Source organism: Leopardus geoffroyi, chromosome X, assembly GCF_018350155.1.
Source record: "Leopardus geoffroyi isolate Oge1 chromosome X, O.geoffroyi_Oge1_pat1.0, whole genome shotgun sequence".
Classification (NCBI taxonomy): domain Eukaryota; kingdom Metazoa; phylum Chordata; class Mammalia; order Carnivora; family Felidae; genus Leopardus; species Leopardus geoffroyi.
The window spans coordinates 41883962-42172319 of NC_059343.1; the positions used below are offsets into that span (position 1 = coordinate 41883962).

The following is a 288358-nucleotide window of genomic DNA, read 5'->3' on the forward strand; positions in this document are numbered from 1 at the left end:
AATTCTACCAGACATTTAAAGCAGAGATAATACCTACCCTTCTCAAGCTGTTCCAAAAAATAGAAAGGGAAGGAAAACTTCCAGACTCATTCTATGAAGCCAGCATTACTTTGATTCCTAAACCAGATAGAGACCCAGCAAAAAAAGAGAACTACAGGCCAATATCCCTGATGAATATGGATGCAAAAATTCTCAATAAGATACCAGCAAATCGAATTCAACAGCATATAAAAAGAATTATTCACCATGATCAAGTGGGATTCATTCCTGGGCTATAGGGCTGCTTCAACATTCACAAATCAATCAACGTGATACATCACATTAATAAAAGAAAAGATAAGAACCATATGATCCTGTCAATCGATGCAGAACAAGCATTTGACAAAATTCAGCATCCTTTCTTAATAAAAACCCTCGAGAAAGTTGGGATAGAAGGACCATACTTAAACGTCATAAAAGCCATTTATGAAAAGCCCACAGCTAATATCATCCTCAATGGGGAAAAACTGAGAGCTTTCCCCCTGAGATCAGGAACACGACAGGGGTGTCCACTCTCACCGCTGTTGTTTAACATAGTGTTGGAAGTGCTAGCATCAGCAGTCAGACAACAAAAGGAAATCAAAGGCATCAAAATTGACAAAGATGAAGTCAAACTTTCACTCTTTGCAGATGACATGATATTCTACATGGAAAACCCGACAGACTCCACCAAAAGTCTGCTAGAACTGATACATGAATTCAGCAAAGTCACAGAATACAAAATTAATATACAGAAATCAGTTGCATTTTTATATACCAATAATGAAGCAACAGAAAGAGAAATAAAGAAACTGATCCCATTTACAATTGCACCAAGAATCATAAAGTACCTAGGAATAAACCTAACCAAAGATGTAAAAGATCTGTATGCTGAAAACTATAGAAAGCTTATGAAGGAAATTGAAGAAGATAGAAAGAAATGGAAAAACATTCCATGCTCATGGATTGGAAGAATAAATATTGTTAAAATGTCAATACTACCCAAATCAATCTACACATTCAATGCAATCTCAATCAAAATTGCACCAGCATTCTTTTTGAAACTAGAACAAGCAATCCTAAAATTTGTATGCAGCCACAAAAGGCCCTGAATAGCCAAAGTAATATTGAAGAAGAAAACCAAAGTGGGAGGTATCACAATTCCATACTTTAGCCTCTACTACAAAGCTGTAATCGTCAAGACAGTATGGTATTGGCACAAAAACAGACACACAGACCACTGGAATAGAATAGAGACTCCAGAATTGGACCCACAAAAGTATGGCCAACTAATCTTTGACAAAGCAGGAAAGAATATCCAATGGAAAAAAGACAGTCTCTTTAACAAATGGTTCTGGGAGAACTGGACAGCAACATGTGGAAGAATGAAACTAGACCACTTTCTTACACCATAGACAAAAATAAACTCACAATGGATGAAGGACCTGAATGTGAGACAGGAAACCATCAAAACCCTAGAGGAGAAAGCAGGAAAAAACCTCTCTGATGTCAGCCGCAGCAATTTCTTATTCAACACATCTCCAAAGGCAAGGGAATTAAAAGGAAAACTGAACTATTGGGACTTCATCAAGACAAAAAGCTTCTGCACTGCAAAAGAAACAATCAAAAAAACTAAAAGGCAACCGATGGAAGGGGAAAGATATTTGTAATGACATATCGGATAAAGGGCTAGTATCCAAAATCTATAAAGAATTCACCAAACTCCACACCGGAAAAACAAATAATCCAGTGAAGAAATGTGCAGAAGACATGAATAGACACTTTTCTAAAGAAGACATCGAGATGGCCAACAGACACATGAAAATATGCTCAACATCGCTCCTCATCAGGGAAATACAAATCAAAACCACACTGAGATATCATCTCACACAAGTCAGAGTGGCTAAAATGAACAAATCAGGAGACTATAGATGCTGGAAAGGATGTGGAGAAACGGGAATCCTCTTGCACTGTTGGTGGGAATGCAAACTGGTGCAGCTGCTCTGGAAAACAGTGTGGATATTCCTCAAAAAATTAAAAATAGATAACCCTATGATCCAGCAATAGCACTGCTAGGAATTTACCCAAGGGATACAAGAGTGCTGATGCATAGCAGCACTTGTACCCCAATGTTTATAGCAGTACTTTCAAGAATAGCCAAATTAGGGAAAGAGCCTAAATGTCCATCAACTGATGAATGGATAAAGAAGATGTGGTTTATACATACAATGGAATACCACTTGGTAAAGAGAAAGAATGAAATCTGGCCATTTGTAGCAATGTGGATGGAACTGGAGAGAATTATGCTAAGTGAAATAAGTCAGGCAGAGAAAGACAGATACCATATGTTTTCACTCATATGTAGGTCCTGAGAAACTTAACAGAAGACCATGTGGGAGGGGAAGGGGGGAAAGAAAAAGTTACAGAGAGGGAAGGAGGCAAACCATAAGAGACTTTTAAATACTGAAAATGAACTGAGGGTTGATGGGGGGTGGGGGAGAGGGGAAAGTGGGTGATGGGTATTGAGGAGGGCATCTGCTGGGATGAGCACTGGGTATTGTATGGAAACCAATTTGACAATAAATGATGTTTAATAAAAAAATCTCTGTTCGTGAGGAATATAGGTCTCAAGTTCTCTTTTCTTTTAGGTCACCTCTCTTATTCATGATGTTGATAATTTGTTGTTTTTACTCCATTTTTCTGATAAGGCTGGCTATAAGCTTATAAATTTTATTGATCTTAAAGAATAAGGTTTTGGGTTTCATTGATTTTCTGTATTGCTTTTCTATTTTCTATTTAATTAACTTCTCTTGATCTTTCTTATTTCCTTCTTAGTTTTGGTTTCATTTGCTTTTAGCTTTCTAGTTGTATAAGGTAGAATTCAATATGCAACTTTCTTTTTTTAATTTTTTTTAATGTTTATTTATTTTTGAGACAGAAAAAGACAGAGCATGAGCGGGGGAGGGGTAGAGAGAGACAGGGAGACACAGAATCTGAAGCAGGCTCCAGGCTAGGAGCTGTTAGCACAGAGCCTGACGTGGGGCTCAAACCCACGAGCCATGAGATCATGACCTGAGCTGAATTCAGATGCTTAACTGACTGAACCACCCAGGTGTCCCACTTTCTTTTCTACTATAGTTATTTAGTACTTAAAATTCCCCTTTTATGTACTCTATCCCACAAAATTAGCTGCATTGCACAAAATTTAATATGCTGTGGTTTCATTGTCACCTAGTCTAAAATACTTCTAATTTCCCTTCTGAATTATTCTCTACTGCATGGGTCGCTTAGATGTGTATTATTTAGTTTTCAAATACTTATGGATTTTGTAAATAACTTTCTTTTTTAAAAGTTGTTTTTTTAATTACAGCTAATTAACATACTCTGTAATATTAATTTTAGGTATAGAATATAGTGATTCAATACTTCCATACAACACCCAGGGCTCATCCAAAACAGTGCACTCCCTAATCCCCATCACCTATTTAACCCATCCCCACACCTGCCTCCCCTCTGGCAACCATCAGTTTGTTATCTATACTTAAGACTCTGTTTCTTGGTTTGCCTCTCTTTTTTCCCCCTTTGCTCATTTGTTTCATAAATTCCACATATGAGTGAAATCATATGATATTTGTCTTTCTCTGATTGCCATATTTCACTTAGTGTAGTAGTCTCTAGCTCCATCCACATCATTGCAAATGGAAAATTTTTATTCTTTGTTATGGCTGAGTAATATTCCAGTATATATATATACTCCTTTATCCATTCATCAGTTGATGGACACTTTGGCTGTGCCCATTTTTTAATAGGATTATTCACTTTTTGGGTGTTGAGTATGATAAGTTCTTTATAGATTTTCGATACTAACCCTTTATCAGATATGTCATTTGAAAATATCTTCTCCCATTCCACAGGCTGCCTTTTAGTTTCGTTCATTGTTTCCTTTGCTGTGCAGAAGATTTTTATTTTGATTTACTTCCAATAGTTTATTTTTGCTTTTGTTTCCCTTGCCTCATGAGACATATCTAGAAACAAGTTGCTATGGCCAATGTCAAGGAGGTAACTTCCTGTGTTCTCTTTTAGGACTTTTATGGTTTTCAGGTCTCAGATTTAGGTCTTTAACCTATTTTGAATTTATTTTTGTGTATGGTGTAAGAAAGTGGTCTAATTTCATTCTTTTGCAGGTTGCTGTCCAGTTTTCCCAGCACCATTTGTTAAAGAGACTGTCTTTTTCCTATTGGATATTCTTTCCTGTTTTGTGAAAGATTAATTAACCATATAATTGTGGGTTCATTTCTGGGTTTTCTATTCTGTTCAATTGATCTATGTATCTGTTTTTGTGCCAGTACCATACTGTGTTGATCACTACAGCTTTGTAATATAACTTGAAGCCTGTAATTGTGATACCTCCAACTTTGCTTTTCCTTTTCAAGATTGCTGTGGCTATTTAGGGTCTTTTGTGGTTCCATACAAATTTTAAGATTGTTCTAGCTCTGAGAAAAATTCTGTTGGTATTTTGATAGGGATTGCATTAAATGTGTGGATTGCTTTGGGAAGTAGAGGCATTGTTAACAACATTTGTTCTTCCAGTACATGAGTATGGAAGGTTTTTTCATTTGTGTTGTCTTCAATTTCTTTCAGTGTTTTATAGTTTTCAGAGTATAAGTCTTTCACCTCTTTGGTTATGTTTATTCCCAGGTATCTTATTGTTTTTGGTGCAATTGTAAATGAGATTCATTCCTTAATTTATCTTTCTGATACTTCATTAGTATTAGCAACAGTATATAGAAATTAGTAGTATATATAAGTATATAATATATATATATAGTATTAGTATATAGTTATTAGCATATACAAATGCAACAAACTTCTGTCTATTGATTTCATATCCTGCAACTTTACTGAAGTCATTTATCAATTCTAGTAGGTTTATGATGGATTTTAGGATTTTCTCTATATAGTAACATATCATCTGCAAATGTTAACAGTTTTATTTCTTCCTTACCAATTTGGATGTCTTTTATTTCTGTTTGGTGTCTGATTGCTATGGCTAGGACTTCCAGTATTTTGTTGAATAAAAGGAGTAAGAGTAGGCATCCTCGTCTTGTTCCTGATCATAGAGAAAAAGCTGTCAGTTTTTCTCCATTGAGTATGATGTTAGCTGTGGGATTTTCCATATATGGCCTTTATTATGTTGACATATGTCCCCTCTAACCCGACTTTGTTGACAGTTTTCATCCTGAATGGATGTTTTACTTTGTCAAATGCCTTTTCTGCATCTATTTAAATCATCATATGGTTCTTGTCCTTTATTTTATTAATGTGGTATATCACATTGATTGATTTGTGAATATTGAAACACTCTTGCATCACAGGAATAAATCCCACTTGATTGTGGTGAATGATTTTTTAAAAATGTATTGTTGGATTTGGTTTGCTAGTATTTTACTGAGAATTTTTGCATTCATGTTCATCAGGGATATTGGCCTGTATTTCTCTTTTTAGTGGAGCTTTTATCTGGTTTTGGTATTAGGGTAATGCTGGCCCATGGAATGAATTTGGAAGTTTTCCTTCCTCTTCTATTTTTTGGAATAGTTTGAGAATAGGTATTAATTCTTCTTTAAATGTTTGGTAGAGGGGCACCTGAGTGGCTCAGTCAGTTAAGTATCCAACTTTGGCTCAGGTCATGATCTCATGGTTCATGATTTCAAGCCCCACATCAGGCTCTCTGCTGCCATTACAGAGCCTGCTTGGGATCCTCTGTCTCCCTGTCTCTCTGCCCCTCCCCTGCTCTCTCATGAGCTCTCTCTCTCTCTATCTCAAAAATAAACTTTTAAAAAATTAAAAAAAGCATTTAGTGGAATTCATCTATGAAGCCATCTGGCCCTGTACTGTTGTTTGTTGGGAGTTTTCTGATTACTCATTCAATTTCCTTGTTGGTTATCAGTCTGTTCAAGTTTTTTATTTCTTCTTGTTTCAGTTTTGGTATTTTATATGTTTCTAGAAATTTATCCATTTCTTCCAGACTGTCCAATTTGTTGGATTATATATTTTTCATAATATTCTCTTATGATTGTTTATATTTCTGTGGTGTTGATTGCTCTTCCTCCTCTCTTGTTGGTGATTTTATTTATTTGTTCCTTTCTCTTTCCTTTTTGGTAAGACTGGCTAGAGGTTTGTCAATTTTGTGAATTTTTTCAAAGAATCCGCTTCTGGTTTCATCGATCTGTTCTACATTATTGTTTTAATTTCTATAACATTTATTTCTGCTCTAATCTGTATTATTTTCTTCCTTCTGCTGGCTGTAGGCTTTTTTTTTGGTTCTTTTTCTAGTTCCTTTAGGTGTAAGGGTACAGTGTTTATTTGAGATATTTCTTTCTTCTTAAGATATTACTATATTACTATATATTTCCCTCTTAAGACCACGTTTGCTGCATCCAAAAGGTTTTGGACCATTGTGTTTTCATTTGTTTCCATGTATTTTTTAGTATCTTCTTTGATTTCCTGGTTGATCCATTCATTGTTTAGTAGCATGTTGTTTAATCTCCATGTATTTGTAGCCTTTCTATATTTTTCTCCTGTGGTTGATTTCTAGTTTTATAGCATTGTGGCCAGAGAAGGTGCATGGTATGATTTCAATCTTTCTGTATTTGTTGAGGCCTGATTTGTGAGCTAATATATTATCTATTCTGGAGAATGTCTCATGTGCACTTGAAAAGAACGTGTATTCTGCTGTTTTAGGATGGAATGTTCTGAATATAAATATTCTGCAGGGCCTCAGTTCTACTGGAAGTGGTGTCACAAGCAGACCTGAGCACACCAAGTTAAATGTCACCACATTCAGGCCAGGTACCAAACACAGACCATAGCAGGCAAAGAGAGCTTCTGCAGAAGATTGGCTGAAGAATAGAGCATCCAAAACACAACAGCAAAGCACATGCAGCACATACCAGAGAAACTCCCTGAAGCACCAGGTTCTGGGAACTACATAACCTCTTCTTCATAAAGCCATTACTTTCAGGAGCTGGAGACATAACGGGCTTTTCTAATACACAGAAGAAGGCAGAGATCTAGATACAATGCCAAGACAGTGAAATTTATCCCAAATGAAAGAACAAGATAAGGCCATGGCCACACATCTAAGTGAAACAGATATAAGTAACATGCCTTATGGAGAATTTAAAGCAACAATCATAAGGATACTCACTGGCTTCAGAAAGGAATAGAAAACATCAGTGAGACCCTTACCATAGAGATAAAAGAGTTAAAAAGGAATCAGTCAGAGAGGAAGAATGCAATGAACAAGATTGGAAACACGCTTGATGAACTGGACAGCAGGTTGGAAGAAGCAGGGGAATCAATTAATGACTTTGAAGACAAAGTAATGGAAAATAATGAAGCTGAACAAAAGTGAGAAAGAAGAATATTGCAACACGAGGATGGACTTAGGGAAGTCAGTGACTCCATCAAATGTAATAACATTTGTATTACAGGAGTCCCAGAAGACGAAGAGAGAAAAGGGGGTAGGAAAAATTTTTGAGGATATAATAGCTAAAAACTTCCATAATCTGGGAAAGGAAACAAACATCCAGATTCAGGGGGTACAGAGAACTCCATAAATATCAACAAAAGCAGGCTAACACCAAGACTTATTGTAAATAAATTTGCAAATATAGAGATAAAGAGAAACTATTAAAGGCAGCAAGACAAAAGAGGTCCTTAATTTACAAGGCAAGGCCCACATAAGTCTAGCTGGAGACTTCTCAACAGAAACTTGTCAAACCAGAAGGGAGTGGCATGATATATTCAAAGTGCTGAATGGGAAAAATCTGCAGCCAAGAATATTCTATCCAGCAAGACTATCATTCAGAATAGAGGGAGAGATAAGGAGTTTCCCAGACAAACAAAAACTAAAGAAGTTTGTGACCACTAAACAAGCCCTGGAAAAAATATTTATTTTTATAACATTTATTCATTTTTGAGAGTGAGAGAAACAGAGCATGAGTGGGGGAGGGGCAGAGAGAGTGGGAGACACAGAATCAGAAGCAGGCTCCAGGCACAGAGCCCGACGTGGGGCTTGAACTCACAAACCATGAGATCATGGCCTGAGCCAAGGTCGGACGCTTAACCGACTGAGCCACCCAGGTGCCCTGTGGATGCCTTTGGATTCTTTGGATTAGTGTTAACATGGTAATGATTTTCCATCCTTTTACAGTTGGCTCTTAAACAATGTAGGGGTTAGGGGTGCTGACCTGCCATATAGTCAAAAATGCATATAAGTTTTGACTCCCCCCCAACTTAACTACTAATAGCCAAATGTTGATCAGAAGCTTACTGATAAGGGGGGACTACTGTATCTTCATTGTGGTGTGGATATGCAAACTTATATATGCGATAAGATATATAGAACTAAATACACACACAAATAAATAAAAGTAAAGCTGGGAAAATTGGAATTAAACTCAGTGTATTGTATCAACATCAATACCCTGGTTGTGATGTCATATCATAGTTTAGCAAGATGTTACCATTGGAGGAAACTGGGTGCTATGGATGGGATGTCTGTGTTCCCCACCCCCAAATTTCATACGTTGAAATCCTATCCCCCAAGGTAACTTCCCCAAGAACTTTGGGAGGTAATTAGGTCATGAGGTTGGAGCCCTCATGAATGGGTTTAGTGCCCTTACAGGAAGAGATATGAGAGCTTGATGTCACTCTCTTTGCCATGTGAGGATTCATTGATGAGATGACCATCTGCAAACCAAGAAGGGGCTGCCACCAGACACTGGAACTGCTGGCACCTTAATCCTGAAGTTCTTAGCCACCAGACACTGGAACTGCTGGCACCTTAATCCTGAAGTTCTTAGCCTCCAAAACTAGGAGAAATAAATTTTTGTTGTTTAAATTATCCAGTCTATGGTATTGTTATAGCAGCCTGAACAGACTAAGACACTGGGTAAAGAGTACACAGGATCTCTCTGTATTATTTCTTACAACTGTATGTGAGTCCACAATTATTTTAAACTCCAATAAAAAAGATAATTGTGGGACAACTAAGGAAATTCATATACCAAGTAGATAACAAATGATATTAAGAAAGCATTGTCAATATTTAAACTATGATAATGGTGGGGCGCCTAGGTGGCTCAGTCAGTTGAGCATCCGACTTCAGCTCAGGTCATGATCTCACCATTTGTGAGTTTGAGCCCTGCGTTGGGCTCTGAGCTGACAGCTCAGAGCCTGGAGCCTGCTTTGGATTCTGTGCCTCCCTCTTTCTCCACCCCTACATGCTCTCTCTCTCTCTCTCAAAAATAAATAAACATAAAAAAATAAAGCATGATAATTGTATTGTAAAACAGAGATACATACTAAAGGAAGTAGGAATGAAATATCATTTCAGTAATTTGCTTTCAAACAATCTAGCAGTAGTTGATAAAACAAGATTGGTTATATGCTCATAACTGTTGATAATTATTGTACATGGGTGATGGGTATAAAGGGGTTCATTATACTTTTTTGCATTTCTGAAATCTTGAATATTATACACTACATATGGGTAAGTTCTGTAATGTCAAAAATTAAAAGACAATGTTTTTAGAAAAAAAGGAAGAAATGACCACAATAAAAAGCAGGACTGAAAATGATATATGACTAATGCTCCTTATAACTTTGATCTATCTGTGGTTTAAGCAGTGTCACAAGGCTGACCAAGAAAAATAATTACGGAGGATTACTAAAGTACATTCAGCCCATCCATTGATACATATACTTTAGTTTTTTCTCTTTGTATGAAGTCAGACCGTCAGAAAGGTGTGTCCTCAGACACGGTTTGGGTTGCTTGTTATAATACATTTGCTGAGATCTGCTTTGACCCTAGGCCTTTGGCTTCTTCTGAAGAATGCTCTAGAGCAGAGGTAGGGAAGTACACTCATTGTTTTTTTATACATTGTCTATGGCTACTCTCATGCTTCGAAAGCAGAGTTGAGTACAGTTGAGTAGTTGTAACAGAGACTGTATGACCCACAAAGCCAAACATGTTTACTATCTAGCCCTGCAGAAAGTTTTCCAAGCCCTGCTTTAGAAGACAGTCAAAGCAAACATTGTGCTATCTGCAAGATGGGTTGTTATGCATGACACTGTCTCTCTATTATTTGGCTGACTCTATGTCCAAGTTTATACTGGCTGTCACAGCATAAATATGAACAGAGTCCTTATCTATCAATTTACTATGAAGATTAAAAATCTTTTTGAAAATCGAGGAAGTCTTTACCACAGAGGAATTGTCACATGATGCAGACAATTTACTTACATAACTGTGTATTTCTTTCATTCTGTATCTGTCACAAAGAACACAAATTTGCAGCATAATTTGAGTAGCCATGTTACCACAATTCATCCAGCATTGTGTACAGTTTAAAAAAAAATTTTAACGTTTATTCAGTTAATTCACAACGTTTATTCACAAATGGTGAGATCATGACCTGAGCTGAAGTTGGCCGCTTAACCGACTGAGCCACCCAGGTGCCCCTGTGTATAATTTTATTTTGATCAATTAGACCTACAGTCTAATTAACGATCTGTTGTGGACTTTGTCCATTCTGTCTGTATTTTCCCTGATCCTAACTTAATGAATTGTATGTTGTTCATTTTCCTATATTGATTATTATAAACCTCCTAAATCCAATATTAAATGGAAGCAGCAACTAAACATATAAAGGAGCAAATGGCAATTTGCCAGAGACAGTATTTCCTGACTCTTTGGGGGAAAGATAAGAGATCTGTAGAGTCAGAGTTGGGGAGGTGAGGGGGTACAGGTGAGAAGGTACCTTGCAGAGTCTAGAAGCAGCAGGGAGATCCCTCCCCTCACCCCTAGGCTGTGGCACTGACTCCCCCCACCCCCCATCCCACCTTTCCTCCATCAACTGCATCACATTTTCAATCAAAATCAAAACATGCAGGGCTCTGGATGTGGGACATCAACCACGTGGTGCTCATGCAACAGGAGGATGGTGAGATGTCTCAAGGAGAGTCTAGAATCTGTCATACCCTGGTGACTGGTGCTAGGAGATGAGGCTATCTCACCCTACCATGCTATCTCATGCGAGGGGCCACATCCCTCTGTAGCCAGGGTTGGGGACCACTGGGGACAGCTCAGGTTACCTGGCATGTTACTGCTGGGCCTCGGCCCTTGGGCTCTCTTACTGACAACTTGGCTCTTCCCACAAGCTTGAAGCCAGGCAGGCATCTGTGGACTCAAACCAGCTGCTGGGGCTGGGAGGTAGGTCCTGCAGCCTTCACTATGGGGTGTGGCCCAGGGACTCTTCAGAGACTCCAAGAAACCCTGGAAAGACAGTGCCCACGTTGTCAGTTACTCCACATTCACCCCACAAATGCTTCCCGGGGCATCCGGGGGTGACTCACTGTGCAGGACACTATAGAATAGAAAAGTTCAGAAAAAAACTAACTCTTAATTAATAACCATGGTTGAATATAGGAAAGATGATAAAATTTGGACTAAATTCAGTAAAGGTTTGAATCCCAGCTCACTCACATTTTAGCTGGGAGAGTATTAAGTAGTTACCTGTGGATACAGATTCCAATACAAGGATGGATATGTCTGTTTACTGGGTGATTAAGATGAGATGATACTTTTAAAGGTAAGCGCTGAATAAATATTAGTAATTACTGTTATTAAAAAGTACGTATCAGGTACCTCATTTAATTTTCACAACTCTGACAATTAGTTGTTACTATTATTATTCTACCCATTTTACAGATGAGAAAATAGAGACCTAGAAATTTTAAAGTCCTATGCATTAAGGTCACAAAGCTAGCAAATGGAATGACAGGATTCAACCCACATCTATTGGTTCCAAAAATCACACTCTCAGGTACTACGTAATATTGCATTAAGTGCCCAATTCCTGGCCTACTCTAACCTACTGATAATTGGTCACCACAGGCCCCAGACTCCTGAGACCACATAATTGGCACCTCTGGCTGGTAGCAGAAGCTGCCAGTGATTGACTGAACCACATCAAATGCAGGGTGCTACAGAAAAACTAACCAGATATTGACATGGCATAGGCTCTTAACATAAACTCAGAGACTACAAACTACTTTTCCAAAAGGTAATTAGCCTAGCTTTCAGAGGCCCCTCAAATAATGCCAAACACAAGATCCCAATAACATAACCCCACCAGGAATCGAATCATTGATCTCCCCAGACAGCCAATCAAGGATCCTTACAGTATCTAAAACTGACCAATGGAGAGGTCAGATGCTGACCTTCCAGGCCCCTATTAACTGATTCCACGTGGCCACAAGTCTTAATACCCATAGGACTCCAAATCACTGATCCCAAGTATTTTCAAAATATGACCCCCAAGGCTCTCATTTAGTCACTCACTGTCCACATCAGCCCTTCAATCATCATCTTGCAGAAGCCTTAATCACTGATTCCTACAATCAGTGATTCCTACAAAAATGCAATCACTTTCCAAAAATATGCCCAAGTATTATTTGCTAAGGGCTCCCTCAAATCCAGATTGACTATTGTCAAATAAGCAACTCTGGCAGGACTTTCCATCATTGATACCATTAGGCCTGAAATCGGTGGTTCTGAATGCTACCTGTATATCAGAATGAAGCTAGGATCTTCTAAACATGCTTATGGAAGGTTCTGTGTAACAGGATACCTGTAGGCCCATGCATCGCATCTGTATTTGTAAAAACCCTACAAGAGATTCTGATGCACTGGGAACAACAGTCCTGAATCACTGATCCTCCCCCCAACATGGCTTCCTAGCACCAGACTTCTTACTTACAACAATGAAATCCAGAGTCATTTAACATCTATAGACCATGGAGGGAAAAGAACTGCAAGGTAAGGAGACTATATCCCTCCCAAAGATGTCATTTCTCAGCTTGGGCCAAATAAGGGCAGTTTTATTTTTTTATTTTTTTTAAATATAATTAATTGTCAAATTGGTTTCCATATAACACCCAGTGCTCAGCCAGGAAGGGCAGTTTTAGACATGAAATAATTTGTTCCATCAATTTACCATATTTGAGGAAGTATTCTAACTAGAGGAATATTGAATCAGATGTGTGATCTCCAAATAAAAGAGCAAAACAATGAATACACGCGCACACACACAGAGAATCATCCAACATCACAAGATCTTTGAAGACAACAGGATGCATATGTATGCAAGTATGTTCATAATCATAACAGAGGAAGAAAATGTGGCTGGGAGTGTGAAATAAAAATGCTAAGTATCTTTAGACAGACACTTAGAAAATATGAATGGGCTGTGATAAAATTTTTAAATTATCTTTGAAAATGTCACAAGTAGAACTGTTCATCTTGCTGAAGAAAATTAAAAGGAGAGGGCATGTCTCAACAGGTATAATTTTATTTTGATCAACTAACAGAGAAAACATAAACTTAATTAAACTTGATAGAAGTGGGAAGATACAGCCTCGAAGGTTATATAAAAATTAAAATTCCCTGACTTAAAAGGTAGGTGGGTTGGAGAGAGGGTGAATGATCATACCTACATTAGGTCATCAAAAGTAAGAAGAGGAAGGGCACCTGGGAAGCTCAGTCAGTTAAGCGTCTGACTTTGGCTCAGGTCATGATCTTGTAGTCTGTGGGTTTGAACCCCATATCCGGTTCCGTGCTGACAGCTCGGAGTCTGAAGCCTGCTTCAGATTCTGTGTCTCTCTCGCTCTCTGCCCCTCCCGCACTCATACTCTGTTTATCTCTCTCTCTCTCTCTCAAAAATAAATAAACATTAAAAAAACCCAAAATTAAAAAAAAGTAAGAAAAGGAATAAGAAATCAGAAACTAACATAATTAATAAACATAAAATAAGAAACAAGGCATAAAATTAGGTATATTATGGTTATGTGAAGTTGAATTGGCTGATTCATTCTGTCAAAAATGAGATAGTACTGGAATAAAAAAGCAAGCACAATGAATCATAGTTATAAGAAACATGACTACAATATAGTGACAAATTGCAAAATAAAGAGCTGGGCAAAAATACATCAAGGAAAGTCCAGAAACAGGAAAAGCCTCTCTGGTGATATAATTATCAAACAGAAAGCCAAAGTCAAAAGCATCCAATCAGCATAAAGGGATTATATATGAAGGCAGAACTAGTGTGCTAAGAAGCCTAGGAAGAGTTGGTGTGAGTGGGTGGCTCAGTCGGTTAAGCTCAGGTCATGTCTCGCAGTCTGTGGGTTCAAGCCCCGCGTCAGTCTCTGTGCTGATAGCTCAGAGACTGGAGCCTGCATCAGATTCTGTGTCTCCCTCTCTCTCTGCCCTTCCCCCCCTCAAATAACAAATAAACGTTAAAAAAAAAAAGAAGCCTAGGAAGAATGAACTTAGGAACCCAATCCCAAATAGCCAAAGCAATTTTGAAAAAGAACACAGCTGGAGGTTTTACACTTCCCGATTTCAAAACTTACTACAAAGCTACAGTAATCAAAACAGTGCAGTATGGCATCAGGACAGACACAGATTAATTGAATAGAATTGAGTCCAGAAATAAATCCTTGCATACATAGCCAAATGATTTTTGACAAAGGTGCCAAAAACATTCAATGGCAAAAGAATAGGGTCTTCACTAAATGGTATTGGGGAAACTGTACATCCACACATAAAGGATTACACACACCATATGCAAAAATTGACTCAAAATAAGTCAAAGGCCTAAATATAAGACCTGAAATTATAAAACTATTAGAAGAAGCCATAAGGAAAAAGTTTCATGGCATTGGATTTGACAGGGAATTCCTGGATATGACACCAAAAGCACAGGGGGGAAAAAAAGAAAGCAAAATTAGACTAATTGGACTACATCAAAATTTTAAAAACTTCTGTGCACCAAGGGACACAATCAACAGAGTGAAAAAGGTATCCTACAGAATGGGAAAAATATGTGCAAATCATCTATCTGATTAGGGGCTAATGTTCAGGATATATAAAACACTACAACTCAAAAACCACAAAAAAAAACCCAAATGGCCTGGTTAAAACACAGGTAAAGGTCTTGAAGAGACATTTCTCCACAGATGACATACAAATGGACAACTAGCATATGAAAAAATGCTCAACGTCACAAATCATTAGAGAAATGCAGATCAAAACCATCATGAGATATCACCTCACACCCATTAGGATGGCTACTATCCAAAAACCAGAAAATGATGTATCAGCAAGGATGTGGAAAAATTGGAAACTTTGTGCACTGGTGGGAATATAAAATTGTACAGTCACCATGGAAAACAGTATGACGGGTCCTTAAAAATGTAAAAATAGAATTACCAAACGCTCTAATAACCTCACCTCTGAGTATATATCTAAAAGAACTGAAAGCCAGATCTCAAAGAGATATTTGCACACCCATGCTCATAGCAATATTCACAGCAGCCCAAGCGTCCATCAAGAGATGAGGGAATGAACAAAATGTAGTACATACACACAATGGAATATTATTCGGCCTCAAAAAGGAAGAAAATTCTGAGACATGCTATGTAACATGGATGAACTTTGAAGACATTAAGCTAAGTGAGGCAAGCCAGTCACAGAAGACTACTGTATGATACCATTTACATAAGCTACCTAGAGTAGTCAAACCGAAGGTCAAAGGGTGGTTGCCAGGGACTAAGGGGGAGGGGAAATAGGGAGTTGCTGTTTAATGGGTATAGAGTTCCAGTTTTGCAAGATGAAAAAGTTCTAGAAACTGGTTGTACAATAATGTGAATATACTTAACAATATTGGACTGTACACTTAGAAATGGTAAAGATGGCAAAGTTGATGGTATGTGTTTTTACCAAAACAAAAATAATTAAAAATAGATAAATAGGTAAAAACTAAAAACTGGACTCCAGGTGCACCCACAGTCCTGCTATACGCTTCATATCAAAAGTTATTGGACAGGGGCGCCTGGGTGGCTCAGTCGACTAAGTGTCCAACTTCGGCTCAGGTCATGATCGTGTGTGGTTCATGACTTCAAGCCCTCCTTCGGATCCTCTGTCCCCCTCTCTCTCTGCTCCTCCCCCATTCATGCTCTCTCTCTCGCTCAAAAACAAACAAACAAACAAACAAAGGTATTGGACATAGCAAAAGCTATATTTATAAGAAAATTTCCAGTCCTACATGATTTTGCTATTAAGAGAAAACCTCAAAATAAATAAGCTGAGTACTCAACCTAAGCAATTAGAAAACACACAGGGGCGCCTGGGTGGCTCAGTCAGTTAAGCATCCAATTCTTCACTTTGGCTCAGATCATGATTGCACGGTTCATGGGTTTGAGCCCGGCATCAGGCTCTGCGCTGGTGGTGTGAAGCCTGCTTGGGATTCTGTCTCCCTCTCTCTCTGCACCTCCCCTGTTTGCGCTCTCTCTCTCTCTCTCTCTCTCTCTCAAAATAAACAAAATAAACTTAAAGAAAAGAAAAAACACAAAAGTATGTTAATAAGACCCTCAAGTAGTAATAATCAATGAAAATAAAACAAATGCATTATATGTGTGTGTATGTTATACGTACACATAACGTATAAATAAAGTGAAGGGCTGATCCTTTGAAATGATCAGTTGCATAAATAAATTCCTAGCATACCTGATAAAAGAAATTGAAAGAGAAAAATACATATTAGGAGTGAGTGGATATTACTAGTAGAGGAGATATTCCACTAAATATTATTTCCAGTAGAATACCATGGGCAACTCCATAGCAACACTTAAATATGGAGGTGAAACAGGTGCTTCCACGGCAAAATACAAATTTACAAAATTAATGTGAAATAAGAAACAACACGGGTGCCTGGGTGGCTCAGTCAGTTAAGTGTCTGACTTCGGCTCACGTCATGATCTCACGGTTGATGAGTTGGAGTTCCGCATCAAGTTCTGCACTGACAACAAGGAGCCTGCTTGGGATTCTCTCTCTCCCTCTATCCCTCTTTCTCTGCCCCTCCCTGACTCATGCTTTCTCTTTCACAAAATAAACAAATAAACTTACCAAAAAAAAACAACAACAAAAGAAACCCTAAGTGATCCATGAAAAGAAATCAGAAAGTTTGTATGTGTATCGTTTTATTTTTTAAAATTAATTTATTTATTTTGAGAGAGACAGAGACAGGACGAATAGGGGAGGGGCAAAGAGACAGGGAAAGAGAGAGAATTCCAGGCAATGTGGGGCTCAAACCCACAAAGTCATGAGATCATGACCTGAGCCGAAACCAAGAGTCAAACACTTAACTGACTCAGCCACCCAGGCACCCCTTGTATGTGTATCATTTTAAAAAACTCTAGTTCTCTGTATTATTTTTTGTAATGTCCGGTGAATTCATAATTATTTCAAAGTAAAAAACTAAGTACAAAAAAGACACCAGGATGAAACTGACTTAATATGGAGTGCAAATTTACTTTTTTTAAAAAGAGTATTTCTACACTTAAAAATTTTTTAATGTTTATTTATTTTTGAGAGAGAGAGACAGAGCATGAAGGGAGGGGCAAAGAGTGAGGGAGTCACAGAATCCAAAGCAGGCTCCAGGCTCTGAGCTGTCAGCACAGAGCCCAACATGGGGCTTGAACTCACAAACCGTGAGATCATGACCTAAGCCAAATTCGGACACTCAACTGACTGAGCCACCCAGGCACCCCTGATTTTTTTAAATGTTTATTTATTTTTGAGAGAGAGAGAGAGAGAGAGAGAGAGAGAGTTTCTACACTTTATAAACAGTTCCACACCAGGAGTTGGCAAATTATAAGCTACAGGGCACACCTGGTCCATATCCTATTTCTGTGAACTAAATTTTATTGGGAAACAACCATATCCATTCATTTACATAGTGCCTATGGCTGCTTTTGCTACAATAGCACAGTCTAGTAGGTGCAATAGACACTGCAGTAATGGCAAAACCCAAAATATTTACTATCTGGCCCTTTACAGAAAAAGTTTGCCAACCCCTATTTTAAACAACAGAAAGACCTGGAAATCTTCCAAAATCATTTTACGAAACATTATAACCTAACCTTAAAGAGTATAGTCCTGGGCGGGGCGCCTGGGTGGCTCAGTCGGTTGAGCGGCCGACTTCGGCTCAGGGCATGATCTCGCGGTCCGTGAGTTCGAGCCCCGCGTCAGGCTCTGTGCTGACAGCACAGAGCCTGGAGCCTGCTTCAGATTCTGTGTCTCCCTCTCTCTCTGACCCTCCCCTGTTCATGCTCTGTCTCTCTCTGTCTCAAAAATAAATAAACGTTAAAAAAAAAAAAAAGAATATAGTCCTGGGTGGCTCAGATGGTTAAGCGTCCAACTTTGGCTCAGGTCATGATCTCACGGTTCATGAGTTCGAGCCTCGAGTCCGGCTCTGTGCTGACAGCTCAGAGCCTGGAGCCTGCTTCGGATTCCGTGTCTTGGTCTCTCTCTGCCTCTCCCCGGCTCATGCTCTGTCTGTCTCTGTCTCTGTCTCTGTCTCTGTCTCTCTTTCTCAAAAAAATAAATAAACATTAGAAAAAAATATAGTCCTAAAACAAACAAGCAATTATCTGGAGATTATTTCCTCTTACAGATGCTAAGATCTTAAATAAAATATTAGTAATCTGAATCCAGCAAGTATCAAAAGAAAAATTTACCACATGACCAAATTGGGTTTTCAAGTAAGGCAAAGATGATTAATGTTGGTACATTTATCAGTTTATTTACTATATCAATAATTTCAAAGGAAAAACATCCCAATTGTATCAGCAGATATAAAAAAGACATTTGACACAATTCAGCAGTAATTCTCAAATTAAAACAAGACTATAAGGAAACTATGAAAATTCAGCAAAAATCATAGTCTTGAAATCACCAGGAAGCATAATACTAAATGGTAAAATGTTGAAGACATTTCCATTAAAACTAGTGACAACATGGGGCTGTTTCTATTGCAACAGTGTTTTGAAGGCTCTAGCTAATTCAATTAAATATGAAACTGAAATAAACTGGTTAAATATGGAGAAGGGAGAGAAAATCATTGTGTGTGTGTGTGTGTGTGTGTGTGTGTGTGTGTGTGTGTTATTTTTTAATGTATTTAAATCCAAGTTAGTTAACATATAGTGTTATAATGATTTCAGGAACAGAATTTAGTGATTCATCTCTTAAATATAACACCCAGTGCTCATCCCAACAAGTGCCCTCCTTTTTAAAAACTTTTTTAATGTTTATTTTTATTTTTGAGAGAGGCAGAGACAGAGCATGAGCAGGGGAGGAGCAGAGAGAAGGAGACACAGAATCGGAAGCAGGCTCCAGGCTCTGAGCTGTCAGCACAGCTTGAACTCATGAGCCCTGAGATCATGACCTGAGCTGAAGTCAGCTTAACCAACTGAGCCACCCAGGCGCCTCCCAACAAGTGACCTCCTTAATGCCCACCGCCCATTTAGCCCATTTGCAGATCGTATCATTGTATACTCAGAAGATTAGCATAAGAAATTTCATTAAGGTGGTGGGATACAAGAAAATAAGTACAGCAGACTGAAACATATGGAGAGAAAAAAAATTCTATCTTCAATAATGACAACAAACAAAACACCTAAAAATCCCACAAAATATGGGGCGCCTGCATGGCTTAGTTGGTTGAGCATCCAACTTCGGCTCAGGTCATGATCTCACAGCTTGTGACTTCGAGTCCCACATTGGGCTCTGTGCTGACAGCTCAGAGCCTGGAGCCTGCTTTGGATTCATTCTCTCTCTCTCTCTCTCTCTCATTGTCTCTCTCTCTCTCCCTCTCAAAAATAAATAAACATTAAAAAATCCTACAAAATACAAGAATAGTACTGGACACAAAATAAGAAAACTAATAGTTATTATTTTAGAATTTGATACAAAATTTAAGCACATGGAGAGACAAACCATATCCCTGGACAGAAATATAATAAAATAAAGACCTCACTGCTTCAAGGTTAACCCTATTGAAGTAATGAAGTGCCAAACAGCATTCCAATTCTTTTCCAATTTGGTAAAACAATTTCAAACTCTATATGGAATTTAAAAAGCCAAGAAAATTATGTAAAGAAATACTGAGAGGGTCTTTGAACTAGCAGATATTAAAAATTACATTAGGGGTGCCTGGGTGGCTCAGTTGGCTAAGTGTCTGGCTTATGACTTCAGCTCAGGTCATGATCTTGCAGTTTGTGAGTTCAATCCCTGCATCAGGCTCTGCACTGACAACATGGAGCCTGCTTGGGATTCTCTCTCTCCCTTTCTCTGTCCCTCTCCCACTTGTGTTCTCTCTCTCTCAAAAAATAAATAAATTAATTAATTTTTAAAAAGTTAAAAAAATTAAAAACTTACAATAACGATGAATGCAATCAAAACAAGGATAAATCAGCCAGTAAAATATAGGGAAATGTCCAGGCATTGATCTTAATGCATATAGGAATAGATATAACACTGGTGATGTTCAAATGAGGGAGTACAGGAAAGTTCAATATGTAAAAGCCAGGGGAGGGAGAGAAGAGGAATGAACAAAGGATACAGGAATGCACAGAAGGAATCTAAGGCCCAATTAACCAGAAAAGATGTTCAACCTCACTGAGAGGTGGAAAAAGTAACACAGAACTAGGTATAAGTATTCACCCCTCAGAATGATAAAAATGAAAAGTACAACATCATTCCGTGCTGGAGAGGATTTGGGAAAATGGGGTATTTATACATTGCTGGTATGAATATTTCATAAATCTGTATGTATGTATACATATATATTACATGTATTGGGTATGTAATATACATTATATATATACATATTATATACATATATACTTATATATGTATATATACATATATGTACATACATACATATATACATACATATATATGTATACATATATATGTATGTAATATACTGTATATGTATACGTATATATATGTAATATAATGTATATAAAATTTTTGAGAGTCAACTAGCAATATCTAATGTAAAAATATACACACCTGTACCTCATAAGTTTCAAACAATACACAAAAATTGACACAAGCAAAACGAAATGCACAAAATCACTGTCACACTGCCCTCTACAGAGCAAGTAGGTGACAAAAGACCAGAGAGAGTATACAAGTTTTGAAAACCAGAATTAACAACTGGAGAACACATATTCTTTTAAAGCAATAAATGGAATATTTATGGGAAGATGCAAAGGACTTCATCATAAAGGCAAGACTCCACAGGTTTCAAGAAACATTCATGCCACAATTCACATTCTCTTACAAACTGAGAAACTAGGTTAGAAATCAGTAACAGATTAACTGTTTATTGCAAATAGAAATGCACTTCAAATGACATGTGTGAAATGAAAAAAAATCGTAACTGAAATTTTGAAATATTTGGAAATGAACAATAATACCATATAATATATCTTTTGGGCCTTATATGGAAATGTAAGGCCTTAAGGCTTACATTAGAAAAAGTTAAAGCTGAATAACAATTAGCTGGGCATCCAATGTAAAAGACCCCAACACTGAATCCACACAAGCCCCATCACCAACACTGATGATCTGCATAACTCAGCACAGTAGACGAGGAGAGGTAACTACTGAAAACTCACCTCAGCCCGGCTCAAGTACTAACCCGCATGCCCCTGAAAACCCCTTGTCTTCTGAGTTCTGACTTTTAATAGCACGGCGTCCAAGGGAGGAATGGGTTGGGCGGGTGTCTGGTGCGCATGCTCAAAAGCACCTGCGAAGCTACGGTCTGCAGTCAACAGGGCGCAGTTACCGAGCAGTCTGTGAAAGTTTCCTTACCATCCCCAGTTCTGTTGGGCTCAGAATATGACTGTTCGCAAGTGGCGCTGCTCCGTGGGGACTGCCATCTTGGAAGGGTGTCCATGCCGTATGGTGGAAGAAACTTGCCTTCCATCTCTCTAAGTAGAACAGTGGGGCTGCCCTGGGAAGAGGTGGCCAGCCCTTCTTTGAGTAGACTTCTTGGAGACAGGAGTCTTTGGAGTTATGCTCTGGAGCTCTTCTGGAGACACTATGGGGCTCCTAAGGGACAGAGCACAGGGGAGAGGGGAATCATTACTAATGAAAACAGAGTGAGAACCTAAGTGACTCTGAGAGGTAACACTGGGGGGAAGGGGAGAAATGTCACAATAGTAGCCTCCCCTGGGTGATATTATAGAGTGTTCTAGAAGGGATGCAGTAGGAGCATATAGTCCCCCACCCCCCAGATAACCACAGGAGAGGGGAGAAATGTCTGAGTCGTAGCATCTAGTCCCACCACCTTAGGCAGGGGAGTGAGGGCCTAAAGGTGACTGTAATCTCAAACAGCCCCTACACCAGCCAAACCACCTCAACTAAAATAATAATAGGCATCAGAAAAAATAAATTTTACATTGATATGTCAATGGTTGTTTTCTCTATCTAAATGTAATGTGTCAATAAAAGCATCTTCTAGGTCACTCTATTATTCATACCTCCTTATGAAATAAAACCTAAGTAATAATTATGCAGGAGAAGCAATTACCACAAATTTTCAACACTGCTCCACAGTGAGTTTGCTGCCCCTTAACACCTCAAATATGGAAATTACGGAGATGCCATTGACCCTCCGGTGCAGAGGTAACTATGTCTTCAAAGGATGAATTGCTACACATTCTTCAAAACCCAGCTCACATATCTCTTATGGGAAGCCCTCCCTGACTGGGGTAGGAGAGGCCACACAGCTGAAGGCCCTTCTGACTCAGAAGGTGGAGAAAGCTTTTTGAAAAGACCTAGGCCTGAGCTCTGGTATTCTCCATCTTTGTGCCCTCAGACCAGTCACATCCTTTTCGGACCCCAGTTCAACATTCTGGACAGTAGTGGACTGGACTCTCTAATGACCAAGTACTCCTCTGTCCCTCCCACAGCCCTGGATTGGATAATAGTTTGTTGAGTGAGAAAATAAAAGAAGAAATTGAATCTTTAGAAGCTTGCTAGCATACAGACATGTATAAAAAACAGCAATAATGTCAATTTTGTTAGCTTGATAATGGTAACGTCAATTTTATTATGTGTGACGGTTATGCTAAAAGAAGGGGGATGCCTGGCTGGCTTAGTTGGGAGAGCGTGTGACTCCTGATCTTGGGGTCATGAGTTTGAGCCCCAAATTTTGGGTATAAGGATTGCTTAAATAAAAACTTCTAAAAAGGAGGAGGAGATGAATAAAAAATGAAAGCAAAGTATCCTTAGATGCTAGAGATTCATCCTGAAGTATATGGGTGAAATGATATGAAGTCTGGTATCAGTTTTCAAATACTCAAACAAGGGAGGACACGAGTGAGGAGTAGAAGAGTGAGGGGTAGAAGAACAAGAAAGACAGAATGTTGATAACTGTTAAAAATCAGTGACAGGTACATGGGGATTTGGTATGCTATTTCATCATGAAAAGTCTTTCTTTTAAAGATTTTATTTTTAGGGGTGCCTGGGTGGCTCAGTCGGTTAAGCATCTGTCTTTAGTTCAGGTCATGATCTCGGGGTTCGTGAGTTCGAGCCCCACCTCAGGTTCTGTGTTGACAGCTCCGAGCCTGGAGCCTGCTTCAGATTCTGTGTCTCCTTCTCTCCGCCCCTCCCCTGCTCACGCTTTGTTTCTCTCTCTCAAAAATAAATAAACATTAAAAACAAAAATTTAAAGACTTTAAGTAATCTCTACACCCAACATGGGGCTTGAACTCACAACCCCAAGATCAAGAGTCACATGCTGTATCAACTGAGTCAGCCAGGTGCTCCTGAAAAGTTTTTTTTTCTTTTAATTTTTAAATGTTTATTTAGTTTTGAGAGAGAGAGAGAGGGAGAGAGAGACAGAGTGCGAGTGGGGGAGGGGCAGAGAGAGGGAGACAGAGAATCCAAAGCAGGCTCCAGGCTCCGAGCTGTCAGCACAGAGCCTGACGGGGGGGCTTGAACTCATGAACTGTGAGATCATGACCTGAGCCGAATTTGGTCACTTAACCAACTGAGCCATCCAGGCACCCCAATTTTTTTTTAATGAGGACAACAAATGGATGGAATATTCACAACTAATAATGTTAATATCAGAAAAAATAGATTTCAAAGTGATGAATTTTAAGAGAAATAAACAGATTTCTCCATTTAAAAGCATACAGCCATTGAGAGAATGCACCAATCATGAGCATTTATGTGTGTGTGTGTGTGTGTGTGTGTGCGTGCACATGCGTGCCTGTATGCTTTTAAAATATATAAAATAAAAACTGATACAAAAGGGAAGTTTTTGCAAATATTCAATTACAGCATAAGAATTATATTTCTCACAGAAATGGACAGGTCAAGGGATGAAATGTGTAAGGTATACAGATTGGAATAATACAACTTAAAAACTTGATATTGTGTATGTCAACATTCAATCTTTATTTTGTACTCAACAGAGAATGCACATTTTTATACATAAATGAAACATTCTGAAAAAATTCTCCTTGCACTATGCCATAAAGGAAATAACACATCTTAACAAGTTATACCACACAGGCCATATTCACAGACTACAATGCAATAAAAGTGGAGATAAAGACAAAGAGACCACGAAAAACTCAAATGCCTGGACAGGAAAAGCACTTGCATATAATTAATACTTAGGTTAAGGAGGAAATTAAAACAGATTACCAACATCATCCATGTGATGTGTAAAGTGATATACTTACAACGATTCATATCACAAAGTAAATTTATTAGTAAATGAGAAAGACTGAAACCGATTATTTAAGCTTTCAGTCCAAATTGTAGAAAAGGGAAAAAAATATCCACAGAGGAATTAAGTATAAGCTAAAACAGAAAAAATAAAATTAGCAAATCATTAATGGTCAAAGAGATGCACATTGAGACCACAGTGAGATCCCATATACACCCTCTCATTTGGCAAAAATAAAGCAATTGGGCAAGACTTAATGTTGGTGAGGGTGTGGACCCACAAGATCTCTTACACTATTCATGGAAGGGTAAATTAGTGAAGCCACTTTGGAAAACTTTGGCATCCCCTTCTATAAATACCTCACCACACTGCGAGTCCACTCCTAGGAGTAACCCCAAGAGAAACCCTTGCCCACATGCCCAGAAAACATGTAAAAGGACATTCATGAAAGCCTGTTCACAACATAAAAACCTGGAAACAAATCAGATGCTCACCAAAGGAGTCAAAATGAACAATGTACAGTGAGACCCAACAATATGAGGAGTATTATGTAGAAAAAATTAATCAGAAACAATTGTATGCAGTATGACACATTCATTCCAACTTTTTATTGTGAACATTTTTTTCAGACACAAAGAAAAGTTGAAAGAATTTTAAAGTGAGTGTGCATAAAAACACATTTTATTATATTTATCTCTCATACTCATTTATACACCCTCTTTCCACTCATCAACTCATCTTTTTCTGATGCATTTCTATACGTTTTACAATAACCAGCACACATCACCCCTAAAGACTTCAACATGCATATCATAAACTGAAGGTCCATACTTGTTTACATTTTTTTTATTGATAGTGAAGAGTTTTTTTTTTTGAATTTTATTTTTTTATTTTTTTCAATATATGAAGTTTATTGTCAAATTGGTTTCCATACAACACCCAGTGTTCATCCCAAAAGGTGTCCTCCTCAATACCCATCACCCACCCTCCCCTCCCTCCCATCCCCCATCAACCCTCAGTTTGTTCTCAGTTTTTAAGAGTCCCTTATGCTTTGGCTCTCTTCCACTCTAACCTCTTTTTTTTTTTAATTCTTTCTCATTGCCACGTAGTACTCCATTGTGTATATAAACCACAATTTCTTTATCCATTCACCAGTTGATAGACATTTAGGCTCTTTTCATAATTTGGCTATTGTTGAGAGTGCTGCTCTAAACATTGGGGTACAAGTGCCCCTATGCATCAGTACTCCTGTATCCCTTGGGTAAATTCCTAGCAGTGCTATTGCTTGAAAAATAACAGCTTTGTGTTGATACTGAAGGTTAAGAGATAACAGCCTTGCTTTACTCTTGTAAACTACGCCTCATACTCTTGTAAATTAGGCTTCACCAATTAAGGAAACAAAAGTCCAAAGAAAAGAGCATCAGAGGCAGGGTCAAGGAGATCCACTGGTTGCAACTTAGAGGCAGAAAGTCTAAAATAAACACCTCATTAGGCAACTGTTTCTAACTCATCTGGCAACTGTTTCTGACTCATCTGGAAACTTTCTTTGTTCTGTTCCCAGGTGATGATAAAACGATGTGATCGGCTTTAAAAACTCTGTGCCCCGGCTGTTCAGGGCCGCACTCTTATCAAGAGTGTTGGTCCCGATCCGTTGGCCTTGCCTCTCACTGTAATAAACTTTGTTGTGACTGTCACTGGTGCCCACAGCATTCTGTTTCAGGAGTCGTGTGGATGCAACAAGATTCACATGAAACTTCACACTAAAGGCCCATACACCTCCGATAGCCAACACATCATGTCTAGATTTCAACAAAAACTTATAAAAGCAGGCTAAAAGCAAGTGAGAAGGAAAGCTGGTAAAAGCAGATTAAAAAGGACCAGCCAGATGTCTGAGGCCAGATATTCCCCTTGTATGCTTTTGGCTTCTGCAATATTGCTTGCCTCTCAAATCAGCCAGCGGTCAGGAAACAGAAGCTTGACTATACTAGTCCAGCCCAACACGGAAGCAGATATGTGTAAAAGATCAGTAAAACCTGAGCAGTATGCTCAGCCTTTGGAGGTGACTCCACTGGGCTGGCACCTGTGTGAAATAAACAGTCTTTCCTGATTCCCTGAGTGCATGTTGTTTGTCTCTTCCTGGGTGCTGAGTATTCACTGTAACACAAGAAAAGCAGTTTAAAGAAACAAAGCATGCGTCAGAACCAGACACAGATATGACCTAGAGTTTGAAATTATCATCTAGGAAATTTAAAATAACTATGCAAAGTTAAAATAAGTATGTTAAGGATTCTAATGGGAAATACAGACAACATGTAACAACAGATAGGTATTGCAAGAAGAGAGGTGGAAACCCTAAGAAAGAACTGAAAGGAAATGCCAAAAATCAAAAACATTGTAACAGAAATTAAGAATGCCTTTCATGGGCTCATAAGTAGACTGGACATAGCAAAGGAAGGGATCAGTGAGGTTGAAGATAATATCAATAGAAACTTCCCAGACTGAAATGCAAATAGAAAAAAATATCAAATAAAAGACCCCACACAGAATATCCTAGAACTGTGAGACAATTATAAAGGGTGTAACATATGCACAATTGGAAAATCAGAAGAAGAAAGAGAGAAAGAAGCGGAGAAAATTTGAAGAAACAATAACGGAGAATTTTACAAAATTTATGGCAGACACCAAACCACGGATTCATCAAGTTCAGAGACCACCATATGGCATAAGTACCAAAACAATCTACACCTAGGCGTATGATATTCAAACTGAAGTACCAATGGCAGAAAGAAAATCTTGAAAGAATCCAGAGCGGGGAAAGCCATCTTATCTATAGGGGAACGAAGATAAGAATTATATCAGACTTTTTTCTTGGAAAGCATTCAAGCAATAAGAGAACAGAATGAATTTTTTCAAGTGTTAAAAGAAAAAAACACCCAACAACTTAGAATTCTATAACCAGTGAAAATACCCTTCAAAAGTGAGGGAGAAATAAAGACTTTCCCAGCAAACACACATTGAGAAAATTCATCACCAGATCTACCCTGCAAGAAACATTAAAAGAAGTTCTTCAGAAAGAAGGAAAATAATATAGGTCTGAAAGTAATATCTACATTAAAAAAGCAGAGTGCTGGAGAGGAATAAATGAAGTTGAAAGGAACTGGGATATGCCAACCCCAAATATACCAATTTGGCTTAAGGAGTGTTTTGAGCTGAAAGCAATTAGCTCTCTGCCTTCCAGCTTTCCATTTGAAAGCAGGGCATAGATTTCTTTTCTGTAAAGGAAATTTCCATTTGTAAAGGTGTCCTCCTCTCCTATACTAGGAAAAGGAAAAAAGATGCTGGAGACAACTCCTTTCTCACCTGATAACTTGAGTCTGCATAACAAACCTTACTAAGCAATCCTTATTTGCCCATCACCTTCCCACAATTTATTCCCCCATCCCAAGACCAAATTTTCTTTTCCTTTATTTAATTTCTTCTCTATACTCAATTACCCTTTGTTAAAATGGAATATAACTCCCCAGGTCTAATTATCTCTTTGGGGTCTTCACTTCTTTCTGCTTTGAAAGGCAGGCTCCATAACTGTTTCTCCTGTTAATCTGGTTTTCTTTTGGTCAGTTTAATTAGCAGGGCCCCAGGTACACAATTTAAGAAGGGAGAGGAGGGGTGCCTGGGTGGCTCAGTCGGTTAAGTGTTCGACTTCGGCTCAGGTCTTGATCTTACGGTTCATGAGTTCGGGAGCCCCGCATCAGGCTCTGTGCTGACAGCTCGGAGCCTGGATCCTGCTTCAGATTCTTTGTCTCCCTCTCTCTATGCCCCTCCCCCACTCACACTCGGTCTCTCGAAAATAAATAAACATTAAAAATGTTTTAAAAAAAGAGGGTAGAGGAAAAAGGATTTTGTCCCCTACAAAAAGTTAAACTATTTTATTTTTCTTGTTCTAAATCAATCTAATAGTCAGCTACTTATTCAAAATAATAATAGTTATCATGTGTTACATGATTATAACATATAGATAAATGAAATAAATGACAGCAACATTATAAAGGACAAGAGGGAGGAATTGCGAATACTTAGTTATAAGACCTGCACTGCCCATGAAGTAGTATAGTGTTAATTGAAAGTAGCCTTGGATTAGTGGTAAATGTATATTGCAAACTCAGGGGAAACCACTAAAAATTTTAAAAAGAAGTATAATTGGTTTGCTAAGAGACGAGAGAAAATGGAATAATATATAATGATCAATTGAAAGCAGAGAAGGCAAAAATTATGGAAAGATTTTTAAAAAGGAAAATAACAAGTGCAATGAATAGAAAACAGTTCAAAATATGGTAAATACTTCTTAAATTTTTTTTTAAAGTTTATTTACTTTGAAAGAGAGAGAGAGTGTGTGTGTGCAGGGAAAAGGCAGAGAGGGAGAGAGAATTGTATCAGCACAGAGCCCAATGTGAGGCTCAGTCCCATGAACCATGAGGTCATGACCTGAGCCAAAAGCAAGAGTCGGACACTCAACGGACTGAGCCACCCAAGTGCCCCAAACGTTAATTAATTAATTAGTTAATCATGGTAAATATTAATCCAAGTATATCAGTTATCACTTTAAATGTGAATGATCTAAAGACACCTATTAGAATACAGGGACTTTTGGAGTGGATAAAAAAAAAAACAAAAAACAAAACAAGACCCAGCTATGTTGTTGTCTATAAGAAACCCATTTTAACATGTGTAAATGTGTAACATGTATACATGTATAACATGTATAACTATGTTTAAATATATAAATAGAAGTGCTAACACTAATGAAAAGGAAGACGAAGTAGCTATATTAATTTCAGACAAAACAGACTTCAATACAATGACATTTATCAGGGATAAAGAGGGATATTACATAGTGCTAAAAGGGTCAATTCTCCCAGAAGGCCTAACAATCAATGTGCATGCACCTAACAACAGAGCATCAAAATACCTAAGGAAAAAATGGACAGACAGCAGGGAGAAATGGACAAATCCACTACTATAGGTGGAGACTTCAACACTGCTCTTTTAGTAATTGATAGATTTGACAGGGAGAAAATCAGTAAAGATATAGTTGAACTGAACAGAACCATCAATAAACTGGATCTAATTGACAGTTTTAGAATACTTCATCCAATAACAGCAGAACACATTCTTCTCATGCTCACATGAAACATCCCCATGATAGACCACTTTTTGGGTCACAAAACACACCTTAACAGGTTTAAAATAATAGAAATAATAAGTATGATCTTATATCACAATGGAATAAAACCAGAAACAGAAAGATAGCTAATAGAAAGATAGCTTTAAAATATCCTAAAGTGGGGCACCTGGGTGGCTCAGTTGGTTAAGCGGCCGACTTCAGCTCAGGTCATGATCTCGCGGTCCGTGAGTTTGAGCCCCGCGTCGGGCTTTGTGCTGACAGCTCAGAGCCTGGAGCCTGTTTCAGATTCTGTGTCTCCCTCTCTCTGGCCCTCCCCCGTTCATGCTCTGTCTCTCTCTGTCTCAAAAATAAATAAACGTTAAAAAAAATTTTTTTTAATAAAATAAAATATCCTAAAGTATTTATGGGAGTCTGGGTGGTTCAGTAGATGGAGCGTCCGACTTTTGATTTCAGCTCAGGTCATGATCTCACAGTTCACGGGATCGAGCCCTGTGTTGGACTCTGTGCTGGCAGTGCAGAACCTGCTTAGAATTCCCTCTCTCTCCCTCTTTCTCTCTGCCCTTCCCCTGCTTGCATGCTCTGTCTTGCTCTCAAAATAAATAAACTTAAAAATATATTTGAAGGAAACAAAAACGAAAAATACAACTTATGAAAATTTGTGGGATACAGTGAAAGCAATGTTTAAAAGGAAATTTGTGGGGTGTTTGTTTATTTGTTTGTTCTACATGTTTCAAGTTTTTATTTAAATTCTAGTTAGTTAGCGGATAGTGTAATCTTGGTTTCAGGAGTAGAATTTAGTGATTCATCACTTACATATAACACCCAGTACTCATCCCAACAAGTGCCTTCTTTAATACCATCACCCATTTAGGCCACCCCCCCCCACCTCTCCTCCAGCAACCCTTAGTGTGTTCTCTATAGTTTGGAGTCTGTTTCTTGGCTTGCCTCCCTCTCTTTTTTTTCCTTTCCTCTATGTTCATCTGTTTTGTTTCTTAAATTCCACATATGAGTGAGATCATATGGTATTTGTATTTCTCTGACTGACTTATTTAATTTAGCATAATATACTCTAGCTCCATCCACATCGTTGCAATGGCAAGATTTCATTCTTTTTGATGGCTAAGTAATATTCCAGTGTGTGTGTGTGTGTATTTATCCTTTCATCAGTTGATGGACATTTGGGCTCTTTCCATAATGTGGCTATTGTAGATAATGCTGCTATAAACATCAGGGTGCATGTGCCCCTTTGATTCTGTATTTTTGTGTTCTTTGGGTAAATACCTAGTAGTGCAATTGCTGGGTCATAGGGTAGTTCTATTTTTAACTTTTTGAGGAACCTCCATACTGTTTTCCAGATTGGCCGCACTAGTTTGCATTCCCACCAACAATGTAAGAGAGTTCCTTTTCTCCACATCCTCACGCAACATCTCTTGTTTCTTATGTTCTTAATTTTAGCCATTCTGACAGGTGCAGTGGTATCTCATTGTGGTTTTGATTTGTATTTCCCTGATGATGAGTGATGTTGAACATCTTTTCATGCATCTCTTAACCATCTGGATATCTTCTTTGGAAAAATGTGTGTCCATGTCTTCTGCCTATTTCTTAACTGGATTATTTCTTTTTTTTGGGTGTTGAGTTTGAGAAGTTCTTTATAGATTTTGGATACTAATCCTTTATCAGATATGTCTTTTGAAAATATCTTCTTCCATCCCATAGGTCACCTTTTAGTTTTATTGATTGTTTCCTTTGCTGTGCAGAAGCTTTTTATCTTTTCTTTTTCTTTTTCTTTTTTGACAGAGTGAGAGAGTGTGAGTAGGGGAGGGGCAGAGAGAGGAGTGAGAGAGAATCCCAAGCAGGGTCTTCACTGTCTGTGCAGAACCTGATGCAGGGCTCAATCTCAGGAACTGTGACATGATGACTAGAGCCAAAATCAAGAGTTGGGCACTTAACCAATTGAACCCCATCCAGGCATCCCCAGAAGCTTTTTATTTTGAAGTCCCAATAGTTCATTTTTGCTTTTGTTTCCCTTGCCTCTGGAGAAATGTCTAGTAAGGAGTTACTATAGCCAATGTCAAAGAGGTTGCTGTCTCTGGCCTCCTCTAGTATTAAAGGGAAATTTGTAACCTTGAATATTGAATATTGAATATTGGAAAAGGAGAAAGACTAACATCAATAATCTAAGCTTTCTCCTTAGGAAACATACAAATGGCCATTAAGCAAACAGATAGATTCATTAGACAGCAGGAAAATGCTAATTAGAACCACAATGAGATATCGCTTGACATCCATTAAAATGGCTAAAACTAAAACGACAATTTCGCCCAGCATTGGCAAGGATGAGGAACATCTGGGACTATCATAAACTGCTGGTGGGAATGTAAAATTGTAAAAGTACATTGGAAAACAGCTTGGGAGTTTCTTAAACATGTAGACATATACCTACCATTGACCCAGCCTTTCCACTCTTACATATATACCCAAAAGATATAACAGCTATGTCCACACATAGACTTATACATGAATATTTATAACAGCCCAAACCTGGGAAGAATACAGAGATCCATTAAGAGTTGAATGGATAGACTAATTGTGATGGATCCATACAATGTAATACTATGCAGCAATAAAAAGTAAGTGATACACAGAACAACCTGAATGATTTCAAAATAATTATGCTGGATGAAAGAAGTCAGAGACAGAAGAGAAACACTGTATTATTCCATTTCTATAATATCCTAGAAAATGCACATGAATCTCTAATGACAGAAAACACATCAGTGGTTATTTGGAAGTGAGGATGGAGGCACTTATGAAGAAATTTGGTGGGGGGCAGTGATAGAAATATTTGTTATCTTGATTGTGGTGATGTTAACATGTGTTTATATTGACTTGTAAAGTTCTGCAGAAAAATAAAAAATTTAGAGCATTCTAATTTAGAAACATCAAAGAAAAAAGTTCCTAAGTAAAACATTAGAAAACAGAATCCAACAGTACATTAAAAGAATATTATGTCATAACCAAATAAGGCTAAAGGAGGACTACAAGGGAGTTTAAAATTTTTGAAGACTATTAGTATGAATCATCATATTAATTGAACTAAACATGGACAAAAATCATTAAGAGAAAAACTAATACAGATGATTTTAAACATATGAAAAGATACTCAATCACTTTCATACTAAGAGAAATTAAAATTAAAACTATACTTGGGATATCATTTCTCACTTATCAGATTGGAAAAAATCTAAAAATTTAACAACTCTCTCTGTTGGTGAAGTTGTGGGAAAATGGACACTCTCATCTATAGTTGGGGGGTAGTCAAAGTGATACAATCCTATGGAGGTGAATATGAAAATATTCAGCAAATTCTAAATGCATTTAATTATGGCTCAGAAACTACATTTCTGGGACTCTATTCTAGGAATACACCTATACATATTTGGAAGGTATAGTACAAGGTGGTTCATTGTGGCATTGTTTGAAATAGAAAATACTGGAAAATCCAAGTGTTCATCAGTAGGACTCAAAGAAATCAATGAAATCAAATGATCAGCATGATTCCAGTCAACAGAATCAAGAAGCATCTAGATGTAACATTAGAAGTAAGAATAAACATGGTTTCAGAGCAAGACAAAGAAAAATCAGGGGACTAGTATATATGACAAATCACAATTTGGGAGGGAAACTGGAATCTATGAGTACAGACTGTGTCCAGGAGTTCTAGTAGAATGTTATGATAGTACTTATTATTCATTAATTGCACTGATATTTCTTAAGCACTAATTGTGTATTATGTACACATTATGATGCAAATACATTATGATGCTGGCACATGAATATAATAATTCTCAACAAACAAACATGCAAGAGGAAGGAAAACTCTTTTTTTTTTAAGTAGACTCCACACCCAGTGTGGAGTCCAAAACAGAGCTTGAACTCACGACCCTGAGATCAAGACCTGAGCTTAGTCAAGAGACAGACGCTTAACCAACTGAGCCACCGAAGCACCCCAGGAAACTGTTTACAGAACAATGCCAACTAATAAATATAGAAAAATAAAGAATTAGAAAACCGCCATTTTGCAAACCCCAAGTTAATCATTGTTTAGGCAAAGATCATCAATGGATGATAAAACTATTTTGTGAATGCTTACTGAGTGTTGTGGGCTGAATTTTGTTCCCCCCAAATTCGTATGTTGAAGCCCTAACCCTCAGTATCCAAGAATATGACATATTTGGAAATAGGGTCTTTAAAGAGGTGATCCAATCTGACTGGTGTCTTTATATTTTAATGTTTATTTATTTTTGAGAGAGAGACAGAGACAGAGACACAGACACAGACACAGACAGAGACAGAGTGAGAGTGAGGGAGGGGCAGAGAGAGAGGGAGACACAGAATCTGAAGCAGGTTCCAGGCTTTGAGTTGACAGCACAGAGCCTGATTTGGGGGCTTGAACTCACGGACCGTGAGATCATGACCTGAGCTGAAGTGGAACGTTTAACCAACTGAGCCACCCAAGTGCCCCAAGACTGGTGTCTTTATAAAAAGAGATTAGAATTTACAGAGAGATACCGGGTATACAGAGGAGCAACCTTGTGAGAATGTGGCAAGAGGGGGACCATATGCAAGCCAAGGAGAGAGGCCTCAGGAGAAACCAAACCTGCCAACATCTTGATCTTGGATTTCCAGCCCCTGGAACTGTGAGAAAATGGATTTCTGTTATTTAAGCTACCCACTTTGTGGTGTTATGTTATGACAGCCCTAGCAAACTAATACATTGAGGGAAAAGATTATTCACAGTGTCCCCAAAGAATCACCCCACGGGTAAGTAATTAAATACAAAAGAAAAAAGATTTCTTTGCAACGAAGAAGTTAAACTTAGCATTACCAAATACAGGATGCATGGACACACGTTTCCAGACATGACTCACTAAGAAGGACATATCACCCAAGCAGATTTCTTACCCAAGCTCTTTGACCTGAATCTATTCATGAGGAAACAATCAGAAATGCAGAACCATCTACAACACAATTGGCAAATGCTGGTCAAAAATATCAAGGTCATGACAGACAAAAGAGGCTGGGAAAATCCTCTTAGATTATAGAGAGATTAGAGACTAAAGAGGCATGATGCTATGCACAATGCCAAATGTCATGCATGAACCCTGTTTGGATTTGGGATTTTAAAAAGTTGGAAAGAAATTTGAGGATAATTAGAAAAATTTGAATTTGGGATACATAATATTATTGTATCCTTGTTAAATTTCTTAGGCGTGATGAGGTGTTTGTAAGGAGTTGGGGGGAAGTGATGGAATTCTTCTGTATCCTGATGGCAGTGGTGGTTACACAAATCTATACATGTATTCAAATTAATGAATTAGACACCAAAAAGTTAATTTTACTATATGATAATTTTTAAATTAAATTGAAAATCATACTTTAAATTTCTTAGATGTGAAAATGGGCTCGTGGCTATGTAAAAAAAAAAGTCTTTGTTCTTAGGAGCGTGGAAATATACAAAGATCACCGAAATGAGAACAGAAACTACACAGGTCTCTATAGCAAGGGAGTCAGCCACTATCACGTGGGAAAGTTTTATAGTGAAAGAAGGAAAGACTTCATGTATGCCTTGTGGAAATAAATGAAGACAGACCAAAAGAGAAAAGCAAAGACCATTTATTCCAAGCTTGCTATAGCAAGGAAGTTCAACATTGTCACTTGCCTTTTGGCAGAGATTCAAAGGCAAGCAGAAGAATGGGAAAACCTTACAGTAAGAAAAGGGAAGGCTTCAGGTGTGCCCTACTTGCAAAGCCATTGGCACGGGGAAGCTGTAGGCAAGCTAACTAGAAGCGGGGCAGCCTGGGTGATTGGTTTGGGGAGCAGATTTGGTTTTCTCTGGTTGGACCTGAGCCGGAAGTGGAGAGTGGAGGCAAAAAATAAGGAGGCTGGTGGTCATTGACCAGATCCTAACTATCTAGACCCATTGCTGCAGGGGTAGCAGTTTGGCTTCCCAGGCTTGTTGCTACAGAGCTCGTAGGTCAGAGTTCTATTGTCATATACAGTTGACCCTTTAACAACACAGGAGTTAGAGGCACCAACCTCCCTTCCCCCAACACAGTGGAATAACTTTTGATTTGCCCCAAATGTAACTACTAGTAGCCTACTGTTGACTAGATGCCTTACCAATAACACAGTCGATTAATACATATTTTGTACGTGCTTTGTATTATATACTGTATTCTTACAATAAAGTCAGCTAGAGAAGAGAATGATATTAAGAAAATCATAAGAGAAAATACATTTACAATACCGTATTTATTGAAAAAATTCTGCCTGTAAGTGGACCTCCGCAGTTAAAACTCCCATTGTTCAAGGATCAACTGTATATGGTCTAGCCATTATCTGTTTGTATATTCAGTCCCTCAGGAGATACATGCTGAGTATTTAGCCTTTAGGGAGCATGATGTCCACAGTTTACTGTAGAAAGGTATTATAAAACAAACATGCCAGAGTCCTTCCCTTCCCTTTCCTTCCTCTTTCTTTCTTCCTCCCTTTCTTTCTTTTTCTTTCTTTCTTTTTCTTTCTTTCTTTCTTTCTTTCTTTCTTATTTCTTTCTTCTTTCTTCTTTCTTTCTTTCTTTCTTTGTTTCTTTCTTTCTTTCTCTTTCTTTCTTCCTTTCATTACCTATCCCTTCCCCTCCAGCATGAACTTTGACTAGCAGATAAGCCACAAGGCTTACAAAAATAATTCTCAGAAAGTGCTGTTTTTCTGGTATGTGGCTCTCATCGAGAGAGGGGAACAAAAACAAGAGCAACCCTCTAACGGTGAGTTTCCCTTAAAGTACACAAAACTATTACCTAAGCCCAAACTGCAAAGATACATATTCAACTTTCCCCTATAAAAACCCTAATCCTGCTTCGATCAGGGTGTTACCTAATGCCCATCAGCTGAATACAACCTTCAATGACTTAAATAATTTTCTTTGGACATTATTTTTATTTATTTATTTATAAAAGTTTATTTATTTGAGAGGGGGGAGGGGCAGAGAGAGAGAGAGAGAGAGAGAGAGAGAGAACCCCAGCTCTGAGCTGTCAGCTACCACCCTGACATGGGGCTTGAACTTATGAACCGTGAGATCATGACTTGAGCCCAAACTAAGAGTCGGATGCTGACCCACCCAGGCTCCCCTGGACATCATTTTTAAATGATGGGGCCTGTGTGTATGTACGTATGTATAAAAAGATAAAGCAAATGTGGCAAAAGGTAACAGTTATTATATCCAGGTGGAGGGCATTTGAATGTTCATAGCACAATTCTTTCAACTTTTGTGTAATGTAAAAATTTTCCATTAAAAAGCTGAGTGTAGGGGAGTGCCTGGGTGGCTCAGTTGGTTAAGCATCCGACTTTAGCTCAGGTCATGATCTCATGGTTTGTGAGTTCAAGCCCTGCATCAGGCTCTGAGCTGTCAGCTAGCTCAGAACCTGGAGCCTGTCTTCAGATTCTGTGTCTCCCTCTCCCTCTGTCCCTCCCCTGCTTCCTCTCTCTCTCTCTCTCTCTCTCTCTCTCTCTCTCTCAAAAATAAATAAAACAAAACATTTTTTTTAAAGTTGGGTGTAGGGGCACCTGGCTGGCTCAGTTGGTAGAGTGTGTAACTCTTGATCTCAGGGTTGTGAGTTTGAACTCCACATTGGTTGGAGAGATTACTTAAAAATTAAAAAAAAAAACTTGAAGGGGCGCCTGGGTGGCTCAGTCAGTTGAGCGTCCGACTTCGGCTCAGGTCATGATCTCACGGTTCATGAGTTTGAGCCCTGCATCAGCCTCTGTGCTGACAGCTCTGAGCCTGGAGCCTGCTTCAGATCTTGTGTCTCCCTCTCTCTCTGCCCCTCCCCTACTTGCACTCTCTTCCTCTCTCTCTCTCTCTCTCTCTCTCAAAAATAAACATTAAAAAAATTAAAAAACCTAAAAAATAAAATAAAAATTAAAAGCTGGGTGTAGAATAAGTAAGCTGAGGTTCCTGCTTAGCCATTGAACCTGGTGCTTTCATGAAGTGTTCTATCTCTGTCAGTGGGAGACAGATAATATGTTACAATGTTGTGAAATATTTTTCATCTACTAAAAGAAAGTGTGCAAGACAAGACTGAGCAGAAGACTGATCTTTGTATTTACTGTAGGACAAAGAGGTGCTTATCATTATGTCCTTAGCTGCAGATGTGAAAATATTCTGATCTTGCATTCTTACTTGTTTTCAACTGGACGTTGGCATAAATGGGAAGATTCACAACTGGCCTGCTCCAGGATTCAAGACAGTCATTTGTAGAGTTTAAAAGGAAACTCCGATCTCTAGGGGCTCCTCGGTGACTCAGTCAGTTGAGTGTCCAACTCCTCATTTTGGCTCAGGTCATGATCCCAGGGTCATGGGATCCAGCCCCATATAGGGCTCCGTGCTAAGCGTGGATCCTGCTTAATATTTTCTCTCTCTCCCTCTGCCCCTCTTCCCTTCCTCACGCTCTCTCTGAAATTTAAAAAAAAAAAAAAAAAAAAGGAGACTGATCTATTTGACGTGGCAACTCCCCTCCCTCCCACATTTCTAACTCATATCACTGTCCCATCCACCCCCTTTAGCAGTTATCAACTTTTGATAAACAATGTTTATTGCCCTCTTTCCCACTAGGATGCTGGGCTCATGAAGCTAGGAATTTAGGGCCTGTTTTGTTTTGCCAAACATCAAGCATCAAGAGCAGTGACTGGCGATCAACAAATATTTTATGGAGGAACAAATAGGGTCTTATATATACATATAAGTTCTGCATCTTTTTACTGTTTCCTGCATTACTCCTACCAAGTCAATTTTGTAACTAATTGTGTCATTCAGAGATGCTTGCAGAGTCTTTTGAAGGGAATAAGTAGTCTTTTAAGATGATGAACCTGGTTGTGTTTTACTGCTCTCTGCATGTGTGGTGGAGATACCAAAAATAAAGTAGTTGATTACTCCACATATGTGAGAAGCAGAAATCACTTCATTATCAGCGTGAACAAGTAAAGGAGCAAACAGCACATGAATACAATCATTTCCGGTAAAAAGGAAGGGTAGGGGCATCTGGGTGGCTGGGTCAGTTAAGCGTCCAACTCATGATCTCTGTTTGTGAGATGGAGCCCCGCATCAGGCTCTGCGCTGACAGTGGGGAAACTACTTGGGATCTTCTCTCTCTCCCTCTCTCTCTGCCCCTCCCCTCCTTGCTCTCTCAATCTCTCTCTGTCTCAAAATAATAATAAAAAAAAAACATTAAAAATGTTTTAAAGGAAGGCTATGAAGAAAACAAAAGCATGGTGAGGAGCTAGAGAGTAGTGGGGTAAGTCAGGAAAGAAAGACATCTAAAGAAAAGACACTTGCGCAGGTGTAATGGAACCAGAGCATCTCTGTCAGGGGCTACAGTAAGTGTCAAGGTCTGGAGTTCCTGCCTCTCTGCTCATCCTACCACTGGATGGCATCTCTAGGCTGGGGCCAAAGATTTTCTTGCCCCATTCAAGAAAAGGACAGCACTTTTCTCCATGCCGACTTTCTCTTTTTATATTTAGATTTTTATCTAACAGTTTAATTTTCCCAATTAATTTAAATAGTTTTAATAATAAGGTTAGTACTTAATGTGCCTACCACCCATTGTATGGCCTTGACAATAACCCCCATCTGTCCATGTGGTCCCCCAATTCATTGCCCTGCCTCCCCTTAACTGAGGTAAATATCATCCTGAATCCCAAGTTCATCAATCTTTTATTTTTTAATATGATTTTATCACAACTACACACAATCCTAAATAATTTATGTTCTTTATACTAGTAGCTTTTAATTTTGTGAAAGTGTGTTATTCTTTATATAATCTTTTGGGAATTACAGGGCTCTTTTCCTTTAATATTCATCCATATTGTTGAGCATTGTTCTAGTTTATTCATTTTGACTCCTGTTGATGAGCATCCATTTTTGTTTCCTGGTTTTGCTGTTGTGAACAGATTGTCATGCATGTCCTAGGTTTGTGCAGAGTGTTTCTTTTGGGTGTATTCCTAAGAGTGGACTGGTTGGATTGTGAGATATGTAAATATTCACTGTAGGAGGGAATGCCTACTTTCTAAAGCTGTTACACTGATTCACGTTCCTTCAACAGGGCAAAAAGATCCTGTGGGTGCACATCCTCTTGGTATTTACAGAATGAAATTTTTGTAAATTGAATGGGTGTAAAACATAACCTCATTATGTCTTGATTTGTATTTCTCTGATCGCTAATGACTTTTGAACATCTCTTCATATGTTTATTGGCTCTATCTTTCCTTCTCTGAAATGGTCTAACAGATGACCTATTATTTTTTTAAACATAACCGTAGTACTATTAGGATATTCAACAACATTAACAATGATTCTTTTTTAATGTTTATTTATTTTTGAGAGAGAGAGAGAGAGAGAGAGAGAGAAGGCAGGGGGAGGGGCGGGGGGGCAGAAGATCTGAAGGAGGCTATGCGCTGACAGCAGGAAGCCCAATGTGGGGTTCAAACTCAAGAACCACGAGACCATGACCTGAGCCAAAAGTTGGAGGCCTAACCGACTGAGCCAGCCAGGCCCCCATGTAAACACAACTTTTATATGCACAGGGAATCCAAAAAATTCATTTGATTCACTTTATTGCAATATTTATTTTATTGCAATGGTCTGGATCCAAACCTGAGATATCTTCAAGGTATGCCTGTAGATCACCACTGAAATGTTTTATATATCAGGAAATCATTTTAATATGATTATCTTTCTTACAAGCCATGAGATCATGACCTGAGCTGAAGTCGGAGGCTTAACCAAATGAGCCATTCAGGCACTGCCTCCCCCTTTTTTCATTAACAGTGATTCTTGGAGCTCTGTATAGAAGTGTCTGCATGCCAGACATGCCACCCTTGATTCAATTTCTTCTTCGTTTATTCATTCAATAAACTCTCAGACCAGGCTTATAGATGTAGAAAGAGAATTTGGAATAATTAGAGAGTCCAACACTGTAAAAAGCAAAAATTATCTCAGACTATAAAAACCTGCCCTGCCATTCATCAGGCTGGGAGAACAATCACAGATGCAAAATTAACAGGAAACATTATTTCTCCCAAGGACTGCAGCTGTAATGTCACACAGAGCTCTATTTTGAGTGACTACTACTTTCTTTTTTGCCGGGAAACTTCCTTCTCTACAATCATAGACTATCAAAAAACTGCCATTCAAAACGGTATCAGTACGAATGAAACATCCTACTCTTGCTGGAGACTCTAAGTCACTTAGACCCAAAAATGCAGCCAAGATTTTCAAACCTGAACAGAGATAAGGGTACTTAGACACAACACTCTACATCTATCTTAATTTTATCGTTTCCAAAAAAACAGGACTCGGTTCACTTTGCAGTTCACATACGGCCTTGTTTTGCTTTCATGTTACCGAAACACTTTCATTTATATTTCATCTGAACGTCACCAGTTTTCAGAATCCTATAACTCTATCTTTTCCTTTGATTAGTGAAATAATCCGTGGTTCCTCTGGTGTGTGGTCTCCCTCATTGATTGATGGATCTTTCAGACCACAAATTAGTCCCAGATGGTCTTAGGCTGAGTAGGACACCCTTACATTCCAGATTGTTAAACTGAGACCCAGAGGGGATGTGACTGGGCTGAGAGCATCCAGCAAGTTCATACCTGAGACTGTGTCAGTTCCTCTCAAAACATCTTCCTCATCTGACGATTCAGAAAGGCCTTCAGCGGGGCACAGGGCCTTCTACTTCGATCAGGAGGATTCCCTGGAGGAGGAGATATCTGAACTTGGTTTTGAAGGAAAAGTATGCATTCCCAGGTAATGGCAATGGGACTTCTTCTCTTTCTGCCCAGTGACATCTCCTAGAAGGGTATAGGCATCCCCAGAATTTCTATATGAGAAGTACTATTAGGGACAACAAACTGGCTGAAGTCAGGCAGAATCGGTCTTGTCTTAAAACTACATTTTCAAAGGGACTATCACTATGCAGATTTTATTTTATGTGGAAATAAAAATAATGGTTCCCTAAAGATGCTTTTATTGCCATATTGCTTTAGATTAAGAAAAAATCAAAAGATATATTATTTTATACCTTTTATTTTATCTGGGGTTGCTGGAGTGGGAGATAATGTAGACTAATGGGAGCATTCAGACCCCCACAGCCAACCCGCACAAGCACAGCTGAGGGGAATCTAACACTGACTTCTCCCCTTTTCCCCCCAGTGCTACATCCTAGTAGGGTTTGCACACCCCCAATTTCTTCCCCTTCTTCCTTCGTGGTATGTTCCAGGAGGGGACTGTAAACCAGTCTGACTTCTCCCCCTTCTCATCCTGTGGTATCTGCCAGGAGAGAACAGCCACTGGCACGTCTGCGTGCCCTTCAACTTCTCTGAACATTATTGCACAGATCCAGAGTTCAGATGCAAAGACCCCCTCCCCCAGGAAGACCGCCCAGAATAACGTTGGCACCCATGCTCCGCGCCACCTGTGAGACGGCTCCACTGCTCTGCCTTGTGAGTTTAGAGGCTTCCCCACCCTCCGTACGGAATGATCACTCCCCCAACATGGCGCACCCCATAGGGAAGCGCGACCTGGGCGCGGCCATTTTCCCCGCTTGATAACACGGGCGAGGGGCACTGAATGCGCCAAAGCACCGACTCCGTAACGTCCCCACGTTGACTTTGGGCTGACAGTGGCTTCGAATGTGGTTTTGCGCGTGTGCAGAACCACGCCCCCTTCGTTCCTCGCCCCAAACCCTGAGAAGGGGCGGTGCTAGGGTTGGTGACCGGAAGCAGCTACGGTTCTCAGCAGTGGTTCAATAGTTGTCGGGAGGATCTCTTTGCACTGTGTCGGAGGGATGTGGAGGTGATGGGTCCCCAGGGAGGGTGAGTGTTGGGGAGTTCTGTGTGGTCAGTGGTAGAATCGGTTGTCTAACCGTAGTTGGATGATTCGATCATTATTTTCCTCTTCTGTCAACGTTAAGATCCTGAACTTCACTCCAAGACCCACAAGGTTTGGTGCATTATGTTCTGAGTGTTCCCTAAGAGTTGATTTTTCTTCTGCCCTAGTTACTTAGAAGTGCGTTTTTAGTTTCCAAAAGTTTATCTTTTTAATAGATTTCTAACCTTAGTCTTCTGTGGTAAGAAAAGTGGCTACGTGAAGCTCCCTCCTTGAAATAGGAAGACACTCATGGTCTAGGCCATAGTTAATTTTTATAAATGTTCCGTATTTTAATCAGAAATAATATTTAGTTGTTTAGTTGTCAACTGTGTCATACAAAATTTGCACTTTGTTGTCTTTTTCTCCTGTTACTGACAGAGGAGAGGGAACTCTCCAGTGTGATGGTGATTGGTGCATTTCTCTTTCCTGCTGTCCATGATGCCTTTTGAGTTAATAATGTATAAAGTGTGAGACTTAGATTGAAGCTCATCTGTTTGGATGTCCAATTACTCAAGCACCATTTGTTGAAAACTAGCCTTCCTTCCTTGACTTGTTTTGCGCCTTTGTCAAAAATAAATTGGCCATACTTGTGTGGGGCTATTTTTAGGTTCTTTATTCTTTATTTTGGAATGTTGAACCAGCCTTACATTCCAGGAATAATTCTCACTTGGTTTTGGTGTATAGTTCTTTTTATATGTTGCAGCAATTGATTAGCTAATGCTTTTTTTCTGAGGAATTTTTGAGACTCAGTTTATGACAGATACTGGTCTATAGTTTTGTGTGTTTTTTTGTTCTGTCTTTGTCTGGTTTTAGAATTAGGGTAATATACAACTCATAGAATGAGTTGGGAAGTATTCTTTTGTTTTGTATTTTCTGGAAGAGATTGTGTAGAGTTATGCTAATTTTCCTTTAAGTGTTTGGTAGCATTCTCCAGCGAAACCATCTGGGCTTGAACATTTCCTTTTGGAAGCTGTTTGATTATGGCTCCAACTTGTATAGTAGTTATAGGACTATTGAGATTATTTTTTTCAGAGTATCTATTTAATAGTGGGTGAGTTGTGGGAGTTTGTGTTTTGTGGAGAATTGGACTATTTCATCCAAATTGTTGGATATATGTGGATTTAAGTTGTTTATGGTATTCCCTCACTTTCCGTTTAATGGAAAGTTTAGCGTCTGTAGTTATGTCTTCTGTTTCAGTTCTGATATTGGTAATTTGTATCTTCTTTTTATTTTTTTTTATTTTTTTTTTTTCAACGTTTTTTTATTTATTTTTGGGACAGAGAGAGACAGAGCATGAACGGGGGAGGGGCAGAGAGAGAGGGAGACACAGAATGGGAAACAGGCTCCAGGCTCTGAGCCATCAGCCCAGAGCCTGACGCGGGGCTCGAACTCACGGACCGCGAGATCGTGACCTGGCTGAAGTCGGACGCTCAACCGACTGCGCCACCCAGGCGCCCCTGTATCTTCTTTTTATATTTTTCAGTCTTACTAGAGGATTACCAATTTTATCAATCTTTTCAAAGAACCAGCTTTTGGTTTCATTGATTGTTCTCTATTGTTTTTCTGTTTTCAATTTCTTTCTTTCTTTCTTTCTTTCTTTCTTTCTTTCTTTCTTTCTTTCTTCCTGTGTTTACATATATATTTTTTTTCTCAACTATTTTTGTTTATTTCAGGTGTACTATAGAGTGATTCAACAATTTGGTAAGTGTTTTAAATTTATTGATTTATGCTCTTTTATTTATTACTTCCTTCCTTTGGCTTGCTTTGAGTTTTCTTTGTTCGTTTTCTAGTTTCTTGAGATGGGAGCTTAAATTATTGATTTAAGACCTTAATTATTTTCTTTAAAAAAAATTTTAAAACATTTATTCATTTTTGAGAGAAAGAGAGACAGAACACGAGCATGGGAGGGACAGAGAGAGAGGGAGACACAGAATCTGAAACAGACTCCAGGCTCTGAGCTGTCAGCACAGAGCCCGATGCGGGGCTTGAACCCAGGAACCATGAGATCATGACCTGAGCCGAAGTTGGACACCCAACCAACTGAGCCACCCACATGCCCTATCTTAATTCTTTTCTAATATAAACATTTAGTACTATAAATTTCCCTCTCAACACTGCTTTATCTGCATCCAAAAAATTATGATATGTTGTGTTTTTAGTTTCAATTCATTACTTTTTAATTTCCATTGATCCATGGATTATATAGAAATTATTGGGGTGCCTGGGTGGCTCAGTCGGTTAAGCGTCCAACTTCGGCTCAGGTCACGATCTCACTGTCCGTGGGTTTGAGCCCCGCGTCGGGCTCTGTGCTGACTGCTCAGAGCCTGGAGCCTGTTTCAGATTCTGTGTCTCCCTCTCTCTCTGACCCTCCCCCGTTCATGCTCTGTCTCTGTCTCAAAAATAAATAAATGCTAAAAAAAATTAAAAAAAAAAAGAAATTATTGTTTGATTTCCAAGTGTTTAGACACTTTCCTGTTATCTTTCTGTATTGATTTCCAGTTTGATGATATTAGAGAACATACACTATATGATTTCAATTTACTGAGGTTTGTTTAATGACCCTGGGTGTGGTAGGTATTGGAGAATATTGCATGGGTGCTTGAAGAGAAAGTGTATTCTGTTAGTATTTGGCTGGAATGGGATGGATATGTTTAGTTAGTCCACCCTTTTCTTGGTCCTTTGATTAAGGGAAGTAGGCTTTTCTCAGAGTTTTTGTCTCTGTACCTGTTGACAGTTCTGAGTTATAGGCTTCTCCAGTGCCCTGTTTGTGATATATGGGAGGAAAAGGAAAGGAAACCTAGGGAACTCACCACTGTGTTGTTCCTCAGACCCTGAGATCCATGGGCTATCTGCCTTTCCTTTCTACATCTCAGAGTCTTACTATTTGTATTTGTTGTGTGATGTCATTTTTTTCCTGGTCTCTTATACATTTATTGTTCTCTTTTGTTTTTTCCCTGTATTAACTTTGTTAATTTACACCTCGCTAGGGAAGCACCTGTTTCACATCAATATGAAAATATGTTGCTATACAGTTATGCATAATATCCCACAATAAGTAGTTTGAAACACTGCCTTATCTGGGAAAGATATCTATATCTATATCTACATCTATATCTACATCTATATCTATATATCTATACCTATTATATGTTTTAAGCTATCCTCCTTTATCTGGTTTGCCATGGGATTATCTCTGACATTGGTCATTTCAAAGGACTAGCTCTTTGTTTTCTTTAAACCCCTTATTATATTTATTTGAATTATTTAAGATTTTATTTTTATTAGCAACTACTTTATTTTTTTGGTGGAGGGGGCTTTGCCTAGTTTTGTTTTTTCTAATTCTAATGTTTTAGGCTGAACACATAGTTCTTTTGTTGTTATATTTATTTTTAATTAAAACCAACCATTTAAAGGTGTAAATTTCATTCTATATGACTTTAGTGTGTCCCATGACTTCTGGTAAAAATTGTGTGGCTTCTGTATTGACTTCCCATTTACCCTGGATTATTTAGGAATGCCTTCCTTTTCTTTTAAAACAGATTTATTTAAAAAAGTACAAATTAAAAAATAAATCAGATTTATTTAGATATACAAAATAGATTTAGATATATTCCAGTAACATAAAAGTCATCCATTTAAAGTATACAGTTCAGTGGTTTTTAGTACATTCACAGAGTTGTGAAATCATTATTATCACAGTCTAATTTTAGAGCATTTTCAATACCCCAGGAAAGAAACCTGGTACACATTAGCAGATATTCACCATTCACGCCACCCCACACTCCCAGCCTAGGCAACTACTAATCAAGTTTCTGGGTCTATGTATTTGCTTATTCTGAATATTTTACATAAGTGGAATCATAAAATCTGTGGTCTTGTGTGACTGGCTTCTTTCAAGTAAGATAGTGATTTCATGGTTTATTCATGTTGTAGCATGTATTAATACTTCTTTTTTATTGCCACATGATATTCCATTGTATGGCTATACTAAACTTTGGTTATCCATTTTCAGATGATGGACATTTATGTGGTTTCCAGACTTTGGCTACTGTGAATAATACTGCTGTGAATAGTTGTGTATATAAGTTTTGGAGCAGACGTGTGTTTCCATTTCTCTTGGCTAGGTACCTAGGAGTGGCATTGCTGGATCATATGGTGACTCTATGAGTAACATTTTGAGGAACTGCCAAACTGTTCTTCAGGGTGGCTATCCCATTTTACAATTCCACTGACAATATATGATCCAATTGATTTGCATCTCACCAATGCCTGTTACTACTGTCTTCCCCCCCCCCCTTATTTTAGCCATCCTGATGGATGTGAAGCAGTCTCCTAATGAATAGAATATTTTGGTTTTGCTTTGCATTTCCGTAATGACTAATGATATTGAACATCTTAAAAAAATTTTTTTAATGTTTATTTAGTTTTGAGAGAGAGAGCGGGTGAACATGGGAGGGGCAGAGAGAGAGGGAGACACAGAATCCGAAGCAGGCTCCAGGCTCTGAGCTGTCAGCACAGAGCCCAGTGTGGGGCTTGAACTCACGAACAGCGAGATCGTGACCTGAGCTGAAGTTGGACACTTCATCAACTGAGCCACCCAGGCGCCCCTATATTGAACATCTTATACTATGATCAGACAATGTAGCCTGTCAATTCCCAGTATAAAAACATCTACCAGATTTCCTTCCTGGCCAAACTATTTGGTGGAATTTTATAAAAGTTAATGCGCATAAGAAAAGAAAGCATAGTCCCTCTTTCTTTGGTATAACATGTTTATGTATTTAAAATTCAACTTGATCATGCCTTTTATTTTACTCCTTATTTACTTTCTTGTTGCCTCTTTATCCCATTTCTTATTTTTGTTGTCTTTCTTACTTCCGTTCCTCTTCATTTTATAAAGGATACTTTCCCTTTCCTACCAAGAATGACTAAATCTATAGTGCTTCCATTAGTTGATCAGAATAAAATTGTTCCTCAACATAGACACAGAGACATCCTCTCCTCCCTAGACCCCGTAAAAGGAGAAACAGTTTTACCTCTGAATATTTTGAAGTAATTAAAACATTACAGTCCCAGGCTATTAATATTTTCCTTATGGCATATCTCTTCTGTTTTAAGAAACTTTCCTCTTTTTTTTATTCCAAACCGCAGTCATGTTTTCAACATCTGTTAAACAGAACCATGTTTATTTTAAGCCGACCACACAAAAGGTACTGTGTTGTAGTGTTGAGAATGTGAGCTTTGAAGCCAGGTAGACTGGGTTTGACTTAACATCACTAAATCCCTGTTTCTGTATGCATAAAATGAAATAATAATGATTATGGCAACATGTAGGGGACAGGATTGTTGTGCAAATTCAGGGAGGTACCTGCTTTTGCATATTCCGTGATTCCGTGTAATCACAATGCTTGCTAATATGAATTAAGTGTTTTACTTGGGCCAGCCTGGTGCTAAGTGTCTTATGAACAGCACTGCATTTAATTTTCACAGCCTCATGAGGTAGTTTTGACTCATTTTGAAAAGAAAATGAAGGAACATTTTTTGACATGTTTATTTTTGAGAGAGTGCAAGTGGAGGAGGGGCAGAGAGTGGGGGACAGAGGATCTGAAGGGGGCTCCCCGCTGACAGCAGTAGGCTAGCCCGATGTGGGGCTCAAACCCACAAACTGCATGATCATGACCGGAGCCGAAGTCGGACACTCAACCGACTGAGCTACCCAGGTGCCCCTTTTAATTTTTAAAAAATATTTTTGAGAGAGAGAAAATGAAGAAACATTTTTATACTCTCGTAGCTAAAAGTTGGCAGAGCTAGAATGTAAGCCTTTATTAATTTTAATCTAAATCTCATGGTCTTGCTCATATTCCATTTTGACGAATAACCAGAATCGATATTGACCAGACTTTGTCTACCCCGCAGTATCCAGTGCCAGGAACTGTACTTGGGTGCCTCCAGGAAGTGTTCATGGGGTGACTGCTGAATGACTGACTATGTGGACTCTGTCTTTCCAGGTTTCTTGGAGTCTCTGTTGAGCCCGTGGGCCAGACCCCATAGTGGAGGCTGCAGAAACTTCCTTCCGGCCCCAGCAGCTCTGTTTGAGTCCACGGACCCCACCTGGCTTCTGGCTCTTGGGAGGAGCATCAGGAAGAGAGCTGGAGGGCTGAGGCCCAGCGGGAACATGCCAGCCAACCAGAGCTCTCCCGGGCCATCTCTGGCTCTGGCTGTGGGGAGATGTGACAACCCGTGTGAGGTGAGGAGGAAAGGGTGCCCAGGGGCAGGAATTCATCCAGAATGAAAGATAGTATCTGATTATTTTAATTTGTACAACTTGTATTTTAATCAAGCAGCATAATGAGGGAATTTTTATTGGTCATTCCTTTCCCTTGTGTGAATTTCCTTCTCTTGTCTATTGCTGTTTTATTTATCTTAGCTTATGGACTTTTTTAAATTGAGCTATAATTAACGTAGGATATTCTATTAGTTTCAGATGTACAACATATTGATTGGAAAGTTTTATACATTACTAGATACCACAATAAGTGTACTCACCATCTGTCACCATACAATGTTATTACAGTATTACTGATCTATTCCCTATGCTGTACTTTTCATCCCTGTGACTTATTTATTTTATATCTAGAGGTTTGTACCTCTTACTCCCCCTTATCTATTTTGCTCATTCCCCCATTGACCTCTCCTCTGGCAACCACCAGTTTGTTCTCTGTCTTTAAGAATCTGTTTGTTTTGGTTTTGGGGTTGTTTGTTTTGTTTTGTTCTTAAGATTCCACAGATCAGTGAAATCCTATGGTATTTGACTTTCTCTGTCTGACTTATTTCACTTAGCATAATAGCCTCTAGGTCCATTCATGTTGTCATAAATGGTGAGATTTCATTCTTTTTTAAAAGATTTTATTTTTAAGTAATCTCTACACCCAGTGTGGGGCTCAAACCCACAGCCCCGAGATCGAGAGTCACACACGCCACTGACTGAGCCAGCTAGGTGCATCGAGATTTCATTCGTTTTTATGGCTGAGTAATATTCCATTCTTTATGGTGTGTGTGTGTGTGTGTGTGTGTGTGTGTGTGTGTGTGTACCACATCTTCTTTATCCATTCATCTATTGACAGACACTTGGGTTGCTTCCTTATCTTGACTATTGTAAATAATGCTGCAATAAACATAGGGGTGCATATATCTTTTTGAATAAGTATTTTCATTGTCTTTGGGTAAATACACAGTAGTGGAATCAGTGGATCATATGGTAATTCTATTTTTAATTTTTTGAGTAATTAAATTACTGTCTTCCAAAGTGGTAGTACCCATTTACATTCCCACTAACAGCGCACGAAGGTTCCCTTTTCTCCACATCATCACCGACACTTATTATTTGATTCTAGCCATTCTGACTGGTGTCAGGTTACATCTCATTGTGGTTTTGATTTGCACTTTCCTGATGATTAGTGATGTTGAGCATCTTTTCATGTGCCTGTTGGCCATCTGGACGTCTTTTTTGGGAAGATGTCTATGTAGGTCCTCTGCCTAGATTTGAATCAGATTATTTGGACCTTTTTGGTGTTGAATTGTATAAGTCCTTTATATATTTTGGATATTAACCCCTTATTGGATATATATTTTTAAGTATCCTCTCCTATTCGCTAGGTTGCCTTCTTGTTTTGTTGATGGTTTCCTTTGCTGTGCAAAACCTTTTTATTTTGGTATAGTCCCAGTAGTTTATTTTTGCTTTTGTTTCTTTTGCCTCAGGAGAAATATCCATAAATATGGATTAGTGCCTGCGTTTTCTTTTAGAAGTTTTATGGTTTCAGGTCTTACATTTAGGTTTTCAATCCATTTTGAGTTTATTTTGCATATATTGTAAGAAAGTGGCCCATTTTCGTTCTTTTGCATGTAGCTGTCCAGTTTTCCCAGTACCATTTACTGAAAAAGACAGTCTTTTCCCTATTCTATATTCTTACCTCCCTTTGTTATAGACCAATTGACCGTATACATGTGGGTTTGTTTTTGGGCTCTCTTTCCTGTTCCATTGATCTGTGTGTCAGGTTTTCTGTCAGTACTATGATATTTTGATTATTACAGCTTTGTAGTAGATCTTGAAATCCAGGATTGTGAAACCTGCAGCTTAGTTCTTCTTTCCCAAGGCTGCTTTGGCTATTTGGTGTCTTGTGGTTCCGTACAAATTTTAGGAATATTTATTCTAGTTCTGTGGAAATTGTTGCTATTTTGAAGGGATTGCATTGAATCTATAGCTCACTTTGGGTAATATGGACATTTTAAAAATATTAATTCTTCCAAACCATGATCTGAGTGTATCTTTCCTTTTGTTTGTGTCATTTTCTTTTTTCAATTTTTTTAAGTTTACTTATTTATTTGAGAGAGACAGAGACAACACGAATGGGGAAGGGGCAGAGAGAGAGGATGAGAGAGAATCCCAAGCAGGCTCCGTGCTGCCAGCACAGAACTCGATGTGGGGCTTGAACTCATGAAACTGTGAGGTCATGACCTGAGCCAAAATAAGAGTCAGATGCTTAATCTTCTGGGCTACCTGGCGCCCCTGGTGGTGTTATTTTCTTTTCTTTTCTTTTCTTTTTTTTTTTTTTTTTTTTATCACCAATGTTTTATAGTTTGCAGAGTACAGATCATTTACCTCCTTGGTAAAATTTTTTCCTAGGTATTTTATTCTTTTTTGGTACAATTGTAAATGGGATTGTTTTCTCAATTTCTTTTTTGGCTACTTCGTTATTAGTATATAGAGATGCAACAGATTTCTATATATGGATTTTGTATTCTGTAGCTTTACTGAATTTATTTTTCAGTTCTACTGGTTTTTTGGTGAAGTCTTTATAGAGTTTTCTATATAGAGTATCATGTCATCTGCAAATAGTGATATTTTACTTCTTCTTTACTCATTTGGCTGCCTTTTATGTCTTTTTTCTTGTCTGATTGCTGTGGTTAGGACTTTCAGTACTATGTTGAATAAAAGTGGTGAGAGTGGACATCCTTGTCTTGTTCCTGATCTTAGAGGAAAAGCTTTCAGTTTCTTACCATTAACTATGATGTTAGCTGTGGGTTTTTCATGTATGGCCTTTATTATGTTGAAGCATGTTTCCTCTAAACCCACTTTATTGAGAGTTTTTATTATGAATGAATACTGTATTTTGTCAAATGCTTTTTCTGCATTTATTGAAATGATCATATAGTTTTTATCTTTTCTCTTGTTAATGTGATATATGGAATAAATTTCACTTGATTATGGGTTAGGATTTTAATATATTGTTGGATTCCATTTGCTAATATTTTGTTGAGGATTTTTGCATCTATGTTCATCAGAAATATTGGCCTGTATTTTTCTTTTTTTGTAGTGTCCTTGTCTGGTTTTGGTATCAGGGAAATGCTGTAGGATGAACTTGGAAGTTTTCTTCCCCCTTCTATTTTTTGGAATAGTTTGAGAATAGGTAGTAACTCTTTTTTATTTTTTATTTTTATTTTTTTTTTAAATTTTTTTTCAACGTTTTTATTTATTTTTGGGACAGAGAGAGTCAGAGCATGAACGGGGGAGGGGCAGAGAGAGAGGGAGACACAGAATCAGAAACAGGCTCCAGGCTCTGAGCCATCAGCCCAGAGCCCGACGCGGGGCTCGAACTCACGGACCGCGAGATCGTGACCTGGCTGAAGTCGGACGCTTAATCGACTGCGCCACCCAGGCGCCCCTAGTAACTCTTTTTTAAACATTTCACCTGTGAAGCCATCTGGTCCTGGACTTTTGTTTGTTGGGTGTTTTTTGATTACTGATTCAGTTTAATTGCTGATAATTAGTCTGTTCAAATTTTCTGTTTCTTTTGGATCCAGTTTTGGGAGATCATATGTTTCTAGGAATGTATCTAGTTCTTCTTGCTTGTCCAATTTGTTGGAATGTAATTTTTGATAATATTCTCTTACGATCCTTTGTATTTCTGTGATGTCACTTCTTATTTCTTCTTTTTCTTTTCTGGTTTTATTTATTTGAATATTCTTTTTTCTTGATGAGTCTGATTCAAGGTTTATAAATTTTGTTGATCTTTTCAAAGAACCAGCTCTTGGTTTCATTGATCTTTTCTATTGGGTTTTATTTTTGGTCTTTATCCCATTTATTTCAGGTCTAATACTTATTATTTCCTTCCTTCCCTAGCTTTGGGCTTTGTTTGTTCTTCTTTCTCTAGCTCCTTTAGATGTAAGGTTAGGTTGTTTACTTGAAATTTTTCTTGCTTCTTGAGATAGGCTTGTATCTCTATAAACTTCCCTCTTAGAGGTGCTTTTGCTGAGTCCCAAAGATTTTGGACCATTGTGTTTTCATTTTCATCTGTCTGTATGTATTTTTTGATTTCCTCTTTGATTTCTTGGTTGAACTATTTGTGGCTTAATAGCATGTTGTTTAGCCTCCATGTGTTTGTGTTCTTTCCAGAGTGTTTCTACTTGATTTCTAGTTTCATAGCTTATGGGTTTTTTTAAGTTTTTTTTTTAATATTAAGTTTCATGACCCTTTATGGTTCTTGTATATTTTTGTGAATATTTTTTGCCACTTTCTAATTTGAAATTAGTTTTTTGTTTTATTTACAAGTGGTAAAGGGTGTCAAACAGTTCTGTAAGTCGTATTTTATTTTATTTCATTTTTAATGTTTATTTTTTTCCTCTTAGTTTTTTAATATTTATTTTTGAGAGAGAGAGGGAGAGGGAGAGAGAGAGAAAGAGAGTGTGAGTGGGGGACAGGCAGAGAGAGAGGGGGACACAGAATGTGAAGCAGGCTCCAGGCTCTGAGCTGTCAGCACAGGGCCCTACGTGGGGCTCTAACTCATGAACCATGAGATCATGACCTGAGCTGAAGTCGAATGCTTAACTGACTGAGCCACCCAGGCACCCCTACTTACACGTTTTTAACTTTTTTTTTTCCATTATAACCCAGTACAGTTACTATAATGACCTGGATTTTGTAGTTTAAGTTCCTCTGGAGTTTGATGGGTTTTTTTGTATACTGTGATTCCCTCTTTACTGCCAGCCAGTTGGCTCCAGAATACTGTTCCTTTCAGGAACAAGCTTTTTTTTATTTTTTTAAATGTTTGTTTATTTTTGAGAGAGAGAGAGAGCGAGAGCATGAGCATGAGTAGGGGAGGAGCAGAGAGAGAGGGAGACAGAATCTGAAGCAGGCTCTGCGCTGGCAGCAGAGAGCCCGAGGTGGAGCTCAAACTCATGAACCCCGTGAGATCATGACCTGAGCCAAAGTCAGAAGCTTAACCCACTGAGCCAACCAGGCGCCCCAAATGTTTGTTTATTTTAGAGAAAGAGAGACAGACAGAGCATGAGCGGGGGAGGGACAGACACAAAATCCGAAGCAGGCTCCAGGCTCTGAGCTGTCAGCACAGAGCCCAATGCGGGCTCAAATTCACGAACTACAAGAACATAACCTGAGCCAGTCGGTTCCTTAACCGACTGAGCCACTCAGGTCTAAATTGACTTTTAGAATGGTTCTTCCCTGCTTTGTTTCTGCCAGATTCCAGCTTGCTGGAGGAAGACATTCTTAATCTTTTCAATGGATTCAATTTTTTTTTTTTAAATTTTGGCTTAAATTATCTGTTGACTTTCCATTATGGAAGGTGGAGATTTAGCTTTTCCATACACCCCCACCAACATAAACGTTTGCCTATAAATATTGTTTTGATCAGATTCATCATAAGTGTTTATTACTGTGACTATTTAGAGTTGGATCACATAGTGTCTATGCTGTGATTACTGTTTCCGCACAACTCTTTCTTTTCCCTGGAATTAATAATTTTCTGGTTTAGTCATTTCTTTGCTTTACTAGATACATATCAATGATTCAAGTCCAGATTCTTCACAGTTGTTTAAATCTCCTCTCTGCATATTCAGACATATTAAGTAATAATCATAATGACAATTATTATAAACACTCATATCATGTTTACCATGTGCCAGCAGTGTTATATGCACACAACATATACTAACGCATCTTCATAACAACCTCCTGGAGCTGGTTGACTTGCTGAAGACTGGTCAGGTAGCTCTCAGCTTCACCCGCAGCTATTACCTTGGTAATACATTTGCCATCCCCTAAACAATCTTTCTTACCTCTTGTCTTGTGTCCTATCCCCTTTCCCGGGGATCCTCTGCCTTCTTTCCTGTTTCCTGGGTCCTGTGTCTTCCTCTTTCTTGATTTACCCCCTCATTTTGTGGGAGTACATTCTTCAGTCTATCCCTGAGAATGGATGCATGACAGGTAGATTTTATGAAACTTTGTATGTTTGACAATTTCATGCAAGAATATATTATTTACTATCTATAATTGTATAAGTACATTTATAGAAATAAAAAAGTAATACATGCCACGGAAATATACTTACTTGACCTTGACACTAAATATATCTTTTTGGCTGATTATAGAATTCTAGGTTGGAAATCATTTTTGTGCAGAATTTTATTGTTAAATTTTTTTAAATGTTTATTCATTTTTGAGAGACAGGGAGCATGAGTGGGGGTGGGGAGGTACAGAGAGAGGGAGACACAGAATCTGAAGCAGGCTCCAGGCTCCGAGGTGTTAGCACAGAGCTCAAAGCAGGGCTCTGACCCACAAACCACAAGATCATGACCTGAGCCGAAGTCGGATGCTTAACTGACTGAGCTACCCAGGTGCCACAATTGTGGAGAGTTTTAAAAGCCTAGTTTCCAGCCTAGTCCTTTTCTATTCACGCACACATTTTTCTCAGCTTTGCAGAAAAACAGTTATTTGGTTGTTGGTTCTCCATTGTAAAAAATTCTTTGTTCTGATTTTCATTTCTTTTTCTTTTGTTCTCTTTTCTAGTTGTTTTTTTTTTTTAAAAAATTATCTCCCAGGTCTTCTTTTGTGTTGCTCATTAATACTTATATTTTTATTTCAAATAGCTCTTTTTATTTTCAGAATATTTTTAATTTAAGAGAGAGAGAAAGAGAGCAGGGGAGAGGGGCAGAGGGCGAGAGAGAGAGAGAGAGAGAGAGCACGCATCTTAAGCAGATTCCACGCTCAGCATGGAGCCCAACACAGGGCTCAATCCCATGACCCTGGGATCATGACCTGAGCTGAAATTAAGAGTCGATGCTCAACCAACTGAGCCACCCAGGTGCCCCCTGTTTTCAGAATTTTATAAAGGCTTTATGGGTGTAGTGTCTTATCAGTGTAAGGATATTAGTAATAGTTTTTTAGTTTAATTTTTTGAATAATGATATGGACACATGGCTCAAAAGTTAAAAAAATATAAAACTGTATAAAATTTAAAAATGTAAAAGTGTACAGTCTAAATTCTCTTACCATCTTTCTCCTCTCAGCTTGGTTCTCTCTAATATATTCTAACCAATTTAGTTACTTTTCTCTGAATGATTAGGGTTTTTTTATGTAAATAAAAGCAGCTGTGAACACATTCTTTATCCTTTTTATTTCATGAATGGTGGCCTCCTAAACTTATCAGTTTTATTAATTTTAAGTCTTTTGGTGAAATACAGTATGAATTACAAACAATGCTGCCATGAACACTTTTTATCATGTCTCCTCATGTACATGTGTACCCCTGTCTCTTAACTATATATATAGGGCTGGAGTTAATGGGTCATAGCTTAAGCCTATATGTAAAATTTTTTATTGTAAAATACATCTTACATACATACAGAAAAGTGTACAAAACACACATGTATAGCTCAGTGATTTTTCACGATAGGTCTAGAAAGTATCCTTACTCAGCATTCCAGGATCTCCCTACTCCCAAAGATAACTACTACCCTGACTTTTACAATAATCACTTCCATTAAGAGGATCACAAGCCTCAGGGTAGGAGAAGAAATAGACAAGACAGGACTTATATAAGAATATATAAAGACTTGTATAAGAATATATAAAGAACAACAAAACAGTAAGAAAAAGCAGACTACCCAGTAGTTCGGAGACTTTATTTGAACAGACACGTAACCAAAGAAGATGCACAAATAGCTAATAAACACCTGAGAAGGGGCTCAATCTCATTAGTCATTAGGGAAATGCACAATTTCAACCACAATGTAATACCACTACACCGTCACCAGAATGGCTAAGATTAAGAAGACTGACAATGACAAGTGTTGAGTGGATAAAGAGCCATATCAGTGGCTCATATGCTCGTGTCAGCGCATACAGCTGTTGATACATTAGCTTATATCTGCAGTTCTGTGCTGCTGGTGGGGCTATAAATTGGCACAGTCTCTTTGGAAGACATTTTAGCCTTCTTCCTCCAAGCATGTGTAGACCATATGAGGAAACAATTCTCCCAGGAAAATGTGCAACAGAAACCCTTGGCTGATGTACCAGGACTCGTGTATAAATGCTTCCTGTAACATTACTTGCAACAGCCAGAACCTAGAAATAGCTTAAATGTCCATTAACAGTAGACTGGTTAAATAAAGTGAACATAATATTGAGTAAAAGAAGCCAGACACAAACAAATTTGTGTTATTTCAATTTGCATAAAGTTTAAGTCAGGCCAAAAAAATCTGTATTGTACAGGGGTGTATGGTGAGGTTGTCAAACTAGAAAGTAAATCAAGGAAGTGGTTACCATCAGAGGTAGGACAGTGGTTTTCTTGATTGGCGGGAGTTAGGGGTCGGGGAGAGGAAAGAGGCATGAGGAACGCTTCTGGGCAAGGAACTAGCACTGTTCTCTTTCCACACTAGGGTGAGAATTAGTTGGTATTTGCCTTGAATAATCAGTAAGCCAAATATTTATGTTTCATATATTTTTACATGAATATTATATTTCATAATAAAATCTTTTGAAAAGAAAAATTTTTTTAAGTTTTTAACTTTTAATTCCAGTATCGTTAATATACATATTAGTTTCAGCTGTACAATATGCGATTCAGCAATTCTGTACATTACTCAGGATCAGGATCATCAGGATAAGTGTACTCTTTAAACCTCTTCACCTATTTAACCCAACCCCTCACCCACCTCCCCTCTGGTAACCATTGGTTTGTTCTCTATAGTTGAGAGTCTCTTTCTTGATTTGTCTCTCTCTCTCTTCTTTTTTCCTGTGCGCATTTGTTTTGTTTCTTAAATTCCACATATAAGTGAAATCATATGGTATTTGCCTTTCTCTGACTGGGTTTTTTCACTTAGCATTATACTTTCTAGATCCATCCATGTTGTTGCAAATGGCAAGATTTCATTCTTTTTTATGGCTGTGTAATATTCCAGTGTGTGTGTGTGTGTGTGTGTGTGTGTGTGTGTGTGTGTGTGTATACCACATCTTTTTTATCCATTCATCTATGGGTGGACACTTGGGCTGCTTCCATAATTTGGCTATTGTAGATAATGCTGCTATAAACAGAGGGGTGCCTGTATCCCTTTGAATTAGTGTTTTTGTATTTTGGGGGGAAATATCCAGTAGTGCAATTACTGAATCATAGGGTAGTTCTGTGAGGAACATTTACACTGTTTTCCACAGTGGCTGTACCAGTTTGCATTCCCACCAACAGTGTATGACTATACCCTCTAATTTTGACCTCAATCTCCCATATACCCTTTACAAAGGCAGATGCACACACACACACACACACACACACACACACACTCACACTTCTATATCCATTTTTGAGTTTTCAATATTTGCTTTTCCTACTTAATAAATCTTGGTGATCATTCAGTGTTAGTAGATGTAATGAGTTACATATTCTTTTTAAAGACTGAATTGAAATCTTACTCTAATATGTGGATATATCAAAATATAACCAGTCTCCTCTTTATGGACATTTAAGATATGTCCAATCTTTTGCTATTACAAACAGTGCTGCAATGAAAATCCTTATACATATTTCACTTGACACAAAAGGGAGTGTGTTTAAAGAGAAATATCTGCAAATGGAATTCTCAGAAGAAATTAATAATGCATTTTCATTTTTTTATTTTTGGAGAGAGAGAGCATGCATGAGTGAGTGAGAGGGGCAGAGGGAGAGAGAGAGAAAGAGAGAGAGAGAGAGAGAGAGAGAGAGAGAGAGAGAGAATCTTAAGCAGGTTCCACACTCAGCACAGAGCTCAGCTTGGGGCTTGATCCCATGACACTCGGATCATGACCTGAGCTGAAGTCAAGAGTCGGACACTCAGCTGACCAAGCCACCCAGGCACCCTGGCATTTTGGCCTTCCTTGTGGTTTCTGTCAGTTACAGAAGAGTGCCTGTTTTTACCATACCCGGTGGAGTACAGTGTCTTGTCATATTTGTTTTTTCTTTTGGGCACATTAGATAGATGAAAACATGGTGTCTCCGTATGGATCTAATTTGCATTATGGATCTAATTTGCATTACTCTCAGTATGGCCAAAGTTAAATATATTTGACTGTGTTAAAAGAGCCATTTATATTATTTTTCCTGTGCTGTTTTTAAATTTTCTTTGCCCATTTTTCTATTAGGTTGTTGCCATTTTTTAAATGTTTATTTTGAGAGAGAGAGAGAGACAGACAGACAGAGAGAGAGAGAAAGAATGCGAGCAGGGAATGGGCAGGGAGAGAGGGAGAGAGAATCCCAAGCAGGCTCCTTTCTGTCAGCATAGAGCCTGATGCAGGCTCGATCTCACAACCATGAGATCATGACCTGTGCCAAAATAAAAAGTTGGACACTTAACCAACTGAGCTACCCAGGCACCGCTAGGTTGTTGCTATTTGTATCTTAAGGAGAGTATCTCTTTGTCTTTTATAGGAGACCCAAATATTTGTCCTCATTTGTCTCTTAAATGAAAATTTTGGTGTTTTCTCTAGGTATTTTACGTAATTGTGTTTATGAATCTTTTATGTCCTCCAAGTTTTGTATCATAACTAGGAAGGCTTTCCCCAATGCTCAGCTATGCTTGAGCAGTTTTTTTTTTTTTCAGTACTTTAATGTTTTTACCTTTAACCTCTACTTCTCTGACTATCTAGATTTCCGGTGGTTGTTTTAAAGCCTTAGGTAGGAATCCATTTTTTTTTAAACATTTATTTATTATTGAGAGACAGAGAGAGATAGACCGTGAGCAGGGGAGGGGCAGAGAGAGAGGGAGACACAGAATCTGAAGCAGGCTCCAGGCACAGAGCCCGGTGTGGGGCTCAGACCCAGGAACCATGAGATCATGACCTGAACTAAAGTCAGACGCTTAACTGAGCCACCCAGGCACCCCAAGGTAGAGATCCATTTTCATTTTCTTCAAGATGCCTATTGATCTGTCCCAACACCATTTATTGAATGACCTATATTTTCCCCACTAACATACAATACTACATTAGTGTATGTATATATTCTAATATGTAACTCTGGGTGTATTTATGGACCTTATTCTGTTCCATTGATCTAATAATAGTCATAATCTTTGTGATTCTAATTCCCCTATATTTATAATTTATTCTAATAGATTGTAGGACTAAGTCTCTGATTACCCTTCTTTATCAGAAATATACTGTACTTTTGATTGTTTTAATTTCTGTACACAATTTATAATCAGCTTGCCAAATTTAAAAACAAATCTCCTTGCTGTTGTCAATGAGCTTGCATTACATTTATATTTTAAGGTAGAATCATTTGTCCCTTTATGACGATTCAGATTTCCTGCTAAAGAATAAGGTATGTCATGTATATTTTTTCAAGTAATCTTTGCATTTCCCATTAGTGTGTTAATATTTTCTTCAAATATATTCTTGACATCAGTTTTTGTTTCTATTATCTAAAGGAAAAATAACAATGCAAATATATGAGTGTATATCATCACAAATTGGACCTGAAATTATAATTCTATACACAAGAGGTAGTTGGAGAGTGGGTAAAAGGAAAAACAAAGAATACTGTGGTTCTCTTATTCTTTTGTTTTTTTGTTTTAATGTTTGTTTATTTTTGAGAGAGAGAAAGTGTAAGTCAGGGAGGTGCAGAGAGAGAGGAGGACAGTGGATCTGAATTGGGCCCTGATGTGGGGATCGAACTCATGAACTGTGAGATCCTGACCTGAGCCAAAGTCAGATGCTAAACTGACTGAGCCACCTAGGTACCCCTCTGTTATTCTTATTATGAGAAAGATATAGATATTGCCAGAGCTTGTTAGAGAAACATACATATATCTATGGTCTTATGCTGGAATAAGTGAGCAGAAAAATGAAAATAGAATGGGTAATTTTCAAATGAGCATTAAATAGGGAAACACCCAAAAGTTGATTTGTCAAGGAGATTAAAAGAAACGAAAAGAACTATATAAATAGCAGAAATCAGTCCTAGTGTTATAGTAATCACATATTATGAATGCATTAAAATCATTCCTTAAAAGAAAGAGATTCTCAGACTGGATGGGAAAGAAAAGCAAAAACCGTCCAAGGTCAAGCATTATTTTATAAACTCTAGTTACACTTAAAATGAAAAGATGGAGGAAATGTGAAAATAAAGGAATAGAAAATGATAGACTTGGCAAATAAGAACCAGTAGAAACCTGGAGCTGCATTTTTAATATCAGACCAGAGGGAATGGAAGGTGAAATATATCACAAGGGATGAAGGTAAATGGTTCAAACTATTAAATGCTAAGAAATATAAAAATGATCAACACCCTTAAAGCTGATGATATATATCCTTAAAGTATGTAAAATTGAAACTAGCAGAAGTAGTTGGGGCGCCTGGGTGGCTCAGTCGGTTGGGCGTCCGACTTCAGCTCAGGTCATGATCTCGCGGTCTGTGAGTTCAAGCCCCACATTGGGCTCTGTGCTGACAGCTCAGAGCCTGGAGCCTGTTTCTGATTCTGTGTCTCCCTCTTTCTCTCTCCTCTCCCGCTCATGCTCTGTCTCTCTCTTCTCAAAAATAAATAAACGTTAAAAAAGAAACTAGCAGAAGTAGTTAATTCTACCCTTAGCCATTTTAACCTACCCTTGATCACACAAAGCAAAATAATCTAAAGCTTTGCTATAATGTAGGTGGTAATATTCTACAACCACAGAGAATTAAAAATAAAAAGCAAAAAGCTAGCAAAAATAAATAATATCTGCAAACATTAAAATATTTTACATGAATATGTTTTTAATTTTTTTTAACATTTATTTATTTTTTGAGAGACTGAGGAAGACAGAGTGCGAGCAGGGGAGAGGCAGAGAGAGAGGGAGACACAGAATCCGAAGCAGCCTCCAGGCTCTGAGCTGTCAGCACAGAGGCTGACGTGGGGCTTAAACCCGTGAACCATGGGATCGTGATCTGAGCCGAAGTCAGATATTTAACTGACTGAGCCACCCAGGAGCTTCTACATGAATATGTTTTAAATAGAAAACAATTTTACAAAAGACATAGAGGGTGTCTTAGCTCGAGCTGTCATAATAAAATACCTTAGACCGGGTGGCTTAAGCAACAATATTTTTTCCCTTACAATTCTGAGGACTGGAAGTCGGAGATTCTGATGCCAGCAGGGTTGGGTTCTAGTGAGGACCTGGCATGTAGGTAACCATCATCTCACTTTCTTCACGTGATCTCTTCTTTGTGTGCACGCGGACGGGAATTGCAGAGAGCCAACGGGTTCTCTGGTGTTTCTTTCTATAAGGGCAGTCATATTAAAGGCCCCAGTCTAATCCCATCATTAGGGCCCCATCCTCATAAGGTCATGTGTTCATTACCTTCCAAAGGCCATATCTCTGCATACCAAGTCATTGGGATCAGGGCTTCAACATAGGAATTTTAGGAGGACACAAGCATCCAGTCCATAACAGGTGAGCTTCAAGTGGCACATTTTTAAGTTTACGCAGTAAAGCAAAACTTGCAGGTAGAGGGAAAATGATAGGGTTGAATGCCTTTACATCTGCCCTCCCTGTGCCCATGAACTTTCCTTTCTGTTAAAAAGAAATGAGCTCTCCACTGAACCCCTTCCCACCCCCCATATAGGTATCTCCTCTCTTTCCTGTATCATCACCTTTCCTCTTCTGTGCTGGTACCTTCCCAAAGCATATAATGTGCAGTCACATTTGTCATGTCAAAAATTCTCCCCTCGACTCCTGATCCACTTCCGGCCAAGGTGTTTCACCAGATAAGTAATTCCTGTAAGCTCACAGACAAGACCTTCTGCTCTATATATGTTTAATGTCCTCTCCTGTTGGTTGGGTTTTTGGCCAGGGACTTGGTTCCTCAAACTGGGGTTGGGGGTGTCACTCCCCCTATAGCCCTCCCCCATTGTACCGTTCCTCTCTGCCCATCCTAGGAGTCTGTTAACCCAACCTCCCAGCCCTCAACTCTTTGTTTCTTGGGCTCCAAGCCTCCATTCTCCCTACATACTCTATATCCCTGCGAGAATCCTGCTTTCCCTAGGGTCTATTATACTTTCTGTTTAATGTTTTGGTACAGAAGCCTGACCAAGGGAACACCCGCTACAGATCAGTCTCGCTTGTGCATAGTGACGGGGCAATTATAAATGAAATATTATCAAACGGAATCTAGCAGTTCCTTAAAAATGCTTTCTTTCTGAGCACATGGTTCAATATTATGAAATCTCTAGGTAATTCACCATATTAACATACCATTGGAGAAAAGTGATTTGATAAAATTCAACATCCATTCTTGATTTTAAAAAGTATCAAAGTTGAGCATTTCACACTTCGGTTCCTTCCCCAGACTCACAGTAGGGATTGTCACTGACACAATGGGGTTTGATCAATGACATCCAGAATTCTTCATTTTGAATTGAGTCCTTTATCTTTATATATTGCCTTCCTGTGTCTTGTTTCATACTTTTCCAGAATTGACCTCTGACTGATACTGAAATGGAGACCTTGCTTCCTTCTTGTGGGTGCGTCTTTATACATTGATGATGTCCAGAATTCTTTATTTTGGATTGAGTCTTTTATTTAGAAAGTGTCTTCCTCTGTCTTATTTAATTTTGTTGTCCCAGAATTCTCTTCTGATTGATATTAAAATGGAGACCTTGCTTCCTTTCTGCTGGCATTTGCTCATCCTTTTTATCATTATCACTCTGAGTCGTTTTTGTAGAGCATTTTTGCTATACAACATATGAACAGTGTGTTTTATATGTCTTCTAATTTAAAAAAAATGTTTATTTTTGAGAGAGAGAGAGAGAGAGGGAGAGAGAGAATCCCAAGCAGGCTCCACATTGTGAGCGTAGAGCCCAATGCAGGGCTTGCACCTGCAAACTGTAAGAGCATGACCTGAGCCGAAATCAAGAGTCAGATGCTTTACTGACTGAGCGCACCCAGGTGCCCCTGACGTCTTCTAATTTTAATGCTGCTTTTTTTTTTTTTTCAACGTTTATTTATTTTTGGGACAGAGAGAGACAGAGCATGAACGGGGGAGGGGCAGAGAGAGAGGGAGACACAGAATCGGAAACAGGCTCCAGGCTCTGAGCCATCAGCCCAGAGCCCGACGCGGGGCTCGAACTCACGGAGCGTGAGATCGTGACCTGGCTGAAGTCGGACGCTTAACCGACTGCGCCACCCAGGCGCCCCTAATGCTGCTTTTTAAAATATCTTTCACTACGTGGTCTGTTTTGCTTTATTTTGAGTTCCTTCTAGTAATTTGGGAGGGTTGAATTCTTTTTTGGTTCTTTCAGTGGTTACTATTATAAAAATATAATTAATATTCCAATTATTGAAACAGTATCTACTAACTGCCCAGTATGAGTAATGACAAGATTTGTATACTGCTATTTCAAGAGTTCTTTTATTTGTTGTAAGCTTTCCTTGAATTTTATTTGAGAGCTTGTCTGTTCAATTTGTTTGGGTCAGTCTAGGGACACAAATTATATGTATATTGAATTTCCTGTCTTCCCTGTTTTTGTTGTTTTTTTTCTCTAGCAGATTTGAAAGTCTTCATTTCCACCTCACTTTGTTTACTAGTCATAATTCTTTCTCTGTCCCCTGTTCTCCGGGCAGGAATTGTTCTAGACATCATTTCTATATTATTTCTTGTTTGTTTGTTTTTTCACTTTTTTTTATTGAGGTCTGCCAATATATTACACCAATTTAAAAAAAAAATGTTAATTTTTTTTTTTTTTTTTGAGAGAGAGAGACAAAGACCAAGCATGAGCAGGGGAGGGGCAGAGAGAGAGGGGGACACGGAATCCAAAGCAGGCTCCAGGCTCTGAGCTGTCAGCACAGAGCCCAACGTGGGGCTGGAACTCACGAACTGTGAGATCATGACCTGAGCCGAAGTCAGATGCTTGACTGACCGAGCCACCCAGATGCCCCAATATTACACCAGTTTTTAACGCAGCTGAAGCAAGTGTCTTTTCAAAGTTGGTTACTTCAAATCAGAATCCACATGAAGTGCACACATTGCATTTTTTTTCAGTTTTTATTTTCATTCCAGTTAGTTAACATACAGTGTTATATTAGGTTCAGCTGTGCAACATAGTGATTCGAACACTTCCATTCATCACTCGGTGCTCCTCAGGACGAGGGCACTCCTGAATCCCCATCCCTTATTTCACCCATTCCCCGCCCCCCCAGCTCCCTTCTGGTAACCAGAAGTTTGTTTTCTATAGTTAAGAGTCTGTTTCTTGATTTCTCTCTGTCTCTCTCTGTCTCTCTCTCCCCCTTTGCTCATTTGTCTTGTTTCTTAAATTCCACATAGGAGAGAAATAACATGGTATTTGTCTTTCTCTGACTTATTTCGCTTAGCGTGCTACTCCCTCGCTCCATCCGTGCCATTGCATTTTGTTCCTGTGTCTCTGTCAAGAATGGGAAGGGTCTGAGATTTTATCTACTTGCAAGCTAACAAACAAGCCTGCCACAGTGGCCTGGATGCTGGCAGAAAACGTGAGACTTCTGGGTCAGAGAAAGAGGACTTAATACCCTTGGCATTCGTGCCAGTTCCCTAAGTCCCAGTTCCTACAGGGTGACATGAAGAGGACCACGTGACACTTGCACACACAGTGGGTTACTTAGATTACCCGAATCTTTTTTTTTTAATGTTTATTTTTGAGAGAGCAAGGGAGCGTGCATGCGTGCACAAGCAGAGGAGAAGCTGAGAGAGGGGGACAGAGGATCCAAAGCGGGTTCTGCGCTAAAAGCAGCGAGCCTGATGAGGGGCTCGAATCCTCAAACTGCGGGATCATGACCTGAGCCAAAGTTGGGCGCTTAACCCACTGAGCCACTTACGCGTCCCCACCTGAGTCTTTTATAATGAGTAGTAAGCAAACCTATCCTTTGCCCTGGAGCGGGGCACACATATGTTCCAAGGCTGTTTGCAATGAGAACATCCTTGAAGTGATAGTCCAGAGCAAAAGGGCAGTCTGTGCTTGTGCCCACAAGACATGTAGAAGTGTGAGAGTCCCATGGAGAATTGTCTCCCAACAGTGTCCACCCCTCATTTCTATATTGTCTTGCCTTCTGCAAATTTTCTCATGGGTACACTATTCCATTGGCCACTCTGATTAATCTGACTGAGGGAGGCTAGGGCCAAATCTGTTGTCTCATGCAGCACTTAGTTGAAGTTATTATCAACAGGACCCGAAGTGGCAGAATGAGGCCGTTGTGCAGTATTTTGCTCAACCATGACCTCCAGGGTTCCAGACTCCATCAGCTGAACGTACCCCGTGAGTCCTTAAGGTTTACCTTTCAAAGCCAGGTGCTTTTCTCCTTAAGTTTCTGTATTAACCTTTCTGCTTGGCCTGAGACACTAATCCAGGTGCCACAGCATGTATTAGCAATTGCACAGATTCTGCCTTGGCAATTTCATCATCTGTGACAACCCTGGACAGTAAGCTGAGGCTGACCAGAACACCCTCCAAGGCCAAGGTAGTATGATTGATCACCTCAGCTAAAATCAAGCACAAACGTCTTAACCACCTTTTCTTTTTCTTTTAATTTTTTTTTGATGTTTTATTTATTTTTCAGAGAGAGAGAAAGAGAGAGAACACAAGCAGGGAGGAGCAGAGAGAGAGAGGGAGACACAGAATCCAAAGCAGGCTCCAGGCTCTGAGCTGCCAGCACAGAGCCCAACACGGGACTCGAACCCAGGAACTGGGAGATCATGACCTGAGCTGAAGTCAGATGCTTAACCGACTGAGCCACTCAGGTGCCCTTCTTAACCACCTTTTCTATGGATGATTCCTGTGATAGGAACAACTTCCCTAAGTGTGCACATAAATACCAAGGCATTGGGGCACCTGGGTGGCTCAGTCAGTTGAGCATCCGACTTCAGCTCAGGTCATGATCTCATACCTCGTAGGTTCAAGCCCTGCGTCGGGCTCTGTGCTGACAGCTCAGAGCCTGGAGCTTGCTTCGGATTCTGTGTCTCCCTCTCTCTCTGCCCCTAACCTACTTACATTCTGTCTCTGTCTCTCTCAGAAATAAATAAACATTAAAAAATTAAAAAAAACCCACCAAGCCATTTATCCCTCTAGGAAGCTCCTCCTAGCAAACCAAGAGTAGCCTCCTTTTGGAGAGATCTCCAGAATCATTTAAGGGCTACCTGAACCACCAGTCCCTACCATAAACACTTGCAGGTCACTTATGACCACCCCTAAGATGCAAAGCACTATGATTTTTTTTGAGGGGGAGGGGAGGCAAGTTAATGTCTGGCTTCCACACATAAAGTACAGTTCCAGGGTGTCCCTCCTGAATGAAAGTGGCATTTACAACAGATGGAGCCCTCTAAGTAGGACCCCTAGCAGTCAGGGGACACAGGTTGAGATTGCTTCCAATGTGACCTGTCAGCCAGCCGATAGCCTTTACCTGTTAAAGACAAAACCGAACAAGAAAGGAGATTGATTTCTGTTCAGGCTGTTGTAGTAAGGAGAGCCCCCCAGATCTGAAGATCAGACTGTCTCAGTAGGGTGGTTTTACCTTTTACTCTCATAGGGAGGAGTAGACAAGTTATAGGAGGGCGATGTACAGGTGGGATTGTTTCTGCATTGGGGGAAGTCTCAGCTGAAAAGAAAATGTTTATCTCTGTGTCTAGCTAGTTTAAGTGGGACAGACTGCCAATCTCAGTTAATCATTCATGAGACAAAGAATGGGGAATTGGAAGGTCTGTGTTTGGCCTTTCAGCAGATTCAACAAAAGGAGAAAGGTCTGTGTTTGGCTTTGTCACAGGTAAACTCAGGAGTCTTATGGAGGTTATAAGAACAGGTGGACAGCAAGTCTTATCTAAAGTATATGGGGCAAGGTATTCTTTGCCATAAGTTATTTCCAAGAATACAAAAGGGTGAGATGATTTCTTAACTGTTGCTATTTTCAGGGCTCAGGTGGAATTCAGCATTCAACATTGTCAGACCCCCTCTTGTTCAAGATAACCATAAGGTTGTCCTTAAGCAACTTTGTCTGGAAACAAGGCGACGTGAGCAATGCCCAGGTCTATATGATTTTCAGTCCAGATTTGGTCTCCACAGGTAAAATTGTCAGTTCAAATTTGGCCTCTGTATGCAGTCAGTTGGAGGAGTAGTTGTTCTTAGGTCTGTTGTTGTTGAATCATTTGTCAAGACTGGCTGAATAGTAGCATTTAAGACTTTGGGAAGGATGCATTCCCAACCGCAAGGGGTAAGATTATAAACAGTAGCCTTCTTGAATTTAGTGATTATTTGGCCCGTGGTGCGTATCCAAGTGCAATGAGATGTGTTGTTGGCTGTGGCACAGAGGCCTCCCTCACTAGGAAGGAGGTCAAGAGCTACACCATTCTCCATAATGACTTGGGCCAGTGAGTTTAAATGTACTCACTGTGCTCCTCAGGTAGAAGTGGTATCATTTATTACTTCAGCAAGGGTTGAGTAGGGATTTTTTTTTTCTAGTGGTATAATTCCTTTGGTGGGTGAAATGGCCCTCATAAAGAGACGGTTCCCAGGGGCGCCTGGGTGGCTCAGTCGGTTAAGCGTCTGAATTTGGCTCAGGTCATGATCTCACCATTCGTGAGTTCGAGCCCCGCGTTGGGCTTTCTGCTCTCAGCACAGCCTGCTTCAGATCCCCTGTCTCCCTTTCTCTCTGTCCCTCCCATGCTTGCGTGCTCTCTCTTTCTCAAAAATAAACATTTAAATAAAGAGATGGTGCATAGAGAATTGCTGATTTCCCAGGGAGGTTCAAGGACACCCCATAGTCACCTCATTTTGGAGTGATTGTTTAAGTCTCCAAAGGGACATGTGGTCAGCAGGGGGAGTGGTAATTTTCAACATTTGAAGGTCCCAGACAAGGATTATAAAGACACAGGAAAGATCCATGTGAGGAAGGCAGGGGTAGGCTGGCAGCTATAAAAAAAAGTAGTTTCATAGGGGTCACAGACAGTGTTTGTGTTGTGGGAACTGTTACTTTTTTTTTTAATGTTTCTTTATTTTTGAGAGAGAGAGAGACAGAGAGACAGAGTGCGAGTGAGGGGGGAGGGGCAGAGAGAGAGGGAGATAAAGAATCCAAAGTAGGCTCCAAGCTCCGAGCTGTCAGCACAAAGCCTGACGCCAGGCTTGAACTCATGAATTGTGAGATCATGACCTGAGCCGAAGTCAGACGCTTAACCTACTGAGCCACCCGGGCACCCCTGGGAACCATTATTAATAAATGGCTGTGGTTAACCTTGGCATGGCCCCTCAGGACAGAAGAGTCTTTAGGGAGAACTAAGCCAAGTCTGTAAGGCTGATCGGAAAGTGGTAGAGGAGAAAATGGTGGTTATCAGGGATGAAGAGGGCTCCTATATATTTTTTTATACCCGATCCTGAGGAAGTGAGTTGTGGAGTTGGGAGATTTCAAGAGAAGCATTAATTATGTTGGGGAATAAGGTATAGTTAGTATATACCGAAAGGTTGGGGTTGATGGTGTGGGGTGGTTTAAATACCAGTATGGACCACTAAGGGCAGACAGGATGTGCTGAGGGGAATGGTTGATTAGATTGTTGGTCCTGAGGGTCTGATGAAGGATGACACATGCTTGAGTGCAGTATAACAGTTGAAAATCGAACAAGGGATTTCATCTTCTTTGTTCATACGGTGGGGATGTAAAGGGGAGAGGACCACCATGAGGGGCCAATTCACCTTACAGGGTTGGATCGAGAGATGGTTGGGTTAGAGGTCAATGGAAGAGAAGGAGAGATATAGAAAGATGCATAATGCCAGAGGTTAATTTTGACTGAAACAAACCCAAATTCTAATTTTGCTTAAGTGTAATATTTGATGCTAAAACTTCTTAAACAACCTATACATAAACTTTTTAAACCTCAGCCAACTTTGATTACAGCAAATAAAATTCCCTTTCTGTGAACTTTCTACAACTTTTGGTGTCCATTCAGGTTTTATCCTGCGTTTTCCTCTTTCTCATTCTGGAACAACCAGTCATTTTACTTTAGGAAAAAACTGCTTGCTTTTTCCTTAACAGAAACATACCCTGCATACCTTGCATACAGAATTATCCCTCTCTGCCACTCTTGCTCCTGGCAGAATCTCATTCACATGTTATTGATTATGACTTTTTTCTTTTTGAGAGAAAGGGCACAAGTGAGCAAGGGGCAGAGAGAGAGAGAGAGAGAGAGAGAGGGAGAAAGAGAAGTGGGGAAAAAAAGAGAGGCAAACCAGAAAACAGACTCTCAACTATACAGAACAAACTGAGGGTTGCTGGAGGGGAGGTGGGTGGGGGGATGGGCTAAATGGATGATGGGGATTAAGGAGGGCACTTGTTATGATGAGCACTGGGTGTTATATGTAAGTGATGAATCACTAAATTCTACACCTGAAACTACTATTACACTGTATGTTAATGAACTGGAATTTAAATAAAAACTTGGAAAAAGAAAGAGTGGACATGGCTATAGCATTAAAAAGCTGAAATCCATCAGTAATCTAAGAGCTTCCTTTCAAATGATACTCTACATCAAAAAATTGAGATTGAACAGGAACAAACATACATTTTTATTCTGCTGGGGTAATTCTTTCTAAATTTTCCCAGGTTTACTGGGTAACCTTTGAGCTCACCTGATGTGGGGCTCATGCTTACCTAATGCAGGGCAGGAGATGACCTGATGTGGGACTCGAACTCATGAACTGTGAGATCATGACCTGAGTCGAAGTCAGATGCTTAACGACTGAGCCACCCAGACGCCCTGTTTACAACTTTTAACTGCAATAGCTTCTATTTCACAGAGAAAACCAGGGGCTGTGAATAACTGTGAATTGTCTGCCTGCATCAACATTTTGTAGCCAACCAGCAGGTCTTATGAATATACATCTCACAGTTTTTCATAGCATTCGCATCCTTGGTAGTACAACTTCTCACAGTGGCAAAACCAAACATGTTCATTGACAGAATCAATATATGTAACCTCCCTGCACCATATAAAAATAAGTTGCAAAAGGTATATAAACTTAAAATTAATCTTAATGTTTCAGTTTTATGTCTTATCTAGAAATGATACAGGTGTCTAACAAATATCCATTAACATAAGTTATCTAAAGATATTGGAAACTATCTTTTTTTTTTTTTTAATTTTTTTTAACGTTTATTTATTTTTGAGGCAGAGAGAGACAGAGCATGAGCAGGGGAGGGGCAGAGAGAGAGGGAGACACAGAATCCGAAACAGGCTCCAGGCTCCGAGCCGTCAGCACAGAGCCCGATGCGGGGCTTGAACTCACAGACCGCGAGATCATGACCTGAGCCGAAGTCGGACGCTTAACCGACTGAGCCACCCAGGCGCCCCTGGAAACTATCTTTAAGCTAACACGCTACAAAACATAATTACTGTGGAAATACAGTTTGTCAGAAAGGTGGTTCAATTTGGTTAAATACAGATTTATATATTTCATAACCTTAAACCTCTGATAGATGTGATGCTAGCTTATGCACTCAGTAAACGTGGGTAAATTTAGAAAGAATTACCCAAGCAGAATAAAAATGTATGTTTATTCCTTTTCAATCTCAATTTTTGATGTAGGGAATCGTTTGAAAGGAAGCTCTTAGATCACTCATGGATTTCAGCTTTTTAATGTTATAGCCATGTCCACTGTTTTTTTTTTTTTTCCTTTTTCAAGTTTTTGTTTAAATTCCAGTTTGTTAACATACAGTGTAATTTCATACAGTGTAGTTTCAGGTGTAGAATTTAGTGATTCATCACTTACATATAACACCCGGTGCTCATCATAACAAGTGCCCTCCTTAATCCCCATCACCCATTTAGCCCATCCCCCCACCCACCTCCCCTCCAGCAACCCTCATTTTGTTCTCTATAGTTGAGAGTCTGTTTTCTGGTTTGCCTCCCTTCCCCGCCCCCCACCATGTTCATCTGTTTTGTTTCTTAAATTCCACATATGAGTGAAATCATATAGTGTTTGTCTTTGACTTAATTATTTCATTCAACATTATACTCTCTAATTCCATTCACATTGTTGCAAATGACAATATTTCATTCTTTTTTTATGGCTAAGTAATATTCCATTATATATATACCACATCTTCTTTATCCATTCATCAGTCAATGGACACTTGGGCTCTTTCCATAATTTGGCTATTGTTGACAGTGCTGCTATAAACATCGGGGTGCATGTACCCCTTCAAAGCAGTATTTTTGTATCCTTTGGGTAAATACAAGTGCGATTTCTGGATCATAGAGTAGTTCTAGTTTTAACTTTTTGAGGAAACTCTATACTGTTCTCCAGAGTGGCTGCAGCAGTTTGCATTCCTACCAGCAGTGCGAGAGGGTTCCCCTTTTTCCGCATTCTCGCCAGTGGACCTGTTGTTTCCTGTTAATTTTAGCTATTCTGACAGGTGTGAGGTGGTATCTCATTGTACTTTTGATTTGTCTTTCCCTGATGATGAGTGATGTTGAGCATATTTTCATGAGTCTGTTAGCCATCTGGATGTCTTCTTTGGAAAAATGTCTATTCATGTCTTCTGCCTAGCCATGTCCATTCTTTTTTTTTTTTTTTAATTTACTTATTTATCTTTGAGAGAGAGTGAGCACATAAGCAGGGGAGGGGCAGAGAGAGAGAGGGAGACACAGAATCTGAAGCAGGCTCCAGGCTCTGCGCTGTCAGCACAGAGCCTGATGCGGGGCTCGAACTCATCAACGGTAAGGTCGTGACCCGAGCTGAAGTTGGATGCTCAACTGACTGAGCCACCCAGGCACTCCACTATGTCCATTCTTAACAGAAGTAATAGTCACTTAGCCTGCAGGGGACTACAGAGAAGTCGGTGATCCAGTGATTGACAGTCATTTGGAATGAAAAGCAAGATGGCAATTTTCCAGGAAGCACTGATGTGCTGAGAACCTCCCCAGTAATGCTGCCTGATGGACAGAACTTTCTCTGTCCACTGAGTTCATGCTTATTTTGTAGACTTCAATCAGACATTCTGGATTCTTCAGGCAAATATCTTATCTAATGGAAAATGACATTGCAATCTGTTGCTTTGCTTGTCCTTCAAGGCAATCTGGCGCACAGAGCAAAGGCTTTCAAACATGTTTTTAAAAGGTCATTGAGAGGGGCGCCTGGGTGGCGCAGTCGGTTAAGCGTCTGACTTCAGCCAGGTCACGATCTCACGGTCCCTGAGTTCGAGCCCCGCGTCGGGCTCTGGGCTGATGGCTCAGAGCCTGGAGCCTGTTTCCGATTCTGTGTCTCCCTCTCTCTCTGCCCCTCCCCCGTTCATGCTCTGTCTCTCTCTGTCCCAAAAATAAATAAACGTTGAAAAAAAAAATTTTTAAAAGGTCATTGAGCCTTTTTGCACACATTTTGAACTGTGAGGCAAGGGGAGAAGTACATTTTATATGGTGACTGGTATATACATCCTGACTGTATATATACACATGCTCACACTGTACACACACACAAATATAATAAACCAAAGTTTTAGAAGCAGTACCCTTTAGAAATAATGTGCTGGGATATTTTCTCTCCTTTTCTCCTGTACTCTATTTCATTAAAAATAAAAGCTGCTTGCAATTTTAGACAAGTATGCTTGTATTATACTTGATGCTGGTAATGCAGAAGACATGGCTGTTTTTTATTAACCAACGATATTAAACTAGTTCCATTTGCCCAAGATTTACCTCAGTTATTTGAACTTGAATTCTTAAAATATTTGAGTTAGTTTCTGTAAGAATACCTTGTTGTAAGCACATTGAAAGTATTAGAAGTTCAAAGGTATTTAATTTGGTGGAATTTTAGGACTCTTCATTTTTCCCTCGAGGTAGGAATACATTACTTCCTCATAGACATGTAAACACACATACAGACACAAATAGAGGGCTGATAGCTCACTGGTTCATGTGAAAGAGCTATTTTTTCCCCAGGGGGCTTACTGGGGCAGTGGAGCTAAACAGAACCCTGTGCTGGGTACTGAGAGAACCCGGTAAGACAGAAGGAGGTTTAGATGGAAGAAAGTCATGTGGTGGGTTATCCAGATCCACCACAGGTATGGTGTGTATATCCTGAGGGAGGGTGATAGGAAAATAAGAGGTGTTAGTAGTGGAATTTGTTGCCTTGCGTCCACTAGCAAGGTGATGGGATGTCCATGGCTTGGGGATGATTATTTCCACTCGCACATTGAGTCAGGTGTGGGCACAAGTGGGAGGGTCCCTTTGAAGAAAAAGCCATTGAGGAGATGGAATTTTAGACTTGTTCCCTTTTTTTTTTTTAAAAAAATGTTTATCTATTTATTTTTAGAGAGAGAGGGAGAAAGAGAGCAAGCAAAGGAAGGGCAGAGAGAGAGGGAGAGAGAGAGAATCCCAAGCAGGCTCCACACTGTCAGCGCACAGCCCAATGCGGGATTGGACTCCCAAACCACGAGATCATGACCTGAGCCAAAATAAGAGTCAGGTGCTTAACGGTCTGAGCCACGCAGGTGCCCCTAGACTCTTGTTCCCTTTTGTATTTTTAGGCCAAGAAATCCCAAGTCTGGTGCCCCTTTCCTTTTTAAAAATAATGTGGAGGGGGCGCCTGGGTGGCGCAGTCGGTTAAGCGTCCGACTTCAGCCAGGTCACGATCTCGCGGTCCGTGAGTTCGAGCCCCGCGTCGGGCTCTGGGCTGATGGCTCAGAGCCTGGAGCCTGTTTCCGATTCTGTGTCTCCCTCTCTCTCTGCCCCTCCCCCGTTCATGCTGTGTCTCTCTCTGTCCCAAAAATAAATAAACGTTGAAAAAAAAATTTAAAAAAAAAATAATAAAAATAATGTGGAGGTTTTGGGTGGAGCAGATTGACCTGGCTTGTTTTCTTCTAATTATTTAAGTTGAAAAGTCTTGGGTTCGCATTGTGTTGACTAGGGGAATCCTTATGGTGTTGAGCTAGTTAGTGTATATATTTAGGAGAGAAGAGTAGTTCGCCAGTTTACATTATGTTTTTGGATAATGTCTTTAATTTCTGGTTGTAAGCCATCAACAGTTAGCGACCGAGGCGGATGCAATTTGATGGTTGAGAGTGAGAGCGGAGTAATTTTTTCAAATGTTTTCTTTTTTTTTTTCCAACGTTTATTTATTTTTGGGACAGAGAGAGACAGAGCATGAATGGGGGAGGGGCAGAGAGAGAGGGAGACACAGAATCGGAAACAGGCTCCAGGCTCCGAGCCATCAGCCCAGAGCCCGACGCGGGGCTCGAACTCACGGACCGCGAGATCGTGACCTGGCTGAAGTCGGACGCTTAACCAACTGCGCCACCCAGGCGCCCCAATTTTTTCAAATGTTTTCTAATCTGTCTGTAGTTAGAGATCAACTCACCTCTGTGTTGTCTGCAGTGTTGTATCTTTGACCAATAAATTTTTGAGGGGACTTCGGTGGGAATGGATTGCAAAAGGCTCTCCCCAACATTGATTCAACTTCTCTATACAGTATGCTGAGCTCACCACAAGTGTAGCGACCATCTGTCACCATGCAATGTTATTACAATACTATGGACTATATCCCCTATGCTGTGCCTTTTATTCCTGTGACTTATTCATTCCATAACTGGAAGCCTGCATCTCCTACTCCCCTTCTCCCATTTTGCCCATCCCCTCACTCCCCTCCCCTCTGGCAACCATCTGTTCTCTGTATTTATGGATCTGATTCTGCCTCTTGTTTATTCATTTTTTTTAAGATTCCACATGAGTGAAAGCATGTGGTATTTGTCTTTCTCTGACTTATTTCACTTAGCATAACAATACCCTCTGTGTCCACCCATGTTGTTGCAAATGGCATAATCTCATCTTTTTTTATAGCTGTATAATATTCCTGTGTGTGTGTGTGTGTGTGTGTGTGTGTGTGTGTGTGTGTGTTTGTATTTATTTATACACCACATCTTCCTTATCCATTTGTTTATCAGTGGACGTTTAGGTTGCTTCCATATCTTGGCTATTGTAAATAATGCTACAGTAAACATAGGGGTGCATACATCTTTTCGAGTTAGTGTTTTTGTTTTTTGGGGGTAAACGCCCAGTAGTGGAATTAATGGATCATATGGTATTTCTTTTTTGTTTAATGTTTATTTTTTTTTTTTTTTTAATTTTTTTTTTTTTGAACGTTTATTTATTTTTGGGACAGAGAGAGACAGAGCATGAATGGGGGAGGGGCAGAGAGAGAGGGAGACACAGAATCGGAAACAGGCTCCAGGCTCTGAGCCATCAGCCCAGAGCCCGACGCGGGGCTCGAACCCACGGACCGCGAGATCGTGACCTGGCTGAAGTCGGACGCTTAACCGACTGCGCCACCCAGGCGCCCCTGTTTAATGTTTATTTTTGAGAGAGAGCACAAGCGGGGAATGGGGGTGCAGAGAGAGGAGAAACAGAGAGAGGGAGACACAGAATCCAAAGCAGGCTCCAGACTCAGAGCCCAATGTGGGGCTCAAACCCATGGACTGCAAGATCATGACTCAAGCTGAAGTCGGACTCTTAACTGACTGAGCCACCCAGGTGCCCCTGTGGTATTTCTATTTTTAATTTTTTGAGGAACCTCCATGAAGTTTTCGACAGTGGCTGCACCAGCTTGCATTTCCACCGGTAGTGCGTGAGGGTTCTTTTTTCTTCATATCCTTGCCAACACCTGTTATTTCTTGTCTTTCGATTCTCAACATTTTGGCAAGTATAAGGTGATAACTCATTGTGATTTTGGTTTGCATTTCTAGGATGATTAGTGATGCTGAGTATGTTTTCATGTGTCTGTTGGCCATCTGTATGTCTTCTATTCAGGTTCTCTGCCAGTTTTAATTGGACTCTGTTTTGTTTTGTTTTGTTTTGTTTTTGATGTTGACTTGTATATGTTCTGTATGTATTCTGATATTAACCCCTCATTGGATAAATCATTTGTGAATACCTTCTCCCATTCAGTAGGTTACCTTTATGTTTTGTTGATGGTTTCCTTTGCTGTGCAAAAGCTTTTTATTTTGGTGTAGTCCCAAAAGTTTTTGTTTTTGTCTCCCTTATCTAAGGAGACATACCTAGAAAAATATTGCTACAGCTGATGTTAGAGAAATTATTGCCTGTGTTCTCTTCTAGAGTTTTTATGGTTTCAGGTCTTACATTTATAAAGGGCTTTAATCCATCTTGAGTTTTTTTTTCTGAATGATGTCAGAAAATGGTCCAGTTTCATTCTTTTGCATGTACCTGTTTAGTTTTCCCAACACCGTTTATTGAAGAGACTGTCTTTTGACCCTTGTATATTCTTGCCTCCTTCACTGTAAACTAATTGGCCATATAATCATGGGTTTGTTGCTGGGCTCTCTAGTTTGTTCCACTATTCTATGTGCCTATTTATGTGCCAGTGCCATACTGTTTTGATTACTGAGGCTTTGTAGTAAATCTTGAAATCTGGGATTGTGATCCCTCCAGCTTTGTTCTTCTTTTTTTTTTTTTTTTTTCAACGTTTATTTATTTTTGGGACAGAGAGAGACAGAGCATGAACGGGGGAGGGGCAGAGAGAGAGGGAGACACAGAATCGGAAACAGGCTCCGGGCTCTGAGCCATCAGCCCAGAGCCTGACGCGGGGCTCGAACTCACGGACCGCGAGATCGTGACCTGGCTGAAGTCGGACGCTTAACCGACTGCGCCACCCAGGCGCCCCATCAGCTTTGTTCTTCTTTCTCAAGATTGCTTTGGCCATTCAGGGTCTTTTGTGATTCTATATGAATTTTGGGATTGTTTATTCTAGTTTTGTGAGAAGTGCGGTTGGTACTTTGCTCTCCCTTATGGTTTTAACTTGCATGCTAGCCTCGGAGGAGGTGTTGTGATTTTTTGAAGGTCCATCGTTGGGGCCCATTAGCAGTTGTATTAGTTGACATAAACCAGGGAGCCCAGGAGACCATGCCCCAAAGGCCAGTCTGAATAGATGGCTAAATTCCTCTTTGTTGTTACAGAGGTCTGGAAAATCTTTAACAATTGTATGTAAAGCTGAACGAGACCAGGCCTTGTTCAGCTAGGCACTCAGGTTGTTGACCTTCCATCATAGTTGGAGAATGGCAGTAATCCAGGTGAGGGTAGGTGTTTGGGAGCAGTGAAGTATAATGAGCCACAGAAGGTGGAAGAGGGGGAGTAGGGGCTAAAGGCGGGATAAAAGGAATCTACAGAATAAGGAGTAATCGTAAGTAGGGGAAAGGACTAGGGTGGCACACAAGGAGGGTTCTGGTGAGGAAAGGGTTGTGAGGAGGTGAAGGAAGAGCAGGAGGGGTAGGCTGGTGGTGAGAGAGATAGTCCTTAAGGGACTATACAGTTTGGGATAGATTGAAGGCATTTTCTCATTTTTCAGCCTCTTTGTGCCAAACAAAGAAGCTGACCATTGGTGAAAAGAGATCTTAGCGCCCTAAGATTTGAGGGTACTTCATAAATGAACAGGTTTAGGGAGATCTCAAATGCCCCAAAGGGGACAATGGAGTTCTAAGTTGTCCTTAATTATCAAAATATGCTGTCTTTGGAGGCATTGAATTGTCGCCATAGTGGCGAGGCATGTAATCAGCAGGAGTTTTTTGAAGGAGTTGAGAACTGGATGGAGAGTTTCCAGTGGATACCAACATTGAACAAAATCCAGCAACAAGATAAAACCAGAAGAGCATTCAAAGAATGAAAATCACATCCTTACTGTACTACCATGGACAGTGTCCAAGCACAGAGATCAGAAGTTGAACTCGTCATGGGATCCCCGAATCACCAGTCAGGGAAGGAGCACAGTGTGCTGCAGGGACCTCAGTACCTGGGTGGGGAAGATGGGGTTCCCGGGGTGGGCTTTCCAGTCCTAATTCAAGTCATGGCACCATACTGTCCAAGACAAAAACCGAATAAGCAAGAAGATTGATTTTATTCAGGCTATTGCAATCAAGAGAGCACTTGAAATCTGAAGACTGGAGTGCTTGGGCAGGGCAGTTTTGTCTTTTACTTTCACAGGGGGGAGTAAGCAAGTTGTAGTGGGGAGATTTATGGGTGGTATTGTTTTAGCAATCAGGAAAAGTCTCAAATCAGCTGAAAAAGAAATGTTTTTTTTTTTTTTGAAAAAGAAATGTTTGTCTCTGTGTCTGCCTAGTTTAAGAGGGACAAATTTCTTTTTTTTTTTTTTTTTACTTTCTTTTTTTAATTAATTTATTTTTAAATTTATATCCAAGTTAGTTAAGATAATGCTGTAATAATTTCAGGAGTAGATTGCAGTGATTCATTCCCTATGTATAACACCCAGTGCTCATCCCAACAAGTGTCTTCCCTAATGCCCCTTACCCATTTAGCCCATCCCTCTACCCACAACCCCTCCAGCAACCCTCAGTTTGTTCTCTTGTATTTAAGAGTGAGAGGGACAAATTTCTCATCTCACTTAATCATTCATGAGACAAAGAACAGGGAGTTGGAGGGTCAGTGTCTGGCCTTGTCTGCAGGTTCAGGCCAAAGGGGAAAGGTTTGCATTTGGCCTTGTCACAGGTAAATAAGGGAGGTGTTTGAAACTCTTATGGGAGTCATGAGGAAGAGTGGATAGCCAGACTTATCTAAGTTCTATGGGAAGAATGATTCTTTGTGGCGAGCCATTTCTTGAGGAAGAACACAAACAGGTGGGGATATTTCTTAACTGTCACTATTTCCAGGGCTCAGGTGACGTTCAGCATTATCAAGCATTCTCAGTTCTGTTTGGAGGCTGGAGTCTAGTCCTATATGTCTGTGCCACCAGCCACCTGGCATTCTTCTGCCTCTCAGAATGGCTGACTGGTGGCTAAGGGAAGTGGTTCAAGGAGACATTTAGAGGTGTTGACAGCTGTTCTGCCTGTGAGATGCAGGAGCCGGGGCCCCTTCCTGCCGTTTCTGATAGACTTCTCGGCAACACGAAGGGGAAGGGTGATAACATCCTGGTTGCATGTATTGGCAGACCCGATCATCGTTAAATTTAAGGCCCTTGCAACAGTTTGGGGGAGGTGCACCAAGACACTTTCCTTTGTGAGGAAGTCTCCAGGGGCAGTTATGAAAGACCAAGATCATTAACGTCCCTCCTTTTTCTGACCTCTTGGGATCAAAGGTGTTTCTTCTTCAGGTTCTGTGTTGATGCTCACCCTCTACTGACAAAAAAAAAAAAATCGTTATGGCCTATGCTAGTAACGGTAAAAATGCCCACCCCAAGTTGTCTCCTACTAGTTCCCAGACCTTTCCTCTGACTGGGTCAGATGCAAGAGGGGCAAGGGCGTTTTTATAAATTTACAGAGATCATTACATTCTGCACTTTAGCCCATGTGGGTCACTGTAAGGGGGCACAGTGAATAATGTTCTAAACCAAGTAGTAATTGTCCTTATGATCTAGGACTATGTCAATCCAACCAGAGAGTTCAAGTGGCTGAACCAGAATTAAATTTATTGTATCTTTTTAATGTATATTTATTTATTTTGAGAGAGAGAGAGAGAATGCATAAGCAGGGAGGGGCAGAGAGAGAGAGAGAGAGAGGGAGAGGTAGAATCCCAAGCAGGCTTCCTACTGTCAGTGCTGAGCCTGATGTGGGACTCAAATCTCACCATGAGATCATGACCTGAGTCAAAATCAAGAGTTGGGCGCTTAACTCACTAAGCCACCCAGGCACCCCCAGAATTAAATTTAAATCTCAGGCTCCCTCCCTTCTGGCTAGGCTGCCACCCAGTGGGTTAGCGAAGTCTGGGGTTGCTCTTAGGTGAAAGAAAGAGGATTATACCCAGGAACTTTTAAGACAGCATCCCAAACTGTCAAAATATGTCCATATAACCCCTAACACCTTTTGTTCTGATCATTACCCAGGGAATGGCTGAAAGATTATTCTGGGGACAGCCATATTCATTGATCAAACTTCCTTACTAGGGTATATGGACCGGGAAGAGGTGGGGGAGGTAGAGTCTGAAGTTCTTTTGGGCCCATTTTTGAGGAGGCCATTCCAGTGTTCAACAATACCAGATGCCAGCGTAGATGTCCATTGAATACCTTGACTATCAGCCCACAGTTACATGGCTTTTTTGCAATAAAAGAAGAACCATCTTCAGGCTGCAAATAGTCCAGAAAGCTGACAACCTGATGCACATTAATTCTAAGTGCCACAATTGTGTGGCTGGAGCTAGATGAGCAGACCGAAACAGTCACACTTTCACCTGAAAAAAAATGTCAACAGGGGTGCAACACCAGTGAAAGCCCTAAGAGGGGGCTTGAGGTGTGATACAGTCAGTTTGTCATGAGTAGGTGGGGCCATATTTCATGCAACATGTCCTTCCTCCTTACAATGAATGGGTCATCTTTGGGAAGGAGTGACAAGTCTGGCATGCAATGGTTAACTTCTGCGTCAGAAAGGTAGAGTCTTGACATTTGTGCCCAGTCTGTGTTGATGGATGTGTTGCCATGTCCAATATGATGATGGATGCAGAAAGCAGTGGCAGTAAGCTGGGCAGAGAAGGCCCAGCCAGCAGCTTTATTCTAGTCAGTGTCATCAGAGAATGGCCCTTTACCATAGGCATCTATCTGGGTGACCCAGACTGTTGCAGTTACAAGCTGCGATTTGTTTCCACAGTCCATGATACCAAAGAGGGCTGTCCAGTCTCTCAGTCTGTAGTCTTCCAAGTGGGAGACTGAATAGCTGGACATTGGCAATAGCTCAAGGATCAAAAAATACCAAAGGGGGGTGCACCTGGTTGGCTCAGTTGGTTAAGCGTCCGACTTTGGCTCAGGTCATGATCTCGTGGTTCATGAGTTCGAGCCTCGCATCAGGCACTGTGCTGACAGCTCAGAGTCTGGAACCTGCTTCGGATTCTGGATCTCCTTTTCTCTCTGCCCCTCCCCCCTCAAAACCAAATAAACATTAATTTTAAAGTAAGCAAATTCTTAAGAAAAAAATACATCAAAGGAAATATTGGCTATGTCATGAGAATGGCCTTGACTTCTGCCTTCTGAGTGGAGTGTCCACATCTCGTCTCAGTTCTGCTGAGATAGAATAGCTACAGAGCCTAGTGGAAAACATTAGATTCCAGCTTGGCCAAACCATCAGTGGATCAGGTCCAGGCATTTGGGGAAACCTCTGTGAATCAAGGCCCTCATTAAGCCCAGCAGCCTTGCTCTCCTTGGCAGAGTGGGAAATACATTTCCTCCAAAGGAATAGCTGTCCTGTTTTCATATAAAGCTAATATGCTGGGGTGCCTAGGTGGCTCAGTTGGTTGAGCATCCAACTTTGGCTCAAGTCATGATCTCACAGCTCTTGAGTTTGAGCCTCACGTCCAGCTCTGTGCTGGCAGCTCGGAGCCTGGAGCCCGCTTTGGATTCTGTGTCTCCATCTCCCTCTGCTCCTCCCCCGCTCATGATCTCTCTCTCTCTCTCTCTCTCTCCCTCTCTCTCTCTCCCTCTCTCTCTCTCTCTCTTTCTCTGTTGCTCTGTCTCAAAACAAATAAACTTTAAAAAAAGAAATAATTTGCATAATTCCTGAACAACAGTGGAAATAAAGTGACTTCCTCTGTCTGATTCCGTGTGCTCTAGTATCCCCAAAGTGGGAATTATGTATTTTTTTAAGCTTATTTATTTTATTTTGAGAGATAGCGTGAGTGGGTGAGGGGCAGAGAGAGAGAGAGAAAGAGAGACAGAGAGAGAGAATCCCAAACAGGCTCCACAGTGTCAGCACGAAGCCCGGACACAGGGCTTGAACCCAAGAACTGCGAGATCATGACCTGAGCCAAAATCTAGAGTTGGACATTTAACCCACTGGGCCACCCAGGCGCCCCAGGAGTTATATTTATTAAAGAATGTTTACCATTGCCTGAGCATTGGTTTTGGAGAAAGGAAAACTTCAGACCCTCCTCACATCATATATAACATATCTAGACAAAACCTCTTACCTTCTGCAAGCATCAGTGTATGAAATCCCACTGCCACTAGGTCCTGGTAAAGTTGGTTGGGGAAAACCTCTGGCACTTACCTTGAGAATGGCCTGGAAAGAACTCGGCTGACAAATAGCACATCTCTTTAATATGTTTTGAGTACATTCATCTTTTTGTGAGCAGAGTAAGAGTCTCATGCCTTTAAAATCCCTCTCTGGCTTAGCTGATTCTGTTGATGACCCAACAATACCCTCCAAGTATGGTAGAGACCGTGGACGAGGAATTATATTGTCAGGTAATTCCCATGGTACAGTTGAATTTCTTTTTTGCCCCTTTCTTAATCTGTTTGTCCATTTCCTTTTGGCAGGCATCTTTTTAAAAAAGAAGGAAGGTTTCCTGTTGTATTAGAAGTGGGGCTTCTAAGCCGAGTCTGCCACGTTTTAACAGTGACTTTCGCAGCTCGGGCAGCAAAATCCTTGCCTTTAGAAATGTAGTCATTCTGTCCTGTATGTGCTCTGCAATGGAGTACTGATATCTGGGCAGGCAGTTGTGAAGCCACTGACAACTCAGATATTAATTTTTCACGAGACATTTTAGTTCTCATTGAAGTCAAGGACCCCCTAGTTTTTCACATTTTTCCCTGTTACATAACAGACACCAAACACATATTTACTATCAGTATATAGACTCGCTTTAAGTCCTAAGCCAAGCATTGTAGCCCTAACATTGCTATTTGCTTGGCTGCTGCTCATTTAATTTCAGGCAAAGCATAAGCTGCCAAGATTTCCTGAGCAGCCGCCACAATGTTTGAAGCCTCAAGGTGGCCCTTTTCCTCCCGGGTAAATGACCCAGTGGTAAATATTTATCAAATATGCATTTTGAACAGGAATATCGGAAGAATCAGGTTGCTGCCCAGTGTCTTCTGTTACCATTATGCACTCATGATCATCTGTTTGGTCAGGATCCAGTAAAAGAGCAGCAGGGTTTAGGAGATTACATCTTCCGGGCACAAGATTAGGACTGGATAATAATGCTTATTCATGGTCAGATGGGGTACCAATAAATGCTGGCTCTTATGTACTTGGAAGATAGCTGGCATAGCATGTGGGACATGCAGATAAGTCACGTGACCCAAGGTAAGGGCTTGAGTCTTCTCACTAAGTGTGGTGGCTGCTTCCACCACTCCAGGGCATCCAGAACTGAGAAATATGCCATTGGTCTATAGTTTTAGCCCATCTTTTTTTTCTTATTTGTTTTAAATGACACTTTTTATTCGTATAATAATAAAACAAAAATAACATTTTATTGCATAGGTAACGTACTGAAAACTACAGTGGGAAGCGAGTGTGCCAATATCTTATACAAATGATATATTTCATAAAGTAATGCACATCTAAAATTGGATTATTACAAATTTCGTAAAATAGATGTTGCAAAATTTTGTTACTTCAAAAAGCATATTCATCTGATTTTTTTTTGCAAATGGCAAGATTTTATTCTTTTTCATTGTGGTTTTTCTTATTTTTAATGTTTTATTTATTTTTGAGAGAGAGAGAGAGACAGAGCGTGAGTGGGGGAAGGGGCAGAGAGAGAGAGAAACACACAGAATCCGAGGCAGGCTCCAGGCTCTGAGCTATTAGCACAGAGCCCAACGCAGGGCTTGAACCCACGAACTGTGGGGTCATGACCTGAGCCAAAGTCGGATGCTTAACCAAGTGAGCACCCCCCCCAGCACCCTGAACCCCATCTTTTGAGTGAAAATTCCACGAAACAAGTGGGAAGGTTTTTTAAGATTTGGAATCCCCAAAGATGGGGGGAGCCTATAGCCAATTTCAGTTGTTCACAAGCCTCTTCAGGTTCTAGGGACCAAATCAGAATCTCTGAAGACTCACTATGTAAGTGCTCCACTAAAGGTTATGTCCTCTCTGCGGAAGCTGGGATCCACTGTGTATGGTACCCTACCAGTCCCTCAAGTTGTCTGAATGTCTTAGTGTAATAGAACCTTCCATCTGTTAAATTACAGCCTTCCCCTGTCAACAGATTCCCTAAATGTCTTACTTCAGCATGGCAATATTAGAATTTGTCCAAGGAGGCCTTGTGCCTCAGAGAAGCAAGGAATTGTAACAAAGCCAAAGTCCCAGCCTTGTATTGTTCTTCAGGTTTCAGAGGCTGCTAGCATATAACCTACATATTGAATAATTGTAGATTCCTCCAGTGGGACAGATTTCACTAAGCTTTCCTGTGAATGGCTAGAGAAAGTAGTAGGAGAGTCCCTTGCCATAAATACTGGAGTCCTTAACGAGTAAAATCAGACAAGAATTTAGACTCATAAGCTAGAGGAACAGAAAAAAAAGCAGGACACAGATACACTACAGAAACACACTTTGTAGACTCTGGTACCAAAGTCAGAATAGTTGCAGGGTTAGGAACTATAGGGGTTAATGGAACAACAAATTTATTTACTTCTCTAAACTCTTGTACAAATCTATATAGCGATTGTCCATTGGCATCAAATTTTATCTTCTTTCTTTACTGGAAGTGTGGGGGTATTAGCGGGTGAATTCCCTTTTTAAATTATCCCTGGTTTTTCCAATTCTCTTATAACCGATTTTATTCTCTCTAATTGGGCTCTCTGCAAAGAATATTGATTTATACATGGCCACAGCTCATCCTTTTGGAAAGCTACTTCTATCGATTCTCTGTCTTCAATTGAACCCATATTATTATTTTCTAGGGCCCGAAGCAATGCATTGATTTGTCTCAGTTTGGGGTATTTTTCCAGCACGGTGTGAGACTGCCGCTCTCTCCCACACCCCTTTTCTTTCTGAAGCACATAGCCACCAAATCAGGTGTCTTTTCTGTAGGCAGCGCCAGAGCAGTCTGTCCAGGGTACAGAATATGGTGGCTTTTATTTTGCACAGCAAATTTGCAAGTGGGTCTCTTGCCAGTAGGTTTACAGGAGAAAGTGAGAAAGCATATTCTTCATCAGGTGGCCTATCTTTATGGAAACTATGGAAGAAAAGGAACAAATAGAAAACATCAACAACCCGTGTGGACCTACCACTAGATGAAAATGACAGATTTCTGAGGAAATTTCAGAATAAGTAGCATCAGTATTTACCAGAAAAGGCAAGCATAGTTTAGCCTGCGGGAAAGTTATTGAACTTGTGGTTCACCAGGACCCACCTCCAAGACTTCCTCGATCTGTCAGGGTTTTTTTTTTTTTTTTAAGTTTATTTATTTATTTTTGAGAGAGAGCAAGCGGGGGAGGGGCAGAGAGAGAGAGAGGGAAAGTGAGAATCCCAAGCAGGCTTTGTGCTGTCAGTGCAGAGCAAGATGCGGGGCTCAGTCTCACAAACCCCTCCCCCGCTCGTGCTCTGTTGCTCTCAAAAATAAACATTAAAAAAAAAAAAAAAAAAAAAAGAAGGGACTCTTGGAGGTGAAAGCTAGCATAAGCATGAGATGGAATCAGACACAAATCTCACACAGGGCAAATAACTCATTACTGGCTCCAAAAGCTGTGCCCCTGCTCCTCTTTGCAGGGAAATCTGCTAATTAACAGAACTGCCTGTCTCAAAGATCATAGCTTCCTTCTTACCAGGAGTCAGTGGAGACAGGAAGGAATAAAGAGATCCAGCAGAAGAAGGGGAGCAAGGGAGTGGGACAGCAGAGAAAGGAGGAGAGTTTAGTAAAGAAAAAGTGACTTTAATGCTCTCGTTTCTTCTTCCATTTTGTCATTCTTTCTAAATAACTTTTAACTTTTTCCCTGGAATGATATTTATCCCATGAGCACAAGTAATTCATTTGCTCAGGGTGAGGTCCTTCTAAAAACCAACACAGATAAGTTAATTCACTCAAACCAAAGGCATTGTCTTCAGGCCACTGTGATACTGGCTTTTCATTTCAAATAGATTCCATTCCAAATGTTCTCTAGAGATACAAGAGCTCTTTTAGAAAAACACGTGCAGGCAACATTCGTGGCTTACCATATTTTTCCACCATCCAAGCTGGTGGTGGTCCTGATGGATTTTAGGTCCTGTATTTTGCATGTTTACTCAAGAATAAAATCTAGAACTCGAAAAGCATGATTCATCCAGCTAGTATTTGAAAAGAGCACAGAGTTAGAAGGGAGACGTGTTATAGTTCGCCTTCAGCTGGTCTGCTTAGTTCAGGAACTTTAAGGCTATGCCATCCTCAGCAGATTGTTGGGGAAAATTAAAAACAAAATCTCCTGGCAACCCCATGGGTAATCTGCTAAAAAGATTGCAGAGAGAGGGGCGCCTGGGTGGCTCATTCAGTTAAGCGTCTGACTCTTGATTTCGGCTCAGGTCATGATCTCATGGTTCGTGAGTTTGGGCCTCCCATCGAGCTCTGCACTGACAGTGCAAAGTCTGCTTGGGATTCTCTCTCTCTCTCCCTCTCTCTCTCTGCCCCTCCCAAGCTTGTTCTCTCTCCCTCTCTAAATAAACAAACAAACAAACAAACAAACTTTTTAAAAAGAGAGACAGAGGCAGATTGCAGAAACGGAAAGAAACCTCACCCTCTTTTGTAGCTGAGCAGATACAGTCCATTATATGCACGTTTTCAAGATAAATGGTAACCAGTCCTCATGGAGATTACTTGGTAGCACCATTTGCTCCACATTCTTTCATAGTTCATCCTAAATTCACCTGGTCATTGGAGTGGCCATCTGTGCTAGTTCATTGCATAGAAAGGCAAAATCAAATTTCCCCTGCCTCTGTGACAAGCAGGTAGTACAGTTTAGAGCCAGGCACCTAGGCTAAGCTCCCAACCTGACAGGGAAATAGGGACGCCATCGTCCTTTACATTCAAAGAGATGGCTTCCAGGCCCTTAAGAAAAACCTCCCTGGGTTGTAATGCTGACAAAAGGCTTATTTAGCCTTTTTAAAGATTTGCATACATATCCAAGGGGCAGAGGAAAGATTTACAAATACCAGTTTTTTTTTTTTAAGTTTTTTTTAATGTTTATTTATTTTTGAGAGAGAGAGAGGTACAGAACGTGAGCAGGGGAGGAGCAGAGAGACAGGGAGACACAGAATCTGAAGCAGGCTCCAGGCTCTAAGCTGTCAGCACAGAGCCCGATGCGGGGCTCAAACCCACGAGCTGTGAGATCATGACCTGAGCCGAAGTCGGACACCCAACTGACCGCCCAACTGACCGAGCTACCCAGACTCCCCACAAATGCCAGTTTTCTTAAGGAAATGCTCTAAGGGAAGGGGGTGGGGGGGAAAGGTCTCTATTTGGGCTACAGGGAAAGTTCCCTGTTTTTAACCTTCCAGGCTGCTGGTACCCTAAGCTGCAGTCCCCCCAGGGGCGACTCAGGTTGTCCTTGACAGCTGCCTGCACAGGCAGTGAGTTGCATGACAGAAAATGAACACGGAGCCTGGGTAATCGGCTGCTTACTAGCAGCCTGCAAGGCGGCCTCAAGGCTGCTTGCTGCAAACGCAAACCTGAAAAATGCCAAGGAACGAGTGTTCAGGGCCTTGCTTCCTTGTCCTACCCAGCAGGCTGTATGGGAGCACAAGAGACCCATGGAGGAGTGTCTTCCAACCCCACTGGAACAGAAAAGAAAACTTAAGGCAGTGTCTAACCCAGCATCCCAAATGCCATCGGTCTGTGCAGTATATTTAGTTACAGTCACCATGTCTGGAAGAGCCAGGGCCATGGGACTGACAGCTGAATTCCATTGGCAGAAATCCATAGTGAGCTGCAGCTTCTGCTAGTATTATTTTTAAAAGTTTATTTGTTTTGAGAGAGAGAGAGAGAGAGCAGGGGAGGGGCAGAGAGAGAGGGAGAAGGAGGATTCCAAGCAGGCTCCCCCCACTGTCAGCACAGAGTCGGATGTGGGGCTCAAACTCATGAACCGCAAGATCATGACCTGAGCCGAAACCGAGAGTTGGACACTTAATTAACTGACTGAGCCACCCGGGTACCCCTCTGCTAGTCTTTTTCACTGGCCATATAGGGCTGTTTTATTGATGTGTTCCTTATCTTATTGTACCTGCTACATATTAGTCTTAATCAAGGCTATGACTTGCCTTTGTCCTCCAGGGATTCTCTGTTATTTCTGTTGGGCCACGTGGGAGAGGCTAGGGAGATAGGTTGGGGAGCAGTGTGCATGCCTCACTACCATGTCTCTTCATATGGCAGTCCCTGAACAGGTGAACCCCCTTCAGACTTTATGAACATTCACAGAACAAGCATGTAAAACACCATACCAGTGATGCATTTAGTCATGGAAGCCGCAATGACAGTACATTGAATTGGCCTAAAGCCACCCCCCCCACCCCAGTCCCTTTAGCTTCCTTTCCTTGCTAATCCATGCCAAAACCCAATCAGTTGAATTTGGGTGCCCCCTTGTTCCCTTGAGATAAGATAGTTTGGTTTCGGGCAACTCTCTCCAACAGAGCCTTAAAAAATCTGAGCTCTGGGGCGCCTGGGTGGCTCATTCATTTAAGCATCCAACTTCAGCTCAGGTCATGATCTCGTGGTTTATGAGTTTAAACCCCGCATCAGGCTCTGTGCCAACAGCTCAGAGCCTGCTTGGGGTTCTCTCTCTCCCTTTCTCTCTGCCCCTCCCCCGCTCATGCTTTTTCTCTCCCTCTCTCTGTCTCTCTCAAAATAAATAAATAAACTTAAAAAAACATCTGAGCTCTCCCATCCCTGAAGGGGTGTCTATGGCCTTTGGTCTCTCTTGGGAACAGAGAGCCTCTGTCCCATTCCTAGTCATTTCTTCACAGCAGCTGTTTTCAGGGTAGACAGAAAGGGATGAGACATGGAGTGAGAGGGCAGATGCACGCCATCCGGCAAGTCCTTATGTTTACTTTTGGGTTTGAACAATAAAGCGGCTACTCAGAGCTCACCCACATGAACATCTTCTGTTTTCAGGATGTGCAGAGCTCTCTATAAGGTGGCTAAGTCTTCATGACTGGCACCATCTATTTCAACTTTGGGGATGCCCCAATTCTACAACCACAGCCACATTGCTTACCAGCTGTGCCCACTGACTAACTCAGGCTTTATGAGGACAGTAGCAACTTTTATTCAAGGATATCCACTTAAAATTTTTTTAATGTTTATTTATTTTAGAGAGAGAGAGAGAGAGAGAGAGAGAGACAGAGCACAAGCGAGGGCGGGGAGAGCAGAGAGAGAGGGAGACACAGAATCCGAAGCAGGCTCTAGGCTTCGAGCTCTCAGCACAGAACCCAATGCGGGGCTCAAACCCATGAACCGTGAGATCATGACCTGAGCCGAAGTTAGGATATCCACTTTTTTTTTAATTTTTTTTTCTTTTTTCAACGTTTATTTTATTTTTGGGACAGAGAGAGCATGAACGGGGGAGGGGCAGAGAGAGAGGGAGACACAGAATCGGAAACAGGCTCCAGGCTCTGAGCCATCAGCCCAGAGCCTGACGCGGGGCTCAAACTCACGGACCGCGAGATCGTGACCTGGCTGAAGTCGGACGCTTAACCGACTGCGCCACCCAGGCGCCCCAGGATATCCACTTTAATCTGGGGCACTCACTGGTCATTTTAATGACAGTGTAGGGGAGGAAAAATTTTGACCTTGACCTTCTTCGGGTCCCTGGCTGGGTCTGAAAATTAAACTGACAAAAGACAGATTCATGAGAGAAGAGCATACAGATTTAGTTAATATAAGTTTTATGTGTCAGAGGAGCCTTCATAAGGTGAACATCGACATATTCATTTCTGGTTCCCATGGGCTTCCCTCAGATCCCCTTAATTGGCCCATGTATTACTTCTATCACTTCTGTAACAAATGGCCACAACTTTAGTGGCTTGAGACAAGCAAAATATGTTATTTTCTAGTACTGTAGTTCAGAAGTCAGAAATAACTGTCACTGAGCTAAAATCAGGGTGCCAGGCAAGCTGCACTCTTTTCTGAAGGCTCAAGAGGAGAATCCATTTGCCCTTCCCAGCTTCTGGAGGCCACTCACATTCCTTGGCTTGTGGCCCTCTTCTTTCATCTTTAAAGCCAACAACAACAGCATATGGATTCTTCTCATACTGTATCACTCTGACCTTATGTTTCTAAGGACCCTTGTGATTACATTGGCCTCACCCAGATAATCCCAAATACTCTCCCTGTTTTAGGGGCGGCTAATTAGCAATCTTAATTCCATCTCTAACCTTAACGCCCTTTTGCCATGTAGTATCATGTAGTCACATGTCCCAGGGATTAGGATGTGAACATCTTTGTGGCAGTGGCGAGCGGCAGGGGGTGGGGGGTGGTCATCATTCTGCCTACCAGAGGCCCACGAAGCCCTCATTCTTCTTTTTCCAGAAAGCCACATCTCTGTGCGCAACCATTCCTAATCACCAAAAACTTCCAAGAACTGTGAAGGGTCTGAAATTTTATCCTATTTGCAAGCTATAACAACTTACCTGCCACCATTTTATGGAGTCTGGCAGAAGAGACAAGACTCCTGAGTCAGAGACAAAGGACTTTAATACTCACAACAGTAGCGGGAGCCAGAGTGTGAACATTTGTGCCAATTCTCTAAGCCTCGATTGCCACAGGGTGGCACGAAGAGGGCCAGATGGTACTTGCCCATGCAGTGGGTTCCATTAGATGAAAGGAACCCGAAAGCTTTTGGACCCCAAATCTTTCATAATGAGCAGTAAGCCTGCCTGATCTTTGCCTGGAGGGAGAAATTATCTTGAGTGTAATTTCTTACATTACCTATCCCATAGTTCTGGAGTTGGGGGACTCTATCTTATAAGGCTGTTTGCTGTATAAACATGTTTGAAAAGATGGCTTGGAAAAAAGGCAGTCAGTGAGGGTGCTTGCAAGGCGTGCAGAAATGTGAGAGACCCCTGGAGAGTTGTCTCTCAAGTCTCTTTTAATCTGTAACAGATCTGCCACGTTCTCCTCCTTTGCATTTCCCCCTTGCTATTTGTTTCTTGAAGAAACCGGGCTATTTTTCCTCAACCGTGTCCCACATTTTGGGAATTGGCTAGTTGTATTCTTGTGGTTGTTTATTTAACAGTTCCTGTATCTCCATTTTAATTTGAACTGATAAATCTCAAGGCTTGATCCATTCAGATTTAATTCTTTAGTCAGAATACTTCGTAGGTGGTGGTGAATGCTTGCTAATTCATCCCTCCGGCAGCCACATAATGCCTGGTTTTCTCTCTCAGTGTGTTCAGGGGTGTCAACCCGAGCCATAGATGGGGAAGTTCCTTCAGCCTTTGACCCTCATGGTTTTCCACCCACTGAGGATCTCTGCTTTTATTAGCACCAATTAGCTCGAAAACTTCTGCAAAGAAAAGATTTCCATAATCAACTATTTATCTTAAAATGCAGTACTTAGAGGAAAAATAATCATTGTAGAGGATATCTTTTTTCTTTAAGTTTATTTATTTATTTTGACAGAGGGAGAGAGAGAGAGGGAGAGAGGGAGAGGGAGAGAAAGGGAGCGCACAAACAAGGGAGGGACAGAAAGAGAAAGAGAGAGAGAGAGAATCCCAAGCAGGCTCTGTGCTGCCAGTGCAGAGCCCTGTGCAGGGCCCAAACCGTGAGATCATGACCTGAGCTGAAACCAAGAGTTGGACACTTAACCAACTGAGCCACCCAGATGCCCCACGAAAGATAATCGTATTAAAATGATTGCCTGATATATAAAATGCTTCAGTGGTGATCTATAGGCATACCTTGAAGATATCTCAGGTTTGGATCCATACCATTGCAATAAAGTGAATATTGCAATAAAGCGAATTGAATGAATTTTTTGGATTCCCTGTGCATATAAAAGTTATGTTTACATGGGGGCCTGGGTGGCTCAGTTGGTTAAGCCTCCGACTTTTGGCTCAGGTCATGATCCCCTGGTTCATTAGTTCAAGCCCCACATCAGGCTGTCTGCTGTCAGCACAGAGCCTGCTTCAGATCCTCTGTCTCCTCTCTCTGCCCCTCCCCCACTCTCTGACATGCGCTTTGTCTCTCTCTCTCTCTCTCTCTCTCTCAAAAATAAACATTTTTTAAAAGGTTATGTTTACACTATACCATAGTCTATAAAGTATGCAATACCATTCTGTCTAAAAAAATGTCCATGCCTTAATTAAAAAACACTTTATTGCTAAAAAATGCTAACCATCACCTAAGCTTTCAGCAAGTCAGAATCTTTTTGCTGGCAGAGGATCTTGCCTCAGTTTCGATGGCCGTTGACTGATCAGGGTGATGTATGCTGAAGGTCGGGGTGACTGTGGCAATTTCTTAAAGTAAGACAACAGTGAAGTTTACTGCATTGATTAACTCTTCTTTTCACAAATGATTTCTCTGTGGCATGTGATGCTGCTTGATAGCATTTTACCCACAGTAACATTTCTTTCAAAATTGGAGCCAATCCTCTCAAACCCTGCCACTGATGTATCAATTAAGTTTATGTAATATTCTAAATCCTTTGCTGTCATTTCAACAATCTTCACAGCATCTTCACCTTCTGGGACACCTGGATGGCTCAGTAGGTAGCGGATGTGACTCTTGATCTTGAAGTCATGAGTACAAGCCCCATGTTTGAGATAGAACTTACTTAAAAAAAAAAAAAAAGAAAGAAACCATTTTCGGGGCTCCTGGGTGGCTCAGTCTGTTAAATGTCCAACTTCGGCTCAGGTCATGATCTCACAGGTTGTGGGTTTAAGCCCCGCGTCGGGCTCTGTACTGACAGCTTGGAGCCTGGAGCCTGGAGCCTGCTTCGGATTCTGTATCTCCCTCTCTCTCTGCCCCTCCTTCACTTGCACTCTGTCTCTCTCTCTCTCTCTCTGTCTCTCAAAAAATAAGTAAACAGTGGGGCGCCTGGGTGGCTCAGTCGGTTGAGCGTCTGACTTTGGCTCAGGTCATGATCTCACACTCCATGAGTTCGAGCCCCACATCAGGCTCTGTGCTGACAGCTCGGAGCCTGGAGCCTGCTTCAGATTCTGTGTCTCCCTCTCTTTCTCTGCCTCTCCCCTGCTCATGCTCTGTCTCTCTCTGTCTCAAAAATGAATAAAAACATTAAAAAAATTTTTAAAAAGTAAGCATTAAAAAAATTAAAGAGGCGTCTGGGTGGCTCGATCGCTTGGGCGTCTGACTTCAGCTCAGGTCATGATCTCGCAGTCTGTGAGTTTGAGCCCCACGTCGAGCTCTGCGCTGACAGCTCAGAGCCTGGAGCCTGCTTCAGATTCTGTCTCCATCTCTCTCTGCCTCTCCCCCTCTCTCAGTCTGTCTCTCTCTCAAATATAAAATAAAAACATAAAAAAATTTTTTTTTTTAAAAAGCCACTTTCTTTGCTCATCCATAAAAAGCAACTCCTCATTCAGTAAAGTTCATCGTGAGACTGCAGCAGTTCAGTTCCATCTTCAGGCTCCACTTCTAATTCTAGTTCTCTTGCTATTTCCCCCACATCTGCACTTACTTCTCCACTGAAGTCTTGAACCGCCCCCCCAAAATCGTCCGTGATGGTTGGTTGGAATCAACTTCTTCTAAACTCCTGTTAATGTTGATATTTTGACCTCTTCCCGTGAATCCTGAATGTTCTTAATGGCATCTAGAATGGTGAATCTTTTCAGAAGGTTTTTGATTTACTTTGCCCACATCCATCAGAGGAATCTGTGGCAGCTATAGTCTTACAAAATGGGCTTCTTAAATAGACTTGAGAGTTGAAGTTACTCCTTGATCCATGGGCTGCAGAACGAATGTGATGTTAGCAGGCATGAGAACAACATTAATCTCATTGTACATCTCCATCAGAGCTCTTGGGTGACCAGGTGCATTGTCAATGAGCAGTAATATTTTGAAAGGAATCTTTTTTTTTTTTTTTTCTGAACAGTGGGTCTCAACAGTAGGCTTAATATATTCAGTAAACCATGTTGTAAACAGGTGTGCTGCCATCCAGACTATGTTGTTCCATTTATAGAGCACAGGCAGAGTAGATTCAGCATAATTCTTAAGGGCCCTAGGATTTTCAGAATGGCAAATAAGCGTTGGCTTCAGCTTAAAGTTACCAGTTGAATTAACCCCTAACAAGAGAGTCCTTTGAGGCTTTGAAACCACGCATTGACTTCTTTCTAGCTCTGAAAGCCCTAGATGGCATCTTCTCCCAATAAAAACCTGCTTCATCTGCATTAAAAATATGTAGTTTAATGTGGCCCCCTTCATTAATTATCTTAGCTAGATCTTCTGAACACCTTGCTCCAGCTTCTACATCAGCGGTTGCTTTTTTCACCTTGCACTTTTTAAAATAATTTTTTAAATGTTTTTATTTTTAAGAGAGAGACAGAGCACCGGCAAGGGTGGGACAGAGAGAGAGGGAGACATAGAATCGGAAGCAGGCTCCAGGCTCTGAGCTCTCATCACAGAGCCCGACGTGGGGCTGGAACCCATGAACTGTGAGATCATGACCTGAGCCAAAGTCAGATGCTTAACCGACTGAGCCACCCAGGCGCCCCAACCTTGCACTTTTATGTTAGGGACACAGCTTTTTCCTTAAGCCTCATGAACCAACCTCTGCTAGCTTCAGCCTTTGTTCTGCGGCTTCCTCACCTCTCTCAACCTTCGCAGAGTTGAGAAGAGTTAGGGCCTCGCTTTGGATTGGGCTTTGGCTTCAGGGAATGTTTTTGCTGATTTGGTATCTTCTGTCCAGACCACTCAGACTTTCTCCATATCAGCAAGAAGGTTGTTCCACTTCCTTATCATTAGTGTGTTCACTGGAGAACCACTTTTAATTTCCTTCAAGAACTTGGCTAACTGGTTCAAGAGGCCTGGCTTTTGGTTTATCTCAGCTTTTGACATGCCTTCCTCACTCACTAAGCTTAATCATTTCTAGCTTTTGGTCTAAAGTGAGCGACCGGCCGTGTGACTTTTCCTTTCACTTAAACACTTAAGAGGCCATTGTAGGGTTATTAATCGGTCCAATTTCAATATTGCTGTGTCTCAGGGAATAGGGAGTCCTGCCCAAAGAGAGGGAGGGGGATGGGGGGATCGGCTGGTCAAGCGAACAGTCAGAACACACACAGCATTTATCAATTAAGTTCACGGTCTTATGTGGGTGCAGTTCGTGGCACTACTAAACCAATTGCAATAGTACCATCAAAGATCACTGATCTGAGATCACCATAACAAATAAAATAATAATGAAAGAGATTGAAATATTGCGAGAATTACCAAAATGTGACACAAAGACACAAAAGGAGCAAATGCCGTTGGAAACGTGGCACTGATAGACGTGCTTCAAGGCAAGATCTCAACAGACCTTCCATTTGTAAAAAATGCAGTGTCTGCAAAATGCAATAAAGTGAAGCACAGTAAAACAAGGTATGCCTGTGTTGTGAAAAGAATGCATGTTACTTTCATGATCAGACCCTAGCGTACTTCCTTAGATTTTTTTTTTCTTAAAATCACCTGCCTGACATAGTGTATAGTCTTCTCTCCTTTTTTTACAGAGCCATTCGTTCTTTCATTAATCACCATGCGTTTTCCTTTTTCCATACCTTTCCCTTTGTCTTTTCTAGAAAATACTTTCCCCCATTTGTCTCCATTACACTTACTTTTTTCCCCAAGATCCTATATAAACTGTACCAACTCTAAGCACTCGAGTAGACTTACTTTTTCTGTGGAGCCCACAGTGTACCTCAAATATATTTCTAACATACACTTTTGTGTGTGTGTGTTTTGAAACTGAGTTATATTTGAAAGACATTGAATTTTATATATAGTTTGGTGAGTTTTGACAAATATATATATATATATATATATATATATATATAATTGACCAATATATTTATATATGTAACCATCACTCAAACTGAAATACAGAATGTGTCCATCACCCTTGCAAGTTCCCTTTTGACTAGTCAATTTCTTACCCCCGAGGCAACCAGTTTTAAGATTTTTAATCCCTATAGATTAGCCCTGCTTGTTCTTGATTGTCACATAAATAGAATCATTTGTTCTGTGTTTGGCTTCTATTTATAAAATAAAATACATTTGGGGCACCTCAGTAGCTCAGTTGATTAAGTGTCCAACTTCGGTTCAAGTCATGATCTCACGGTTCTTGAGTTCAAGCCCCGCGTCAGGCTCTGTGCTGACAGCTCAGAGCCTGGAGCCTGCTTCAGATTCTGTGTCTCCCTCTCTCTCTCTGCCCTTCCTTTGCTTGTACTCTGTCTCTCTCTGTCTCAAAAATAAATAAACATTAAAAATTTTTAAAAATAAAATATTTTTTAACGTTTATTTAAATTCAAGTTAGTTAACATACAGTGCAGTCTTAGTTTCAGGAGTAGAGCCCAGTGATTCATCTCTTGCCTATGACATCCAGTGCTTATCCCGAAAAGTGCCCTCCTTAATGCCTGTCACCCATAAAATAAAATATTTTTGAGAGTCATTCAGGTCGTATCTGTCACCAGCTCTTTCCTTTTTATCACTGAGTATTCCATTGTATGAATATACCATATTTTGTTTATGCAGTCACCTGCTGATGAACATTTTGAATGTCTTCTAGTATTTGGTTATCATGAGTAAAGCCTGCTATAAACACTCTTGTAGAATTTTTCTGAGGATATATGTTTGCATTTTATTTTAGTAACTACAGAGGAATGGAAACACTAGATTATAGGGTGGGTGTATGTTTAACTTTATTAGAAACTGCCACACAGGGTTCCAAAGTGATGATTCAGTTTACATTCCTTCCAGCAATTTTTTAGTTTATTATAAATTTTAGCTTTTCTAGTGAGTGTACAGTGCTATTTCAGTGTAATTTAAATTGCATTTTCCTCATATTCTTTGAGTAAATATACAGTAGTGCAATTACTAAATCAAATAGTAATTCTATTTTTAATTTTTTGAACAGTCCCCATACTGTTTTCCACAGTTATGCACCTTTATGTTTATTGCAGCATTAGTGACAATAGCCAAATTATGGAAGCAACCAAAGTGTCTATTGATAGATGAATGAATAAGGAAGATGTGGTATATATACATACACAATAGAATATTACTCAGCCATAAAAAAGAATCTTACCATTTGCAACAACATGGATGGATCTAGAGAGTATAATGATAAGTGAAATAAGCAAGTTAGAGAAAGACAAATACCGTATAATTTCACTCATATGTGGAATTTAAGAAACAAAACAAACAAAAGAAAAAGAGACAAACCAAAAACCAAACTCTTAGCTATAGAGAACAAACAGATGGTTAGCAGAGGAAAGGTGGGTTGGGAGATGTGTGAAACAGGTGATGGGGATTAAGAGTATACTTACCTTGGGGCACCTGGGTGGCTCAGTCAGTTAAGCATCCAACTTCAGCTCAGGTCATGATCTCCCGGTGAGTTCGAGCCCCGCATCCGGCTCTGTGCTGACCGCTCAGAGCCTGGAGCCTGCTTCAGATTCTGTGTCTCCCTCTCTCTCTGCCTCTCCCCTGCTCATGCTCTGTCTCTCTCTGTCTCAAAAATAAATAAAAAAATTAAAAAAGGAGAGAGTACACTTATCTTAACAAGCACTGGGTGATGTATAGAATTGTTGAATCACTATAGTGTATACCTGAAACTAACTGTATGTTAATTGCACTGGAATTAAAATAAATTTTTTACAAAATAAATAACTTGCATTTTCCTCATAACAAATGATATTGAACAACTTTTCATATGCTTCATTGGCCATTTGTATCTTTTTTGGTGTCTGTTTAAGTTTTTTCCCATTTAAAAAAGTTGGGTTATGTGTCTTTTTGTTATTACTTTGTAGTTCTTTCTACATTCTTACTGTGGGTGTTTTGTATATGTGTGTGTGTGTGTGTGTGTGTGTGTGTGTGTATATCTTGCAAATTTTTTCTCCCAGTCCATGTCTTGACTTTTCATTTTCTTAATGAAATCTTTTCTGAACAGAAATTTTAATTTTTGTAAGCTCCTATTTATCAAAATTTTCTTTTATATTTGTTGCTTTTTGCACTATGTCAAGAAATCCTTGCTTGACCCAGTGTTGCAAAGATACCCTTATGTTTTCTTCTAGAGCATTTTTAGTTTTGTTTTTTTTTTTTCCTTTTTAAAATTACAATTTAACTAACATGAAATGTCATATTGGTTTTAGGTGTACAACATCTTGATTCAACAATTTTATGTTAGTGCTTGGAACAATAAATGTCATCAACATACGTTATTACAGTGTCATTGACTGTATTTCCTCTGCTGTACTTTCCGTCTCATGACTTATCTATTTTATAACTATAAGTTTGTACCTTTTAATCCCCTTTACCTGTTTCACCCATCCTCCCTCCCACCTCCCCTCTGGCAATCACCAGTTTGTTCTCTGTATTTAAGATTCTGCTTTTTCTTCTCTCCCTCGTTTTTTTTAAATGTTTATTTATTTTTGAGAGAGACAGAGACAGAGTATGAGCAGGGGAGGGGCAGGGAGAGGGACACAGAATCTGAAGCAGGCTCCAGGCTCCGAGCTGTCAGCACAGAGCCCAATGTGAGGCTCAAACTCACAGACCTAACAGACTGAGCCACCCAGGCACCCCAAGAGTCTGATTTTTCATTTGTTTCTTCATTTGTTTTGTTTTTTAGATTCCACATATAAGTGAAATCATACGGTATTTATCTTCTCTGACTTATTTTACTTAGCATAATACCCTCTAGGTCCATCCATGTTGTCACAAATGGCAAGATCTCATTCTTTCTTATGGCTGAGTAATATTTCATCACACACACACGTATATAATTCATATATATATACACGTGTATATATATTTTTTTAATCCATTTTCTTTATCCGTTCATCTATGGATGGACACTTGGGTTGCTTCCACAATTTGGCTATTGTAAATGTCATGCTGCAATAAACATAGGGGCGCATATATCTTTTCGAATTAGTGTTTTCATTTTCTTTGGGTAGGTACCCAATAGTGGAATGCTGGATCATATGGTATTTTATTTTTAATGTTTTGAGGAACCTCCATACTGTTTTCCACAGTGGCTGTACCAACTAATTTACATTCCCACCGACAGTGCACAAATGTTCCTGTTTCTCCACATCCTCACCAACACTTACTATTTCTTTTTGATTGTAGCCATTCTGACAAGTGTAAGGTGATCTCTCACTGTGGTTTTGAGTTGCATTTCCCTGCTGATGAGTGATGTTGAGCATCTTTTCATGTATCTGTTGGCCATCTGTATGTCTTTTTTGGAAAAATGTCTATTCAGGTCTTCTGCCCATTGTTAAATCAGATTATTTGGGATTTTTTTTTTTTTTTTTTGGTGTTGAGTTGTATAAGTTCTGTATGTATTTTGGATACTAATCCCTTATCGGATATATCATTTGCCAATATCTTCTTTCATTTACTAGGTTGCTTTTTTGGTTTGTTGATCATTTCTTTGCTGTGCAGAAGCTTTTTATTTTGGTGTAGTCCTAATAGTTTGTTTGCTTTTGTTTCCTTTGCCTGAGGAGACATATCTACAAAAATGGTGCTAAGACTGATGTCAAGGAAATTACTGACTATGTTTTCCTCTAAGAGCTTTATGGCTTCAGGTCTCACATTTAAATGTTTAATCCATTTGAGTTTATGTTTATGTATGATGTAAGAAGGTGGTCCAGTTTCATTCTTTTGCATGTAGCTGTCCAGTTTTCCCAACACCATTTATTAAAGAGGTTGTCCTTTCCCCATTGTATATATTTTTTCTCTTTTGTTGTAAATTAATTGACCATGTATGGCTGGGTTTGTTTCTTGCCTCTCTCTTCTTTCTATTGATCTAAGTATCAGTTTTTATGCTAATACCATAATGTTTTGATTACTAGAGCTTTGGAAAATAGTTTGAAATCAGGGTTATGATATCCCCAACTTTGTTCTTTCTCAAGATTGCTTTGGCTATTCAGAGTCTTTTGTGGTTCCATACATACTTTAGGTTTGTTCTATTTCTGTGAAAAATGCCATTGGAATTTTGACAGGGATTGCAGTGAATCTGTAGATTGCTTTTGGTAATATGGACATTTTAACAATATTAATTCTTCCAACCCATGAACACAGAATATCTTTCTATTTACATATCTTATTTAGTTTCTTTCATCAGTGTGTTATAATTTTCAATGTATAGGTCTTTCACCACCTTGGTTAAATTTATTGGTAGATATTTTTCTTGATGCAGTTATAAATTGGGGGGATTGTTTTCTTAATTTCTTCTTCTGGTAATTTATTATTAGTGTACACAAACACAACAGGTTTTCACATATTGATTTTGTGTCCTTGCCACTTTATTAAATTCATTTTTTAGTTCTAACAGGTTTATTTTTGGTGGAGTCTTTAGGGTTTTCTATATATAATGTGATGTCCTCTGCGAATAGTGATAGTTTTCCTTCTTCCTTTTCGATTTGGATGCCTTTTATTTCTTTTTCTTGTCTATTTGCTCTAGTTAGGAGTTGCAATACTCTGTTGAATAAAAGTGGCAAGAATGGACATCTTTGTCTTGTTTCCGATCCTAGAAAAGCTTTCAGCTTCCCACTGTTGATTATGTTAGCTGTGGGCTCGTCATATATGGTTTTTATTGTGTTGTGATACCTTCTGTCTATACCTGCTTTGTTGAGAGTTTTTATCATAAATGGATGTTGAACTGGGGCTCCTGGGTGGCCCAGTCGGTTAAGTGTCATACTTTGGCTCAGGTCATGATCTCACGGTGCGTGGGTTCGAGCCCCATGCGGGCTCTGTGCTGTCAGCCTGGAGCCTGTTTCGGATTCTGTGTCTCCCTTGCTTTCTGCCCCTCCCCTACTCGTGCTCTATCTCTCTCTCAAAAATAAATAAATGTTTTAAAAAATTAAAATAAATAAATGGATGTTGAACTTTGTTAAATTCTTTTTTTGCATCTATTGAGATGATCATATGATTTTTATCCATTTTGTTAGTGTGGTGTGTCATATTTATTGATTTGCAGATGTTGAACCATCTTTATGTCACTGGAATAAATCCCACTTGATCATTTTGTACGATTCTCTTAATGTATTGTTGAATTCAGTTTGGTAATATTTTGTCTCTTATGGTTAGAGAGTCTCTTATGGTTAGGCTCCCTCTCTCTCTAAGTTTTTTTTTTTCCCTTCCCCTCCCCCATGGTCTTCTGTTAAGTTTCTCAGGATCCACATAAGAGTGAAAACATATGGTGTCTGTCTTTCTCTGTATGACTTATTTCACTTAGCATAACACTCCAGTTCCATCCACGTTGCTACAAGTGGCCAGATTTCATTCTTTCTCATTGCCAAGTAGTATTCCATTATATATATAAACCACATCTTTATCCATTCATCAGTTGATGGACATTTAGGCTCTTTCCATAATTTGGCTATTGTTGAAAGTGCTGGTATAAACATTGGGGTACAAGTGCCCCTATGCATCAGCACTCCTGTAGCCCTTGGGTAAATTCCTAGCAGTGCTATTGCTGGGTCATGGGGTAGATCTATTTTTAATTTTTTGAGGAACCTCCACACTGTTTTCCAGAGTGGCTGCAAATTATTGTTAACTTTTGTATGTGGTATAAGGTATGGGCCAAGGTTTGTTTTTTTCATCCAAAACTTACATCCATTGTTCCAGCACAATTTTTGAAAAGACCTTCCTTTTCCCCAATGAATTACTGTGGTGCCTTTGTCAGAAAGAGTTTGGCTATATGGGTATGGTTCTGTTTCTTGACTCTGTTCTGTTCTATTGATATATCTATCTGTACTTACATCAATACCACACTGTCTGAAGTATTGTAGCTTTATAGTAAGTCTTAACACTACATATAAATCCCTGCTTTGGCTATTCTAGGTTCTTTGCCTAGCCACATAAACATTAACATCTCCTTGCCAGTTTTTACCAAAAAGTTGACAAATAATTGATTGAACAAGTAGAAGACAAATGAGTATGGTGATAGAAAATTTCAAGAACACTCAACCAATTTGATGTATATATTAATAGAATACTACAGCCGTCAATAGCTGTATATATATTCTTTTCCAGGGACACATGAAACATTCTCCTAGATAGACCGTATGTAGAAATCATACAGAGTATATTTTCTGACACTGTGGAATTAAGTTAGAAACGAATAACGAAAAAGCATCAAGAGAAAATGGCTGTATTTTTGACGAATAAATTAAAGCAATAGTAGAGGGAGCTATGTATAATTTAATTAAAAAAAGGTGTACATGCTTCCTTCTAAAAGTTATAGAACACAAACTTCCCATTAAAATTAACAACAAAATAGGATCAAGGTCAAATCCTGTACAAAACTATTATTCTTAAAAATGTATGACTGACTGGGGTACCTGGGTGGCTCAGTCGGTTAAGTGCCTGACTTTGGTTCAGATCACGATCTCATGGTTTGTGAGTTCAAGCCCCGCATGGGGCTCTGTGCTGAGAGCTCAGAGCCTGGAGCCTGCTTCGGATACTGTGTCTCCCTCTCTCTCTGCCCCTCCCCAGCTTGTGCTCTGTTTCTCTCTCTCAAAAACAAGTGGACATTAAAATTTTTTTAAATGTATGACTGACTTGTACCAATGAATAGCAAAAATTTACAATTCAATATTTGTATTCTACACAACATTATATATAACTAGGTATTTAATAGACACACCATATAGCATATTCTAGTGAAAGTCATTTAAAAAATTCTTTGGGGTGCCTAGGTGGCTCAGTCGGTTAAGCATCTGACTCTTGATTTCGGATCAGGTCATGATCTCACAACTTGTGAGTTCGAACCCCACATAGGGCTGTCCGCCGACAGCACGGAGTCTGCTTGGAATTCTCTGTCTCCTTCTCTATCTGCCCCTCCCCCATGAATGCTCTCTCTCTGCCTCAAAAATAAATAAACATTTAAAATAAAATAAAAGAAAATAATTTCTTACTGATCTTCTCCCTATCACCCACTGCTGGCCATGTCACCCTGAGCAGGATTGTGTTGTTACAGGGCTCCGTGTCGTTCGAGGATGTGACTGTGGACTTCAGCAGGGAGGAGTGGCAGCAGTTGGACTCTACACAGAGACGCCTGTACCAGGATGTGATGCTGGAAAACTACAGCCACCTGCTCTCATTGGGTAAGCACAGCCATTCTAAGAATCTACAAAGGAGCACGTAACGGATAAAATTGTATCCTCCCTGTAAAATATGTTGAAGTCCTGACCTCCAGTACCTCAGAATATGACCTCTTTTGGAATTAGGGCCTTTATAGAAGTAATCAAGCTTAAATGAGGTCATTAGGGTGGGTCCTAATCTGGTACGACTGGTGTACTTAAAATAAGGGAAATCTAGCCAGAGAGACACATACACACGGAGGAAAGACCGTGTGAAGACACATACAGAAAAGAAGATGGCTGCGTCACTAGAGTGATGCATCTGTAAGCCAAGAAATGCCCAAGATCACCAAGATGTTGGAGAGCAACATGAAACGGTTCCTTCCTGTTTTGAAGGTTCTACTTCAAAAAGAGCATGGCCTTACTGATACCTTGATTTTGGACTTCTGGCTTCCAGAACTGTGAGACAGGAAATTTCTGTTATTTCAAGCTGTCCAGCTTGTGGTATTTTATCATAGCAGCCCTAGGAAAGTAACATGAATTTTTATACTTGGGAAGTGGGTTGCTGCTGTAACAAATACTGAAAAAAACATGGAAGTGGCTTTGGAATTGGGCAATGGGTAGAGGCTGGAAAGGTTTTAGGTACTTCACAGAAAAGGCCTAGATTGCTTTGAAGAGATTGCTGATAGGAATGTTAAAGGAGCTTTTGGTGAGGTCTCAGAGTGAGGAGCATGGAAACTGGAGGAAAGGAGATCCTTGTTATAAGGTGGCAGAGAGCTTGACTGAATTCTGTTCTGTTGAGTGGAAAGTAGAAATTGTAAGTGACAAACTTGGAATTTTAGCTAAGGGCATTTTTTTTCCTTTAATGTTTATTTATTTTGAGAGCAAGAGAACACGTGCTAGCAGAGGAGAGAGAGAGAGAGAGAGGAAGAGAGAGAATCGGAAGCAGGCTCCACACTGTCAGCGCAGAGCCTGATGCAGGGCTGAATCTCATGAAGTGTGAGATCATGACCTGAGTCAAAATCAAGAGTCGGACACTTAACTGACAACCACCCAGGCGCCCCTAGCTGAGGAAATTTCTAAGTAGTGTTAAAAGGCATGGCCTATGCTTTCCTTGCTGCTTATAGTAAAATGTAGGAGGAAAGAAAGACATTGAAGAGGAATTGTTAGTAAAAATGAAGCAGAACTTGAAGATATGGAAAATGTTTGGCCTATCCATATCACAAAAAAATGAGATGGACTCTGGAAAGAACACCAAAGGGGTGGACAACCAGTAACTAAGGAGATGAGATGTATGCCTTGTGGATCCAGTCAACCCTGTCAGTAGAAATACTGCCAGCTTAGACTGAAGAGGACGGAGACAGGAAAAAATGAGCTGTCCAGGAAAATGAGGGAAGGCTGTAGGCTATCTGGGATTGTGCAGATAGGAGGTAGGCTGGTAAAACCGTTTGGCGGTGTACATGCGTTTTCCTTCAAGAAGAGGGATGAATGACTTCAGGGATGGGTCAGAGGCCAACAGGGCTGCTGCCACCACCACAGGCCCAGAAGTCACTGTCTGGGAAAATGGCATGTGACAGACCATCACCTCCTCAGTTCCAGAGGGCAAGCCACCTGCTTGGTTCCAGGCCTGAAGGGGCAGAGCTCTCACCCAGGGTCAAGGGTGTGGAGTTGCCACATCTGATCTGAGGTCACACCTCATGACAACTTTCGGCTCTCTTGAATTGCTGCTTCAAAGTTCTTTTCAACTCTCCCTTATAGTACTTGTCGACTGTCACGTTTGTGCCATTATTTAGCCTTAGATGGAGTTTGCCACCCACGTTGGGAAGCATGCTCAAGCAGCACGCTCCGGGAAGACCCAGGCTCAGTGCTCTAGGGGTTACTACTGACCTCTCACCATCTATAGGCTGGGGCTTGATCAGAAGGACTTGGGCCCCCTGTGAGTGGGGAGTGGGTCTCTCCTGCTGGCCACATTTCTTGTGTCCCACCACTGGGTGAGGATTCAGCACTGGACTCTTCCATGTTCACTGCCCATTACTGAAGGAGTCATTGGTTCTTTTTTAAAACATTTTTTAAATGTTCGTTTATTTTTGAGAGGGAGGGCAGGGAGAGGGGCAGAGAGAGAGGGAGGCACAGAATCTAAAGGAGGCTCCAGGCTCTGAGCTGTCAGCACAGAGCCCGACGTGGGTCTCGAACCCATGGACCTGGAGATCATGACTTGAGCCAAAGTCAGACGCTTAACTGACTGAGCCACCCAGGCACCCCGAAGGAGTCCTTGTTAAGTGTCCTTTCTTCCATGCGCTAATAACGCTTAAATTCAACGAGTAAGTTGAGACCAAGTAGGAATCTAAAAGCTGTTTCTCTATAGGAGAGCAGTTATCCTCAGAGGATGGCAGGGCTTTGCTCCAAAATCCTAAGGTTTGCTCTGTGATTCTCCTGTGAGGGCCTGCCAAAAGCTTCATCCCTATCTGCCACGAACACTTCAAACACCACTGGATCTGCCAGATCATATGGCCCAGTGGCAGAGCAGCTTAAATGGCAGTCTGGATCTGTAAAGAGCCTTCTTTCATTCTGGGCTTTGTTCAAAACTAGCAGTTTTTTGGATCACATGGTAAATGGGCCAGAATAGCACACCCAGATGAGGAATATATTGCCTCTGAAGTCTGTAGCGGCCCAGTAGGCATTATCCCTCTTTTACTTATAGGAAGAACCAGAAGCAAAAACTTATTCTTCACTTGGAGATTTCTAGGGGTCCAGTGGCATGGAACTTTCCCTCAGGTAGATGGCCCCTAAATTTTTGTCAGATTTATGTCCTACCCTGTGACATACAAATATCTCACCAGTAAGTCAAGAGTCATTACTACCTCTCGTTCATAAGGTCCAGTCAGCATAATGTCATAAATGCCATGGGCCAACGTGATATCTTGTGGAAGGGAAAGGCAGTCAAGATCCCTGCAGACTGGGGCACTTGGGTGGCTCAGTCAGTTGAGCATCAGACTCTTGGTTTCAGCTCAGGTCATGATCTTGCAGTTTGTGAGTTCGAGCCCCTCATCAGGCTCCATGCTGGCGGTGCAGAGCCTGCTTGGGATTCTGTCTCTCTCCCCAACTCTCTGCTCTCCCCCTCCCATTCCCCCCACTCACTTGTTCTCTCTCTCAAAATAAATAAATAAACTTAAAAAAAAAGACCCCTGCAGACTAAATTATGACATAGGACTGAAAGGCTGATATATTTCTGAGGTAGGACAGTAAAGGTATATATATATATATATATAGTTGGTTGTAACAACTGAAAGCAAACTGTTTCTAGTAGTCTCTACTAACAGGTATTGCCAAAAAAAAAAAAAACCCAACCCACACCCATTTGTCAGATCAATAGCTACCATACCAGGTACGAAGGGATGCGTTAATTTGCTTAAGCAGTGAGCCCGTGTCTCGTACAGCAGCTGCTATTGGAATTACCACCTGGTTCAGCTTATGATGAGCCACTGTCATTCTCCAAGATCTGTTTGTCCTCTGCACAGGCCAAATAGGTGAGTTGAATAGAGATGTGGTGGAACTCACCGCCCTGGCATCCTTCAGGTTCTTGATGGTGGCCCTAATCTCTGCAATTCTTACAGGAATGCATATTTCCTTGGTTTACTATTTTCCTAGTAGAGGCAGTTCTAGTGGCTTCCACTGGTCCTTTCTCACTGTAATAGTCCTCACTGCACAGGTCAGGGAACGAGTATGGGGATTCTGTCAGTTGCTGCGTATCTGTATTCTAATTTTGCATTCCTGAACCAGGGAGATAACCACAGGATGGGTTTGGGGGACTGCTGGGCCCCCTGTGAGATGGAGCTGCGCTGAATCGCAATTGATCACTTTACTCCCATAAGCCCCTATGCTGTCTAGTGGGCCACAGTGACATCCTGCGTCTCCTGGAATTAGTATCCATTTAGAACTGGTGTCCAATGATCTCTGAAAAACCTCACTATGTCCTTTGCCTCAACGCACAGTCACCCTGACAAGGGGACTGTAAATCCCTTTAGAGAAGGCTGGGAGAAAGATGAGTAGTATAAATTTTGGCAGTGTAGTGGGGGTCCTTCCTCAGGGGAGCTGTCTCCCCTTCATTCAGAGATTTCTGGGTCTATAAACTGGCTCAAGTCTGAAAATTGATGGAGGAGCTGAGACTCTCTGTTTTTATGTTTCAAGTTAGACTTCTGTTCACTTGAGCTAGAACTCTTCTCTTTATACAGATCAAGTAAGAATTTAATAGATTGCTGGGGTGTCTGGGTGGCTCAGTCGATTAAACATCTAACTTCAGCTCAGGTCATGATCTCACGGTTCGTGAATTCGAGCCCCACGTCGGGCTCTGTGCTGACAGCTCAGAGCCTAGAGCCTGGTTCAGATTTTCTCTCTCTCTCTCTCAAAGATAAATAAACATTAAAATTTTTTTAAAAGAATTTAGTAGATTGCTCATCTATTTTCTTTTTTTTTTTTTTTTTTAATTTTTTTTTTTCAACGTTTATTTATTTTTGGGACAGAGAGAGACAGAGCATGAACGGGGGAGGGGCAGAGAGAGAGGGAGACACAGAATCGGAAACAGGCTCCAGGCTCTGAGCCATCAGCCCAGAGCCTGACGCGGGGCTCGAACTCAGGGACCGCGAGATCGTGACCTGGCTGAAGTCGGACGCTTAACCGACTGCGCCACCCAGGCTCCCCGCTCATCTATTTTCTAGAGACATCATGATCAACTAGCCAACACCATGGGTCTCTCTGCAAGTCAGACTATTCTGATCACTGCTTTGACCCTGCTGTCCACTATAGTAGCTGTGCCCACCTTGCATTTAGCAATTCAGTGCCTCCATGTGGCCCCTGCCACCCCAGGATCCAATTATGCCCATTGCATTTGGGTTTCCCAATTGAGCGGCAGCACTTCCACTATAATTGTGTGTCCTACAGAGATGAAGCAAACACAGAAATCTTCAAGGATTCTGCCCCCTCCCCACACCCACCCAAATTTGTTTGTCACAGCCATGGTCACAGATATGTCCTCTGGATCCTCCCAGTGCGGGACAGAATGTCTTACATGATAAACCCACTCTAACATCCCAGTATCCCCAAGCCTTTGGATGCCTTTCTGTATAGTATAGAGAGTTCTTCCAAAGCAGTTCTCCATTTCAGCTGCATTTAGTACAGGCCATGTTTTGATCCACGTTTCTGCCAACCAAGCAAAATGTTCAAGCCCTCTCTAACCCAAGTGGCAACATTAATTTCAGAATCTGTTTAGTGTGCACATACCACTAAATCTGGCCGGATCCAACTTTATGTTCTTTCCATTATCCCGCACTCTTTTAAAGTTTATTTATTTTGACAGAGAGAGAAAGAGAGAGTGGGGAAAGGGAAGAGAGAGAAAGGGAGAGAGAATCCCAAGCACACTCCACACTGTCAGCACAGAACCCAATGCAGGGCTTGATCCCACAAACTGTGAGATTGTGACCTGAGCTGAAATCAAGGGTCGGATGCTCAAGTGACTGAGTCACCCACGTGCCCCCATTATCCCACACTCTTCATACCCATTTTTACCCAGATTTCCCAGATTTCTGTCTATATAAATTGGACAAATAATGCAGTTCTTTTGCACCTTCTCATGAATTTACACTATATCTCACTCTTTGGGCCCTGATGAGACTTGAGTCTAGTTAGAGGTCTAGAAGCAAATAAGGGTATGTCCTGGGAGAACTCAGCAGTACCTTGCAAGGCAAGTACCTCAGAGGAGGCCATTGCAAGGTCCTCGGGCAACGTAGGGTTAGTCTTCTCAGAGAGGGGTAGAAGGGCTACTTCTACTGGCAAAGAAGACTCCTCAGAATGTAGAAGTTCAGCGTCCTCGTATGTTTGCATTCCAATTTTTAGGTTTCCTTCCTTCTCAGTCAGTTCCCTCACCTGAATAGCAGACACCCTGTGAGGTTGGGAATTCAGTTTGTGTTGTAATGTAGCCATTCACAGGATGAGACTCTGGGTTTGGTTTTCAGCAATATCAACTGTGCAGCTACAGGAGGTAGGGGTTTCTTTCAGGAAAGACATAGAAATGTTCGGGTCATGTATGCAGTGCTTGAGCTGGGAAATCAAATCCCTGAGTGCATCCTTTAGTTTCTGGCCCCCCACTTTGACCAGCATAATTAAGAGCAACCAGGCGATCTTATACTTGTAAGTTTGACAAAAATGTCTAGGGTATCAAATATAAGGTCCTGCAGAAAGACGCCTCTCATCAGCATTTGATTAGGAGTATCCAGGGGTGATATGTTGCATATCTCTTTTGCCACATCATGCCATGGACTATTAGTGCCCTCTTTACTACTGGAAATAGAGTCGTTAGCGCATTCAAATCTAATCAGAATAGGGAACCAATTCTAGAAACCCCATAGCCAGTTCAGAAAACTCATTCTTACTATTCTTTTCCTCTAGAGTCACCCTCAAAATCTGTATTATGGCTCTCCAGAGAAATGGAACCAATAAGATACGGTTATATACGTATACAGAGTACACCCACACACTATACATACATACACATACATAGAGACAGAGAGAATGAATACATGTACATATACACAGAATCTGGGAAAGAGGTTTATTTTAAGGAACTGGCTCACCTGACTGCAGGGACTGGCAATTCTGAAATTTATAGGGCAGGCCTGCAGGCTGGAAATTCGGGTGAGCTGATATTGTAATCCTGAGTCTGGAATCTTCAGGGCAGGCCAGAACACTGAAAACCGAGGCAAGGTGTCTGTGTTGCAGTCTTGAGGTAGAATTCCTTCTTTCACTAGCCGTTCCTTGTTCCCTCTGCCCTCAGCAAACACCTCAGTGGGTTGTGGTTCTTCACCTAGTGGGGTGACCTGAAAATTCATTCCTTGAAGGATCTGCCTGAATTGGATTGTTGTAGTCAATGTAGTTTCCATTGACTTTAATCACAGGACACAGTAGTACTAAGAGACCCCCCCCCCCAAGGGATTTCCTGTATTCCAGACATGCTTCTTCCTCTTTTCCATTGTGGGGCAGGAGTCCAATTCCCCTGAGTAATCAGGATCGGTCACCCAGGCCAGCACAGTAATTCCCTTCTTTGCCTTTTGATTCAGAGATGTGAGGGGCCCAAAATGTCAGGTGGCAATAAGTCTCCCAGTTCAGTGGAATCACTATTGTGTCTCCCAGTGGAAGCATTCCTCCCTTTGGAACAGCAGAGCTTAAGGTCATAAGAACAGGAAGCAAATATTTTGCTAACGGACCAGGAGAGGTAATAGTGAATGGTGCCACTCCTGGGCTGGGGCCAACGGAGTGGGGCCACCGCCATTGTAGGCTTGGAGGATAGAATATTGAGCCAATAAGAATTACTCTCAAAACTTAAAATCTAGTGGAATTTGCCTTGTTAGGCTTTGGACTTTGTTGGGACCTGTGATCCCTTTTTTCATTCCAGTTTCTCCCTTTTGAAATGGGAATGTCTGTCCTATGCCTGTCCTACCACGGTATTTTGGCAGATAAGTTGTCTGCTTTCACAGGTTTGCGTGGAGAGAAACTGCCCCAAGATGATTCACACTCCCAACTCATTCATAACCAATTTGGGTGATTTAGATAAGATTTGAGACTTTGAGTTGATATTTTGATAGATTTTGAACTTAAGACTTGATGCTGGAATGATTAAGACTTTGGGGGATATTGGGATGGGGTTAGTATATTTTGCACGTGGGAAGGACATGAATTTGGGGGGGTCAGAGGGCAGATTTTTATAGGTTGAATTGTGTGTCCCCTGAAAAAAAGATATGCAGAAGTCTGAACCCCCAGTACCCAAGAATGTGACCTGATTTGGAAATAGCGTCTTTATAGAGGTAATCAAGTTAAATTTTGTTAATGTTTATTTATTTTGAGAGACAGAAAGCATGATAGGGGAGGAACAGAGAGAATCCCAAGCAGGCTCTGCGCTGACAGAGCTCACGACTGTGAGATCATGACCTGAGCCAAAATCAAGAGTTGGTTGCTTAACCAACTGAGCCACCCAAGCACCCCTGAAGAAATCAAGTTAAAATGAGTTCATTGGGGTGGGCCCTAATCTAATATGACCCTGGGGCACCTGGGTGGCTCAGTTGGCTAAGCGTCCGACTTCAGCTCAGGTCATGATCTCAAGGTTCCTGGGTTCGAGCCCTGTGTCGGCCTTTGTGCTGACAGCTCAGAGCCTGGAACCTGTTTCAAATTCTGTTTCTCCCTCTCTCTCTGCCCCTCCCCTGCTTTCTCTCTCTCTCTCTCTCAAAAATAAACATTAAAAAAGATTTTTAATATGACTGGTGTCCATATAAAAAAAGGGGAATTTGGGCATAGAAATAGACACACATAGAGGGAAGACGGCCATGTAACTGAAGTGATGCACTTACAAGCTTAAGAACATCAAAGAATGGAACGTCGTTGCTGGCAAAGAACAAGCTAGAAGAGTCAAGGAAGGATTCTCCCTTACATCTGTGAGAGAGGGCATGGCCCTGCTAAACACTTTGATTTCAGACTTGAGCCTCCAGAAGTGTGAGACAATGATGTTCTGCTGTTTTAAGTCACCCAGGTTTTGGTACTTTGTGAGAGCAGCCCTAGGAAACGAACACAGAGCCTCCATGAGAGTATTTCCATTCTCAGCTGCTGAGAACTCTGCGACATCTGATGTGTGTGCTGGTGGCATCCTTGATTGGTCTGAGATGCTTCAGTCCATTAACCTCTGTGATTATTGCTCTTTTCCCAGTGAAATGTGGTTACTTTTTTAAAGAACAAGTGGAAAGCAATTAGCTGGACCCAATTCTATCATGTCCTGTTAACAGGGTATGAAGTTCCCAAACCAGAAGTCATCTTCAAGTTGGAGCAAGGAGAGGAGCCATGGATTTTGGAGAGAAAAACCCCACATCAGAGCTGTTCGGGTGAGTGAGTGCAACCCAGGCAGATCTGGGGGCACAGAAACACTTTTCTTTTCCTAAGAGGTTGGTGCCTTTAAAATTCTATTATTTCTACCATCTTGAAGGTTCTGAACTTTGGAAGCTGCTTAAGGAAAAATAACATTGGCCTCTTAGGTACCAGACTGCTCTCTCCCTTTATTTCCCTTACTGTTGTCAACTGTCTTTTTGGCCTGACTTGCGTCCAGGAGGATTGCTACAGTTCCTACGCTCTGGATCATATGCCAGGCTTCCTCCCTATAGATCTTGCTTTTTTGGATGTTCTGTCCTTCCATCACATTTTTATGCTTCATTATTTAAAACCCCACCCCCAGGGTCTTAGATTCTTATCATATACTTTCAGGTTCTTTTTGTTGTTAATTTTTTTTAATCTTTCTTTATTTTTGAGAGAGAGAGAGAGAGAGAAAGCAGGGGAGGCGCAGAGAGAGGGGAAGACACGGAATCTGAAGCAGGCTCCAGGCTCTGGGCTGTCAGCATAAAGCCCGACACGGGGCTTGAACTCACGAACTGCGAGATCACGACCTGAGCCGAAGTCAGATGCTTGACTGAGCCACCCAGGCGCCCCTATACTTTTAGGTTCTAATGAGTTTGCCTTCTTTGTAAACCAGCTTGTTGCCTCACTCTGCCTTCTTTCTCCTAAGTTTTATCTTCTGACATCTAAGATACCAATAAACTGTCATCTACAACCAGCCTCACCTCCTCCTCTCTCTGTAGGAATTGCTTTCATATTCCTTACTCCTCTCCACCTCCCCATCACAATGCATCTCTCCCATCTTCTGACCTTAGGATCATTGTCATTTAGCATTTTTTCTTTTAAATAAGTCAGCGGTATTCAGGTATAATTTACATACAATCAAATGTATCCATTTCAAGTACACAAAGAAGATACACACACAAAAATGAGCCTTTATGCCCCTAGTAGTTAGTATGTACCACCCCTTTAGCCCCAGGCAACCATTGACCTGCTTTCTGTCACTATAGATTAGATTTGTCTTTATTAGGGTTTCATATGAATAAAATCATACTATATATACCCTTTTGGGTCTGGCTTCATTTGTTTGGCATAATGATTTTGTGATTCATCCGTGTTACTGAGTATATAACTAGTTTACTCCTTTTATTTTATTTTTTAATGTTTACTTTTGAGAGAGAGAGACATACAGACAGAGTACAAGTGGGGGAGGGGCACAGAGAGAGGGAGACACAGAATCCAAAACAGGATCCAGGCTCTGAGCTGTCAGCAGAGCCCGACACGGGGCTCGAACTCACAGACTACGAGATCACGACCTGAGCCGAAGTCAACACTTAACTCACTGAGCCACCCAGGTGCCCTTAGCTTATTCCATTTAAATGCTGAATACTATTCCCTGATATGAGTAGATTGCCATGTTTATCTATACACCTGTTGATGACAGGTGGTTATTATTTGGTTATTGTGAATAAAGCTGTAGTGAACATTCTGGTATGTCTTTGTGTGACCATATGTTCACATTTCTCTTGGGTAAATACCTAGGAGTGGAGTTGGTGGGTGATATAATTGTGTAAGTATATGCTTGCCTTTATAAGACGTGGCCAGGGGCGCCTGGGTGGCTCATTTAGTTAAGCATCTGACTCTTGGTTTCGGCCCAGGTCGTGATCTCACGGTTTGGGTGTTCAAGCCCACGTCGGGCTCTTCACCGATGGTGCGGAGCCTACATGGGATTCTCTCTCTCTCCGTCTCTCTCTGCCTACACTTGCTCGCTCTCTCGCTCTTGCTCTCTCTCTCTTTCTCTCTCAAAGTAAATAAACTTAAACTTTTTTTAATAAAATAAAATAAAAATAAAAATAAGACATGGCCAAACTATCTTCCAAAGTGGCTGTGATTTTACACTTCCAGCAGCAACACACAAGAATTTCGGTTGCTCCACATTCTTGCCAACCCTTGCCACCATCAATCTCTTTCATTTTTGCTATTATCCTGGATGTGTAATGGCATCTCATTATGATTTTAAGTTGCATTCCTCTGATGAGTAATGAAAAGTATTTTTTCATGTGCTTAGTGACCTTTGTACATTTTTGTTTGAAGTGTCTGTTCAACTATCTTTCCCATTTTTTTTGTATTGGGTTGTTTCCTTAATGAGTTTTCAGAGTTCTTTATATTTGCTGGCTATAACTCCTGTGCCAGATATATCCATTGTCAACATTTTGTTTTAATTTGTGGCTTTCACTTCTATCTTCCTACTGGTGTCTGTCAAAAAGCAAACATTTTTGGGGTGCCTGGGTGGCTCAGTTGGTTAAGCGTCCAACTCTTGGTTTCTGCTCAGGTCATGATCTCATGGTTTCGTGAGTTCAAGCCCCACACTGGGCTGTGCACTGGCAGCACGGAGCCTGCTTGGGATTCTCTCTCTCTCCCCTTCTCTCTGCGCCTACCCCACTCACTCTTTGTCTCTCTCAAAATAAATAAGTAAACTTCAAAAAGAAAAGATAGTTTGTAACTCACAGTTCCCAAGAAGAGGAGACATGCCACACTGGGAAGCCCCAGGGTCAGTCAGAAGGCCAAAGTCATGAGGGGAAAGCACAGCAAGAGCCTTTATTGTTATTTTCCTGGGAAAGAACGGGTAAGGCAGAGTGAGCAGGCTGGGAAGGTTTACCATTGGCTAGTTTGAGTAATTTCAGCAGGGCTTCTGGGGTGAAGGGACTGTCTGTAGTTACCTGGTACCTGGTACTGAGGTGATTAGGGCAGTGGGATAGTGGCTCAACCTGTGAGAACTTAATAAAGGAGACAGTGGTGGACATGGGCTCTGGATTGGTTGGTTTGCATATGAAAGTTATGCTTACAGGGAAGTCATTTGCTATCTCTGGGCATGAACTAGCACTGGGAGAGGCATTCTCTCCAGGATGAGCAAGGCACCAGATGGCAGAGCATCAAGAATACAGAAAATAAGGGGTGCCTGGGTGGCTCAGTCAGTTAAGCATTCTGACTTTGGCTCAGGTCATGATCTCACGGTTCGTGAGTTTGAGCCCCACATTGGGCTCTGTGCTGACAGCTCAGAGCCTGGAGCCTGCTTCGGACTCTGTGTCTCCCTCTGTCTTTGCTCCTCCCTCGCTTGTGCTCTCTCTCTCTCTCTCTCTCTCTCTCTCTCTCTGTGTCTGTCTCTCTCAAAAATAAATAAACATTAAAAATAAATTTTAAAAAAGAATACAGAAAATAAGATAAAGAAGATATGATACACACACGCACACATGCTGGAATACTATTCGGGCATAAAAAAGAATGAAATCTTGCCATTTGCAACAACATGGATGGATCTAGAGAATATAATACTAAGCGAAATAAGTTAGAGAAAGACAAATACCATATGATTTCACTCATATGTGGTATTTAAGAGATAAAATAAATGAACAAAGGAAAAAAAGAGAACGAGAAACAAACCAAGAAACAGACTCTCAACTACAGAGGACAGACTGATGGTTACCGGGGGGGGGGGGGGGTGGAAGGAGGGATGGGTGAAAATAGGTGAAGAAGATTAAGAGTACACTTCTCATGATAAGCACTAAGCAATGTATAGGGTCGTTGAATCAGTATACTGTGCACCTGAAACTAATACAGCATGTATGTTAACTATAGTGGACTTAAAGTTAAAAACTTAAAAAAAAAAACAAAATAAGAAAATACAGTTAATATACTGTCCTTTTGGCAAACCCACACTTGCTTTATTACTGTAGCTTTTATAATGAGTCTTGAACTCAGGTAGTCTGCCGGGATTTTATTTGGAGTTGAGTTGACTCTGTGGACCAATTTTACGAGAAATGATATCTTCACAATATTGAGCCTTCTAATCCATGAGCATGGCATACTTTCTGCATTTATTTGGGTGTTTGATTGCTTTCAGCAATGTTTTATGGTTGTCAGTGTAGAAGTCTTATGCATCCTTCATTAAATTTATCCCTAAATATTTGATGCTTTTTGACACTATTGTAAAATGGCATTGTTTTTTAAAATTTTTTTTCAACGTTTATTTATTTTTGGGACAGAGAGAGACAGAGCATGAACGGGGGAGGGGCAGAGAGAGAGGGAGACACAGAATCGAAAACAGGCTCCAGGCTCTGAGCCATCAGCCCAGAGCCTGACGCGGGGCTCGAACTCACGGACCGCGAGATCGTGACCTGGCTGAAGTCGGACGCTTAACCGACTGCGCCACCCAGGCGCCCCAATGGCATTGTTTTTTAAATTTTCTTTTCAGATTGTTCATTGCTAGTATGTATAAATTGCTCATGATTGATTTTTGTACGTTGCTCATGATTGATTTTTGTACATTGACTTTGTATCCTGAGGCATTCCTACATCCACCTATTAGTTTTCTTGTAGGTTCCTTGGGGTTTTTCATGTAAGCAATCATTATCACTTTAGAAACACTTTTACGGGATGCCTGGGCAGCTCAGTCGGTTGAGCATCCGACTCCGGTTCAGGTCATGGTCTCAGGGTCTGTGAGTTCAAGCCCCACGTCGGGTTCTCTGCTGTCAGCACAGAGCCCACTTCAGATCCTCTGTCTCCCTCTCTCTCTGCCCCTTCCCCTACTTACTGTCTTTCTCAAAAATAATAAACATTTTTTTTAAAAAAAGAAAAATTTTTACTTTTTCCTTTCCAATTTCATGCTTTTTCTTACTTTTCCTTATTTCACTAAGACCTTCAATTTGATGTTGAGTAGAAGTGGTGAGTGTGGGCATGCTTGCCTTGTTCCTGATATTAGGGATAAAAAATTCATACCATTGTGTATGATGTTTGTTGAAGCTGCCCTTTATAGAGTTATAGGAGTTCTTTTTTTTAATTTTTTTATTAACATTTATTTATTTTCAAGAGGGGGGGAGGGGCGGAAAGAGAGGGAGACACAGAATCTGAAGCAGGCTCCAGGCGTTGAGCTGTTAGCACAGAGCCTAATGTGGGGCTTGAACCCACAAACTGTGAGATCATGACCTGAACTGAAGTTGGATGCTCAGGGGACTGAGCCACCTAGGTACCCTTATAGAAGTTCTTTTTAAATCCTAGCTTGTTTAAGAGTTTTTTAAAATCATGGTTACATGTTGAATTTTGTCAAATGTTTTTTTCCTCATCTTATTAATCATATGAGTTGTTTTTATTTTGTTAATATGTGAGTTATTTATTTTCAAATGTTAAATTAACCTTATATTTCTGAGATAGATACTAGTTGTTTATGATATATAACCCTTAATATATATTGTTGAGTTATATTAACTGATATTTTGTTTTAAATATTTTCATTTTCATAAGTGATTCTGGTTGTAGTTTTCCTTTTTTTCAATGTTGTCAGGTTTTGGTATTAGGATTATGCTGGCCACATAAATGAGTTGTGAAGTGTTCCCTTTTCTACTTTCTGAACTAGTCTGTGGAAGATTGTTATTCTTGGGGCGCCTGGGTGGCTCAATTGGCTGAGCATCCAACTTTGGCTCAGGTCATGATCTCACTGTTTGTGAGTTCAAGCCCCACATCGGGCTCTGTGCTGACAGTTCAGAGCCTGGGGCCTGCTTCAGATATCTCCCTCTCTCTCTGCCCCTCTCCCCCCCCCCCCCGCACTCTGTTTTTTTCTCTCTCTCTCAAAAGTAAATAAACATTTAAAAAGGCTTTAAAAAGGTTTACTGCTTATGCATTATGTTCTATCATAATAGAAATCTATTAAAATAATTAGCAAAATGAATCGCACAGAAGGCGTCTGCTTTTGGAATTTAGAAAAAGTCTTGCTAGCAATATGATCAGATTAATGTTCAAAGTAAAAGGTTCAAACTGCTTAATGAAGCATAAACATGTTTCTTTTATCCTTTGTTGTCTAATTTATTTTTCTTTTCAAATTTTTATTTAAATCCTAGTTAAGGGGCGCCTGGGTGGCTCAGTCGGTTAAGCATCTGACTTCGGCTCAGGTCATGATCTCACAGTTTGTGAGTTCAAGTCCTGCGTCAGGCTCTGTGTTGACAGCTTGGAGCCTGGAGCCTGCTTCAGAATCTGTGTCTCCCTCTCTCTCTCTGCCCCTCCCCTACTCACACTCTGTCTCTCTGTCTCTCTCTCAAAAATAAATAAACATTAAAAATTAAAAAAAAAATAAATCCTAGTTAACATACAGTACAATATTGGTTTCAGGAATAGAATTCAGTGATTCATCACTTACACACAACACCCAGTGCTCATCATAACAAGTGCCCTATTTAGTACCCATCACCCATGTAGCCCATCCCTGCACCCACATCCCCTCCAAGAACCCTCAGTTTGTTCTCTATTGTTAAGAATCTCTTATTGTTCGTTTCCCTCTTTTTTTACACTCCCATATGTTCATCCGTTTTGTTTCTTAAATTCCACACGTGAGTGAAAACATATGGCATTTGTCTTTCTCTGCCGAACTTATTTCGCTTAGCATATATACTCCAGCTCCATCCACATCATTGCAAATGGCAAGATTTCATTCTTTTTGATGGATGGGTAATATTTGTGTGTGTATGTGTGTGTGTGTGTGTGTGTGGTGTGTGTATACATGCCATATCTTCTTTATCCATTCATCATTCAATGGACATTTGGGCTCTCTCCATAGTTTGGCTGTTGTTGATAATGCTGTTATAAACACGGTGCATGTACCCCTTTGAATCTGTATTTTTGTATCCTTTTGGTAAATACCTAGAAGTGCAACTGCTGGATTGTAGGGTAGTTCTACTTTTAGTTTTTTGAGGAGCCTCCGTACTGTTTTCAGAGCAGCTACACCAGTTTGTATTCCCACCAGCAGTGCAAGAGGGTTCTGCTTCCTCCACATCTTCGCCAACACCTTGTTGTTTCCTGTGTTGTTAATTTTAGCCATTCTGACAGGTATCTCATCAAGTGGTATCTCATCATGGTTTTGATTTGTATTTTCCTGGTGATGACTGATGTTGAGCATCTTTTCATGTGTCTGTTAGCCATTTGGATGTCTTCTTTGGAAAAATGTCTATTCATGTCTTTTGCCTGTTTCTTTTTTTTTAATGTTTTTATTTATTTTTGAGACAGAGGAGGGGCAGAGAGAGAAAGGGAGACACAAAATCAGGCTCCAGGTTCCGAGCTGTCGGCACAGAGCCCGACATAGGGCTCAAACTCATAGACTGTGAGATCATGACCTGAGCTGAAGTCAGACGCTTAACCGACTGAGCCACCCAGGCGCCCCGTCTTTTTCCTATTTCTTAACTGGAGTATTTGTTTTTTGGATGTTGAGTTTGAGAAGTTCTTTATACATTTTGGTTTCTAACCCTTCGTCAGATATGTCATTTGCAAATATCTTCTCCTATTCCATAGGCTACCTTTTAGTTTTGTTGATTGTTTCCTTCACTGTGCAGGAGATTTTATCTTCATGAAGTCCCAGTAGTTCATTTTTGCTTTTGTTTCCCTTGCCTCCAGTGATGTGTCTAGTAAGAAGTTGCTATGGCTGAGGTCAAAGAGGTTGCTGCCTACGTTCTCTTCTAGGGTTTTGATGGTTTGCTTTCTCTCACATTTAGGTCCTTCATCCATTTGGAATTTACTTTTGTATATGGTATAAGAAAGTGATCCAGTTTCATTCTTCTGCATGTTGCTGTCCAGTTTTCCCAACACCATTTGCTGAAGAGACTGTATTTCTTTATATTGGATATTCTTTCCTGCTTTGTCGAAGATTAGTTGACCATATAGTTGTGGGTCTATTTCTGGATTTTCTATTTTGTTCTATTGATCTATGTGTTTGTTTTTGTACCAGTACCATACTGTCTTGATGATTAGAGCTTTGTTATTTAGCTTGAAGTCTGGAATCATGATGTCTCCAGCTTTGCTTTTCTTTTTCAAGATTGCTTTGGCTATTCAGGGTCTTTTGTAGTTCCATGCAAACTTTAGGATTGTTTGTTCTAGCTCTTGAAAAATGCTGGTGGTATTTTGATAGGGATTGCAGTAAATATGTAGATTGCTTTAGGGAGTATAGACATTTTAACAATGTTTGTTCTTCCAATCCAGGAGCGTGGAATAATTTTCCTTTTTTTTGTGTCCTCTTCAATTTCTTTCATAAGCTTTCTATAGTTTTCAGAGATCTTGTATCTCTTTGGTTAGGTTTATTCCTAGGTATCTTGTAGTTCTTTGGTGCAGTTGCAAATGGGATCAATTCCTTGATTTCTTTTTCTGCTGTTCCATAAGTGGTATATAGAAATGCAACAGATTTCTGAGCATTGCTTTAATATCCTGCAACTTTGCTGAATTCATGTATTAGTTCTAACAACATTTTGGTGGAGTCTTTCGGGTTTTCTACAGAGTATCATGTCATCTGCAAATAGTGAAGTTTGACTTCTTCCTTGCCAATTTGGGTACCTTTTATTTTTTTTTAATTTTATTTTTTATTTTTTAAAATTTACATCCAAATTAGTTAGCATATGGTGCAACAATGATTTCAGGAGTAGATTCCTTAATGCCCCTTACCCATTTAGCCCATCCCCCCTCCCACAACCCCTCCCGTAACCCTCAGTTTGTTCTCCATATTTATGAGTCTCTTCTGTTTTGTCCCCTCCCTGTTTTTATATTATTTTTGTTTCCCTTCCCTTATGTTCATCTGTTTTATCTCTTAAACCTTTTATTTCTTTTTGTTATCTGATTGCTGAAGCTAAGACTTCAGCACTATGTTAAATAGTAATGGTGAGAGTGGACGTCCCTGTCTTATTCCTGACCAGAGAGGAAGAGCTCTCGGCATAAATATGTTTTCCAGTGGCACAAAAGAAATTAAGTGCTAAGCAGGCTAAATGGAGGAAGAAGGTATAAATGTGTCTTTTGATTTAAGAATAAACTGGATTTTTTGAGGCATTTTTGTGAGTGGCAAATAGAATGCAAGCTTGCACCACAGGTTTTATCTAGACCGTCGACTCTTCATTTATGTACTGTTCATTGAATCTGTGGGCTCAGGAAAAGTGTAGGGAAGCTTTTTATTGCAGATTTTTTGCATTAAAAATTGGTACTGGTGATGTAAATATTGTCCAATACAGCAGGGGTTTAGAAGCTAACTTAATTATTTATAAGTTTTATATTTATACTCATTATATATATTATATTAATATATAATATAATAATATATTATATAATTATATATATAATTTAAAGTGAAAAGCAGAACCTCTTCTGTATATTAATATGTATAATATTATAATTATATATATACACACATATATATAATATATATACACACACACACACACATATATATATATATATATATATATATATATATATATATATAATATATATAATTTAAAGTGAAAAACAGAACCACTTCTAAAACCATGACTCGGAATCCAGTGCTTAATATCTCCAGAATACATTAAAGCCAAGCGTGTGAGAATAAAAACACGACGTAAGAATAAAAGGATGAGATTTTTGGCTGGGATATGTATCCAGAATACAGCATCAAAGTGACCAACGGGGTAAAACTGAACTTGATGACTCAGAGCATTCTCACAATCTAAAATCTCTTGCTGAGGAAATAATGTATAATTTTTCCATTTTAACATTATCAAGAATCTCATATGTCTCATGCACTATACTGGTCATGGAAACATCTGTGATTCCCACTCTGGGTGAAAATAGTGTATTAATTATGTTAATGCTGGGGCACCTGGGTGGCTCAGTCGGTTGAGCGTCTGACTTCAGCTCAGGTCATGATCTCATAGTCCGTGAGTTCGAGCCCCGCATCAGGCTCTGTGCTGACCGCTTGCTCAGAGCCTGGAGCCTGCTTCAGATTCTGTGTCTCCTTCTCTCTCTGCCCCTCCCCCACTCACGCTTTGTCTCACTCTGTTTCTCAAAAATAAATAAATAAATGTAAACATTTTTTTGAAATTATATTAAAGCTTATTTGCAGTAACAAAGAGATTATAAGGTAAAGTGACTTAAATACTGAAGAATTTTATTCCTCTCTCAGATAAAGTTGCTAATATCACAGCCCTTTGGAAAACCTTGTTGCTCATGTTTATTTGGGAATCCAGGTTCCTTCCATTACATAATCCGGCCATCTCTTGGGTTTGTGCGTGCGTGCGTGTGTGTGTGTGTGTGTGTGTGTGTGTGTCACCTGCACGTTTGTATCTGTGTTGCTGCCAAGGCCAGGTTTTAGTAAAGCAAGAAGGCCGAAGAGGGTATAGAGAAAACATGCCTACTGTCGCAGTGCGCTGACTTGAAAGTGGCAGCTATCGTATTCTCTCACGTTCTGTTGATGAGAACGTTGTCACATGGCCAAACCGATTTTCTCAAAGGAGGCTGAGAAATGCTATCATGACTGGGCAGCCATATGCCTGGCTACTTTCCTGTTATTGCAAAAGAATGCTGAAATAGGTTCTAGTGGACAGCTTTCAGTCTACCACAGATAGCTGATCTTCTCTCTGATTTTATGCTTCTTGTTAGATGTGTATGATTTTAGGTCCAACAAAACAGTTATACGTAGATGGAGAGTTGGAGTGTGGATATCTACTTATTCTTTTATATAGGCCAGAATAGCTACCACCCCCAGTATTTTTCCTATAGGCGTAAATTTTTCTCGATTTTATGGAGATTGACATACATCACTGTATAGATTTAAGGTGTACTGCATCATGATCTAACTTAAATACATCGTGGAAGATCAGCACAATAAGTTTAGTTAAAACCCATTGCATAAGATACCAAAAAAAAAAAAGGTTTTTTTTTTCCTTATGATGAGAACTTTAATGATCTACTCTGCTGGCAAATTAAATTGGCTTTTTGATCACATTAATTTGGTCTAGTTGCTAATAAACAAAAAGGAACAAGACTAGTGAGGATTTAGAATCAAAAGCTAATGAGGACTTAGACTCTGAATCACCTCCTCCAAACCTAGTCTATCCACAGATTATTTTCCCTTAAAACCTTTGTCTTTTAAAACTTCAGTCCACCCTACTTTATATCCGAGCCTCCTACCAAAATAGAGCTAGATTGGTTATGTTGAACTCCGATCTCCAATGCTTAATAACTTATGTTTTACTGCAAATTATACGTATAACCATTCTGAGCTTTACTTTCCTTATCTACGATAGGTAGATAATAATAGAAATACCTAATAATAGAAAATACCTCAAAGGGCTTTTGAAAGGATTAAGTGAGTGAGTGTGTGTGTGTTTCTTTTTTTTTTATTTTTTACTTTTTTTAATGTTTACTTTTGAGAGAGAGAAAGAGAGACAAAGTGTGAGTGGGGGAGGGGCAGAGAGAGAGGGAGACACAGAATCCGAAGCAGGCTCCAGGCTCTGAGCTGTCAGCAAAGAGCCTGAGGCAAGACTGGAACCCACAAACTGTGAGATTATGACCTGAGCTGAAGCCTGACGCTTAACTGACTGAGCCACCCAGGTGCCCCACTGTCTTGAAATTCTCAATAATGTGAAATTTTGACATTTTTAATGTTTATTTACTTTTGAGAGTTGGGGCGGAGGGGGAGAGCAGGCTCCAGGATCCAAGGTGTCAGCACAGAGCCTGACGCGGGGCTTGAACTTAGGAGCCACAAGATCATGACCTGAGCTGAAGTCATACGCTTAACCGACTGAGCCACCCAGGCACCCCAGTGTGTGTATGTATTTCTCAGAACAATGCTTGGAACATCATACGTGTCATGCAGGAACTTGGCACATAGTAAGTGCTATATGTGTATTTCTTGTTATCACTGTCATTATCATCATCATATATACTGGTTTCCCTGTGTTCAATTTGGATTAGCTTATGTGTACCTTTTAATACCCTGCTATCTATTCTTTGTGTCAATTTTACTTTTTCTTTCTCTTTTTAGATGGGAGGCTTGGGATTAAGACCCCACAAAGAAGAATTTCTGGAAAAGCTTCATTTCATAGTGAAATGGAGGGTGAAGATACAACAGATGATTCATTGTATTCCATTTTAGAAGAACTGTGGCAAGATTCTGAACAGATTAAAAGATATCAGGAAAAACAGAGCAAACCTCTGAGTCATGCTGTTTTCATCAATAAGAAAATATTGAATACAGAGTGGGACTTTGAATATAAAGACAGTGGAAAGTTTGTGCCTTCAAGCCCAAATCGTATTCCTTCGCAGAAAAGACCCCATAAACGTGACTCATTTGGAAAGAGTTTTAAGCAGAATTTAGACTTACATACCCCTAGTAAAAACATTGCAACAAAGAATTTTGATAAAAATATTGGACGTGGTCAAGTTTTCACTCAGAGTTCTTCTTATACTAGCCATGCAAATACTCCTACAGGAGGGCAATTCTGTGAAAGTAATCAGTGTGGAAAAGTCCTCAGCCTTAAACAAGCATTCAGTCACAATCTGAAATTTCCTGCTGGGGAGAAAACAAATGTGTGTACTGAGTTTGGGAAGATCTTCACCCAGAAGTCACACCTCTTTGCACCCCAGAGAATCCATACTATGGAAAAACCTCGCGAACTTGGCAAATGTGTAAATGTTTTTACACAGAAGCCACTACTCAGTATATATCTGAGAGTTCATAGAGACGAAAAATTGTACATATGTCCTGACTGTGGGAAGGCATTCATCCATAATTCAGAATTAATTATGCATAAGAAAACTCATACTAGAGAAAAACCCTATAAATGCAGTGAATGTGGAAAATCATTTTTCCAGGTGTCATCTCTACTTAGGCATCAGACCACTCATACTGGAGAAAAACTCTATGAATGCAGTGAATGTGGGAAAGGCTTCTCCCTGAACTCAGCCCTCAATGTGCATCAGAAAATTCATACTGGGGAGAGACACCACAAATGTAGTGAGTGTGGGAAAGCCTTTACCCAAAAATCAACACTCAGGATGCATCAGAGAATTCACACAGGAGAGAGATCTTATATATGTACTGAATGTGGGCAGGCCTTCATTCAGAAAGCACACTTGATTGCCCATCAAAGAATTCATACTGGAGAGAAGCCTTATGAATGCAGTGACTGTGGGAAGTCTTTCCCTTCTAAGTCACAACTCCAGATGCATAAGCGAATTCACACAGGAGAGAAACCCTATATATGCACTGAATGTGGGAAGGCCTTTACCAACAGATCAAATCTCAATACTCACCAGAAATCTCATACTGGAGAGAAGTCTTACATATGTGCTGAATGTGGAAAGGCCTTCACTGACCGGTCAAATTTCAATAAACACCAGACCATTCATACTGGAGAGAAACCCTATGTTTGTGCTGACTGTGGCAGGGCCTTCATCCAGAAGTCAGAGTTAATTACACATCAGAGAATTCATACTACAGAGAAGCCTTATAAATGTCCTGAATGTGAAAAATCCTTCTCCAAGAAACCACATCTCAAAGTACATCAGCGAATTCACACAGGAGAGAAACCTTACATGTGTGCCGAATGTGGGAAGGCCTTCACTGACCGGTCAAATTTCAACAAGCACCAGACAATTCATACTGGAGAGAAACCCTATAAATGCAGTGACTGTGGAAAGGGCTTCACTCAGAAATCAGTTCTGAGTATGCATCGCAATATTCATACATGAAAGTAACCCTGTTTCTTAAAAATGAGAAAGCCTTATCACAGAAGTCAGGTCTACATGTGTATTATGAAATCTATCCAAGACAGACCCTACATGAATACACTGCATAATAAAAAGCATTTTTCAGGCTCTTGCACCTGAGATGAGAAAAACTATTCAAGAGACCCTCTAAGAATGCATTGATTCAAAGGGACTTTTCATATTTGCATGGCTTCACAAAATAGAATCGAATCCTGTCAGTTTGGGGAAAATGCTGTCAGTTTGATGCATTAGGTAAAGCCTTCCTGTAGAAAGTGTGATAAGGCAAATTGTTACCCAATTCTTTATAGATGGAGTGAGCAAAATTATGTAAATGACAGTCATGTTTACTGTGTTATATTAGGCAATTTAAAGTGGCAACAAAGTGAAAGGAAGAACAACAAAATAATGTATTTGATGTGTAAACCTACACTCAGTTCTGTAGGGTGTTTGTGGCAGAACACATTGCACAACAGAAGGAATAATTGAATTGAAATTCTTTTTTGAATTTAATATAATTGTGTCTGTCAAATATGTTTCCTATTGAATCCTCCCACGAATCCACAGTTTTAATGTCATTATGGTTTTATATATACCCACATCTGCAGATATACTCTTACGTGAACACATAAATATAATCCTATCATTCATACTGGTTTCCACAACATTCTATTTTTATCTTCTTTAATTGTGGTACAATGCAAAATAGCCACAGACCTCTCCCATCCTTTTATGCACACCCCTTTGCAATGTTACTCTTTTTTTCTTTTATTAAGAGGCAGAACTCTGTCTACTCCTTGACTCTCGGCTTGGCCATGTGATTTGCTTTGGCCAATATACATTAGCAAAGAGATTCAAGAAGAGGCCTGGAGAAAGTCTGCCTTGAGGCTTATCTTCTCTTGCTGCTCTTTGGAATTCTGAGACCTTCCTGTGAAGAAACTCAAGAGTACTCAGCTGGAGGGTGAGAAGCCACATGGAACAGAAATGAGCCAGCACAGATGAGGCCTCTTAGACCAACTGCCAGACATGAGAGTGAGGCCTTCCTCAACCTCCAGCCCCAGCCAAACTGGCCCACACCAAAAGAGCCATACCAGTTAACCAGGCCAACCAGAATTGGGGGATAAATAAAATGATTCTTGTTTTAAGCTGCTAAGTTTTTGGTAGTTTGTTGCACAGAAAATGCTAAGCAATACCTAAAAGTGTATGCTTGCAGAGGTATTGTACCAAAACCTAAGACATGTGGCATTAGCTTTGGGCCTGGGCGGCAGGTGGAGACTGGAAAAACAATGAGGAAAACTGTTAAGAAAGGCTGAAAAAGATGGCAGCTTATGTTATTTACTAAGGAAAAGAATAACAAAACAGTTACCATGCTGTGTGAGAAGATAGAGAATATACCAGATGAACTTGTGGATCTGGCTAAGGAGATTTCCAACAGAATGTTGGAAATATCAATTGGCTTCTTTTTAGCTGCATATGGTAAGATACAAAAAGAGATGAACTAAGGAAATAACTGTTCCATTTGCAAGCAGAATTCAGAAGAAATATTAAAAAAAGCCAGGACTTGCTGGGTTGGAAAATAACTATTTCTCACATCTCCAGTCTCTCCGGACATCAAAATATTCTCAAGGTGAAAAGTGGCCTCAGGGTAGAGATCAAATCATGGGTGTGGCTATAAGACCCTTTGTTAAAATGTGTGGAATATTTAAGTTGGTGTTTGGGAAACTCTCTCAGCTAAACCAGATGGCTTCTAAAAACTTCATGACATCGTCCAGTAACCTGACATATTGATAAAGTAGAGAAGGGGCCTGTCTTAAAAAGAATGGTCAGTGTGGCATTTGGGGCATGGAGTAAATACAAACCAGATTCATAGAACACCTATAAAGTTTCTAATAGAGTTTTACTACCTCCAGGTTGGACTTAAAGGAATTGAAACAGTCCAAAATGAAAAGTGGTCTCTGGACTACCTTTTCTAACTTCTATGAACATGAAGCAAGCAGAGAAAGTTATTCAGCTGCCATTTCTTATGGAAAAAGAAGGATGTCTCAGAAAGGAGACCCAAGAACAATATATTAAAATGGACTGGGAAGCTGTTCCCAGGTAGAACTGTGACCCAATCAAGAAACATCCTGCCCCTGGAGCAGGGAGATCTGACAACATTTGCTCTGTGGGATTTCAGAATTATTATGGAACAGTGACTAATATGTGCCTCTTGTTCCTCCCTTCTTTTAAATGAAAGTGTCTATTGCAGTTCTCCAGTCCCTACCCTATCTTTCCATTTGTGTGTGTGTGTTTTGAGTGTGTGTGTGTGGGGGGGGGGGGTGATGGTCATATAACCTACCATTTAGCTCACAGGTCTCTAGATCAAGAAACAAATTGCACCCAAGGAGCTTCAGCCACATCTGAACCTGATACAGAAGACTTGAGGTCCTGGATTTGATGCCATAATTTGGGATAAGACATTTGGAGGTCTTGGAATGAGGATGAACATATTTTGCATGGTGTGATATATAAATAGTGACCAGAAGATAGATTGTGTTAGATAGAAAAACGTTACAAATTTCTACCATCCCTATATGTGTGTCCCTTTACAATCTTTATTTTGCCTTGTGTTTCAGTTGGGATAACTTCTATTAACCTATCTTCAAGTTCACTAATTTTAACCCCTTCCCTGTTAGGTCTGTTTAACCCCTACTTCTGTTAGGTCTACTGATGAACCCATGAAAGGCATTCTTCATCTCAGTTATGTTTTCTTTTTTATTTCTAGCATTTCCATTTGACTCTTCTAGTTTTCATTTTTCTGCTGAAATTCCCCATCTGTTCATACCTGTTGTTCACACTTCCCACCATCCTCTCTAACATATGAATCATTGTTATTTTAAATTCCCTATTTGATAGTACTAACAACTGGGTCAGCTGAGTCTAGATTTATTTTTATTGCTCTGTCTCTTAACAGAAGATTGTTTATTCTGTTTTGCATCTAATAATTTTTGGCTGAATGTAAGATATTGTATGTAGGAGAGTAGAAACTGAGATGAATAATATTTATTCCTGGAAATAATCATGGCTGCTCTTTTGATAAATCATTAGAGAGGAAGGGAGGAAGGTCCATCTAGTCAGAATTTGGGCTGGATTTAGGTTTTGTTGTTGCTGTGGTTATCTTCATTGTACCATAGACTTCAAATTTCTCTAGTATTACCTTGGGCTTAATGTAGGCATTGGTTTTACAGATCATTTTTCTCAATATTCTTGCACCACCCTTGCCTTTAGACCTTTCCTGTGTGCCTGCATCTCAGGGAGGATTTCTCTCCATGCCCATGTCTCTCCCTTAGTAGTAGACTACTGTTATTACTTGGGTCGTAGTGACCCGATGAGTAGGGGGCAGGAGTTGTCCTAAACCAACCTTAGTTTTAGGCAGGCCCTGTATCCCTAGGTCTTGAGGGTGGTGCTTTTTCAGTGATCCTGCACCTCCCCGTTGGTAACATGCCTTTAATGGTCTGAGCTCAGGATGATTACCTGCCCTTCCCCCAAGAATGGAAGTTTTTTTTTTTCCCTTTTCCCTTTTCCCTTTTCTCTAGCCACAGTGGATCTGCACCTGTATCTGGGAACAACAGGGTTTGCATCACTTCTCTTTAAGTGGCTTAAGGCTTTTGTTCATTAAGGAAATAGGGTCCCACTGGGGCTTCGTGCTATTTCTGTATCAGCAGCTTTCCCCTTGCAGGCCTATACAACTGAGAGAGGCTTTCTCCAGTCTCCTTCCCTACCCCCATTATTTCTTGTGAGGATCCAGTGGAGGTTTGTAGGGAAGAGCTTGCAAGTGAAGGCCAACTACCTTTAGGTCTCCAGCCCTCAGTGCTTCTATATTCTCATATTATCCCACACTCAGCCTTTAGAACTTCATTAAAACTTCTTGCTGAAATTTTAACTGCTGGCATGGTGGGCCCATATTCCTTCTTGCTTTGCCACAGGTGATCCAGGGACAACTTCGTGTCTCCCTTGAGGCACTTGTCTTATATATAAGCTAGTTGGTTGCTCTATGATCTTAGTTCTCTGGTGAGTTCAAGAAAAGTTATGATTTTATAGATTACCCATATTTTCTTCTTATTATAAGAATGGGAGCTATGCTCTTTCCAGATGTCTATATCCTAGGCAGAAGCCAGAAATCTGGACGGTCTCCTTTGGCCACTAGCAGCAGAAAATATGCCCCCCCCCTTTCAATGTGACTCTTCCACTTCACCCATCAAGAGAGAGAGTCTATTTCTCCATCCCTTGAAACTGGGATCGCCATTTCTTTGGCCAATGGGACATTAGCAAATATGACATAAGCAGAGGTTTGATAAGTGCTTGCATATTGAGGTTTGCCCATTCTTGCTCCTCTTTGGAATCCTAAGGACAAGGGTTGTGCTACTAGATGATGAGAGACTTCATGGAGCAGTGATGGAACAGAGATGACCCATCCTAGTTAAAGTTCCCTACACCAACCAGATTTTCATCTGCCAGACATGCAAATGAAGCTATACTAGCCACCCACAAGCCCACTGTGGTCAGTGTCATCTGAGCTGACCCTGCATGATCCACACTTCCTGGTATCCACGCCTTTTTATAATCTCCTCCTCAAGCTTGGGCTGGATTTAGTGACTTGATTCTAATAAATAGAATGAGGCTGAGGTAATGGGATGTTACTTCCAAGGTGAGGTTACAGAGGGATGTGGCTTCTGTTTTGGATACTCAGATGGCTCACCCTAGGGGAAGCTAGTTGCCATCTCATGAGGCAGATCTATGGAGAGACCCATGTGAGTGAGTTTGGGAACATATCCTCCCAGCGTAGCCTTCAGATGAGAGCCCCAAATGACAGTCTTTTGAAGATCTTCAGCCAGAGGCACCCTTCTGAGCCTCACTTGAATTCCTGACCCACAGAAACTGTGAGATAAATATTTGTTGTTTTAAGCTGCTAAATTTTAGGGTAACTTGTAACATATTAATAGATTAATAATACACTGACCCAGACTAGAACAACTCTGCCATCCATCTCACCCATCCCAGACAACTCACAGAATCATGGATTAAGTATTGATTGTTTTAAGCCACTAAGTTTTGGGTGGCTTGTTACCCAGAAAAAGGTAACTGATACATTTACTATTTACTGAATTTCCTTCTCCACTCTTCATCTCCAACAGATAAACAGTACTAATCAACTACTATGAACACTTTTCATGTTTTAATCTGTGCTCTTAATTATATATAGACATATGTATGTTACCATGCTTATAATCAGAGAGAAGCTATGTAAGAATTGTTTTTTTCCTTGATTTTCAAATATGGGATCTTCTCATACAACTGTCTCTGCATCTTGCTTTATTCCCCAATAATAACTATTTTGAATGGTTGCATGATAGTTCACAGGGATGAATATAAAATAGTTTATTCAATCTTTTTCTTATTAAGGTTTATACACCTGTCACTTCTCAGCCTTTTGGCTAAGATCAAGTGAAGATTTAGACACACACACACACACACACACACACACATCCTTTTTTCAACCTTTTGTTACTAGGAACAATGCGGTTAAAAATATTAAGAGTTAGTTTGTATAGTGGTTAGGTAGATGGGCTCAAGAACCTGTCTGCTAGGGTTTTAATCCTGGCTCTACTAGTTACTGGCTGTGTTACCGTAGGCAGGTTAGTTAACCTTTTTGTCCTATTTTCTTCAGCTTTAAAGGATGTTCACACTAGTACCTATCTTAAAGATTTGACATGAGAAGTGTATTAGCTTCTTAGGGCTGCTGTAACAAATTGAGTGGCTTAAAACAACAGAAATTGTTTGGTCTTACAGTTATGGAGGCCAGAAGTCTGAAATCAAAGTGTCAGCAGGGCCATGTTCCCTCTGAAATCCCTAGGAAAGGAACTGTTCCATACCTGTCTCCTGGTTTCTGGTAGCCTCGGGCATTCCTTGGCATTAGATAACATTAATCACATGGCCATTTTCTCCCCATGTATCTTCACATTATATTCCCTTTGCATGTCTGTCTCTGTGTCTAATCTTCTTGTAAGGACACAAGTCACATTGAATTAAGCCCACTCTAATGTTAACTTGGTTGCTTTCTGTAAAGACTTTTTCCAAACAAGTTTACATTGTGAGGTGCTGGGGGTTAGAACTTGGACATATCTTTTCGGGGAGACATGATTACCCATAACAAGAAGTTAATGCACTTACCTGTATAAAGCACTTAGAACTATGCATGGAGAGTTCTTGATGAATATTAGATATACCCCACTTCCTGTACCTGCTCAAGTCCCCCTATAATTCTCTGTGCCTGGGCAGGATATGAGAGCTTCTCTGTGGTGTCTTAGTCTCATCCAGTTACCTAAAGAAAATGTATTGGGTAACTGGAAAAGTAGGCCTCAGACCAAGGTTTTTGCTTCCAACGTTTGAGGACCAGGCCAAGAGGGATTCATCTATAGAGGATAACAGGAAGGAGCAGCCAGAGGTAAAAACATACCAGGTGAGGAAGGGGCTGACAGAAGACAGTGTTGGAAACACTGTGGAAGCAGTGCTTCAGCGGGGAAATTGTCCAGACTGGAGGTCAACTCATATGAGGATGGAAAACTGCTTCTTGAAATTTGTGACAAGGAGGTCATTGTTAACTTAGATGAGTGTTATTTAAATTTTTTTTAATGTTTACTTTTATTTTTGAGAGAGAGACGGAGCACAAGCAGGGGAGGGGCAGAAAGAGAGAGGGAGACACAGAATCCGAAGCAGGCTCCAGGCTCTGAGCCGTCAGCACAGAGCCCCACGCGGGGCTTGAACTCATGAACCATGAGATCATGACCTGAGCCGAAGTCAGACGCTTAACCTACTGAGCCACCCAGGCGCCCCGATGAGTGTTATTTTAAAAGTGAATTTAACTAAAGGGAAAAAACTTAGCAAACCTGAAGGAATTTCTGAACTCAGGTAATGTTACTTCACCACAAAACTTTTTCAGTAGAAAAATAATTAGGTCATTGGGCTGTACTGCTCTGTTGTCTGGGTTATACTAAGAAATGCGTTTTTCAAGAGTCCTATTTGGCTCCAGATTAGAATTGTCCAGAAGTAAAAATTGCATGAGGTTTGGGAGGTCAAAGTGAAGGAATAACCATTACTCTACAAGTCTGAGATTAGATACAGTAGAGGACAGATGCAGAGGTACCCAGAAAGTTTTAATTTTTCCTCTCTCTCTTCCATTCTATATTCCATCCTTCTTTGTATCTCCCAGCCCTGCTGACCACCAGTGATCCCAGGTCTACCACCAGATGCTTGGTTGAGGCCCATAAAGGCAACAGCTTTTCATAGACTTCTCTTTAAGTTCTCCCTTGACAATCTCACTGTGGCAGCTGGATGTGCCTGGCTTCTCAGATTTTCCTGCAAGCTCTGCCTTATCCTCCCATGCCAGCATTTCAAAAGGGCTGTTTTAGTGACTTCTCTAATCTTCCATCTCCCCTTTCCATACCTTTACTTTCCCAGCTACTCTCACAATTGTGCATGGTCGAATTCATATTTAAAAACTCCTTATTGGGGCGCCTGGGTGGCGCAGTCGGTTAAGCGTCCGACTTCAGCCAGGTCACGATCTCGCGGTCCGTGAGTTCGAGCCCCGCGTCGGGCTCTGGGCTGATGGCTCAGAGCCTGGAGCCTGTTTCCGATTCTGTGTCTCCCTCTCTCTCTGCCCCTCCCCCGTTCATGCTCTGTCTCTCTCTGTCCCAAAAATAAATAAACGTTGAAAAAAAAAATTAAAAAAAAAAAAAAAAAACTCCTTATTCCATAATAATTATAGTGAATCCACTCCCTAATTGAACCCTGACTGCTAAGTTACTTCCTTTTCCTGAAAACTTAGTGAGTGTTGCTTTTCTAAAATTGGGTGATGCCATTGAGAAGTCTTAGGCTAATCTCTCTTTTTGTCTTGTACCTTTCTGCCTTATGATTCTTTTATATACTCAAAGTTAATGATCTTTAGAAGCATATGCCTTGATCTTGATTTTTGTGAATTAATTTTAGTTACAAAGAGCAGTTTCAATCATGATTCAAGCCTTTCATTTCAGTGAAGTTTTAATTTACCTAAATTTTTTTCTGATCCATTTCGTTTCTTCTTCAAGGATATCAATTATGCATATATAATATGTCTTTGTCATCTTCTCCATCCATTTCATACCAGTCTACATTCATTTAATATCATTATTTATTTTAGTTGTGAGTGATTATCTCTAGCCTCCTGTTCAAAGATAGATCTCCATGAATCTCTCATATTTCTTATTGTCTGGATATTAACAGCCAGTGTGTTCAGATTTATTTATATTCCAGGACAGTAAAGATAGAAAATGTCTTTCTCCCTGGAGAAATTCCCAGAAAAGATCTGCCTACATTCCAGTACGATAGTGTCAGTGTCTCTCTCTCTCTCTCTCTCTCTGAAGAGGAGGATGGGCAATAAAACAATATAGCAATATTGGTTTTCCCCCACATTTTAATTATTCAAATTTCCAATCATATAGAAATACTGAAAGAACAGTACAGTGAACACACATAACTTTCACCTAGATTCAACAATGTATATGTAAATTTTTTTCTGAAAAGTTGATGGTAAGTTATAGACATAGCATTACACTCATAAATACTTGAGCATCCATTTCCTAAAAATAAGGACATTCTCCCACATAACTGGATTATCATTATCAACCTAATTCAATGATACTTCATATCTAGCCTATTTTCAGATTTCTTCCATTGACCCCCCAAATATATTTTACAGCTTTATTGAGGTATAATTAGCACATGGTAAATAGAATTTGATGAGTTTTGACATATTCATGCACCTTTAAAACCATCATTACAATGACAAGCATGTCCCTTGTCATCCAACTGTCCCTCCCCACACCCTTCCCCATCCACAGGCACCACTGATCTGTTTTCAGTCATTATAGATTAGTTGCATTTTCTACAATTTTGTATAAATGGAATCATACAATAGGCACTCTTGTTTGGCTTCTTGCATTTACCGTAATTATTTTGTGATTTATTTGTGTTGTTACATGTATCTATATATGTTCCTTTTTATTGCTAAGTGGTATTTCATTGTATAGATATACCAAATTTGTTTATCCATTCATGTGTTGATTAACATGTGTTATTTCTAATTACAAATAAATTACAATAAAGCTGATATGAACATTTATGTACAAGTCTTTGTGTGGACATAGCTTTCATTTATCTTGTATAAATATCTGGGAATGAATGGTTTGGTCATATGGTGAGTGTATATTTAACTTTTTAAGAAACTGCTAAACTGTTTTCCAAAGTGGCGTACCAATCTTGTATTCCAGCTGTATATAAGTGTTTCATTTGCTTCACATCTTTGTCCTCACTGGGCATGATGATTCCTATTAATTTAAGCCATTTTAGTGGGAGTGAAGTGGTGTCTCACTGTGGTTTTAACGTACACTCTCCTAATAACTAATGCTGTTGAGAATCTTGTGCTTGTTTGTCATTTATATATCATCTTGGTTGATGTTTCCCTGAAAATATTTCGCCCATTTTTAAATTGGGCTGTTTGTCTTATTATTGAATTGTAAGAGTCCTTTATGTATCCTAGATAATAAATCCTTTGTTAGGTATATATTTCGCAAACATTTTTCTCCCAGGTTTGCCTTTTCATCTCAATAACAGAAGAGAAAAAACTTTTAATTTTAATGATTCCAATTCATTTATACTTTCTTTTATAGCTCATGCTTTTTGAGTAATGGTTAAGAAATTTTTGCAGAACTCAAAGTCACTAAGATCTTATCTTATGCTTTCATCTAGGTGTGTTATAATATTGGCTCCTCTATTTATTTTTAAAGATTTTATTTTTAAGTTATCTCCACATGGACCCAACTTGGAGCTCAAACTCACAACCCCAAGACCAAGAGTCACTCACTCTACCAACTGAGCCAGCCAGGCACCCCAATATTGGCTCTTTTAGTTCTGTGATCCATTTTTATTTACTTTTCTATATGGTCTTACTTAGGAAAATATTTAAGTTCGTTTTGTTTTGCATATGGCTGTTCAATTGTTCTAGAACCATTTGTTGAAAAAAATTATTCTTGCTCCACTGAATTGCCTTGTCATCTTTGTAAAAAATCAGTTGGCAGTATTATTTCTTGAAGTACTTCAGTTCTGTTTTTCTCTTTGTCCATTTTTTTTACATTTATTTATTTTTTGAGAGACATAGAGAGACAGAGCACAAGTTGGGGAGGGGCAGAGAGAGAAGGAGACACAGAATCTGAAGCAGGCTCCAGGCTCCGTGCTGTCAGCACAGAGCCTGACGCAGGGCTCGAACTCACAAACCGCGAGATGCTGACCTGAGCCGAAGTCGGACGCTTAATCGACTGAGCCACCCAGGCACTCCTCTTTGTCCATCTTAATGCCAGTACCACTACTGGTATTGCTGTAGATTCTGTATTACTATAGCATTAGTGCTTACTGTAGCTTCCTGAAGTCAGTTGGTATAAGTCCTCCAACTTTTCTACAGTCGTTTTGACTACTGTAGGTCTTTTGAAATTCCATATGAATTTTAGAATCAGTTTGTTGGTTACTATAAAACTATAAAATAGCCTGTTTGAGTTTTGATTGAGATTGAATTGAATCTATTGATCTATTTGTAAATAATTGACATTTTAACAATATTGAGTTTTCAGGTCCATGAACAGGATATATCTTTCCATTTATTTTATTATGAAATTAGTCTATCCTGGTTTAAAAAATTATACAATAATAGCCACTCCATTTTTTCTTTTGATTAATTTTAGCAAGTATATATTTTTATGTATATATAAATATATATAATCTCTAGCCCTCCAGAGACTGTGCTGATACCACATGGCCCAAAGCCCCTACCATAAATTATACTCTTAGTGTAGACTGTCCAGCATGGCTCAAGCCTTCAGGTAAACAGACTCTCTTATCAAACAAGACACTCCAAAGGCTTAGAAGTTACCTCCTAGAAGCCAGGGCAAAGGACCAAACCTTTCTTTGGACAAGGTTAATCCTTTACTGTACACTAAGCTTTTTCTGTTTCAGAATCCAATCCAGGATATCACATTCCTTTTAGATGTCACGTTTCTTTAGTCTCCTCCAGTCTGTGACAGCCTCTTGGTATTTCTTGGTCTTCCATGAGCTTGACACTTTTGAAGAGTAGTCATGTATCTTGTAGATTGTCTCTCAGTTTTTGTCTGCTTTATCATGAACAGATGAGGTTATATATTTGAGGAATGGATATCACAGAGATCATGTGCCCTTCTCATTGCATTGTTTCAGGTAACAGATGATATCAACATGACTTATTACTGGTGATATTAACCTTGGTTACTTTGTTATAGTGGTATCTCCCAAGTTTCTCTGTTATAAAGTTATTATTTTTCATCTTTTCATAATCTTCATTAGAAATGAGTCAAAGTCCTCAATATTAAAGGAGAAGGGGGATTAAGCTCCACTTTATGGTTAGAGAGGTAGCAAAGAGTTTATGGTCATATTTTAAAACCACCACAAGGGAATTACTTTGAGGTTATGCAAATATCCTGTTTCTCCTTAAAGTTTTACCCAGTAATTTTAGCATTCATCAGTGGATCTTACCTTAGGCAATACTGCTGTCTTGTTCTAATAGTAATTTTCTGTTTCCCTCATTGCTTCTGCATTTATTAATTGAGATTCTTCTGTAAGAAAGATTTGCCCTTTCCATCTTCTATTTATTTACTTATTCATTCAGTTATTTGTTTATAGCAATATGAATTAATGGACATTTATTTTATTCTTTGTGTTATAATCGAATACTGCATTTTTTAAATATGTGGCACAAATTGTTACAGATTTGGCCATTGTTAGGTCTTTGAAGTTTGTTCCTGCATCCCTCTGACATGCCCCCATCCTTTTATTGTAGAAGAGGGCACTTCCTTATCTACTAGAACTATAGGATGGTCCAGGGTCATCTTGAATTTTCCATATTCCGGATCTAGAGTCAGCTATTAATTTCTCCAATGATATCTGGTTCCTTTGCTGGAAATTGGCATTAGAAACCAAACCCTTGGTATTAGTTGTGTTCATTGCTACTGGTGTATTACTGCTAATAGTGTTGAAGAGCAAGGAAATACATACAGATATCCTAACCCATGTACACATACATATTTATTTTTATTTCTTTAGCTGTGTATATCTTTAAATAAACAAGAGTTTATACTGATATTTTTGACTCAAACCCAGTACCAAAGGGTTCCTTTAGCCTTCTCCCTGTTCTTGTTTATTTATACTTTTTTCTCTGACAGGAAAGAAAAACAGTTGATTCCATTTGTGTGAGCCAATTATAGGATTCTCTGTATTGTTCTCCATTCTCTATTCTGTTCCATCAATCTGTGCTTCTTATGCTTTGTCAATACTACACTGTTTTGATAACTGAGTCTCTACAGTGAGTCGTAAAATTTAGTAATGCAAATATTCCAACTTTGTTTTATTTTTCAGAATTGTTTGGCTATTCTTGCCCCTTTATTTTTTTTTCTTTTTCAAATTTCTATTTAAATTCTAGTTAGTTGACATATAGTGTAATACTGTTTTCAGGAGTAGAAGTTAGTGACTCATCACTTACATACAACACCCCGTGCTCAACAAGTGCCTTCCTTAATACCCATCACCTATTTAGCCCATCCCCCACCCACATCTCTCCATCAACCCTCAGTTTATTCTCTATCATAAAGAGTCTCTTATGGTTTGTTTCCCTCTCATTTTTTCCCTTTCACACATGTTCATCTGTTTTGTTTCTTAACTTCCACGTATGAGTGAAATCATATGACATTTGTCTTTCTCTGCCTGACTTATTTCACTTAGCATAATATACTCAAGCTCCATCCACATCATTACAAATGGCAATATTTCATTCCTTTACAAGGCTGAGTAATGGATTATAGGGTAGTTCTATTTTTAGTTTTTTGAGGAGCCATCATACTGTTTTCCACAGTGGCTACACCAGTTTGCATTCCCACCAGCAGTGCACAAGGGTTCCTTTTTCTCTGCATCCTCGCAACACCTGTTGTTTCTTGTGTTCTTAATTTTAGCTATTCTGACAGGTGTGAGGTGGTATCTCATTATGACTTTGATTTATATTTCTCTGATGATGAGTGATGTTGAACATCTTTTCATGTGTCTGTTAGCCATCTGGATGTCTTCGGTGGAAAAGTGTCTATTCATGTCTTCTGCCCATTACTTCACTGGATTATTTGGTTTTTGGGTGTTGATTTTGATAAGTTTTTTATAGATTTTGGATACTAACCCTTTATCAGATATGTCATGTGTAAATATCTTCTCCCATTCTGTAGTCTTGCTCCTTTATTTTACCACATTAATTTTTGAATGAGTTTGTTTGTATCTAAAAAACAAAGGCACGGGGCGCCTGGGTGGCGCAGTCGGTTGAGCGTCCGACTTCAGCCAGGTCACGATCTCGCGGTCCCTGAGTTCGAGCCCCGCGTCAGGCTCTGGGCTGATGGCTCGGAGCCTGGAGCCTGTTTCCGATTCTGTGTCTCCCTCTCTCTGCCCCTCCCCCGTTCATGCTCTGTCTCTCTCTGTCCCAAAAATAAATAAACGTTGAAAAAAAAAATTAAAAAAATAAAAATAAAAAACAAAGGCTTGCTGGGAATATGACTGGGATTACCTTGTATCTATAGATCAAATTGAAGAGAATTGTCATCTTAATTTTTTGAGTATGGTCCTTCTTCCCATTTATTTAGATGATGTTTGATTTCTCTCATCGATTTTTTTTTTTTACTTTCAGTATACAGATCCCATACAAATTTTGTTAGGTATCTACCTAAGTAGTTCATTTTTGTGTTTTGTGGTGATATTGTATGTGTTATATTTTTAAATTTCAAATTCCTATTGTTCATAACTGGTATATAGGAAATAAATGACTTTTGTATATTGGCAGTATATCCTGAGACTTTACTAAACTCCCTAGTTCTAGTTGTAGATTTTTAAATTATCCCTGGTGGACAACAATGTCTGGAAATAGAGTTTTCTTTCTTTCTTTCTAATATGAATGCCTCTTATTTCTTTTTCTTATCTGACAGCACTATCTAGGACTTGCAGCAGAATGTTGAATAGTCAGAGAGGGCATCCTTGCCTTTTTTCTGATCTTAGGAAGAAAGCATGCAATATTTCACCATTCAGTATGATGTAGGGTTTGTATAGATGCTATTTAAGTTAAGGAATTTCCATTATATTCCTAGCTTGCTTTGAACTTTTATAATAAATAAATATTTAATTTCATAAACTGCTTTCTTTGCATCTACTGAGATAATTATATGGCATGACTTATATAGTCTGTTAATATGGTGAATTAAAATGATTGATTTTCATATGTTGAAACACCCTTGCATTCCTGGCATGAACGCTCATTGTTGTGATGTGTAAGATATATAAATATGTGTGTGTGTGGGGGGGTGATTTCCTTTATAAAATCTCCTGTATGTTTTCTATATCTTTTAATAAATGTAAGTATATAAAATATATTTACATATTTATATATGGCTAATATTTTAATGAAGACTTTCGTGTCATGTTCATGAGAGATATTGGTCTTCAGATTTCTTTTTCTGTCATATCTTTTTCTAACTGTAGTATTTGGATAAAGCTTGCCTAATAAAATGAGTTGGGAAGTGTCCCCTCCTCTTTTTCTGAAAGAAGTTATGTACTCCGAAATGTTGGCAAGGATATGGAGAAATTGGAACTTACACACATTTCTTATGGGAATGTAAAATTGAACCACCTCCATGGAGAATAGTTTGGCAGTTCCTCAATAAGTTAAACATAGAATTACCATATGATTCATTGATTCTACTTATAGGTATATATCCTAAATAGTTGAAAACATGTGTTCAAATAAAAACTTGTACACGGATATTCATAGAGCCACTATTCACAATAGCTGAAAGGTGGAAATAACCCAAGTGTCCGTCAGCTGATGAGTGGATAAAGAAAATGTGGTATATTCACACAGCCATAAAAACAAATGAAGCATGGTTGCATGCTGCAACATAAACTTTGAAAACATTATGCTACGTGAAAGTAGCCAGATGCAAAAGGTCACATATTGTATGATTCCATTTATTTTAATTTATTTATTTTGAGAAAGAGAGAGAGAGCACAAACAGGGGAGAGGCAGAGAGAGAGGGAGAGAGAGAATCCCAGGCCAGCTCCACGCTGCCAGCACAGAGCCCAATGCAGGGCTCAGTTTCACAAACTGTGAGATCATGACCTGAGCTGAGATTAAGAGTCAGTCACTTAACTGATGCCTAGGGGCACTTGTACCCCAATGTTTATAGCAGCAGTCTCAACAATAGCCAAATTATGGAAAGAGCCTAAATGTCCATCAACTGATCAATGGATAAACAAATTGTGGTTTATATACACAATGGAGTACTACGTGGCAATGAGAAAGAATGAAATATGGCCCTTTGTAGCCACGTGGATGGAACTGGAGAGTGTGATGCTAAGTGAAATAAGCCATACAGAGAAAGACAGATACCATATAATTTCCCTCTTATGTGGATCCTGAGAAACTTAACAGAAACCCATGGGGGAGGGGAAGGAAAAAAAAAAAAAAAAAAGAGGTTACAGTGGGAGAGAGCCAAAGCATAAGAGACTCTTAAAAACTGAGAACAAACTGAGGGTTGATGGGGGGTGGGAGGGAGGGGAGGGTGGGTGATGGGTATTGAGGAGGGCACCTTTTGGGATGAGCACTGGGGGTTGTATGGAAACCAATTTGACAATAAACTTCATATATTGAAAAAAAAAAGAGTCAGTCACTTAACCAACTGAGCCACCCAAGTGCCCCTGTATGTTTCCATTTAAAGGAAATACCCAGAATAGGCAAATCTGTAGAGACAGACAGTAGTAGTTGTTGCCAGAGGCTGGTGGGAGAGTGGGATGACAGGTGACTGCTTAATGGATTGGTTTCCTTTTGGGGTGATGGAAATATTCTGGAACTAGATAGTGGTGATGGTTACTGAACATTGTGAATATACTAAATGCTACCAAATTGTACATTTTAAAGTGGATAAAGCATGAATTTTGGAGGGGCTGCCCCTAGAGTGAGGGTGTCTGCGACGGGACGGCTGCTTGGCCTGCCCCTCCTTTCGGTGATGACCATTGTCCTCCAGAACAAGGATGAAGGAAATAGCCCAGGAATCAGCAGGATCACCAATTGTCCAGTTTCAGTCTTTGGAGAGCCAGTCTGAGGGTCGGTCCCCAGAGCCTCAGTTCGCACAGGGCACTGACATAGAACAGGAGCTCGACGGGGCTCCACCTGTTCCCCAGGTGCCTGCTCTTCCCCATGAGGGAAGCCCAGGAGACCAGGCAGCCACGCTCCTGCCAGCCAGGTACCAGGAGTTTGTGACATTTGAGGATGTGGCTGTGCACCTTACTCGAGAGGAATGGGGATGCCTGGACCCTGTTCAGAGGAATCTCTACAGAGAAGTGATGTTAGAGAATAATGGGAACGTGGTCTCAGTGGGCTACTTCTCTGCCTTCCTCCACCCGGTTTCATAGTGTGAATTCCTGCCTGGCCCTGAGTCGTACCCAGGCAAGTGCTTTCTCTGGAGAAACACTTGGCAGTTCTTTCAGCTGGAATCTCCAAGAGATGGCCCAGGTATCGACTTCCCATCGATATTGCTCAGCCCCGCTTGGAAACTCCTTTTCCACGATTGTAAGATATTAACGATTGATGCTCTCAGGATGCCACCACTATGTAAAATTGCAGCTCCTCAGATGACCTTTGTTAAATTTCTGAAGGGCCAAGGAGGCCCTAAGTTGCAGCCAGATGCATTTTGAACCTGAGTTCTGAGTTCATTCATAAGCCACGGTTGGTGGTCATCTATTTGTGTTCTGTGAAACTACAAAGTTCAACTCCAGCTCTTCAGTTATGATCTTTTCATGTTTTAGAATGTGGGACATATGCTGTGCACTGTTCTTTTCTGAGTGAACGTGACCCTGCCATTTCTGTTGCCTAATTTTCCTACAACCCCTGGCCTTTCTTCATATTTAACACTCTGGTCTTCTCCTTTACGTCCCTGTGGCCCCTTCCAAAGCCCTGCCTTTGTCTCCTTTACTCTTTGTGGTGCTATGCAGATTGATGCATTTATATGACCTTTCCTGATCAAGTTTTCCTTAGCTCTGTCCTTCATGGATGGGAGATGGGAGGGCAAAAGAATTGAATTTCCTTATTTCAGGGTATTAAACTGAATGTATTTTTAACAACTTTGTAAACTGTACAGTGACATGTAATTGTAAACTACTGTTAATTTTATCTAATAATTACATAATTTCCAACAGTTAAAAAAAGATGAATTTTGTGTTATGTATATTTTACCACAAAAAAGTGTATCAGAGACCTAAATGTAAAACATAAAAATATAAAACTTCTAGAAGAAAACATGGAAGATGGAAGAAGAGCTTGTGATCTTGGGTTAGCAAAGACTTCTTAGATATGACATGAAAAAGTACAATCCATTTAAAAAAATCAATAAATTGGGAGTGCCTGGGTGCCTCAGTCAGTTAAGCAGCTGACTCTTGATTTTGGCTCAGGTCATGGTCTCACAATTCATAAGTTTGAGCCCCGGGTCAGGCTGTGCACTGACAGTGTGGAGCCTACTTGGGATTCTCTCCCTCTCTTTCTCTCTCTCTCTCTCTGCCCCTCCCCTCCTTGCACTTGCTCTCTCTCTCTCTCAAAAATAAACATCTTTTAAAAATCTATAAATTAAAAATTAAATTCAATTAATTAAAAATTAAAAATCTATAAATTAGACTTCATTCATGTCTGTGGTGGTGGATACATGACTCTGCATTTGTCGGAACCCATAGAAATGTATATGACAAAATGTGAATTTTATAATATATAATTTTTTTTTAATTTATTTTTTGACAGAGAGAAACAGAGCATGAACAGGGGAGGGGCAGAGAGAGAGAGAGAGAGGGAGAGACAGAATTGAAGCAGGCTCCAGGCTCTGAGCTGTCAGCACAGAGCCTGAAGCGGGGCTCAAACTCACAAACCTTGAAATCATGACCTGAGCAGAAGTTGGACACTTAACCGACTGAGCCACCCAGGTGCCCCAATATATAATTTTTTAAAAAGGGATATGGAGGTGATGGGCATTGAGGAGAGAACTTGTTGGGATGAGCACTGGCTGGGTGTTGTATAGAAGTCAATTTGACAATAAATTATATTTTTAAAAATAAATAAAATAAAATAAAAGGGATATGGGGGGGACCTAAAATAGAACAAAAACTTTAAAAAATGAACCTAATTGGTTTACAAATCACTAAGACTACACTGAAGGGGTGGGGAAGAAAAGACATAACCTACATAATTTGGAAAATAGCATTTCTGCTGGATATTAGTGAAAAGAACTGAACATAAATAGTGTACTATAGTTAATAAATTTTTTTCTCCCAGGGGTATGGGTTGGCAATTTTGAATTTTTTTTTATGTGAATACAATAGTTGAACAAATAAGTAAATTCACTGTAGTTAATGAGAGCCAGATTTCTCACTGTGAGTGAAAGATGTTAAAATTAAGGAAAAGGGTAAGGTTGGAATGAGCCCTGTGGTGTTGGGTTGGAATCAGAGGCGGGTAGGTAGGTAGAAAGGTAAGTAGGTAGGCAGGTAGGTAGATGGAAGACAGAGATGGAGAGAGACAAAGAGAGTAGAAAGGTAGGGATGGAGGGAGAAAAAAAAAAGAAAAGAAGGAAAGAAAGAAAGAAAGAAGAAATAAAGAGAGAGAGAAAGGGAGAAAGGGGTAAAGAGACAGTGAGAAAGGAAGAAAGAAAAAAGACAAAATGTGTGCGACATGGGATAATAATACATTCATATATTTCCAAGTCTCCAAGTTACCTAAGATAGTGTAGAAGCAATAATAGCCCAATGAGTACCAGTGAACATAGGTGGTAGTCAGAAGGAACCAGAGTTCCTTGAAGAAGTATTTGAACTCGGACAGGGAAAATACAAGATGAGTTGGAGCATCTTGTAGTCCCAGAAATTAAGGAAGTACTCAAAAAAATAATTTAAAAAATGTGGGCATATCAAACAAGCACTATAGCCAACCTGAAAGAGCTTGCAATGGCCATAGGTGGAACAATTTGAACCAGAAAATAATGATACTATTAGATTATAACCCATAGAATAAAATAAATGAGTCCAAATTGATGTAAATAACTAATTGAATAAATAAATGAGGGGAAAGAGGCAACTTTTACTTACAGAATAATTCTAATTAATAAATGTGAAAAGAATGAGATCAGAAAAGCGCTATTAGATTGTTGCAGACAAGATCCATACATAGGTACTAAAATTAGTAGGTGAAAGTTTGATGAGAAACAATGTATTTGCATAGTCTCAACATATCTTCCCCAAGCTATTTATTAATTACAAAGGGAAAATAGTAACTTTATGGTTTAGAAACCTGGCAGATACGCCTGGGTTAACCAACTGATCAAAGTCAACATCACCGGTAAAATGACCTTGATGTTACATGTGTCCTAATATGCAGCACTGAGAAGGGCACATAACTTCTGTAGTATTCTTGTCAAAAATGTGTAGCCTCAGGGCACCTGAGTGCCTTAGTCCATTGAGTGTCGACTTCAGCTCAGGTCATGATCTCACAGTCTGTGGGTTCAAGCCCCCCGTCAGGCTCTGTGCTGACAGCTCAGAGCCTGGAGCCTGCGTGGGATTCTGTATCTCCCTCTCTCTCTGCCCCTCCCCTGTTCACGTTCTCTCTCTCTCTGTCTTTCAAAATAAGTAAAACATAAAAAAATGTAAAAATGTGTAGCCTCAGTAAAGGCCATACATGAAAAACTCACAGCCAACATCATCCTTAATGGAGAAAAACTGAGGGCTTTTCTTCTAAGGTCAAACACAAGACAAAGATGTCCATTCTCACTACTTTTATTTAACATAGTCCTGAAAGTCCTAGCAACACCAATCAGAAAACAAAAAGAAATGAAAGGATGTAAGGCAGAAGTAAAACTGTCACTATTTGCAGATGACATGATACTATGTATAGAAAACCCTAAAGACTCCACCAAAAAACTGCAAAAACTGATAAAAGAAATCAGCAAAGTTGCAGGATATAAAATCAATGTGCAGAAATCTGTTGCATTTCTATACACCAATAATGAATCAGCAGAAAGAGAAATTAAGAAAACAATCCCATTTGCAATTGCACATAAAATAATAGGGTACCTAGGAATAAATCTAACCAAAGAGGTGAAAAACCTATACTCGTAAAAGCATAAAACATTGATGAAAGAAATTGAAGATGACACAAAGACATAGAAAGAATTTTTATGCTTGTGGATTGGAAAAACAAATATTATTAAAATGTCTATACTACCCAAAGCAATCTACAGATTTAATGCAATCCTTATCAAAATACCAACAGCAGTTTTCAGAGAACTAGAACAAAAAATCCTAAAATTTGTATGAAACCACAAAAGACCCCAAATAGCCAAAGCAATCTTGAAAAAGAAAAGTGAAGCTGGTGGCATCACAATTCCAGACTTCAAGTTATATTACAAAGCTGTAGTAATATAAACAGTATGGTACTCCACAAAAGTAGAACAGAATAGAAAATCCAGAAATAAGTCCACAATTACATGGTCAATTAATCTTCAACAGAGCAAGAAAAAATATCCAATTGTGCTGGGAAAACTGGGCAGCACCATGCAAAAGAATGAATCTGGACCATTTCTTTGGCAGTAACTTCTTTGACGTTGGCTATAGTAACTTCTTTCTATATATGTCTCCAGAGGCAAGGGAAACAAACGCAGAAATAAGCTATTGGGACTTCAAAATAAAAGGCTTCTGCACAGTGAAGGAAACAATCAACAAAACTAAAAGGCACGTTTAGAATGGGAGAAGATATTTGCAAATGACATATCTGATAAAGGGTTAGTATCCAAACTCTATAAAGAACTTCTCAAACTCCGACACCAAATAAACAGATAATTCAGTTTAAAAAATGGGCAGAAGACACGAATGGACATTTTTTCAAAGAAGACATCCAGATGGCCAACAGACACATGAAAAGACGCTCAACATCACTCATCATCAGGGAAATACAAATCATAAGTACAATAAGATATCACCTCACACCTGCCAGAATGGCTAAAAATCAACAACACAAGAAACAACAGGCATTGGTGAAGATGTGGAGGAAAAAGAACACTCATGCACTGTTGGTGAGAATGCAAACTAGTGAAGCCACTGTTGAAAACAGGATGGAGGTTCCTCAAAAAGTTAAAAATACAACTACCTAATGATCCAGCAATTGTACTACTGGGTATTTACCCAAAGAATACAACAACACTAATTCAAAGAGATACATGCATCCCTATGTTTATAGCAGCATTATTTACAACAGCCACGATATGGAAGCAGACCAAATGCCTAGATGAATGGATAAAAAAGATATGGTATGTATGGGTGTGTGTGTGTGTGTGTGTGTGTGTGTGTGTGTGTGTGTGTAATATTATTCAGCCATAAAAAGAATGAAATCTTGCCATTTGCAATGACATGGATGGAGCTAGTGAGTAGAATGCTAAGTTAAATAAACCAGTCAGACAAAGACAAATACCAAATGACTTCACTCATACATGGAATTTAAGAAACAAAACAAAAAGAAAAGAGGAAAAGAGAGACAAATCAAGAAACAGACTCATTTTTTTTGTTTTGTTTTAGAGAGAGAGAGAGGGAGAGAGAGAGAATCTTAAGCAGGCTCCATGCTCAGCATGGAGCCCGATGTGGGGCTTGATCTCATGACCATGAAATCATGACCTGAGCTGAAATCAACAGTCAGATGCTTGACTGAACCACCCAGGTGCCCCAAGAAGTGGACTCTTAACTATAGAGAACAAACTGATGATTACCAGAGGTGAGGTGGGGGGGGGGGGGAATGTGTTAAATAGGTGATGGGGATTAAGGAATGTACTTGTGATGAGCGCCCAATGAGGTATGTAAGTGTTGAATTAGTATACTGTACACCTGAAACTAATATAACACTGTATGTTAACTAACTGGAATTAAAATATAAGCAAAAAAATTGTAGCTTCAACCTAATAACAAGAAAACATAAAACCAACCATACTGAGGGACATCCTGCAAAATAGCTGACCAGTACTCTTCAAAAGTGTCAAGGCCATGAAAGACAATTAAAGATTAAGGGGCTGAACAGAGTGGATGACACAATAAAGCTGTGAAAACTAAATTACCATGGGGTGTCTTGGATTGTTTCCTGGAACTGAAAAGGAACATTAGTGGAAGAACTGGTGAAATCTGAATAAAGTCTTTAGGTCAAGTAATGATATTGTTCTAACGTTGATTTCTAGTTTTGATAATTATATCAATGATTATATAAAATGATTATGCAATGTGTTAACATGAGCAATATGCAATATGTTAATATGAAAGGAAACTAGGTGAAGGGAATAGAAGAACTCTCTGTACTATTTTTTCAACTTTTTTCTGTCTAAAATTATTTCAGGGGTGCCTAAATGGCTCAGTTGGTTAAGTGTCCAGCTCTTGATTTCAGCTCAGGTCATGACCCTGCAGCTTGTGAGATCCAGCCCCACGTTGGGCTCTCAGAGTATAATGCTAAGTGAAATAAGCCATTCAGAGAAAAACAAATACCATATGATTTCACTCATAAGAAACAAAATAAACAGAAGGGAAAAGAAAAGACAAACCAAAACCCAGACTCTTAACTACAGAGAACAAATAAATGGTTACCAGAGGTGAGGTTAGTGGGGGGATGGGTGAAATAGGTGAAGGAGATTAAGAGTACACTTATCTTGATAAGTAATGAATACTATATGGAATTGTCAAATCAGTATATTGTATACCTGAAACTAATATACCACTGTATATTAACTACACATAAATAAATAAGTTAATAAGTAAGTAAATAAATAAATAAATAACAGTTTCAGTAGAAACAGAAAAAAAAAACTTTTTTAAAGTGTGAGGGGTGCCTGGGTAGCTCAGTCGGTTAAGTGTCTGATTCTTGATTTCAGCTCAGATCATGATCTCACGATTTGTGACATTGAGCCCCGCATCAGGCTCTGTGCTGAAAGTGAGGAAGCTGTTTGGGATTCTCTCTCCACCTCTCACTGCCCCTCCCTCACTTGTGCATGAACTCTCTCTCTCTCTCAAAATAAATAAACGTTTATAAAAACAATAAAATATTTCAAAACAAATGGTTAAAGTTTATGAATGATCATGATCAAAAAAGTAAAAGATGTAGAATTGTTGGTCTCATAGTAAGTATATGGTTAACTTTATAAGAAACTGTGGAACTAGTTTCCAAGGTGGTTATACCATCTCACACTCCCACCAGGAACTTATGGGAGTTCCAGCTGCTCCACATCTTCACCAACAGTGGGTATATCAATGTATATTGTGGTAGTCAGCTTCTAAGATGGCCCCAATGATACCACCTTCTAGTATTTACTCCCTTGTATAATCCTCTCCCCGCGAGTGAGGCTAGACTTATCAATTCACTTGTAATGAAGAGAATTCAGCAAAAGTGATGGAATGTCACTCCCAAGATTAAGTTATAAAAGATTGTGGCATCCATGTTGGGCACTCTATCTTGTATCACTTATACTGACAAAAGAAAAATTCCGTGTTTTGAGCAGTCCTATGTTTTAAGCTGCTGAATTATGGGTAATTTGTTACTCAGCTATAAATAACTAACACACATATCCAAACCACATTAAGGTATTATCCTTCAACTGTGATATGGTGGGGGGAGGGGGAAGGTTGATGATGGAATGGGGACACAGGCACTCTCATACAGTGATGTTATAAGTATAGGGGCGCCTGGGTGGCGCAGTCGGTTAAGCGTCCGACTTCAGCCAGGTCACGATCTCGCGGTCCGTGAGTTCGAGCCCCGCGTCAGGCTCTGGGCTGATGGCTCAGAGCCTGGAGCCTGTTTCCGATTCTGTGTCTCCCTCTCTCTCTGCCCCTCCCCTGTTCATGCTCTGTCTCTCTCTCTGTCCCAAAAATAAATAAACGTTGAAAAAAAAAATTTTATAAGTATAAAATAAAAATAGTAGAGCTCTTATGGGGCTCATTTAGTACTTTAAAAATGGAGAAGTATTTACCTTTGAGAAATTCCACTTCTAAGAATTTATTAGAGACATATGATGTAAAACATATGTTTATATACATATGATCATGTAAATGTGTGTGTGTGTGTGTGTGTGTGTGTGTGTGTGTGTCAAAAGAATGAGAAGATAAGCTACAGGCTGGACTGGGAGAAAATATTTCCGAAGGATACCTGATAAAGGATTATTATCCAAAATATACAAAGAACTCTTAAACTCAGCAATAAGAAAACAAAGAACTCAATTTAAAAAAAAAGGGTTAGAGAGGGAGGGAGCCAAAACATAAGAGATTCTTAAAAACTGAGAACAAACTGAGGGTTGATGGGGGGTGGGAGGGAGGGGAGGGTGGGTGATGGGTATTGAGGAGGGCACCTGTGGGGATGAGCACTGGGTGTTGTATAGAAACCAATTTGACAATAAATTTCATATTTAAAAAAATAAATAAAAATGGGCAGAAGAGCTCTCTCTCTCCCTTTCCCCCTACATGCATAGCATCCCCTACTATCAACATCCCCCATCAGAGTAGTACCTTTGTTAAAATTGATGAACCTACATTAACATCATCACCCCATAGTTTATGTTTGAGTTCACTCTTGGTGTTGTACATTCTATGGGTTTTGAAAAATGTATAATGGCATGTATCTGCTATTACAGTATCATACAAAATAGTTTTGGTGTCTTAAAAGTCTTCTGTGCTCCACATATTTATGATTCCCTACCTCCTATCCCCTGGCAACGACTGTTTTTTGTTTGCTTTTTTTGTCTTGTTTTTTTGTTGTTGTTGCTGTTTGTTTGTTTTTGCTGCTTTCATAGTTTCCCTTTTTCCAGAATGTCATATAGTTGGAATAATACAGTATGTAGCCTTTTCAGATTGATTTCTGTCACTTAGTAATATGCAGTTAAGGTCTTCCCATGTCTTTTCATGCTTTTTAGCTTATTTCTTTTTCATAGTAAATAATATCCCAATGGGGTGCCTGGGTGGCTCAGTCGGTTAAGCGTCCGACTTTGGCTCAGGTCACGATCTCATAGTTTGTGGGTTTCAGCCCCATGTTGGACACTGTGCTAACAGCTCAGAGCCTGGAGCCTGCTTCGGATTCTGTGTCTCCCTCTCTCTCTCTGCCCCTTCCCTGCTCACGCTCTCTCTCTCAAAAATACATAAACATTTTTTTTTAATGTAAATAAATAAATAAATAAATAAAATCCCATTGTCTAGATATACCACAGTTTACCTATCCATTCACCTACTGAAAGACATCTTGGTTGCTTCCAAGTTTTGACACTTGTAAATAAGGCTACTACAAACAACTATGTGTAGGTTTTCATATGGATACAAGTTTTCAAGTTATTTGGATAAATACCAAGGAGTGCAATTTTTGGATCATGTGGTAAGAGTATGTTCAGTTTTATAAGAAACCACCAAACTCGGGGCGCCTGGGTGGCGCAGTCGGTTAAGCGTCCGACTTCAGCCAGGTCACGATCTCGCGGTCCGTGAGTTCGAGCCCCGCGTCAGGCTCTGGGCTGATGGCTCAGAGCCTGGAGCCTGTTTCCGATTCTGTGTCTCCCTCTCTCTCTGCCCCTCCCCCGTTCATGCTCTGTCTCTCTCTGTCCCAAAAATAAAATAAACGTTGAAAAAAAAAAAAAAAAAGAAACCACCAAACTGTCTTCCAAAGTGGCTGTACCATTTGCATTCCTACCACTAATAAATGAGAGTTCATGTTGCTCACCAACATTTTGTGTTGTCAGTGATTTGGATTTTTACCATTTTAATAGGTGTGTAATTGTATCCCATTGTTGTTTTAATTTGTAATCCCCTAATGACATATGACATGGAGTATTTTGTCATGCTTATTTATCATCTGTATATATTCTTTGGCGAGGTGTCTATTCAGGTCTTTTGCCCATTTTTCTTTTTTTTTATTATTCCTTTGCCCATTTTTAAGTTTATTTATTTATTTTGAGAGAGCTAGAGATAGAACGGGGGAGGGGCATGAAGAGAGGGAGAGAGAGAATCCCAAGCAGGCTCCTCACTTTCAGCACAGAGTCTGATGCAGGGCTCAATGTCACAAACCATGAGATCATGACCTGAGCTGAAATCAAGAATCACTTAACCGACAGAGCCACCCAGGCACCCCTCACACTTTTAAGAAAAGGTTTTTTCTGTTTCTAATGAAACTGCTTTATTTATTTATTTATTTATTTATTTATTTATGTGTGGTTAATATACAGTGTTATATTAGTTTCAAGTATACAATATGCTTATTCAACAATTTTATATATTATTCATTACTCATCAAGATAAGTGTACTCTTAATCCCCTTCACCTATTTCACCCATCCCCCCACTAACCTCACCTCTGGTAACCATTTATTTGTTCTCTGTAGTTAAGAGTCTGGTTTTTGGTTTGTCTCTTCTTTTCCCTTTTGTTTATTTTCTTTCTTAAATTCTACATATGAGTAAAATCATATGGTATTTGTCTTTCTCTACCTGGCTTATTTCACTTAGCATATACTCTCTAGTTCCATCTATGTTGTTGCAAATGGCAAGATTTCATTCTTTTTTAAGCCTGAATAATATTCCATTGAATATATATACCACTTCTTCTTTATCCATTCATCTATCAATGGACACTTGGGCTGTTTCCATAATTTGGCTATTGTAAATAATGCTGCAATAAATTCAGGGGTGTATGTATCCTTTCAGGGGTGTATGTATCCTTTCAAATTAGTGTTTCATTTTCTTTAGGTAAATACCCAGTAGTGTGATTACTGAATCATAGGGTAGTTCTATTTTTAATTTTTTGAGGAACCCCGTCAACAGTTGCACAAAGGTTCCCTTTTCTTCACATCCTTGCCAACACTTGTTGTTTCTTGTGTTTTTGATTTTAACATTTCTGACAGGTGTGAGGTATATAAAAACAGTAAGGGAGGCAAACCATAAGAGACTCTTAAATGCAGAGAACAAACAGAGGGTTGCTGGAGGGAGGTGGGTGAGGGGATGGGTTAAATGGGTGATGGACATTAAGGAGGGCACTTTTGGGGATGAACACTGGGTATCCTATGTAAGAGATGAGACACTGGATTCTACTCCTGGAGCCAAGACTACATTGTATGTTAACTCACTTTGAATTTAAATTCAAAAAAGAAACAACCTTATAAAAATAGACCTTTTAAAATGCAGTTTTATGTTCACAACAAAACTTAGAGGAAGCTACAGATTTCTCTGTAGCCCATTCTCTGTCTCCTCTCTCTCTGCCCCTCCTCCCTCTCTCTCTCTCCCTCTCTCTCTCTCAAAAATAAACTATAAAAAAGTGTGCATGTGGACTGCAAAAATAAAAAATAAAAATCTATTAAATAATAACATATGGAAAGAGTTATGTTGTAGTATTGTCTGTACTACTAGAAGACTAGTAATAACTCAATTGTTCATCAATAGAAATAAAATATGGTGATATGCACACTGGAATACATTGAAATAACAAAACCATGTATATATTCATAGGCAGATCTTCAGAATATATTGAGAATAGAAGACCAAACTAGGTATAGAACAGTATATATAGCATGCTAAATTATGTGTGAGAAAAGGGGTTAAGTAAAAATATATATTGGTATTGCTTATATTTGCAAAAAGAAAACCAAGTAAACCAACAAGCGAATTAAATAAATTTTTGCTAAAACCTAGACATGTGTGTGAAAGTGTGCACACACACTCACACACATGGGTGGGAGTGGGACTTCTTAATTTATATATTGTTATATCACTTTGATTTCTGAACCATGTAAATTTATTACCAAATCTTAAATAGGTATATTTATGAAAAATAAAATAAAAACATAACCCTGGAGGAGAGAAGAAGCTGTTTGAGTTCTGAATACACTCCCTACTGTCAGTTTCCCACTCAGGTAGGTTATACACATACGTTCTAGAGATAATTAAGCCGCAAGAATGGTTCACATGAGCAGCCCCACCCAGGCCACAATTCCGTGTTGTTGGATTGCCTGATGTTTGTGGAGAAACAAAGCTCTAACAGAGAGGGGGCCATTGTATTTAGGGCACCAGACTCAGTGTTCCTTCTTCCACTGGAGCAGTTTCAATCCCCTCCCCATCCTATATGCCTCAGAGAATTAACAGATGTAAATGTTCCCTGAAATGCAGCCTTGTCTCCTACTGGAGGTAGATGCAAGCTGGGCTGGAGGAAGTCATTCCTCGACTTCCTCACTTTGTTCCTCCAAAGCCCTCAATATGGACCACACATTCTTTCTGACCTCTGCTTTGCTCCTGGTTCTGTCCATTAGCACTCATGCACCCCAAGTCCCTTTAATATGACTTGGACTTGTGTAATTCTGGATAAACTCCTGAAAATTCCCTACCATGGGTATCACAACAAGGGGTTCTAGAAGGGCCATAAATACCATCTCTTGATGTGGCTGCATGGGAGGAGCTTGGGAAGTGGTTCTATAACTATCTTCCGGAGATTTTGAAATGAAGAAATCTTGAATCTGTGAATGCTTGATCCATTTCTGCCTCTACAGTGTTGTGGCTTGTTTGTTGGTCAAAACCTCCATCACTCAGGCAATATGGTATTACCCTATAAACTTCAACAGAGCTATTTACATACTTTTTTCATACATATCTCCCACCAGAACACAGTCACCTCAACTCTGTTCTTGTGGAGGGAGTAAGGTGGATCCCTGGGGCTTAATAGGTCCTGGTGAACTGCAAGCATTCAGTCCCTCACCCCATAAACTCTCCTCAGTTCCAATGTTCCTCATTCCCTTGAAAACAATCAAGGCCCCTCAAGGGACTAGACCTCTGGTTTGCGGAAACACCTGAAAATAAAGAGAAATGTGATCATGTCTATAAAAGGACATACCCCAGCATGATACTTCTCATTGCAGATGAGTCCACAAATTCCATTCACTTGCCCTCCATTGTCTCTGTAAACAACTCTCCCACTTGCCCCACTATACCAGTATAAGTACCTGGGATGCCCTTTTAGGCATGTCCAGATCCCAGGACAGAGTTTGAAGGACCAGCCAACCATGGCTATATTTACACCCATCCACACCCCACGATGTTCTGATCAGCATAGCCAGGCTCCGAAGTTGAACCCTCAGAAACAGACACTTTGTGCTGACCATTGGGATATAGCCTTTGTTCCCTTCAGATTCTTTTAGGAATAAGGTTTCGAATCCTTTCTATTATCCTTTTTGTAATCCTAAATTTTATTTGGGAATATCTATATGAAGTAATGATATACAGTCTCTTAAAATGTATATTTCTTCACTCTGTTCCACCTAAAAAGAACTGGAAATGATGAACAATCCAGAGCCATGAGAACACCTAGCAACCCAGATTGTGGGCTCAAATACCATCTCCCACCTAAAGGAACAGCTCCTGGAGAAATGTCTGATTTTCAGGTCTGGGGTAGCAAAGATATATATGATAAACCTGGAACCTGAAACATCAGAAAGCAGAGAAGCTATCAAAGAGTGCTAATTCATGCCAAACAGACCCAGGAGCCAACCCAAACAGGCTCCTATTGGCCAAAGGTGGGACACCTATGTAGCAGTAAATAACTGCAATGGATTGAAATATATCAAATATGGTTTTTTATTATTTAAAAAAATTTTAATGTTTTTATTTATTTTTTAGATTTTAATTTTTATTTATTTTTTAAACACAACTTATTAACAAATTGTCTTTCATACAACACCCAGTGCTCATCCCAACAAGTGCCCTCCTCAATGCCCATCACCCATTTTGCCCTCTCCCCCACCCCAGCTCCAAAGTTGAACACTCAGAGACACCCTCAGTTTGTTGTCTGTATTTAAGAGTCTCTTGTGGTTTGCTTCCCTCCCTCTCTGTTTGTAACTATTTTTCCCCTTCTCTTCCCCCATGGTCTTCTGTTAAGTTAGTATTACATCTTTAGAGGATGCAAGATAATCATCTCATTATTTAATAATTGACCAAAAAAAGAATCAAACATTTATCCTGACCTTTTTATGTGAACTGTACTTCAGCACAGCCAGATAAAGAAAAAAAGATAGAATTGAAATTCACCATTGTCAACTTCTAACGAATTAATGGATCTAGGAAATAATCATCAACAGGTGATACTATTACAACAAGAGAAAAACTGGTCAACATGTTCCTTCTGTAATGGTCTTCTGTGTTGTGGTCTTGCCAAAAAAAGAAAAATATAATTTGCATGTGACCAACCCCTAAATATAACTATCAATTTATAGGAAATTAAAAATATAAAAGAATATGTTTGACAACATCATGGGGATATAATCAGCAAAATCCAGACTATGGGAAATAGTACAGGATAAATGACCTGGGTTTTTCAATAACAATTAAAATGTAAGAAAAGCTATTTTAGAGGAGACTCTATAGATTAAATGCACATAAAAATTATTAGACATTTACAATATATACCCCTTGTAGGGTGTAGACCCTATGATGACCTTATGATTCCTGACACCTGGTATTCATGCCCTTTATAATTTGTGAGTGTGGACAGGACCTGTGACTTGCTTCTAGTCAATAGAATATGGCAAAGGTGGGGCGCCTGGGTGGCTCAATTGGTTAAGTATCTGACTCTTGATTTTCAGCTCAGGTCATGATTGACACAGGGTTGAGCCCTGTGTCATGCTCTGCACTGACAGCATGGAGACTTCTTGGAATTCTCTCTCCCTTTCTCTCTGCCTCTCCCTCACTCTCCCTCAAAATAAATGAATAAACACTTTAAAAAGAATATGGCTTTACAACGTTGTATTAGAGGCTAAAGTCTGGGATTGTGATGCCTCCCGCTTTGGTTTTTTTCTTCAATATTACTTTGGCTATTGGGGTCTTTTGTAGTTCCATAAAAATTTTAGGATTGTTTGTTCCAGCTTTGAGAAGAATGCTGGTACAGTTTTGATTGGGATTGCATTGAATGGGTAGATTGCTTTGGGTAGTATTGACATTTTAACAATATTTATTCTTCCAATCCATGAGCATGGAATGTTTTTCCATTTCTTTGTGTCTTCTTCAGTTTCCTTCATAAGCTTTCTATAGTTTTCAGCATACAGAACTCATCAAGACAGTATGGTATTGGCACAAAAACAGACACATAGACCAATGGAATAGAATAGAGAACCCAGAATTGGGCTCACAAATGTATGGCCAACTAATCTTTGACAAAGCAGGAAAGGACACCCAATGGAAAAAAGACAGTCTCTTTAGCAAATGGTGCCGGGAGAACTGGACAGCAAAATGCAGAAGAATGAAACTAGACCACTTTATTACACCATATACAAAAATAAACTCAAAATGGATGAAAGACCTAAATGTGAGACAGGAAACCATCAAAACCCTAGAGAAGAAAACAGGCAACAACCTGTTTTACCTCAGCCACAGCAATTTCCTTCTCTACACATCTCTTTGCAAAGGCAGGGAATTAAAAGCAAAAATGAACTATTGGGACCTCATCAAGATAAAAATCTTCTGCACTGCAAAGGAAACAATCAACAAAACTAAACGGCAACTGACGGAATGGGAAAAGATATTTGCAAATGACATATCAGATAAAAGGTTAGTATCCAAAATCTATAAAGAACTTACCAAACTCAACACCTGAAAAACAAATAATCCAGTGAAGAAATGGGCAGAAGACATGAATAGACACTTTTCCAAAGACATCCAGATGGCCAACAAGCACCTGAAAAGATGCTCAACATCACTCCTCATCAGGGAAATACAAATCAAAGCCACACTGAGATACCACCTCACACTGGTCAGAGTGGCTAAAATGAACAAATCAGGAAACTACAGATGCTGGTGAGGATGTGGAGAAACGGGAACCCCCTTGCACTGTTGGTGCGAATGCAAACTGCTGCAGCTGCTTTGGAAAACAGTGTGGAGGTTATTCAAAAAATTAAAAATGGAACTATCTTATGACCCAGCAATAGCACTACTAGGAATTTACCCAAGGAATACAGGAGTGCTGATGCATAGGGGCACATGTACCCCAATGTTTATAGCAGCGCTTTCAACAATAGCCAAATTATGGAAAGAACTTAAATGTCTCTCAACTGATGAATGGATAAAGAAGATGTGGTTTGTATATACAATGGAATACTACTTGGCAACGAGAAAGAATGAAGTCATGCCATTTGTAGCAACATGGATAGAACTGGAAGGTACTATGCTCAGTGCAATAAGTCAGTCAGAGAAGGATAGATATCATGTTTTCACTCATATGTGGATATTGAGAAACTTAACAGAAGACCATGGGGGAAGTGAAGGGGAAAAATAGTTACAAACAGAGAGGGAGGGAGGCAAACCACAAGACTGCTAAATACAGAAAACAAACTGAGGGTGGATGGGGGCGTGGGGGAGAGGGAAAATGGGTGATGGGCATTGAGGAGGGCACTTGTTAGGATGAGCACTGGGTGTTGTATGTAAGCCAATTTGACAATAAATTATATTTAAAAAAGAATATGGCAAAGGAGAGGGGATTTTGCACATGTAGATCAATTGATTTTTAGTTAATAAGGGCATATTACCCCATCTGTGCCTGCTTAATCATGTTAAAAATTCTAAAAGGGGGACTGGGCCCTCCCTGAGGTCAGAGACTCTCTAACTATGGGTAGCTTTGAAGAAATAAATGTCATAAGGTGACTATAATAGAGAAGCCCACATGGCAAGGAAATATGGGCAGCCCCTAGGAGCTGAGGTAAAGGGAGAAATACATAATTCAACAATAATAAGTGGAGATTTCAATACCTCACTTTCTTTTTTTTTCAATATATGAAGTTTATTGTCAAATTGGTTTCCATACAACACCCAGTGCTCATCCCAAAAGGTGCCCTCCTCAATACCCATCACCCACCCTCTCCTCCCTCCCACCCCCCATCAACCCTCAGTTTGTTCTCAGTTTTTAACAGTCTCTTATGCTTTGGCTCTCTCCCACTCTAACCTCTTTTTTTTTTTTTCCTTACCCTCCCCCATGGGTTTCTGTTAAGTTTCTCAGGATCCACATAAGAGTGAAAACATATGGTATCTGTCTTTCTCTGTATGGCTTATTTCACTTAGCATCACACTCTCCAGTTCCATCCACGTTGCTACAAAGGGCCATATTTCGTTCTTTCGCATTGCCATGTAGTACTCCATTGTGTATATAAACCACAATTTCTTTATCCATTCATCAGTTGATGGACATTTAGGCTCTTTCCATAATTTGGCTATTGTTGAGAGTGCTGCTATAAACATTGGGGTACAAGTGCCCCTATGCATCAGTACTCCTGTATCCCTTGGATAAATTCCTAGCAGTGCTATTGCTGGGTCATAGGGTAGGTCTATTTTTAATTTTCTGAGGAACCTCCACACTGTTTTCCAGAGTGGCTGCACCAGTTTGCATTCCTACCAACAGTGCAAGAGGGTTCCCGTTTCTCCACATCCTCGCCAGCATCTATAGTCTCCTGATTTGTTCATTTTGGCCACTCTGACTGGCGTGAGGTGATATCTGAGTGTGGTTTTGATTTGTATTTCCCTGATGAGGAGCGACGTTGAGCATCTTTTCATGTGCCTGTTGGCCATCCGGATGTCTTCTTTAGAGAAGTGTCTATTCATGTTTTCTGCCCATTTCTTCACTGGGTTATTTGTTTTTCGGGTGTGGAGTTTGGTGAGTTCTTTATAGATTTTGGATACTAGCCCTTTGTCCGATATGTCATTTGCAAATATCGTTTCCCATTCCGTTGGTCGCCTTTTAGTTTTGTTGGTTGTTTCCTTTGCTGTGCAGAAGCTTTTTATCTTCATAAGGTCCCAGTAATTCATTTTTGCTTTTAATTCCCTTGCCTTTGGGGATGTGTCGAGTAAGAGATTGCTACGGCTGAGGTCAGAGAGGTCTGTTCCTGCTTTCTCCTCTAGGGTTTTGATGGTTTCCTGTCTCACATTCAGGTCCTTTATCCATTTTGAGTTTATTTTTGTGAATGGTGTCAGAAAGTGGTCTAGTTTCAACTTTCTGCATGTTGCTGTCCAGTTCTCCCAGCACCATTTGTTAAAGAGACTGTCTTTTTTCCATTGGATGTTCTTTCCTGCTTTGTCAAAGATGAGTTGGCCATATGTTTGTGGGTCTAGTTCTGGGGTTTCTATTCTATTCCATTAATACCTCACTTTCAATAATGGACAAAACAAGTAAGAAGAAGATCAACAAGGAAACAGAAGACATGAAGAACAATAAAAATCAATTAGATCAAAAGATATCTATAGAGCACTCCACTCAACAGTCTTAAACTACATGTTACACATGAAACATTCTCCAGAAGAGAGCATATGCTAGGCCATAAAGTAATCATCAGTGAAGTTAAAACAATTGAAATCATACAAAGTATTTACTGTGACCACAATGGAAAAAAATGGAAATCAATAGAAGAAACACTGGAAAATTCATAAATATGTGGAAATTACACAACACACTCTTAAACAATCAATGGGTCAAAGGAAAAAAATAAAAGTGAACTTAGAAAGTACTTTTAGGCAAATGAAAACAAAAACAAAATTTATGGGATGCAGTTAAGCAGTGCTTAGAGGGAAATGTACAAGCTGTAAATTCCTCTATTAAAAAATAAGAAAGATCTCAAATCAATAATCTAACCTTCCATCCTAACAAACTATAAAAAGAAGAACAAACACCAGAGCAACCAGAAGGAAGGAAATAAAAACCAGGAGGGGAAATTAATGAAATGGAGAATGAAAAACAATAAAAAAAAATACCTCAACGAAACCAAAAATTGTTCTTTAAAAAGGTCAAAAAACTTGAAAAGTTTCTAGCTAGATTGATCAAGAAAAAAAGAGAAAATATTCAAATTACTAAAATCAGGAATGAAATAAGGGGTATCATTACTGACCCCACAATAATAAAAAGGATCATAAGACACCACCGCTATGGACTGAATGTCCATATTGAAAGTCCAACAAAATTCATATGTTGAAATCCATTGCCCAATGTGATGGTATTTGGAGGTGGGGCATTTCGGAGGTGATGAGAGCATGTAGGCAGAGCCCTCGTAAATGGAATTAGTGCCTTTATAAAAGAGACCCCACAGAGATCTCTAGTCCCTTCCACCATGTGAGGTTACAATGAGAAAGCAAGGGCTCACCAGACACCAAATCTTTTGGTATCATGATCTTGGACTTCTCAGCCTCCAGAGCTTTGAGAAATAAATGTTTGTTGTTTATAAGCCACCCAGTTTATGGTATTTTGGTTATAGTAGCCTGAAGGGATTAGGACACCTATTAATAACTGTATGTCAACAAATGAGATAATTTAGATGAAATAGCCCAATTTCAAGAAAGACAGAAACTACCAAGATTGGTTCAATAAATAAACCAGGGGCACCTGGGTGGCTCAGTCAGTTAAGAATCCGACTTCAGCCCAGGTCATGATCTCACATTTTGCGAGTTCAAGCCCCGCTTTGGGCTCTGTGCTGACAGTGCAGAGCCTGAAGCTGGCTTCAAATTCTGAATGTCCCCATCTCTCTTCTTCCCCTCCCCCCCACTCTCTCTCTTTCTCTCTCTCTCTCTCAAAAATAAACATTAATAAATAAATAAATGAATAAATAAAATAGACCATAGCAGTATTAACTATAATAGCCAAATTATGGAAATAGCCCAAGTGTCCATCAACTGATGAATGGATAAAGATGTGGCATATATATATATATATATATATATATATATATATTACTCAGCCATACAAAAGAATGAAATCTTGCCATTTGCAACAACGTGGATGGAGCTAGAGTGTATTATGCTAAGTGAAAGAAATCAGTCAGAGAAAGACAAATACCATGATTTCATTCATACATGGAATTTACAAACGAGCAAGGGTAAAAAAAGAGAAAGAGAGGCCAACCAAGAAACAGACTTTAAACTACTGAGAAGAAACTGATGGTTACCAGAGGGGGGGTGGGTGTGGGGATGGACTAAATAGGTGATGGGGATTAAGGATGCACTTGTGATGAGTGCCAGGTGTTGTATGGAAGTGTTGAATCACTATATTGTACACTGAAAACTAATAATATACTGTACGTTAACGAACTGGAATTTAAATGGAAACTTTAAAAAAAGAAATAGACCATCTAGATTGGCCTATAACAAGCAAAATGATAGAATTTATAATTTTAAAACTTCCAACAAATGGTCTCATTGGTGAATTCTTGCAAACATTTAAAGAATTGTTACCAAAGTTCACAAGCTCATCCAAAAAATAGAAGAAGGGAAACACTTCCCAACTCACTCTATAAGGCTAGTATTACACTAATATCAAAACTAGATAAAGATACCACAAGAAAATAAAACTACAGACCAATAAACTTTATGAACATGCAAAAAATTGTCAACAAAATACTAGCAAAACAAATCCAGCAACATAAAAAAAGGATTATATACCATTGGGCAGGTGGGATTTTATGCAAGAAATGCAAGGTTGATTTAGCATGTGAAAATCAATGTAACAAATACACAAAATTAATAAAATAAAAGATTAAAAACCATATGGTCATCTCAGTAGACAGAGAAAAAGCATTTGACAAAATCCAATACCCTTTCAGGATAAAAACACCGAAAAACTAGGATCAGAAGTAATTTTCTCAGTGTAATAAGATCATCTACAAAAAATCCACAGTTAACATCACATTTAATGGTGAAAGACTGCTTTCTTCTCACTAAGATCAGGAACAAGACAAGGGTGTCTGTTCTCACCACTTAAATTGAACATTGTACTGGAAGTTATAGCCAGGGAAATTAGACAAGAAAAAGAAATAAAATGCAGCCAGGTTGGAAAGGAATAAGTAAAAATCTTTACTTTCCTATGACATGATTTTTTATATAAAATCCAAAGGGATCCACAAAAAAAAAAAAAACTTGTTGGAACTAATAATTTTTCTTTCAGCGGCAAGATACAACTTTATCTTATTATTGACAGCTCCCTGTGGTCTCCCTCTACTGCCTAAGTAAAAACAAATGTATACTTTTACTTGAACATAGCTATTGCTCTGAATTTAATCAATTGCTGGATCCATCATCTTCCACTCAACTCTTTCAATAGAATTCAATAGCTGTTCCTTTGAAAACTTCAGAAGGTCATATTCCTCTAACAAGTCCGTTCTGGTACTTAAGGTTCCCGTTATTAATCTAAACCTTCAGGCTTATAAGGATTGTACCCTAACCCCAAGTCAACAAAATGTTGCTTCTTAGGTCACTACAAATATTGGCAAATTCTAGTCCACCCAGAGCATTGAGAGTAGGCCAGATATGATAGCCAAGTTACTATCATCAAAGGCACTCCAGCCTGCTTTGCAGAAACTGTTTAATTCAACTGAGTTTTTCTACCATAAGGGACACAAAATTGGCTTATTCCTGTTCTAATAAATGATACTTACACTACACTTATGCCCCAATAGGGTACTACTTCTAACACAGACATTAGGCCTATATTTGCCTGCCACACACAAACCAGTATAAACTCTGGTATGACTGGGGATGGAAAATATCATTGCCCTTGATTCCTTAACGGCCACCCTAAGGCAGGCTGTATGAGGTTGCCAACACCTCTTGCTGAACCTGAATTAATGACATAGCTGGCTTGGATCCAGACTAGGAGTCTGGCTGCTGTCCCTCGTTCAGTGGGTCTGATTATTCTATTTGGAGTCATAACCATGGTCACTCCTATCTAATGTCACCTAAGACAAATAGAAAAGACTTCATCCAAGCCCTTATCAGTACAAATAACTGGGGCAACTGATGGTATGGCTTATGATTCTAAAAAAAAAAAAAATCCCTAGCTTGATACATGAAAGGTCAGGCAGTACAGTTGGGGGGGAACAGCTCTGCCATGGCAGCATGGCCAACTTGCACAGCTCCACATAGGCCACGCAGGAAAATGCTAGGCTGAAGTTTGACATGAGTCTTGGCAGAATGTCCTGCAGTTTTACCTGGAACATAGCAAGACAAGCAGTTTCATGAAAAGCTGCTGTGAAGCAGTTTCCCATCTGCCTCTCTACATTATGGGAGACCATCACAAGGCCATTTCTCATCCATCTCCCTGGTTTACTTGAGCACAGGACTTTGCTGTAACCTTCTGCATAAGTCCAGAAAACTTCTTGGCTGTAGTTTAGAGTTGGGACTTCAATGGAAGAATGTTTTTAATGTACCCAGGATTTGTTTTAATCATGCAAACATGGAGATTACTATCATGAAGAAAGATTTTTATATTCACAGATCCCTAGAAACAAGAGGCAGGGTATACCATGCAGGACCACATGGGGAAGCATCAGGGTCAGCCAGGAGGCAGAAGGAGTGAGAAGAAAATGTGGGTAAAAGCTTTTATTGTCGTTTCTGAGCGAAGTAACAGGCAAGGCAGGTGAAGCAGTCTTGCAATTGGCTAGCTTGAACAATTTCAGTGAGCACTGGGGCTTAAAAGCTGTCCCTAGCTGTCTGGTACCTGGCCATGGGGTGATCAGGGCAGGTGGAGAGAGCCAGGAGTGTGAGAACCCAATAAAGAATGTGGTTGGGGGTATGGACTATGGATTGGTTGGTTTGGATATGACAGGTACACTTGCAGGTCAGTTTTTTGCTATCTCCAGGAATTAGTTAACCGTTGGAGGGACAGGCCCTTCAGGGTCAGCAAGGCCCCAGGTGTCCAAACAACTACAGAAACAAAAAAATTGGTTGTTACACAGAGCTACCCATGCTGCCTGTCATCTGGCTCCTCCCATTTGGTATCATTCTGTGGGACAAGAGATATGGAGAGCTGACACCAAGCTGATCTTGCTTTTGCTGTGTCTATAAGTAATAAACTATGAGAATGAATTTGGGTTTGTTGTCTACTTACTGGCTTAATATGAAAGTATGATGAGCCAACCTAACAGCTGCAGTAGTGATCCTTGTGGCCCTGTTAGTCACTGCACTACTGTTAATGGACTTATTAATTCACAGAAGTTTTCCAACAAATGAAGCAGCTCATCACCTGATGGTACCTACTGATTGACAAGCCTCATCCATGCCATGGAGTTTCCAATCAGCTTTATATTGAGTCATAATGAAAGGACCTCTAGACATTTGAGAAACATCTCCAACATGAAATACAGAGAGCAAATAGACATTTTTAAAAGGAACTCAGAGGAAATAGAGACAATATAAAGAGCAGAAACAGGAATAAGGAACTATGAACAAAAATAAGAGAATTTGGGGAATTAAATACATGTAAAATCAAATATAAAATTAGTCAATAGAATGAATGAAAGATTCTATGATTGAATGATTGAAAGATTGAGAATACAGAGCAAAAAATCAAAGAAAGAGACAATAAAAAGAAAAGAAATTAGGGGCGCCTGGGTGGCGCAGTCGGTTGAGCGGCCGACTTCAGCCAGGTCACGATCTCGCGGTCCCGGAGTTCGAGCCCCGCGTCAGGCTCTGGGCTGATGGCTCAGAGCCTGGAGCCTGTTTCCAATTCTGTGTCTCCCTCTCTCTCTGCCCCTCCCCCGTTCATGCTCTGTCTCTCTCTGTCCCAAAAATAAATAAACGTTGAAAAAAAATTTTTTTAAATAATAAAAAAAAAAAGAAAAGAAATTAGAGGACCCATCCATAAGTTCAATATCTGAGTTTCCAGAAAGAGGAAACAAAAAAATGCATTGGGGGGTTCACAATAAAACAAAACAAGATTTAAAATTTTTTTTTTAAAGTTTATTTCTTTATTTTGAGAGAGAGAAAAAGTGTGAGTGGGGGAGGGGCAGACAGAGAGGAAGTGAGAGAGAATCACAAGCAGGCTCTGCACTGTCAGCGTGGAGCTCAAAGTGGGTCCCAAACCCATGAACCGTGAGATCACGACCTGAGCCAAAGCCAGATGCTTAACTGACTGAGCCACCCAGGTTCCCCAAAACAAAACAAGTTTTTAAAAATTTTTCCAGAACTGAGGAAAATAGTATCTAGGGAATGCATGAAAAATAAAACTATACAGAGTGAAATTTCAGAATGAGGCCAAATCTCAAGACTAGCTGCTGCTTTGGCTGATACTTGAGGTCTTGAAAGTTATTTCCTAGGGCTTATACTCTGATCTTTCCTGTAGACAGGCCTCCTCAATAGTAAGAGAGTAATGCCAGTGTTAAATGCAACATAATGTTTTGAAGAGTTATGAGATACCAGCTGTGTACTGGCAGATAATTACAGATCCTAAAGATAGTTTAAAAGAGTCTGGGAACATGTTAAAATATAAAACATACTTAGTTCATGAGTTTCTTTGTCTACTCACTGGCAAAGCCACCATGAACAGCTGTGCATGTTGCATACTGCAGAACTCCAGGGAGTGCCATTCATCTAGACTATAACGTGAATAGTTCCCCTGGAGTTGTATAATGAGGTGGCCCTTCTCACTCAAGTCCAAATCCTTGACTACCTTAACTTCTTTTTTTTTAATTTTTTATTCATTTTTGAGAGAGAGACAGACAGACACAGAGCACAAGTGGGGACAGGACAGAGAGAGGGAGACACACAATCCACAATCAACAAGCACAATGATTTAGGCCAATTAATATTTTCTCCAATTATTTCTTCACTTCTGATTTCAAATAAATCCGTAGGGAAGAATTAGACATAAGCCTTCATTGATCACTTCTAACATTGACCACGTGCTCATTTTTGCTCATCCATCTATAAAAATCATTTCTAAGGTTCTCTTTGAGAGGTGGCTAAAGAGCAAAGGCTTTTGTTATCCACTTGTCATCAATATAAAGGACAGGTCATATAGCAGCTAAAAGAAGGTCTAGGCTCTGAAAGATGAGTACCTTCTTAGATTGCCTCTAGGTCTACGTATTTCCACTGAGCTTCTGGGATCCCACTTATCTAAAAGCAGTGTCCTAACTAGCAAGGAGGGTCAATGATTCTTACCTTTCTGGACTATGGTAACCAGGCCTCCTATACCTGTTTGCTACATCCAGATGATCTACAGACCAGGAACACTGTTATCACCTGAGATGTTCTTAGAAATGCAGAATCTCAGGCCCACCCCAAACCAACTGAATCATTTGTTTTGAATGTGTTATAGCTCTATTGAAGCATTGTTATGATGGCTGCTTTAAAGTTCTTGTCCGCTAATTCCAACATCTGTGTCATTTCAGTGTTGGCTTCTATTGATTATCTCTTCTCTTTCAAGTTGAAATTTTTCTGGTTTGTTCTAGGGCAAGTGATTTTTATTATATCCTGGACATCTGAGTTTTGTTATGAGACTTTGTATCTTATTTAAATCTTCTGTGTTAGTAGGACTCCCCAGAGAGTGCTCTGTTTAGTGAAGAGGATTACATTATTGCCAGGTAGGATTGGAAGTCTAGGTTCTCCACCTTGCCTCTGTTGACAGCAGGGAGTAGAGGTGGGAAATGTTGTGAGAGAACTGTTGTTGGATATTAAAATTGATGCAAGGGCAAGTAGGCAGTTTCGTTTGCACATCTGAAGAATCTACAGGAGACAGTATCCAGGAATGTCCCAAGCCCCATTCCAGCCACATTATATCCATGGTCCCCATTACTTCAAGGGACAATATCTTGTGTACCCTGGAGGTGGAATGGGGCTCCAAAAGCTGTGTACATGGCCACGTGCTTCACTATAGCTCACAGCTGTGGTGAGGGATCAGGAAGTGTTTAATTTTCCAGGGAAGAATTGATCACTTCTTTTAAAATAGAAAAATAGTTGATATACAATATTATATTAGTTTCATGTGTGCAGTAGAGTAATTCAAAAATTCTACACATTGGGGGGGCGCCTGGGTGGCCCAGTTGGTTAGGCGTCCTACTCTTGATTTCAGCTCAGATCATGATCACACAGTTCGTGAGATCAAGGCCTGCATCTGGCTCTGTGCTGACAGCATGGACCCTGCTTGGGATTCTCCTCTCCATCTCTCTCTCTCTGCCCCTCCCTCACTCTTGCGTGCTCTCTCTCTCCCAAAATAAAAAACATTTAAAAAATCTACACATTAAGCTTATCCTCACTACAATAAATGTAGTTAACACCTATCACCATAAACATTATTACAATATTATTAACTATATTCCCTATGCTGTACTTTTCATCCTCATGAATTATTTACTTTATAACTGGAAGTTTGTGCCTCTTAATCCCTTTCACCTATTTTGCCCATTTCCCCACCTTCCTTCCCTCTGGCAAACACCAGTTTGTTCTCTTTATTTATGAGTCTATTTCTGTTTTTTGTTTGTATATTTTACTGTTGATTTGTTTTGTTTTTTAGATTCTACATATAAATGAAGTCATATGGTATTTGTCTTTCCTTGTTTGACTTTTCATTTAGCGTAATACCCTCTAAGTTTACCCATGTTGTCCAAAATGGCAAGATTTCATTCTTTTTTATGGCTGAGTAACATATCACATATTCTTTATCCATTTTTTTTTTTTGATGGACGCTTGGGTTGCTTCCATATCTTAGCTATTATAAACAATGCTGCAATAAGCACAGGTGTATGTATACCTTTTTGAGTCAGTGTTTTTATTTTCTTTGGGTAAATACCAAGTAGCGAAATTACTGGATATGGTATTTCTTTAGGATTCTCCATACTGTTTTCCACAGTGGTTGCATCAATTTACATTCCCACCAACAGTGCACTAGGGTTCCCTTATCTCCACATCCTTGCCAATACCTATTACCTCTTCTCTATGATATTAGCCATTCTGACAGGTGTAAGGGGATATCTCATGATGCTTTTGGTTTGCATTTCCCTGATGATTAATGATGTTGAGCAGCTTTTCATGTGTCTGTTAGCCACCTGTATGTCTTTGGGAATATGTCTATTCAGGTCCTCTGCCCATTTTTAATTGGATTATTTGTGGGATCATTTTGCTGTTGAGTTGTAGAAGTTCTTTACATATTTTGGGTATTAACGCCTCATTGTATATATCATTTGCAAATATCTTTTCCCATTTAGTAGGTTGCCTTTTGTTTTGTTGATGATTTCCTTCATTGTGCAAAAGCTTTTTATCTTGGTGTAGTCTCAATAGTTTAACTTTGCTTTTGTTTCCCTTGCCTAAGGAGACATATCTAGAAAAATTATTCTAAGACTGATGTCCAAGAGATTACTGCCTATGTTTTTAAAGGCATTTTATGGTTTCTTGTCTCACATTTAGGTCTTTAATTCATTTTGAGTTTATTTTCGTGTATGATGTAAAAAAAAAAAGTGGTCTAGTTTTATTCTTTTGCATGTAGCTGTCCAGTTTTCCCAACACCATTTATTGAAAAGATTGTCTTTTCCTCATTTTATATTTTTGCCTCCTTGGTTGTAGATAAATTGACCTTATGAGTGTGGGCTTATTTCTGGACTCTATCCTGTTCTATTGATATGTGTGTCTATTTTTGTGCCAGTACCATACTGTTTTGATTACTACAGCTTTGTAGTATATCTTGAAACCTGGTATTGTGATACCTCCAGCTTTGTTCCTCTTTCTCAAGGATGCTTTGGCTGTTTGGAATCTTTTGTGGTTCCACACAAATTTTAGGATTCTTTGTTCTAATTCCACGAAAAATACTTTTACTTTTTGATAGAGATTGCATTGGATCTGTAGATTGCTTTGGGTAGTATCAACATTTTGACAATATTAATTCTTCCAATCCATGGGCATGGTATATCTCTCCATTTGTTTAAGTCATTTTCAATTTCTTTCATCAATAATGAGAATTTATAAGAATCCCATCTTTTTAAATGATTTTAAACAATTTATAATGAGAATAATCTATTCCTTGAAAATTTTATCATTTTCAGAGTATAAGTTTTAAACCTCCTCGGTCAAATTTATTCCTGGTTATTTTATTCTTTTTGATGCAATTATAAATGGAATTGTTTTCTTAATTTCTCTTTCTGCTACTTTGTTATTAGTATATATAAATGCAACAGATTTATGTATATGAATTTTGTATCCTGAAATTTTACTGAATTCATTTATAAGTTCCAATAATTTTCTGATGGAGTCTTTATGACTTTCTATATATAGTATCATGTCATCTGCAAATAGTGACAGTTTTACTTCTTGAGGTTGTCACTTTTTTTTTTTTTTTTTTTTTTTTTTTTTTTCAACGTTTATTTATTTTTGGGACAGAGTGAGACAGAGCATGAACGGGGGAGGGGCAGAGAGAGAGGGAGACACAGAATCGGAAACAGGCTCCAGGCTCTGAGCCATCAGCCCAGAGCCCGACGTGGGGCTCGAACTCACGGACCGCGAGATCGTGACCTGGCTGAAGTCGGACGCTTAACCGACTGCGCCACCCAGGCGCCCCTAGGTTGTCACTTTTTTATTACAAGAAAATATGTGTATAGCTTTAAACTATTAAATTTTAAAATGTTGCAAAAATTCTCTGAAATGAACAGTTTTCTAGAAAATACCAGTGGACTAAAATTTACCCAAGAAGAAAGAATATTTAAATCACTAAATCATGAAAGACAAAAATAATTATTTAAGAATTACTTCCTCAAATGATACCTAAATAGGGGCATCTGGGTGGCTCACTTGGTTAAGCATCTGACTTCGGCTCAAGTCATGATCTCACAGTTTGTGAGTTTGAGCTCCACATCAGGCTCTGTGCTGACAGCTCAGAGCCTAGAGCCTGCTTCAGATCTGTGCCTCCTTTTCTCTCTGCCCCTCCCCTGCTCATGCTCTCTCTTTCTGTCTGTCTCTCAAAAATAAATAAACAAAAAAAAATTTTTTAAGGATACCTCAAGATTTCAAGGAATAGATTATTCCCATTCTAAATTGTTTTAAACCATTGAAAAGATGGGATTATTACAAATTCACTTTACAAAGGTAACATAATCATGATAGCAAAAGCTGACAGGGAACCTCCAATTGGAAAACTAGTATCAATCTCATTTTCTTCTTTTGTTTAGAGACAGAGAGAGTGCATGAGCAGGGGAGAGGGGCAAAGAGAGAGAGAGAGAGAGAGAGAGAGAGAGAGAGAGAGAGAGAGAAAATCTAAAGCAGGCTCCATGCTTAGCATGGAGCCTGATGCAGGGCCCAATCCCACAACCCTGGGATCATGAAATTAAGAGTCAGATGCTCAACCAACTGAGCCACCCACGTGCCTCAATCTCATTTTCAATATAAATACAAAAATGATGGATGCCTGAGTGGCTCAGTTGGTTAAGCATCTGACTTTGGCTCACATCATGATTTCACTGTTCGTGAGCTCCAGCCCCACATCAGGTGAACACGAGCCTTGCTTGACTTGAGCACCACTTCTCTCTCTCCCTCTCTCTCTCTGACCTTTGCTTACTTGCGCCCTCTCTCTTTCTCTCTTCCTCAAAAAAAAAAGAATAAAATTGTATGTTTACAATTAAAAAATATTTTTATTAAAAAATACAAAAATGACAAATAATATACTAAATATAATGAAGTAATATACTAAAAGAATAATAAAGTAAGATCAAATTGTGTTTTTATCAGAAGTGTAAGAATGGCTTAATCCTGAAGAGAGGTAAATTTTATATATGTATAAAATATATATATATATGTTTATATTTATATTTATATTTATATTTATATTTATATTTATATTCACACACATACTGACCGAGCCACCTAGGCTCCCTTATTCCTATGTATTTTATTCTTTTTGGTGCAATTGTAAATGGGATTGTTTTCTTAGTTTCTCTTTCTGCTACTTCATTATTAGTATATAGAAATGCAACAGATTTCTGTATATTGATTTTGTATCCTAAAACTTCCCTGAATTCATTTATCAATCCTAGTAGTTTGTTGGTGGATTTTAGGGTTTTCTATATATAGTAACATATCATCTGCAAATGGTGACAGTTTTACTTCTTCCTTACCAATTTGGTTGCCTTTTATTTCTTTTTGTTGTCTGATTGCTGTGGCTGGGATTTCCAGTACTATGTTGAATAAAAAGGGTGAGAATAGGCATCCCTGTTTTGTTCCTGATCTTAGAGGAAAAACTCTCGGGTTTTCACCATTCAGTATGTTAGCTGTGCGTTTTTCCATATATGACCTTTATTATGTTGAAGTATGTTCCCTGTAACCCTACTTTGTTGACAGTTTTTTTTTTTAATTTTTTTTTCAACGTTTATTTATTTTTGGGACAGAGAGAGACAGAACATGAACGGGGGAGGGGCAGAGAGAGAGGGAGACGCAGAATCCGAAACAGGCTCCAGGCTCTGAGCCATCAGCCCCAGAGCCTGACGCGGGGCTTGAACTCACGGACCGCGAGATCGTGACCTGGCTGAAGTCGGACGCTCAACCGACTGCGCCACCCAGGCGCCCCAGTTGACAGTTTTTATCATGAATGGATGTTGTACTTTGTAAAATGTACATGATGTACTGAGATGTACATCATGTACTGTAGAATGTACAAATGTACTGAGATGATCATATGGTTTTTATTCCTTCTCTTGTTAATGTGATGTTAATGTGACATTGATTGATTTGCAAATATTGAACGTCCTTTGCATCCCTAGGATAAATCCCACTTGATCATGGTAAACGATTTTTTAAATGTATTGTTGAATTCATTATGCTAATATTTTATTAAGGACTTTCACATCTATATTCATCAGAGATATTGTCCTAGGTTTTGGGTTTTTTTTTTTTTTTTTTTTTTGTAGTATCTTTATCTGGTTTTGGTATTAGGGTAATGCTAGCCTCATAGAATGAATTTGGAAGCTTTTCTCCCTCTTCTATTGTTTTGAATTTTTTAACGTTTATTTATTATTGAGAGACAGAGAGAGAGCATGAGCGGGGGAGCGGAAGAGAGAGGGGGAGACACAGAATCTGAAGCAGGCTTCAGGCTCCGAGCTGTCAGCACAGAGCCTGATGCAGGGCTCGAACTCACAAACTGTGAGAACATGACCTGAGCTGAAGTCAGACACTTAACCAACTGAGCCACCCAGGTGCCTCTCTTCTATTGTTTTGGAATAGTTTGAGAAGAATAGGCATTAACTCCTCTTTTATTTGGGGGGTGGGGATTTTTTTTTGTTTTGTTTCGGTTTTTTTTGTTTTTATTTAAGTTTTTTTGTGGCCATGCACTGAAGAAGAAGTTCTCAGACGCTAGACTGAGTGGACGTGCAGGGCTTGCCTCTGCAAGAGAGCAGCAACAGCCAGGGTCTGCACATAGCTTTTATTTTATGTTTCATCAGATATAAACATCAAAGAATTTCAAAGAATGGAAAGAAAACACAAAGAGTCTCCAGACATCAACCAGACACACATCTGTTGTTTACATGAAAGCATGCAGGGAATATGTGCAGTTTCAAGGACTGCCAGGCAATTACAATGGGTCTGTTTCTTAACTGTCCTCTGGGGGATCATGGGGCTCTGGATCTCATAATGCTATCACGTTCGACAGCCTTGAGACCAGAACATCGCTGACATTTCAGAGATTGCCCCATTCACTTTCCCAGGGCTTACAGTACATTCTCTAGAAATAACTCCACAGTTTTTATTTTAATTCTAATGTTAGTTAACATGCGCTGTTACATTAGTTTCAGGTGTACAATATAGTACAATATAGTAATTCAACAGTTCACCCTGTGCTCACCATGACAAGTGCATTCCTTATTCCCCATCACCAATTTAACCCATTCCTCATGTTGCTCCCCTCTGGTAACCATCAGATTGTTCTCTATAACTAAGAGTCTGTGTCTCCTCTTTAACTATTTGGTAGAATTCACCTGTGAAGGCATCTGGTTCTGTACTTGTTTGTTAGGAATTTTTTGATTACCAATTTAATTTTATTACTGGTAATCAGTCTGTTCAAATTTTCTATTTCTCCCGATTCAATTTTGGGAGTTACATGTTTCTAGGAATTTATCCATTTATTTTAGGTTGCCCAATTTTTTGGCATATAGTTTTTCATAATATTCTCTTATAGTCCTTGGTATTTATGTGGTGTTGGTTGTTGTTTCTCCTCCTTTGTTTCTAATTCTTTTTCATTAAGTCCTCTCTCTTTTTCTCTTGATGAGTTTGGCTAACAGTTTATCAGTTTTATTGATCTTTTTAATGAACAAGTTCCTAGTTTCATTGATTGGTCCTATTGGGGTTTTAGTCTCTATTTCATTTATTTCTGCTCTAATTTTTATTATTTCCTTTATTCTACTGGCTTTCAGTTTTGCTTGTTCTTTTTTATTCCCACCCTTTGGGTGTAAGTTGAAGTTGTTTGAGATTTTACTTCTTCCTTGAGGTAGGCCTGTAGAACATCTTTTGCTGCATCCCAAAGATTTTGGACTGTTGTGTTTTCATCTTCATTTGTCTCCATATATTCATTTATTTCCTCTTTGATTTCTTCTGGTTGACCCATTCATTGTTTAGTAGCATGTTATTTAGCCTCCATGTATTTGTGTTCTCTCCAGATTTTTTGCTTGTGATTGATTTTAGTTTCATACCATTGTGACTGGAAAAATTGCATGATATTTCAATCTTAATTTATTGAGACTTGTTTTGTGGCCTAACATGTGATCTATTCTGGAGAATGTTCCATGTGCTCTTGAAAAGAATGTGAATTCCACTGTTTTTGGATAGAATATTCTAAATATATGTATTAGGTCTACCTGGTCCAGTGTGCCCTTCAAAGCCACTGTTTCCTTGTTGGTTTTCTTCCATCAATTTTCCACTGATGTAAGTAGTGCGTTAAGTCCCCTACTATTATTGTATCACTGCCAATTTCTTCCTTATAGCTGTTAATATTTGCTTTGTATATTTAAGTACTCCCATGTTGTGTGCATAAATATTTATAACTGTTATATCCTATTGTATGGAACCACAAAAGCCAAGAAATCCTGAAAAAGAAATCTTGAGAAAAAAGAACAAAGCTGGAAGCATCACAATCCCAGATTTCAAGATATATTACAAAGCTGTAGTAATCAAAACAATATGGTACTGACATAAAAATAACACATAGATCAATAGAACAGAATAGAGAGTCCAGAAATAATCCACACTTATATGGTCAATTTACCTACAACAAAGGAGGCAAAAATACGCAATGGGGAAAAGACAATCTCTTCAACAAATGGCACTGGAAGAACTGGACAGTTATCTGCAAAAGAATGATACTGTACCACCTTCTTACACTATACACAAAAATAAACTTGAAATGGATTAAAGACCTAAATGTGATACCTGAAACCATAAAACTCATAGAAGAAAACATAGGCAGTAATTTCCTTGACATAAGCTTTGGAAACATTTTTATAGGTATGTCTCCTCAGGCAAGGGAAACAAGAGCAAAATCAAACTCTTGGGAGTACAGAAAAATGAAAAGATTTTGCACAGCGAAGGAAACCATCAACAAAAGAAAAAGGCTTTTTCAGGACCTACTGAATGTCAGAAGATATTTCCAAGTGATATATCCAATAAGAGGCTAATATTCAAAATATATAAAGAACCTCTACAACTCAACACCAAAAAACCCACAAATGATCCAATTAAAAAATGGGCAGAGGAACTGAGTAGACATTTTTCAAAGAATATGTACAGATGGCCAATAAACACATGAAAGGTGCTCAACATCATTAACCATGAGGGAAATGCAAATCAAAACCACAATGAGATATCACCTTACACATGTCAGAATGTCTAAAAGCAAAACTGCAAGAAATAACATGTGCTGACAAGGATGTGAAGGAAAAAGAACCCTAATGCACTGTTGATGGGAATGTAAATTAGTGAAGCCACTGTGGAAAACTGTATGGAGGTTCCTCAAAAAATTAAAAATAGAATTACCATATGATCTACTGATTCCACTACTGGTTATTTACCCAAAGAAAATGAAAACACTAATTCAAAAAGATATATACAGCCCTATGTTTATTGCAGCATTATTTACAATAGCCAAGACATGGAAGCAGCTCAATGTCCATCCCTAGATGAATGGATAAAGAAGATGTGATATATATAGACAATGGAATATTACTTAGCCACAAAGAAGAATGAGTGAGATCTTGCCATTTGTGACAACATGGCTGGACCTAGAGGGTATGATGCTTAGTGAAATAAGTCAGTCAGAGAAAGACAAATACCATATGATTTCACTCATATGTGGAATTTAAAAAACAAAACAAATAAACAAAGAATAAAAGAGACAAACAAAAAAACAGGCTCTTAAATACTGAGAAGAAAATGGTGGTTTCCAAAGCAGAGATCGGTGGGAGGAGGGGTGAAAATGTAAATATCTTAAACACACTAATTAAAGACAGAGATGTCAAAATATAAAGAACAAACAAACTTAACCCAACTATATGCTATCTACAAAAACTCACTTCAAACATGATACACATATGTTAAATATTAAAGGATGGGAAAAATGTACCATGCAAACACTAACAAAAAGAAAGTTGAAATGACAGTTTTAATATCAGACAAAATGAACCAAAGAGCAAAGAAAATTACTAGGAATCAATTAAAGCATTACATAATAATAGAGATCAATTCACCAAGAAGACACAATAATCCTAAAAGTATATGCACTTAACAACAGAGCTTCCAAGTACATGAAGCAAAACTAATAGAACTGAAAGGAGAAACAGACAAATTGTTAATATAGTTGGAGACTTCAATACTCCTCTCTCAGTAATGGGTAGAACTATCGGATAGAAAATAGGCATAGAAATAAAATAACTGAACAGCACCATTAAGCAACTTGTTCTAATTTATATTTATAGAATACTCTACCCAACAACAGAATATGCATTTTTTTCATGTACACATGAAGCATTCACAAGGATAGACCATATCCTGAGTCATAAGACAAGTCTTAATGAATTTAAAAGAATTTAAGTAATATGAATCGGTTTTGAACTATAATGGAGTTAAAATAGAAATCAATAACAGAAAGGTAACAGAAAAATCTTTACCTGGTCATCCCCTACTCACTTCTCATTCTCTAAAACACTTCTACTTGGGAAGGTCTTTCCTGACCTCTCTTAACATCAAAGCCCTTGTTACATGTTCTCATCGCACCCTATACTTCCCATGCCCTAATAGTTATCATACATAGCTATCATACATAGCTATCAGATCATAGTATCATAGCTATAATACTTAAAACTAATTGCTTAATGTCTGTCTTATCTGTAAGATAATAAAATCCGAGAGGACAGGCATCTAGTACTGGGCCAGGGCAAATTAGGCACTGAATGCATCATTGGTTGAGTTGAGCCCTCTGGTCTACCCTCTTCATTTTACAGATGAAACTGGAGGCAAGTCCAAAGAAGTGAAATAATTCACTGAAGGCCACCAAAAATTGTTGCTTGCAAACAAGAATTAGAGTCCAGTTTTTCAAACTACCAGTCCAGGGTCCTTTCCACATCACTGTCTCCTTCCTAACACTGCTGCTACTTTAATTTCCCACACAACAGGCACTTACCCAGGATTACTTCTAGACAAGAAGTATAATTTAGTTTAGATTGTGTACTAATAATTCCTTGGCCCCTACCTTCCCCATCCTGTGTGCAATTAAACAGGAATATTGCTCTCACTTTCTCTGTAGTCAGGCTGATATTTCTATTTTGACCTCATGTGGCCAAGCACATGGGTCATGTAGGAGTACAAATTATCTTCACAGTCTTGTTCTGTGTTCTGAAAAAGGAAAGACCACATAACAACATTTATTTGGTGCGCTTGTCCAATGATTCCTTCTCAGTCAGGGAACATCTCTCTGGGATCTGGGTGTGTTCTTGTCTATGAAGCATGCCTATGCATACAATGGAAATCATTAGAGAAACTCAAAGCCACCAACTAGCCAAGAGTCGAATCCACCATGTTAATTCTAATTTAATGATGAGAGGTAGCTGCTAAAAAAAAAAAAAGATTAGAGAGAATAAGAGAGAGTGTCAACCTCATAAAAATACGCACAATAACCCCGGTGCTGTATATGTGTCACAACTGTAATAATAATTACCTCTTTCAGATGACTATAAATACTTTGGAAATCCTTCACATAGTGAAAGAATCTGAAAATGGCATTTAAGAACCCATATTCTTGCATTGTAAGTTGCACACAGTAAAATCCACCATTGCTTTTGTTTTATTTGGCTGCAGATAAGGGGCTCATTATACTTGAGATATCTTTCAAGATAACTTTCAAGATTATTTCTTAGTAAAACAACTTAATACATGAGGCACAGAGAATGAATGTGGCTAGAGGTTTATAAATTTTATTGACTTAATTAAAGAACAAGCTTCTGGTTTCGTTGATTTTTCTTTTTTTCCTCTCTGTTTTATTTGTTATTAGTTTCTTCTCCAATCTGTATTATTTCCTATCTTTTGCTTATTCTGGGTGAGATTTGTTTTTTTTTAATTTTTAAATTGTTTTCATTTTTGAGAGAGAGAGAGAGAAAGAATGAGCAAGCACAAGCTGGGGAGAGGCAGAGAGAGAGGAAGTCCCAAGTAGACTCCATATTCAGCTCAACACAGGTCTCAGTCCCACAATCATGAGATCATGACCTGAGCCAAAATCAAGAGATGCCTCACCAACTGAACCACCCAGGCACCCTAGATTTGTTCTTCTTTTACGAATTTCTTAATGTGGAAACTGAGGCAAATTATTTGAGGCCTTTCTTATTTTTCAATATTGGTGTTAACTGCTGGGAATTTCCTTTAAGTAGTTCTTATAGCGGCATTTCACAAATCTTGATATGTTGTGTTTTCATTTTTATTCTATTCAAAATGCCACCACAGGGATTTTTTTTTTCTTTGTCCTGCACCCTCTCCCAAGTTCCTATTCTCCAACTCAGCTGGAGGCCCCCTTTGTGTGCCCAGACTCATACGTAGGTACAGAAGGACCCTTCATGTATGGAAATAGACCCTCCACATTAATGAACAGTGATTTTACATTGTGACTATTTCCCCCCTTCAGTGCATATACATGTGCTCTTAGTCCCAAGATATTTTTCCATTATTATTTCTTTACAGTTTGATAGGACTCCTTTTGTTTTGTTCAAGTTTTTTTTATTTTAATTACACTTATTTAACATAATGTGTTATATTAGTTTTGGGGGTACAATATAGTAATTCAGTAGTTCCATACATCACCCTGTGCTCATCACAGGTGCACTCCTTAGTCTCCATCACCTATTTAACTCACCCCCTCAGCCCCCTCTCCTCTGGCAACCATCAGTTTGGTGATAGGATCCCTTTAATACATCATATAGAACGTGGATTTTTGGAATGAAAGTGAATTGCTTCCACCCCGGACCAACAGACACACAGCTTCTGTCCAAGACCTGTGGAGCAAGACGCTTGGAGTCACATATTGTCACACTTATGTTTACAGGATTTTGTTTATTTTTCTAGTTGTTTTCTTTCCCTTTTTATGATTTATGGTTCTGGATTATTCGCAGACACTTTTTACCTCCTAACTATGGTATATACAGACCCCTATCCTTATTATTTCTCTTTACATCCTTAGCCACTCTTTGACGTGACCTCCACTCATAAATACATTTTTTTTCGTTATTTGACTAAAGCACATGTTCAAAATGAGGGTCAGGCTTTCTCAACGTTCTTTTGGTAACACCCAACTTCCATTTAAAGCAATTTATTATAATAGATCAGTTGGCTTTCGAGTAATTGGACTCAACCACTGAGAGATTTTTTAGATGTCAAATACCCCAATAGGACAAACCAAAATCTAAAACTCCTTATCCTACCTAGAAAAGGACATTCCTACCTTCACTGAAACAGTACTTGGGAATATTCTGTGGACTTTAACTTTTGTAACTGAACTTTCAACAAAATAGAATTGGGGAAGAATTGAGGAAAAGATGATGTATACGCAGAAGCTGTCTCACATTTACACACCTTACCCAAAAAAGGCATATTACGTAAGTGCAGCCCTAAGTTCTTTTAGTTTAAATCTACTTGATGGCCTCTGTTACTAAAATTGTCAATTCTTGGCATCAGACCACACTTGCTAAATGGTATAAAACGTTACAGTAATATTTGACAACCCTCATTAGTTATTTTGACCAAAGCTAGATCACTCAGTGGCCCCTAATGGATTTGTATTGGATTTGTGACATAAACGCCTATTGACTTTTAATTGCAAATTACACTAGGATCTTTTATCCTGGTAAACTAATGCCTGCCTTCAGAATAGTCCTTGATATCACTCAGGGTCTCTTTTAGACCATTAAGTTTCCTTTTTAGAGGAAGAAATCTTTAGATAATCTGATTCAAGGAGAGAAACTAGACCTTGATTTGAGTTCAAAGATTTTAGCTACCTAAGAGGAATTTTGGACTGCCTTCTGCCACAATGCCTCTTCATTCTACACTTTATAAGAAGAAAGAAAAGTGGGAAAAATCCTACATGCTACTGTTCAGAGAATAGCAGAAGAACTAAACAATGTCACTAAGACCATAGAATCTCTTGCCCGAGGTTATGAAATCAGAGAAACAGTGGTTAAGCATACAGCCACTCTAAATATATTGACCTCTCAGGATAGAAGAATGTTGTACCTACATTCCAACAGACTCTTTGGAATCTTTAACATTACTAAAAACACCAGAGAAACAAACAAGCAAATCAATATATTTTGTATTTTTGCTAGTGCCCCAACATCTGATTCTGCATGGTCTTCAGATTAGAAGTGGGATCTGCAATTTTCATTTAACTTGAGTAAACTTGGTTCCTGACTTACAAGTGGACTACACATTCTTACTATACTCATTCTTCTAGTATTTATCTGTATCATAGTGTTCAAATATGGGGCTTCCAGAGTCTTGAATGCTGCTATGCAGCCACTATTCTGTTTGATGATCCAACACTAAGCTGCCGTTGAAGAAATGTGAAGAATGTACATTTTATCCAACTACCGACTATGTTCTCCAAACCGTCTTTAGATCAGGGGAAGCCGGACAACGGTTAAGATCTGAATTTCATAGAATAATGTTCTATGGTTGACCTCACCTGTCCTTGGCCAAAAGACTGAGTGAAAGAGTAAAACCCTGTCTGGGATAGAAAGAGTGAAAATCACCTCAGAGTGATAAAGAAAAACACAGCCTTGCTATTAATTGGGCTGAAGTGACAGGCACAGATAAAGACAATTGCAAAGTTAACGAGAAATACTTTCTCCCAAAGTCATACAGCAGCTGTAAAGTACCAAAAGGACACCCTCTTTCTGTTACTACTGCTTTCTTACCAATGACTCCAGACCCACTTTCCTATTTTAATCTGTTACTGGGTATTTCCAACTGCCAAGATGCCCCTGCCGTTACATACGTAGGAGTGCATCCACATCCCCATCCTGCACACACTCTAGCTTCACTCCAGCTTTGGATTCCACCTGTGCGTCCCGCCTCTCCACCTTCCTTTGAAATCCACTGATTCTCGCCCCCCTTGCGGGGCACGCTCCCCATAGGATCCGCACAGAGCTCTCAGTCCTCATTGGTCTGTTTCTTCTCCTCCAGTCCCAACTCGCACACTAATCTAGAGTCCTCTGCCATCCTGTCCAATTCTATAAACCACGGCCCTTCTCCTCTCTCCGTTGGTCAGTTTGGTTCTACTCAGGTTCGCCCCATCCTTGGAGACGGTAAAGGCAGTGCTCAGCGGTACTGGAGCAGCGGGAGTCTCAGGCACGAGTCTATTCTGGGGACTAGGAAGGCTACACTTCGGCCCCCTACTCAGGTTGGACTAACCGAAACACGGTATATTTGCTCACCCAAAAGTGAAGACTGAGTTACTTTTGACTATTCCAAGGCACTGACGCAGAGCGTGTAGAAGCGGGGCATGGAGTACATTCTACATGGAGGGCATGGCGTGGAGGGCGACCTACAAAGTGGGCGAGACTTATGGGACATTCTACGTGAAGGGCGGGGTGAGCGGGACATTTACATAAAAGGCGGTGTGTGGGGGACGGTCTATGTTGTGAGCAGGGCAAGTGGAGAGGTCTACGTGGTGGGCGGGACAGGTAGGGTACGTAAAAGGGTGCGGGTCATTCTACGTGGAGGGCGGGGTATGTGGAGCCGGCAGAGCGAATGGGATGGGGCGGGGACAGGGTGAGATGAACGTTCTACGTGAAGGAAGGGGCTGACAAGTTGGGAGGGGCTGTGAAGGCATTCTACGTGTGGGCGGGGCGTGTGGGTCATTCTACGTGCAGGGCGGGGTGCGGGGGGGGGGTGGTTATTCTACGTGTGGGCGGAGCGAGCGGGACGTATACGTGGAGGCGGGGCTAGAGAGACGCTCTACGTGGAGGGCAGGGCAGAGGGCAGTCAACATAGTGGGTGGGGCACGCGAAGTCGTTCTATGTGTGAGTGGCCCGCTCTACGTGGTGGGCGGGAAATGTAGGTTACGTAAAGGCGCATGTAGGGGGTGTTCTACGTGAGGGCGGGGCAGGCCGGGCGTATGTTGCACTCCTCACGGTGGGCGGGACATGTGGGTCACTCTACGTGAAGGGCGGGATGTGGGGGACGTACTACGTGGGGGCGGGACAAAAGGGTCATTCTACGTGGAAGGAGGGGCTAGGGCGCTCTAACGTAGTGGGCGGGGTATGTGAAGTCGATCTACGTGTGGGCGGGGCGAGTGGCGCGCTCTACGTGGTGGGCGGGACATGTGGGTTTACGTAGAAGGCGGGTGTTGGTGTTCTACGTGAGGGCGGGCCAGGCGTGTGTCGCGCCCTACGTGGTGGGCGGGACATGTGGGTCGTTCTACGTGGAGGGCGGGGCTGGGGCGTTTTAAGGTGGTGGGCAGCGTACGCGAAATCGTTCTACGTGAGGGCGGGGCGGGCAGGGCATGTGTCGCACTCTACGTGGTGGGCGGGGCATGTGGGTCATCTACGTAGAGAGCGGGTTGTGGGGGACGTACTATTGGGGCGGGGCATGAGGGACGTTCTACGTGAAAGGCGGGGCTGGGGCGGTCTAACGTAGTGGGCGGGGTACACAAAGTGTATCTACGTGTGGGCGGGGCGTGTGTTGCGCTTTACGTGTTGGACGAGACACGTGGGTCGTTCTCCGTAAAGGGCGGGATATGGGGGACGTACTACGTAAGGGCAGGACAAGAGGGACGTTCTACGTGGAAGGAGGGGCTAGGGAGCTCAAACGTAGTGGGCGGGGAGTGAAGTCGATCTACGTGTGGGCGGGGCGAGTGGCGCGGTCTACGTGGTGGGAGGGACATGTGGCTTTACGTAAAGGCGCGTATTGGTGTTCTACGTGAGGGCAGGCCGGGCGTGTGTCGCGTTCTACGTGGTGGGCGGGATATGTGGGTCGTATTACGTGGAGGGCGGGGCTGGGGCGTTTTAACGTGGTGGGCAGCGTACGCGAAATCGTTCTACGTGAGGGCGGGGCGCTGTAGGGCATGTATCGCACTCGACGTGGTGGGCGGGACATGTGGGTCATTCTACGTGGAGGGCGGGATGTGGGGGGTGTACTCTGTGGGGGCGTGGCAAGAGGGACGTTCTCCGTGAAAGGTGGGGCTGGGGCCGTCTAACGTAGTGGGCGGGGCACGCAAAGTAATTTACGTGTGGGCGGGCGAGTGGCGCGCTCTACGTGGTGGGCGGGACATGTAGGTTTACGTATGGGCGCATGTAGGGGGCGTTCCACGTGAGGGCGCGGCGGGCTGGGCATGTGTCATACTCTACGTGGTGGGTGGGATGTGGGAGACGTACTACGTGGGGGAGGGGCTAGGAGGACGCTCTACGTGGAAGGCGGAGCTGTGATTCAGTCTAACGTAGTGGGCGGGGTATGCGAGGTCGTTCTACGTATGGGCGGGGCGAGTGGCACGCTCTACGTGGTGGGCGGGACGTGGGTTTACGTGGAGGATGCGTGTGGTGGGCGTTTACGTGTGGGCCGGGTGTGTGACGCACTCTACGTGGTGGGCGGTGCATGTGGGTCGTTCTAAGTGGAGGGCGGGATGTAAGGGTGTATTACGTGGGGCGCGGCAAGAGGGACGTTCTACGTGGAAGGCTGGGTTGTAGGGTGTTTTAACGTAGTGGGCGGGGCATGCGAAGTCGTTCAACGTGTTGGTGGGGCGAGTGGCGCGCTCTACGTGGTGGGCAGGGCATTTGAGGCGCTCTGTGGGGCGGGGCGTGCCGGACGTTCTACGTGGAGGGCGGGGAATTCAGGAGCATTCTAACGGATGGGGCGTTTGTAGAGCGCCCTATACGCCCCGCCCGCCACGTTTCCGTCTGCCCGCTAGATGGGTTCGGTGTTTCAAGAGCACCGCCGGTGGGGCGCCTGGGTGGCTCAGTGGGTTAAGCGTCCGACTTCAGCCAGGTCACGATCTCGCGGTCCGTGAGTTCGAGCCCCGCGTCAGGCTCTGGGCTGATGGCTCAGAGCCTGGAGCCTGTTTCCGATTCTGTGTCTCCCTCTCTCTCTGCCCCTCCCCCCGTTCATGCTCTGTCTCTCTCTCTCTCTGTCCCAAAAAAATAAATAAAAGTTGAAAAAAAATTTAAAAAAAAATAAATAAACATTAAAAAAATAAATAAATAAAAAGAGTACCACCTGAGCTTGTGGGCTTTCTTGTGGGCGTGTCTTTCGGGGCTGGAGCTGCGCGCGGTTGGGAGCTGGCAGCGGCGACCCCTAGCCTTTAGGAGCTCGAGCTGTGGACATACTGAGTCTCCGAAGTTTGTGGCCCGTGTAAACTTGTGCATTTTGTCCTTTTCTTATCCCTGCCTCAGTTTCTTCACTTACAACACTAAGATGAAGATGGTAGCTGTAGCTCCCTCATGACTGGTGCAGAGCTAGGCTGTGAGCATACTAAAATGGAGTGATGGACTTTCTAGGGTGAGAAAGGGGCATCCTGATTAGGGGGAGATAGACAGGTGCTAACAGAAGTAGTAACATCAGTTAACATTCAGGCCTTAGGTGCTAGCACTGTGCTAAGTGCTTTACTTTCTTCAATTTCTTAAAAATCTTTTAACAAGGTACGAAGTACTGTCATCCCCATTGTATCAGTCCAAGGAGGGCAGTTCTTCCAGGTGCTGGGCCTCTCTCCTGAGCTCTGCCCCCTCATATGTCGCAGCCTCTTGTGAGTCCTCTGCCCTCCAGGTGCTCTTAGGAGGGCGGGTGCTCTCCCAAGGGATGGACTTATCTTGACACTACAGCAGTTCCTCCTGCGGCTGTGAAGGAGGTGGCCTGGCTGTGGGGACTGCATGAGAACAAGACCCACATGAATTACAAGGTCAACCAGACCTGGTGGTACTACCATCATACAGTAAGGCCAAAACACAGACCCAATTCAGACCCACCACAGAGCACTGTGTGAACCTCCAACATTTAGATCTGTTAATTCATTTTCTGACTTCTCCTGGACCCAGAAAATGGATGCACTGAGCACTCCCCCTAACATTGTGTCAATGATTCCATTTTCTTATTGATGCGGGGTCTTGCAACCCAACAGAAAAGAAAGAATTCTTGAGATGTTTTTTGGTGCAAAAAGGTGTTTTATTGTATAGCCCTGGGACAGGACCAGAGAGCAGAAAGAGGTACACTGTGATTGTGAGGAATGACTGCTGCACATACTTTTTAAGTTTGGGTACGGGGAGGGCAGAGATAACGTAAGCAGAGGGATTTGTGCATATTAAAGAAGAGTTACAGGATTCTAGAGGTCTGGCTATAGTCAAGATAAGGTTGCTTTTAGTCTCTAGCAAAGCATTAACATTAAGGCATCTATGAGTTCCTTGAGAAATGTCACGTTCTGCACATCTCAGGTATTTATCAATGGGCTGCAACTTGTATGAAAATTGAATTTTGGCTATATTTCTCTTGCCTTTGTTCTGCTCATCATTATCATATTTCCTATACCTAAACCTTCTATAATATCAATAGTGATTTCTACTCAATTATCTGGGATACACAAGGCAGCACTAGACTTCCCTAAAATTTATATCAGTTATGTCCTTTTCTTGACTCATTCCTTTCAGCTAAAAGCTTCAAAACACTATAAACGTCCTCTGGGTTCCTAAACCAATCCTTTGACTCCAGATTTGTATTGACGCCTAAGGCATCCCAGATCCACACAGGCCCAATAATCCAAAACTAGGAGCCTTCAATATTTATACCAATTATTATCTTCTGAAACCCATAGGCTCACCCTATGACATTCATAACCAACCTTGAGATCCCCTTCAGACCTGGGCTTTGAACTCTCAGCCCACACTGTATGCCCTGGTTGAAGAAAGTCATCCAAAGGCATGACTGCCAGTTGACCTGTGAGCTGGACCTGGGCAATAGAGTCTCCTCACTCCCTCCCCTGTTCTTGAAATATGGCTTCCACCTGCCTTTCCTACTTCCAGAAGCTGGTCCAAGGACATTGCTTGAGATAGGGATATGGTGTTGAAAACACCTGCATGGTATATATGACTGAACCTAGTTAAGGCCGCTGTATAAATGTTTAAGTTTTGGCAGGGAGGAGCAGAGATTCACTAGTCTTGCTGCTACCGAAGACGTGGCCTCATATGTAAGCTCCCTTTGCTCATTAAAACTGCCACCTACCAACCTGGAGTGGGCTGCCTCTTTCTTTAGTCTCTCCCTGCCTTCTGCATTCAGGGACCAATTTCAGATTATATCCAGGAAGTTCCTGAGGAGGTTACAAACCAATACCCCACAAAAAAGACCCTAAGATCCTTACACCTGTGCTCTATATCCTTTAGGGATGATACTAATGATGTTGCTTCCTTATTTAATTTTTAGCTCAAGCCTCCAAAGTAATATTAATGAAACTGCTGCACATATCCTCTGGAACTGCCTGAGCATCCCCGAGATCCTCCAGTTTTGTCGAGGATCACCAAATCAACTTCACAACTCCCATATATATATTTTTTAATTTAAATTTTAGTTAACATACAGTGCAATATTGGTTTCAGGAGTAGAATTCAGTGATTTGTCACTTACATACAACACCCAGTACTCATCCCAACAAGTGCCCTGCCATCACCCATCTAGCTCATCTCCCACCCACCTCCCTCCATCAACCCTCAGTTTGTTCTCTTGTTAAGAGTCTCTTGTGGTTTGTTTCCTTCTCTTCCCCTCCCTTCCCATATGTTCATCTGTTTTGTTTCTTAAATTCCACATATGAGTGAAATCATATGGTATTTGTCTTTGACTGACTTATTTTGCTTAGCATAATAGATTCTAGCTCCATCCATATTGGTGCAAATGTCAAGGTTTCATTCTTTTTGATCACTGAGTAATATTCCATTGTATGTATGTATGTATGTATTACAATGGAATATTACTCAGTGATACACATACACATACACCACATCTTTTTTATCCATTTGTCAGTCGATGGACATTTGGGCTCTTTCCATAATTTAGCTATTGTTGGTAGTGCTACTATAAACATTGGGGTTCATGTGTCCCTTTAAATCAGCACTTTTATGTTCTTTGGATAAATACTTAGTAGTGCAATTGCTGGATCATAGGGTAGTTCTACTTTTAGTTTTTTGAGGAGCCTCCATACTGTTTTCCAGAGTGGCTGCCCCAGTTTGCATTCCCACCAACAGTGCAAGAAGTTTCCCCTTCCCCTCCATTCTTCACCAACACCTGTTGTTTCTTGTGTTGTTTACTTTAGCCATTCTGACAGGTACGTGATGATATCTCATTGTGGTTTTGATTTGCATTTCCCTAATGATGAGTGATGTTGCGCATCTTTTCGTGTGTTTGTTAGCCATCTGGATGTCTTATTTGGAATAGTGTCTATTCATGTCTTCTACCCATTTCTTAACTGGGGTGTTTATTTTTTGGATGTTTGATAAGTTCTTCATTTTTTAAAATATTGTTTTACAGTTTATTTAGAGAGAGAGAGAGAGACCGTGCACAAGAGTGGGGGAGGGGCAAACCATGAAATCATGACCTTAGCTGAATTCACGAGTCAGATGCTTAATCGATTGAGCCACCCAGGCACCCAGATAAGTTTTTTATAGAGTTTGGATACTAACCCTTTATCAGATATGTAATTTGCAAATATCTTTTCCCATGCTGTAGACTGCCTTTTAGTTTTGCTGATTGTTTCCTTCACTGTGCAGAAGCTTTTTGTCTTGATAAAGCCCCAGTAGTTCAGGTTTGCTTTTGTTTCCCTTGCCTTTGGCTACATGTCTATTAAGTTGCTCCAGCTGAGGTCAAAGAGGTTGCCACCTGTGTTCTCCTCTAGGATTTTGATGGTTTCCTGTCTCACATTTAGGTCTTTCATCCATTTGGAATTTATTTATGTGTATGGTGGAAGAAATTGGTCCAGTTTCTGCTGCATGTTGCTGTCCAATTTTCCCAGCACCATTTGTTGAAGAGACATTTTTCCATTGGGTATTCTTTCCTGCTTTGTCAAAGATGAGTTGTGGGTCCATTTCTGGGTTTTCTATTCTAGTCCATGAATCTATGTGTCTGTTTTTGTGTCAGTACCATTCTGTCTTGATAACTACAGCTTTGCAATATAGCTTGAAATCTGGAATCATGATGCCTCTAGTTTTCTTTTTTCTTTTTCATGACTGCTTTAGCTATTTGGGGTCCTTTGTGGTTCCATAGAAATTTTAGGATGGTTTGTTCTAGCTCTGCAAAAAAAAAAAAAAAATTGATGGTATTTTGATAGGGATTGCATTAAATGTGTACATTGCTTTGGGTAGTATAGACATTTTAACAATGTTTGTTCTTCTAATGCATGAGCATGGAATCCTTTTCCATTGCTTTGTGTCCTCTTCAATTTCTTTCATAGGTGTCCTATAGTTTTCAGAGTATAGATCTTTTTTAATGTTAGTTTATTTTGAGAGAGAGAGAGAGAGCATGCATGCAAGAGGTGGGGATGGGTATAGAGAGAGGGAGAGAGAGGGAGAGAGAGAGAGAGAGAGAGAGAGAATCTTAAGCAGGCTCCACATTCATCATGGAGCCCAACACAGGGCTCAATCTCATGATCGTGATAGCATGACTTGAGTCAAAATCAAGAGTCGGGCACCCCTCAGAGTAGATATCTTTTACCTCTTTAGTTAAGTTTATTCCTAGGTATCTTACCGTTTTGGGTGCAATTGCAAATGGGATCAATTCCTTGATTTCTCTTTCTCCTGCTTCATTATTGGTGTATAAAAATGCAGCAGTTTTCTGCACGTTGATTTTATATCCTGAAACTGAATTCATGTATTAGTTCTATAACCCCCATATTAATACTAATTGTTTAGGGGCGCCTGGGTGGCTCAGTCGGTTAAGCGTCCGACTTCGGCTCAGGTCATGATCTCACGGTCCGTGAGTTCGAGCCCCACGTTGGGCTCTGTGCTGACAGCTCAGAGCCTGGAGGCTGTTTCAGATTCTGTGTCTCCCTCTCTCTCTGCCCCTCCCCTGTTCATGCTCTGTCTCTCTCTGTCTCAAAAATTTAAAAAAAAAAACGTTAAAAATTTAAAAAAAATATACTAATTGTTTAATTTCTTGCCTTAATACCCTAGCTAAAACCACCAAAACTATATTATGATCCCTCTTCACCCTGTCCCCTAGGCCCTAAGACAACCCTGGGTGCCTAGATTGGCCCTAAAATTTTCTAGAATTTAACATTCTTACTGTATTTCTTTAGATAAAGATCTTTAAAACAGTAGTTTTAATTTTGACCTCTTATGGTCCCTTCCAGCTACCCCTCCCCCCACCATAAATCCTAAAGCATCCCTGAATAAGGCCTGAGACCGCCAAATAGCTCTGTAACAGTAAAAAGGTGAGGGTGAGTGAAATGCTATGAGTGAGGGGGCGTGGAGGGAGAGACACGGAGGGTGGGGGAGGGAGAAGACCGCATCAGAAAGAAGAAAAAAATTGGTAGTGGGGAGACCTGGCGGAGGCTCCCCTGCAGGAGTGTGAGCCCCAGCCTGGGCACTCTAGTGGTAAGAGGAAGGTGGAAGGAGTAATCATAGAAGTCCTGTGTGAAGAAGGGGGAGGAAGAGGAGGGAGGGGTTGTGGACATAGAGGAGGGTCTGACCTGCCTCCCTCCTATGAAAGGAAGAGGACAGAAGGATAGAAGTTTTGTGAGAAGAGTGAATGGGAGGTGGGGCATGGGAGGGAGGGATGACAGGGTCGTGGAGAGGAGGCAGTGGAAGGAATATTGTGAAGGAGGCACACAGAAGTCCTGGGTGAAGAACAGGTGGAAGGATGCTGTAGGGGAAGCACACAGAAGTCCTATAAGAGAAGGCAGTGGAGGAGGAGGGGAAGGACTAATAAGTAAGTAAGTAAATAAATAAATAAATGAAAATCTCATTTACTCTCATCTCTTTCATATTATTTGAAATCACTTTGTTCTTTATATAACTTCTTGAGGATGCTTAGCTAATAAGTTTTAATCACATATTTGCAATATATTCATTTAAGATGAAAAACTTTGTATGTTCCTTTAAGCTGCATCCCACAATTTTTTTCCCATAAATCTTATAACTGAAATGAAGCATCTATTTAGGGAAGCGTACATGTTTTAAGGGTACAGCTCAATGAATTTTTAGAAAGTGAGCACAACCTCGTAACCACCACTGAGATCAAGAAATTGAACATTCCCAGTGACCCAGGAGTGGCTGTTTCGCGCCTCCCCTACCCCGTGGTGTGTACTTACACTGCTTTGGAAATGTGAAGAGGCATTTTCAGTTGTCACAATACTGGGTAGGACTGAAATCATTTGTCAGGTGGCATCAGAGAGAGAAAACATCCTGCAGGGTGTGGTAGAGCTCTGCCCAACACAGAACTGTCCCACCCAAAATGCAAGCAGCTTTCCCACTGACAAACATGGGAGCAGGAAAGCTCATCCTTGGGGCACCTGGGTGGCTTAGTTGGTTAAGCATCTGACTTCGGCTCTGGCCATGATCTCGCAGTTCATGAGTTCAAGCCCCACATCTGGCTCTCTGCTGTCAGCACAGAGCCTGCTTCAGATCCTGTGTCTCCCCCTCTCTGCCCCTCCTCTGCTTGCTTTCTCTCTCTCTCTCTGTCTCAAAAATAAATAAACATAAAAAAAACTCCTCCTTGGTCCCAGTCCGTGGTCCGTTACACCCTCCATTCCAGACTCCTCATTCCCTGGTGTTTGCAGTTACCTACCAGTACCTGTGCGTTGTCCCTCCTGATGTGTCTACCTGGAAATGCCCTTTCCCAATCAGCCTTAGGGACAACTTTCAAAACAGCTCTTCCATAGCTTTACAGCTTGTTATGTGTCCACGCTTCCTGGCTATAAGCCCCTCGAGGACAGGAAACGTGAATTCTGGATTTCTGTGCCCCCAAACACTCAGGAAAATCCCAGGTACAATAACAGGAGTTCAAAAAAGTTTTTTTTAATATGGATACTCAGTGGTGTAGTGTTTGTTATGTTACTTTGTGGGGTGGGAGGAGGCTTTAATACAGTGGGTAATTTGCCATGAGCATCTGTTGTGCTGTTGGTCTTGCAAGTATAGCACTCATATATACAAGGGAATAAATAATAAGTGCATAGCATGATGAATTTAACAAATGAGAACATCCCTGTAACCATTATTCGTTTCAAGGAACAAAACGTTACCTGTGTCAAAGCCCGCCAGCCAAAGACCACCAGGGACACGCCTGTGGTTGAGCAAGTTGAATTTATTACTCAGTGCAGTGAAGGAGAATGCACACAAGTGTGGTGTCTCAGTAAGGGGTGTTATAAAAGACTTACAGGATATGGGGGAGGATTGAAGAAGCCAGAAGCGGATCTAGAGCAGGTGCTGTCAGGAAGCAGGGGTATCTGAAATCTATATGGTGGAAGGAATGAAGAGAGACTAAAAGTAATTGGTAAAAAGTAGGAGTCGCTCATCTTGGCTGAGAAAGGGGGGGTGCTTGATCATTTTTGTGGTTTGGACAATGTTCATGTTTTTGTTTGTAGTCAGACATGATTACAGATGTTGTCTTGATCCATCACGGTCATAGAGTGACTTTGCTTTTCTTCTGTGAAATTGTTCCTGTTCAACAGGTGAACGCCAAGGCCAAACTCTGTCAGGCCAGCTCCCTGGCATCAGGGGCTGCCCCTTTCGCACCAGCATCCCAGAATTCCCCTCCTAGCTACTTCCAGGAACAGTCCCTGCAAAGGTAACCATCATCCTGACTTCCCTCAAGCTAGATTAGCTGTGTCTGTGTTTGAACTTTATCTAAATGGCATCACATGGTATGACCTCTTTTAGGTCAGCCTTCCAGCCATCATTATCTTAGGAGATTCACCCACATTATTGCATCTACCTGTAGTTCATTTTCATTACTTTCTAGTATTCTGTTCTACAGATGTGCCACAGATCTTTTGTCCATTCTACTGCAGATTGACCTTTCTTCTTACTTGCGGTATAATTGACATAACATTATATTAGTTGCAGGTGTACAGCATAATGATGTGGTCTTTGCATACATTGCAAAATGATCACAGCAAGTCTAGTTAACATCTGTTACCATACATAGTTACAAAAAATTCTTTTTCTTGTGATGACAACTTTTAAGATCTACTCTTTTAGCAACTTCCAAATATGAATTCTTTATGCACTTTGGACATTGGTCCCTTATCAAATATGTGATATGCAAATATTTTCTCCCATTCAGTAGGTTGCCTTTTCATTTTGTTAATAGTTTCCTTTTCTGTGCAAAAGATTTTAGTGTGATGTAGTTCCACTTGTTTATTTTTGCTTTTATTTTGGTAGCAGGCATGGGGGTGGCCACACTGAGTTCTGTTTGCTTGTGGGATGTTGCATACCTGTGAGATATGCTGACCTCCAGTCAATTTGGTGGTATGAAAATGGGGGCAGTTTCAAAGTTAACCGGATTCTTCCACCCTCATTTATTCCAAAAAAAAAGTTTTTTTGGTTGTGGCAGAGATCATTAAAGCAGAAGGTCCCCAATGGGGAAAGGCACATTTCAGGAGACAGAGTTCAGCTGCCTCTCCACATCAGGGAATTGTCCTTCCTAAGTTAAACCCCAAAGGTCCTAGGGTGTGAGAAGCCAAATTCCATCACAGATGGACTCCAAACAAAAATCAACTACTCTTTACAAACGGAAACCTCAAATTTTATTCTGTTTGTTGTAGAGAGCAATGGTTACTTGAGTCAAATGTATGGAGAAGTTATTTTATTTACATTTTTTAATATTTATTTATTTTTGAAGGAGAGAGAGACAGAGCATGAGTGGGGGAGGGGCAGAGAGAGAAGGAGACACAGAATCCAAAGCAGGCCCCAGGCTCCCAGCTGTCAGCACAGAGCCCGATGCGGGGCGCGAACTCACAGACTGTGAGATCATGACCTGAGTTGAAGTCAGACACCCAACCGATTGAGCCACCCAGGCACCCCTTATTTAAAGTTTTGATACCCAAAATCATGTTTCTAGTGTAATATAGGCTTGACAGAGACAGAAACCAAGGGCATACCATCAGTACCAGATACACCCTTCACAGCTAACATTAGCCATAGGTGGAGACTGGTGCAGTAGCCCTTAAAGGGGCCCAACAATGTCTATCCCACTCACATTAAAAAGCGAAAAGAAAAAGAGTAAGATTTTTTTTAGCTACACGACAGAGCTATTCAAAGTACACAAGTAGTAACTTTTCATCTGTTCAGTGCCAACTTTGTCTCACCCTATGTACACACAGTGAGCTCCACATTTCCTTTCACTGAGTCAGAGTCTTACATTGCCTGCTCTCCCTCACCTACCCCTGGCATCTTGATGTGGGACAGGCCAGAGCGACAGCATTCCTGCTCTGTTCCGCTCTTCTTCACCTAGGCCAGTCTGGTTCTCAGCTAGAACATGGAAATTTGTGTACAAGGCTACTACACCAAGGAAGAGTCACTGAAGCTTTCACTTACAAGAGACCGCCATTCTCTGTGCCAGTGTGGTTAACACAGCCAGAGGCCAGAGGGGCCCAGAAGAGCCTCTGCCCACAGTTAAGTCTTTGCTGTGCTGGACAGAGTGGCTGCAGCAAAAGTTATTGGTCCATTGGGTATAGGAGAGTAAAGTCGAGGAGGCAGGTCACCTGGGGGCAGATCCCAATTCCTTCATCATCCAGCTGGGTGGCTCTTACCCAGACCCTGAGGCCCTCCCCAATTTCCCCTGTAAGTCAGGCCTGCTGCCAACCCCACAGAGGAGCTGTGAGGATTAAATGACAGCAAGTATGTAACTTCCATGGCACTGTGTCTTCCCCTAGTGATTGATCATTAGACATTGGCTGTTCTTGTTCCAAGTCTTTTCAGAAGAACACACAAGCCATTGACCAGTGTTCCAAGAAAAATGGATCTTCAGGTTTCACAGAGGAGACCAGGTAAAAAAAAAAAATCAATGATTTAAAGCAGAATATGATCAATGCGTGACCTAGATAAAGATGAACCTAATGTCATGGAGTTCAGGTCATGTTATTTTGAGCTAATTCTTTAAAAATGGGAAGATTTAGTAGACTGACTTCAGAGAGGTGAAATTCCAGGAGGGAGGCTTCACATGGACAAGAGCAAGGAGATGTGAAAGTGTGGGATGTACTTACAGCGTGAAGCCCCATCTAAGATGATTCATGACACTTAAGACAGGAAACCCAGGGTGGGGCCCCTTCACAGGGGTGGGAATCTTATTTGGAATACACAGGAGAGTCATTGAAGGGAGAATGTGCATATAACGATCCTAACTTGCTAGTAATCACAGAAATCGTAAGATGAGGTATGGAAAGTGGCCACAGAAATTAGGTGAAGTAACGAGAAAATTTTCAGGCCCAGGTAGGAAATTTCTTTCCTCTTCCACACATTCAGGAACCCAAATCTTTGCACACTTATGGTATGCTGGGATTATGCTAAGTGAAGAGATACGGAGTACTATAAAACGGAGTCTGCTCTGGAGGAGCTTTAAAATCTATCTGGAGGGGGCACCTGGGTGGCTCAGCTGGTTAAGCATCCAACTTCAGCTCAGGTCATGATCTCGCAGTTTGTGAGTTCGAGCTCCACATCGGGTTCTCTGCTGTCAGCGTGGAGCCCGCTTTCTGATCCTCTGTCTCCCTGTCTCTCTGCCCCTACCCTACTCTCACATGCATGCTCTCTCTCTCTCAAAAATAAAAAATAAATGTTAAAAAATCTACCTGGAGGACACCCCCATAAATAGTGATTTTCACACAATGAGGAACCAAGAAGACAAATGTTGGGCTCTGGCTGGGAGGGTAGTGTGGCCCAAGGCTGCTAGCACTGAGATGGGGGAAGAATTAGGGTGGAAATGGAACTACTATAATGAAGATCCCTCAAAGTGCTTTGACTCAAATAGACAGAGGCTCATTTTCCCTCCTGCAAGAGTCCAGGGTGACTGGTGGCCCTCTGTGGGTAGAGGGTAACAGGGCACACTGCTGTCCCCCAAACACTGTCCCTATCTGCTGCATGGTGAGACTTCTTGGGTCCCAGGCCACCAGGGGGAAGAATATAGGTCCCATTGGCAGGGTGGTGACTGGAACTGGCTCCTGATACACTGGGAAACCATGTCACACAAGGTCTCTTGCAGTGCAGCTTCTCAGTCCCCTAGGGGCAGAGGCTGAACCCTAGTCCCTAACAGAGGATCCAGCACTTTGCCGACTGAGAAATGACTCCAAGAGTCAATGCACAACAGCATTTCAAAAGTACTATGCATCTGTCACCTGGGTGCTGCTCCAGGTGGGTTCCTGAGGAAGTGGGGGACTCGCTACAGTTGAGAAGGTGCAGAAAGGGCCCGGGGAGTGGGGATCTCAGCCACAATCTAAAGAAGTGTATTCCATTGCACGTGGACAGAAATGGTGGTGGGGCACACAGGAAGGGCTGAAGCAGAGCAGCTCCAGTGCTGGTTGGGGGTCACTCTTCCAAGAGGGTGTGAGCAGAGGTTTCCCAGACGGGGGGGACAGGGCTGGATGATCCCTCACGGGGTAGGCCCCAAGAAGCCCACCGAGTGATGGGAACAAAAGAGGGTGCTTCTCCACCCTTTGCAACAGAGAGAGGCTTGACAGGGACATGCAGGCCAGGTGGAAGCCTCCTGTTGGGGGCCAGCTGGACTCTTCCAGAGGAATCCTGAGCACGTCCCATCTTCCCAGCTATCTCTGCCAGGCTGCCAGTTTGTTGAAGACTTTGGGCTCTGCCTCCCTTTGGAAAGGAGACAACGTGTGATGGGTGGGGTCTAGGGTCAGGATGATGGCCTTTTTGTTTGGGTGAGATGGAGGGAGGAGTTGATAAAAGGAAGTATTGAGTCATTGTCCTGTTCTGGGTGAGGATTGTTAGGGACTTGTGCTCTGTCTCACACAAAGCAAAGAGAGAGGTCTCAATATGTCATTAGGGAACAGGGAAATGCTTTATAGTGCCCTGGATGAATTTCAGTGCAGTAGAATACATAAATATAGTTCTAAAATACTCCTCAGGGCATGTGGGTGGCTCAGTCGGTTAAGCATCCAACTTTGGTTAGGTCATGATCTCCTGTTTCATGAGTTCAGGCCCCACATCAGTCTGTCTGCTGTCAGCACAGAACCTGCTTCAGATCCTCTGTCTTCCTCTCTCTGTCCCTCCCTTGATCTCTCTCTCGCTCACTCACTCTCTCTCACTCTCTCTCTCTTTCTCTCAAAAATAAATAAACACTTGGGGTGCCTGGGTGGCTCAGTCGGTCGAGCATCCGACTTCGGCTCAGGTCATGATCTCACAGTTCATGACTTCGAGCCCCGCGTCGAGCTCTGTACTGACAGCTCAGAGCCTGGAGCCTGCTTTGGATTCTGTGTCTCCCTTTGTCTCTGCCTCTCTCCTGCTCATACTCTGTTTCTCTGCCTCTCAAAAATAAGTAAACATTAAAACTTTTTCAAAATAGACATTAATTATATTATACATTTGGCAGTTTCTGTCCTTTTTTATCATGACTTTGCTGTGTTGCAGTAGAAGACCATATGCTCCATCACTTCTCTTCTAGGGGAAATTTTTCTAGGGCAGACTCAGAAGTTCCCCCTTGGAAGAAGGTGATGTGACTACACCAAATTCCCTCCCAGGTTAGGCTTGCCTCTAACCTTTTCATTACAGCTTCTATCTCCTCTGTTGTGGGGTCTGTACATTTTTAAAGGATTCCCCCAGTAGAGTTACATTGGGTGACAGTTTCACCCAAATATTTCTGCAGCCTTATTAATGGCCTTGGTGGGCCCAGCAAATGTTATAATACCTGTGAGCAAGTAGTTGTGGGTTTGGGTGGAAAGTAGTTGTGGATTTGGGTAGAGACACTCCCATGCAGAGAGTGGTTAGGTTTCTCCACGGGATGGGGCACCTGGGTGGCTTAGTGGTTAAGCATCTGACTTTGGTTCAGGTCATGATGTCACAGTCCGTGAGTTCAAGTCCTGCATCAGGTGAGCCCAAGCCTCACTTCAGGTGAGCTCAAGCGCCACATGGGCGAACATGAGCCCCTGTTTGGGTGAATATGAGGCCCTCTTTGAGTGAGCCCTGCTTCTCTCTCTGCCCCTCATGAGATTATGTCTCTTTCTTTCTCTCCCTGCCCCCGCCCCTTGCTCACTTGCTCTCTCTCTCTCTCTCTCTCTCAAAAAAAAAAAAAAAAAAAAAAAAAGATTTCTCCATGGGATCATATATGAGTTTTGTGAGAATTTTCCTTGCTGTAACACCTAAGAGCTCTGCTAGTTCACTGTGGCAGCCAATGTTACAATTGTTGCAGAGCCTCCCTCCACTCTGAGTGTAAGGTCAACTTGCCCTTGGTGTTGTGAGAGAACGTTAAAGAGGAATTCCCAAGCTGACTGAGAGAGAGAGAGAGAGAGAAAGTGGGAGAGGGGCAGAGAGAGAGACGGAGGCACAAAATCTGAAGCAGGCTCCAGGCTCTGTGCTGACAGCTCAGAGGCTTGAACTCACGTGAGGCTTGAACCCACGAACTGCAAGATCATGAACTGAGCCTAAGTCAGACAGTTAACCAATTGAGCCACCCAGACGCCCCCAAAGCTATGCTATTTTTTAATTGAGGTATAATTGACATATAACATTATATTAGTTTCAGGTGTATAACATAATGATTCAATATTGTTATATACCATGAAATGATCACCACAAAAGTCTAGCTAACATCCGTCACCATATATTGTCAAAAAATTTTTTTCCTTGTTCTAAGGACTTAAAAAAATTTTTTTAATGTTTATTTAGTTTTGAGAGAGAGAGAGAGAGAGCACAAGCAGGGGACAGGCAGAGAGAGGGAGACATAGAATCCGAAGCAGGCTCCAGGCTCCGAGCTGTCAGCCCTGAGCCTGACATGGGGCTCGAACCCATAAACCGCGAGACCATAACCTGAGCCGAAATCAGATGCCCAACCGACTGGGCCACCCAGGCACCCTACCTTGTGCTAAGGACTTTTAAGATTTGCTCTCTTAGAAACTTTCAAATATGCAATACGGTATTATTAGCTATAATTACCATGCTGGACATTACATCCCCAGGACTTATTTATTTTATAATAAAAAGGTAAGTTTGTACCTTTTGACTCCTTTTACCCATTCACCCACCTCACAACCCCTGACACTGACAGCCATCAATCTGTTCTCTATATCTATGTGCTTGGTTTTAGTTTTTGGCTTTTTTAAGATTCCACATATAAGTGAGATCATATGGTATTTGTGTTTCCCTGTTTGGCTTATTTCACTTAGAATAGTGCTTTGGGGGCACCCGGCCAGATCAGTCAGTAGAGCATGTGACTTTTGATCTCAGGGTCATGAGTTCAAGCCCCACATTGGGCATAGAGCTTATTAAAATAAAATAAAATAATAGGATAATGCTCTGAAGGTCCATCCATGTTGTTGCAAATGGCAAGGTTTCATTCTTTTTAATGGCTGAATAATATTTCATTATATATGCCATATTTTTTAATCCATTCATTTATCAGTAGACACTTAGATTGTTTCCATATGCTGTCTGTTATAAATAGTGTTGTAATGCACATGGGGATGCATATATCTTTTTACATTTTTTAATGATTAAATTGCTTTTATTATATTGTTATTTTTGTTTTAATCTTTTTTCTTTTTTGATTTCAGTGTAGTTGACCTACAATGTTACAATTACTTTCAGGTGTACAACATAGTGATCCAACAAGTATATACATTATGCTAAGCTCATCTCAAGTGTAGCTACAATCTGTCACCACACAATGCTATTACAATACCACTGGCTATATTCCCTATGCTGTGCCCTTTATTCTTGGGATTTATTCATTCCACAACTGGAAGCCTGTATATTCCCCTCCCCTTTACCCATTTTGCCCAGCCCCTCCACCCTACCCAGTTGGTAACCATCACTTTTTCCTCTGTAGTTATAGATCTGATTCTGCCTTTTGTTTGTTTATTCATTTGCATATATCTTTTTGAATTCATATTTTTGGTTTCTTTGGATAAATATCCAGAAGTGAAATTCCTGGATTATATGTAGTTCTACTTTTCCTTTTTTTTGAGGAACCTCCACACTGTTTTCCACAGTAGCTGCACAAATTTACATTCCCACCAAGAGTGCACAAGTGTTATCTTTCCTCCACATCCTCACCAAAACTTGTTATTTCTTATAATTGCCATTCTAACAGATGTGAGGTGATATCTCATTGTGATTTTGATTTGAATTTCCCTGATGATTAATGATGTTGAGCATCTTTTCTGTGTCTGTTGGCCATCTGTATGTCTCCTTTGGGAAAATGTCTATTCATGTTCTCTGTCCATTTTTTAACAGGATTGTTTTTTTGATGTTGAGCTATACATGTTCTTTATATATTTTGGATACTAACCCTTTATCAGATATATCATTTGCAAACATCTTCTCCCATTCACTAGGTTGCCTTTTTTGTTTTGTCAATGGTTTGGGGTTTTGTTTTGTTTTGCTGTGCAAAAGCTTATTACTTTAGTGTAGTTCTAATTGTTTAATTTTGCTTTTGTTCCCTTTGCCTTAAGGGATATAGCTAGAAAAATGTTGCTACAGCCAATGTCAGAGAAATTACTGTCTATGTTACCTTCTAGGATTTTTTTATGGTTTCAAGTCTCATGTTTAGATCTTTAATCCATTTTGAATTTATTTTTGTATATGGTGTAAGAAAGTGGTCCAGTTTCATTCTTTTGCATGTTGCTGTCTAGTTTTCCCAGTGCAGCTAACATCCTACTCAGTGGTGAAAAATGGAGATATTTTCCTCTAAGATCAGAAACAGGACAAAGATGTCCACTCTCACCACTTTTATTCAACGTAGTACTGGAAGTCCTAGTCACAGCAGTCAGACAAGAAAATGATATGAGTCATTCATATTGATAAGGCAGAAATTAAACTGTCATTATTTTCAGATGACACAATACATATGCATAGAAAAACCTGAAGATTCCATCAAAACCCTACTAGAAGTAATAAATTCAGTAAAGTTTAAGGATACAAAATTAACACCCAGAAAATAATATTGTTTCTATACTCTAGCAACAAAGTAGCAGAAAGAGAAATTAAGAAAACAGTTGCATTTATTATTGTACCAAAAAGAATAAAATACCTAGGAATAAACTTAACCAAAGAAGCAAAAGTCCTGTACTTAGAAAACTATAAAACATTGATGAAAGAAATTGAAACTGACAAAAATGGAAAGATATACTTTGCTCATGTATTGGAAGAATTAATATTGTTAAAATGTCCATGCTACCCAAAGCAATCTATAGATTTGATGCAATTCGTATCAAAATACCAACAGAGGGATGCCTGGGTGGCTCAGTCAGTTAAGCATCCGACTTCGGCTCAGGTCATGATCTCGCAGTTCATGAGTTCGAGCCCCGCGTCGGGCTCTGTGCTGACAGCTCGGAACCTGGAGCCTGCTTCGGATCCTGTGTCTCCCTCTCTCTCTGCCCCTCCCCACTTGTGCTCTGTCTCTATCAAAAATAAATAAAATATAAAAAAACAATAAAAAAAACTTAAAAAACAAAAAACAAAAAACAAAATACCAACAGAATCTTTCACAGAGGTAGAAAAATGATACTAAAATTTCTGTGGAACTACAAAATACCCAAAAGCCAAAGCAATCTTAAAAAAAAAAAAAATGAACAAGGCTGGAGGTATCACAATCCCAGATTTCAAGATATACTACAAACCTATAGTAATCAAAACAGTATGGTGGCGGCACAAATATAGACACATAGGTCAGTATAACAGAATAGAGACCCCAGAAATATACTCACACTTACTTAACAAAGGAGGCGGGAATATACAGTATGGAAAAGAGTCTCTTCATTAGATAGTGTTTTCATTTTGTTGATGATTTCCTTTTTTTTTTTTTTTTGCATTAGCTTTTAACATTATATAGTCCCACTTATTTATTTTTGCTTTTGTTGCCTTTGCTTTTGGAGTCAGATCAGATCCAAAAAATCATCACCAAGACAGATGTCACATAGCTTCCTGTCTATGTTTTCTTCTAGGAGTTTTATGGTTTCAGGTCTTAAATTCAGCTGTTTATTCCATTTTGAGTTGTTTTTTATGCATGGTGTAATATAGTCTAATGCTTTTGCACGTTGCTGTACAGTTTCAAGAGCCTTTATTGAAGAGACTGTCCTACTAGCATGTGATGCAGTCCCTAATGGCTTTGTTCTCTGCCATGACAGTTCCTCTATTAATGATCCATTTTCGGGGTGCCTGGATGACTCAGTCAGTTAAGTGACTGACTCTTGATTTCAGCTCAGGTCATGATCTCATGCTTCATGGGATTTAACCCCACATTGGGCTCTGTGCTAAGTGTAGAGTCTGCTTGAGATTCTCTCTCCCTCTCCCTCTGCCCTTCCCCCACTCATTCTTTCCATTCTCTCTCTCCCTTTCTTTCTCTCTCACTCAAAATAAATAAATAAAACATCTAAAAAGTTTTCTTCAGAGGAGAGGAAGATGGTGGTAGCATAGGAGGACCTTAGGCTTGTCTCATCCCACGAACACAAGATAACCATCAAATCATCCTAAATATGCCAGATATCAGCCTGAACACTGACAGAACACACTCCACAACTAAAGGGAGAGAAGAAGCCACACTGAAGAGGGTAGGAAGTACAGAGATGTGGTTTAGGGGAGAAACAGATCGTGGCTGCTGCAGAAAGGAGGGAACCATGGTCCTGGAGAAGGGTGAGAGAGAGAGGAACACACAATGAGAATGTTTCCCCAAAACTGTTGGCTTGGAAAAGAAGAGGGGCTGATTTTTGTGAGTTCTTACAACCAGTGGGGCCCGGAGTTTTAAGTTCAGCAGCCTTGGCTGAGATAGAGCCTGAAAGGCACTGCGCTGCTCCTGGAGAGAAGGCAGGGAAACCATTCAGAGGCAGACAGTGTTGGAACAGTGATCTGAAGAGCTCCTGGGGCACACAGTGAGGGAGATTATTCACTCTTCTTGCAGTGGATCCCTGAGAGGCATATAATTTTTCCTAATGTTCTCTTATAATTATTTTTTATTTCTGTGGTGTTGGTTTTTATTTCTCCTCTTTAATTTGTGATTTTTTAAATTTATTTCGGTACTTTCTCTTTTCTTTTTGCTGAGTCTGGCTAGAGACTTTCTAGAGTATGGCTACTGCAGCTTTATTTTGACATTCATTATGTGATAAATGTTTCTCCATCCCCTCACTTTCAATCTGCAGGTGTCTTTAGGTCTAAAAGGAGTCTCTTGAAGGCAACATATAGATGGGTCTTTTTTTCAACCATTCTGACACCCTATGTCTTTTGATTGGAGCATTTAGTCCATTTACATTCAGAGTAATTATTGATAGATATGTATATTGTGCCATATTTTTACTTGTTTATGGACATTTCTCTGATCCTTTCTTGTCTTTATCACTTTTGTTCTCTCCTTTGTGCTCAAATTGTTCTCTTTTATATTTCTTACAGGCCTGGCTTAGTGGTCATGAACTCCTTTAGTTTTTGTTTATCTGGGAAACTTTTTATCTCTCCTTCTATTCTGAATGCAGCCTTGCCAAAAACAGTATCCTTGGCTGCAGATTTTTCCCACTCAGCACTTTGAATATATCATGCCACTCCCTTCTGGCTTGCCAAGGTTTTGTTTTGTTTTGTTTTTTGATAAATCTGCAGCTAGCCTTATGGGTCTTCCCTTGTAAGTTAAGAACTTATTTATTATTATTATTATTATTTTTTACCATGAATGCTTTTATTTAATCATTTTTTGTTTACAACTGAAACTCTGGGAACTCAAAGTTAACATCCTTGCCCATGAGCTTCTTATAGATGCCAGAGAAAGTTTCAATCTTGTATTCCACATTGTTCTGCTGTGCTTTATCCCAATGTACCTTTATGAGCTGGCTGCCATCCAGTTTCACATGGATTCTCTTGCCTACAGACTCGCTTGGGAAAAGTAAGTCCTCCAGGATCACATCGTGCACGGCTATCAATGTGCGGCTCCTGGGATGCTTTTGCTTATTTTTTGTACAGCTTTTTCGAGTTGACTTAGAATTCTCCTCTGAGCAATAAAGACAACATGCTTCCCACTGAACTTACATGACAATCAGCACAGAGTCTCTATCTGCCCATCAATAAATTCATCATCTGTGTAAAATTTTATTTTTAAGTAATCTATACACCCAACCTGGGGCTTGAACCCACAACCCCAAGATCAAGACTTGCATATTCTACTACTGAGCCAGTCAGGCACCCCTAGCTAGGACTTGTTTTGTCCTGCTGCTTTTTAATTTAATTATAATATGTCTTGGTGTTGGCCTACTTTTGTTGATTTAGATGAGAGATCTCTGTGCCTCTTGGATCTGGATATCTTTTTCCTTCCCCAGAATAGGATGTTTTCAGCTATTATTTCCTCAAATAAATTTTCTGCTCCCTTTTCCCTCTCTTCTTCTGGGACTACTATAATACAAATGTTATTATGTTTGATAGAGTCACAGAGTTCCCTAAGTCTATTCTTGTGTTGTGTAATTCTTGTTTCTCTTTTTTTTGTCAGCTTCGTTGTTTTCCATTAATTTGTCTTCTAATTCCTCTGCTTCTTCCAGCTTACTGTTCACTGTATGAAGCCTATTTCCAATCTCATTTATTGAATTCTTCCTCTCTAACTGATTCTTTTAAAACTCTTCTATCTCTGTGGTAAGGGTCTCATGAGTATCTTCTATGAGTATCCTTATGATTGTTGCTTTAAATTCTCCATCAGACTGGGTGGCTCAGTCAGTTAGGCTTCTGACTTCAGCTCAGGTCATGATCTCTCAGTCCATGAGTTCAAGCCCCACATCCAGCTCTGTGCTGACAGCTCAGAGCCTAGAGCCTGCTTTGGATTCTGTGTCTCCCCCTCTCTCTGCCCCTCCCCATCTCACACTTGGTGTCTGTCTCTCTCTCTCTCTCAAAAATAAATAAACATTAAAAAAATAATAAATTCTCCATCAGGCATGTTACTTATATCTGTTTTGCTTAGATCTCTGGCCATGGCCTTTTCTTGTCCTTCATTTCAGATAAATTCCTCCATCTTTGCATTTTATCTAAGTCTCTTCCTTCTTCTCTGTGTTAGAATAGCCAGTTATGTTTCCTATTTCTGAGAATAATGGCTTTATAAAGAAGAGGTCATGTCGCACTCAGGGAATGTTCCTGGTATGTGCTTCATGCACTGTGCTCTTGTATTCTAGCTACTCTGTCCTTCAGGCCAGGCATCTGCAGAAGCTCTCCTTGTTTCCTGTGGACACTGTTTGGTCCCTGGTCTAAATGTAGTCGGTATTGAGTAGATGTGCTCTGGTCTGCTTGTGAAATGAGACCTGACATCACCGCCACCAGAACTGAGGCCTCCATCTCCTCAGCAGCTTTCTGATGCCTCCAAATATTGTCTTTTATCCACTTTTTTATTTGACCTCAGCAGGAAAGTTGGTCTGCTAAAAGCTTCTCTGTCATCACCAAAAGCAGAAGTTTCTCTAATTAGATTTTTGTTTCTCGTCCAACATGTAACGTAAACCAGGTTGAATGCAGGCATTCTTTTTGTGAACAGAGAAGATGTTCCCACAAAACGTTTTCTCATCATCCAGGGATGGCTACTTAGATGGAGTCATGTGTCATTACAAAATCAGTGATGTTTGAGGATGAGGAAGAAACTTAGCTTTCAAAACTTAAAAATAAAAGATACCGTGTAGGACACAATAATCATAAGTACCAAATTGTCTGGGGGAGCCTTCCTTGCCCCCAGAGACCAGGTGGCTGTAATTCTCCAATATCACATCTCCACACAGAGTTTTATGAGCAGGGCCCAGGTGCTGCCACTCTTGCCAGGTGAAGTCCTCAACCTTATCTTCAAATGTCACTTATCTTGTGATTGCTCCATCTGAAATGATCATCTGTTAGAGAAGGTCATCAAGAGGATGTGACCACCAGGTGGCCTGTGAGCTAGAACCGGGCTGTTGGAGGCTCCTCACCTCCTCTCCTGTCATGTCCTTGGAATGTATACTCTGCCCACCATTCCCAAGTGAGAGCTGTTTGCAAGGATGCAGCCTTAAGAGAGTGATGTGTTGTGGAGACTACTTGGATTGTATACATGACTAAACCCCCTTAAGGCCTCTCTATAAACTGTTAAAATTCTGGCAGGCAGACACGGAGATCTGATCATCTTATGACCACCTAAGACAAGCCTCATAAGTTCCCTTGCTTATTAAAGCTGTCACTTACCAATATGGAGTGGGTTGTCTCTTTCTTTGGTCTCTCATTGCACTCCATGAATGGGGGCCAGTTTGTGAAACAATAATTGGTGAGCCAAACAAAAGTCCAAACAAATGCATTGGTTTGCAACCCTCTTGGGAGCTCCCAGAGTACAATCTGAAACTGGCCACTGGTACTCAGAGGACAGGGAGAGAACAAAGGAAGAGGCAGGCCACTCCAGGTTAGTATGTAGCAGGTTTAATAAGCAAAGGAAACTTACATACAAGATTTGTCTTAAGCAGAAGCAAGATGAGTATATCCCTGCACCTACCCAGCAAATCTTAAAAATTTATATAGAGAGAAGCTTTAACTGTGTTTAGTCAAGTATACTATGCAGATGTTCTCAACACCACGTCATTATCTCTGGACAGATTTGGATCTCTTTGGGGCCTATCTTTGGAGAAGCCTCTGGGAGTAGGAAAGGCAAATGGAACCTGAACTTCAAAGAAAGGGTGGGAAGTAAGGGGCCTTCAATTGCCCTGTGTCCAGCTTACAGGTTAACTGTCAAATACTTCCTCTTGATGACTTTCTCCAACAAAATGGGCCTTGGGAAAAAGACATCCATAGGGGAAATCCCGAGGTGGCCATCAACCTCTCTGTGGGTAAGGGTGGCCCAGATATTAGATGCTTGTGGACTACTATGTGAGTAGGGGGATGCCCCATAACACTCGCTGGTTTGATGTGCTTGTTTGAGGAACAATGCAGAGTGTACTGCAGCAGAGAATGGAAAAAAATGGCTGCCGCAGTGGGCTGACCACCTCTGTAAACAGTTCATCTGCCCAACTAGAGGCTGAAACTCAAGTTAGAAAGTTGGGAGAAGAGCTGAAATTATAAAAGGACATGCAGTTGCCCACTACTTTGCTACCTTTGGGGCTGACAGACAAGGTGGGGGAACAGGATAATAAGTTGGAGACCTTAGCATGCCATTTTGCAAAGCTAGGAGGGTACAAGCTGCTACAGATTAAGGTCTGAACACTTGTGGAAAAATCCGATTAGGATGCTGAGAGGTGGAATCCCTGGGAAAGTGAGGAGAGTGGAGAGGAGGGTATTGTGGTGATTGACAGTGGAAGAGACAAAGTGCCCCATGCTATATGACCCCTGATACAAAGGAAAATTTTAAATAGTAATTATCCTGACTTCTTTTTTTAATGTTTTATTTATTTTTGAGAGAGAGAGACAGAGAGAGAGAGAGAAAGAGAGAGAGAGAGACAGAGTGCGAGTGGAGGAGGGGCAGAGAGAGGGAGACACAGAATCTGAAGCAGGCTCCAGGCTCCGAGCTGTCAGCACAGAGCCTGATGCAGGGCTCGAACCCATGAACTGTGAGATCATGACCTGAGCTGAAGTTGGATGCTTAACCAACTAAACCACCCAGGTACCCCGCTCCCCCTCCCCCCCCCCCCCCCGCCCCCAACTTCTGATAATAGAGAAATATATCCCAAACCCCCTAGGAAAAAAATTTGCATTCTTTCTCTGTCCCTTAAGATTGTAAATCTCATCCTGTCTTTGAAAAGTAAACACCCCAGGAGATAATTAAAACACTGCCCACGATTGCCTGAGACTGAAGAGAAAAAAGGGGAAATAGGCTTTGAAAAATACTACTACAGAAGCTACCTTGCCCCAAATCCATCCCACAGTTTCCAGAAGGTTACTTGTTAAGGGCAAATACAAATCATAAGTCCCCACAAATGTTAATGAAAAGTTTTAGCCAGGTAAGTGGGTAACCTTAACTTGTTCCATCTGATAAGTTTTAATATCAATAGTGTGCTCATGTAAAACTAAAACTTAATTTTCTTTCATCTGCTAAAAGAACAAAGTTTTCTTGTACTATTGATCTGTTCTTAATGAAGTCGTGAAAGGTTTTTCTTACCTTTTAAGTAATCTGCCTCGAAAACAAAGATTCTATGTTTTATCAAAATAATTTCCTGTGTTCAATGTTGTCTTTATGTCTTTGATTACTTAAGAAAACAGTATTCTCTATTGAAACAGCTAAGGTTTTGTAACGATGTAACTTTCTGTATTTGCTTTTGAAGTCTTTGTTACTGATTAAATGGACAACTAAGTATTGTTTCACAGTGATCTATGATTCTGTTTAATCAAGTGTTTTAAATTATTTTGATATTTTTAGGGGCGCCTGGGTGGCTCAGTTGGTTAAGTGTCTGACTTAGGCTCAGGTCATGATCTCATGGTTTGTGAGTTCAAGCCCACATTGGGCTCTGTGCTGACAGCTCAGAGCCTGGACCCTGCTTCAGATTCTGTGTCTCCCTCTCTCTCTGCCCCTCCCCCACTCGTGCTCTCTCTCTCTCTCTCTCTCTCTCTCAGAAATAAATAAACATTGAAAAAATTAAAAATTCTTTCGATATTTTTGACAAATGTCACAAAAATCAAATTCTGAAGTTTTTTTTACTTCAAACTAACTTTGGGATTTTCTAGACGATCCCTGGAACATCTCAAAAGATGTGTTCTCTCCTTATAAAAGGAAGATATTAAACTAATTAGGCTTATTTGATATGTTAAATTACAAGGGAAGCATTGTCAAATAAGAAGTTATGTTGAACTTTCATTAGGTTATATTTATGTATGTTATATAAGTGCTCCAGAAATTGTATGAAATTTCTAAAACTCTGATATGCCCTGGTATAATGTTATCAATCATAATTCTAGTTATTTTTTTGTTTTATTTTATTTTTTATTTTTTAAAATTTACATCCAAATTAGCATATAGTGAAACAACGATTTCAGGAGTAGATTCCTTAATGCCCCTTACCCATTTAGTCCATCCCCCCTCCCACAACCCCTCCAGCAACCCTCAGTTTGTTGTCCATATTTATGATTCTCTTCTGTTTTGTCCCCCTCCCTGTTTTTATATTATTTTTGTTTCCCTTCCCTATGTTCATTCTAGTAATTTTTTAAAGGATGTCACAGAAATAGCAAACTTTCCCCCAGATCTTTCTTACCACTTTTCTCAGACTCCTTCTCTCCCAGCAGAGCCTCAGAAAGCCTGTCACTCCCTGCCTTTTCTCCTGGGCCATAGCAACACTTTTCTTGGTGTGTCTTTTGCTACGTATGCCCTTTTTGTATAAATAAAATATAATTTAGAGTTGTTCTCTCAAAAAAAAAGAAAGAAAGAAAAAAAGGAAAAACTTTCCTTGTCAATTGGATTTTAATGAACTCTCATCAGATCTTTAATCATGACCATTTTTAAGTCTTTTGTCATCTACAGACAGTTATTCTTTTTCTGTACAGCTTTTTCAAAAGTGTTACTGCAAAAGTGTTCCTACAAAAGTGTTTCACCTTCAAGGAAATTCGCGGAAAAGACTCTAACAGGTACTGGTTTCTGGTAACTAAGAACTTGCCTTCACGTGGGAGGAACAACAATGGACCTTTCAAGTGCTTCCCTAAGGCTACTTGCACAGCCCCACAGTGTGTCATGGGAGGGTAGCCGGAGACCTGTCCCTGTTCTCTTTCCCCACATTGGGTAAAATGAGCCCATTACATTGATATAATGTTAACATGTGAAGATTTTCTTCTGCTGTAGGACACTCTACTGACTTTTCTGGAACATCTATAAGAGGATGAGTCATTGAACCCACAGATAATTCAAGTCCCAGGCACAACGGTAGTTTTTGGAAGTTGTTTGGGTAAGATGCTCATTGTCTCAGACAATGAACTTGTGACAATGTCTTATGATTGATAAAATATAAGCCTATCCAACCCCTAAGAACATGAAAGAAATGCAAGCCTTTGTAGGAATTTTGGGTTTGGGGAGGACTTTTGTTCTCCACTTGGCACAGTGCCTTCCTTCATCCCTTATACTGCCTGGTAAAGAAAGGGCAGGTGTGGGACTGAGGATCAAAACAGCAAGACCCCTTTGAGAAGACAAAAATACTAATGAAGCAGATTAAAGCTATGGGAATCTCCCAAGCCTGTAGGGCTACCCATTGAGTTAGATGTGACTCCAGGAGATATAGATTGGGTACTGTGGCAGAAGCAACAGGAGAGAGAACCCATAGGATTTTGGTCCCAGCTCTGGAAGGGGGCAGAAGCCCAACATACCCCCATAGAGTGACAGCTTCTAAAGGTATACACAGCACTCCTTCAGGTAGAGCCTCTCATGAAGAAAAACATATCATGGTAAGAACTTGCCTCCCTATCGAAGGGTAGGTTGAGAGTATGCTCCATCTACCCACCTCCGCCATGGTTCAAACCCCCACTTTGACTAAGTCACATGCCTATTTGTGACAGAAGAGTATCCCGTCTCTCAGCCCACTGGTTCTAGAAATGCAGGTGCTACTAGGCCCTTTAGAGTATGTAGATCCTCCAAATGCCCATGCCCCTAGTCCTGTGGCAACTCTGCAGCCTGTAGAGTGGGAGTGTGGGTAATTCCTGTCGATGCCTGGTATACAGATGCCTAAAAACAGGACCAAGCCACAGAAGCCATAAGACTGAACTCAGAGTAGTTTGGTGATTGCTCATGAGCCCCAGCTGTTAACCCTTGGCACTGACGGGCTGTTCTAAAGGTGTTAACCCTATGACTTGGACAATGGGAAGCCAAGTAGTGGATGATCATGAATAACCCTCTTGGGGTCAGGATAGGTGGAAAGGCATTTAGATTCACCTTTGAGAACCTGAGGCAGTCTTTTCAGTCTTCTACATCCTAGGTCATAAGGCACTGACACCCCCTGGCATTCAGGAGCTGATGCCCCAGCTTGAGTACAAGCTCTAACAACAGACTCTTCAATAGATATAACAGATTAGGTGCATAGCAAGAGTGGCCACCATAGCACCCATGTGGGGTGGCATATTGCCCTTGAAATGCAGTGACTTGGTCAATGCAATAGCAGCATGTCCCTGTATGTTCTAAACAGTGCCCAAGGCAGCTGCTGATAAAAGTCTGAGAACATCCATGGGAGTTTTCAACTGGTGAGAGATTAGCAAATTGATTATATTGGTCTCCCTTCCTCTGAGTGAAGGTTCTAAATATGCCTTTGTTTGTATGGACACTGCATCTGGCCTAAGATTTCCCCCATCACTGTGCAAACCAGGCTGCCACCATTAGGGGATTAGAAAAGCTGCATAAGTACAGATACCCTCATTGACTAGACAGTTATGGGGGTCACAGTCCAAAGGTCATAATGTGCAAGATTGGGCAAAAGAATGTGGCATTCAACAGAGGTTCCATCTCCCCTGTAACCCACAAGCAGCAGGACTGATAGAAAGGAAGAATGGAATATTAAAGCAGCAGATTAAATTACTAACAAGTAGGGGTGTGCCTGGCTGTCTCAGTTGGTGGAACATGCAACTCTTGATCTTGGGGTCATGAGTTCAAGCCCCACATTGGGCATGAAACCTACTTGAAATTAAAAAATTTTCAGTGAAATAAATTACTAACAGGTAAAACCACATTGGCCAGGTGAACTAAAGTACTGTTGTAGCCTTTAAAACATTAATGATCAACCAGTAGGGCCTGTTGCCCCCTATGCCAGTCAGGGGACAATTTCTGAGGCATCCAACACTAATAAGGTATGGAAGTCATAGGAGACAGCCATTGCCCTAACTTTCACCATGGATTAGCATGCTATGCTGCTCAGAACACACCTAGGAAAGGCATTACCTACTGGAATTTGCAATGGGACATTTCACCAGGATGGTCAAGTTCCTAAAATTTCCAATCTACCTTTCCTCAAGGCCAGGTGGGCACATTCTGTTTTCCACTAGTATGATCATCTGGCCACCATCCTTGTCCCCTCCATTGGCCTGGAGGGTGTTATAGCATGTATAGAAACCTTACTAAATTCACCCAACAAAATGATAGCAAAGTCTTCATTTTATTTAATACTGCAATGTCTCTAATGAAAAAACTGTCCTCCAGAAAAAGATTGCCTTGGACGTTATTACTGCTTTGCAAAGAGGCACCTGTGCCATTATCCAGTGTTGTGTGTTCATACCTGATGAGTCTGCTAATGTATCACCCTTATTAAATCACATGAGTGTACAAGTGAATGTCTTGAGTGACCCATCCCCAAGCCTATAGGAATTAATAACTCAGTGGCTTGGGTCATGGGGTTCTTGGTGGAAAAAACTTGAGGAATTATCTTAATCTGGGTTTCCTTTTGCATGTGCCCATACTGTTGCTGTGGGTGTCTGCCTACAATGCAGCCAGATAGCCTCCAAAGGAGCCTCTTCCATGCTAGTGATACCTCTTGCTGACTGATCAGGGCCCATTTCAGAAGAGGGGCATGTGTAAGATTATAAGAGCCAGTCACAAGGGCTGGAATGTTGGAGGAGGTCATCAAGAGGACATGACTTCCAGTTGATTCGTGAGCTGGACCCAGGCAATGAGAGGCTCCTCACCTCTCCTGTCCTTGGAATGTACACTCTGTCCACCATTCTCACAGTGGGAGCCATTTTCAAGGATGCAGAATTCAGAGTAGTGTGTCAATATATGGCTGGTATATGTGACTGAACCTAGTTAAGGCCTCTGTAAACTTAAGATCCTGGCTGGCAGGTGTGGAGATCTACTCATCTTGCAGTCACCCAAGACAAGCCTCATAGGTAATTTCCCTTGCTTATTAAACTTACCACCTACCAATCAGAAATAGTCTGCCTCTTTCTTTGGTCTCTCCTTGCCCTCTGTGTACAGGGGCCAGTTAGCAAACCAAAATCATCCCTAGGTGATGAAAAGATATATGGGACCTTCTTGCCTGTAAAGTGCTGAAAATGTTCAGGGTGAAAAGGTCCTGATCCCTTTTGGACGCTGGAGGTGCTTGTTCTCTCACCTCCCAAGAGAAATGGCTAGACTTCACCAGGATATATATAATTGGGCAGCTTTGTTATGTAGTCCACGAAGCTACCCCTTTCTCAGTATTCAGAGGCCCCCAAGTCCAAGCAGGTGCCGTAAATTCTGAATCATGTCCTCTTACAATTGATCAAGTTACCAAACCAGACCTGATCTTCACATTTGAGAAAGAAGAGCCTTGGATGGCAGAAAAACCTAAAGTTGCATAGGTGAGAACTAGGAAGACTAGGGATGGTGCATGGAAGGTTCCAGCTGGTGAGGGAGGTTTCTTCGACATGCCATCAACATACCTTTGGTCTTCCTTAAAGGAGAGGAGGTAGGCTTCCAATGATTGTAGGACGTGGGTGTGAACCCCTCACAGATTAAATGACCTTTCCACATCCATCCCTCCCCCCCCCATATTCTTTACTTAGCTTTGAGAAAGAACCATGCCTGCCTTCTTTGTCCTCAGAATCTTGTAGCTGCCTCTTTCAGCTGGAACAAGCCCTTCTAGGTCATACTCCCTTTCCCTGGCCTTTTCATTTTCTAACCCTCCAGTTATCACCTGTCCCTTTTCTTATGCATTCCAGCACCTATATATCTGTCCTTCACTTTGTGACCTTTGTTTCTTCTTCCTTCTCTCACCCTTGTGAGAAGCCCCAAGCTGTTTTCTCCCTGTTTTACAATCAGATTCCACCCCACCTACATGTAAACTCCTTTCAAGGATCTCCATTACAAGGATCCCCATCTGTTAGTCTTCTGTTCCCCAAAATTGAAGCCATGGTGTTTTCTAGTTGATGGCAGTACAAAGAAAAACAGTTTCTGTGTTTGAGCTTATATTTAGCAGCCTTGCAAAATTCACTTAAGTCTATTTCTAGATGCTTTTGGGTTTTTCTGTGTGTGTGTGTGTGTGTGTGTCATCTGTAAAAATTGAGAGCTTTATTCCTTTCATGACTCCTCTCCTGTCTTGCTGTATTTCATGAAGGCCTCCAGTACAGTATAGTGTTGAATAGAAGTGGGCACAAGAAGCCCCCTAGTCTCATTCCTAATCTCAGGGGAAAATTTTTTACTGTCACCATTAAGTTTTTGTTTTCTTAATACACCCTTTATCAGACTAAGCAAATCCGTCCTATGCTAGTTTGCTAAGAATTTATATATGGATGGGTATTGAATCGTATGAGATCCCCTTTTCTGCATCTATAGAGATTACATGATTTTCTCCATGAATTACATTGACTAAATGATCTTCATTGGCATAAAGTTTTTTCATAATTTCCTAATTTTTTTAATGTTTATAAAATCTGTAGTGAAGTCCACTATATCATTCCTAATTTGAAAATTTGTGTTTTCCCATTTTTTTTCTTGATCAGTCTAGGGTTTCTCACTTTTACTAATCTTTTCAAAGAATTCCCTTTGATTTTCGCTTATTGCTTGTCCTCTAGAGGACATGAAAACAAGTATGATGGAGGAAACTCCTCAGTGTTAAGCATAGATAGGAAGCTAGAAGCTTGAGATATACCAAAACTCATAAGGTGTGAAGTATAAGGAATGAGTAAGCAAGCTGCTTTTGAAGCACAGGCAGAATTCATAAGATGTGTTAAATACAGTTGGCAAGTAAGTTAGTAGGTGATAGGATACACTAAAGATAAATAGAATGGAATATATGATGGAACAAACAAGTGTTAAAGATAGTAAGGAATGCAAAGACTAGGTCATAAGGTATCCTAACACCTGAGCCAACAGCTAAATTTTACTTAAATTCACCACTAGTTGGTGACGCTCAGTATTGTTCCATGGATCACAGATAAAACCCAGGACTGTGCAGGAAGCTATTGGTGAGTTACAGTGGAGGCAAACAGGGTATGTCAATGCCCCTGAGCATTTTCAGTCTGACCAGGCCCCTTGTTTCAACTTCAAACTCTGGTCCTCATAATCCAGGAGGCTGATGCAAGAGATAGGGAAACACAAAGGGAGAGCAAAGATAAGGTGTATGAACATTACATAACAAAGGATTCAGGAAATGTGGTCCTTCACCCTGTTTGTATCCTATTCTAAACTTACCCATCTCTTCCCCTTTGCTTCTTCGTGGGTTTTTAAATACATATATCTTAGTGTTTTTAAACTGACAATAAGCCACATGCCTTGAGCATTTTATTTTGGTCTGTGAGCCCTTCTATTCTAAGACCCCTGGGATAGCTTGCCTGGTAGTATATATTGGAGTCCATCACTGTATCAAGGGAATGTCTCATATTAACAATTCCCAAAGGATGAGGTGAGAAAAGATCATAATTCACAGCTGTGGACAGTTTGTCTTATTTACTAAAGAAATAAGACAATATGAAGTAACTGGTTAAAATATTGGGGCCCAATACTGATCTGGGTGGTTATAGGGCCAATCAAGGGTCACAGGACCGATCTTAGGGATTCCAGGGTAGTCTTGAGGGTCCTAGGAAACAAGTTGAAGAAACATCATTATGTATATCATTTTAGAGATTTTAGCTAAAGCAAGAAGACAAATAACTGGCATAAATAATGGGAGACAGGATTCAGGGCTGGCCTATGGGCACAGCAGAGCTGATTTGGGGGTGCTATCGGGGGTACATTTGTGATAGGGCCTCTCCCTCTCCCAATGTATACAAATAAGAACAAGAACATAGAACATGGAAGGGACATTTGTTGAGCACTGTGTCCCAAGCATGGGCTGTTCCCATCCTGTATACCTGTAATCACCGTGGGGTCCTCAGGGCAGCGCCTCTTTGTGCAGAAACCTGTGACCACCTCCTGCCTCCTCCACTCAGTCCTCACCAAACCCCTATCACCAATACCATCAGATCCCGCGTCACTGAGACCCCAAAACCCTACGGCCCAACACAAGTCCCTGTTACGACAGATCCAGTGGTTTGTCCCTCGCTGATACCCATGTTCTTCCTCTTCACACTTGCTAATGGTCTGCCATATTTTGCCGCTTGTCTGACTGCTCTTTACTCTGCCCCGTTCACCATCATTCCCACTAGGTTTTCTATCCCAACTTACTCCACTCTATCCACATTTTCAACCCACTTTCTGCCCATTCACTCAAACTACTCACTCCCACTCTTCCCAGCATTACTCATATTGACTTATATTCTACTCTTCTCCAGTAACTCACCCCACTGGCTATTTATACAATTTTCTCCTACTCTTCCCTGTTTGCCCCCACTCTGCCCCCTCATTACTCCATTCCTTCACACCTGGCCCTTCCTTACCCTCTTCTATTTTCCCCTAATTCCAACCCACTTATCCACATCCTGCTGTTCACCCCCACCCTTTCCCCCTAGGTCCATGCCCCATTCACTTCCACTCACACACATGGCCCATTTGTTTGCCATCTGTGCCCCAGGAAGCAGGAGTTCATAATCAACCCGGAATGGTAAGATCTGACCCCTATCCACGCCCCACTTCAGGATGACCTGAAACCCCAGGAATATGCTTTATTTAGCGGGAAGATGAAATGCTTCATTTTTAGTGCCTTTGGGCATCATTCTCTCAGCAGACTGTACCAGAAGCAAGTAAGTCAGTTCCACATTTCTTCCAAGCTCTTTCTCCCTGGAAAGGCACTAAATGTGACATATCTGACTCACATAGCTCATAGAAAGTGAGTCCATGCTTCATTTTCTTGCAGGATAATTTAGGGGAAAAAACAAGGCTTGGAAGGGCACAGGCATGGTCCCAGAGGTCTGATTCATTCACCTGTTTTGTTAAATCCAAACACTGACCATGCCCAGTTTTACATAGCTTGGGTTACCCAGTTCCACCAGAGATAGCCCCAGTGAAAAGCCACAGAATCATGAGGGCCACAAATATGGTCACACAGTTGGACCTCTTCTTCTGGAGCAGACATACTGTTACCTGGTCTTTGGCTGTGTCCATTCAGACCATGGTTCTCAATATGTCACCAGCAGCAGTCTGACCTAGGGGGCAAGCTACCCAATTTCCTTGTGTACTCATGATTTTATCACTTATAATACAAATACGCAAACACAAATGAAATCTACATCATTGTGGTAAGATATGGAAAGACAATGGTGGGCTTTGTTAGAGAATATTTTCAGATGTCTCTGTGCACACTAAATAAGAACATATTCCAGTCTTGGGGTGCCAGAGTGGCTCAGTCAGTTGCATGTCCGACACCTGACTTCGGCTCAGGTCATGATCTCATGGTTTATGAGTTCAAGCCCCACACTGGGCTCTGTGCTGACAGCACAGAGCCTGCTTAGGATTTCAGTCTCAATTATTTCAGGTTTACATGATGTGGTCCCAGCTGACCTAAGAATCACCTTATTTGACCCCCTCAGGAAAGTAATGCCTGTGTACCTTTGGAACTGGCTAGATATCTGTTTTCCTGGCAGATTATTCACTCAAAAAATTTAACTCCACATTGAACATATATGTATTAAATGCTATGAAATTCTGGGGTGCTTGGGTGGCTCAGCTAGTTGAATGTCCAACTTCGGCTCAGGTCATGATCTCATGGTTTGTGAGCTCGAGCCCAGCATAGGGCTTGCTGCTGTCAGCACAGAACCCGCTTCAGATCTTCTGCCCACCCCCGGCCCCTTCCTCGTTGGTTCTCTCTCAAAATAAATAAGCTTCTTTAAAAAATGTTATGAAATCCTATCTTTAGAATATAACTTCATTATCACAGCTGTGGAACAAAATATGCATTTTAAAAAGTTTTATTTATTGAAAAGGTAGTACATCCACATAGCAACGATTTTCAAAAATTATGAAAGGACATACACAGTTGTCTCCCTCCCAACTCCATTCCCCCAGCCACCCATTTCCCCTTCCCTTTCCCAGAGGTAATAGGGTTCCCAGCTTCTCATGTATCTTCCCAGAGATAGTTTATGCATATATGCTCAATTATGTACTTGCCATTTGTTCTTTTTATGTACGAATGGTAGCATATTATATTCACTGTCCTGCACCCTGCTTTTTGCACCTAATGATGTATGTTGGAGATCTTCCACATCACTGCCCAAATGATGCCCAGGTTCTCTTTCTACATTTATTCATTTTGTCTACCTGGGAGTTTGTTATATAAGCATGCTGAGATTCCAGGATCCAGACCCGTCATCTGGACAGCTTCCAACCTCTTGTTTTCACAAACAGTGTACCAGCGAGTATCTATTGTGTTCATCGTTTTGTACATGCATGAGTATATACATTCCTAGAAGTGGAACTGCTGGCTCAAAGCCATTGCATTTGTGGTTTTCATTACTTTGGAATCATTTTTGTTTGAATAAGAGTTTTTCCTGGACGTGCTGTTTGATAAGAAGCCAGGGCCACGTTCTAGGCAGGTAAGAGTTTTTCTTACAATTGGGATGGTTTTTTTTTCTCCATTTGCTATTTCTTTTAGAGTTGATTTCTCCAGTCAGTAAACAGGTGCAGCTGAAGGGTTCTTCACAAGGAACACTCCCTTCTCTTGCCCCAGCCCCTGCCAAGTGCTCCTCTCAGGAGTACAGACTACTTTCTACAAATATGGCTTGTCTGAGCGATTCCTTGTCGAGGCCTCTGTCTCTCCTCAGACCCCAAGTGGGTCTAGGAAACATCCTATCTCCCACCTGCCCATGCCCTCTGCTACTCTTGTGGATGTATGTGGTCTTACACTCAGAGTATATCCTAAACCTCAACTAAGAGTCCTTTCCAGTGCTGTCTCACATCTGCAGCCTTGAGTGTTCTCTCTAAAATCTGCTGCATCACTGCTTGCTTCCCTCTGCCTCTGGCAGCACTCCATCAAGGTTTTAGCTATCTCCTCATTTTGTTAGATACAGAGATTATACTTCTGCTTTTTATCCTGGTAGTTTCTGGGTGAAGAATGAGATGAAAAAAAGAGAGGCTGGCTTTATTCCCCATATTTAAACCAGAAGTCCGAACATACTTTTAAAATGTTAACTAAATTGACAAAAACTTCCTTCAGTGAACATTAACATTTAACAGGCACCACTGATATACTCTCTAATGTGCAATGAGCTTTGACTTCCGGCCGTGGCCTTTTCCGTGGGCTTTCTTTCCCGTATGTGTTCTCTGATGTACGATAAGGTTTGATTTTTGGGTAAAGGCTTTCCCACATTCTGTACACTTGTAGGGTTTCTCTCCAGTATGAGTTCGCTGGTGTACAGTGAATGTGGATTTTTCTCTGAAGGCTTTGCCACACTCAGAACATGCATAGGGTTTCTCTCCTGTGTGTGTTCGCTGATGTATTATGAGCTGTGACTTTTGACTAAAAGCTTTCCAACATACGGGACATTCGTAAGGTTTCTCTCCTGTATGAATTCTCTGATGTATAATGAGCTTGGACTTTTCTCGGAAGGCTTTGCCACATTCATTACATTTATATGGTTTTTCTTCTGTATGAGTTCTTTGATGTATAATGAGGTATGATTTCTGGGAAAATGCTTTTTCACATTCACTGCATTCATAGGGCTTCTCTCCTGTGTGACCCCTCTGGTGTAGCATAAGATAGGATTTCTGAGAGAATGCTTTCTCACATTCATTACATTCAAAAGGTTTCTCTCCTGAATGGGTTCTCTGATGTACACCAAGGTTTGATTTTTGGGTGAAGGTTTTCCCACACACATCACACTCATAGGGTTTCTCTCCTGTATGAGTTCTCTGATGCACGATGAGGGTTGACTTCTCATTGAAAGACTTCCCACATTCGGTACATTTATGAGGTTTCTCTCCTGTATGAGTTCTTTGATGTATAATGAGAGTTGACTTATCACTGAAAGTTTTCTTACACTCATTACATTCATGTGGTTTCTTTCCTGTATGAGTACTATGATGTATAATTAGATCAAGCTTCTGTATGAAAGATTCCCCACATTTAGTGCATTCATAAGTTTTCTCTCCTGTATGGGTTTTCTGATGGACAATGAGGTTTGACTTCTGTGTGAAGGCTTTTCCACATTCGTTACATTCATAAGGCTTCTCTCCTGTATGAGTCCTGTAATGTATGATGACAGTTGACTTTTCTCTGAAGGCTTTTCCACATTCTGGACACTCAAAGGGTCGCTCTCCTGTATGACTTCTCAAATGTATAATGAGCTGAGATTTTTGGCTAAAGGCTTTTCCACATTCAGTACATCCAAAGGGTTTCTCTCCTGTGTGAGTTCTCCAATGTACAATGAGGTGTGACTTCTTGCTGAATGTTTTCCTACATGCAGTGCATTCAAAGGGTTTCTCTCCATTTTTAATTCTCTCTTGTAGACTAAGACCTTTCTTTCGCCTCAGGGCCTTCCCACATTCTTTATATCCATGGGGTTTTACTCCAGGAGTTGTTTTCTCATACTCAGTGTGGAAGAATAATTTTGCACATCCATTATCATGTTTCTTTCCTACAGAACTTCTGGTAAATAGGTCTAAATTATCTACCATATTATTTCCAAATGACTCATGTTTATGGGATCTTTGTATTGAAGCCACAAAGTTTGTACTAAGATGAAGTACATTTCCAAATTCATTATAGTCAGGGCCAGTCCTGGTGATAATTGTTGTCTTGTCAGGGAATCCAATTTGCATCAACAAATACCTATCTTGGTCATCCTGGTGCTGTCTCTCAATTTGTTCATCAACTTGATAGGCTTCTAGAAGGAAGTACAATAAACCATTTTTGTAACTTAACATTATGTAATGGAACTTCTTTAAAAATCCCCTACCATATAAAAGCCAATACTATTTTTGTTTGGGTGCAAAAACGTGATTTTATTAAAGCATGGGGAGAGCTGATATAATTATCTCATTTTATGAGTTCCTAGAGAGAATTTTGATGGTCAAATCCTGTTCTTTTACTAAACTCCCACCTCCTAGTCTTTTTGTTACCAAAAACAATCTTACCTTGATATCTCAGTCTTTCTTACCTCTACTTTTACATCATCTCTGATTCCCATCAATTCTGGGGACTTTATCACCCTTCATTTATCATATGAACTCTTAACTGTACCAACTTACACTATTTCTAACTAGGTAGAAATACAACAGTGTGATTAGTGGACTCAAATTTTACAATCCTGAATCCACATTCTTAGTGAATAGGATAAAGATCTAGAAAGATTAGCCTTACAAAAACAAAGATCACCTTAAAGATCTCTGCCCAATCTGGAGTCATCCAAGCTTGTAGTTTGTCAACACCACCTTCTGCTCCTATCTACATTATTTTCACTAAAAACCCTTCCTCATGTTCTATCACTCACATAGCCCAGTCTTCCATATTTTGCTATGCTCAGAATATCGATAACTTTCAAGGAGCAATTCAGTCTTTTCACAAAAGCTTACTCTGATCTTCCTATATAATTTTTGTTAATTTCTAGTCATCTGTACCACTCATTTAGATAGTTAAAGTTGCAAAGCCTTGCCTTAAATATACCATATTTCACCAATTGCAAGATGCGTATTATTTCACATTTTAACATCTCTGAATCCAGATGTACCTTATAATCAATGACATGTCATAAACTAATTGGTGGCAATTTTTCTTAGTGGTATGTATTAAATTTAATTGGATCTTGGGGCACCTGGGTGGCTCAGTCAGTTGAGTGGCTGGCCAACTCTTGATGTGCGCTCAGGTCATGATCCCAGGGTTGTGGGATCAAGCCTCGTGTTGGGCTCGGCACTGAGCATGGAGCCCACTCAAGATTCTCTCCCTCCCTCTGCCCCTCTCCCTCACTCACACACTCTCTAAAATTAAATTAAAAAAAATCAACTGGATCTTGAAGTCAATAAAATATGGTAAATACTTTTTGCATATATACTGAATTTTAATCATTTTTGTAGTTTAATTTTTTCCTACCTTCTCCTAAAATTCCGTATGAAAATTATCAAATGTACAAAAAAGATGAAAGAGTAAAAAAAGACTCATTACCATTTAGATTTAACAACGATAACACTTACAATAGTAATACTGAAGTTTAAAATGGATCATGTTCCTATGACATCCTTAATTATATTAGCAAAGCACTAGTTCTTAACCAGGCATGAACATCAGAATCACAGGAAAAGCTTTTATAAAATACATCTGATGGGGGCGCCTGGGTGGCGCAGTCGGTTAAGCGTCCGACTTCAGCCAGGTCACGATCTCGCGGTCCGGGAGTTCGAGCCCCGCGTCGGGCTCTGGGCTGATGGCTCAGAGCCTGGAGCCTGTTTCCGATTCTGTGTCTCCCTCTCTCTCTGCCCCTCCCCCGTTCATGCTCTGTCTCTCTCTGTCCCAAAAATAAATAAACGTTGAAAAAAAAAAAAAAAATTAAAAAAAAAAATACATCTGATGGGACCCAAGCTCCACCAAGCATCTACTGAATCTGGACCTCATTAGGTGGTAAGAAGCAGCATAGTTAGGGTCATAAGCTCTCTAGCCCAGGATCAAATCCTGGCTCAACCATTCACTTGCTCTGTGACCTGAGCAACTTACCTAATCTATTTGTATTTTATTTCCCATCTGGAAACAGGAGTTGTAATAGTGCTTACTCAAATGTTGATAGGATTAACCTGCTTATAACAGGGCATGCATGGCACATAGGAAGTACTTTCAACTGTTTGCTAGAACAACTGATGCTACTACTACAATAACAACTACTATTATGATTAAGAGCCACTATACTCCTATAAGAAGAAATAAAGAATATGTCAATATATTCAACATGTTCTTGACCATTAAGTGAAAAAAAGGTGAATAAAACTGTACATAATAGGCTACCATTTTTCTAAAGAAAGAAATATATAAATATATATTTATATGGGCTCATCATATAAACAATGGAAGACTATACCTTTAAATTTTAATAAATGATTACTTATAGGAAAAAGGAAGGAAGAGAATGAGATGGAGGGAAAGCAGCTGAACTTCTTTAAATATACCTTGTTTTCTAGATTTGACTTTGGAACCAAGGCAATATTTTATATAATCATAAAGCAAAACTGAATTTAAAAGGCTTCCATAATAATAATTATACCCTCATCTGTATTTCCAAACAACCATGCTGAAAAGTCTTGATTCTTAATGGCACCAACGTGATTACCTCAATTAATTGAAACCACTATAGACATTTAGCAGTTTCAGAATAATACTAACAATATTACCATCAGATGTTAAGATTAACAAAGTAAAAACCTTTAAGCAGAGAATTTGATTTGGAAATACCAATTTGAACAGATGATATACTTTAAAATCTTTTTTTTTAAAACATAGTTCCTAGCTTTGTCAATAAAAAGGCCTAGAAACAATTCCATAATGTCTAAATTGTGGTCTGAAAACACTTTTTACCCCTAAAAAACCAGGGATCCTTAGAGAAATGGCTGATTCCAGGCCGGAGATGGAAAATATATAAAATGAGCCTGGAACATCTTGTAAGAGAAAGCAAGGAAGCAAAGACTCAGGAGCCAACTTGAAAGGGTTTCCACTGGCCAGAGACAGGGCAGTTTGATTCACAGTAAGAATAAGGCAGTGGATTAAAAAATAAAATATGGATTCTCAAAAAGGACATATTAGTCACCTTTTGAATGATGCTACAAAACCAACTCCTTATTTTTTAAAACTGGTAAATATATGGAAAAACATATGCAACTCATATGGAACTCATGGAACTAACATGTAACCAAATAATAGATGAAGGGCAATCCTCTTTATAGAAATATTCCAGCTAATCAACAAAGAAGGAATGATAGAATATCACCACTTTGCAAACATTAATGAATAGATCTGAGCAATAATCACTGATAACTCATCATTACAATAGACAACCATGCCTCCTGATGGAAGGATGTTATACCAGCTAGGAAGTAAACTTGCTAAAAGAAAATATAAAACCCTGAATCTGATCAAATTTCAAAATCTAACCACCAATTTACAAGAAAAACAAGGGACAGAGGAGTATGTTAAATACCACCATAGGGGACTTAGCAAAGTCCAGAATGTGGGAAACTAAAAGACAACCAGTTACTTTATAAAAATAAAAGAGGAGGGGCGCCCGAGGTGGCTCAATTGGTTAAGCATCCAACTCTTGGTTTTGGCTCAAGTCATGATCTCATGGTTCATGGGATCAAGCCTCACATCATGCTGTGCGCTGATAGCACAGAGCCTGCTGGGGATTCATTCATATTCTTTCTTTCTCAGTTCACACTGTACTTTCCCTGTTTCAGACCTAGAATCAGCAGCTTCTCCAAGGATGTTCGATTCCTTTTTAGTGGGGAATAGTATTGAGAAATCAGCATCTAGGTGCTGGGTGTGCTTATAGCTACCTGGATTCTTGTTTCTTATAACCTACAAATGATTCCTGTCCATCTTTTTTTCCCTTTTATTTCTTTAAAGTTTACTTATTTACTTTTGAGGTATAGAAGAGATAGTGCGCCACATTTTGTATGGTTCCATTTATATGAAATTTCCAGAATAGGAAAAACCATAGAGGCAGAAAGTAGATCAGTAAGTGCCAGGGGCTGGGGGAAGGAAGAAATGGACACTGACTGATAAGGGGTAAGGGTTTCTTTTTGGGGTGACGATAATGTTCTAGAATTAGATAGTGGTGATAGTCTCATAACTGGGTGAATATCCTAAAAATCACTGAATCTGCAGACTTCAAAAGAGTGAATTTTATGGTCTGTGCATTGTATCTCAATAAAGCTATTTTTTAAAAAAGATAATCAAGATTTTTTAGGAGAGCAAATGTGATAGGAATATCTAAAATGAATGGAATCAGGTAATCCAATATGGAATTAGAGCCTTTGTTCCTAGGCCTGTGACTAATGTGGGTCCGGCTTTAGATAAGGCAGCAAGGGAAATGAGAATGGGAGAAGTGGCAGGGTTTAGGGGCAGGGACATGCAGCTAAGACACTTCCATGCCGGGAAAAGGAGCTGTGCAGAAATTTGTGGGTGAGCACCAACTTAAGGGGAGTGGTCTGATGAGTATGGGACAGGGGCGAGGATGTCAGTCTTAAGTCTGAGATATTCATGTCCCTAACTAACAACATCAAATGGTCACAACCTTTCTCAAGACATTCCTGAAAGCCCTTTCAGAGGTCCTTACTCCTGGGTAACAAGGTGGCACTTAGTGTCACCATCGTCTGAGTCAATCCCGCTTACCTGGTAAGTCCCAAATTGAGATTTTTGTCTCTGCCAGGCATGGCTCTTCTACCTCCAATTTGAGGATGAGGTCTGGTTTGGTAACCTGCTGCCCTGCTAATGAGAAATGACAGTGACACCTCCTTGGTCTTCAGAGCCTCTGAGAAAGAAGAAGGTGGAGTGTGGGGCAGCACAAGAGACCTATCAATTGACATAATGGTCAAGTCAAACCACTTCACCTGGGTTTTGAGTTCACAAACACCCTGTCAGGAAAGCAAAGGGGGGGAAAGGAACTTTGATCCCCAGAATTCAATGTCAAACTTTTCAAGCAGTTCAGAGGTCTTACAAGATTTCAAAATTGAGAAAGGATACACCCTCTGTCAGAGACAATCACAAACAGCAAAGTTACCTGAGGAAGCCATTCTTACCCACAGAGACCAGGTTGCTATAGGTCTCTAGCATCACTTCTCTGTACAGAGACTTCTGTGAAGGGTTCAGGTACTGCCACTCCTCGTGGGTGAAATCCACAGCCACATCCTCAAATGTCACGAGTCCCTGTAATTGTACATTCCTTTTATTCTAAAATACTGACCACCGGGTGAGGAGGATGAAAGGAACTTCTGATTGGGTTCCCAGTTCATGGTGATGACTTAATACAAGAGGCCTACATTGTTGGAAAATCACAAATCATGGTAGAAAAACTACTCCATCAAATATATGGAATATTCTCTAAGTATATCGAATATACAAAAGAGAATGTGGTATTCGCACAAGGATAGACAAATAGTCCAGTAGAACTAAAAATAGAATCCAGGGGCACCTGGGTGGCTCAGTCGGTTAAGCGTCCAACTTTGGCTCAGGTCATGATCTCATGGTTCCTGAGTTCGAGCCCGATTCAGGTTCTATGCTGACAGCTCAGAGCCTGGAACCTGCTTCAGGTTCTGTGTCTCCCTCTCTCTCTGTCCCCCCTCCAAAATAAATAAACATTAAAGAATTTTTAAAGAATCCAAATGTGTATGGATACCTGAGTTATGAAAAAGTTGGCCCTACAAAGCAGTGGGGAGAGGATGAGCTTTTCAAATAAATGTGGATGGATTACTGGATATCTACATGGGGGGAAAAAATCACACTTAGCCACTAACTCACTATACACAAAAATCAACTACAGATAAATTGTAAATCTAATGTGAAAGATAATGCAATAAGGTGGCTAGAAAACAATAAAGGAAAATGTTTCATAGTCCTGGGGTAGGGAAAGAATTCTAAAACAAGATGTGAAAAGAGCTACTCATAAAGAAAAGGCTTTAAAATGTTACAAGATTAATAGCACCGCAGTCAGGGAAATACAAATCAAAACCACAATGAGATATCACCTCAGCCTGTCAGAATGGCTAAAATTAACAACACCAAGAAACAACAGGTGTTGGCAAGGATATGGGGCAAGGGTGGTAGGAATGTAAACTGGTGCAGCCACTCTGGAAAACAGTAGGGAGGGTCCTCAAAAAGCTAAAAATAGAACTACTCTATGATCCAGCAATTGCACTACTAGGTATTTACGCAAACAATACAAAAATACTAACTTGAAAGGGATACATGCACCTCAATGTTTATACCAGGACTATTTACAATAGCCAAATTACGGAAAGAGCCCAAATGTCCACTGACTCATGAATGGATAAGGAAGAAGTGGTATGTATGTATGTATGTGTGTGTATGTATATATATATATATATATATATATATATATATGACGGAATATCACTCAGCCATAAAAAAGGATGAAATCTTGCCATTTACAACATGGATGGAACTAGAATTATGCTAAGTGAAATAAGTCAGAGAAAGATAAATACCATATGATTTTACTCATACATGGAATTTAGAAAACAAAATGAATGAGGAAAGGAGAAAACAAAAGAGGGAAAGAGGCAAGCCAAGAAAGACTTTTGACTATAGAGACCAAACTGACGGTTATCAGAGGGGAGGTGGGTGCAGGGATGGATGAAATGGGTGATGGGGATTTAAGGAGTGCACTTGTGATGAGCACTGGATGTTGTATCTAAGTGTTGAATCACTAAATTGTACACCTGAAACTAATATTACACTGTATGTTACCGAACTGGAATTTACATTAAAAAAAAAAATTTTTTTTTTCAATGTTTATTTATTTTTGGGACAGAGAGAGACAGAGCATGAACGGGGGAAGGGCAGAGAGAGAGGGAGACACAGAATCGGAAACAGGCTCCAGGCTCTGAGCCATCAGCCCAGAGCCCGACGCGGGGCTCGAACTCAAGGACCGTGAGATCGTGACCTGGCTGAAGTCGACGCTTAACCGACTGCGCCACCCAGGCGCCCCTGGAATTTACATTTTAAAAAGGTACAGGGCACCTGGGTGGCTCAGTTGGTTAAGCATCCGACTTTGATTCAAGTCATGATCTCATGGTTTGTGGGTTCGAGCCCTGCATCGGGCTCTGTGCTGACATCTCAGAACCTGGAGCCTGTTTCAGATTCTGTCTCCCTCTCTCTCTGCCCCTCCCCTGCTTGCACTCTCTCTCTCTCTCTCTCTCTCTCTCTCTCAAAAATAAAGAAACATTAAAAAAAATGTTTTTTAAGTACTAAAGTAAAAAGGCAAGCTTTAAATGGGAAGACTATCTGCTACACTCAAAAGTGATAAAGGGGGCGCCTGGGTGGCTCAGTCGGTTAAGCATCCGACTTCAGCTTAGGTCATGATCTCACGGTTCATGAGTTTGAGCCCCATGTCGGGCTCTGTGCTGACAGCTCAGAGCCTGGAGCCCACTTGAATTCTATGTCTCCCCCCTTCTCTCTGTCCCTCCCACACTCACTCTCTGTCTCTCACTCAAAAATAAATAAACATTAAAAACTGATAAAGGGATCTTATCTGGAACATAACAAAAGTCCTACAAATCAATAAGAAACACACAACACAGAAAACCAGAGAAGAGATGTGAATATGTACTTCACTAAAAAGAAAACCTCAATGACCTATGAACATAAGAAAACGTACTCAACCCCATTAGCACTCAGGCAACCACTTAAATGTACTCAATGCAATTAGCACCCACATAAATGAAGTTTTAAGCATGCTGAGACACTACTATGCCCCCACTAGAAAGGTTATAATTAGGGGCGCCTGGGTGGCTCAGTCGGTTAAGCGTCCAACTTCGGCTCAGGTCATGATCTCGCGGTTTGTGAGTTCAAGCCCCGCATCGGGCTCTGTGCGGACAGCTCAGAGCCTGGAGCCTGTTTCCGATTCTGTGTCTCCCTCTCTCTCTCTGACCCTCCCCCGTCCATGCTCTGTCTCTCTCTGTCTCAAAAATAAATAAACGTTAAAATTTTTTTTTTTTTTTAAAAAAAGAAAGGTTATAATTAAGCAGACTAAAATATTGTAAGATTGTGTTGAAATGAGAACTCTCACATACTTAGTAGGAATATAAGCTGGCAGAGTTGCTTGGGGAAACAGTTTGACACTGTTTACTAAAGTTAACGATTTCCATATGTTATGACCCAGCAATAGTAGAATTTACTTCTAGGTACACAGCTTAAAGAAAATCATGCACATATGCTCTAGAAAACAAGTACAGGGATGTTCACACAAGCACTACTTCTAAAACAAAAACTGTGGAAAAAATTCAAATGTCCCTCAATACACAACGGGTAAATTGTGGCACAGTCACTTAATGGGATCCTGGGTGGTAATGAAAATAAATGAACTACAACTACACATCCAACAAAGATGAATCTTGCAGATGTACTGATGAACAAAAGAATCCAGACACAAGAGTACATGCTGCATGATTCTATTTAAAAATAGTAAGAGAACAGGCAGGGCCAATCCATGATGCTAAAAATCAGGAGTGACTGATTATCTTTGTGGGTGGTACTGATTGGGAGAAGGCATGAGTGTGGATTGAGGTCCTTGTTATGTTCTAATCTTGACCTGGAGGGTGACTACACGGTGTGTTCACTTTGTGCTAATGCATCAAGTTGTTCACATATAAACTGCATTTCACATATAATTAAATGTACTTTATCTCTTTATACTTAAACATTATTTTTGACAAAAGTGCAAAGGTAGGGGCGTCTGGGTGGCTCAGTCAGTTGAGTGTCCAACTCTTGATTTCGGCTCAGGTCATGATCGCACAGTTTGAGGGTTTGAGCCCTTCCCTGGATTCCATGCCGACAGTGCAGAGCCTATTTAGGATCCTCTCTCTCCCTCTCTCCCTGCCCCTCCCCAGTTCCCGTTCTCTCTCTCTCTCAAAAATAAATAAATAAACTTTAGAAAAAGTGCAATGGCAATTCAATGGAAAATGGGAGTTCCCATTTCAACAAATGGTGCTGGAACAATTGGATATAAATACGCAGAAAAAACCTCCAGTAAATACCTCCAATATATATAAAACTTAGACTCAAAATAGATCACAGACCTAATGCAAAATCTAAACCTATAAAATTTCGAGAAGAAAATATAGGAGAAAACCTTTTTAACATTAGGGTAGCCAAATATTTCTTAGGTGGGACAGTAAAATTCAAAGACACTGTTAAGAGAAGAAAAAGCCACAGAATGAAACAAAATATTTACAAATCACATTCTGGCCAAAAAAAAAAAAAAAAAAGTTATATTGAGAATACATAAAGAACTCTCAAAACTAAAAAAACGCAAAAGATATTAAGCCAAAACAGATATACAAATTACAAATAGGTACATATAAAGATACTTAACATCAGGAAACTGCAAAATAAAACCACAATGAGAGAGGAGTTCAAGATGGCCCTGTGGGAAGACCATGAAATCACCTCCTCCCATGGACACAACAAACTTCCAGCTATATGTGGAACAATTTTCCTCTAAAAAGGACCTGAGAACTAGATGAACAGCACATCCATAACAAAAGACAAGGAGACACACTGAGAAGGGCAGGAGAGGCAATGACAGAGCCTTGCCTGGGAACCCACCCATCCCAGACGTGGTGACCCCACAATCAGAAGGGATCCCAAAAATATGGAACTCTACTCAAAGAGTAAAGGGATTGTGCCCCACTTCAGCAACCCCCAACCCTGGGGGCCAGCATCAGAAAGATAAGACCCCAACATGTCTAGTTTTGAAAACCAATGGGGATTAAGATCAGGAGAATCATAGTACTACAGGGAACATATAGATGCCACTCAAAGCAGCTGTCACAGAGGCAGGAACTTACAAGGACTTTATCTGGGGATGGAAGCACTGGACAATGGCATTTTAGCAATCTCATCCTAATTTGATGGTGATGAAACCAACAGGCACCATTTTTGGTGCTTACTAGCACCAGAGGCCATGCTCTGCCCACCCCATGCCATAACTGGGCTGAATTAGCACCCCACGCACCCTGCATAGTGCCCAACCCACAACAGGGCTGGGCTAGCACCCCAAGCACCATGCAACCTTCGCAGAGACCAAGCCACAGGAATGACAGGTGAAGCATCCCAAGCCCCATTCTCCCTGCTCAGTGGCCAAGATGCAAACAGGCCAGGTCAGTGACCCATCCCCATCTTTCCACATAGTGGCTAAACTGTGAACGGATAGGGTGAGTGCCATGAGCCCTGCCCTCCCCATGCAGAGACCAAGCCACAATGGATGGGCTAACAGCTTGAATCCCACTCTCCCCATGAAGCAGTCCAGTCACAACAAAGCCAGGCAAGTGCCCTGAGTCCTGACCTCCCCACACAGCAGCTATGGCCGGCCCTATCAGAGCCAGCATGCACATGCAGCCCACACAAGAGACACCCACAGAGTGCCAGACTCTGGTGGCCAAGGGAGAATTCTGGGCCACATGGAACATTTCCTACACAAGACTGCTCCTTCAAGACTGAGGGAGGTAGCTGTTTTACCTAATATATACAGACAAACGTAGAGAGACATGCAAAACGAGGAGACAGAGGAATATGTTCCAAACCAAAGAAGAAGGCAAATCCTCAGAAAAAGACCTTAATGAAATAGAGATTAGCAACCTACCCAATAAAGAATTCTAAGTGATGGTCGTAAAGATACTCACTGATCTCAGGAGAAGAATGGATGAACACAGTAAGAACTTCAACAAAAAGAAAAAAATATATAAGTACCAAACAGAAGTTATAACTAAACTGAAAAATACACTAGAGGGGTTCAAAAGTTGAATGAATGAAATGGAAGCACAAATCAGAGGACCATAAGACAAAGCAATGGAAAACAGTCAGAAAGAGCAGCAAGGTAAAAAAAGAACTAAAAGTAAGGATATCTTAAAGGACCACAGGCACAACATTAAGCAGAATAATATTTGCATTGTAAGAGTCCCAGAAGAGAAAAAGGATCGTAAAATTTCTTGAAGAAATAGTGGCTGAAAACTTCCCTAACCTGGGGAAGGATACAGACATTCAAGTTCAAGAAGCCCAGAGAGTTCAAATTAAGATGAACCCAAAGAAAAACACACCAGGACACATTATAATTATAATGGTAGAAGTTAAGGATAGTGAGAAAATATTTTTTTTAGGTTTATTTATTTATTTAGAGAGAGAGAGAGAGTGCATGCGTGTGCACGAGCCAGGAAGGGGCAGAGAGAGAAGGAGAAAGAGAGAATCCCAAGCAGGCTCTACACTGTCAGCACAGAGCCCGATGTGGGGATCAAACCCACAAACCATGAGATCATGACCCAAGCCAAAACAAGAGTCAAAGGCTCAACCGACTGAGCCACCCAGGCACCCCAAGGATAACAAGAAAATCTTAAAAGCAGTAAGAGAAAAGCAACAATACCATGTACAAAGGAGACCCCATAAGGTTTTTAGACTTTTCAGCAGAAACTTTGCAAACCAAAAAGGAGTGGGGTGACATATTTAAAGTACTAAAAGGGGAAAAAGTGCCAACCAGGAATTCTCTACCCATCAAGGTTATCATTCAAAATTGAAGGAGAGATTAAGAGTTTTCCAGATAAGCAAAATCTAACAGAGTTCATCACCACTAAACTGGCCGTACAAGAAATGTTAAAGGGACTTCTCTAAGCTAAGAAGAAAAGGCACTAATTAATTTTAAAATACATACGAAAGTGAAAATAGAAAAGGTAGGTAAAAATTAAAGGTAGTAGATCAACCACTTATAAAGCAAGTATGAAGGGTAAAAGACAGAAGTAGTAAAATTAATTGAAAATAAAACAGTTGGGGCGCCTGGGTGGCGCAGTCGGTTAAGCGTCCGACTTCAGCCAGGTCACGATCTCGCTGTCTGTGAGTTCGAGCCCCGCATCAGGCTCTGGGCTGATGGCTCAGAGCCTGGAGCCTGTTTCCGATTCTGTGTCTCCCTCTCTCTCTGCCCCTCCCCCGTTCATGCTCTGTCTCTCTCTGTCCCAAAAATAAATAAACGTTGAAAAAAAAAAATTAAAAAAAAAAAAAAAAAAAAAAAAAAAAAAAAAAAAGAAAATAAAACAGTTAAGGGATACATAAAATAAAAAGTAAACTGTATCATCAAAAATCTAAAATGTAGGAGGAAGGAGTAAAAATTTAAAGTTTTGGAATGTGTTCAAAATTAATTTACTGTCAATTCAAAAATGAGTTACATACATGTTATATGTGAACCGAACAGTAACCACAAAGAAAAAAATTACAGTAAATACATAGAAAGGAATCTAAACACAACACTACAGAAGACAAACCATAAGGGAAGAAAGAGAAGAAGAAACAGAGGGGAACTACAACAGCCAGAAAACAATTAACAAAATGGCAATAAGTACATATCTATCAATAATTAAATGTAAATGGACTAAATGCTCCAATCAAAAAACAAAGGGTGGATGGATGGGAAAAAAGCCCTTTTATAGGCTACGCACAAGAGACTCACTTCAAACCTAAGGACACACACAGACTAAAAGTAGAGGGGAAACTGGGTGGCTCAGTTGGTTAAGCTTCCGACTTCGGCCCAAGTCATGATCTCGCAGTTCACGAGTTCAAGCCCCGTGTGAGGCTCCGTACTGACAACTCAGAGCCTGGAGCCTACTTCAGAGTCTATGTATCCCCCTCTCTCTCTGCCCCTACCCTGTTCATGCTCGCTTGCTCTCTCTCTCAAAAATAAACATTAAGGGGCGCCTGGGTGGCGCAGTCGGTTAAGCGTCCGACTTCAGCCAGGTCACGATCTCGCGGTCCGTGAGTTCGAGCCCCGCGTCGGGCTCTGGGCTGATGGCTCAGAGCCTGGAGCCTGTTTCCGATTCTGTGTCTCCCTCTCTCTCTGCCCCTCCCCCGTTCATGCTCTGTCTCTCTCTGTCCCAAAAATAAATAAACGTTGAAAAAAAAAAAAAATTAAAAAAAAAAAAAAAATAAACATTAAAATTAAAAAAAAAGAAAGTAAAGGGATAGAAAAGGATATATCATGTAAGTGGAAATAAAAAGAGAGCTGGGATAGGAATACTTGTATCAGAAAAATTAGACTTTAAAACAAAGACCATAACAAAAGACAAAGAAGGGTACTACATAATGATAAAGGGGTTGATCTAACAAGATGATATGACATTTGTAAATATGTATGAACTGAATATAGGAGCACCTAAATATATAAAGCAAATATTAACAGCAATAAAGAGATAAATAGACAGCAATACAATAATAGTAGGGGATTTTAACACCTCACTTAAATCAATGGAGAGATCATCCAGACAAAAAAATCAAAAAGAAAACATTGGCCTTAAACAACACACTAGACCAGAGGGACTTAATAGATATATACAGAACACCCCATCCAAAAACAGGAGATGGGGCGCCTGGGTGGCTCAGTCGGTTATGCATCCTACTTCAGCTCAGGTCATGATCTCACAGTTCGTGGTTTCAAGCCCCATGTCAGGCTCTGTGCTGACAGTTCAGAGACTCAAGCCTGCTTCGGATCCATCCTGTGTTCATTCTCTTTCTCTCTCTCTCTCTTTCTGTCTCTCTCTCAAAAATAAATAAACATTAAAAAAACAGGAGAATACACATTTTTCTTGAGTGCACAAGGAACATTCTCCAGGATGGACTACGTGTTAGATCACAAAACAAGTCAATAAGTTTAACAAGACTGAAATCATATCAAGCATCTTTTCTACAACTGTATGAAACTAAAAATCAATTACAAGAAACAACTGGAAAAACACAAACATGGAGACTAAACAACATGCTATTAACCAATGAATGAATCAAAAAGAAATCAAAAGATAACATGAGACAAATGAAAATGGAAACACAATGTTCCAAAATCTTTGGGACACAGCAAAAGCAGTTCTGAGAGAAGTTCATAGCAATACAGGTCTACCTCAGGAAACAAGAAAAACATCAAATAAACAATCTGTCTTAACACTTAAGGAAATAAAGAAAGAACAAAGCCCAAAGTTAGTATTAGAAAGGAAAGAATAAAGATCAGAATGGAAATAAATGAAATAGACACTAAAAAAAAAAAAAAAAAAAGAATAGAAAGGATGAATGAAAGTAAGAGATGGTTCTTTGAAAAGGTAAACAAAATGAACAAACTTTTAGCCAGACTCAAGAAAAGAGAGCCCAAATAATAAAATCATAAACAAATGAGAAATTAAAACTGATACCACAGAAATACAAAGGAAAAGAGAATACAATAAACAGTTATATACTACCAATTAGACAACCTAGAAAAAATGGACAAATTCCTAGAAACATATAATCTTCTAAGACTAAATCATGAAGAAATAGAAAATCTGAATAGACCAATTATTAACAATGAAATTGAATCAGTAATCAAAAACTCCCAATAAACAAAAGTCCAGGTCAAGTTGGCTTCCTCAAATTATTCCAACTCTTGAAGAGGAAGGAACACTTTCAAACTCACTTTACAAGGCCAGCATTACCCTGATACCAAAACCAAAGACACTACAAAAAAATTACAGGCCAATATCCCTGCTGAACATAGATGCAAAAGTCCTCAACTAAATATTAGCAAACCGAATTCAATGTCAATAATAACATGTAAAGGATCACACCCCATGACCAAGTGGGATTCATTCCAGGCATACAAGAATGGTTCAACATCCAAAAATCAATGAGATACACCAAAAAAAGCATTTGACAAATTTCAACATCCATTTATGATAAAAACCCCCAACAAAGTGGATATGCAGAGAAGGTATCTCAACACAATAAAGGCCATATATGACAAGCCCACACCTAATTTTATACTCAACAGTGAAAAGCTGAAAGCCTTTACTCTAAGATTAGAAACAACCCAAGGATGTCTACTCACCACTTTTATTCAAAAGAATACTGGAAGGCCTAGCCACAGTAATTACACAGAAAAAAGAAAGAAATAAAAGGCATTTAAATAGGAAGAAGTAAAACTGTCACTATTTGCAAATGAGATGCTATTACATTAAGAACCCTAAAGACACCACCAAATAACTACTCAAATAAATTCAGTAAAGTTGTAGGACACAAAATTAATAATCAGAAATCTGTTGTGTTTCTATACACTAAAAACAAACTATCAGAAAGCCATATTAAGAAAACAACCAGATTTACAAGTGCATCAAAAGGAACAAAATACCTAGGAATAAACAAGGTAAGGCCATGGCCAGAGATTTAAGCAAAACAGATATAAGTAACATGCCTGATGGATAATTTAAAGAACAATCAGATGGGGGCGCCGGGGTGGCTTGGTTGGTTAGGCGTCTGACCTCGGCTCAGGTCATGATCTCACGGTCCGTGAGTTCGAGCCCCAAGTCGGGCTCTGTGCTGACAGCTCAGAGCCTGGAGCCTGTTTCAGATTCTGTGTCTCCCTCTCTCTCTGCCCCTCTCCTGTTCATGCTCTGTCTCTCTCTGTCTCAAAAATAAATAAACGTTAAAAAATAAAAATAAAAAAATAAAGCACAATCATATGGATACTCACTGGGCTTGAGAAAAAAATAGAAGACATCAGTGAGATGCTTACCAAAGAGATAAAAGAGTGAAAAACAAATCAATCAGAGATGAAGAATGCAATAAATGAGATGAGAAACACGCCTGGTGCAATGAACAGCAGGTTAGAAGAAACAGAAAAACAAATTAGTGACCTAGAGGACAAACTAATGGAAAATAATACAGCTGAAGAAAAGAAAGAGAGAATTATGCAACACGAGAAATAGACTTAGTTAGGGATCTCGGTGACTCCATCAAACATAACATTCGTATTATAGGAGTCCCAGAAGAGGAAGAAAGAGAAAAGGGGGCAGAAAACTTATTTGAAGAAATAAGAGCTGAAAACTTCCCTAACCTGGGGAAGGAAACAGACATCCAGATCCACAAGGAACAGAGATCTCCGATCAAAATCAACAAAGGTGGGCCAACAGCAAGACATATTGTAATTAAATGTGCAAAATATAGTGATGAAGAAAAAATCTTAAAAGCAGCAAGACAAAGTCTTAAGGGGTGCCTGGCTGGCTCAGTCAGTACAGCATGTGACTCTTGATCTTGGGGTTGTGGGTTTGAGCCCCATGTTGGGTGTAGAGATTAGTCAAGAAATAAAATCATAAAAAAACAGTCCTTAACTTATAAGGGAAGACCCATAAGGCTACCTGCAGATTTATCAACAGAAACTTGGCAAACCAGGAGGGAGTGGCATAATATATTCAAATTGCTGAATGGAAAAATCTGTTGCCAAGAATACTCTATCCAGCAAGGCTATCCTTCAGAATAGAGAGAAAAAGAATTTCCTGAACAAACAAAAACTAAAGGAGCATGTGACCACTAAACCAGCCCTGCAAGAAATATTAAGGGGGAGTCTTTGAGTGGAAAGGAGAGACAAAAGTGACAGTACAGGGGTGCCTCGGTGGCTCAGTTAATCATTTGACTTTTTAATGTTTTTATTTATTTTTTTAGAAAGACAAAGCGTGAGTGGGGGAGGGGCAGAGACAGAGGGAGACACAGAATCCAAAGGAGGCTCCAGGCTCTGAGCTGTCAGCACAGAACCTGACATGGGGCTCAAACTCACGAACCATGAGATCATGACCTGAGCCGAAGTTGGCCGCTTAACTGACTGAGCCACCCAGGCGCCCCAATCATCCGACTCTTGATTTCAGCTCAGGTCATGCATGATCTTGCAGTTCCTGAGATTGAGCCCCACGTCAGGCTCTGCGCTGACAGCACAGAGCCTGCTTTAGATTCTCTCTCTCCCTCTCTGTCTCCCCCTCCCCAGTGCATGCGCTCACTTTCTCTCAAAAAAAAAAAAAAACTTAAAAGGGGTGCCTGGGTGGCTCAGTCAGTTAAGTGCCCAACTTTGGCTCAGGTCATGATCTCACTGTTCGTGAGTTTGAGCGCCACGTCTGGCTCTGTGCTGACGGCTCAGAGCCCGGAGCCTGCTTCAGATTCTGTGTCTTCCTCTCTCTTTGCCCCTTGCCCACTCATGCTTGGACTCTCTCTCAAAAATAAACAAACATTAACAAAATTAAATAAACAAAAAAATTCAAAAGTGACAGTATAAAGGCAGGAAATACAAAAGCAGTAAAAAATATTTCTGCAGGGGCGCCTGGGTGGCGCAGTCGGTTAAGCGTCCGACTTCAGCCAGGTCACGATCTCGCGGTCCGTGAGTTTGAGCCCCGCATCGGGCTCTGGGCTGATGGCTCAGAGCCTGGAGCCTGTTTCCAATTCTGTGTCTCCCTCTCTCTGCCCCTCCCCTGTTCATGCTGTGTCTCTCTCTGTCCCAAAAATAAATAAACGTTGAAAAAAAAAAATTTAAAAAAAAAATATTTCTGCATATTTCTGCAAAATCAGATCATTTCTGTAAAAATCAGTGAAGGAACTCAGACAAAAAAAGGATATAAAATATAATAACATACCTAAAATGTGGGGAGGAGAAAAGAATGGGTTCAAACTGGAATGACCATCAATATATATTGCTATTTGCAGAAGATGTTATACACAAACCTAATGGTGACCATCTATCAAAAACCACTAATAACCATGAAAAGAATAAAAAGAAATCCAAATATATCACTAAAAGACAATGAGCAAAATGGGGGGCCTGGGTGCCTCAGTTGGTTAAGCATCCAACTTCAGCTCAGGTCATGATCTCACGGCTCGTGAGTTCGAGCCCTGCTGTGGGCTCTGTGCTGACAGCTCAGAGCCTGGAGCCCACTTCAGATTCTCTATCTCTCTCTCTGCCCCTCCCCTCCTCACACTCTGTCTCTCTCTCCTTCAAAATAAATAAACATTGGGGCGCCTGGGTGGCGCAGTCGGTGAAGCGTCCGACTTCAGCCAGGTCACGATCTCGCGGTCCGTGAGTTCGAGCCCCGCGTCGGGCTCTGGGCTGATGGCTCAGAGCCTGGAGCCTGTTTCCGATTCTGTGCCTCCCTCTCTCTCTGCCCCTCCCCTGTTCATGTTCTGTCTCTCTCTGTCCCAAAAATAAATAAACGTTGAAAAAAAAAATTCAAAATAAATAAACATTAAAAAAAATTTTTAATTAGCAAAACATGAGAGAAAGACAAGAAAGGATCAGAGAAAATCTCCAGAAACAACCACAAAACAAGTAATACAAATAAAATACATATCTACCAATAATTACTCTGAATGTAAATGGACCAGAAGGGAGTGGCATGATATATTCACAGTGCTGAATGGGAAAAATCTGCAGCCAAGAATATACTCTATCCAGCAAAGCTATCATTCAGAACAGAAGGAGAGATAAAGAGTTTTCCAGACAAATATTAAAGAGTTTGTGACCAGTAAACATGCCCTGCAAGAAATACTAAAGGAGACACTTTGAGTGGAATGGAAAGGCCAAAAGTGACAAAGACCAGAAAGGAACAGAGAAAATCTCCAGAAGTGATGACAAAACAAGAAATAAAATGGCAACAAATACATATCTATTAATAATTGCTCTGAATGTAAATGGACTAAAAACTCCAATTACAAAACATAGGGTGTCAGAATGGATAAAAAAATAAGACCATCTATATGTTGCCTACAAGAGACTCATTTTATTTTTCACTTTTTGAAGATTTTATTTTCTCAGTAATCTCTACATCCAATGTGGGGCTTTAACTCACAACCCCAAGATCAAGAGTCACATGCTGTACCCACTGAGCCATCCAGGCACCCAATACAAGAGACTCATTTTATTTATTTTTTTAATCTTATTTTTGAGAGACAGAAAGAGCGCAAGCAGGGGAGGAACAGAGGGAAAGGGAGACACAGAATCCGAAGCAGGCTCCAGGCTCTGAGCTGTCAGCACAAAGCCCAACATGGGGCTCAAACTCATGAACCGTGAGATCATGACCTGAGCCAAAGTTGGATGCTTAACCAACTGCTTACAGGAATTAATTGATAATAATACAAAATAGTAGGGAACTTTACCATCCCACTTACATCAAGGGACAGATCATCTAAACGGAAAATAAATAAGGAAACAATGGTTTTGAATGACACACTGGACCAGATGCACTTAATGGATATACTTAGAACATACTATTCTAAAACAGCAGAATACACATTACTTTCAAGGGCACATGGGACATTCTCCAGAATAGATCACATATTAGGTCACAACACAGACCTCAACAAATACAAAAAGACTGAAATCATACCATTCATACTATGTGGTTCTCTGAACCACAACACCATGAAACTTGAAGTTAACCACAAGAAAAAATCTGGAAAGACCATAAATATATGGAGGTTAAACAATATGCTACCAAACAATGAATGGGTCAACAAGAAAATCAAAGAAAAAATTAAAAAATACATAAAACAAATGAAAATTAAAACACACTTCTCCAAAGCCTTTGGGATGCAGCAAAAGCTGTCCTAAGAAGAAAGTATGCAGAAATACAGGCCTACCTCAAGAAGCAAGAAAACTCTCAAATAAACAACCTACCCTTACACATAAAGGAGCTAGAAAAAGAACAAATGAAGCCTATCACCAGCAGAGGGAAGGAAATAATAGAGATTAGAACAGAAATAAATGATACAGAAACTTAAAAAATAATAGAACGGGGAACCTGGGCAACTCAGTCAGTTAAGCATCCAACATTGGCTCGGGTCGTGATCTCAGTTTGTGAGTTCAAGCCCTGAGTTGGTCTCTGTGCTAACAGCTCAAAGCCTAGAGCCTGCTTCAGATTCTGTGTCTCCCTCTCTCTGCCCCTCCCCTGCTCACACTCTGTCTCTCTCTCCTTCAAAAATAAATAAACATTAAAAAAAATTATCCAAGGGATACAGGTATGCTGTTTTGAAGGGGCACATGCACCCCAATGTTTATAGCAGCACTATCAACAATAGCCAAAGTATAGAAAGAGCCCAAATGTTCACTAATGGATGAATGGATAAAGAAGATGTGGTGTGTATATATATACAATGGAGTATTACTCGGCAATCAAAAAGAATGAAATCTTGCCATTTGCAACTACGTGGATGGAACTGAAGGGTATTATGCTGAGTGAAATTAGTCAGAGAAAGACAAAAACCGTATGACTTCACTCATATGAGGACTTTAAGAGACAAAACAGATGAACACAAGGGAAGGGAAACAAAAATAATATAAAAACAGGGAGGGGGACAAAACAGAAGAGACTCATAAATATGAACAAACTGAGGGTTACTGGAGGGGTTGTGTGAAGGGGGATGGGCTAAATGGGTAAAGGGGAACTAAGGAATCTACAGCTGAAATCAGTGTTGTAGTATATGCTAATTTGGATATAAATTTTAAAAAATAAATAATTAAATAAAAAAAAAACAGAACAAATCACTGAAACCAGGAACTATTTCTTTGAAAAAAATTAATAAAATTGATAAACCTCTAGCCAGACTTATCAAAAAGAAAACAGAAAGGACACAAATAAATAAAATCACAAATGAGAGACAACACAGAACAACCAACATCACAGAAATACAAGTAATTATAAGAGAGTACTATGAAAAACTATATGCCAACTAACTGGACATCCTGGAAGAAACAGATAAATTCCTACAAACATATAAGCTACCAAAACCAAAACAGGAAGAAATAGAAAACTTGAACAGACTGATAACCAGCAAACAAACTGAATCAGTAATCAAAAAACTCCCAACAAACAAAAGTCCAGGGCCAGACAGCTTCATAGGCTAATTCTACCAAATATTTAGAGGCTTTTTAAAAAATTAATTGCCTAATTAAAGTTTATTTATTTATTTGGAGAAATGGAGAGAGAGCGAGCGAGAGAAAGCACAAGTGGCGGAGGGACAGAGAGCAAGGGGGAGAGAGAGAATCCCAAGCAGGCTCCACACTATCAGTGTGCAGCCAGACACAGGGCTTGAACTCATGAACCATGAGATCATAACCTGAGCCAAAATCAAGAGTAAGATGCTTAAATGACTGAGTCACCCAGGCTCCCCTATTTCCACCAAACATTTAAAGAAGGGTTTATGCCTATTCTTCTCAAACTATTCCAAAAAACAGAAAAGGAAGGAAACTTCCAAATTCATTCTATGAAGCCAGCATTACCCTGACACCAAAACCAGATAAGACACCACTAAAAAAGAACTACAGGCCAGGGGCACCTGGGTGGTTCAGTTGGTTAAGCATCTGACTGCGGCTCAGGTCATGATCTCACAGTTTGTGAGTTCAAGCCTTGCATCGGGTTCTGTGCTGACAGCTCAGCGCCTGGAGCCTGCTTCAGATTCTGTGTCTCCCTCTCTCTCCCCCTCCCCTGCTCATTCTCCCTCTCTCTCTCAAAAATAAATAAACATAAAGAAAAAAATGTAAAAATAAAATGAAATAAAAAATAAAAAAAAAATAAAAGAGTACAGGCCAACATTCCTGATGAACATGGAGGCAAAAATTATCAATAAAATACTACCAAACCAAATCTAAAAATACATGAAAAATATCATTCACCACAATCAAGTGGAATTTATTCCTGAGTTGCAATATTTGCAAATCAGTCTACATGTTACAGCACATTAAGAAAAGAAAGGTTAAGGGGCATCTGGGTGGCTCAGTTGGTTAAGTGTCTGACTTCATCTCAGGTCATGATCTTGCAGTTCGTGGGTTTGGGCCCCATGTCTGGCTCTGTGATGATGGCTTGGAGTCTGGAGCCTGCTTTGGATTCTTTGTCTCCCTCTCTCTCTGCCCCTCCCCCAACTCATGCTCTGTTTCTCAAAAATAAATAAATGTTGAACATTTTTTAAAGAAAAGAAAAGAAAGGTTAAGAACCATATGATCATTTCAATAGATGCAGAAAGAGCATTTGACAAAATACAACATCCATTCATGATGAAAACTCTCAGGAAAGTAGGCTTAGAGGGAACATACCTCAACATTATAAAGGCCATATATGAAAACCCCAAAGCTAACATCATACTCAATGGGGAAAAACTGAGACCTTTTCCTCTACAGTCAGGAACAAGACAGGGATGTCCACTCTCACCACTTTTGTTCAACACAGTACTGGAAGTCCTAGCCACAGTAATCAGACAACAAAAAGAAATAAAAGGCATCCAAATCAGCAAGGAAGAAGTAAAATGTTCACTGTTTGCAGATGACAATATATCATACATAGAAAACCCAAAAGACTCCACCAAAAAATTGCTGGAACTGATAAGCAAGTTTAGTAAAGTTGCAGGATATAAAATCAACATACAGAAATCTGTTGCATTTATATATTCCAATAATGAAGCAGAACAGAAATTGAGCAATCAGTCCCATGTACAACTGCACCAAAAACAATAAGATATTTAGGAATAAACCTAACCAAAGAGGTGAAATATCTGTACTCTGAAAACTATAAAACACTGATAAACTAAAGATGACACAAAGAAATGGAAAGACAATCTGTACTCACAGATTGGAAGAACAAATATTGTTAAAATGTCTCTATTATCCAAAGGACAATCTACACGTTTAATGCGATCTGTATCAAAATACTAACGGCATTTTTCACAGAGCTAGAACAAACAATCCTAACATTTGTATGAAACCACAAAAGCCCCTAAACAGCCAAAGCAACCTTGAAAAAGAAAAGCAAAGCTGGAGGCATCACAATTCCAGACTTCAAGTTATATTACAAAGTGATCAAAACTGTGTGGTACTGGCACAAAAACAGACACACGGATCAATAGAACAGAATAGAACCCACAACTATATGGTCAATTAATCCTGGAGAAAGCAGGAAAGAATATCCAATAGGAAAAATAGTATCTCTCCAACAAATGGTGTTGGGAAAACTGGACAGCAATATGCAGAGGAATGACACCGGACCATTTTCTTACACCATATGCAAAAATAAATTCAAAATGGATAAAAGACCAACTATAAGACCTGAAACCATATAAATCCTAGAAGTGAACACAGGCAGTAACTTCTCTGACATCTGCCACAGCAACTTCTTGCTAGATATGTCTCTGTGCCCAGGGAACAAAAGCAAAAATAAGCCCCTGGGACTATACCAATATAAAAAGCTTCTGCACAGCAAAGAAAACAATCAACAAAACTAAGAGGCAACCTAGAGAATGGAAGAAGATATTTGCAAATGACATATCCAATAAAGGGTTATTGTCCAAAACATATAAAGAACTTATAAAACTCAACATCCAAAACCCAAATAATCCAATTAAAAATGGGCAGAAGATGGGGCGCCTGGGTGGCGCAGTCGGTTGAGCATCCGACTTCAGCCAGGTCACGATCTCGCGGTCCGTGAGTTCGAGCCCCGCGTCAGGCTCTGGGCTGATGGCTCAGAGCCTGGAGCCTGTTTCCAATTCTGTGTCTCCCTCTCTCTCTGCCCCTCCCCCGTTCATGCTCTGTCTCTCTCTGTCCCAAAAATAAATAAACGTTGAAAAAAAAAAATGGGCAGAAGAAATGAATAGACATTTTTCCAAAGAAGACATCCAGATGGCAAACAGACACATGAAAAGAGGCTCAACATCACTCCTCAAATCAAAACTACAATGAGGTTTCACCTCACGCCTGCCATTATGGCTAAAATCAACAACACACGAAACAACAGGTGTTAGCCAGGAAGTGAAGAGAGGGGAACCCTCTTGCACTATTGGTGGGAATGCAAACAGGTGCAGCCACTTTGGAAAACAGCTATGGAGGCTCCTCAAAAAGTTAAAAATAAAACTACCCTATGATCCAGCAATCGCACTATTAGGTATTTATCCAAAGAATACAAAAATACTAATTCAAAGGGAAACATGCACCCTGATGTTTATAGCAGCATTACCTGCAAAAGCCAAATGATGGAAGCAGCTCAAGTGTCCATCAACTGATTAATAGAAAATGTGGTGTATACAATGGAGTACTACGTGGCAATGAGAAAGAATGAAATATGGCCCTTTGTAGCAACATGGATGGAACTGGAGAGTGTGATGCTAAGTGAAATAAGCCATACAGAGAAAGACAGATACCATATGGTTTCACTCTTATGTGGATCCTAAGAAACTTAACAGAAACCCATGGGGGAGGGGAAGGAAAAAAAAAAAAAAGAGGTTAGAGTGGAAGAGAGCCAAAGCATAAGAGACTCTTAAAAACTGAGAACAAACTGAGGGTTGATGGGGGGTGGGAGGCAGGGGAGGGTGGGTGATGGGTATTGAGGAGGGCACCTTTTGGGATGAGCACTGGGTGTTGAATGGAAACCAATTTGACAATAAACTTCATAAAAAAAAATTAAATAAATAAATAAATAAAAACTTAAAAAAAAAAAAAAAAAGAAAATGTGGTGTATATATATACAATGGAATTTTACCCAGCCATTTAAAAGAATGAAATCTTGCCATTTGCAACGACATGGATGGAGCTAGAGCGTATTATGCTAAGTGAAGTAAGTCAGAGAAAGACAAATACCATGTGATTTCACTTATGTGGAATTTAAAACACAAAACAAACAAGCAAAGGGGAAAAAGAGAGAGTCAAGTCAAGAAACAGACTCTGAACTATTGAGAACAAACTGATGGTTACCAGATGGGAGGTGGGTGGGGGGACGGGTTAAACAGGTGATGGAGATTAAGGAGGGTACTGGTTGGGATGAGCACAGGGTGTTGTATAGAAGTGTTGAAATACTATATTGTCTACATGAAACTAACATTACCCTGTATGTTAACTAACTGGAATTTGAATAAAAACTTTAAAAAAGTGTGGTACTGGCAGAGGGTTAGATCTATAAATCAACAGAACAGAGTCCAGAAACAGATCCACAAACACAGCCAATTTATTTATGACAAAACTGCAAACGCAATTCAAAAGAGAAAAATTATACTTTCAACAAATGGGGTTAGAACGAATGGAATTCCATATGCAAAATAATGACCCTCAACTTAATCCTTACACCTTATATAAAATTTAACACAGAAGAGATCACAGATCTAAATGGAAAACCAATAACTATGAAACTTACAGAAGAAACAGGAAAAAATCTTCATGACTTAGGATCCAACAAAGAATTATTTTTTAATGTTTATTTATTTATTTTGAGACAGAGAGAGCAAGCAGGGGAGGGGCAGAGAGAGAATCCCAAGCAGGCTCTGCACTGTCAGCGCAGAGCCCAATGCAGGGCTTGAACCCACAAACCCTGAGATCATGACCTGAGCCAAAATCAAGAGTCAGATGCTCAACCCAATGAGACACCCAGGCACCCCAGACCCAGCAAAGAATTCTTAAACGTGATGTTGAAATAACCGTGCGTGAAGGAAATAATTCATATATTGGCCATTTTCAAAATTAAAAATTCTTGCTCTGTGAATAACACTAAGCGAATGAAAAGACGTGGCTTGAAGAAATATAGACAAAATATTTACAAATGTATCTGACAAAGGACTTGTGTCTGACAAAGGACTTGTAAACAATATACATAACTAACTCTCCCCAATTTCAAGAGCGAGAAAACAATCCAATTTTAAAATGGGCAGATGACAAACTGAGGGTTGATGGGGGGTGGGAGGGAGGGGAGGGTGGGTGATGGGTATTGAGGAGGGCACCTTTTGGGATGAGCACTGGGTGTTGTATGGAAACCAAGTTGACAATAAATTTCATATATTGAAAAAAAATAAAATAAAAAAAAAATAAATAAAATGGGCAGATGACTTGATTGAACACTTCGCCAAAGAGGATATACAAAAAATAAAGAAACATATAGAGGTCTTAAACATCATCAGCTATTAGTGAAACATAAATTAAAGGCATGATGAGACAATAACTATACTACTAGGATGACTAAAATTAAAAATACTAACAATACCAGGGCGCCTAGATGGCTCAGTTGGCTACGTGTCCAACCCTTGATTTCAGCTCAGGTCACGATCAACCTGCTTGGGATTCACTCTCTCCCTCTCTATGCCCCTCCCTCGCTCACGCTCGTGCTCTCTCAAAATAAATAAATAAACATTAAAAAAATACTGACAATACCAAGTGCTGGCAAAAATGTGAAGCAACTGGAATTCTTATACATTGCTGGTGAAAATGAAAAATGATTCAACTATTCTGGAAAACAATTTGGCAGATTCTTAAAACGTTAAGCATACAGTTACCAAAAGACCCAGAAATCCAATATTTATTCTAGAGAAATGAAAACATATATGCACACAAAAACCTGTGTATGAATATTAAAGTGGCTTTACTAGTAATTGCCAAAACTGGAAATAATCCAAATGATTTTCAACAGGAGAATGGATAAATAAGCTACAGTACATCTATACCATGGAATACCACCCAGCAATAAAAAAGGAAAGAACTGACAACTTGTCTGAATCTCCAGGGAATTATGATGAGTAAAAATTTCCTCCGACTTAGGCTCAGGTCATATCTCACAGTTTGTGGGTTCAAGCCCCGCATCAGACTCTGTGCGGACAGCTCGGAGCCTGGAGCCTGCTTCAGGTTCTGTCTCTGTCTCTCTGCCCCTCCCCTGCTCACTCTCTCTCTCTCTCTTTCTAATATAAATAAAAAATAAACATTAAAAAATTAAAAAAAAAAAAAAAAGAAATATCTGTAGGAAACCAGTGACTGCATTTATCACTAGGCTGTGGTTGAAGACAATTCCACCAACCACATGAAGACTCAGAAAAGAAATGCCTTGGAAGGCAAACACAGGAAACCTTTACTTCCCTGAGAACTCAGTGCACTCTCTCCTGAGGAGTAAGGTGAACCAGGTTCCTGGTTATGTTTCCCTCTGGCTGCCAGAAGCTCAAAGAGAAATCTGTAAGTCAATGTTAGTATCTGTCACACCCTAATGTCTACATTCTAACTTGGCCTTGCTGTCTCTCATTTTCCCTGATCCTAATGCTTATGTACAAATAATTTCCTATTTTAGGTCAGAGATTCCTAAGTAGCTCATCACGTCCATGGTAAAAAAAAAAAAAAAAAAAAAGGAAGAAACAGCATACTTACCTGGGGTTTGGCCATTTCCTGCTTTTCTTGGGAAAAGGCAGAGATGTGTGAAAGCTGAGCTGGAAGAATGGAAAAGTGTACAGCATATGAGAGAACCCATAAGGTTTATATGCCCAGAATTATCTGCCTAGAAATTCCCCTCACACTAGAGGGGCATGAGGCCATTCTGTGGAAGTTTGGGCAACCATGTAGTTTTCAACAACCACCTGTGTATTCTTGACTCTCTTCCTCACATGAGCATCTAACACAAAAGGGTTTTTTTTCTATATATACTTGTGTACTGACCCAGAAATTGTAATTCTAGGCATTCTACCTAATGAAATAATGTATTCTAATGCATCACAACTTCTCTGTAAGTACCTTCACCTCAGCACTGACTTTCTGAATGCCAAAGTTAATCCTGTGACTCATAATAAGCGATTAGTAAGGAAATACAAGGAGTGAAATGTTACAGACCTATTAAAAATGTTGTATGGAACTGTATGCTTTAGTATTTGTATATTTCTCTGTACGTATATCTAAATTAAGTTTTTTAAATGTTAGAGAATAAATTTTTAAGCTGAATCACAGTAAACTTCTAAATGAAAATAAGGTAGGTTATAAAATTGCAGGAACCCATTTCAAACTGTTAAAAGTTTAAAAACGCATACCCCGAATACCCACTAAAAACTTGCTAAGAATGGACCGGACATTTAAATGCAGGGGGATAAAAATCAATTCCTTTTGATTTTCTTTTATTTTTAATTAATCTGTAATTCAAATGTGTTAGTATTTATCATACACCAAGTAAAATGAACTTTTAAAAACTATCATCCCCATGACGTTTTAAGCCCAATGATCCCCCCAGACCCCGCGGCACCAGGCCTCGCCCACCCCAACCCCCAAGCCCCGAAGTGAGTCCACTCAGGTACCTCTTCCTTCTCCTCCTCACCTCACTGGGGCCGGCTTGCCCAGGAGCCAGAAGGAAGCCTTCGGGTGCAGATTCACTTCGGCTGGAGCATTCACACCAGGCCCCTACGCTGGGGTGTGGGCGAGGGGAGAGGGGAGAGGGGAGAGGAAAAGGTGGGGCGCGCCTAAGGAGGCGCCTGATGAGGAGTGCGTAAGAACCCTTAGCGCAAATCACTGTGCCGGAAAACGTGTAAAAGTCAACGTTTAATTAAGCCCCATTCAACCCTGACTAGTCCCGTAACTTTGTCCACCATCATGCCCCAGAGACCTTCATTCAGTCTCCCATCACCCCACAACTCCCCGCATCAATGATCCTCCCAAATCCCCCTTCCTTCGTTCCTCCAGAACTCCCCATCACTTGGCCCATCACCCCTAGCACTCGCCCTCTCAACCCATCCCCCCTCCTCTTTCTCACCCTCTCGACAATAGATTTTCTGCTCACTGCAGAGGAGACCATTACAAGAACTGGCCCTGAGCAACACTTCCGCTTCGGGACCGACTCGGGCTCCGCAGCCTACAGGGCTGCAGCAGGCTGGTGTGCGCACGCTCAGCGGGGCCTTTGAGCCCGCGTGAGCCAATAGTCACCACCAGGCCCCCTCCCGCCGGCGGGACGCGAAAGAGATGGGGCTGGGGCGCGTGCGCCTGCGTCTGCGCCTGCGCCTCCGCCTGCGCGGAGAGAAGATGGCTGCGCCCGCGCGGCTGCTTTGAGGTGGCCGTGCCCACCGTGTCTCTTCACCTCGCTGGCTGCCATCACCTATGGAGCAGGTGTTTATTTTGTTCTGCAGAGGCCGTCATTCCTGAGATTTCAAAAACCATTTTCCTTATGGCGGGGAGGGGAATTGCCCAATTAAAAATTCTGGCAGGCAGGAATTTGGTGTCTTGAACCCGAAGGGCAGCATCAGGTTTACAGGTGTAATTGAACAGGAAGACGGGATGCGTGGCAGCATTGCCCAGCGTGCACAAAGGCTGGGAGGTAAGGAAAGGTCACACTGGCTCCATCCAGTGGCTAGAGCTGGGGGTTTGAAGGACAGTATACAAACAAACTAAAGATAAATAAACGGCCACCTAGAACACACCCACCCCGGGGTATAAGGAGTGTGTTAAGTAGTGACTGACGAAAGGATGCTTTCTTTGGATAGGCAGGATCGAACTCCTTTCGTTGGAGGTGACAGATACGCTGACCAAAAGGAGCCGGCCACACGAATAGCTGAAGCAAAGAGCTTTCTGGTGGAGGGCACGGCAGTTCCAAAAGCCTGGAAGTGAAACCTAAATTGGTGTGTTAGAGGAACGGAAACCGTGGCAGCTTGTTGGGAGTGTAGGAGGTGTGAGGGTGGGAGAGGTGGGTGGGGCCAGATGCTGTAGGGCCTCCTCTGGCAGGAACAGAGCTCATGCTTCATTCTAGACATAATGGGAAGCCATAAGAAGGGAAAGATTTTTAAAAGACCCCTCAGAAGTAATCAAGAATTCTTGTTGATCGTGAGTCTTGCACCACTAGAACATGAGCTTCACAGGGATTTGCTTAAGCACCTCCTGAATGACACATAGTATTCTAGACGTTGGCAAGGGAAGAAGACAGAACTAACCAAACAAACATTTATGGAGACAGTCTGGTTTCAAACACCCACCTACCAGCTTTGTAACCTAGGGCAGAACTCCTCTGTGCAGTTTCGTTATCTATAAAATGGGGACAATGACAAATGAATTGATACTTATCAAGGGTTTAGAACAAGACTTGGCACATAGTAAGTACTGCATGTTTTATTATTTAAATAAAAATAGAAATGTATATGCATAAAGGTTTTTTTAATAAGGAAAAAATGGGGCACCTGGGTGGCTCAGTCGGTTAAGCCTCCGACTTCAGCTCAGGTCATGATCTCACAGTCCATGGGTTCGAGCCCCATGTCGGGCTCTGTGCTGACAGCTCGGAGCCTGGAGCTTGCTTCGGATTCTGTGTCTCCCTCTCTGCCCCTCCCCTGCTCATGCCCTGTCTCTGTCTCAAAAATAAATAAAAACATAAAAAAAATAAGAAGGAAAAAATTAAAAGATAATCTACAGGGGCGCCTGGGTGGCACAGTCGGTTAAGCGTCCAACTTCAGCCGGGTCACGATCTTGCGGTCTGGGAGTTCGAGCCCCGCGTCGGGCTCTGGGCTGATGGCTCAGAGCCTGGAGCCTGTTTCCGATTCTGTGTCTCCCTCTCTCTCTGCCCCTCCCCTGTTCATGCTTTGTCTCTCTCTGTCCCAAAAATAAATAAACGTTGGAAAAAAAAATTAAAAAAAAAAAAGATAATCTACAGGCTACCTTGGAAAACAGGCCACAGAGGGCAAGGGCAAAGGCAGGAAAAATACTGTGGCTCCTGCCAACAAGCCCAGCAAGTGATAATGGGACTCAGACCTAGCTCAGTATCTCCTGAGTGCCACACACCATGTGAAGCATATGACATGACCTGCCTCAGATAGTCCCCACCATCTGTGAACAGTCCCATGGCCCCCACTTGTCAGATGAGGAAACTGAGTCCCAGAGAGACTCAGTAACTTGCCCAAGGTCACAGTTTCCCAGGGTTGGATTCTTAACTTCTACCCAATAATATTTTTTCTTTTGTTTATTCAATATCCCCCAGAACTTTTGGAAAGTATCTGAGGGTCCTCATCCCAGAACCATTAAAATTAACCAAGGAACATTTTTACCAGAAATATAGGTGAAGCAGAGTGCTTGGGTGGTTCAGTAAGTTAAGTATCTGACTCTTGATTTTGGCTCAAGTCATGATCTCATGGGTTTGTGAGTTTGAACCCTGCATCAGGCTCTGTGCTGATGGTGCGGAGCCTGCTTGGGATTCTCTCTCTCTCTCTCTCTCTCTCTCTCTCTCTCTCTCTCTCAAAATAAAATAAACTTAAAAAAATGTAGGGGGGGAGGGTGCCTGGGTGGCTCAGTCAGTTGAGCATCTGACTCTTGATTTCAGCTCGGGTCATGATCTCTCAGATCGTGAGATGGAGCCCCCAGTCGGGCTCTGCACTGACAGCACAGAGCCTGCTTGAGATTCTCTCCCTCTCTGCTCCTCCCTCCATCTCAAAATAAATAAATAAGCACTAAAAAAAAGGAAATATAGATGGAGCTCCCTAGCAGACAAAGAGAAAAAACAGAGGAGTAACTCCTATCTCTTGCTCCCTGAAGGATCAGCATTTATCAGGTACAAACATGTCAGCTCTCTAAATGCATTAGAAGGTGGGAAGTTGGAAGGGTTGGACCTGTAGGTCCCATCCCATCCCAACCTAGCCTCTTCCATCTTAGAAGTCCCATTCCCCATCACCTTGTCCACACACACCCCTGTGTTTAGGGAGAATCCTTTGGGTTGGTGGGTATTGGGGTACAGTGATTGCCAGCTCCAGAAATGTCCCCAAGGCAGTGATACAGCCCCTCAAAACTGTTTCAGAGTTCATAGTGCACATCCATAAGCTATGTGAGACCAGCTTTTCTGCGCTGAAGAGCTCAGACTCCCACTCTTTCCTGAGCATCCTCTGCCATCAGTCCCTGCAGATGCAGCCTCCTCATACAGTGGTCTAAGCAGCAGGTAGCTAGGTGAAAGGGTGTGGAAAGCTAACAGGAACTGGTCCCACCACAGAGTCTGTACAATGTGATGCTCCCACCCACAGGCCCCCCACCTCACCAGTTAGACATCATTACAATTGCTCTCAATACACATTTTATCAAGGGGTGTCTGGTTGGCTCAGTTGGTAGCATGTGACTCTTGGTCCCAGGGTCATGAGTTCAAGCCCCACATTGGGTGTAGGGCTTACCTTTAAAAAAAAAACATTTCATCGGGGCGCCTGGGTGGCTCAGTCGGTTGAACATCCGACTTCAGCTCAGGTCATGATCTCACTGTTTGAGTTCGAGCCCCGCATCGGGATCTGTGCTGACAGCGCAGAGCCTGGAGCCTGCTTCAGATTCTGCGTCTCCCTCTCTCTGCCCCTTCCCCGCTCATGCTCTGTCTCTCTTTGTCTCTCAAAAATGAATAAACGTTTAAAAAAATAAAAAAAAATTCATCAAAACTATGGAAGTGTGGCTAATTGTGAGCAATCATTTTGGACCATAAGGTGGCAAATGAGTTTGTCAGAGAAACAGCACAGGAGCCAGTTTTCTGGTGATCTTGAAGGTGCCATGCTAGCTCTGAACTACCTGAGGGGAAGAGGAATCCCCTTCCATCCTTTTGAAGCCACTGGTATTTGTAGTATATACCATCACTGGTAATATGAATCCTGAACAATAGATCAGTCTTTTCTGTCTTGGCCAATCTGAGTGTCATTAAATAGGAGACCTATGGGACTGGTTGGGGGTGGGGGTGGATAATGGTGAATGAAGGACAAATTGGGAGTGAATGGTAGGAAGGAGAGACAAAGGGTGATGGGAGGGAAGTGAACGAGTAGAGTGGAGTGAAAAGTGGGCAGCGTGGAAAACCATGAGGAAATGACTATGCATTAGATTTTGAATTCATTTGAGATTATGGATGAGACTGAGTAAATGATGGGAAAATGAGGCATGGTCTAAAGTGACAGAAAGTGAAAGTGGAAGCAGACTGAGTGACTGCAGCAATTCAAGGCAGTGAATGTGAATGGAGTTGATAAAGCAGTAGAGTGCAAGTTGTTTTGAGTACTAAGGATCAAAGTGTGAATAAATGATGGTTTATGGAGCACGTAAGAGTGAGAGAGGTGGATTCAGGCGGAGAGTGGGAGTGAATGGAGGTAACGTGAGGCATAGAAGGAAGAATAGAGAGCACGAGGGACAGAATAAGAGGGACTGAAGATGTATATGTGGTAGAATGTGAATATATGAATCAGGTAGATTTGAGTGGTGACACTATGAGGGAGAAGGAGAATGGCTAGAGGTGAATGAGGGGCAGACTGGGACTAGATAGGGGTGATTTGGGGCTCCAGGAATGTCCAGGGTTCCCAGTTTCAATCAGCCCAGGTGAATGAGCTGATGCATGTGCATGAATGGAGCTAATGTTGGGCAGAATGAGAGGGAATAGAAGCAAAAAGCAGAAGGTGAGTAACTGTGGTTATTATAAGCCAAAGAGAAAGATGAGGGTCACATGGCCCCAAGTGAATGAAGTCGGGGGGCGGTGGATGTATGGGGCCCAGTATTAGCAAAAAGTGGTGAATTCAAAGGCAGAGTGTGACTGAATGAAGGTACTATGGGGCAGAATGGAAACAACTAGCCATGAAATCATGAGCCAAACAGGAGTGATAAGTGGGAATGGGGTTACATTGGAAATGAGTTTAAATGAATGAGAGGCAGAGTAAGAGTCAATGGAGTCAATGAAGAGAAAATGAGGAATGGGGGTGACCAAGCACAGAATGAGTATATATGGGTAATTTGAGCTAGTGTTTGGGAGTATTACAGGGCAGAGTTCCAGGAAACGGGGGTAACAAGGGAATAGTATTTGAGAGAATAGAGGTGAAGAAGGGGCAGAGAGTGAATGAGAGAAAGAATGAGGCCCAGAGTCAATTAACAAAGCTGAAGGACGGGCCATGTGAGAATGAATGGGTGTCATTTCATGCACTGTCAAGAAGTGGAGGAGAAAGTAGAAAATGAGAGCCTGAGAGTGAATTGAGGTGAAGGAATATGATGTGAGAGAACTGAGGTAATATAAGGAGAAGGTTAAGAAATTGTGATAATATGAGGCATAGTGTGAATGAATGTAAGTGGATGAGAGACAGTATAAGTGAATGGGGCAATAAAAGAACAAGAATGGAGGTGGAAAATTAGTAGAGTGTGCATATATATGTAACGTGTCATGTGTAATACATAATGCAGGGCAGAGTGTGATTGAATGGGGGTAATGTGGGACAGATTCCAGTAAATTAGGATGGAACAATGCATGAAAGTAAAGGAGGAGCCAAGAATGGGTAAATAGAGGTAATGAGGGTCAGAAGATGAGGGCATGGTGGCCATATTGCGCAGAGCATGAGAAATCGAGGTGGTAGTAGACACGATGTAGTGAACAGAGCTGACTGCTGAGCAGAGTAGGAGGAATGGAGGCGATGAGGGGCAGAGTGAGTGGATATGGAGGTAATCAAGTGGTACAGCATGATTAACGACAGCAGAGTGTAACAGTGTTAAGGAATGTGGGGGGATGTAGGCTGATAGTGAGGCCCAGTGCCTGAGTCCTATCTGTCCTTTGTGTCACCAGTTCCTCTCTTCCTGCGTCTCTTTGTGACATCTCAGGGTTTCTCCCTGTTTCTGTCTCCTCCCATCTTTATGCATATGTCAGTATCTTTCTCTTTTCTTGTGTGTATGTCTCTAACAGAAATGGCACTGGGAAAGGCGGTGAGGTGTCTAACCTCTGGCTTCTCTGTTCCAGAATCTATTGCATAGCCATTTGCTCATACAGCCCAGAGTTCCAGAATGCCCTTATTTCTGGACATAGCAGGGTGAGTCTGGAGCAAAGAGTTGGCCAGGAGGGCCTGTGGGTGTTATAATGAAGGGCTTTGTTACTGTGAAGGTCACCTTAGCCATGCTTATGGCTGCTATTGTGGATGCCAAGATCTATGAACGCTGTGAACTGGCACTGAAGCTGGAGAGGGCAGGCCTCAACAGCTTCAAGGGCTACACCGTTGGAGACTGTGAGACCCCAGCTGCCCCAAGTCCCACCTACACCCCGAGCTGCCCACCACATTCAGACCCAGTCCCCCCTTTGTCATTTATCACCTCCCCAGCCCAGGGCATGATCCTCTCGGTCACCCCATGACTGACTGTGATGGCTGGTTTAACTTACTCTAATGTCATTACTATCATTGCCTTCACAACAATCATCCTCATCTCCACCATCAATACCATCACTACCATCAAAGTCATCACACATACTATCACCACTGCCATCACTGATATCTCACCAGAATCACCAACATCAAAACCACCACACCAAACCAAGATCCTCACTCCCACAACTGAGATGACAATGATCCCTGTCCCCTCTCCCTTATTCTACCATCCCCTATTTCCAGGACCCATGCCTACCTGATACCTATTCCTTATTTGACCCAGGGCTGTGCATGGCACACTATGAGAGTGGTTTTGACACTTCCTTCGTGGACCACAATCCTGACGGCAGCAGTGAATACGGCATTTTCCAGCTGAACTCTGCCTGGTGGTGTGACAATGGGATTACACCCACCCAGAACCTCTGTCACATGGATTGTCGTGGTAAGGCAGCACTGGGGACACCCTGAAGCCCTGCCTGCCCCACTGCCCAACACACCAGAATGCAAGGCTGTTAAACCATGATCTCTAGTAACAAGCAGAAAAATGACAGGGAAAGGAGCAGAGTTGCCTGGGCTGTTAAGAGACACCATCCTGTATCCTTACCAACTACATTTAGATGTTGTCCAGGTCAGGAGGGCTCAGAAATCCTATACCTCACCCAGAATGGAGGCTGCGGTTTTCTGTGACTCAGGAGATAGGAAACGTAGCTCCATGCAGAATGGAGGGGGAGATGTTCCTGATTTGTGGATGAGGTTGTTCAGGCCCTGGGGGAAGAAGCAAATATCTGGCTGTAGGAACATAAATAAGTTACCTTCACGCAGAAAGGAGAGAACTTTCCAGACAAGAGTGTGGTGTTATTGAGGACAAAATTTAATAGCAATAGTTGTTCAGGTTTGGCCAAAATGGTGCTTGAGGTCATCTAAGACAGTCCAAAATGGAGACTGAGGTTACTGAGGGCCAGACCAAATGGAGGTTGAGGCAGCCCAAGTCCTGCTACAGTAACAGGTGAGGTAACCCCAACAGGATTGGCCAGCTTGAAGGTCGAGGTTGTCTAACACCGGCCACCATAGAGGTTGACGTTATCTAGGACAGGGTAACATGAATAGTAAGGCTTTTCAAGACTAGCTAAAATAAAGGTTAAGGTTCACTTTGAGTCAACATGGAAGTTGAAGTAGTCCAGGATCAGCTATAATGGAAGTTGAGGTCCTAGACTGGTTAACATGGAAGTTGGAATTATTTATAACCAGTCAAAATAGCAATTGAGGCTGTTCAGGACTGGTTAACACTGTGGTTGAGATCATTAACCTGTCAGAATGGCAGTAAAGGTCACCCTGGTTGAGCAGTTGAGATCATCTGGACCATGATGGCTGAGGTTGAATGGAACTAGTCAACATGGAGATTGAGGTCATTTGTAACTAGTCAAATGGGAGTTGAGGTTATCCAGGATCTGACAACATAGTGTTTGAAATCACCAAGACTGACCAACCTTGCAGTTGAGTAGCTTTCCAACCAGCCAAGATGGTGGTTAAGGTGATGTCAGACCAGCTGCCATTGCAGTTGAGATTATCCATAACCACACAAAATTACAGCTGAAGTCATCCAGACCTGGCCAACAAGGAGTTTGAGGTCATTAGGACCAGCCAATGTGGTGGCTGAGGATATTCATAACCAGTCAATATGACAGTCAAGTTCATCCAGGATCAGTCAACATGAGTTAAGGTTCTACAGAAACAGCCAACATAGTAGTTGAGGTCATTCATAACCAGCTGACAAGTGAATCAAGGACAGTGAGAATCAGCCAATGTAGTGATTGAAGTTATTCAAGCTCCCTGGGCCCACCATACACTGTCACCCTGTCCCCAGTGCACCAGATCACTATATCCCTCTCTTCTTCCCCTCCTCCCTACCAGACCTGCTCAACCGCCATCTTCTAGATGATATCTCGTGTGCCAAGCGGGTGGTGTCCTCACAGAATGGTATGACTGCTTGGTAAGTTCATGGAGGTGTCTTGGACCCTGGGGAGCTGGGATAATGGCACTGCCACCCCACAAGCCTGTCCACTTCATCCTCCCTCCCTCCCTTCATTTCCCAGGGATTCTTGGATCCGGCACTGCTACGGGCATGATTTATCTGAATGGCTCAAGGGATGTAATATGCAAGCAAAACATGACTCAAAGAAAATTAAGTCATGACTCATTCCAAGAGACAGAAATTTTATTTTCTCCTTTCTTTTCTTTCTTCTGTGGATTTAATAGTGCTATCTAGATTTAATAGTGCTATCTATAAACAACATAAGAGGCCTCGGATGCCCAGCTCTTCATTTTCCCAATGGAGGTACCCCCATTTAATCACTTCCTCCAGATCACTTGGGGTGAAGGTAATAGCATAGCTTCTCCTGGGTTCAAATACCATCTTTACTACTTACTAGCTGTGTTGCCTTGGGCAAGGCATTTGATTTCTCTGTGCCTCAGTTTCCTCATTTGCAAAATGAGGATGATAATGGTAGTAACTATTTCATGGGATTATTGGGAGCATTAAGTGAATTAATGTTTGTAAAGCTCATAAAGTGCTTCATACACAAGGCAGTTACAGGTCTGGAGATAGAAGGGTGGCATGAGGGGCTATGAAAAGTGGCTTCCCTTAAAAAAGCATCACCCGGGGCACCTGGATGGCTCAGTCAGTTAAGTGTCCAACTCTTGATTTCAGCTCAGGTCATGATCTCACAGTAGTGGGATTGAACCCCCACATCAGGCTCCGTGCTGGGTGTGGAGCCTGCTTAAGATTCTCTCTCTCTCTCTCTCTCTCTCTCTCTCTCTCTCTCTCTCCCCCCCTCTACTCCTCCCCCACTTGCTCTCGCTCTCGCTCTCTCTCTCTCTCTCTCTCTCTCTCTCAAAAAAGCATCACTCTCACTCGAAGTCACTACAGGGTCTTCAATTAAGGTAGATACAACTTCTCCAGGGAAAATAAGATTGGTTCCACTTTACATGAGAAGATCAGTGGGAATCAGTTGAAAGTATTCATACTGTCCTGCATCTTCCCATTCTACACTCAGCCCCCTACTCCCTCTTTGACCATAAGTACCCTAAATTTCAAATGATAGACTGGGAATTTAGGCCAGGAATTCAATGGATGCCCAAAGTAATAATTTCTTTTGACAGAATACCTGGATTTTGGTCTGTGTCTTGGGCAGAGAATTTTAGGAATTTAAACTTGCCATTCTTTCTCTTTGTACCAGCCCCATAAGAAGCAGCCACTCCTGGTCAGGGAGCGGGGGATGGGGGGAAGCAGTCCCTTATGTCTTTTGTACTCTTTGGTTGGGGGTGGATACTCAGCTACCCAAAGCCTTGTTTTCAGTGTTTACTTTATCCAAGGTAAGCAGATGATCATTAAAGCAGATATCCACCAATGTAAGAATGACCAAGCCCCCTTCCTTAATGCCAACTTGATTTCCCCTGCCTTTGGCCCCAATCAGATGACCAAATTTCGCATTTCCCTGGGGATCCATCCATAAAAGGTGCCGTCACGCTGGGTACCAATTTTTGTATTCATTAAAAGCAGCAGAAATAAACTCTGGTAGACTTAAGTAAAAAGCAGATCTCCTAAAAGCGTATCAGGTAGTTCCATAGTATTTCTGGAAAGACTGAATTCATGACCAAGCCCAGAATGGGGCAGGCGGGGAGGAGGTCCACACATAGAAATAAAGCCAAAATCTTGACTGTAGAACAGGCTGGAACAGAAATACTGGCATTATCAACTGTTACTACTTCTGGAACCTGGATTTGATGCCCTAGTGTTGTTTTCTTTACATTATTCTGATTATGCATCCTTTCTAATAACTTATAACATTTATAGTATATTTATAATCACTGTTTCTTTAGTGGTTATCTTTAAATCTGTAACTTTGGTTACAGATATCACTTGGTAAACCCTTTTTTTCTTGTGGATGGCACTTATTCCCTATCATAGGAGACGTCAAAATAGCTATTCTTAATAGATTTTATAGGGGTGCCTGGGTGGCTCAGTCAGTTAGGAGTCTGACTTCATCTCAGGTCATGATCTCATGGTTCATGGGTTCAAGCCACGCATCGGGCTCTGTGCTGAGAGCTCAGAGCCTGGATCCTGCTTCAGATTATGTATCTCCTTCTCTCTCTGTCCCTTCCCCATTTTCACGCTCTCTCTCAAAAATAAACATTCAAAAAAAGTTTTAAATAGATTTTATTATTTTTTTCTATGAGAGTTTGGTATTAAATTTGGAATATTTCCCTCATATCAGTCTCAGGGGACTATGTTTATTGAAATTAACTAAATTGGGTTCCTCTTGATATCTGTGCCCAAATTTACAGTGAGGTTTGGCTTCCAGCTGAAGCCTCTCATATGTTCAAGGCCCTGTAAACTTTTTAAAAGACCTCTCTGATGTAAAGTAGTCATTCAATATACACCCATGATAGCAAGTACAGAGGGCAAGTTTTTTGCATCAAGATCTTGGCTCATGCTATTCCTTCCTCCTAGAATATTCTTACCCCTAGTATGGCTGGCACCTCATTTTCAGATCTAAACTCAAATGTCACCTCCTCAGAAAGACCTTCCCTGACCATCTTAGCTAAATCAGGATCCCCTCCCAACCTGCCTTTTTCTTTTCATTTGACTTTATGAAGGATTTCCCATGTTCAGTTCTGTCCCAAAGTTTCTCTTATTTCTGAGGTCTTTAATCCATGATGACCTTTAACCTCTAGAAGAAAGTTTTTCTCCTATTCAAGAGGAGTCAGAGGGTTTCTCTCCTCTGTGGGTTCTCTGGTGTACAGTGAGTTTTGGCTTCTCTCTGGGGGCTCTCTGAAACTTATCACACATATAGGGTTTCTCTCCTGTATGAATTCTTTGATGTATAATAAAATATGATTTCTGGGAGAAAGCGTTCTCACATACATTACACTCATAGGGCTTCTCTCCTATGTGAATAATGAGATGTGATTTCTGGAAGAATACTTTATCACATTCATTGCATTCATAGGATTTCTCAAATTTCTCTCCTATATGAGCTCTCTGATGCAATGTGAGATAGGACTTCCAGGAGAGGACTTTTCCACATATAGTACATCCATCAGTTTTTTTTCTCCTGCATGGATTCTTTGACGTACACTAAGAGTCATCTTAAGGGTGAAGGCTCTTCCACAGTCTGAACACACATAAAGTTTCTCTCCTGTATGAATTATTTGATGTCTACACAGTGTTGATTTGTCTCTGAAGGCTTTGCCACATTCACTACATTCATATGGTTTCTCTCCAGTGTGTGTTCTCTTATGTCCACTGAGGTGTGCCTTTTGATTGAAGGTTTTCCCACATTCAGAACATTCATAGGGTTTCTGTCCTGTGTGAGTTTTCTGATGTATGATGAGTTTTGCCTTTTCTAGGAAGGTTTTGCCACACTCCTTACATTCATAAGATTTCTCTCCAGCATGAATTCTTTGATGTCTATGCAGTGTTGATTTCTCTCTGAAGGACTTGCCACATTACCTTCAAAAGGTTTGTCTCCTGAATGCGTTCTCTGATGAACATGGAGAAGTGCCTTCCTTTTTTAATTTTTTTTTAATGTTTATTTATTTTTGAGAGATAGTGTGTGTGTGAGTGTGTGTGTGTGCGCACACACACGGGGAAGGAGAGAGAGAGGAGACAGAGAATCCCGAGCAGGCTTCATGCTGTCAGCACAAAGCCAAACACAGGACTCAAACCCACGAACTGTGAGATCTGAGCTGAAGTCAGACCCTCAACAGACTGAGCCACCTAGGTGCCCCACAGAGATGTGCATTCTTGGTGAAGGTTTTTATGCCTTCTTTACATTCATAGGGTATCTCTCCTGCATGAGTGATCTGATGAAGCAATAAAGAGTGAATTCTTGCTGAGAGTTTTTCTATATTCAGGAAATTCATAGGTTTTCTCTCCAACTTGTGTTACATTATGCTGAACAAAGGCTGGGTTATGATTAGACCTTTCCCACCCACATTATAGTCAGGGGGTTTCATTCCATTATTTTTTCTCATGCCTGCCATGAATTAATAATTTCCCACATCCATTACATTCATAATATCTCTGTGTTGCAAAGCCTCTATTGTGACTGATTAAGCCTAAATTATCTTTAAAACTTTTCCCATAGGAGATACATGTGCATATATATATATATATATATATATATATATATATATTTCATGACCTCGCTCCTTAGTCACCTTTTTCTCTTTAAGGGCTATAGCTTGCCTCAGGTGTCTGCTCCAGTTTTTCTGGTGCCTCTACAGCTGGTCAACTTGCCCGACTTCTAGAAAGAAGAATAATAAACCATACCCTGTAAATATACCTTTTGTTAGAAGGTAACTCTGATAAGGTTGACTTGTTTTCTTTTAGGTACAGATACCAGGCAGAAAGAAATTCCAAATACATGTCTCCTATACTCTGAGCTTGAGGGAAAGAAAGCACACATTGCTCTAACAGAAATTGGAACAAGAAAGGAACAATAAATATAAGTGACTCTGTTTAAGAAAAATGCCTTCAAATTGAGGAAAGACTGTGAAAATAGGTTTAGAGAGCCATAAATAAGAAAAAGGATTTTGGGGGCGCCTGGGTGGCACAGTCGGTTAAGCGTCCGACTTCAGCCAGGTCACGATCTCGCGGTCCGTGAGTTCGAGCCCCGCGTCGGGCTCTGGGCTGATGGCTCAGAGCCTGGAGCCTGTTTCCGATTCTGTGTCTCCCTCTCTCTCTGCCCCTCCCCCGTTCATGCTCTGTCTCTCTCTGTCCCAAAAATAAATAAACGTTGAAAAAACAATTTTTTTTAAAAAAAGAAAAAGGATTTTGAAAAGGAGCAGATCCAGGAGTTTGAGGGAGGGGACTCAAATAGAATGGGAAGAATCTTTCAGGAAGGCTGAAAGCAGTGAATGTGACCAAGAGAATGAGCAGAAGTACAAGGCAGATTGTAGTCTGGTTCCTCACCACTTCATTCCAAGATTACCATGAAACAGCAACCCACAAGACTAACAATTTGGAGTTAACAGAAAAAGTTCATATGCTTAAGGAAGATATTTCCCAGCTTTTAAAGATGTCTGTTCCTCACTGACCCACTGGGGTCTTACTCATCATCTCCATCTGTCCCTTTCTTATTTATCTGTATAACTCAAGCTTGGAATTTCTCTCTTTATGATCCAGAGTCCTCCCTTCTCCAAACAGGTAATCACATCTGGTTTGGTAACAGGATACCCTGCTATGGAAATGATATATGATTTGGGCACACCCATGTGGGCTTCAGGGCCTCAGAGTAATTAGGAAATACCTGTTGATAAGCATAAATTTCACATGAGAGATGAAAATACACTCTGTTCAGTATAAGAGGGATTAGGAACCTTTAATCCCTGGAACTTGAGGTCAAAGTATTGAAACACTTCAGAGATGTAATGTTATCCTATTTGGTACACTGTAAATTACTCAGGGAAGCCATCCTCACACACAGTGACCACATGACTATAGTTCTATGGCATCACATCTCTGTAAAGTGTCCACCGAGAGGAGTCCAGATGATTCCACTCCTCCTGCGTGAAGTCCACAGCCACATCCTCAAATGACACCAATCCCTGGAGTTGCATACTTCTGTTCAATAAGTTGGATAGAAATTTAAATGATAATATATTTTAAGATAAAAGGAATATTCTTCATGGGGCGCCTGGGTGGCGCAGTCGGTTAAGCGTCCGACTTCAGCCAGGTCACGATCTCGCGGTCCGTGAGTTGGAGCCCCGCGTCGGGCTCTGGGCTGATGGCTCAGAGCCTGGAGCCTGTTTCCGATTCTGTGTCTCCCTCTCTCTCTGCCCCTCCCCCGTTCATGCTCTGTCTCTCTCTGTCCCAAAAAAAAAAAAAAAAAAAAAAAAAAAAGGAATATTCTTCAGAGAGAGGCTACTGTTTAATAATTTCAAAAAAGCCTTCTCTGAGATGTTTGCAATACCTATCGCTAGTGAAGGGCTTTTATATTCTAGAAACCATAAAGAACTCCTACAAATCAAGATGATAAATACAAGCAATCCAATAGAAAAACCAGAAAAATATGTGAACAAATACTTCACAAAAGATGATGTCCAATTGGCCAGTAAATATATGAAAAGGTGCTCAACAGCTTTAGTCATCAGGGAAATGCAAATTTAAACCACAATGAAAAAAGTTAGAGAGGGAGAGAGCCAAACCATAAGAGACTCTTAAAAACTGAGAATAAACTGAGGGTTGATGGGGGGTGGGAGGGAGGGAAGGGAGGGTGATGGGCATTGAAGAGGGCACCTGTTGGGATGAACACTGGGTGTTGTATGGAAACCAATTTGACAATAAATTTCATATTTAAAAAAAAAAACACAATGAGATACAACTATATACCAAGAGAATGGCTAAAACTAAGACCAAAAACCCAAATGTTGGCAAGGGTGTGGAGCAGCCAGACTCTCATATATTGCTGGTGACAGTAAAATGTAAAGTAGTATAGCCACCTTGGAAAACATTTTAGCTGAATCTACTAATGCTGAGCATACATCTAACCTGGGACCCAGCAGTCCCACTCCTAGGTATATATCCAATGGAAATGCACACATATCAAGACATGTACCAGAATATCCATACAAGTATTATTTGAAATAGCCAAAATGGATAATCAGCTGTAGAATGGGTAAACTGTGATATATGTATACCATAGAACAGTACACAGTAATGGAAAGAACAAACTAATGATACATAAAATAACAAGGATGAATCTCAAAAACATTATGATAAGTGAAAAAAGCCAGACACAAAAGAATAAATGTATGGTTCCATCTATATGACATTCAAGAACAGGCAAAAATAATCTATGATTATAGCAATTAGAAAGAGGTTACCCATGAGTCAGGGGTTAGTGATTGGAAGTGGCATGAAGGAGGCTTCTGAGCGGCTTCTCACTTTCTGTTTTCTTGATTCAGGTACTGGTTACACAAGTATTTCCAATTTGCAGTTCATGAAACTATACACATTATACACTTTTCTCTGTATGCTATGCTTCAATAAAATGTCTACCAATGTCTACTGCCAAAATTTTTATCTAATATTTCCACAAAAGTTTTAAAAATAGTAAGACAAAGATTTAAGAAACATGCAACTCTTGATCTCGGGGTTGTGGGTTCAAGCCTCATCTTGGGGCTTAAAATTTTTTTAATTAAAAAAAGAAACCACAGGAAAAAGACCAATGTATGTAAAAGAACAATTCACAAAAAAGGAAAGAATATGAAAAGCTGCTCCACCTCACTGCTAACTAAATAAGCACAAACAAAAGAAATGAGATATCTTCAACTAGCAAATGGCAAGGATTAAAAACATGACAAGAGGATTAGAAAGGGTATTTTCATTCAGAGATAGAGCTAGAGTGTTATGGTAAATGAAATAAGTCAGTGAGTCAAAGACAAATACCACATGATCTCACTCATATGGAGAATTTAAGAAACAAAACAAAAGAAAAAAAAGGGAAAAAAGAGAGCCAAACCAAAAAACAGACTCTTAACTATAGATAACAAACTGAGGTCACCACAGGGAGGTGGATAGGGCAATGGGAGAAATAGGGGATGGGAATTAAAGAGTACACTTCTCGTGGTGAAAAAAAGAAAACAGAATAAAATAAAATAAAATAAAATGGAAAAAATAAAATAAAATGAAAAAAATTAAAAATAAATAAAAGTATTGAAAGCAAAATATAATGAAGAAAACAAAAAATAAATAAAAAATAAAATGTCTCTTTCCTCCAAAAATAAATAACATAGAATAAAATAAAAACATGACAATAGGATTAGAAAGGGTATTTTTATTCATTATTAGTGGGAGTATAAACTTGCACTAACTTTTCCAAAGGCAATTTGGCAATGTCTTTGAAAGTTCAAATATATGCCCACCTTTTGAACCAAAAATTCTAGAAATGCTCATCACAGTATAAAAAGACAGGACAAGAAAGGTTACTGCCATGCCATGCATCGTGGCACATACATACAAGGGAAAAACATGCAGCTGTCAAAAACATGTCTTGATAGTGAAATATCTTCTATCAACAAGTATTCATGGAGCAAGGACTATCCCAGCTAAGCAGGTAACCAGCTCTGCAACCCCATGCCACTTGCTTATCCACTCTGGGACTCAGTTTCCTCATCAGATGTGGATAATAAAGGTACCCACTTCTTAGGGTGGTTGTGAGGATTAAGGTGGTCATGTGTATAAAGTACTTGGTAGAGTGCCAGTGCAATGCAAGTTCTTTACGTGTTAGCTCCTGTTACTGCCACTAATATTATCCTCCTCCTCCTCATCTGTATTGTCATGACCATTACTCCTACTACCTTCACCAATATTATTATGTAAAGGAAAGACAGGGAGTTGCAAACAGTTTGTATATCATGAGCAAATCTTAGCAAAGCAAGGTTTATATCAACTATATATTTTCATGTGTATGTAAATATAAAGAACAAGGGACAGAGAGAGGTGTATAGATGGAAATTAAATTCACCATAGAATTAGTTATCTGGAATGAGTGATGATAGGAAATCTTGAGATATTTTGCTTGTACATTCCTAAAAGAGTTTGAATTTTTGGTGCCCCTTCTTTGGTAGCGAGAGGAAAAAAAGACAAAACAATATAGACATTTGTTTAAAAGGGCAAAAGGTAAAGAACTGAATATAGTCAGGGACATCATGAATTCTCAGCCTGAAAAGGAAAAGGGCAGACCTTTGGATTGCTCAGGCTGTGCTGAAATCCCAGATGAGGAAAAAATATATATTGGGGGGGAGGTGGGCTGGGGGGGGCGGCGGATGGGTGAAATAGAGAAAGGGGATTAAGAGATACAAACACCCAGTTATAAAATAAAGAAGTCAAGGAGATGAAAAGTACACCATAGCTAATATAGTCAATAATATTGTAATAACGTTGTTTGGGGACAGATGGTGACCACACTCACTTTGGTGAGTGTTGCGTAATGTATAGAATTGTCAAATCACTAGGTTGTACATCTGAAACTAATATAACATTGTATGTTAAATTATACTTCAATTTAAAAAAAATTGGAAAATAATTTGAAGGGCATGGGGTTTATTGGTTCTTTCCTGACCATCAAGGTTTTATCCCTGTATTGAGCCAGAACATAAGACAGCTGCTTGTGCTGACATGGCTTTGGTTTCCTGAAGAGTCGTATCCCCTTAGTTCTGCCCCATCAGGACACCTTTGGCTGATATGAAGACATATTTTAAGTCACACACATATTTTACGTCGTATCCCTGCAGTTATCACAAGATTACTGATGAAGACATGGCTGACCCATTAGACAAATATCTTGAAACTTCAACATCAGAAATCTCTACTGCTGAGGAAGTGGCTTACTTTTGTTCTATGGGTAACATAAATAAAACAAGTGAGTGTTTCTCCCCTTTATGTCATGGCTTCCAGGAAGCTCAGAAAAATAACTGTAGCTCCACATAATTATGTAGGATCCTATGACCTACATATACACATTTCAACCTTGCTTTGGTATTGCTCTACTTCTCTAATCCTAACTTTCTATGTGTTTATACATGTACATTTTGTGGTATAAATAATAGTGTCAAACCAATATATAAAGCTTATTCTGTGTGTACCAGGCATTGTTCTAAACACTTAATATTAACTCAATTGATCTTCACAACAACCATAAAGGCGTAGGTATCATCATCACCATCATCACCATCACCATCATCATCATCATCATTTTTACAGATGGGGAAACTGGGGCCCGGAGAAGTTAGAGAATGCCTAAGCTCACAAAGCTATTATGAGCATTTTGGCCCCAGAGCTGTTAACCGCTACACATTACTGCCTCTTTGCTTCTGTTTTAACATAGATCTGGAAGAGAGGAGCAAATAACAATCTGCCTGGAAATTAGCCATGTCTGACTTGTGGAGACAGGGCAGTGACCTAAAAAAGCAAAGTTGTTGAGAGAGGGGTGAAGAAAAGAGAAGAGTTTGTAATGACATGGAAAACCCAAATGGACAGTTCACCAAATCATCAGGCTAGCAATCCATAAATGCCAACTGGTTAAATGACCATGTTGTAGCCAAGAAAAATGGGAAAGAACATTTGTTTACCCCCAACAGAGCCCCATCATTCAACAACAATGCTTTATCACTGACTTCACGGACTTCCCAACACTCACCCTCACCCATCCCTCACTTTAGACACCACCCTATCGCCCAAATACGACCATTATTCTCCCCACGGACCGCATCACTCACCCCTCAGATCCCACCATCACTGACTCCAGAGACCTCCCATCACAACCTACAGACCTTATCTCTCACTCCACAGACCCAGTCCTTGACTTCCACAGACCCCATCCCTCAGCTTAGAGTCCCCCCATCACATACCCCCAGATACTGTCATTAACCATCTCAGAGCCCCCCTCCAAGTACTCACCCAGCAAATTTGCTTCTTTACAAAATCCACACTCGAACATGTCGCTCTGCCCACAGACCACCAGCTCTGTCTCTCTTCTGCTCCAAGTGAACCCTCTGCCTTCCTTCATCCCCTACTCTCATGTTTCCACCAGGATGCTTATTCTGGCGAGGTCCGCCTGGAGTTCCCAAATCAGTCACAACTTCCTCCGACAACCACTTTCTTGATCCTTTACCCCTACCGTCGGTACAGTTCGTCACCATTCCTCCTCACACGCAGTTGCCCTCCCTGAAGCCATCCCAGTAACCAGTAGCATCGCTGTGCGTGTGGTTCTGTAACTGCCACGACCGTATTGGGGGGCCAGAGAAATGGCCGCGCCAATAAACCGGTTTGTACGGGAGGAGACATCTTTCAAAGGTTCCCATTCCGTACAGCGGAGAAATGTGCCTCTTAAAGTTTAGAAGAGATGGGACTTCGGGAGGACTTTGAAAACCTGCGATGAGTAGGGCCCTTTGCCAAAGGCTAGTAATGAGCGAGTTATGCGCGTGATTGGGGGTTCGATGCGAACTGATATAAACAAACGTAGAGCTGAGGACAAGACCACCCCCTCTGTGGGAAGATACCACTGCGGAGTTGTGGATGGGGAGACCGGGAATAGCACAAATATCCCTGAGAACTATTAGTGGGAAGAAAGGAGGCAAACTAGGAATGATACCTTCCTCTACAGATCAGTAATACTGGTTAGATGGGGATAAAGTGTAGGGATCTTAGTCTTCCAAGAAGGTAACACTGGGGAGACGGGTGGGGCGATCCTGGGGAGTACAGTCCTTGTGATAGATACTATTGGGCTATCTGTCCTCTGTGGGAGACGCCACTAGCGCAGATAGGGGAAAGTCAGGTGGTACAATTCGGCCCTCAGAGAAACAGATGTGTGAAGAGAATGGCAAAGGTAAACATAAGTACAAGGAGAGCCAGAGACAAAAGCTTGGGGAGACTGGGGCGACATGGACGTCCTAAACAGAAACTAGATAAGAAACCGAAACTGATGGTGATCCGCCAGGCCCACATTACATCCACCTTCTTAGGAATCTGCCCCAGAAAGTTGTGGGACAGTTGGTCCTTCGAGTTGCCAGGGTCAGAGTCCTACACCACAAGGTTCCAGGCCAATAGGCCTCAGTAATCTGGAGGAACAAATGGGATACAGTGGTCAGGTTCTGGACCTCAAGAACTCTACCCTATTAATCACACCCTACCACCTAGTCCTGTCAAAGGCAAAATGCACTAGATAATTAAGGAGACGATTTTTTTTTCAGGCTATTGCAATAGGGAAAACTCATTAATGAGGAACATCTCAAAGGCAAGGAAAGGGACCTGGGGTTTTACAGAGTGTTAAATAACAAAATTTAACCAAGTGAATTTGAAAATCTGATTGGTTTTATTAAACGGTTCATGAATTTACATTCCCAATATGTAAGGAATTGCACCTGAGATTGCACACCTAGCTTGGTTCTTCCCCAATGTCTCCTCTTGAAGCTGTACCTGATTTTATTACCAGCTTTCATTCAAACCCAGTGATGAATAAGATAATAAGATAATAAGCAGAAGCTTATGTTTCTTGGGCAGGAATTGCTTGATCCTGAAAGTCTTGTGGGAAGAAATGGTGAGGAACAAACCCAATCACACACACCACAATGCCAGAGAAAGGGAGAGATAATTAGCAACTTTTTTATTGTGGTAAAATACATATAACATGAAATTTATTGATTTAACCATTTTAAAGTGTACAATTCAGTGTCATCTAGTACATTCACAATGGTGTGCAACCATTAACACTGTCTAGTTGCAGACTATCTTCATCACCCCAAAACAAAACTCTACCCATAAAGCAGTCATTCTCCATTCCCCCCTGCCCTCAGCCCCTGCTTAACACTAATCTGTTTTTTGTTTCTATGGATTTGCCTATTCGGGATATTCCATATAAATAGAATCAAACACTATGTGGCTTTTTGTGTCTGGCTTCCTTCACTGAGCATAATATCTTCAAGATATGTCCATGTGGTAGGGTGCCCAGGTTGCTCAGCTGGATAAGCATTCCACTCTTGATCTCCACTCAGGTCATGATCTCATAGTTCGTGAGATCGAGTCCTGCATTAGGCTCAATGCTGACAGCACAGAGCCTGCTTGGGTTTCTCTCTCTCCCTGCCTCTCTGTCCCTCTCCAGATGGCTCTCTCACACACACACACAATAAGTAAATAAATAAAAAGATACATCCATGTGGTATCACGCATTGGTATTCATTCCTTTTTATGGCTAAGTACTTTATTGTAGGGATATACCACATTTGGTTTATCCATTCATCTGTTGGCAGACATTTAGGCTGCTTCCACCTTCTGACTATTGTGAATACTGCTGCTATGAACATTTGTGTGCAAATTTTTACTTGAATACCTGTTTTCAACTTCATTGGGTATATACCTAGGAGTGGGATTGCTGGATCAGATGGTATATCTATGTTTAATTATTTAAGGAACTACCAAACTGTTTTTCACTATGGCTGCACTATTTTACATACCCACCAGCAGTACAGGAGGGTTCCAATTTCTCCACATCCTGCCCAACACTTGTCGTTTTCTATGTCTTTTTATTACAACCATCTTTGTATGTATGAAGTGGTATCTCATTGTGGTTTTGATTTGCATTTCCCTTATGACTAATGATGGCCAGAATCTTTTCATGTGTTTATTGGCCATGTGTATATCTTCTTTGGAGAAATGTCCTTTCAAATCCTTTGCCCATTTTTTAAATGAATTTTTCTCTTTTTGTTGTTAAGTTGTAAGAGTTGTTTATATATTCTGGATACCAAACCCTTTTCAGATATATATTAGTAACACTTTCTCCCATTCTCTAAATTGTCTTTTTACTTTCCTGATAATGTCCTTTGATGCATAAAAGTTTTCAGTTTTGATGAAGTCCCGTTTGTCTATTTTCCTTTGTTACTTATGCTTTTGATGTCATATCTCAGAAACCACTGCTAAATCCAAGGTCATGAAGATTTACCCATATATTTTCTTAGAAGAATTTTATACTTTTAGTTCTTATATTTAGGTCTTTGATACATTTTGAGTTAGTTTTTATATGTGGTGTGAGGTCAAGATCTAACTTCCTTCTTTTGTATGTGGATACCCAGTTGTCCTAGCACATTGTTGAAGACACTGTTCTTTCCCACATTTACTTATCTTGACACTCTTGTCAAAATCAGTTGACCATACATGTATGGCTTTGTTTCAAGACTTTGAGTTTTATTCCACTAATATATATGTCTATCCTTGTTCCAGTACCACACCATTTCAATTATTGTAGCTTTGTAATAAGATTTGAAATCAGGAAGTGGGAGTTCTCCAATTTTGTTCTTTTTCAAGAATGTTTTGGCCATTTGGTACCCCTTGAAGTTCCATATAAATTTTAGGATCTGCTTTTCCATTTGAGGAAAAAAGGCCATTGGAATTTTGATAGGGATTGCATTAAGTATGTACATTGCTTTGGGGAGTATTGCCATCTTAATGATGTTAAGTCTTCCAATCCATGAACACTGGATGTCTTTCCAGTATGTAAGTCTCCTTTCATTTATTTTACTGATGTTTTGTACTTTTCAGTGCACAAGTCTTGCACCTCCTTGGTTAAATATATTCCCAAGTATTTTGTTATTTTTGATCCTGTTATAAACAGAACTGATTTCTTAATTTCCTTTTTGGTTTGCTAATTGCCAGTGTATAGAAATACAAGTGATTTTGTGTGCTGATCTTGTATTCTGCCACTTGGATGAATTTGGTGGTGAACTCTAATAGTTTTTTGTGGATTCCCTAGGAATATATCTATATCTATATCTATATCTATAGATATAGATATATGATTCTATTATCTGGGAATAGAAATAGTTATATTTCTGTTCCAATTTGAGTACTTTTAAATTCTTTTTCTTGACTTAAAATTTCTCTGGCTAGAACTTTAGTACAGTGTTTAATAGAAGTGGTAAAAATGGGCCTCCTCGTCTTGTTCCTGATGTTAGGGAAATGCTTTTGTTCATTCACTATTGACTATGACGTTAATGGTGGGTTTCCCATAAATGCCCTTTATCAGGTTGAGGAAGTTCCCTTCTTTTTTTTTTTTTTTTAATTTTTTTTTCAACGTTTATTTATTTTTGGGACAGAGAGAGAGCATGGACGGGGGAGGGGCAGAGAGAGAGGGAGACACAGAATTGGAAACAGGCTCCAGGCTCTGAGCCATCCACCCAGAGCCGATGCGGGGCTCGAACTCACGGACCGCGAGATCGTGACCTGGCTGAAGTCGGACGCTTAACCGACTGTGCCACCCAGGCGCCCCGGAAGTTCCCTTCTATTCCTAGTTTGTTGAGTGTTTTTATAAGGAAAGGATTTTGGATTTTTGTCAAATTTTTTTCTGCATCAATGAGATGACATATTTTCATTAACATGTGGTCCAAGACATTTTCTAATTTCTACTGTGATTTCTTCCTGATCCATGAGTTATTTACAAGTGTATGACTTATTTTCAAACACTTGAGGATTTTCTAGGTATTTGCTATAGATATATAATTTAATTCCATTGTGGTCAGAGACTATACACTGTAAAACTTCATCCTTTGAAATTTGTTGAGACTTTCTTTGTATATCAGCATTAGATCTATTTGGGTACATGCTCTTTGTGCACTTGAAAAAAATGTGAATTCTTGGTTTATGGGTGTGGTGTTGTCTATGTACCAATTATGTGAAATTTGTTAATTGTGTTGTTCAAATCTTTTATATCATTTCTGATTTTTTTTCTGCTTGTTCTATCACCAAGAGAGGTATGTTACCGTCCCTATGTTTTGGATTTCTCCTTTTAATTCTATCAACTTTCACTTTTTATATTTTTAACTTATGTTATTAGGTGATATACTAGGCAGAATAATGGACACCCAAAGATATCCTGTCTTAATTCCCAGAAACTGAATATGATAAGTTGCCATATACATGAATATGTTTTGTCACATGACAAAAGGGATTTTGCAGATTTAGTTAAAATTATTAATCAGTTTATCTTAATTTATCTTAATCCAGAGATTATCCTGGATTACCCATATAAACCTAGTGTAATTACATAAGCCCTTTAAAGATAATGTTGGGGAGTGGAGGCAGGAAGATGGCCACAGAACAGAAGGACCATAGGCTTGCCTCATCCCACAAACACAACTAGAAAACAATCAAGTCATCCTAACTACCCCAGAAGACTGACACAACAAACTCCACAACTAAAGCAAGAGAAGAGGCCACATGGAAGAAGGTGGGAATTGCAGAGACCTGGTTGAGCAGAGAAACAGATCAAGGGTGCAGCAGAGGGGAGGAAGCCATGGTTGCAGAGAGACTAACATACAGGGGAACACTAAAGGTTTCCCCAAAGCCATTGGCTCGGAAAATGAGAGGGGCTGAATGTCATGAGTTCTTGCAACCAGTGGGGCTTAAAGTCTGGAATATTAAAGATCAGTGGGCTTTGTTGGGATAGAGCCCAGCGGGCACTGTACTGCTCCTGGAGAGAAGGCAGGCAAACATCCCGAGGCAGACGTTGTGGAAACAGTGATCAGAAGAGCTTCTGGGGGACACAGTGGGGAGGTTATTCACTTTGCTCAGAAGGCATCCTTGAGAGGCAGCATTCACAAACACTTATCTGGGAACAAAGAAGTCGGCTAGTGCCACTTCCCTTCCTCACCCCTCAACATAAACACAGAGCCACCTGTGGGAAGCAGCACAGTGCTGACACTGGCTGTCTAACTTGCTTTCACCAAGTATCACCACCCTGTGGAACTGTCTTTCTGAGTCACACTTGCCTCAGTCCCAATGAGTGGGTCCCTCCAAGAGAATACCAGAATAAACCCCTGCTCACATCATGTCTCCAAAACAGAGTTTTGCAAGGCCTCAGTTCTGCTGGAGATGATGGCAGGTCTTATTTCACAAGCAGACCAGAGCACACCTAGTTCAAACTCACTACATTCAGGCCAGGGACCAAACACTGCCTACAGCAGGCAAGGAGAACCTCTGCAAGTGACTGGCTGAAGGATACAGCAGCCAGAATACAATAGCAGAGCAAATGCAGCACACACAGGAGACACTCCCTGAAGCACCAGGCCCTGGGCACTACACGACCTCTTCTTCATATGGCCATTACTTTCAGGAGCAGGAGATGTAACTGGCTTCTCTAACACATAGAAAAAGGCAGAGACTTAGACAAAATGGGAAGACAGAGGAATTTATCACAAATGAAAAAATAAGATAAGGCAATGGCCAGAGATCTAAATGAAATAGATATAAGTAGCATGCCTGGTGGACAATTTAAAGCAACAATCATAAAGATACTCACTGGACTTGAGAAAAGAGTGAAAAACATCAATGAGACCCTTACCACTGTTAAAAAACCCCACCACAGTTAAAAAAGACCCACCACAGTTAAAAAAAAAGAATCAATGAGAGATGAAGAGTGCAATTAAACAAGATTAGAAACACGTTTGATGCAATGAATGACAGAGGAATGAATTAATGACCTAGAAGACATAATAATGGAAAGCAATGAAGCTGAACTAAAGAGAGAAAGAAGAAGTATGCAAAATGAGAATAGACTTAAGGAAGTCAGTGACTCCACCAAATGTAATAACATTTGTATTATGGAGTCCCAGAAGAAGAGAGAGAAAGGAGTGCAGAAAATTTGAAGAAATAATACCTGAAAACTTCCTTAATCTGGAGAAGGAAACAGACCTCCAGATCCAGGAAGCACAGAGAACTCCCATCAAAATCCAAAAAAAATAAAGGCCCAAAACAAGACATTTTATAATCAAATTGATCAAATTGGCAAAATATAGTTGCAAAGAAAAAAATCTTAAAAGCAGCAAGACAAAAGAGGTCCTTAACTTACAAGGGAAAACCCATAACACTAGCTGGAGTTTATCAACAGAAACTTGGCAAGTCAGAAGGGAGTGGCAGGATATATTCAAAATGCTTAATGGGAAAAATCTGTTGTCAAGAATACTCTATCCACCAAGGCTATCATTCAGGATGGAAGGAGAGATAGTTTCCCAGACAAACAAAAAGTAAAGTACTTTGTGACCACTAAACCACTAAATGCAAGAAAAATTAAACCACTAGTGTGACCACTAAATGCAAGAAATATTAAAGGGGACTTTTTGAGTGGAAAGGAGAAACAAACAGTGACAGTAAAAAGGCAGGAAACACAAAAGCAGTAAAAATAAATATTTCTGTAAAAATCAATTAAGGAACTCACATTTACAAAGGACATAAAACATAATGAGGTGCCTCCCTGGCTCAGTAGACCATGTGACTCTTGATCTCAGGGTTGTGAGTTCAAGCCCCAAGTTGGGCATAGATCTTACTTAAAAATTTTAAAAAGGGGCACTTAAAAAAATAAATAAATAAAGGGGGGCACTTGGGTGGCTCAGTAAGTCAAGCATATGGCTCTTGATTTCAGCTCAGGCCGTGATCTTGCAGTTCATGGGAACAAGTCCCAAGTCTGGCTCTATGCTGGGAACACAGAGCCTGCTTGGGATTCTCTCTCCCTCTCTCTCTGTCCTTCCCCCAGTTGCACTTGCTCTCTCTCAAAGTAAATGAATAAACTTTAAATTTAAAAAAATTTTTAAGTTATAAAAAACTTTTAAAAATGATATAAAATATAATGAAATATACCTAAATCTAAACTATGGGGAAGAGAGGAGAAAAACATGGGTTCAAACTTCAATGACCATCAATGTAATATAGATGGCCATTTGCAGAAGAGGTTATATACAAACCTAATGGTAACCACATATCAAAAACCACTAATAAACATGCAAAGAATAAAGAGACAGAAATACAAATTTATCACTAAAGAAAATCAGCAAAACATGAAAGAGAGAAAGACAATAAAGGATCAGATAAATTGTCCAGAAACAATCAAAAAACAAGTAATAAAATGGCAATGAATACATATCTATCAATAATTACTTTAAATGTAATTGGACTATTTGCTCCAATCAAAAGACATAGAGTGTCAAAATGTATAAAAAACAAGACCATCTATATGCTGCCTACAAGACACTCATCTTAGACCTGAAGATTGAAAGACACCTGAAGATTGAAAATGAGGAGATGGAGAAACATCTATCATGCAAGTGGATGTCAAAAGAAAGCTGGAATAGCAATACTTAAATTGGAAAAAATAGATTTTATTTTTTTTAATGTTTTACTGTTTAGTTTATTTTTGAGACAGAGAGAGACAGACAATGAGCAGGGGAGGGGCAGAGAGAGAGGGAGACAGAATCTGAAGCAGGATCCAGGCTCTGAGCTGTTAGCACAGGATGCAGGGTTCGAACTCATCAACCATGAGATCATGACCTGAGGCAAAGTCAGAAGCTCAACCGACTGAGCCACCCAGGCACCCCAGAAAAAAATAGACTTTAAACCAAAGACTGTAACAAGGGATAAAGAAGGGTACTACATAATCATAAAGGGGACAATACACCAAGAATATCTAACAGTTGTAAATATTTATGTACCCAACATGAGAACATTCAAATATATAAAGCAGTTAATAACAAACATAAAGGAACTAATTGGTAATAATACAATAATAGTAGGGGGCTTTAACATCCCACTTACATCAATGGACAGATCATCTAAACAGAAAACAAACAAGGAAACAATGGTTCTGAATGACACACTGGACCAGGTGGACTTATAGATATATTAAGAACATTCCATCCCAAAAGAGAAAAATACACATTCTTTTCAAATGCACATGGAATATTCTCCAGAATAGATCATATAGTAGGTCACAAAACAGGCTTCAACAAATACAAGAATATTGAAGTCATACCATGCACCTTTTCTGACCACAATGCTATGACACTTGAAGTCAACCACAAGAAAAAATCTGGAAAGACCACAAATACATGGAGGCCAAACAACACGCTCCTTAGCAATGAATAGGTCAACCAGGAAATCAAAGAAGATATTTTAAAAATAAGTGGAAACAAATGAAAATGGTAAAAGCAATCCTGGGAGGAAAGAATGTAGTAATACAGGCCTACCTCAAGAATCAAGAAAAATCTCAAATCAGAACAGAATAGAGAACCCAGAAATGGGCACACAAATCTTTGACAACTAATCTTTGACAAAGCAGGAATGAATATTCAGTGGAATAAAGCCAGTCTCTTCAGCAAGTGGTGCTGGGAAAACTGGATAGAGACATGCAGAAAAATGAACCTGGACCACTTTGTTACACCATACACAAAAATAAACTCAAAATGGATGAAAGACCTCAATGTAAGACAGGAAGCCATCAAAATCCTCCAGGAGAAAGCAGGCAAAAACCTCCTTGATCTTAGCTGCAGCAACTTCTTACTCAACACATCTCCAGAGGCAAGGGAAACAAAAGCAAAAATGAACTATTGGAACCTCATCAAAATAAAAAGCTTCTGCACAGTGAAGAAAACAATCAGCAAAACTAAAAGGCAACCGACAGAATGGGAGAAGATATTTGCAAATGACATATCAGATAAAGAGTTAGTATCCAAAACCTATAAAGAACTTATCAAACTCAACACCCAAAAAACAAATAATCCAGTGAAGAAATGGGCAAAAGACATGAATAGACACTTCTTCAAAGAAGACATCCAGATGGCCAACCGACACATGAAAAAAATGCTCAACATCACTCGCCATCAGGGAAATACAAATCAAAACCACAATGTGATACCACCTCACACCTGTCAGAATGGCTAACATTAACAACTCAGGCAACAACAGATGTTGGTGAGGATACAGAGAAAGAGGATCTCTTTTGCACTGTTGGTGGGAATGTAAGCTGGTGCAGCCACTCTGGAAAACAGTATGGAGGTTCCTCAAAAAATTAAAAATAGAACTACCCTATGACCCAATTGCACTACTAGGTATTTATCCAAGGGATACAGGTATGCTGTTTTGAAGGGGCACATGCACCCCAATGTTTATAGCAGCACTATCAACAATAGCCAAAGTATGGAAAGAGCCCAAATGTCCACTGATGGATGGATGAATGGATAAGGAAGATATGGTGTATATATATATATATATATATATATATATATATGTATATATATATATACATATATATATATATATATATATATATATATACACACACACACACATACAATGTAGTATTACTCGGCAATCAAAAAGAATGAAATCTTGCCATTTGCAACTATGTGGATGGAACTAGAGGGTATTAGGCTAAACGAAATTAGTAAAAAAAAGACAAATATCACATGATTTCACTCATATGAGGACTTTAAGACACAGAACAGATTAACACAAGGGAAGAGAAGCAAAAATAGGATAAAAACAGGGAGGGGGACAAAACATATGAGCCTCTTAAATACGGAGAACAGAGAGTTACTGGAGGGGTTGTGGGAGGAGGGATGGGCTAAATGGGTAAGGGGCATTAAGGAATCTACCCCTGAAATCGTTGTTGCAGTACATGCTAACTAACATGGATATAAATTAAAAAAAGAGAGAGAGAGAGAGACTGGAGAAAGATGGCGGTGTAAGAGGACGCTGGCCTCACTGCGTCCTGCTGATCATTTAGATTCCACCCACATCTGCCTAAATAACCCAGAAAACCACCAGAAGACTAGCAGAACAGACTCTCTGGAGCCAAGCATAGACAAGAGGCCCAGGAAAGAGGGTAGGAAGGGCGGAGAGACGGTGAGCTCTACACGGACTGGCGGGAGGGAGCCAGGTCAGTGGAGGGGCAGCCCGCCCTGCAAAGTGGAATCCCCAAGTCTCTCAGGCTTACAGAAGTAGAGGGGCCGGACGGAGTGAGTTCTGACAGCCAGCGGGACTTAACATCTGGAATGTTATAAGTCAACAGCTCTGCTTGAAGAGCGGGAGGGCTAGAGGACAACGGGAGGGAGAGCTGTTGAGCCCTGGAAGACAGAGTTCAGCTCTGTGGAGAACAAAGGTGCTGGCCAGCGCCATCTCCCTCGCCCATCCCCCAGCCAAAATCCCAAAGGGAACCAGTTCCCCTCATGGAACTTGTTTGCACCGCACAAACACCCAACACTGTGCTTCTGTGGATCCATCCGTCCGACGGGTCTGCCTCCCTCCCGGTGCCACAGGGCCCCTCCCCCGGCGGACCACCAAAGGCAAAGTGAGCTGAGCCTGCCCCTCCCGCCCCTGTGCACCTTGCAGATCTACCCTGGCTAATATGCCAGATCCCATAGAAGCAGCACCACAAACCTGGCAGTGTGCAAGTAGCCCAGACAGGGGCCACACCACTCCACAGTGAGTCCTGCCCCTGGGAGAGGGGAAGATAAGGTACACACCAGTCTGACTGTGGCCCCAGCGGTGGGCTGGGGACAGACATTGGGTCGGACTGTGGCCCCGCCCACCAACACAAGTTACTCCAGACAGCACAGGGGAAGAGCCCTGCAGTTCCGCACCACTCCAGGGACTATCCAAAATGAGGAAATGGAAGAATTCTCCTCAAAAGAAACTCCAGGAAGTAGCGACAGCTAACAAATTGATCAAAAACGATTTAAGCAATATAATGGAACATGAATTTAAAATAATGGTCATAAAATTAATCGCTGGGTTTGAAAAAAGTATAGAGGACAGCAGAGAATCTATTGCTACAGAGATCAAGGGACTAAGAAACAGGAGGAGCTAAAAAATGCTATAAATGAGGTGCAAAATAAAATGGAGGCAATCACAGCTCAGATTGAAGAGGCACAGGAGAGAATAGGTGAATTAAAAGATAAAATTATGGAAAAAGAGGAAGCTGAGAAAAAGAGAGATTAAAAAAAAAAACCAGGAATATAAGGGGAGAATTAGAGAACTAAGTGATGTGATGAAACATAATAATATCCGTATAATAGGGATTCCAGAGGAGGAAGAGAGAGAGAAAGGGGCTGAAGGAATACTTGAACAAATCTTGGCTGAGAACTTCCCTGATCTGGGGAAGGAAAAAGGTATTGAAACCCAAAAGGCACAGAGAACTCCCTTCAGACGTAACTTGAATCAATCTTCTGCATGACATATCATAGTGAAACTGACAAAATACAAGGATAAAGAGAAAATTCTGAAAGCAGCTAGGGATAAACATGCTCTAACATATAAAGGGAGACCGATAAGACTAGTGACAGATCTGTCTACTGAGACTTGGCAGGCCAGAAAGGAATGGCAGGAAATCTTCAATGTGATGAACAGAAAAAAATATGCAGCCAAGAATCCTTTATACAGCAAGTCTGTCATTTAGAATAGAAGGAGAGATAAAGGTCTTCCCAAACAAACAAAAACTGAGGGAATTCATCACCACTAAACCAGCCCTACAAGAGATCCTAAGGGGGATCCTGTGAGACAAAGTACCAGAGACATCACTACAAGCATGAAACCTACAAACACCACAATGACTCTAAACCTATATCTTTCTATAACATGGAAAGTAAATGGACTAAATGCTCCAACCAAAAGACATAGGGTATCAGAATGGATAAAAAACAAGACCCATCTATTTGCTGTCTACAAGAGACTCATTTTAGACCTGAGGACACCTTCAGATTGAAAGTGAGGAGATGGAGAACTATCTATCATGCTACCGGAAGTCAAAAGAAACCTGGAGTAGCCACACTTATATCAGACAAACTAGACTCTAAATTAAAGGCTGTAACAAGAGATGAAGAATGGCATTATATAATAATTACAGGGTCTATCCATCAAGAAGAGCTAACAATTATAAATGTCTATGCGCCAAATACGGGAGCCCCCAAATATATAAAACAGTTAATCACAAACATAAGCCACCTTATTGATAAGAATGTGGTAATTGCAGGGGACTTTAATACTCCACTTACAACAATGGATAGATCATCTAGACACAGGATCAATAAAGAAACAAGGGCCCTGAATGATACACTCGATCAGATGGACCTGACAGATATATTTAGAACTCTGCATCCCAAAGCAACAGAATATACTTTCTTCTCGAGTGCACATGGAACATTCTCCAAGATAGAGCACATATTGGGTCACAAAACAGACCTTCATAAGTATAAAATAATTGAGATCATACCATGCATACTTTCAGACCACAATGCTATGAAGCTTGAAATCAACCACAGGAAAAAGTCTGGAAAACCTCCAAAAGCATGGAGGTTAAAGAACACTCTACTGAAGAATGAATGGGTCAACTAGGCAATTCGAGAAGAAGTTTTAAAATATATGGAAACAAATGAAAATGAAAATACAATAATCCAAATGCTTTTGGATACAGTGAAGACAGTCCAGAGAGGAAAATACATTGCAATCCAGGCCTATCTGAAGAAACAAGAAAAATCCCAAATACAAAATCTAACAGCACACCTAAAGGAACTAGAAGAAGAACAGCAAAGACACATCAAACCCAGCAGAACAAGAGAAATAATAGAGACCAGAGCAGAAATAAACAATATAGAATCTAAAAAACTGTAGAGCAGATCAACGAAACCAAGAGTTGGTTTTTTGAAAAAATAAACAAAATTGATAAACCTCTAGCCAGGCTTCTCAAAAAGAAAAGGGAGATGACCCAAATAGATAAAATCATGAATGAAAATGGAATTGTTACAACCAATCCCTCAGAAATACAATCAATTATCAGGGAATATTATGAAAAATTATATGCCAACAAACTGGAAAACCTGGAAAAATGGACAAATTCCTAAGCACCCACACACTTCCAAAACTCAAACAAGAAGAAATAGAAAACTTGAACAGACCCATAACCAGCAAAGAAATTGAATCAATTATCAAAAATCTCCTAACAAATAAGAGTCCCGGACCAGATGGCTTCCCAGGAGAATTCTATCAGACATTTAAAGCAGAGATAATACCTATCCTTCTCAAGCTATTCCAAAAAATAGAAAGGAAAGTAAAACTTCCAGACTCAGTCTATGAATTCAGCATTACTTTGATTCCTATACCAGACAGAGACCCAGTAAAAAAAGAGAACTACAGGCCGATATCCCTGATGAATATGGATGCAAAACTTCTCAATAAGATACTAGCAAATCGAATTCAACAGCATATAAAAAGAATTATACACCATGATCAAGTGGGATTCATTCCTGGGCTTCAGGGGTGGTTCAACATTTTCAAATCAATCAATGTGATACATCACATTAATAAAAGAAAAGATAAGAACCATATGATCCTGTCAATCGATGCAGAAAAAGCATTTGACAGAATTCAGCATCCTTTCTTAATAAAAACCCTCGAGAAAGTTGGGATAGAAGGAACATATTTAAACATCATAAAAGCCATTTATGAAAGGCCCACAGCTAACATCATCCTCAATGGGGAAAAACTGAGAGCTTTCTCCCTGAGATCAGGAACACGACAGGGATGTCCACTCTCACCGCTGTTGTTTAACATAGTGTTGGAAGTTCTAACATCAGCAATCAGACAACAAAAGGAAATCAAAGGCATCAAAATTGGCAAAGATGAAGTCAAGCTTTCACTCTTTGCAAATGACATGATATTATACATGGAAAATCCAATAGACTCTACCAAAAGTCTGCTAGAACTGATACATGAATTCAGCAAAGTCGCAGGATACAAAATCAATGTACAGAAATCAGTTGCATTCTTATACACTAATAATGAAGCAACAGAAAGACAAATAAAGAAACTGATCCCATTCACAATTGCACCAAGAAGCATAAAATACCTAGGGATAAATCTAACCAAAGATGTAAAAGATCTGTATGCTGAAAACTATAGAAAGCTTATGAAGGAAATTGAAGAAGATACAAAGAAATGGAAAAACATTCCGTGCTCATGGATTGGAAGAATAAATATTGTTAAAATGTCAATACTACCCAAAGCTATCTACACATTCAGTGTAATTCCAATCAAAATTGCAGCATTCTTCTCGAAGCTAGAACAACCAATGCTAAAATTTGTATGGAACCACAAAAGGCCAAAGTAATTTTGAAGAAGACCAAAGCAGGAGGCATCACAATCCCAGACTTTAGCCTCTACTACAGAGCTGTAATCCTCAAGACAGCATGGTATTGGCACAAAAACAGACACACAGACCAATGGAATAGAATAGAAACCCCAGAACTAGACCCACAAAAGTATGGCCAACTAATCTTTGACAAAGCAGGAAAGAACATCCAATGGAAAAAAGACAGTCTCTTTAACAAATGGTGCTGGGAGAACTGGACAGCAACATGCAGAAGGATGAAACTAAACCACTTTCTTACACCATTCACACAAAAAAAAACTCAAAATGGATAAAGGACCTGAATGTGAGACAGGAAACCATCAAAACCCTAGAGGAGAAAGCAGGAAAAAACCTCTCTGACCCCAGCTGCAGCAATTTCTTACCCGACACATCCCCAAAGGCAAGGGAATTAAAAGCAAAAATGAACTATTGGGACCTCATGAAGATAAAAAGCTTCTGCACAGCAAAGGAAACAATCCACAAAACTAAAAGGCAACCAACGGAATGGGAAAAGATATTTGCAAATGACATATCAGACAAAGGGCTAGTATCCAAAATCTATAAAGAGCTCACCAAACTCCACACCCAAAAAACAAATAATCCAGTGAAGAAATGGGCAGAAAACATGAATAGACACTTCTCTAAAGAAGACATCCAGATGGCCAACAGTCATATGAAAAGATGCTCAACGTCGCTCCTCATCAGGGAAATACAAATCAAAACCACACTCAGATATCACCTCATGCCAGTCAGAGTGGCTAAAGTGAACAAATCAGGAGACTATAGATGCTGGAGAGGATGTGGAGAAACAGGAACCCTCTTGGACTGTTGGTGGGAATGCAAACTGGTGCACTGCTAGGAATTTACCCAAGGGATACAGGAGTGCTGATGCATAGGAGCACTTGTACCCCAATGTTTATAGCAGCACTTTCAGCAATAGCCAAATTATGGAAAGAGCCTAAATGTCCATCAACTGACGAATGGATAAAGAAATTGTGGTTTATATACACAATGGAATACTACTTGGCAATGAGAAAGAATGAAATATGGCCTTTTGTAGCAGTGTGGATGGAACTGGAGAGTGTGATGCTAAGTGAAATAAGTCATATAGAGAAATACAGATACCATATGTTTTCACTCTTACGTGGATCCTGAGAAACTTAACAGAAGCCCATGGGGGAGGGGAAGGAAAAAAAAGGAGGTTAGAGAGGGAAGGAGCCAAAGCATAAGAGACTGTTAAAAACTGAGAACAAACTGAGGGTTGATGGGGGGTGGGAGGGAGGAGAGGGTGGGTGATGGGTATTGAGGAGGGCACCTTTTGGGATGAGCACTGGGTGTTGTATGGAAACCAATTTGACAATAAATTTCATATTTTAAAAAAATAAAAGAAAAAAGAAAAAAGAAAAGAAAAATCTCAAATAAACAACCTCATCTTACACCTATAGGAGCTAGATAAAGAACAACAAATGAAGCTTAAAGCCATCAGAAGGAAGTAAATAATAAAGATTAGAGCAGAAATATATGATACAGAAATTTAAAAAACAATAGAACAAATCAATGAAACCAAGACTTAGTTCTTTGAAAAAATTTTTAAAAATTGATAAACCTCTAGCCAGACTTATCAAAAAGAAAAGAAAAAGGTCCCAACTAAATAAAATCACCAATAAGATAGGAGAAAGAACAACCAACACCCCAGAAATACAACAATTAGAATGTTATGAAAAACTATATGCCAACTAATTGGACATCCTGGAAGAAATGTATAAGTTCTTACCAACATATAACTTACCAAAACTGAATTAGGTAGAAATAGAAAACTTGAACAGACTGATAACCAGCAAAGAAACTGAATCAATAATCAAAAAACTCCCAACAAACAAAAGTCCAGGGCCAGACAGCTTCACAGGCTAATTCTACCAAACATTTAAAGAAGCGTTAATACCTATTCTTCTCAAACTATTCCAAAAAACAGAAAAGGAAGGAAAACTTCCAAATTCATTCTATGAAGCCAGAATTACCTTGATATCAAAACCAGATAAAGACACCACTGAAAAAGAGAACTACAGGCCAACATTCCTGATGAATATGGAGGCAAAAATTATCAGTAAAATATTACCAAACCAAATCCAAAAATACATGAAAAATATCATTCACCACGATCAAGTGGGATTTATTCCTGGGTTGCAATATTTGCAAACCAATCAACATGATACATCACATTAAGAAAAGAAAGGTTAAGAACCATATGATCATTTCAATAGACGCAGAAAAAGTATTTGACAAAGTACAACATCCATTCATGATAAAAACTCTCAGGAAAGTAGATTTAGAGGGAACATACCTCACCATTACAAAGGCCATATATGAAAACCCCACAGCTAATATCATACTCAATGGGGAAAACCTGAAAGCTTCTCCTCTACTGTCAGGAGCAAGACAGGGATGTCCACTCTCATCACTTTTATTTAACATAGTACTGGAAGTCCTAGCCATAGCAGTCATACATACATACATACATACATAAGAAGGAAAGAAGGAAGTAAATGGTTTCCAAATTAACAAGGAAGAAGTAAAACTGTCACTATTTGCAGATGACACGATACTATACATAGAAAACCCAAAAGATTCCACCAAAACTGCTAGAACTGATAAACGATTTTGATAATGTTGCAGGACACAAAACTGACATACAGAAATCTGTTGCATTTCTATATTCCAATAATGAAGCAGAAGAGAAATTGAGGAATCAATCCCATTTACAATTGCACCAAGAAACAATAAGATACCTAGGAATAAGCCTAACCAAAAAGGTGAAAGACCTGTACTCTTAAAACGCTTAAAACGATAAAACACTGACAAAAGAAATTGAAGATAACACAAAGAAATGGAAAGATATTCTGCGCTCAGGGATTGGAAGAACAAATATTGTTAAAATGTCTATACTACCCAAAGCACAGTCTACACATTTAATGCAACCCCTATCAAAATACCAACAGCATTTTTCACAGAGCTAGAACAAACAATACTAACATTTGTATGGAACCACAAAAGACCCCAAATAGCCAAAGCAGCCTTGAAAAAGAAAAGCAAAGTGGGAGGCACCACAATTCCGGATTTCAAGTATATTACAAAACTGTAGTGATCAAAACCGTGTGGTACTGACACAAAAATAGACACATAGATCAACTGAACAGAATAGAAACCCCAGAAATGAACCCACAACTATATGGTCAATTAATCCTGGGCAAAGCAGGAAAGAATATCCAATGGGAAAAATAATGTCTCTTCAACAAATGGTGTTGGGAAAACTGGATAGCAATATGCAAAAGAATGAAACTGGACCACTTTCTTACACCATACACAAAAATAAATTCAAAATGGATAAAAGACCTAAATATGAGAGATGAAACCATAAAAATCCTAGAAAATAACAAAGGCAATAATTTATTTGACATCTGCCATAGCAACTCCCTTCCTGATATGTCTCCTGAGGCCAGGGAAGCAAAAGAAAAAATAAACTCTTGGGACTATATAAATATAAAAAGCTTCTGCACAGGAAAGGAAACAATAAACAAAACTAAAAGGCAACCTACAGAATTGGAGAAGATATTTGCAAATGGCATATCTGATAAAGGGTTAGTATCCAAAATATATAAAGAACTTATAAAACTCAACATGAATGAATAACGCAATTTAAAAATGGGCAGAAGACATAAATAGACATGTTTCCAAAGAAGACATCCAGATGGCCAACATAACTGATCATCAGGGAAATGCAGGTCAAAACTACAATTAGTTATGACTTCATACCTGTCAGAATGGCTAAAATCAACGATACAAGAAACAACAGGTGTTGGTGAGGATGTAGAGAAAGAGGAACTCTTTTCCACTATTGGTGGAAATTCAAACTGGTGCATCCACTCTGAAAATCAGTATGGAGGTGCCTCAAAAAGTTAAAAATAGAACTACCCTATGACCCAGAAATTGCACTACTAGGTATATACCCAAAGAATAGAAGAACACTAAATCAAAGGGATGTATGCATCCCAATGTTTATAACAGCTTAATCTACAACAGCCAAATTATGGAAGCAGCCCAAGCATCCATTGATTGATGAATACATAAAGAAAAAGTGGTATTTATATACAATGGAATATTATTCATAAAAAAGGAATGAAATCTTGCCATTTGCAATGACTTGGATGGATCTGGAGAGTATTATGCTAAGTGAAATAAGTCAGTCAGAGAAAGACAAATATGGGATTTAACTCATATGTGGAATTTAAGGAAAAAAAAAAAAAAAAACAGGGGCTCCTGGATAGCTCAGTCGGTTAAGCATCTGACTCTTGATTTCAGTTTAGGTCATGATCTCACAGATTGTGAGATTGAGCCCCACTCGGCTCTGCCATGACAGCACAGAGCCTGCTTGGGAATATCTTTCTCTCCTCTTTCTCTCTCTCTCTTTTCTTTCTCTCTCTGTCTCTCTGTCTCTCTGTCTCTCTCTGTCTCTCTTTCTCTCTCAAAATAAATAAAATAAACATTTTTTTAAGAAAAGAAACAAAACAAACGAGCAAAGGGGAAAAAAGAGAGAGGGAAACAAAGAAACAGACTCTTAACTATAGAGAACAAACTGATGGTTGCCAGAGGAGGAGTGGGTGGGAGGATGGGTGAAGTAGGCGATGGGGATTAAGGAGTGCACTTGTGATGAGCACCGGGTGATGTATGGAAGTGTTGAATCACTATATTTTATACCTGAAACTAATATTACTCTGTATCTTAACTAACTCGAGTTTAAAAGAAAACTTTATTTAAAAAAGTAGATGCTTGGGCACCTGGGTGGCTCAGTCAGTTGAGCATCCGACTTCAGCTCAGGTCATGATCTCACAGTTCGTCAGTTCGAGCCCTGCAACGGGCTCTGTGCTGACAGCTCAGAGCCTGAACCTGCTTCAGATTCTGTCTCCCTCTCTCTCTGTCCCGCCCCCACCCCTGCTCATGCTCTCTCTCTCTCAAAGATAAATAAACATTTAAAAAAAGCAGATGTTGGGGCGCCTGGGTGGCGCAGTCGGTTAAGCGTCCGACTTCAGCCAGGTCACGATCTCGCGGTCCGTGAGTTCGAGCCCCGCGTCAGGCTCTGGGCTGATGGCTCAGAGCCTGGAGCCTGTTTCCGATTCTGTGTCTCCCTCTCTCTCTGCCCCTCCCCCGTTCATGCTCTGTCTCTCTCTCTCCCAAAAATAAATAAACGTTGAAAAAAAATTTAAAAAAAAAGAAAAAAAAAAGCAGATGCTGGGGAATGGAAAAGGAAGGCAGAGGGAAAGTCAGAGATTTAAAGCACATAAAGAAGTTGCCGTGCTATTGTCAGCTTAAAGATAGAGGGGGGCATGCTAAAAAGAACTGAATTATCCCAACAAACTGAATGACTTTGGTAGTGGAGTCTTCCCCAGAGCCTCCAGAAATGAACACAGCCTTGCCAGCACCATAATTTCAACCTTATGAGACCCTAAGAAGAGAACCCGGTTGAGCGGCATGTTGCTTGGACTTCTGCCCTATGGAAACTGTGAAGTAATAAATGAGTGTTGTTTTAAACTGCTAAAGTCGTGGTGATTTGTTAACAATAGCAACAAAAAATGAATAATAC

At 40.3% G+C, this 288358-nt stretch overlaps 3 protein-coding genes, 2 long non-coding RNA genes, 1 other non-coding gene and 1 pseudogene across 19 annotated transcripts; 3 read left to right on the plus strand and 4 right to left on the minus strand.

Moving 5' to 3' along the window:
• Positions 1–21159: 21159 nt before the first annotated feature.
• Positions 21160–42448, minus strand: LOC123594713. The gene is made up of 3 exons (XR_006710849.1): positions 42383–42448; positions 41578–41678; positions 21160–22048 (listed from the first exon to the last, which is right to left on the minus strand). It is a non-coding gene; the product is annotated as an uncharacterized LOC123594713 (long non-coding RNA).
• A 218-nt stretch (positions 42449–42666) lies between these two features.
• ZNF81 (zinc finger protein 81) lies at positions 42667–129599 on the plus strand. 4 transcript variants are annotated; one of them, XM_045470747.1, is made up of 6 exons: positions 42667–42925; positions 44527–44554; positions 48862–49100; positions 103975–104101; positions 112900–112995; positions 124821–129599. In XM_045470747.1, exons 3-6 carry the CDS (start codon positions 49029–49031, stop codon positions 126527–126529), a joined length of 2004 nt encoding a protein of 667 aa, XP_045326703.1. In that variant the 5' UTR covers positions 42667–42925; positions 44527–44554; positions 48862–49028; the 3' UTR covers positions 126530–129599. The 4 variants fall into 4 exon arrangements, with proteins under 4 accessions (XP_045326703.1, XP_045326702.1, XP_045326704.1 ...); XM_045470746.1 differs by having other exon boundaries at positions 42667–42798; XM_045470749.1 differs by having other exon boundaries at positions 42705–42778.
• Positions 129600–142706: 13107 nt separating this feature from the next.
• Positions 142707–143292, plus strand: LOC123594972 (annotated as a pseudogene).
• Positions 143293–147078: 3786 nt separating this feature from the next.
• Positions 147079–157885, minus strand: LOC123595138. The gene is made up of 3 exons (XR_006711047.1): positions 157847–157885; positions 147724–147730; positions 147079–147180 (listed from the first exon to the last, which is right to left on the minus strand). It is a non-coding gene; the product is annotated as an uncharacterized LOC123595138 (long non-coding RNA).
• A 46249-nt stretch (positions 157886–204134) lies between these two features.
• On the minus strand, positions 204135–204199 carry LOC123595549. The gene has a single exon (XR_006711237.1). It is a non-coding gene; the product is annotated as a small nucleolar RNA SNORD43 (small nucleolar RNA).
• Positions 204200–217795: 13596 nt separating this feature from the next.
• Positions 217796–249089, minus strand: ZNF182 (zinc finger protein 182). Of its 11 annotated transcripts, none has more exons than XM_045470990.1 (6): positions 248878–249089; positions 248446–248533; positions 247515–247573; positions 225613–225739; positions 225206–225298; positions 217796–220724 (listed from the first exon to the last, which is right to left on the minus strand). In XM_045470990.1, exons 3-6 carry the CDS (start codon positions 247527–247529, stop codon positions 219094–219096), a joined length of 1866 nt encoding a protein of 621 aa, XP_045326946.1. In that variant the 5' UTR covers positions 247530–247573; positions 248446–248533; positions 248878–249089; the 3' UTR covers positions 217796–219093. The 11 variants fall into 11 exon arrangements, with proteins under 11 accessions (XP_045326946.1, XP_045326948.1, XP_045326945.1 ...); XM_045470992.1 differs by having other exon boundaries at positions 248426–248533; XM_045470989.1 differs by having other exon boundaries at positions 225206–225301; positions 248426–248533.
• A 5845-nt stretch (positions 249090–254934) lies between these two features.
• Positions 254935–257519, plus strand: LOC123594957 (sperm acrosome-associated protein 5-like). Its single transcript, XM_045471998.1, has 4 exons — positions 254935–255079; positions 255501–255659; positions 257129–257207; positions 257311–257519. The coding sequence occupies exons 1-4, from the start codon at positions 254935–254937 to the stop codon at positions 257408–257410; spliced, it is 483 nt and encodes a 160-aa protein (XP_045327954.1). The 3' UTR covers positions 257411–257519.
• Positions 257520–288358: the final 30839 nt, after the last annotated feature.

Coding starts and splice junctions, on each gene's coding strand:
- ZNF182 (XM_045470987.1), bottom strand. Junction 225,302..225,612: donor TAGCAACCTGGTCTCTGTGG/GTAAGAATGGCT, acceptor ATTTCTCATTAG/CAGGGCAGCAGGTTACCAAA. Junction 220,725..225,205: donor CTCAATTTGGGACTTACCAG/GTAAGCGGGATT, acceptor ACTTCCTTCTAG/AAGCCTATCAAGTTGATGAA.
- LOC123594957 (XM_045471998.1), top strand. CDS start 254,935: ATGAAGGGCTTTGTTACTGTGAAGGTCACCTTAGCCATGCTTATGGCT. Junction 255,660..257,128: donor CTGTCACATGGATTGTCGTG/GTAAGGCAGCAC, acceptor CCTCCCTACCAG/ACCTGCTCAACCGCCATCTT. Junction 257,208..257,310: donor CAGAATGGTATGACTGCTTG/GTAAGTTCATGG, acceptor TTCATTTCCCAG/GGATTCTTGGATCCGGCACT.
- ZNF81 (XM_045470747.1), top strand. CDS start 49,029: ATGCCAGCCAACCAGAGCTCTCCCGGGCCATCTCTGGCTCTGGCTGTG. Junction 49,101..103,974: donor GATGTGACAACCCGTGTGAG/GTGAGGAGGAAA, acceptor GTGTTGTTACAG/GGCTCCGTGTCGTTCGAGGA. Junction 104,102..112,899: donor CAGCCACCTGCTCTCATTGG/GTAAGCACAGCC, acceptor TCCTGTTAACAG/GGTATGAAGTTCCCAAACCA.